At 38.4% G+C, this 265,648-nt stretch overlaps 3 protein-coding genes across 9 annotated transcripts; 1 reads left to right on the top strand and 2 right to left on the bottom strand.

Annotated features, from left to right (window-relative positions):
* The first annotated feature begins 45,822 nt into the window (after positions 1 to 45,822).
* On the top strand, positions 45,823 to 184,920 carry pspc1 (paraspeckle component 1). 5 transcript variants are annotated; one of them, XM_039743995.1, is made up of 10 exons: positions 45,961 to 46,332; positions 66,035 to 66,336; positions 73,793 to 73,888; positions 74,137 to 74,333; positions 96,438 to 96,522; positions 105,791 to 105,896; positions 136,409 to 136,466; positions 147,718 to 147,905; positions 181,133 to 181,205; positions 184,426 to 184,920. In XM_039743995.1, the coding sequence occupies exons 1-9, from the start codon at positions 45,961 to 45,963 to the stop codon at positions 181,202 to 181,204; spliced, it is 1,476 nt and encodes a 491-aa protein (XP_039599929.1). In that variant the 3' UTR covers position 181,205; positions 184,426 to 184,920. The 5 variants fall into 5 exon arrangements, with proteins under 5 accessions (XP_039599930.1, XP_039599931.1, XP_039599929.1 ...); XM_039743994.1 differs by having other exon boundaries at positions 184,421 to 184,920; XM_039743993.1 differs by lacking the exons at positions 181,133 to 181,205; positions 184,426 to 184,920 and adding an exon at positions 150,389 to 153,078.
* Positions 184,921 to 185,320: 400 nt separating this feature from the next.
* On the bottom strand, positions 185,321 to 239,347 carry mphosph8 (M-phase phosphoprotein 8). 3 transcript variants are annotated; one of them, XM_039743990.1, is made up of 15 exons: positions 239,161 to 239,347; positions 234,900 to 235,055; positions 233,034 to 234,188; positions 230,467 to 230,581; positions 224,072 to 224,311; positions 215,666 to 215,785; positions 211,402 to 211,490; positions 207,249 to 207,389; positions 201,809 to 201,895; positions 196,780 to 196,934; positions 195,379 to 195,533; positions 194,372 to 194,502; positions 191,807 to 191,845; positions 188,647 to 188,730; positions 185,321 to 186,029 (listed from the first exon to the last, which is right to left on the bottom strand). In XM_039743990.1, the coding sequence occupies exons 1-15, from the start codon at positions 239,302 to 239,304 to the stop codon at positions 185,988 to 185,990; spliced, it is 2,853 nt and encodes a 950-aa protein (XP_039599924.1). In that variant the 5' UTR covers positions 239,305 to 239,347; the 3' UTR covers positions 185,321 to 185,987. The 3 variants fall into 3 exon arrangements, with proteins under 3 accessions (XP_039599924.1, XP_039599925.1, XP_039599926.1); XM_039743991.1 differs by having other exon boundaries at positions 233,034 to 234,185; XM_039743992.1 differs by lacking the exon at positions 191,807 to 191,845 and having other exon boundaries at positions 239,161 to 239,346.
* Positions 239,348 to 244,686: 5,339 nt separating this feature from the next.
* On the bottom strand, positions 244,687 to 257,639 carry LOC120523045 (gap junction beta-2 protein-like). The gene is made up of 3 exons (XM_039743989.1): positions 257,406 to 257,639; positions 252,094 to 252,340; positions 244,687 to 245,782 (listed from the first exon to the last, which is right to left on the bottom strand). Exon 3 carries the CDS (start codon positions 245,765 to 245,767, stop codon positions 244,967 to 244,969), a length of 801 nt encoding a protein of 266 aa, XP_039599923.1. The 5' UTR covers positions 245,768 to 245,782; positions 252,094 to 252,340; positions 257,406 to 257,639; the 3' UTR covers positions 244,687 to 244,966.
* Positions 257,640 to 265,648: the final 8,009 nt, after the last annotated feature.

The following is a 265,648-nucleotide window of genomic DNA, read 5'->3' as shown; positions in this document are numbered from 1 at the left end:
ACTTTTACTTTAAAACTTTTGTAAGAACAATACTTGTCCTTTATTTCCAACCCCGGGTGTGGTTAAATCTCTCTTGCAGTAGTATAACGCTGCTCATGTTGTGAAGGGGGGGGGCGGCTGAACGCACCCTAAGGAGATGCCATCAGATCATCTGCTGTCTTTCTGCTGCTGCTGCTGGTGAGCTGCGTGTTCTTTTTGTTGCGCTGCACATCAATCATTCAAAAGCCTGTACAGCAGCTGTTCTTTTGCCACTTCGCCTCTCTGCCACTCGTGTTGTGAAAGGGGGATGCTGAATACACGCTAAGGAGAAGAGTTCGGATCATCTGCTGGCTTCCTGCTGCTGCTGGCAAGTTGTGTGTTCTGCTTGTCGCTTGTCATTGTTTTAAGAGCACATGTTGTCAATCTGCCAAAAGCATTCCAACAACTGCTTGGTTAGATGTCCATGAACTTGTTTTAAATGTGGTCTCACTGCCTCATCTCACATGATGTTAAGAAGTCTCTCGTGGGACGTCAAATTGTCTTCCGAGAAGATCACATCTCATCTCCCTAGTCTCCCTCCCAGGATTTTTTTTTTATAATAGAGAAATTAACTTCATTAATAAAGTGATATGTTATTCTGTCTCATCTGACAATTGCATGATACAAGAAATTTTTAAGAAATTAATGAACTAATAAATGAATCACTGCACACACATATATATCCTGAGAGATGTGTGTATTAATTAATTAAACTGAAATATATTTATCTACATATATTTAGCCTTATTTAAAGAACCTTGTTATTGCTGTACAACCAGGAGTATCCCTGCCATGGGCTTACCTGGCTTTATTTATTTATTTACTTACTTTTTTACTTTGATTTTGGTTTGAAATCTTTACAAGTTTCATTTGCACATATTACAATTGCTGAAAGAGAGTGCCTATTTATTAGATAATGTGGGAAACTATTCTGCCATATCTTTTAAAAATATCAATTCTAATATGGCTGATTTAAAGAATTTGTTGAGTACAATATGTTTTTAATGTATTATTATATCAAGATATTACCCTTTACTTTGTACAGAGTGGCTCTACTAAATCTCTTTAGCATCTTTCCAAGACAGTGCCTTCGAAAAGTATCATAAATGCATCTGAATACATTCTAGGGATCAAATGATTTACTGATTTAATTTGCTACGAACGATGCAAAGAATAGCCTGCAAGACATGAAATGATGATTGTTCAGCAACTTTGCAACTTGTAAGTAGATACCATTCCTGAATCTACTGGTGCAAGTGCCAATTGTTTTGTACAGTTTGCCAGAAGGGAGGAGTATGAAAAGTGACTGTGCATGATGGCAGAGATCTTGAATTGTATTTTGTAAGGCAGCAAGTGTTGAGGTCGCTGGAAAGGGGTGTGTGGCGGTCCCGATATCTATGCAAAAGGATGAAGATCCAAGTCTTTAGAGTCCTGGTGCTTCCTGTCTTGCTATATGGTTGCGAGTCATGAATGCTATCCAGTGACATGAGACAAAGACTAGACTTCTTCAGTACTGTGTCTCTCTGGAAATCCTTGGGTACTGCTGGTTTGACTTTGTGTCGAATGAGCGGTTGCTCAGGAGTCTCAAATGAGTCACATTACCTGCATTGTGAGGGAGCATCAGTTACAGCAGTATGGCCATGTGGCGCAATTCCCTGAGGATGATCCGGCTCACAAGATCCACATTGTTGAGGACCTGAGTGGCTGGACCAGGCCAAGGGGACGCCCACATAACACCTAGCTGCGGCAGATAGATAGTCATTTCCGGATGGTGGGACAGGACCGCGTGTCTGCCTGGGGTGAGCTGTACCAGTGCAGGCTCCCCAATCTGACTCATACTGTTTCAGGTTGCAATGCAGGAGGTTGCAGGAGGATAAACTTCAATGTGTATCTGTAGACGTTTGAGACAACAGATGGAAAAATGTGAGTTGTCCTCAGACTTCTGATTAGGTGGAGGTGCTGATAAGTCTTTTCGACAAGAGATGAAATGTGTGGTCACTCAAAGAAATGAAAAGCTGCTCACTCACTCAACAATATCCCCTGCAATATAGATGAGAATGTAGTTTGCCTTCTGCTTTTGGGCATCTATCATCACCTCCTTCGTTTTGCTGGAATTAAGGGTGAGATTGTTGTCTTGGCAATACTGAGTTGATTGTCCTCTTCTCTGTACGCTGTCTCATCATTTGCTGATAAATGGTGGAGTTGGAGTTGTGCTTGGTCACACAGTTAGAGGTAAAAACAGAGTACAATAGGAGGCTCAGAACATTACCCTGTGGTGTTTCCTTGGTTGATGGTTAGCATGGAGGATGTGATGCTACCAGTCCCAGACATGCTGAGGTCTGTTGGTTAGGAAGTCCAAAATCCAAATGCAGAGTGCAGTGCCACATTTTAAATTGAGCAGTTTAGTGGTCAGTCTTGCTTGTAGAACATGCTGAATTGTAAATCTTTAAAAACAGGATTCTTAATAACAGTTTTTATTATTCAGATGTGCAGGATTGTATGAAGGGATATGGCATCCTCTATGGAATGGTTGTGACAATTTGCAAACGTGATCATGACTATCTGGAATATTCTTTTTAATGTGTTCCAGCATCAGTTTCTCTCCAGTTAGCCCAACCTCTTCGTTTCTGGAGATGTGGCAGAAAAAAATTGAGTTTGATTAGAATATTTTTATGGCACCAGGAACCCCTAAGAAAGGACAATCAATTATTTTGACATTAACATTAAGACTCAGTTTTGGACTTGCCTCCTGTTTCTACTTATTGTTATTCTAAAACCTAAACATTATGCTGGTCGCATTAAGAAATAATTCTTCTAGACTCCTTCATGAGGTAAAAAACAGACTTTTTAAGTTATATTGACTAGTGTGAAATGCTGATCTTTGGAAGGGAGAACAATAAGCATATAGCACAGTGTAACTTATGTTTAAGTATAAGACATGGAAGCTGCATTCTTCTTTTCTCAAATCCTGCAAACTACATCACTGATAATAATTACTGATCACAATTATTGATCAAAAAAAGTTTGATGTGAAGCAGACAGGAATTTGTCTCTTTTGCTCTAGTTTAATTATTTTATTGCATTGTCCTAATTTCACTTGCACTTATAATTTATAACTTGCACTCAGCTAGATTTTTCAGAATAAATAACATTATCTACTTGTTTTATTAATTATGCCAATAAGTTAAAAGAATGAAGAAGATATAAATACTTGCAGTTAAATAGAAAAAACCCACAATAATTATTGGAAGAGACAGCTAGCATGAGGTGTTCTCTCTCTTTTTATCTGAGAATGCTTAAACCTTAAATTTATTGAATTAGCAAATAACATAGATTTATCTTTGACACTAGTTCATCACACATTTCCAGAACATCAAAAAGCTGCATTTTATATTTTAAAAGATAAACGGAAATTATGGTATTTCTTAGAAATAAGTTCTTTACTGCATTTGATTTATTAGAAATGACTACATTGATACTTACTTTTGGTTAATTGACATGGACTCCTCGAACTGCCACCTTATCGTGGTGGAGGGGTTTGCGTGTCCCAATGATCCTAGGAGCTCTGTTGTCCAGGGCTTTATGCCCCTGGTAGGGTCACCCAAGGCAAACTGGTCCTAGGTGAGGGATGAGACAAAGAGCGGTTCAATAGCCCTTCTATGACGAATAAAAAATTTGGACACCGTTTTTCTTCGCCCAGACGCGGGTCACCGGGGCCCATCTCTGGAGCTAGGCCTGGAGGTGGGGCTTGATGTGGCGCCTGGTGGCGAACCTGCACCCATGGGGCTCGGCCGGGCACAGCCCAAAGAGGCAACGTGGGTCCCCCTTCTCATGGGCTCACCACCTATGGCCAAGGAGGTCAGGTGCAGTGTGAATTGGGTGGTGGCCGAAGGCGGGGACCTTGGTGGTCCGATCCTTGGCTACAGAAGCTGGCTTTTGGGACATGGAATGTCACCTCTGTGTAGGGGAAGGAGCCTGCGCTAGTGTGTGAGGTCGAGAGGTTCCGGCTAGATATAGTCGGGCTCACCTCAATGCACAGCTTGGACTCTGGAACCAATCTCCTTGAGAGGGGCTGGACTCTCTGCCACTCTGGAGTTGCCACCGGTGAGAGGCGCCGAGCGGGTGTGGGCATACTTATTGCCCCCAACTTGGAGCCTGTACATTGGGGTTTACCCCGGTGGACGAGAGGATAGCCTCCCTCTGCCTTCGGGTGGGGGGACGGGTCCTGACTGTTGTTTGTGCATATGCACCGAACAGCAGTTTGGAGTACCCACCCTTTTTGGAATCGCTGGAGGGGGTGCTAGAGGACATACCTTCTGGGGACTCCCTCGTACTGTTGGGAGACTTCAATGCTCACGTGGGCAATGACAGTGAGACCTGGAAGGGCATGATTGGGAGGAATGGCCCCCCCGATCTGAACCTGAGCGGTGTTTTGTTATTGGACTTCTGTGCTCATCACGGATTGTCCATAACGAACACAATGTTCAAGCATAGGGGTGTTCATATGTGCACTTGGCACCAGGACAACCTAGACCTCAGTCCGATGATCGACTTTGTGGTCATCGAACTTGCGGCCACATGTCTTGGATGCTCATGTGAAGAGAGGGGCGGAGCTGTCAACTGATCACCACCTGGTGGTGAGTTGGCTTCGATGGTGGGAGAGGATGCCGGTTAGGCCTGGTAGGCCCAAACATGTTGTGAGGTTCTGCTGGGAATGTCTGGCAGAATCCCCTGTCAGGAGTAGCTTCAACTCCCACCTCTGGCAGAACTTCGACCACGTCCAGAGGGAGGTGGGGGGCATTGAGTCCGAATGGGCCATGTTCCGTGCCTCTATTGTTGAGGTGGCTGACCAGAGCTGTGGTCATAAGGTGGTCAGTGCCTGTCGTGGCAGCAGTCTCCGAACCCGTTGGTGGACACCAGCGGTGAGGGATGCCGTCAAGCTAAAGAAGGAGTCTTACCGGAGCCTTTTGTCCTGTGGGACTCTGGAGGCAGCTAATAGGTACCAACTAACATGCCTTCCAGACTGCAAGGTGGGCTCCCCCATCTCTGAGGCTGAGGTCACCGAGGTGGTTAAAAAACTCCTTGGTGGCAGGCCCCCAGGGGTGGATGAGATACGCCCGGAGTTCCTCAAGGCTCTGAATGTTGTAAGACTGTCTTGATTGACATGTCTCTGCAACATCGCATGGACATCGGGGACAGTGCCTCTGGATTGGCAGACCGGGGTGGTGGTCCCCCTCTTTAAAAAGGGGGACTGGAGGGTGTGTTCCAACTACAGAGGGATCACACTCCTCAGCCTCCCTGGAAAAGTCTATTCGGGGGTTCTGGAGAGGAGGGTCCGTCGGATAGTCCAACCTCGGATTCAGGAGGAACAGTGTGGTTTTCGTCCTGGTCGCAGAACAGTGGACCAGTTCTACACCTTTAACAGAATCCTGGAGGGTGCATGGGAGTTTGCCCAACCAGTCTATTTGTGTTTTGTGGACTTGGAAAAGGTGTTCGACCATGTCCTTTGGGGAATCCTGTGGGGGGTGCTCCGGAAGTATGGGGTACCGGACCCCCTGATAAGAGCTGTTCGGTCCCTGTACAACCGGTGTCAGAGCTTGGTCTGCATTGCCAGCAGTAAGTCGAGCCCATTTCCAGTGAGAGTTGGACTCCGCCAGGGCTGCCCTTTGTCACCGATTCTGTTCATAACTTTTATGGACAGAATTTCTAGGCGCAGCCAGGGTGTTGAGGGGGTCCGGTTTGGTGGACTCAGGCTTGGGTCACTGCTTTTTGCAGATGATGTTGTCCTGTTTGCTTCATCAGGCCGTGATCTTCAGCTCTCTCTGAATCGGTTCGCAGCTGAGTGTGAAGCGGCTAGGATGGGAATCAGCACCTCCAAATTCGAGACCATGGTCCCCAGCCGGAAAAGGATGGAATGCCCTCTCAGGGTTGGGGGAGAGATCCTGCCCCAAGTGGAGGAGTTCAAGTATCTCAGGGTCTTGTTCACGAGTTAGGGAAGAATGGAGCATGAGATCGACAGGCGGATTGGTGCAGCGTCCGCAGTGATGTGGGCTCTGCATCGGTCTGTCGGTGAAAAAGGAGCTGAGCCGTAAGGAAAAGCTCTCAATTTACCAGTCGATCTACGTTCCTACCCTCACCTATGGTCATGAGCTATGGGTAGTGACCGAAAGAACGAGATCGCGAGTACAAGCGGCTGAAATGAGTTTCCTCCGCAGAGTGTCTGGGCTTTCCCTTAAAGATAGGGTGAGAAGCTTGGTCATCCAGGTGGGGCTCAGAGTAGAGCCGCTGCTCCTCCGCAACGAGAGGAGTTAGATGAGGTGGCTCGGGCATCTGATCAGGATGCCTCCTGGACGCCTCCCTGGTGAGGTGTTCCGGGCACGTCCAACCGGGAGGAGGCCCCGGGGAAGACCCAGGACACACTGGAGGGACTATGTCCCGCGGCTGGCCTGGGAACACCTTGGGATTCTCCCGGAAGAGCTACAAGAAGTGGCCGGGGAGAGAGAAGTCTGGCCCTCTCTGCTCAAGCTGCTGCCCCCGTGACCCGACCTCGGATAAGCGGAAGAGGATGGATGGATGGACATGGACTGGGAAGGACTGGGAGAAACAGAAGTATGATCACAGAACTGCTATTCTTAAGTCTTTACACTGGAACCAACTACGTTTTAGGGCTAATTTAAAAATCTATCTTCGTACATGTAACTTTTTAAATAGCTTGGGCCCTAAACAAAACTTATTAGCACCTATATACTGAAGCATACATATAATCTCAACTTAAAATTCCAAGTGTAAATAAAACTACAACTGTATGTGAAGTCCTGAATGAACACTGCAGAGGCTGCTGGTGTTCCTATAGTTATTTAGAGCAATAAGGAATACCTGGAAAATGGAAAGTTCTACAGATGGGTAAGGCAGATTCATAGTCAAAAATATACACACCAAGATAGAGAGACAAAATAACCTCGAAAAACATACATCAAAATTAAAATGCTAAGCCAAAATTGAAGACAAAATAAACGATGCAATGCCCTGACAGTAGTTTGTGTTTCTTACTCCTTATTTTTTATAGAGGATCAAACAGTTAGTAACCAGAGCATGTGTGCCATCTCAGACTGATGCAGTAAGGTCACACAAGGTGTCTACACCTGACCGTGTAATTGCAATAAATGTCAACATATTGGCCATGGCCATCAAAACAGTCTATTAAAGGGCAATGCCTACAACAAATCAACTATTAAGGTTTGTCTAGTATATCCAACTGTATGCTCCCTAGTGATTGATTTTCCTAGGAAATACAGAGGACTGGTGTTTTTTTTCTCTCTTCTTGGTCATCAACATCACCCGACTATATTTTGTAATTTCTAAGTACTTCATATTGCTTATGGCATCTATTGAAATTACTTCTGATTTATTGGGTGTTTTAAGATATTTTGTGTGTTATTTATACACAAAATATGTTGTTAATATATATACTATTACTACAATGCAACTATGAATATGTGTAAGAACTCTGATCATAATGTAGGCAGTAGTGAAGATCAATCAATATTCAATATGTCTCTGTGTCTAAATATTCAATAAGCATCAAGCTTATACAAATAACCTGCTTAGGAAATAGTATTATTTAACAAACAATGCATGTCATGTCATTTTCCAACCTGCTTAATCGTGGTCTCGTGCTTATCCCAGCTAGCATAGGGCACAAAAGGCAGGAACAAACCCTGGACAGGGTGCCAGTCCATCTCAGGGTGAAAACACACAAGGGCCAATTTAGTTTCATCAGTTCACCTAACCTGCATGTCTTTGGACACTGGGAAGAAACCAAGGTACTCGGTGGAAACACCATCAGACGCGGGGAAAACATTCAAACTGTACACAGAGACAGCCTGTGATGTAAACGCTGGTCTCCTCACTGTGAGGCAGCCAGTGTGACACCTTCCCTCTCTAAATAATATATACTGTATTTTATTTCTACTTATTATTGCTAGTTATATTGGTGGCTTTTAATATTTATTATACATTGATCCTTTTTCGGATGAGGATGAGGATGAATGTATAATAAATATTAAAAGCTTTTTGTTTTCATTATTTTGCCATTCAAGCCTGTGAGGCAGTATTCAATGTACTTTTTCAGGAGAAAGACTCTGAAATTTGTTTGTTTCCAGAGATTTCTGACTAATTAAAGGGTGGAGGTGTGATGACACTCCTAATTAGAAACTAATTGTTTTATTGCACCTTTCCGCAGTGAATTTACCATCACTGGGTTGATTCATGTGTAAAGCTGACATTCAGTCCGAGCCACACTTGTACTCTGCAAAAAATTGAATTGAAATTCCAAAACTAGGTCCTTGGGGTTGTGAGACAGCAGTGGTAACCTCGGAATATAACCATGCTGCCCCTTAAGACAAATATCAGGTCTTTACTTCACCAGCTACAGGTTATTCTTCTCCAGGGCTCTTATCTACAACCACAACTGGTAGTAAAAAATTTGCAACATAGCCGCTGTCTTTTAAGAATGTTTATATAGACCAAAGAATTGTATTAAAATTATGTTAAAAAAGCTGTGCAGCATACAATGCAACTGCAAGGAAAGAAGCAGAATGGGGGTTTATCCAATGACAGAATGGAAAAAAATAGGCAAACACTACAGCTTATTTCACCATTCCTGGAAATCATTCACACAGCTACCAGCGCTATCAGGCACCATGTTAATTGATTGTCAAGATGCAGTGAGTGTGCAATACTTTGGAAATTTGAAACTGTACTGAAAAGTCATGAACGAGCCATACATTCTACCAGCCCTTACTATATCTGTCATGTTCTCTGACATCCTTGAGGTAACAAGATCTATCATCTGTAATCACTAATTCTGACATTTTCTCTGAGTAAAAATAGTGTAGCGTGCTGCTGCTGGCCTTAGTCAAAGAATACACCTATAATTCTGAGGTGATATTGAACTCCTGAAACAAGATCTCCATGTTCTGTACAAAGATGGTTCACCATCTTTGTTGTGAGGGACTTATTTATAAACAAAGGAAATTTCACAATCTGGTTATTGATGCTGCAAGTGGGATAACATGTTACTGAGTCTAGAGATGCAATTACTTTTTACATGGGCCACTGGATAGTGCTTCTTCTTCTTCTTCTTCTTCTTTTGGCTGCTCCCATTAGGGGTCGCCACAGCAGATCGCCTTTTTCCATATTTTCCTGTCCTCTGCATCTTGCTCTGTCACACCCACTATCTGCATGTCCTCTCTCATCAAATCCATAGACCTCCTCTTAGGCCTTCCTCTTTTACTCTTGCCTGGTAGCTCCATCCCTAGCATTCATCTCCCAATATACCCAGCATCTTTCCTCTTCACATGTTCAAACCAATGCAATCTTGCCTCTCAATCTTTGTCTCCAAACCATCCAACCTGAACTGGCTTTCTAATGTACTCATTTCTAATCCTATCCATCCTCGTCACACCCAATGCAAATCTTAACATCTTTAACACTGCCACCTCCAGATCTGCCTCCTGTCTTTTTGTCAATACCAAAGTCTAAAACCTATATAAACTGGTTTTCTCACTACTGTCTTATAGACCATCCTTTTCACTCTTGCTGGTACCCGTCTATCACAAATGACTCCTGACACTCTCCTCCACTTACTTCACCGTGCCTGCACTCTCTTCTTCACCTCTCTTCCACACTCCCACATACTCTGTACTGTTGATCCCAAGTAATATGAGGACAACAATACGGGTCAGTGGATAGTGCATACCTTCTTAAATAAATAAGAAAATTAATGTGTAATTTTTCAGTTAATGTTCCTTGTATCTAACATTTTTTTGTTTTTTCTTCTTGTTATTAATGAAATAATGATAACAATCACTATGAAAAATATGCAATAATATAATAAATTAACAGTGGATCAAAAGATCACATGATCAATGCTGCTTTGCAATCACACGGTTGAACGGTCTTCATAAGAGTGAAGTTGAGATATTATTCAAACCAACTAACAAGGAAACTTACTAAATAGTGAAATACATTTTATTCCTGATAAGGATAAAGATAAAGAACATAGATAGATAGATTATTGTTTTTTACAGAGAAATGTATATTGCAGCATCCTGAGGTGGGCCCCTCCTGTCTAGCAGAACTGTTAGTAATTTATTTGCAATTAGATCTTAGGGGCTGGCTGGCTAGTGGTGTCAGTGAAACTATTAGACCACATGCTGGTGACAAACAAACCAGCTCTCTAAATGTAATTTGTAATCACTTTTTTAATCACTTTATTAGAGCAGTTGTAAGTTTCAAAAATAAAATAATTTGTGGGAACGGAATGTGAGAGGTGTGGGTAGTAGTAGTACATAAATATATGTAAGATGTGGACCCACTTGCTTTTCCAAAACAACTTTGTGAAGGAAGATAATTAAAATTTAATGTAAGCTAGAAAGTAGAAACTATTCTGTGCTATAAAATGAAGCAATGTCAATTTGTAACAAATGAAAGTGACAGCACCGGCTGACAAGATACTACTACACAATCGACCTGTATTACACAAGTTCTGAGAAAATGGACATCATAAAGTGAGGTGTCAATGGTTCCAAGAAATTTTCCTTGTCGGTAGGCAATTGCATTGTCATGTATATTGCTTGTTTGTCTTTCCTTGGTAGTTGTAACCATTTCACTCACTGCACTGTCTGTATAACCTGTTTGTGACCGTTGCACCGATTCACCAGCATCAGCTTTGCTCAATTTTGACAAAGGTAGAAATCTTGGTAAGCTTAGTATTTTTCAATTCCTGTTGTAGGCGTGCCTTACGTTTAGCAGCACCAGGCTTATAATGTTTACTGGATCTGCTGCTACTGGCAGACATGGTGTCATTCGGCGAGAATAGAAAAAGTCTCAAATTGTTCAAGTATTCAGAGTTTTCCAACTAACAGGCGCCATAACTTAACAACAGAATTGCTATGATTTACCATTTACTAGTTTGAACTTCGAAAACTGTTGACATCAAATCAAAGTACAAAAGTAACAATTATTTACAGTAATAATGTATATTTACACTATTCATGTGAGGTCCTTCAAAACTTTCTTTGTTCATGTCTGCTATGGCACACGAAAGGTCTCCAAATTTGGGAATGTGCACTTCTCTGTAAGGTGGGCTAGGACGTGTTGTGCCTCCGATTAGGCTCCAAGCCTTTGAAATCCTTAAGTCTAAATTCATGTAAACCATAGGCCTGCTGAATACATAATATCATCATGGATTCTTGCCTGGTGATGATGCAAACATGTCACTGAAATTATGAATTATTAACACAATGAACAGTGCAAGTGATTTAAGTTATTCATTTTTTAAAATCTACAGTGCATCCGGAAAGTATTCACAGCGCATCACTTTTTCCACATTTTGTTATGTTACAGCCTTATTCCAAAATTGATTAAATTCATGTTTTTCCTCCAAATTCTACACACAACACCCCATAATGACAACGTCAAAAAAGTTTACTTGAGGTTTTTGCAAATTTATTAAAAATAAAAAAACTGAGAAATCACATGTACATAAGTATTCACAGCCTTTGCTCAATACTTTGTCGATGCACCTTTGGCAGCAATTACAGCCGTAAGTCTTTTTGAATATGATGCCACAAGCTTGGCACACCTATACAGTTTCGCCCATTCCTCTTTGCAGCACCTCTCAAGCTCCATCAGGTTGGATGGGAAGTGTCGGTGCACAGCCATTTTAAGATTTCTCCAGAGATGTTCAATCGGATTCAAGTCTGGGCTCGGGCTGAGCCACTCAAGGACATTCATAGAGTTGTCCTGAAGCAACTCCTTTGACATATTGGCTGTGTGCCGAGGGTCGTTGTCCTGCTGAAAGATGAACCATCGCCCCAGTCTGAGGTCAAGAGCGCTCTGGAGCAAGTTTTCACCCAGGATGTCTCTGTACATTGCTGCAGTCATCTTTCCCTTTATCCTGACTAGTCTCCCAGTTCCTGCCGCTGAAAAACATCCCCACAGCATGATGCTGCCACCACCATGCTTCACTGTAGGGATGGTATTGGCCTGGTGATGAGCGGTGCCTGGTTTCCTCCAAACGTGACGCCTGGCATTCACACCAAAGAGTTCAATCTTTGTCTCATCAGACCAGAGAATTTTGTTTCTCATGGTCTGAGAGTCCTTCAGGTGCCTTTTGGCAAACTCCAGGCGGGCTGCCATGTGCCTTTTACTAAGGAGTGGCTTCCGTCTGGCCACTCTACCATACAGGCTTGATTGGTGGATTGCTGCAGAGATGGTTGTCCTTCTGGAAGGTTCTCCTCTCTCCACAGAGGACCTCTGGAGCTCTGACAGAGTGACCATTGTGTTCTTGGTCACCTCCCTGACTAAGGCCCTTCTCCCCCGATCAATCAGTTTAGATGGCCGGCCAGCTCTAGGAATAGTCCTGGTGGTTTTGATCTTCTTCCACTTACGGATGATGGAGGCCACAATGCTCATTGGGACCTTCAAAGCAGCTGAAATTTTTCTGTAACCTTCCCCAGATTTGTGCCTTGAGACAATCCTGTCTCGGAGGTCTACAGACAATTCTTTTGACTTCATGCTTGGTTTGTGCTCTGACATGAACTGTCAGCTGTGGGACCTTCTATAGACAGGTGTGTGCCTTTCCTTTCATGTCCAATCAACTAAATTTACCACAGGTGGACTCCAATTAAGCTGCAGAAACATCTCAAGGATGATCAGGGGAAACAGGATGTACCTGAGCTCAGTTTTGAGCTTTATGGCAAAGGCTGTGAATACTTATGTATATATGTTCTCATTTTTTTTATTTTTAATAAATTTGCAAAAATCCCAAGTAAACTTTTTTCATGTTGTCATTATGGGGTGTGGTGTGTAGAATTCTGAAGAAAAAACTGAATTTAATCCATTTTGGAATAAGGCTGTAACATAACAAAATGTGGAAAAAATGATGCGCTCTGGATACTTTCCGGATGCACTGTATACAACCCCCAAGCTCATGGGCCCTTTTGCTTTGCACAATCTGCACAATCACATGCTCCAGCAGAACATTAGTCCAAAAATAGTAAAAAAAAAAAACACACAAAAGGCAAGTTATTACTCAAATGCGAATCCTGGAAGTATCTCAAAGTGTAATATAAATGACAGCATTACTCATAATAGTTTCTTATTTCTTCCATAATCCTATTTTCTGCCACTGAACCCCTTTTCTCCTGTAATGCTACTGACACATCTAATACTTTGAAGTGGCTTTCTATTCTTACTTAATTTCAGGCTTATAAACTAACAAAAATATAGTTTTATACAGAAAACAATGGGGTAAATGGTATAGCTAGGACGTGCTATCTGATTAAACTGGGAATTTTATTAATAATAATGCTGACATTAAATTAAGACATGTTTTTAGAACAAAGCCGTCTGAAATTAAGATTGCTTCCCTCCCTCTAGAAACTTTGACAACTCTGTAAATGTTTTCACAAAAAAATACCATTTTAGAATTAGTTCTCCTATAGTTAATGAAAAAGCATATGTGACAACAATTAAGAGTTGTCCAATAAATTTATCAGATTTTAAAGTGAAGTGCAGAAACGCCATCGTGCAGGCCTAGAGAACAAAAGCAGAAGATGGAGGTTTAATACTTAAACTCTGTGATCAAAAAACAACTGGAAAGCAAGAACTCATTAGGGGAGTAGGATGCTATTGTTTTAGAGATAATGACACTAATTATAGAGGAAGATTTGTGATGCATTGAAAAGAAAGATAATTCTTTATTAGATGGATTAAGGAGTCGGAACGAATCTGCAAATGTCAGATTAGACATAAACTTGGCCAAAGCGGAAGAGGCGGGTGGAAAGCGCTGATTGGTTAGGGGAGGGGCTTTATCTAGAAGAGGTCAATGAAAGAGCTTGCATAGATACCTGTAATAAGTTAAAATCCAACAAATGACAGTGTTTTCAGCGATGTTAGGAAAGAGCTCACGTCTGTACAGCGTTGGCACATCAACCGCTTACAAGGCAAGTTTCCTGCCACCAGGCTGTGCTAAAGCGTAACAACACCTTCCGTCATCGTCACACTGGAGGCAAGAATCTTAAGTTGTTAACGATCGTCTAACTAAAATCATAATGCAGCAACAAGGTAACGCTTAGAAGCGGCCCATTGCTCATCTTTACATAACAGACGAGTTTCTTGAAGAAAAACTATGTCTGCATTATGCCGCTTTAGAAGATCGGTGACACGCGACCTCTTCTATGGGGCAGTGCTCTAACATTCCTCGAGAAAATAATGAAATTAGCCACCATACAATTGAAAACAGAAAGCTACAGTAAAGAATAGAAAGTCGATTAGCAAAATTGTAAGAATGAAATAATGCAGAGCAGCGCAAAAACAGCAAAGCGGATTGTCAACCATCTTCGAATAAATAATTAATAAACGAAAGTTCCTTTCCCATGGTGGACCTAGAGATAGTGAGATAGCGAGACCCACATCATCGATCCCCCTGACAACAGTTAAAGAAAACGGCATAAGTACTAACCTGGTTACCTGTCATTTGGACAAATAGAGGCAGAGACCATAATTAATGATACATGCTTCTCTGACTCACCTGAGCCAGTAAGGAAACTTGAGTTTTCAGCAACACCGTAGACGCAGGAGCTCACAATGTGAAACTAAGTGCATGATTACCTGACTATGCTAAAATATTAAAGTCTGATATCTTAAAAGGTGTAAGCAAGAAACCTAAGCATTTCCAATTACTTTGCATCTTAACATAGTACTTGTTTTGCAGCAGTTCATGTTCGTGAATACATTGCTTTAAACAGTAAATATCCCAGTTCTCCAAATAAATTACATTTTGCAAAAAATATTAACCTACAGTTTCATTGAGACTGCATTTAAATATTTTGTGTATGAGCTTTCAAACTCTATTGCACCTTATTTGGAATCACTATTCTGTATAGTTAAGAGTTTTTATGTCTCTTTAAAAGCCACATTAAAAAGGACTGAAGACATTTTATTGTACTGCCTCCCGATGGTTTATTTCGCTATTATGTCCCACTGTAAAGTTGCCCACCAGGTTTACAAAAAGAAACTATTTTGGAACGTTTTGGAATACTTGGCATTGGACTCATGCCTCATGGGGAACCACCTACAAAATACAAGGAATGTTTTATGAATATGAACTTTACCGAATATAATTATTAAGCATTCTTTGTCCATGTTTTCTCTTACACAATAAAATGAAATGTCTAAATCTTTTGATTTGAAATACAACTTTTGGTCTTTGCAAAGCAGTCCAAAATAAATTGAAAATGTAGAGCTAGCAAAGAAATGCACCACAGACTTCACTTCAGCAGTTTAAAAGGAACACAAATTACCCCCACATGTTTTAACTTAGAAAATAAAAATTTGACTGGATAAAATTTATGAACAATTTTAAACAATATCTCTTTAACTTCTGCTGTGGGCTGGCGCCCTGCCCAGGGTTTGTTTCCTGCCTTGCACTCTGTGTTGGCTGGGATTGGCTCCAGCAGACCCCCAGTGACCCTGTAGTTAGGATATAGCGGGTTGGAAATTGGATGGATGGATGGATCTCTTTAACTTTATTTGTAATTGTCCGGCCTCATTTCAATTTGCAGTCGAAGCAGAATTACAGGGAAGGATGAAATGGGCTTTATAAATATTCATTATACTAGTATTTTTACATTTCATATACAGTACAGGTAAATTCCATTACAACGAATATCTTCACAACAAAATTTTCATTACAACGAAGTATTTTTATGGTCCCGACAGCTTCCCCATATGACACGAATCTATACAAATCTCGTTACTAAGAAGTACATTCAGCAGATACTTTCATTACAACGAAGTGCTCAAAAGACCTTGAAGTACCTGAATGAATCATCCACAGAGCAGTTAGTTCTGTTGCCGAAGCTTAGTTGTGCACAACAATCTCTAAACAGAAACACCGTAATTTCTTTCTTTCTTCGAACTTTCCTCGTACTGTTTTTTTTTTTTTTTGCCTTTTTTGATTCCTGCAGTTTTCAGTGATACCTTTTGCTTATTGCTCATTACATTTTAAAAACATCCATTGGAATTTAACTCATTGTCACCCTCCTATAGAAACGGCAGACCCAAAAAAACAATAACAGTTCATATTAGAAAAAAAAACTGTAATTTTTTGCAGCTGTCGATTGCGGCAAAAAGAAAAAAGACGTTGCCAGTGAATATGGAATTTCACCATTGACACTGTCAACTTTCTTGAAACACAGAGGAAAAAAACTAGAAAAACTCAGGTTGCAAACATATGTGAACTTTATTTGAAGACGTCGAAAAAGCAGTTTTTATGTGGTTCAGTGATGCTCATTCAAGAAACATTCTTATTAATGCGGCACTCATTCAAGAAAATGTGAGGTTTGTAAACTGTCTTGGAACTTACCCCAACTAGACAGCAAGCCGAACAGTGTCCCGAAATGCGATCTCCGCGTCTACAATGCAATAGCAGGCTCACAGATATGCTGCGTCTCTCTGCCAAAGTAAACAGAAAAGATCTTGATGGGTGATGCAAGGTTAGGAGCACATCGATTGTAAATGCAGATAACAGGATTACTTGATCATGGGCAGCACGGTGGTGCGGTGGGTTCGCTTCCCGGGTCCTCCGTGTGTGGAGTTTGCATGTTCTTCCCATGTCTGCGTGGGTTTCCTCCAGGTACTCTGGTTTCCTCCCAAAGTCCAAAGTCCTGCAGGTTAGGTGCATTGGCGGTTCTAAATTGTCCCTAGTGTGTGCTTGGTGTGTGGGTGTGTGTGTTTGTGTGCGCACCCTGTGGTGGGCTGGCGCCCAGTCCAGGGTTTGTTTCCTGCCTTGCACCAGCTCCAGCAGACCTTCGTGACCCTGTAGTTAGGATATAGTGGGTTGGATAATGGATGGATTGATGACCTGGCCACAACCCTGCTTGACTGCTGTGTCTGTGTAGAGCAGAATGGCAGATCACACTACAAGAAATAACTGTGCCGTTCCTGTTTCAAGCAGAACAAAGTTAGTTTTGCTAAAGTACTGAGATTAAGCCTCATGTTTTGGGGTGCAAGACTTATAGTGCTACCCAATCTTTTATGATTTGCTTCTGTGCTGCTTCACTGCAGTGCTGTGAGCCTCCTATTGCCCTGCCCCAGCAACGGACAAACAATCTATCAAAAAGACGCTGCAATCGCGTGTTAGGACTCACTTCAGCGTGTCATTCCCGTTGAGTGGGGGGTCTCAAAAAAATTCAGAAACCTCAATAATGAAATAATGATTCAGCTCCTGATTGATAACTGTGCTTCCTACAACATGCTTCCACATTTAGATAATGTTCACGATGAATTCCTCCCACCCAATTGCACAGCAGTGCTTCAGCCATTGGATTTGGGCATCATTCGGACCCTGAAAGTGTATTATGGCAAGGAAATGGTGAGAAAAGTTCTCATAGCTTGTAAGCAGGAGGAGATTAAAATTAATGCGAAAGAAGCTATTGAAAGAATTGCAAACGCCTGGATAAAAGTTAAAGAACGCACTAAAGTAACAAATACAGAATCTCATTACAACAAAATATTCGTTACAAAATATTTTTTAGGTTCCTGGGAGTTCATTGTAACGAAATTTTACCTGTAATTGATTTCCACACTGTTCAAAGCATTATTATTTATAGCAAAACAGAACCAGTCAGATAATGTACACCATACTATACCAGCTGCAGTGCTGGATGGTTAAAAAGCAGTGGGTTAGAGTCAGCAGCTGTACATTCAGAATCATCACAATCCAGTGCTGAACCATTTGTGCGGCCTCAGCCTCAGATCAAGTAACTAGTGTCTATAATTTTTGTAATCACTCGTAAGGGAGTCAGGAAAGCCCAATTTTTGCTATTATTGGAAATGCTATCACAGTGTTTTACTGTATTTGTCTTTTAGGAATGAAGGGCATTGTAGCACCATGAATCCAGATCTGAGATGGAGCATTTAAAGAAAGCACTTTGACTGTGAGTCCCCAGTGCTAAAGTCCATTGGCTTGGGTGAATGACTCCCATAACCCTTGGCTGAGGTGGCTGTATCATGTGGCAATATTTTGGTGGATGAACTTTGTGTTAACCTCACGGATGACAGTTTTGAAAGGAGAGCAGTTTAGCACACTGGGTCCAGATCTTAGAGGGATATACTACTCAGTTTGCCATGGACTGTCTGAGGATGGAGGAATACCTGGAGGAGCTGGCCATAAAAGCAGTTCATCAACCACATGTCCCACTGCTGAAATCCATTGGCAGGGGACATGGCTGTCAACATACCTCAGCTATAGACCCTGGCCTTGTGTGAGGTCACAGAGCAAGGAGGATAGTGTGGTGGACAGGTTGCAAATGTTGTAGTTGAGTTTCTGTATCTTTACAGAAGATAAGAATATCATCTATATAAACTAGTACATAATTTCATAATATGTCTCAAAAGAAGTCATTCACAAGTAACTGAAAGAAAGCCAGCATATATAAAAATCCAAAGGACATTACATTGTACACATAGAGCCTGTTATCAGTATTAAAAGCAGTTTTCCAATCATCTTCCTCTGTAATTCAAATCAAATTGTTTGTATTGTGCAGGTCTAATTTAGAGAACACCATTGGTTCCGTCACTTGATTCAGTAACGAAGAGATGAGTGATAGCAGATAAATATTCTTTACTCCAGTTTTGTTTTGTTTATTTCTCTGTAGTCAATGCGAAGACATAATCCTCCATCTTGTTTTCTCCACAAAGCAAAAACAGCACCTATAGGGCTACTTACTAGCTGACTTAATAAAACAGTTTTGCAAATTGTACTGTATAAAGTGCTCCAAGGCAGCATGCTTTGGGTTTGGGTAAGGCATAAATAATTTCTTTAGGGAATTAAGCATCTGGTAGAAGTTCTGTAGCACAGTCATACTTCTGCTGTGGTGGTAGTTCTAGAGATTTACTTTTACTAAAAACATCTTGAAAGTCAGTGTATTCTAGGGGTATGACTGACATGCTATTGCATGTTAAAACAAGAAACATCTACGCAATGTTTACTGTAAAAAGAGATTAATTGAACACTCTATTTTAATTTCTAATCAATAATTGTGTTTATGAAGCCACAGAAGACCAAAAATTATCTGGAGGGATGAGGATTGGATAATAAAGAAGGCAATTCATTCTTGATGTACGTAAATCTCTATTTGTACTGTAATAGTAGAAGTAATGTGTTCAAACAGCCCAGAACCTATTTGTTTCCCATCTACTGACAGTACTGTTATTTTAAATTTGAATGATCTTCTAGGCAAATGTTATGCTTTCACTAATGCAGAACTAATAAAATTATCTGCAACTCCTGAATCAATTATTGCAGACACTTCCTTGTCATTTACTAGTTTGGGAACTAATAGTAACATTTTACAATAGTAAGTTTTGACTACCAAGACCCATGCCACGAACTCGCATTTAGATTGAATTTTTAAGTTTCTAAATAGTTTTAGGGTGATTCAGCACAATATGCCCAGCATCTCCACAACAGAAATACAATTTTCACTTCTTCTCTGTTGTTTTTTTTTTAATAGTGAAATATTTTATTCCTTCCTTATGCTCTCTGAAAGAATTTAATTAACCCCCTATGAAGTTTTTTTGTTCATTGTCACATGTAACTCTTTAAGTGGTTTGAAGTCTTTAGCTAGAGATACAATAGCATCAAACACATTATCATAAAGGTCTGAAGCAAATTCAGCAATTTATTTATGTAGACTCAATACCTCTCCCTGCAACTTGTAAATGTCATGGTAAACATGTTTCATCTATGGGTCGTTCATATTTGAGAATCCAAGTTTATGTTCTGGTACTGTGAAGGTGACAGAGATTTTTTTTAAATAAAGGATGAGAAAAAGAGTTGTGAGCCAGAAAAATAAGCAAAAACTAGTAACTGGGAAGCCAAACAAACACTATTGTAACAACAAAGTCAAAAACCCAAAATCTTAGTCAAAAATAAACCTATCAGTAGTTCTTTACCAGGAGCACTAACTAGATAAACACGTGCTGTTCATTTGTTATTTTTCCACAAACTCAGATAGTAAACAGGTGTTTAGAAACACCTTTATATTTTGACCCCAGAAGTGAAACCCAAATGCTTTTAGGTCAGCTGCCTAGCAACACCATGACAGAACTAAACAAAACGGCAGCAAACCATACTTACAATATCATGTACAAGGCAGGAGCTTCACCTAAGAGGGATGTGCCAGTCCATCTAGCAGACACCTACACATGCACACTCATGATTACCAGGTCAGTTTACAGTGACCAATTAACCATGTATTTACAATTTTTTTTTTTTTCTGTCAGTCATTAACTATTACTTTTGAAAGACACAAAATAACATGACATTTGAAGCGAAAATAAATGATACAAAATATTAAACACTGTCCAACGGTTGCAACTGAATTTATTTTACATGTGTTAGTTACATTCCCATGAAGGCATCTATTAAAATAAACAAATGGTAAATATTGTCAGTGTTCAAATCACATCCAACACACAATAAATGTCTTTCCTTTCAACTGTAATTGCTTAACTTTATAAGCACAAGCTTTTTCTTATCTTTATCTTCAAGCCTTTTATGTAGCTGAATTCTTAACATTGGCAGAGACTCACACTATTTAAATCATATAGTTTAGACATAAATTAATATAGTAAAGAAATATAAATCTCAAAACCTCTAAAACATACAGTAAAAGAGTTCGGGTATCAGTAAAGTTGTAAAGAGTATACTCAAACATCTGTCTGGAGTACTTACTTCAGGCATCCTAGGACCATCTAAAAGAGAGGAATATCCCACCAGACTGGTATTTACATCAAGGCATTATCAGTAATTGCAAATAATATAATATTAATATATTATTTCTGATATCTCCTATAGGAGTTTGTGTCTCTGCTTGTCATTGCCATTGAACCTAAAGCCAACCAGAACATAAGAGACCTTCCTCTTTACATTAAGATGTGCACGTAAATGTAGACAAGGTATTCTAGAGGTTTATATACAGCAGCTGTAGTCATTTTAATCAAGTTCGTCAAATTGGAGGTGTCTGGGATGTGCTTTATTTGGAAATGGAGCATTCCAATCCATTGCACAGGGCTGCAGAGCACAATCAAATTACATTTTTCATTTGGGGGTGAATATAGGACTGTGAGGGAGGGAAAATGCAGTACATGGGGTAGGAATGAGGTTTTATATGAATAATTCTGGATTTATTTTATTTAATAATAAATAAAAAATACATAAACTAGATATGCTTTGATAACAGTATTTGAGAGGCAGGTCTTTTATGGTTGAGTGATGGTACCATCCCTGCAAATAACAATGCTCCTAGCTACAGTATTATGAGTACAGGGATTATAACTCAGTCATTTCTCGTGTTTAGGTGTACATCAACATTCTAGAGTGGGACTACTATCTGATCCAAGGCTGTCATGTTTCTGTGGGCCAGAGTGTGTCTGTCAATTTTGGATTCATTTTCAGCAGTCCAATAACTTCCTATTGATAATTTTATCCCAAATCCCTCTTTACACTGCTATGCATTCTCCTTTCAAACAAACCAGAAAAAAAATGTAATAGTCAGCATTGTTTGTTACTAGATGGACGTCAATGGGTAATTTTCATATCACACAACTGGTCAAGCCACTCCCTATTACGTTAAAGTGAAGATGGGTGGGTTACTTTCCCATGAGCCTCTGCAAATTTCTACAGACTTAAAATATGCTACTCATAAGGCCACTTAGCATTTCTGTAATGTTGGGAATGTATTATTTGTGAAATGGAGAACATGTTCAGTTAATTTATGTGTATTAGAAATCTGGATACTGTATGAACACAGTGTGAACAATGATTCAAGTGAACGTTAAGGACAACCATGTGGAAGACTTGACCTGGTTTTTGGCTTGGGAAAGATTACATACAAGTTGAGAAACACTGAAAGCACCAGGTCATTTCACTATGTTGTGATGAGAAGTGCACCCATCACACATTTCTGAGAACAAGAATGGGGTCACATATGTTTGGGAGAAGACTAAGACTTTAGTGAATTTGTGTGGGGTATGAATTTGAATTATGAAGTAGTTCTGTTAAATACACCTGAATCTCAGAAGATTTGTACTGTAGTTACTATTTAGTTTGGTAAAGTTTTACATTATAGAAGCTAGAAGAGCAGCAGTGAATCAAAATAAGATTAATGTCAGAAGAGACATTGAAAGATGGAAATTTGTGGCAGAAAAAGATAGGTCAAACAGTTTTATTTGAAAATGTGGGTTGAGCTAAATGTGCACCGCAAAGAAACAGATTAATATCCTTTGTAGAAGAAATAATCTGTAGACTAGAGCTAATAGCTTTGTAAAGATTTATGCTTTGCAATAAAATATAAAATAAATGCCATGTTTTTGATTATCTCATCTTACTGTATGTTTACTACATTTGTTATGAATGAGATTTTTCATGCATGTTAGTAAAGATGTCTAACGTGTAAAATAAGCAGAGGACACAAGCATAAAGTTTTGGGGATTTGTACCCCTTGTACTGCAACAAAAATGGGTCTTTCTTTGATATAAACAATCAAAATCATAAGACAAAGATGGCGGGTTTGGGAGGACAATATAACGGGATGGACCGGAAATCAGACGTGATGGCTGCTGGGAAGGCGTGATGGATTGTGGGAGGTTGACGTCATCTTTGGGGAACCAGAGGGAAGAAAGGAACCCGGAAGTGGAGACTGTCGCGTGCTCCGGGCTTTATGGCGACGTTGCTTCGTCTTTTCTATGGGAGAAAGGAGAGAGACGTTAGTACGCTGTCTTTATCCCCCAGCCGGGTTTATTGCAGTGCGCGTCGAGTCGTTCAGCTGTTCCCGATGCGCTCGTGCATGACATGACCCCCCTCAGCCCAGACCCATCGGGTTGGGCGACCGAACTGAGAGGTCGTGTACCCTGGAGAGAGCATCAGCATTGGCCTGCAGGCCACCTCGGCGATAAGTGACAGTGAACTTGTAGGGCTGCAGGTCCGAAAACCACCTCGTGACCCGGGGATTCGACTCCCGATGCAGCGCCATCCACTGCAGAGCGGCATGGTCCGTTATCAAGGTGAACTCCCGACCCAGGAGGTAATACCTCAGATATGTTACCGCCCACTTTATGGCCAAGGCTTCCCGCTCGACCGCTGCGTATCTGGTCTCCCGGTCCAGCAGTTCCCGACTCAGGTACATAACGGGGTGTTCGACACCTTCGATGCTTTGGCTCAACACGGCGCCAAGACCTGTGTCTGAAGCATCGGTCTGGAGGAGGAAAGGACAAGAAAAGTCAGGCGTCCTCAAAACAGGTGCCGAGCTAAGAGCCTTTTTCAAGTCACTGAATGCTAGTTCCGCATCATGATTCCACACCACTTGGAAAGGGGCACGCTTCTTTGTTAATTCTGTCAAGGGTGCTGCCCTCTCGGAAAAGCGAGGCACAAACTGACGATAATACCCAGCGAGTCCCAGGAAGGCTTGCACCTGTTTCTTGACCATCGGGCGGGGCCATTCTAAAATGGCTTTAACTTTATTACACTGGGGCTTCACGAGTCCTCCCCCCACCAGGTAGCCCAAGTACTTGGCCTCACTCAAACCAAAATAACACTTACAAGGGTTTATGCGAAGGCCGGCTTTCGCTAGTGTCAGGAGAACCGTATATACCTGTAATACATGTTCCTCCCAGGTGCCGGAAAAGATGACCACGTCATCCAGGTAGGCGGCACAATAGGACTGGTGGGGCCGTAGCACTCTGTCTACTAGACGTTGAAAGGTCGCCGGTGCCCGTGCAGCCCAAATGGGAGGACCTTGTATTGCCAGTGTCCACTAGGGGTCCTAAAGGCCGTCTTCTCTTTTGCGGATGCCGTTAAGGGAATTTGCCAGTACCCTTTTGTCATGTCCAGGGTAGTCAGATAACGGGCCGTCCCCAGCCTTTCAAAAAGTTCGTCTATCCGGGGCATGGGATAGGCATCAAACTTGGAGACCTGATTGAGACGTCTGAAGTCGCTACCGAATCTCCAGGAGCCGTCCGGCTTAGAAACGAGGACGATCGGGCTGGACCAGGGGCTATGGCTTTCCTCAATAATGTCCAAATCCAACATCCGTTGTACCTCTAGCTTCACCTCTGTGCGTTTCGCTTCCGGGAGGCGATAAGGTCTTTCCCTGACTACCACCCCCGGGTCCGTCACTATGTCGTGCTTAATTAGCGCAGTCCACCCTGGCGTCTCGCTGACCACTTCCGGGACCGACCGGATTGCTCCCAAAAGCTCCTGTCGTTGTTGGGGACTCAAATTGGGGCCGAGGTTAAGGTCATCTTTTTCCGAGAAAAGGGAGAGGGCCGCTCCTGGGAGTGGCGGTTCCTCCCTGTCCCTCCAGGGCTTCAGCAAGTTCACATGGTAAACCCTCTCGCTCGGATGATGATTCGGCTGGAGCACCAAATAGTCCACGAGCCCTTTCCTCTCTTTCACCTCGTACAGGCCTTGCCAATGCGCCAACAATTTGGAGTGGGAAGTGGGCACGAGCACCATTACACAGTCCCCCGGCTGGAATTCCTATAGGGACGTGTTCCTGTTATAGTTGCAGGCCTGCGCTGCTTGAGCCTTGGACATGTGTTCCTTTAGGATGGGTCTAATTTTTTCCAGCCTATCGCGTAACTGCGCGATATGTTCTAGAATACTAACGGAGGGAAGCGCCTCTCCTTCCTATCCCTCTTTTAATACTTTCAAAATACCTCGGGGTTGACGTCCACATAAAAGTTCAAAAGGGGAAAACCCGGTAGAAGCCTGAGGCACCTCCCAATACGCGAAAAGCACCAAGGGTAAAAGTTGGTCCCAGTCCCGACCGTCCGCACTGACTACCTTGCGGAGCATCTGTTTCAAGGTTTGATTGAAACGTTCCACCAACCCATCTGTCTGGGGGTGATATACAGACGTCTTGGGATGCTTAATATGGAGCAACTTGGCGACCTCCCTGAACGTATCCGAAGTAAAGGGGGTACCCTGATCCGTGAGGACTTCTTTGGGTATACCCACCCAGGCAAAGAGGGCTACTAGTTCCCGCGCGATGCTTTTCGAATTGGCAGCTCGCAAGGGAACTGCTTCCGGATATCGGGAGGCATAATTGACCCTAACTAAAATGTATTTATGGCCTCGTTTCAAAGGTTCCAGGGGTCCTACCAGATCGATCCCGATCCATTCAAATGGCACATCGATGAGGGGTATAGGGATGAGAGGGGCTCGGTCCCTTCTGGGAATCTGGCGCAGCTGGCAGACCGGGCAGGACTGACAGAAGCGCCTGACCTCCTCATTGATCCCAGGCCAATAAAACCGGAGTTTAATTCTTTCCACTGTTTTTTCGGCCCCAAGGTGGGCGCCTAGGACGTGGGTGTGTGCTAGTTCACACACTTGCTGCCGGTAGGTCCGTGGGACTAGCAACAACTTCCGTACCTCCCCTTCGTGTTCCGCCACCCGATACAACAATTCGTTATCTAGGACAAAGTGGGGTCCCGGTGGCGTGGAATCAGCTAATGGCATGTCGTTCGCGGATACGATTGCATTCCGGGCAAACTTAAGGGAATCATCGTTCCACTGTTCTCTCTTAAATGACGCGGGCGTGTATCGAAACTGATAGTCCACGCCGGCGAGGGGATCGGGAGCCACGTCCTCAGGTGTCAGAGTCTCCTCCTCTATTACAATTGGGGGGAGGTCCGCCTGCGAGGAGGTCTCCCCTGCGTCATCAATAGTCGCCGAAGTGCATGACGTGGGAGTAGCTGGGAGGTGACCCTGTCCCTCCATGATGAGACCCAACCTGGTTTCCGGAGTGGCGCTTGTCTCACCGCGTATGCTTTCTGACCAGTCGTGTCCTAATATAACCGGAAAGGGGGGATCGGGTAACACAACAAACATTCGTTTTGGTTCCCCTTTCCAGGTTATGCAACAGTATGCGGACCTATACGACTTGGTCCTCCCATGTATGCAGGTGACTTTTGTATTCGGAGCAGCCCACTGTCGTGGCAAGACATAACGACGAGCAACAAAGGTAATGTTACTCCCGGAATCAAATAATGCCACCACCGAGTGCTCATTAAGCAACACCACTCCCGTGTTTTTTACCACCAGGGGATTCGACAGTGGACAGTACCTCTCACCCGAATCCAGCTGCAGTCCATCGGCTCATGGTTCAGCGGGCAGAAGCTGACGATATGCCCCGGCTTACCGCACTTGAAACAGCGTGGCAAGGAGGGGGGTCGATCACGGGGTTTAGCCGGAGCCTCCAGACCGCGGCGGGTGGCCTCAGGAATGGCCACATGTCCCTGTCGAGCCTTGCGAGCTGACCTCTCCACCTCCCTGAGTTGGTTCACCGCCAGCTGTTGTTCGAGTACCTCCAAAAGGCCGTCCATGGTCTTGAAAGGATATCTCCAGACCTGCTGGGAGAGATACTCCGGCATTGCGTACAAGAATGCCTCACACACCACCAACTCCACCACTTGCCGAGCCTGGTTGACGTCTGACTGTAGCCAGCGCCCGATCTTACCTCAGAACTCAAAGGCCTGGGCCCTAGGGGGACCACTGGGGTCAAAACACCAATGCCGCCACTCCCTCGCCTGCTGGTCGGAGGTCACGCCGTAGCGTTTAAAGATCTCGGCCTTTAGGAGAGTGTACTGGGCGGCTTCCTTCTCAGGGAGGTCATGATAAGCCCGCTGCCCCGGGCCCTTTAGATACAGGGCCAATACAGCGGCCCACTCCGCACACGGCCACTGATTACGGGTGGCCGTCCGCTCAAATATGGCGAGGTACGACTCAATGTCGTCCGCCTCGGTTAGTGCCAAAATCGGAGGAGGTGGCGGCCGCGAGGACTCTGGCTTTACCAGTTCAGCTGCGGTCAGTCGTCTCTTGGCGTCTGCCAGCTCTGCCCTCATGGCAGCATGTTCTACCTTGAGCGCCTGTAGCTCCGTGGCCAGGGTATTCAGCACCGAGTTCAGATCCTGTCCTTCAGTCATTTTTCTTCAGACTTCGTATTCTGCCAGCTACGCCACTGTAAAATAAGCAGAGGACACAAGCATAAAGTTTTGGGGATTTGTACCCCTTGTACTGCAACAAAAATGGGTCTTTCTTTGATATAAACAATCAAAATCATAAGACAAAGATGGCGGGTTTGGGAGGACAATATAACGGGATGGACCGGAAATCAGACGTGATGGCTGCTGGGAAGGCGTGATGGATTGTGGAATGTTGACGTCATCTTTGGGGAACCAGAGGGAAGAAAGAACCCGGAAGTGGAGACTGTCGCGTGCTCCGGGCTTTATGGCGATGTCGCTTCGTCTTTTCTGTGGGAGAAAGGAGAGAGAGGTTAGTACGCTGTCTTTGTACCCCGGCCGTGTTTATTGCGGTGCGCGTCGAGTTGTTCAGCTGTTCCTGATGCGCTCGTGCGTGACACATGACAACCATTTTTGTTTATTTGTAATTCTATAGCTATTCATCCACCTTTATGGATTTGCTGATTTATTGCCACCTAGTCTTCATTAGAAACATCTCACGTGCCACATTTAATACGAAGGGTTAAGTGTTCATGTGGCGGTATAGTGGGTTTGCTTCCCGGGTCCTCCCTGCACGGAGTTTGCATGTTGTCCCTGTGCCTGCGTGGGTTTCCTCCGGGTGCTCCGGTTTCCTCCCACAGTCCAAAGACATGCAGGTTAGGTGCATTGGTGATTCTAAATTGTCCCTAGTGTATGGGTGTGTATGTGTGTGCACTGTAGTGGGCTGGCGCCCTGCCCAGGGTTTGTTTCCTGCATTGCACCCTGTGTTGGCTGGGATTGGCTCCAATAGACTTCCGTGACCCTGTAGTTAGGATATAGCGGGTTGGATAATGGATGGATAAGTGTTCATGATTTCTCCTTTATAAATGTGCATGATGGCACTGCTATAAAATTAGATGTTACAAATTCAGAGTGGGGTGATTGTGCCATGCAATTATCTTGTGTGCTGGACTGGTTCCAAATTGGGTTTGCCCCAATGCTTCATGAATAGTTTCTTGCTAGACCCAGCAGTGAAATGAAAAGGTGGATGAATGGATTGAAGAGAGCTGGGGCCTCACTGTGCCACAGTAGTTAGCAAGCACTGCGGTTTTCAAAGTTCCAGGGACCTGGTATTCACTGTTTGATTATAATAAGTGCAACCAGCATTGGCTTGAATCCTCTGTTGCTCAAATTAGCTAGAAATTCCCCATAATCTTAGCAAGAAACATGACTGATGTCTGCTACTTCCATCCATCCATCCATCCTCTTCCGCTTATCCGAGACTTCCCTCTCCCCGGCCACTTCTTGTAGCTCTTCCGGGAGAATCCCAAGGCGTTCCCAGGCCAGCCGCGAGACATAGTCCCTCCAGCGTGTCCTGGGTCTTCCCCGGGGCCTCCTCCTGGTTGGACGTGCCCGGAACACCTCACCAGGGAGGCGTCCAGGAGGCATCCTGATCAGATGCCCGAGCCACCCCATCTGATTCCTCTCGATGCGGAGGAGCAGCGGCTCTACTCTGAGCCCCTCCCGGATGACTGAGCTTCTCACCCTATCTTTAAGGGAAAGCCCAGACACCCTGCGGAGGAAACTCATTTCAGCCGCTTGTATTCGCGATCTCCTTCTTTCGGTCACTACCCATAGCTCATGACCATAGGTGAGGGTAGGAGCGTAGATCGACTGGTAAATTGAGAGCTTTGCCTTACGGCTCAGCTCCTTTTTCACCACGACAGACCGATGCAGAGCCCGCATCACTGCGGACACCGCACCGATCCGCCTGTCGATCTCACGCTCCATTCTTCCCTCACTCGTGAACAAGACCCTGAGATACTTGAACTCCTCCACTTGGGGCAGGATCTCTCCCCCAACCCTGAGAGGGCACTCCACCCTTTTCCGGCTGAGGACCATGCTCTCGGATTTGGAGGTGCTGATTCTCATCCCAGCCGCTTCACACTCAGCTGCGAACCGATCCAGAGAAAGCTGAAGATCACGGCCTGATGAAGCAAACAGGACAACATCATCTGCAAAAAGCAGTGACCCAATCCTGAGTCCACCAAAACTCTGTTACTTAAGTGTGCTTACTTAAGACGATTTGGGACTACATAAATGTAGCATATCATGTATATATGTTATGATACATTCCTTTCTTTATTTTACTTTGCTCTTTTCTTTGGTTGTTTCCTTATGTTGGCCATTCAGGGATTTTGGTTTCTAGGAAATTCAGTTCTACCCTTAATTTTCACTTTAGGTTTCATTTTGACAAAGTTATCATCCTTTAATATTTTAATATATTCTTTCACATTTTTTATTTTTATGCAATTAAATTTTGTGGTACTTTGTTTATGGGTTCCTGTCTGGTACAATTGGAAAGTGCAACACATAACAATCATTATGATGGTATAAAAGCTGGTATTGTGTCCTTCCACATTGTTGAAAATTGTGGATGCCAACTTTTACCATTGCAAGTCAGAGTACTTCTTTCTATTGCTTAGAGTAATGAATTTCAGGCAAATAATTGGTTAGTATTTTGGGTTTTGACCTTCAAATGCCCCTGTGCCACCACCACCCAATCAAAGCACTGTGATGTCCTACATTGATGGATTAAAGGCCAGAAGTCCACGACTATCATCATCAAGTTCTTCCATGAGAACCTTGAATATAATGATGACTGATTGAGGTCATTTATGTTAGGTAGAATGCTTGGAGGAGGCTGGGTGGTCTTGTGGCCTGGAACCCCTGCACATTTTATTTTTGTCTCCAGCCGTCTGGAGTTTTTTTTTTTTTCTGTCATCCCTGGCTATCGGACCTTACTTTTATTCTATGTTAATTAGTGTTACCTTACTTTTCTTATTTATTTTGTCTTTTTTCTCTTTCTACATCATGTAAAGCACTTTGAGCTTCATCATTTGTATGAAAATGTGCTTTATAAATGTTGTTGTTGTTGATTATATTTTATCTCCTTTTCCATGACAACATCTGCCTGCTTTCTCTTTATTTTGTCTTTGTGTCAGAACAATATATGAGTAATTCTGAATCTTGAGAACCAAAATAATGGGTTTCTTGTTTACTGAAAAACATACCAGTCACAGAGGTAAACTGCTGGGTAGATTGAGTAATGTCTGAATATCTCTTTTATGTCCCTACTTAATGTGTCCACACAGCATTATGCCTCATATTAAAACTTTTAATTTGCTTTAAAAATGGTAAAATTCATCAAGTATTACTGTGTTGAATCTATAATATGTACCACTGACAAATGCTGTTGATTAATGAAGTTTGACTTTCTTTTTATTAGGATTGTAAGAAATAAAAGATCGGACACAAAAAAGAACCATGAGATGGATTCAGGTGCAAAAGGGCAAGGCAGAAATGTAGTCAAAAAACAGGCAAGGGTAGCAAACCAGAAAATTAGACAAAATCAATTGACAATTCCAAAAAATGTTGCTAAACATTCCATTACTTGCTTGTTTTATTTGCCCCTAAATATAGTAGAAAATATTAATTGGTATTTTTTATATTTGTCTTGATCTTCTTACATCAAAACTAGAAAACTGTGAGCTGGCCACCTCTAACATGTAGGAAAAAAAGATCTTACATCATCACATAACAAAAGGCAACCATAGAAACAGTAAAGAAGATAATAGCCATGACCAATAATACAAAATGGGACTGCTTGAGAATAAAACATATACTCCAAAATGGCTTGATGGTCACATCACCATTACAGTGATAAAAATGATATGGGACCATACATATCAAATAGAAGGAGCATTCAAAAAGTTTCCACACTTTTTAACTCTATTTATTAAGAATTTCAAAAACAAATTACAAGCACTTTTCTACATGGTCACCTTCCTCTGAGATGCAATTTTCTCAGCGTTGTACCAACTTTTTAGTGCCCAATTACTACTTCACCGTTTTCAACAAAAATATAAAGTTGCAAAAACTTTTTGAACATCCCTCGTATATGTTGAAATCTGAGAAAAAAAATTCTGATATGATAAAAAGAGGGACTTTTGATGTGCTTGAATAGTGAGACAAAACTATTCTCTTCAATCAGTGATACACAAGCTGGCCAACCCAGGTTACAGTGGGTTTATTACACCATTCAACGCTGGTCTTGTTTGAAGTCAAAAAGGTGTCTTGATTGCCTAAACTAGTTATTCCTTTGGTGTGTATTGGACAGGTTGGAGTTGGAGTGTTATGGGGTTTGCATTCCACTACTTTGTGATGCTTCTAACTATTCCATTTCATTAACTATTCCATTTTTATTAAGAAGAGATCCAGGCAGGGCAATTCACATGTCTTTCTACTTTTTAACTAATCACTTGAAATGCTGAACTGGACCCATGTTTTGTATCAAGCCTGTAAGAGGTTAACCTCTCCCTTTCCTGCAGTCTCAAACCCTATTGAATTCTCAATTGCCCATCTCCATTCATTAAGTTAAATTGTTTGTGTTACCCTTACATTCAAGATATGTAGATCTTCCTAAAGCCAATCAGTATGTAAGATATGCATTCTAGTTACCCTGGGATGCATCCTCAGTGATGTTCCTGAGGTCATGGGGTGTTTTGGGTCTTTGAGCATCAGACACCCTCAAGCAGGTGACCCAGCCAGGGTTGAACGGGCCACCACCTGCGTCCCAGCAGCAACCACCCATGGGTCAGCCCTCTTAATCCAAAGGCACCTGGTGGCTTTCTCTGCGGCTTCACTCATGGATTTAATGGACCTCCTGTTTGCTTCTCCTGTTATGCCCAGTAACTGAGGACTTTGCACAGTGAATTAACCATAATCCTAACCCTAACCCTGCAAAACCTCTACAGCCAACCTCTATGGGCTCACCGAGTGTCTTACAGCCGCTTTCCTGGCACTTCTTCACCAGTTCCTGATGCTTTGCATGTTTTTTTCTAATTTGCCTTTAACATACACTCTTTCCAGGGCATAATAAGTTCCAGCATGATCAGGTGTTTTTTAACCTCAAAGGTGATCATCATGTGTGGCTGGAGTGATGTCATAACAATATGTTGCGGAAACTTCAGCTGTTTGTCCAGGTCAAAAAGCAGCTGCCAGCTGGGAGCCATAGAGCGAAGGCCCATTCTCATTTTTGGTTGTGGGCAGGGTTTCTCTCCAGCTTTCACAAAGGAGATCTTCTTTATGGCATGCTGGTACTTGCTAGAATGGATGGCAGTGGTTACACTCTCAGCAACCACCCTAAGCACCTGGTCATGGCATCAGCGGTAGTGGCCTTCACCAATGGTTTTTCGGCAGCTGCTGAGGAGGTGTTCTAAGGATCCTCTTCCACAGCACAGAGGACATGAACTAATTTCACTCTTGCCCTAGATGTGTAGGTTTACTGGGCTCAGTAGGGCATCGTGGACAGCTTGCACAAGGAACCAGACACGATGAAAGTCGCCACGCATGATATTAGCCCTGGTAATCCTGTGCTACAGTACACTGTCCTAACTCATCCATGCTGCCTTCTGCCTGAGCCCTACTATCCTGCTCACTCGCTCTTCCTCCACGCATGTTTGAACTTCTTCCTAAATAAGGTGGTGTCTCTCCTTGCCAATCTACAAATTTGGGAGGTATCCAATGCCTGCTCTGCCAGCTAATATGCTGCCTGGTAGTGCTTTTTGCCTTAGGTGTAATTCTGCCACCTTCACTGCTTTCTCTCACACTTTTCCTTCAACACTCAGCAGGGAGACTGACCGAAAATGACTGAGGTTCTAGGAATTTTCCTCTTTGGGGATCCACATGTATTCACCATTCAAATAACGCACAAATCTGAAAAGCAATTGGGTCGCTGTCCCAAATGGCTTACCCTTATTTGATATATCCTCTTTAATAAAACCCCTGTGTGCGTCCAGGTGTCCGTGTGTGTGTCTTCTGGTGAAGTGCGCATGCGCAGGCTGTGCCGTGTATCCCGTCGTGCCCCGCCCATGCGCACTGCACCGTGGACTCACACACACTGGAAGCTGGGCACACAGTGAATGGCCTAGCCGCTGCCGCACCTGATAAGTAAATAAAGCACACACACTGGAAGCTGGGCACACAGTGAATGGCCTTGCCACGGCTGCGCAAGATAAGAAATAAAGGACAACATTGCTGGGGAGAGTGCAGATTGGGTAGTCACGGCTGCGCACATAAAATCCGTTGCTGGGGAGACGCCACACATACAATAATCAGCTGCACACCAGCACAGATTAAAATATTTGCTGGGGAACTAAACAGTACTTGCTGGGGAGACGCCACGGGCACGATTATCAGCTGTAAGCCACACATTAAATTAGATGCTGGGGACACTCTGCTCACTGCCCAATGTTGTGACAGAAAAATAAAGTCATATTACGGACAACAAAGCCAGTATTACTGTCAGAGAAAATTACAGGCATTTTACAGAAATACAAACCAGTATTACTGCGAGAGAAAATTAAAGACACACAATACAGTGACGCATATTACAGCCACATACAAGCCAGTATTACTGTAAGAGAAAATATTATGGACGTATCTACTAACAACATGCCACCCAAAAAAAAGGACACTTCAAGTAGGACAAAAGACACAGACAATCAAATTCTATATAAGCAACATCTCCTGGAAGAACGGTCAGCTCAAGTAAACATCAACAAAAGAAAGGCTGAAAGACAAAGAAAAATATGAGCAAATAGATCGATTGAAGAAAAAGAAAATGACCATCAGAAAAATGCTAAAAGAGAAAGACTCAGAAGAGCAAACCTTAGAAATAGTTGGCATTTACTTGCCAGAACCAGCATTCAGTCACTGTCAGTTATATGTTGCATTATCAAGAGTTAGAAGTTTTCCAGATGTTGTTGTCAAGGTTGTAGATGGTCCTGGACAAGGCAAACTGTTGCCAAACTCAGACAGAATATTTACAAGAAATGTTGTCTATAATGAAATTTTATGGAAACATTTCATGAGGTAAAAAAATAGAAAATTTGTCCTAAATATCTTCTTCAGATATTGTGTCTTACAGATTGTTACAAAGTTTTACACTAAGACAATATTAATTATACTTACTGTATTGTCATATACGTTTCTATTTTATTTTTATTTTACTTTAGGCTTCTTGCAGAAACATTTTTGACAAAAAAAAGAAATTAAGACAAGAAACAGAATGAGGTCAAGGTCTCTTGCCATTTAATATAGACTGGTCCTACTAATGTTTATGCACTACTGTTCTAGCGCCCATTATTGTAACAGGCTTAATGTCTAGTGTATATATATATATATATATATATATATAATTCACTAAGCGCAAGCAAGACACTGAGGGCATGCAAGACAGTGAGCCCCACCCGCCAACTCTAAGACCATGGGATACGCTTGACAGAGCCCCGCCCGCCAACTCTAACCCTCCTACCGTGTCATGGGATACGCACAACAGAGCCACGCACGCCACATGTAACCGTCCTCCCAAGTCCAGTGTCACTCTCGAGGCACACAACAACTCACCAAACACAGCCTCAGTCGCTTTCGTCTGTGCAAAAGTCCACATGCACCTCTGAGCCACGTTGATTTTATACCGCACACAAGACAGAGAGCCACAATCGGCAACTCACAGAGCCCTGCCCACTAAGACCATGGGATACGCATGCATTTAGAGTATAAATGGATATAAATAATTGCATGTAAACGATTCGCCAAAATCTGTTGTATGTAAACGATACTGTTTAAAACGTTACTGTTTTTTCATCAGAAAACCCGGTTTCCACATCTACCTGTTTTAGTTTAAATGACACTTTTACCACTCGCAATACAGTGAATGCGACGTCTATCTATATATTTCTATGTTTTCCATAGCCTGCTACAGGAAGGTACTCTCTCAACCATTGGCATTGGTTTCACTCCTTGCTATTTTCGTTATAGTGCGACAGTGGTTTCCTAAGCCTTTGGTATACTAAATTCCTTTCTCACCATTTTCCGTTCCGTTCTGTACTAACCTCTACTCTCTCTTCTATTTCCTTTTCCGGTGTCCTTTTAGTGGTGGCGCATCTACTCAAAGCACCGCGATGTTCAAACATTAATGGATGGATTAAAAGCCAGAAGTCTGTTTGACCATCAACATCAAGTGACTCCGTGAGAACCCTAACTACAAAGAGGACTATTTAATTTATGTTAGGTAGAATGCCCAGAGGGGACTGGGCGGTCCCGTGGCCTAGAACCCCTGTAGATTTTTTTTTTTCTCCAGCCATCTGGAGTTTTTTTTTTTTTTTCTGTCCACCCTGGCCATCGGACCTTACTCCTTTTCTATGTTAACTAATGTTGTCTTATTTTAATTTTTTATTTTGTCTTTTATTTTTCTTTTCTTCATTATGTAAAACACTTTGAGCTACTTTTTGTATTAAAATATGCTATATAAATAAATGTTGTTTTTGTTCCTATTCTTACACCGCCGTAGCTAGTATATATAGAATATATACCTTATTGATGTATTGATGTTGCCCCTAATTGATCGGCCAATCCACGATTTTTCTAGCCTGAGTACCTGTTTATTTTAAACATCTTAGTAGTTCTGGCATCATATTATTTCAAATCATTTTTGTGTGTGTGCTTTTTAATTGTATTTTTATTTGTTACTTGCATTTCTTTCTCTTGCCTCAGACAAACATCATTACATTGTGTAGATCTTTGTTTCCACAAGCTTTTTCCTGTTGTTACATGAGATACTGCATTTGTTCCCAGAAATTAATGTCTGATGCCATGGTATTTAATCGAAAAGGGATGTTGTAATGTCCTTTTGTAAACTGTTTCAAACTTCTGCCACCCAACTAAGGAAGTCTTAACACAGCTTCAACAACAGGTGCATAAGTGCTTTTATAAACCTGACATGCGTGTGTGCATGGGAGACAGCTTAAGGGGTAGTAATTACATGCCAACCTGTTATATAACCCAGGAATTAGCCATTTCAGTTCTGTTTTGGACTTGCATCTGAAAAGATGTCTCTACAAATTGCTGCATGCTGCATTTTGTGTAGTCTTTCAAATTATACAGGGTCACCAAGGTTCTGCCTTTACTCTTTCACTTTGTTGCTTCTACTCTTTATAACCCCTTCCTCTAATTAATCAGTGGTTTCCGGATCTCAGTACATTGCTCCTCTTTGCCTAGACAAAAACATTATAAATGCATCAAGGAATCCTAAGCATCAGTTCACATGTGAAAAGTTCACTCAATCTAAACATGCAAATAGGCTTTATAGTACTCCATTATAAACTGTGTATAATGTGTGTTCACTTTTACTATCTCCGAGATCCTTGACCTCTTGGTGTGCCCAAACAACCCCCCCCCCACTCTGACTTTCTGGTTTATAATTCCCCTCTTACTTTCTATAATCCCATTTTATCTGAAAATCTTATTCTTCTTGACCTCTTCACCCTGTCATTGTCTTTTGTCATCATCTTGTGTTCATATACTTCTAAACTATTATTTGCTGTAAGTTGAAAGACTCCCCAAAGAAATCACCCTAAGGAACTGGCTGTCCTCATTCTATAATATACACAAAGACTTACCTGCATTACTTCTTAAGAATGTTTCCAGTGTGTCCTGTTACTACTCAGTCTGCACCCCACAAGATTTTCACTGCACACATGCTCCGTTTTTGATGTACAGTACATTGAATTTTGTAATGCTGCCTGAACTATATTTTTAAGACATCATATGATAGTTTATTTTAATTTGCAATTGTATTGACATTGACTTTGCCTTTACAAACAAAAACAAAAAAAGATATTGAGGTTTCAGTCTAGTTTAAGGGAGATGAAGCAATGTGTAAGGCGTGCATCTGGGAATTGTTTAATTAAATGTGTATTAGCTATTTTTTTAATTCCTTGAGATGCCTCTTGATCGAATAGCTCATAAAGAATTATATTTACAGACACAAAATGTCTTATCCTATATCAATATGCAATTAAATGAAAACAATGTAAGTGTCAATTGTTGTAAAATGTTTTCTCATGCATGGCAGACATCAGGTAGCACTTAAAAATGTCACAAATTTCTGCATAGAAATATTGTGCATCTGTGGTGTTGAGGACACAGATCAGGCAGCCAAAAGTTCAACTGATTTCAAGTCTGCTGCATCCATCCATTATCCAACCCGCTATATCCTAACTACAGGGTCACAGGGGTTCTGCTGGAGCCAATCCCAGCCAACACAGGGCGCAAGGCAGGAAACAAACCCCAGGTAAGGCGCCAGCCCACTGCAGGGCACACACACACACACTAGGGACAATTTAGAATCGCCAATGCACCTAACCTGCATGTCTTTGAACTGGGAGGAAACCAAAGCACCCGGAGGAAACCCACGCAGACACAGGGAGAACATGCAAACTAAACACAAGGAGGACCCAGGAAGTGAACCCGGGTCTCCTAACTGTGAGGCTGCAGCACTACCTACTGCGCCACCATGCTGCCCAGTCTGCTGCATGTTTTGTTAAATCTTTCATATCAAATGTTATGATAGCTGATGATTAATACATGTGTCCCTGGAGTTTATGAAATTTTATGTAATGTCTAATAATTTTGCATTTGTTTTGAATTACAAAAGATCATATATACTTTAACTTTCCTGATGGTACAAATATGATGAATGGGATCACGTGACATAAATTCAGGTCATAAAAACTAAAATTGAATTAAAAAATAAAAATATTTGTCAAAATATTAAAAATGCTTCAAAAACTCTCTTCAATCTCTTTTTAATGATAACATTGTACTCTGTCACAAAATAACAATGATTAATATGACATTTACGTTCAGAAGGTCTACAGCCAAAATCAGCCTGGCCCCAAACTTGAAGAGTAGGGTTCATGACCTGCACAGGCAAAAAGAAAGCCAGGACTGAAAAAAGGAGAAAGGAACTGTAAAACTCATGGCCAACAATAAAAAACTACATTTATTTTCTATGTTAAAAATTTACTACCAAATATTTTCAAAAGTAGGAATGAAACAAAGGAATCATTATGGTTATTCTTAATGGTTTTACCATAAAGCAAACAAAACCAAATTTGTTACTTAAAGCCAAACTGGAACATCCAAAAGCAGTGTTCATAACCATAAAGTCAAAAAGGTCTCACAATAATAGCAAAGTAAGGCTTTCATATGCTCATATAGGCCTGGGGCAGTCCCACAGCTGAATTGTCTGGGGGCCCCATCCCTTTAGGCTTAAAATTAAAAAAAAAACATAAACAAAACAAGGAACAGAACTGTGAAATACACAATTGTACAATAAGAATTAGCCATCATGCCATCTGAACTAGTGTGGTGCTGAGGTATCACCCGTTGCATGGCTGCACTCAGGTCTGAATTTGGATCCTGAGTTGGTTTGTCATGTGGTGGGTGCGGCAATGCACTGTATCAGTGTGTGCTCCTAAACTCATCCTCCTTACTAAGAAATAGAAATAGTATAATGCAAATAGAAAGGAAACAGAAGACATAATTTACAAAATAATATGTCATAAACAAAGAAGAAAATACATAAAAAGAATAGACACTTGAGTCAGGGATGAAATCCTGAATATTCCATGACGTTGTTCAAGTTTAGCCTTAAAAACTTAGTATCAACCCTTTGCTTTGTTTTCTGGTTTATAACAAATATTCTGGTCTACAATGCTCTCTAACTGCTAAGCAAACTCTGACTAGTGGTAGAGCAGAATGGTTTGGCCAGCTGAAGCACCACTGTTCATACTGGTATTACATGGGATTTAGTACTTATGAAGCTGGTACTGTTCACTGTAGTGTTAGTTCTTTTGATTAATTTGTCATATTAAGTGCAACTACTTCACATCTTCATCAAAGATTCAGTTATCACGTTTTTTCTTACATATTTTTGTAGCAGTAGTCATATTCAATGACAATGACAATACAATTCAATTACATGCTTTTAAACATTACTTTATAATATTATGTAGCCCAAAAGCTAGACAGGAAATGACGATTAATGTGATATAAAAATAGCATTCATTAATGTCCTATATGTTAATTGTAAATTGTGGAGGGTCTGTGACAAAGCTTAGGTCTAGAACTTTGCCAATAAATGAAAGTGTCAGAGAAATATTGAATCAATATAATGTGCAGATAATACAGAGTAAAGTTGATCTTGGTGTAATGTAAATAATATTTTTATAAAGTGATGCTTATATAATTCTCCTGTCCTTTCATTTATCTCTGGATAGGTGTCTTTTCTTTTTTTTTCACTTATGTGATTATACATACATGTACTGTAACTCACCTGGCGTTTGACTAACTTTAATTATCGATCTGTTTTGCTGTAAGGAGCAGCTATCGGATGAGTAAAAGAGGAAAATATACAAAATACACAACCTGAAGTAACCTTTCTAAAGGTAAATGTGAAACAGTAAACTAATCCATAATTGATGTTGTATAGAATGCTTCTGTGTTTCTGAAAATTTGCCAATGCTTTTCAGTGTAAGATTTTACAATTTCAAAACTTTGTACAAATCTTCCTGTAGAATAAGTGTGACAAATTTAAACAAAATCAGTCTGCTGGGAGCAGAGTTGTTTCATGTGGACAGACAAACAGCGGTGAATGCAATAGGTCAATTTCCCATTATATGTAAAAGCAGCTAAAAATCTTTTTGGTCTAAAGTGCTAACATTTAAACTATAACATCAGTTTCCCTTCCCTGATTCTCATTGTGTCACGCTCATAATCTGACTGAAGCAAAACTACATCTTTACAGAAAGCATTTTAAAATGGGTTTACAAAGAAAACACAATGTAAAATAGAGAGAGAGAGAAGTTAGGAGCACATACTGATACAGCGCATTGTCGCACCCACCACATGACAAACTTAGGATGCCAGATTAGGACCTGTGTGCAGCCATGCAACGGGTGACACCTCAGCACCACACTAGTTCAGATGGAGTGGAACCAGTATGAGGTTTTTTGTGGTGGCTGGAGTGCCTATTCTGCCACCAACCCCCAGGGTATTTCCCTGCAGGTTGGAGGGCCTACATGCAGGGCTAACGTAAAATATATATTCCTTTATTAATACTATTGATATTAGTATCAATATTAATTTATTGATACTAATATCCAGATATCACTTACATTATCTTAATGCATACATAAATATGCTTACCATAAATAATAACTTTAAACATCAATAATTTATGCTCAAAGAAGTTAAAGAATAGAAAGCTCATAGTGTAAGCTCTAAGCAAAATGAGCAACATTGCTTTGCTGTCACTACAATAATGAAAGCTATTCAGTATCACCCCAAAGCAAGCAACTTTACCAAATGAAATCTCTGACAAATATATATTTATGATCTTGTTATTTTATGTATTGTTGAATTTAGGAAACCAAATAGAAGAACACTGTATGTCAAATATTTTATAGAAAAGGAGACCATTAAAATTTTTACAAATACAAAGAGAGTATCCCCTCTGTGATATTCATTTGGACAATTCTTTATGTAAGAACATTTTTATTTTCTTCCAAGAATGCAGTTCTGCCTTATGTCCCCCAATCTCCTCAAGGAAGCCATTCACTATTTAAATGAAAGAATTATGTTAGATCAAATCTGTGGATGGCTTTGATAATATTAATGACCTGAATTTCAAAGTCCATGTAATCTCCTCTGTTCAATTCCCGTACTATGTCGAAGCAGTACATGCCCTTTAGTCCAGTGATGCACTTGGATTCTGCTATTTACACAGCTCCTAGAGATGCTATGCTTTTTATAGTGTGGTAACTAGAATTGCACAAAGTACTCAAAAAATTGTTTCGCTAGCTTGTTATAGAGTTTAAGAGCATAATTTCTGTGTTTTGTAGCTTTTACAAAAGAGTTGTTTTATTTACCGTTTTCTTTGTCAGCATATTCCCTAAAAGCTTAGAATGTATAACCACAAGGGGGCGCCATAGACACAGAAATACCCAACACAACTTCAAGTCCAAATAAAGAATTATTATTTGTCTAAATATATTCCTCATACAAGCACCAATAAAAATAAACCATTCACAATCCTCCTTCCTCCTCCAAAATAGTCTTGTCCACTACCTCCTGACTCTGACTCAATTAAAGTGAGGCAGCAGGCTTTCTTTTAAACTAGTGTGGTAGAAATCTTAATTAAAGAAACTTAACCTCAAACAGGACAAATCTGATGAGAACCTTTCAGTCAGTAATCAGGCAGTACAAAAGCTTGTCCATCAGTGTCATTTATTGCTCTTCAGCTAATGCTTGAACAGGGAGCATTCTTCTACAACATGATCAGAATGGTCAAAAAACAAAGAGTAGAAGTCACCTGAATTTATATACAGTGTCATTTAATGCATACATTTACTCTGGTTGGTTTGTTCATTTACATATTAGATAACTTATAAAATGCAAGTCTGGTTTTAATTATACTTATTCTTCTTATATCTTTAGGTTTAGCTATTATCCTTGAAATTTACGTGTATGTAACAACTGTGCAATCCTATTGAATACAGGATATCTGATCTCTTAGTCATCTTTAAGTATATTTTGTGTATTATGTTTTTGTCTGTGTTGTTCACTTGACCTTTATCTGGTTTCCTAATATGCCTGAACAAGTTTCTAACATTTATTAACCCTTTATGCTATTTCTTTAAGAAGAGTGCTTTGTTACCCTAAAATTATTCTCTCACACTACACAGTCTCCTGTCCAGGTCTTCCAGAGCATTTCCATGTCGTGTGGAAACCATGGCAGTCCTCTCCTCAGCAGTGCCCTCTGGTGGCTCTTAAAGACAGGGCTGCACTTTAAGACTCCAGCTCCTATGCCAGTCTGCAGGTGTTGATTGGGTTTAGTCATGAGAAACACCATCATCGGTCATGTGCGGGAGTAAACTGCTCCTGGTACCTGTTCACCCAGTCCATCAATTATGGCTTCCTAAATGAATCTTTCCTTTATTCCAGCCATATGTTACATTAACATTTACCCACAAATCCTTTGCTTCCAGTAGTTCATATTTTGACCATCTTGCATTTATAATATACCCATCTCATCAATGTACACAAAACAACTATTTACAAATGTGTATCCATTTTTAAAGACTGTCAAGGTTGTTCTGAATTATTTTGTTCAGTGGAGCATTTATGTATTCTGATTTTGTTGCTATTAAAATCAGAACAAGAAGAGGTTTTAGTGTAGATCTCTGAGGGCTGCAAATTATTACTGAACCAGACTTTCTGATTGAGTTTCATTCAGTTACTACAAAGGCTTTTAGCCTCAGGATTAATTTTATTGGTAAAGTGGTGTTAACAGTGTTACTTAGAAAGCATAAGTAAATTATCAACTGGTTGGTCTTTATTTTGAACATTGTACCATTCATACAATGCACCACGGTATAAAAGCATGAAGATGCTTTATAGCTAAACAAGGTTGTAATAGTTTTTAAGATATGTATGTTGATCAGCAAAGTAAAAGAAACATGTGATAAAAACACTAGATACAGTATATACCATTAGGAGCTTAAAATAACTACTGTATTTACCTGGCAAATTAAAATACAAAATAAGGCAAAAAATGAAACAGAGCTGCAACATAAACCTATAAAAATGAACACATGGCAAGTGCAATAAGTAGTAGAAATAGAAAAAATTATATATGTTGGGCAGAGCTTTGAAACTTACCAGTCCAAATTAGTCCAATGTATAATGTGATAGTTATAGTGCTACTCCAGTAAATTGGAGACTGTTGAAAATAGAAAAAAAGGGCGAAGGTTGGTGTTTGGTGTGGTGTAACTGAATGTTAGGACAAAGCCTTATTGTGTCATATGAATTGCTTTAGTCTAGAACTCCTCATTCCTGCTCAAAAATCAGATGGATTAGCTTTGCATGAACTTTCCTTAGTTTTAATAACTATTTTTGAGTATGGTTAACATTATTTTGCAGTACACCATACTGATGTAAGACTTATTTGTCATGGGTTCAGGGTCAGTAACAACGGGTTATCTGTTTTTGTCTATCTTGATGTGGATTGGAGTCACAGTTTCAAGCTTGCAGTCATTAAATACTACTCCTAATATGCCTACTAAAGATGTGTTCGTATCAACTCTTTCATATATTTCATCACTCTGCCTCATTTGTTTGAAAATCCATAAACAGATAAGTAAACTGTTTGAAACCACAATATTGTTTAATTCTTTTCCCACATTACTGGCCTTAATTTGCACCCATCCCTACTTTTTTGGAATGTGTTGCAGGCCTGAAATACAGGAATGGATGTATATTAACAAATGAAATTAAGTTGACCAGACAAAACATGAAATATCTTTAATTTCATAAAGTCTGCAATGAAATAAAAGTCTAAATTAATTTAAAAATTGTTTTTTTTATTTGCATTTTCCATTTCCATTTCAGGTGACTACCTGTTGAAGCTCATCGAGAGAATGCCAAGAGTGTGCAAAGCAGTAATCAGAGCAAAGGGTGGCTATTTTGAAGAAACTAGAATATAAAACATATTTTCAGTTATTTCACCTTTTTTTGTTAAGTACATAACTCCACATGTGTTCATTCATAGTTTTGATGCCTTCAGTGAGAATCTACCAATGTAAATGGTCATGAAAATAAAGAAAACACATTGAATGAGGAGGTGTGTCCAAACTTTTGGCCTGTACTGAATATAGTTTCATTCTCAGTTTACCTTGTGATATATTTTGACAGTTTAATTCATTGCCACATTATGCTGTGATTTAGCATGTGAACAGTTCTCTCAGGTTTGTTTCTGTACACTTCTGATTCAAAAACTGCTTTAGATATATAAATCTTCTGAATAAATAAATAAATAAGGTGCAACAAATGTTGATATTGTACTTAAAGTTCAGTTCAGTTTATTTTTGTATTGTGATCATATAAAGTTAAACAGTAAAACAAAAAAATAATGAAGACGTCAATTTTCTATTATGTCATCTAAGTGCATTGGTCAATGACAATATAAACCATCCCATAAAACAGCTTAAAATATTCTTCTCAAAGTTATTTTTATTGCTTTAAACGAATAAAACAAAATATGTAACATTAAACATTACAACAGTAAATGCACAAAGTGCATATGTTTAGCTTTTATATTGATTAATACTTACAACATAACTTTCATTTCCTTCTGTAGTAACCCAAAACCTATATTACAAGGGGCGATCAAATATAAACAGGAATTTATGAGCTACACTTTATTTGTTGAATACAATTAAACGACTTTTTCTATGTAGTCTCCGGCCACTGCAATACCCTTGTTCCAGTGTTCAGGAATCTTCTTAATCCCAGAAGAGTAGAAGTCTTTTGACTGCATGTTGACTCATTCTTGCACAGCATCAATAACCTCCTCATTCGACTTGAATTTCTTCCCTCCTAAAAATTCCTTAAGTGGACCAAAGAGTCCCTCTCTGAATGATTTGCACCAATCATACGCCCTAGCCACAGGTGGGCAAAGTCAGTCCTGGAGGGCCGCAGTGGCTGCAGGTTTTTGTTCCAACCCAGTTGCTTAATTAAAAACCAATCATTGTCAATTATTTAATTTCATGGCTTTCTAGTGCTTTAACTCTGCCATGTCAAGTCATTCTCATATCCTAGATTTTTTTTCCTTTCTAAGGATATCATCCAAATGATCTGAAGTCTAAAGCAGACATGTTTTTCTCAGTGCTTCACTTTTTTCTCTTCACTTTCCTTCCAAGTATTTAATTAAACCCAATAGTGCATGATAAATACACACAGATGTAAATGGAAACGAGCTAAATGGAGAAATGCTGGTTTCTTCTTCATTTGCACCTTATTGCTAATAAGGAGTAGTTAAAAACCAAGACTACAACTGTTTAAGACTAAAATAAGCAATAAGGGTTCAAAATCTTAACGAGTGAGACAACTAAAGTGAAGCAGAAGTGTTACTTGAGCAATAAGTGCTTCTGATTAAGCAATTAGGTTGGAACAAAAACCTGCAGCCACTGTGGCCCTCCAAGACTAAATCTGCCCACCTCTGATTGAGACTCAGACTCATCCTCAAACTGATTTCTGAGTCTCTAATAAATCTGAGATGTAATGACTTCTTCATTTGTCAAAAATGTAATAATAATTTGCTGCACACCACTAGTGTACTTTCTGCTCTGACGCGTTAATACAACTGACAGGAAAGGGAAAGGAGCAGTTAGCACTACTAACAATAAGTTCAAACATGCACTGGTTTGTCCAATGAGTCAGGTCTACCTTGCACTCTTTATAAGAACAGAAAGTGAAAATTCCGGTTTATAATTGAACACCCCTCATACAAGACAAAAGGCTTATTTTTAGAATCTAAAATTTACACCAAAATAAATTAAGATCAACATTTGTATTAAGATATTTTGCATAACTTAAAGTATTACATTGCATAACAGTTATATTTTTTAAATTAATACATTAAATCATGTATGCCTGTAAATTCAACGTTAAGTTTTAGTTATATTGGCAATAAAACTTTAATCAGCCAAATGTGCAGTATCATCTCGTTACCAATTGATTCGTTTACCAATGTTGAAAAAAAGGCCAAGGTTTAAGTTGGGTTAGTCTTGAGTTTCATGTATGAAACTTATTTTGGAATTACCACCGTAACACATTAATCGTGCAGAATTAGTGCCATGCAATTCCCTCATAAACCACTGTACTGTACCTGAAGACGCCATATATAAACGAAACAAGTCACATGACCTTAGACCGCGCTGCCTCGAAAGCACCACCAATATGCCATCGGAGGAGGGGCCTTCACGTCACACTTGCTGCAGTAAAGCGCTGTTTTGAGGTAGCCATCTTGAGAAGTGAGCAGAAGCTTTTACAAAATCCTTTCGTTGTGAAAGTTACGGGAATTCCTACCGTATCGCGTTTTCTTTATTTGTTCTTATAATGGCAAATCGAAATTTGAAGCAGGTTAAAATTCAAAATAATTCAGGCCCATCTAATATGAAAGGTTCAAAGCGTGAGTTCGAGACGTCCGAGCAAGCAAAGCTGCAGGATCAGGACCTGGCTCATCCAAACATGGAGGAAATAATGGCGACTGGCGGTGAAACCGGCGATAGGGAATGTATCGGTCTTACTTTGGATTTAAAAAATTTCAGGAAGCCCGGTGAGAAGACCTTTACTCAACGCTGTCGTTTGTTTGTGGGTAATTTGCCCACCGATATAACAGAAGACGATTTCAAGAAGCTGTTTGCCAAATACGGAGAAGCAAACGAGGTGTTTATCAACAGAGATCGTGGATTCGGCTTCATAAGACTGGTGAGCGCATTGCATCATGAATTATATACATTACATGTACTTCTTAGGCTGACAATTTTACTAAAGGCAACTCATGACATGTGAGGTACTATTGCTTACGTTTCTTCCACGACCCAGCAGGTGAAATGGCTTTCTAACGCAGTCTCAGTAGCCGAATTTGAACCCACAACCTCAGGGTTTGAAGGTCAAGTCGTAACTCCTACACCACACTTGTACTCATTAAAGAGCAGATACACTTTCCCTCCTTTCGTTATCAAAACCCAATTAGTTCCTGTCAGTTATAAAATGATGTTTATACAATGACCATAATTCTAATCTAATACTTATATCAGAGTAGTAGTTAACTAAAATACATATCGATAATCTACAGATTGCGGTCGAATTTTCATGTTTTTTTTTAAGGTTTTCTGTAATCGGTCATTTTCATATTTTTCCAGTGATTCATATTCTAGGTGAATATATTACTGTTTAGTTTTTCTTCAATATGAGTAGGCGTTTTATTTACTAAGAAATTGTGTTCTTATTTTATGATTTCCTCATATTTGTCTCCTACGTTAAATACCTTGCAATTTTTTAGCATTAGCTAATTAACATGTCTTTCATGGAATCGACATTTCTGATAATCAGATATTTTAAGACGCTCCATGTAACTATAATTGTATACAATGCTGGGTCGCCGGTAGCCAGTATCTGTGAGAGCATCTTTAATTAACTGCAGGAAAGCTGACTGTAGCCAGTTACCCAGTCGGTCACAATACTCTCTGGTGTATGGGTTCGCGTTTTTGGCTGACCATGGGAAAGACTATTATGTTTGCTTGGTGATTGTGTAATACTTTGTTAAGCCAGTCCAAATGTGTCTAACTCGGCCATAGCTAGAGGTATCTTGTTACAGTGCAGCCTCATGTTCAAATTTCAGTGTTTCAACTTTCTGGTATACGAAGGTATAGAGAGAGTGTTGGAATTCTCCAAAAATACACTTTCGAGATTTTGATGAATCTCGACGTTTTAAACCTCCCGGAGTCTAAAGTTTTGGAATTGTGTGTGTAAACACGATAACTTGAGTACGTTCAGTTAGGTTAACCACATTTTGCATACAGATATTTGGTACAAAACATGGATTTCTGTCAGCTTTACTAACCACTTTTGCCTTTTATTCATGCAGCTGCAGAGTCTGATTTATTCAACTTTAATGTTATAATAACTAGGGGGCTTCACCCCAAGCTCGATTCGCTCGCCAACCCTCCCTTGTTTGGTTTTCCTGATACACACTTTTAAGATTTTTTTCTTTCTTTGAATTGTTGCTATTACATTAGTTTCACTTTTTATTTCAGAACTTCTGTAAAAACAATATTTGGAATCTTTCACGTTCCAATATGCTGAATCTTTTAAATGAGGTCAGTGAGATGTGTTTAATGACTTTGTACCATAAATCAGGATAGGTTTCTCTGTTTGGAATTTCAGCACAGACAAAGCGATGTACATCATCAGGAGTTAATCATTTTTATTGCGAAGTAACCAATAAATGCATGTAAGCTAAACCCCATTTTTGAAATTCTCTGACTTAAACTTCAAAGCCTTACAATATTTGCATACGTCCGACATATCACCAGTGTCCATATATTCAATCTCTAGTCGCCTTTTTATTTCTCCAAGTAATAATTTCTCTTTGTGCTACTGCAATGTTTATTTTCTTTTTTTGACACACTTGTTTTTTTTTCTACTTTCATATTCTGTGTCTTGCTCTGCATGTGTTTCATGCCTACTTTTTTTTAGTTTTTTTGAATTCCAGTTTTCATTATCTCTAACCTGCTCTGCATGCATTTGGCCCCCTTGTTTTTTAACCTCTTTATGACGTTTTACTTTGTTTTTTACTCTCTTTTATTTCTGATCTCTCTTTGTCCTGCTTTTTTCAGTGACACCTGGTCCGTGGTGATTATTTTCCCTTTTTCGAGTAATTTTCGTTTGTTTGTGCTACTGTGATCTTTACTTTCTTTTTTTTATACTTTTTAATTTCCCTACTTTAATATTCTTTATCTTTCTCCATATGTGTATTGCAACAAATTTTTTTTTTTTGAGCCTTTCGAATTTCTCTGCGTTCATAATCTCTAACCTGCTCTGCATGTGTATAGTGCCAACGTTTGTGAACGTCTTTATGAAGTTCTACTTTGTCTTTTACTCTGTCTTTTAATTCAGAGCCTGATTGGATGTGCTTTGTTTCAATTCCACTTGTTACGGGCTGATAATTACTTTCCTCATTTTCTGAATTTGCACCTAGATTATTTTTTCTTTTTTGCTCTTTTTTTTTCTCTCCGATGCTTTTGAGTTTCTTTTTCTCCGTGCTGCTTTCTTCTTTGCTTGATGTTTCACTTATAACGTATTGTCCTTATACGCTTTATATGCGCTGAGACCCTGGATCCGTGTGTGCTCAAATCCTTCACACGACAGAATGTTTTGCTGCCCTTTGTCTTATTTGATATTAATTGTAAGTAGGGCGTGTCTTGCAAGAATCTGATGTTTGACGTCATCGCAAGATGGTCCTGGGTCAATCTTATGGCACAATGTCTCATGTTTAAGGTCCCCGCGAGACACTCCTTGGCCATTCTCTTTCTCCTTACAGGTCTTTTAAGCGTCTTCCGTGATGTTAACGTGAAGATCACGTCTTGACGCCCAAGTGTTTCTCTCCAGGATTTTTTTTTATAATTGAGAGATTATTCAATATATTTTTAATTTGATTTGTTGTAAATGGTACATTTAAAAAGTAGTTTACTTCTCAGATATCCATTCCCATATCTGAGTATACGAGAAAGTATAAAGTTTTTTTTTTTTTTTTTTGTTTTTTGTTAGTCAGGAGGGTTCAGATTCTCTCAGCCAAAATGGTTTTAGTCCAATACTGAGACATGTTATGTTAATAATGTCAAGCAATTATCATGTCTGGACACAAAGTTTAACTTTTACCTTGGCTGTAAAAAAAGTTTGGTGGTTTCTCACACTGTTTTGCCATTTTCATTCCCAGCGCTCATTAAAGTTTTCTTCCATCTTTATAAGGGGGAGGGGATTCATTGTTCATTACTGTACGCTACTTAGCAACAGTTAAAAAAAAAAAAAGTATTTCATACTGTTGTACTGCCACAGAGTGCCAACGTATTCTTTGCTTTTTTTGTCACTCTGTGGGTAGTTATCTATTCTTAAAAGAACTGTTTTCTGTTAATACACTAAATCCCCAGGCAGTTGCAACTTGTCAATACTGTTGCATAACCCTCCATTCAAAGTCACTCTCCCCAGCAAGCGCTTAGAACTACTTGAAATGGTGGGGTGATCTTTCCTTCTGTTGCAACCATGTGGCCAGTGACAGAGGTACATCAGTATGGTTTTTGAGCTTTTCACTGTCAGATGGCACAACAGAGTTGCTGAGTGCTGTGCTGGGATGTGATGCAACGGAGATGTTAAGTACAGCACTTGTGTGGTTCTCTGTCCATTATATGTGCCTCCACATTATTTCTTGGTTGTTTTCCTTCAAACTGATGCTGCAAATGGAGGTTCAGGTGCAAATCAGAGCATTGAGATTTCCCCCTTCTCAGCTGCTCTGTAAAACCCATACCATTTCACCAGTCCTTTGTCTGCATAGTTTTACCGCCAGCCCTACCTTACACTGCCACTCGCTCTGCCACATTCTTCCCCCAGAACCCTAAATGCAAAACTCCACTGGCAACTGTGTATCCAGGCTAGTGGAGCCACAGAGGTAGCAGTATTTCTTTTGCTGTCCTTCCTGTATTCATGCTTTAAATGAGAATAGAGTTCCTGGATGTCACCGTCTATACAAGGGGTCTCCGACCTAAGAGAGAGCTACTTTTACAAAATGAAAATGGTCGAGAGCTACTCATGTTTTCTAGCATTTATTCTCATAACTTATTTCAACCCAAACAAACTGAATAAGCTTGTTTTGGCTGAACATTTTCAAAATGTTGGTGTCCACAACTCACATTTTGCATTAAAACATCACAAAAATATTTAGTTCACCTGCAAGTGTATTTTGTATGTCTGTAAGCATTTTCTAGTGTATCTCACACTGTTGAATTAAAACATGAAAGCTGTAAAAACAAAACAATGCAATTACAAATACACATATATTACTTATTCATTTGTCATTTTGCTACATGGCACTGTTTCACTTCACAAGAGTATTCACATGTCCAGTTGCATGTGTGTTAGTCAAATGACTGGCACTGCATGGGGTCAACTCGGGTTCACTATTTTGGAGTCATTTAAATGTTTTTGTTCTGAACTTTGATTTCATGACATTCATGTCAGAAAAGGCAGACTCACAGAGGTATGTAGACCCTAACAAAGCAGACATTTTCAGAGCTGCTTGGTGAAGATCCTTGTAGTTATCTGGCTCTACTAAGCTCCAGGAATGCTGAGAATGCTTTTGAGACTTTAACTGCACAGTATTTTGAAGGTTTACTAATATAAATTACAGTGATACCTTGGTATACGCCCGCTTTGGAATAAGTCCAACTTGGTATACGTAAGTTTGGACATGAAAAAGTTTGCTTGGTATATGGCCTTTGTTTGGAATACGACTCGCGTGCTACCCTTGTTTACCTCTCTCGAGACAAAGCCACGACTGCCCATGAGCATCAGTACGGCAGTTGCTAGCACCCAGTGAACAACCCACATGCTACCTGTTGTATATGATTGTTCAATGATGCTTTTGTCCATTGCTTTATGTTCTAGTGTTGATTGCTATGGTCTGCGTCTTTTGAGATGTATGACTGTCGTAGGGAGGGGTGTGGTTTAGAAGGCACGCTGTATGGAGAGTTGGTTAAACATGGTTCAAAATAAACAGCATTCAAAACACTATTCTGAGTGTATGGCCACTTTAGTCTAGAGAACACTACACTACCCTTGTTTACCTCTCTCGAGACAAAGCCACAACTGCCCACGAGCGTCAGTACGGCAGTTGCTTGCATTCAGTGAACAACCTGCGCTATAACTCTCTGTGAATTTTCATATGATTTTGTGTTTTTTCGCGTAAATTTGAATTGATTGTTGAAAAGTATGAAGGTGGCTGGCATGTGTATCCAGGACATGGCTGCTGCATACCGTGTGCCGAGAATGACGGTATCTACGATTGTGAAAAACAAAGATGTTATTAAAAAGTAAAGTGAGTCTAATTTTCATTTATTTCATCTAATTGCTTTTGTATTTATGTATTTTAGTATTAAGCAGTGTTTAAATTATTTTATACAACCCCATCAATGTATAATATGGCAATAACAATAGGATTTTTTTCATGGGAACGGATTAATCATTTTCCCATTTATTTCTTATGGAAAAAAAGTTCATTTGGTATACGTCCTGTTTGGTATAAGTCAAAGGGTCTGGAACGGATTAAGAACGTATACCGAGGTACCATTGTATATAAAATCCAATGTCTCTCTGTCTGTGTGTCTGTCCACTTTTCACAAGAGAAATACTTAACGGATTTGGATTGGGTTTTTTCTATAATTCGGTTTGAACATTCTGGTTGATTTTGCGACTTCTCTCATTTCGCTATGTATCATAGTTCGCTTGCGGTACTGATTTATTTGCGTGAATCAGAGAAACACGCAGTGCTTGGTTCTCCTCACTCACTCGCCAGCTTTGGTGCGTGTTCCTTAACTCCACTTAGTTAGCGAACAAGAAAACAATTGAATTCAACTTTGATATTTAAAATAAAGTGTTACTTAGGTCTTGATGAGTTTGAGTCCGGATATTCTCTTAAATGTATGCCACATTTAAAGGATAGATTGCAATTCAGATTGTGGATCGTGATTTTGTGTTCAAAGGACCATGATATAATTTTTTTGAAAGAACGCTCACCCCTAATTTGACTTATCAAATTTTCAAATTTATTTAGGATCCATTAACCCTGTGGTGAGCTGCTTGGAAAGGGGTTGCAAGCCACTGGTAGCTCGCGAGTGACTTGGTGACCACTGGTCTATACTCTCCATTGACTCTTCGGAGTATACCAAGTCAAATACTGGGTTGAAATAGATGCCATTCTTTTCAAATGATACTTTATTTCAATTCCTTATTTTATTGTCATGTGTACAAGTACCATGTTCAATGAAATGCTTGCTTGCATGTGCCCCCACAAACAGTGAACATAGACCAAAAAAATTAATATAAATAAGTAAAAAATAAACCAGAGGCCTAAGAATAAGTAGAGACAGTGGCAGAAGTATATGTGCAGATAGCAGTGGAGGTGACACAAGATTACTGATTGTTCATGAGTCTGATTGCAGTTGGGTAGAAATGTCAGATGTCCACGTCCAGCTGCTGTTGCAGTATAGGGTTTTATATTAATCAAAGCAAAACATTGAAAACCTCAAGAATTAAGTTAGTTAACAATGCCTTTTTTATTTCATGTTACAAACACAAGTCACGTACAATAAATACAAGCCAGACAGTTTAATAGGCATTATGGAGGCAATCTTTAGATGAAGCAGTGAAATACAGTTGCAGCAGGATTATGTTTGGGGGAAAAAAACAAGCATTGCAGTACACTGTAAATCAAAAATCTCATTAAAAATGCCACCAAAGACTTGATATTGTACATTTGTAGTTTTTGAACAGCCCAAGGAACCCACGATGCAAACACTAAACTACAAGTAATTCAAATTTCTTGAACAAGTCAACTTAATGTGTTATAAAAAGTTGACAGCCCTTGCTGAAAGTATGTATTGGATTAGATAACCTTTATTAATCCCATGGGGAAATACAGATGCATACAGCAACAGAAACATAAAAAAAACATGGAACATATTCACAGGACAGATAATAAAGTCAATCAATTAATCACTTGATAAGTAGATAAGAATAAAGAATAATTGAATAAATTTATATTGTGCAGATATTTCAAAAAGGTACAGTAATCCCTCCTCGCATTCCAGAACCCCCCGGGAAAGGTGAAAATCTATGAAGTAAAAACTGTTTATATGGTTATTTTTATATATTTTAAGCCCTTATAAACTCTCCCACACTCTTATAAACATTTCCCACACAGTTATACAGCATAAACCCTTTGTATTTTCTTAGATATTAGGTAAGATTCATTGAAGTTATGTATGTAAACACACTGTTTATATACAGTAAAACCTAAATATTATTTTAAAGATATCGAGCATCTCCGATATCACATATGTTACAGCCCTTACGATAGACAGGCCACCAGCAATAAATACGTACAATGCAAGAAAAATTGTATACAGTAAATGTGTGTACAGTGACACTAAACGTATGTACATGTACTAGGTACTGTACGTAGAAAATTAATTATGGTTACTCACCAACAATGACAAGAAGACTTGTCCGATAACGATGAGTTTAGTTTTACTGCACAACAAAGGAGAGCATTACAGCTCTTCTAAAGGAGCCTCTTCAGGCGACTGTGTAGCACCGCCGTTGTTCTTCTTCTGGCAGCCTTCAATCCAAATCCCTAAAGTAGATTCCATCTGGAGTACTGCCTTATTACGTCCACTTAAAACTCGTTTTGCGCCCTGGTTAAAGGACACTGCGGCTGTAGATCTTATATTCTTTTCCTCCTTTTTAAATAAAAAGAATCGCGGACTCATTGATGCCGTAATGGCGTCTTACAGCGGTGTAGCTTTTCCCTTCCTTCAACATATCCAAAACTTTTACCTTTTCTGCAGTCATTAGCATCTTCTATTGGTGCTTGGGCACGGCCCCTGGAGCAGTAGCAGGAGCAGATCGTTTTGGGGCCATAATGAAGGGCTTGACTACACACAAAGATAAACACAAAAGAGCATAAAAGTTAACTCTTTACACAGCGAAACACGTTGATGCTGAATAAACGAGATGAGACTTCCTGGTTAACTCTGCGGAATCGAATTCGCCACTCCGTCGCTGAGCCAATCAGCATATGGGAATTTAACTGCGTGATCTGATTAGTTAGCTTCTCAGCCATCCACCAGTACCATCCCTTGTATAAAATCAACTGGGCAAACCAACTAAGGAAGAATGTACCAGAAGTAAAAAGACCCATTGTCTGCAGAAACCCGCGAAACAGCGAAAAATCTGCGTTTATATATTTAGATATGCTTGCATATAAAATCCGCGATAGAGTGAAGCTGCGAAAGTCGAAGTGCAATATAGCGAGGGATTACTGTATTTCAAAATAAACTTAACAGTTGCCCTGGGAAAAAGCATTGAATTGCCTGATAGCAGTGGGCAGAAAAGACCACCAGAGGCATTTCTTAGCACACCATGGTAGAATGAGCCTTTGACTAAAAGTGCTCTAAGAGAGCACCTCCTGCAGGGGATGGCGGGGATTTTTCATAATGGTATTTAATTTTGCATTCTTCCTCTTTTCTACAACAGATTCCATTGTGTTCAGTGTTCACCCAGTGATGGGGCATGCTTTCCTAATAGGTTAATTTGGGTGTTGTGCTGCTTTTGAGTGTAGGTTGTTTCTCTAGGAGACTGCAGTGTAGAACAACACCCTAACTACTATGGACTGATAGAACGTTTCCAGTTTGTTGTTTATTTTACACCCAGGTATTTGTAGCTGTACACCACTTACATGCTCTACCCCTGAATGGTGACAGGTCTTTGAGTCTCCTTGGTATTACTGAAGTCCACCACCAGCACCTTTGTCTTGCTGAAGTTGAGTTGCAAATTGTTGTCCTCACACCATGATATGAAGTCCTCCAAAACTTTCCTGTACTGAGACTTGTGTCTATTATTAATTCAGCCTATGATGAATGAATCATCTGAAAATCTCTGTAGATGGCGAGCATTGGTATTGCGCTGGAAGTTTGTTGTGTACAGGGTGAACAGGAAGGGAGATAGGACAGTTTGCTGAAGTGATCCACAATATTATACTGTTTCTGACACACTGTCCCACAACCTCACAAACTGCTGGTTTGTTGGTCAGGTAGTCCATGGTCCAGGAGATTGTAGGGGGCATCAAGATTCAAAGCCTTGATCTTTGCCCCCAGTTGATGTGGCAGAATGGAAATCTCGAACTTTATCCTGACTGTGGTGTGGGCTTTGTCCAGGTAGGATTAAGCTCTATGGAGCATGTAGCTGCGAGCATCCTCGACACCTATGTGTCTGATAGGCAAACTGCATAGAATCCAGATGTTCTGAAGCTAGGGATTGTAGCTGTATTAGGACCAGCCTTTCAAAGTTCTTCATTATGTATGAAGTAAGAGCAAATGGTCTGAAGTCCTTGGTATCACTGGAATATTCTTTATTTGGCACTGGGACCACATATGATGTTTTCCATAGCTAGGGAACCTTCTGCAAATTCAGGGAAAGAGAGAACCGGTGCTGAAGAATCAGCAGAGCTGACTGGCACATGCTTTCTGCACTCTGGGGCTGATTCCATCTGCCCTGAAGCAGTGTTTATGCAGAGTTTTCAAAAGCTCTCTCCTCACTTGATCAACAGAGACACAAATTCCTGGGGGTAGGGTGGTGCTGGAAACCTCAGGTGTGATGTCTTTGTAGGGAAGATAGTGTAGGGTGCAGATGGTAGTTGGGATTCCAGAACCACCTCCTCACAGAGGCTAGCCATATGTGGGGTGGGCTGAACTGACAAGAGTGAGTCAAACCTGTTGAAGAACTTGTTCAGTTCATTCATTAGCTCTGCTCTTGTTACCTTCCTCTCCATGTTCTCCTCTTCCTGCTTGTAGCCAGTGATAGTCTTCATCCTGCTCCACACTTCCTTCATGCTGTTTTGTTGTAACTTGTGCTAAGAACTAATTCAGTTTTTACTTTACCCTCATGAAGGATGCCTTCTTCATACTGAGTAGGGCTTTCAGTTCTTTTGTGATCAATGGCATATTGTATAGAAAGCGACACAATGTTTTTGTGGAGACTGTTATTCACACAAAACATGATGTAGTCTGTGTCACAGTGGCAGAGTCTGTCTCTGTTCTGGCTGAGTGACTCGCAAAGCATATCCTATTCATTGTTTTCAAAAGCACTCTTCAGAGCCTCTTCAATATCCATTGTCCATTTCTGCATGATCCTGGAGGTGGCTGGCAGCCTCTGGAGAGTGGGTTTATATGTAGGTATGAGCTGTACCAAATTATGGTTGAATTAGCCTAAAGGTGGCAAAGCAACAGAGTTGATTCCTCTTTAATATAAGTCTAGGGTTCTGTTTTCTCTTGTTGGACAGTCCACAAACTGGTAAAAATTTGTGAATGTGGAGGAAAATAAAACATGGTTGAAGTCCACAAAAATTGTGATAAAAACACTTGGATGGTCAACATTGAATTTACTCATTACATAATATACTGTGTTTGTTGTGGGATGGCACTTATTTTCATTGACAAAAACTGTAAGTCTACTTACTTTCCTCTTGCTGCTTTTACACCTGCTACTTTCCACCTGCACAATTTTAAATCCATCCAGTGCAACTGTGGAGCATGGAGTTTCAGCTGTAAGCCACGTCTCAGTGAAGCAGAAGAGACTGCTGGGTTTGTATTCCCTTTGGCGCCTACTCAACACTGAGAGGTCATTTATTTTATTCACCAGAGAACTTAGATTTCCTGTAATAATTGAAGGTAGATAAAGTCTGTACCTTCTCCTATTGAGAAGTCTTGCCCTACTCTCCCCCCACCCACCGTTCATGTTGAAGCTCTGCTGGCAGCCCGGCAATTAGCTCTAGTACACTGGGAGGGTGCAAGTCTAGCAATTGCTCTTGCATGTGAGTGCAAATCTTTCATCACTTTTTACAAATCATATTGTGACATTTCCTTTCTACCAAAATTCTAACCACATGTCCCAGTGGTGAAAAATAGAATTAGATTTCCAGTTTCCATTAATTCCCTTATGGCAGTTGCCGTAAGCACAGCTTACCCGTTCAGTATATTTTCTTCTTTAAGTCTTTCACATTCTGAATCTTTTTTCATCTCGTCTTCAATCTCTTGCAACTTCTTGTCGGTTTATTCTTATTCATATAGATCTGATTCTGTGGCGTTCAAACAAGGTGGTGTGATGGGAAAACATCACCAGATGTGACTGAAGCAGGTGGCTCATGTTTTCTTGGGATACGGGAGAACACAAGACGCCTATAAAGAAACAATGGAATTTTTAAATGTTTTACCATTTAAAGTCTTGTTGGAATATACTATCTTCTAACACTAAGGGAGGTGTCAAAATGTAATCCTAAGGTACCATTTGCCAAAAGTCCAATACACCAGAGTTTAGAGTAGCAAGAAAAGTCCTTGTGTTAACTACATTTACTTTCCCCTGACTAAAGCACAAAAGATATTTTGGTTTCTAAATCAAAGGATGAAGTACTTGTTGTGCCAAGATTTTGAATAAGGAGTACATCATAAAGTCATTCATAAGAATGATGTCCAATCATGAGACTACCAACAAACATAGTTGGCATAACCAACATGAACAATGGTCATGCAAACCTAGAACAAAATAGCAGTGTCAAAAGAAAAACCAAACAACAAGATAGTGCCATAGTGAAGTGACCATCATAACCTTAAAATATTTTAAGGAGTGCATTGGGGATGCCTGGTATACCTGAAGAAATACTTTCATATTATCATTTCAAGTGCGGTAGATAACACCAGGAAGCCGCCTTTGTTACTTGAAGCCAAACTGATGGCGCATAGGCATTCTGTGAATTTTAGACTCATTAGACTCGGCCAGCATTTCTCACAGTGCACATCCACAACCCTAGCTCTCCATACCGCTGACTCCAAACTGTTTACAATAACTTCTTCAGACTTTTGTCTCTTGTTACCAGTCAACACAACTAATTTTGGCAAGTGTTAAGAAGGCTCACTAATGCCTTAGTCAAACATTATTAAGCTTGGATTTCCCCATTTTCACTAATTTGAATGCACTGTGGAATTTATCCTTGTTGGAGACATTACGTATGGTAGCATCTCCGCTTAAAAGCATAAAATCATAGTTGGCAGAGATCATTAATAACACTAATCTACCTCGTGTTCAGGATATGTATAACATGCTCAGTATTATACTAAAGGCATCAGCTGTTTCATGCTTTCGTCTTTCGCACTCCTAGCTGTTGACAAATGGTATAGTATCTTGTTTTGTTACGGGAAAATGGTTCCAGGGATATGAACATAAGTAGGCAAAGAATCAGAGAGAAGAGGTCCAATACTTCTATTTTATTTACTTAATCAACTATAATAATCAAACACATATAATGCAGACATACAAAACAAAACAATACTTACAGACATACAAAAAGACATAGAGCCATCATCCCAGACCAGTAGACTGAGGGGGCCCGCTTGTCAGTCTTGTCAAAGGACCAACTCATTTTGCCTTTCATTTACCGGGCGGTGCGCGCTGTCCCCACGGTTGAGCCTCCAAAGAAACTGAGGGCGAACCTTCCCTTATATACTAATTGAGCGTCCTTGCCCAAAGCGGCTTACGTGTAAGCAGTGTATACAGAAGTGATTAGTTTCAGCACACACACCTTTCCACGGGACGCGGTGTTGTTTTGCACTTGGTCCTGATGATGACGACACCTGGTACCAGGAGGCACACAAAAATAAGAATTGCGTAGTGAAGCCCCTTGAAGTGAAAAACAAGTCAGCATGACCCTCTGGCCATATTCCCAGTACTTTTCCTTCTTGAAGCTGGTTTTTGCGCTGAGCGACCAACGCCCATCTGCTCTCTTGATCCCCCCCCTCTCTTTAGAAAAATCCTTCCATTACATTCGGCCCCTCGCTCAGCGCAAACCCAGCGCTCTTGCCCTTCTTGTTCTGATTGCAATTTTTCGTAAAGCACAAAATACATAACAGTTAAATATAGTCATTAAAGCAATAATAATAAAACAATTGTCCATAATAAATGCTTTTTCTTCGCTTGGAGAAATATTTTTCCAGTGAAATTACAATTTTTCTTCAACCCAGGTACTTTGCGCGTGAGGGTCACCTCCTGGGGAGCGGTTACTAGCACTTCACCCAAGGAGTTTCTTCTGATTTGGTATTTCATCATCCACATTGTCATTAAGAAAAGAATAAAATCTTTAACTGAAGGTGTCCATGGTTCAAGAAATTGGATGCACACCTGTTTGACAGCAATTCTAGCAATAACTAATTAGGAAACTAGTAATAAGCAACAACGTACTATTAAGAGAGTAATTTCTGCTTCACTAACATGAACCCCCATAATACCCAGGTTCAAATAAAGTTAATACTAATTAATATTATTGGTGATGATACAGATGGCATAAATATTTATCTTAAATAACTCAAAAGTTCTCAGTTTTAGGTTGCCACCGCTGTGCACAATGATAATCGGAGATAAAGTCCTTACACACCTCACCATGCTCACATCTTAATACACTCATTCATAAAATTGCCCAAATATACACCCAGCTGTGGTCTCAACCTTGAGCCACCTTTATCACATTAATTCAGCCATCTTGTGGACAGTAGGTGTCAATCCTCCCTTCGGAAGATGTCAGCACTACTTCCAAAATGCAAATCACTGGGTCATTTTTGAGGTCACATTTATTTCAATTTCAATTTCAAGGGTTGTACCCAAGCTTATTCATATCTTCAGAGATCTTCAAACTTCATTTGGGCTTTTTAATTCACGGACCTCACACTCTGTATGTATAGGACACTCCATCTCCTATGGGCCAAATTATTACTTCATTTCACTGATTTCCATAACATATACTCATCAAGCCATGATGTTAATCATTTGACCTGTATCACCATCAACATGCTAGCCTAAACTGTTTTATCCTCTTCTAAAAGCTATAGATGTCCTGACCTATAGTATGTGTCCCTTATCCCCAAAGTACTAGTCATGTGTGTCATCCCATATGCTTACTATTATTCTTTTCAATTAATTAAATGTACCTAAATGTAAAGTTCTACATTATTTGCTATAACACTACAATCAATAACCTAGAATATCTAAACTGGACTGACCCTGACTAGTAATAGTGCATTGTCCCTTCAATGACAATCACTTAACAATCTCTAATAGATCCCTTATGTTAGATTAGATTCAATTCTGATTAACTTTACAAATAACCAAATCATTGGTCCTTAAAGGTGACTTATTATCTCATACAAAATATCAGAAGGCATATCAAAACATTTATCTAAAAATACAAATTATATAGTATTCCCATTAATACAAACATTCATTAAATACATATTATTTGGGAATCCCTATATTCTGCTTTGTCTACAAATAATTAGCTTTCCCTTCTATATCTTTCACAGTTCAAATACTTTTAACCCAAAAGATGTTGCCATTTGTCAAACAAGTGGACAGTCAAAGCAGGCTCCATCAAGAACATTGAGCCCTGCAGAGTAAAAGTGTGACAGATTTTCTTCTCTAATAAGGACCAAAGCAGGTGTTGGGGTCCAACATCCCAAGCAAAAGGACCCAAGTAGGCAGATGTCATCTATGATTCGGAATCCACGATGATCTTTTGGGCTCAAACATCACCAGCATAGTTGAGCTCTTGGCAGCAGGTATCCATGATGTCTGGAACTGGAATCAAGTCGCGTTGTCCAGTAGTCAGCTGATCGATGGCCTGATTCATGACTTGATTCCCTCTTTGGTATGGCTGGGTTCTCCTTGGAGTCAGATAATTAGTTTATCTGCAGACCTTTATCACAGCCCAATCTCTGGTTCAACTTCAAATGCTGTCATCTACGATGCACTAGGAAAAAACAGCTTTCACCTGCAGACGTAAAGACTTAAAAGCGCTCATTTAAATAGTCAGCATATTAATTCTTCATTGGTAGCTACTTATGGATCCAAAAAACAATATGTCATAAGATGTCAGATCTGTTTCGTTGGGGGTACCCCTATTAAAAATATTGCTAGCAGTGAAACAAATGGTCAGTTCAATCCAGTCTGTGCTTGTCTGAGTCAATTTGTCTTTAAACAATCAGAGTAAAAATTTAGATTGATAAGCACAAAGTTCAAGTCCTCCTTTATAGCTGTTTCCAGTTTGGCTGCGTTGCAATTTCCACTCAATTAAAAAAACATGTCCCAAGTCATTATTAAAATAAAGTCAATCAATGTATTACAAAAGGAAAAGTACTCAATAATAAATCATTACAAAAATTGGTCCCAATAATATTGACATAATATTCAAATTATCTGCATTTGTTCCAAGATTTAAACTGGTTTCAAAATGTAAAATTTAAACAAAATTAAACATAACATATCAAGCAGAGTCAAGAAAGAAATCCACAATCTAGACAGGTAAATTCTCAATCTTTTCCTTGGTGACATTGAATAACAAAAAGGTTAGGCTCCACACTTCTTCCCCCATGTATCTAATCACAAACCATTGTTCAGTTATGCAAAGTCCTAAAACATTTTTCTTTTTACACAAGGTGTTCATTTTAAAGTTTCTATACATGTATAAAAGTGAGCCTTCCATTAGTTTTGTGTGATCCCAGTATTCCACTGTATTTCACACAAACATGTCAATATTACACACAAAGGAAATGAGGAAAGAAATCAATATATCAAAATGCCCTATAATGCAAAATGTGTCTTTATTTACTATAAAGCCCTCTAAGAAATTTGCACATTTCTACCCATATTTAGAATGAAGAACCCACTTGTTTATCAGGTAAACTAAGAAAATACTTCAAATCTACTTCAATTATATACACTGATTTTCTTTTCCCCATAACCTTCTGTCAAAGACAGTTGATCTTGCACATTCTTTCATTGTTATCTTCCAGATGTTTTATTACACGTTTTCAGAATGTTGACTCCAAAGAGCACAGTCTGTTTTTCTCTTAGTTAACCCTCCTTATTCCCTTTCTTTCACTTACAGTTTGGCATTGGCTGTTTTTATACTGCCACATGCCATTCTTCATACCATTGTCGCATTTGACCATCACCAAACAAATGCACACCATATTGTCACTTACACTTACCTTCATTACCACATACAAGTAACCCTCACATTATAGCAGCTTTCCTTGTGCTCTGCCTCTCAATATACAGTAAATTTTGTTTTCTAAGCAGCACTAATCAACATAGGCTTTGAAAGGAGTATTACCAATAACCTGCTTCATTTTGGTAAAAGAATGTCTCCTTCAATCGAAATTTACTCATTTTAATTAAAATCCTCCCTTTTATCAGAGTCTGGCCAGTACTCAAATAAAAGGGGTGCTCATATAATATGCTTAATCTGGAGACCTTTTTACACCACCTGTTCAAATCTTTTTTTTAATTTAGAATTAAGAGCTCTTTTAATCTCAACATTTACATTCACAATAATACCAATTATTTAATTCTTGCAAACAACACATATTTTTACACATTCTTTTAAGCACACTGAAACCTATTTAACATACACACACATAGGGATCCCTCTAATACACTATATAACATACACAAAATCACCCAAAACCATTGTTTTAACACATTCAACTTTACCTCAGTTTTGTTACTTATTATCACTTATTACTAAAAGTGATTGCATTCTTCATTTTATCAAATGTTACTCATACTCACATTTATTTTAACCCATATTTACTCAGAGCTCTGGACGTTTATATGCACACGGCAGCTTCAGCAAATCATAGTTGAACTACATTACCCAGAAGTCTCCATGTTTTTGCTTTCTTACTCCCAAACACACGCACGCACCCACAGAACAAATAACAGGCACGCTCACACATTTTTAGCACAAACATATTTACACACACACAAAGAACAATTAATGCTCAGGCATACACATAGTATACAGGCACACACATTGAATAAGTTCAGCACAGACATATTCATATACACAGACATTAGCGAGCGCCAGGTACCTTTGATGTTAAATACAGTGTACTTTTTCTTTTTCGAGCATTATATTCTTCTCAACGCTTGTTATTCTTTTTGGTGCTATCCTCCTACATTTTTCTGAAGGCTGCTTTACTTATCAGACTATAATATAAAACAGCCTCTCATGACGTTAACGGATGTTAACTCTAACACGATTCTACTCAGCTCGAAACGGCGCTGGTTTCTAGATCAAGGAGACTCCATTGGCGAAATGACTCGGCGACAACGAGGAATTGCTTCCGTGGCGATCCATTCCTGCGACAATTAGGGCAAATCCAACTATCAAGAAATCACGCGGTTCGATACTACAGCAAGACGGCACTCTCGTCAAAAAGACTAAACTGTCATTGAGAATATTAACTCAAAACAAACAACATGTAAGCTTCAACATAAATCACAAATAAACTCGAATCATGGCATAAGTGCTAACTACTGCGCCACCACACACTTTAACACTGAGCGATCGTTGCTTAATCTATATGGCATTCTCTTTATACATTGCTACGTATACTGCTAGCTGCTCGCAAATTTTTAGCCAGGTATTTATCTTGGCTATGCATAAGGCTGCCTTTTCCGTCATCCCCTCGGCCCGCTGTACCCGCGGCAATAATACAGCTACCTGGGATTCGCCATCGAGGCCCGCCCTAACGCACCCACCAAGTCCATTTGCATTTTCTTAAGCGCGGCTAGTACATTCACTGGTGTTGGTGGGCCTAAACTTTGCCAATATTGTGCTAATCCCCCCCCACGTCTCAATTCTCTAGCGCAGTCTTCCCATACCGTTTCCTCCCAGCCGGGAAGAGGTAAAGGAACCGTGCCAGGGTTTTTATCCTTTTCTTAGACATCTCTGATTTCCTTTTGCCTCACTCAATAGTTCAATATTTTACCAGATTCCCCAAAATCCTGCAAGTGACGCCAAAATGTTTTGTTACGGGAAAATGGTTCCAGGGATATGAACATAAGTAGGCAAAGAATCAGAGAGAAGAGGTCCAATACTTCTATTTTATTTACTTAATCAACTATAATAATCAAACACATATAATGCAGACATACAAAACAAAACAATACTTACAGTCCTACAAAAAGACATAGAGCCATCATCCCAGACCAGTAGACTGAGGGGGCCCGCTTGTCAGTCTTGTCAAAGGACCAACTCATTTTGCCTTTCATTTACCGGGCGGTGCGCTGTCCCCACGGTTGAGCCTCCAAAGAAACTGAGGGCGGAACCTTCCCTTATATACTAATTGAGCGTCCTTGCCCAAAGCGGCTTACGTGTAAGCAGTGTATACAGAAGTGATTAGTTTCAGCACACACACCTTTCCACGGACGCGGTGTTGTTTTGCACTTGGTCCTGATGATGACGACACCTGGTACCAGGAGGCACACAAAAATAAGAATTGCGTAGTGAAACCCCTTGAAGTGAAAAACAAGTCAGCATGACCCTCTGGCCATATTCCCAGTACTTTTCCTTCTTGAAGCTGGTTTTTGCGCTGAGCGACCAACGCCCATCTGCTCTCTTGATCCCCCCCCCTCTCTTTAGAAAAATCCTTCCATTACAGATCTTTAAAACTTGCACCATTATTTTCGGAGATTTCTGTCCTCATGGCAACTGGCAACTCGCATACAGTGTGCCTTTTGTTGATATTGCATTACTTTTACCATTCTAAGGACACCTGAATGAAAGTTATTATACCTTGAACACATGAGAGTAAACATGAACTTGAGGGTATATCTATCCATATCTTCTAGAAACAATTAAAATACATATTGTAACATTCTTGAGCTGCAAAAGTCTTTTAGGGTTATAAGGTTACTGTAGATGGAGACAGCCAATGATGTGTGGAGCACTGCCGGACCATGCCTGCACCTAGGAAATTCTGGGCCCCAGGCAGCTGACAGAGTTCGGGCCCCTTTCGTGTTTCAAATATGTGTGTATATTTTTAAAGGGCGGGCCCCTATAGCTCGGGCCACTGAGCTGTGGTTGAAGGTGTGGGCCTGGACGGATTTTTTTAAATGGCAATATGAATATGCTGTTTAACAACATTTCTGTAGTATTGGGATGCTGATCCACACTCATTTTTTTTTTTTGGCTTGTTGTTTTCATGTTTGAATTTGTGCCCTTTGGACTTCATTTTAAAATGCAATAACAGGTACTGTATTTTTAAAGATTAAAAAAAAATACTTTAGAAGGTAATTTATGATGGTGTATTAATGTAATTAAAGGGTAATCCATATAAGTGTATTTGGACCAATTAGTGGAAATTGCTGATGAATTTACAAATGTATGTATTTCTGGAGATTGAAATGCAAAAAGTTGTCTTTGCATAAAGACATGCCCAAACCATCTTTGTTTATTAGCACTGCAAAATTTTGTTTGTCTTGAATGCCAAGCAGCATCTTTAAAGGTTCTTGAACTAAATTAGTAATCATTTTCACTTGACATGATTGAACTTGCTAATTTTGGTAAAATCCCAGTAGGAAGTGTGTTCAGTTCTGAAGTGTTCACCATAGCAGTGTTGGTTATATTTGATATATTTCTACCCCTTGAGACTCGTACATTTTGATTAGGCCGGTTTGAAAAAGGGATGGGTGAACATATTTAAAATCATAATCTTCATTTTGAAATAATTATGTGAAAGAGCAACTAGTTTGCTATTTAATGTTTTCTATATCCCTTGTTGAAAGTGATACTTTTTTATTGTTACGTTGGGTATATATATTATTATAGTTTATTTATAATCTTGGTGTGACTTGGAGTTAAACTTACTGGATAAAGTAGATCATGCTTGCTATGCCTGTAGAATAACACATTTTTGAAAGTTAAGCTTAAAATATTAAGAAATTAATATTTTGTTTTAATCCACAGGAGACTAGGACATTAGCAGAAATTGCTAAAGCAGAACTGGATGGAACTATTCTGAAAAACAGGCCATTACGTATTCGTTTTGCTACTCATGGTTCTGCTCTGACTGTCAAAAATCTTTCACCAGTTGTTTCCAATGAGTTGCTTGAACAAGCATTTTCACAATTTGGTCCAGTTGAAAGAGCAATTGTAGTAGTTGATGACCGTGGTAGACCAACTGGTAAAGGCTTTGTAGAGTTTGCAGCAAAACCTGCAGCCAGAAAAGCAATGGATAGATGTACGGAAGGAGCCTTTCTTCTAACAACGTAAGTATAAAAAAGTATCCACGACAAAATACAAAATCACAATGTCAATTTGTGGAGTCTCATGTTCGGCATTATATTAGAATAATATTAAAATGCATTTGAATACATTAAGCCTTGCATAGCTTTTAGAATTTTGACTTAATTGACAAGTCAGATTTACACAAATTTCAAATGTTACATTGCTTTCATTTTCCAAGTCTTCCCTCCTTTTTTAGATGTGCCTCAAGTTTAAGTCTACCTGTTATAAATATAATGTACAGTAATCCATCCTCGATCGCGGGGGTTGCGTTCCAGAACCTCCCGCGATAGGTGAAAATCTGTGAAGTAGAAACCGTATGTTTGTATGGTTATTTTTATATATTTTAGGCCCTTTTAAACTCTCCCACACTGTTAACATTATAAGAGCCCTCTAGACATGAAATAACAAACTTTAGTCAAAAGTTTAAACTGTGCTCCATGACAAGACAGATATGACAGTTCTTTCTCACAATTGAAAGAATGCAAACATATCTTCCTCTTCAAAGAATGCGTGTCAGGAGCAGAGAATGTCAGAGAGAGAGAGCGAGAGAAAAGCAAACAATCAAAAAATCAATACGTGCTTTTAGGCTTTTAAGTATGCCGAAGCACCGCGATAAAGCGGCATTTTTTAGAGGAGCATCCGTATCCTCTAGGTAAACAGCCTCTGTGCAAACAGCCCCTCTGCTCACACCCCCTCCGTCAGGCAGAGAGAGTGAGAGAGACAGAGAAACGCAAACAATCAAGCACCGCACGGGAAGCATATCGTATATCATTGAGGAGTTTTAGTTAATACGTAATACATGCTGTGATTGGGTAGCTTCTACGCCATCTGCCAATAGCGTCCCTTGTATGAAATCAACTAGGCAAACAAACTGAGGAAGCATGTACCATAAATTAAAAGACCCATTGTCCGCAGAAATCCGCGAACCAGCAAATAATCCGTGATATATATTTAGATATGCTTACATTTAAAATCCGTGATGGAGTGAAGCCGCGAAAGTCGAAGCTCGATATAGCAAGGGATCACTGTATTCTTATTATTAAATAGAACTTGCCACTTTATGACTAATTTTAGAATTCCATTTACTGAGGTTTGAATAGTGCTGTATTAAATGTAATTAATCTAGCCTTCATTTTAACTCCCTCATTTAGATGTGCTACACTATAGTATCTGTTAATATTTATTGTCCGTTCTTACTGTATTTTTATTACTAGTCTGTGAAAAAACTTTAAGTATACTATGTAACAAAGTCCTGTCCTTCAGGTTTCAAGTCTCAAATTATTAGAATTGTATTCAAGCGAAGAAAGTCAAGTCACTTGTTTTATTCAAGCAAGTCAGGTCACGGATGAGAATACTTGAGTAAAAAAGTGCTTACGTTTTCAGCACTATTTGCAGTTAATCTAGTGATGTTAATATATGATATATACTAACATATGTGTAAAATAAGAAAAGACTTTCTAAGAGAAAACCATTTTTAATAAGAAGTAACATCGACTGGTATATATGTGTGTGTGTATGTATGTATGTATATATATATATATATATATATATTTTTTTTTAATAAATTGCATATGTAATATTTATTTTTCATGGTTTCCACATAAGTGCTGTGTGTCTAATACACATAATATTAAAAGTAAATATCCCCCAAATCTCTGGCAGATAGTACAGTTAAAGTTTTGCTTGTATGTCTTCCGCAGACTAGTGATAAAATTTACAATTTGTATCCATCAATCCATTTATTTTCCATACCCACTATATTCAAAGTAGGGTTGTGAGGAAGCTGGAGCCTTTCCTAGCAAGAGTTGGCCACAAGATAGGAATAATCCTTGGACAAGGGGCCAGTCCATGGCAGGGAATACACACAGACACATTTACACACACTCGCACTCCTATGATCGTCAGTCCACTTAACCTACATGTCTTTGGAATGTTAAAGGAAACTGGTTACACCTGGGAGAAACCCTTATGGACACTGGGAGAACATCCAAATCCCTGCCTCCTTGTTGCGAGGCAGCAGCACCATGGCTTTGCCACCTTCCTACCCACTTCAGTGTATAGTATCATAATCAACGCTCATTTTAAATTTAATTTCTTTCTTTTAGGGATGCTCGGATCAGGTTTTTTAAAGCTGATACCGATCACAGATTTTCATGTTACTTGATCGGACGATTCAATATCAATTCCTTTTTCTTTATCCCCTTAAAAAAACTTTTTACACCAAGCTTCTGAATAACCAGCTAAATAGAAGCCTTATGTTCTATATTAAAGTGTATTTTTACAATTAAACTATAGGCCTTCGGTGATAACTGTTCATTTTTCATCTAACAAAATCGGGTTCTGTGGACTTGTTGCTCAGTATCATCAAATAATAAAATAAATAAAATTTCCTTAAAATACATACATTAATAAAGATATACAAAACTATGAATCCATAATACATATGGCATACAAGAAAAATAAAATTATTTTCATAATTGCATGCTGTCATATATTTTCTGTAATGTTCCTATCTGAAACGAGGCTTAATGAAAAAAGTAGTTTTCACCATTTCTCCAACAACCAAAATATATTTATATTGCATAGTGCAGACCGTGCTCAGTTTGCCAGCTGGTGGGTGTGAGTGCATCTGCATGCACAGTGAGGCAAAGAATTTTGGACAATGACTTTGTGCCAAGTAGGGCAGCAAAAGAGCTATTTCTTTCCAAGTAAAACATCAAGGGCAGACTGAAATTCTGCAGGAAGTACAAGGACTGGAGAGCAGCGGACTGATGTAAAGGTATTTTTTTTTTTTATGAATCCTCCTTCCGTCTGTTTGGGACATCTGGAAAATCGATTGTCCTGAAAAAGATAAGGTGAACGCTGCTACAAGTCCTGTGTTGGGCCAACCGCGAAGCATCCCGAGGCAATCCATGTGTGGAGTTGCTTCTCATCCAAAGGAGTAGGCCCACTCACAATTCTGCCTAAGATCATTGCCATAAATAAAGAGTGGTATCAAAACATCCTCCAAGAACAACTTCTCCCATCAATCCAGACGCAATTTGGTGATGATTTGTGTATTTACCAGCATGGTGGAGCACCATGTCACAAGGCAAAAGTGATAATGAAGTGGCTCGGAGATCATAACTTTGAAAGTTTAGACCCATGGCCAGGAAGCTACGCAGATCTTAATCCCATTGAGAACCTGTGGTCAATTCCCAAAAAACAAGTGGGCAAGCAGAAACCCACAATTGCACTAACAAGGCAATAATGGATCAACATCAGTCAGGATTTGGCTCAGAAACTGATACCCAGCATGCCATTGATTTGCAGAAGTAAAGAGGAAGGTTCAACACTGTAAATATTAATTCTTTACATACATTTGATGTATTTGTAAATACATCAGTAAATGGATGAAGGCACTGCCAGTGTTCATTTCCACTTTGAACAAAGAGGAAGAGTCCGTTAGACTGTTCTGATTATCACAGATATTCAAGAAGTAGTTCGGCTGAACTAAAGATGTAAAACTTTCAGCATGTTGCGTCTCCATTCTTGAGAAAGGTCTATAAAAAAATGTAGATTTAAGGAAGCTGCATTACAAGCATGTGCTTTTTAGCATATATTGCTCATCAATAAAATTAACTGTTATGATCTGGCATGCTTCCATAGTTCTACTGTACTTAATCACAATTTGTAGCTGTGTAAACAGCTACTTGTTTCAGATCCATTTTGAATAAATTAACAGAAACATAACTTCTGAAGAATAGTTGCTGAGGGGCTGTCTTCTCTTACCCCAAGGTTGAATAATTTTTTAAAGCCACGGTTGCACACCGTTCTAATTGAAGCTTTGTGTTTTGATTAATAAAACACAGAGACTACTTTTACCTGATTTTACGTTTGATATCCTATTGTATATGGACATGTGTTAGCATAAACAGGTAATCTGTATCCGAGACCAAAGATTACAGGGCCTTTGTGCAGCTTACTGGACTGTGGATGAATTTCAAATGGCTGCATAAATGTTTGCATGAAATGGTTTAACAGTTTGCACAATGCACTTTTAAATACAAAAATATTTCCAATTTATGAATGAGTCTCTTCATTTTGGCACTTTTTTGTCTTTAAAGTAAAGTGTGACCTAGTTTCAACATTACTTTTGTTTCACTTTTTTTGGATCTAATGCAAACAGAAAATAAATATATTCACACTTTAAAAAAAAAAAAATGTGTATGTACATATATGTATATATATGTGTATATACATACACACACATATACTACAAATGTGTTTAAGATGTAATTATTCCTGTGATCTGAGTGCCTCTGATTCTCCAATGCAATAGTGCTTATGGTGAATGTGTGTGTGCTTGACTACAACGCTAATTTCCTGTTTCAACAGTTTGTAACTTGGAAAGCTCCATATCTTAAACAGTGATACAAAATGGAATGCAGTAATTGCCACTTCCCATGATTAGTATATCAAGGCAGTTACAATTATAATTATGATTAATATACAATTAATTGTGCAAATATTTTTGGCATAATTATATAATATTCTGAAATTCTGTAAAGTGCTGGGCAAGTGTGGCAACGGAAAATGGAATTCATTGTAAAGAATTTTGTTGTTCCTTAACATCATACTCATTGTGCATTTAAGTCAAAAATCATGCAGCATAAAATGAAAGTGTGTGACCCGACATTTGTGCGATAGACATATGCGCGCCAACAAAATCGCGAAAGTTTCATTAAATATGAATTACTAGTTTAAAGCATATATAATAATGTTTCTTTTAGAAGTCAATATTGTGAGACGCGGCATGCCATCAGCACGGCACGCAGATAGTCCTTAAGATCATGCCCTGCATATGTAGGAAGAATTGCAGCAAGGGCGTCCCACTCTCTTGGCCTCTCTTGCGATTTTGTCGTGGCAAATTTGTTGGTGTGCATTTGTCGAAAACCAGTTAGTGGGTTTGTCGGCGCTCGTTTGTCCGTCGCAGTTTGTTCGGGGCGCATATGTCTATCGCACTTTTGTCGGTGAACCTGAAAGTGTTCTTGCATAACATTTAAGTTACAATGTGCTATCATGTGATATATGCTCTTTCGTCTTAAGATGTGTTATCACAGGAAAATGTATGTGTAGTAGTAGGGGTCAAGTTTCTTTTCTGATAATCTGGCAATTGGTAATCACAGACAAATATTTTGCTAAGGTTTTGAACACTAATGCCTCTGGGGTTGCATGCAAATTTATAGGGAAATGAAAGAGAAATAAAGCATGCAAGGATTCAAATTTACAAATTCAGTCTCTTAAAGTGCACCCTCTCCTCTTTTTAAGCCACTGCCCACTAAAAGCTTTGTGATTGTCCTTGCAATATACCTAATGTAAAAAAAATAATAATAATAATTTTCCAGATACAGATTTTACTGCACTAACAAACACGATGGTTTTGCTGCGACACACACAATGTAGGTCTCTTTTGGTTATGTGCTACTTACCAACCAATCACTTTAATCCAAAATACAAAATATAAGGACATGCATTTATTTGTATTTGCATTAACATATAACAATACCAAATTTAATAAAATTTAATAGAAAAGAATTTGATAGTAAAGTCTGGATATAAACAGTTTAGAAAAGCTTACTGCAAATCAGAAATGTTGTTGTCCTGGGTGGCTATTGATTTAGCAATCGTTGTTAATTCGAAGGTTACTTTTTCTGTCCAAATCGGATGGTTTTTTGTTTCTTTGTATCACATATTGCTTCCTGTGTTGTCCTTCTGTTTTTTTTGCCTTGTCTAGGCCAAGAATATTTATGTTTAAAATGCCCATTGGGGTTTTGGGACATGTGATATTGGCCATCTTGTCCTGATGATGAATGACTCTGATCAAAGCATTTAATGTTTTAAGTACCTCCATACTCCCTCCTTTCTCAGGCTGAAAACTAATTCTGTAGTTGGTAGTCCTATAGTGTGCATTCCTTCCAAGGTTATTAATTAATTAAAACAGGTTCTGTGGCGTCTGTACTTTCCGTTCACAGGTCATGAATTATTTAAAAAATAAACCAACTGGAACAGAACCATACATTACTGGTACAATACACAAAGAATGTACAAGAAAGGATGGTTACAATGCCTGTAATTAAAGCCATGTAAATTCATTTAATCCTGATTCAATTGAAAATGTTAACTCTAACATCACTGAGTTTATGTTAAGAACCTAACCAACTACCGTAACATAACTGTCTCGGCCCTTCTAAAAGCAGAAAAATCTAACAGTTGCAAGCTGCAGAACAAGGCTGTGACATTAGCCATAACTTCAACAACCTTTTATAGCACTTGGGGAAATAGCACTTAAAATACATCAATTGCAGTATATGATAAAGTACCTATGATGGTCTTCTTTAAATAATTGCTTTTCATGACATGGTGGCAGAATGTTTTCTCACTTGAATTAACAGGTCACAGAGTTTAGAAAACGTATAGAGTGCATTGTGCTCACACCCGATGTGAGAAGTGGATTACTTGAAACAACATGGGAGAGTGGCACTGTGAAACAACATCAGTAGAGTTGGCATTTAACTGAGGAAATAGGCTGCTGGTTCTGCGGCTAAAGTGGTAGTTGGAGTAATGATACCTCAATCACAGTATATGGGGTCAGCTGTACAGCAAGTGTCCATGTCTTCCTGAAATGACTAAGTGTAAAGATTTTGTTATTCTGTCAGTGATTTTTGACCATTAGATCTTACAGATAAATCATTCCAGTTCTTAGTGTAGTCTGCAGTAAACTAAAAAATATTCAAAAATGATCATCCCTGGCACTGATCTCTCCATTGCTGTTGCTGTCCAAAATTCTGATTAGTCCCAATGTCTTATACAGGTATGCAGCACTTATAGCATATTCACAGATTATAAATTAAATGAATGCAGTTTGAAAAATAATTGTGGTGCTATAAAATTAGACTTTTTAAGTCATTTATCTTCAGCCCAAGTAAAGTCACAAGTCATTAATAAACAAGTCAGACTTTTTTTTTTTTTAAATATTGTGAAGCAAATCAGTAAGATTGTGACTTGAATTGACCACCAATGCTGTGTAAACATAGCAATAAATGTGCGTATAAACTATAACAGTGTGGCACAACAGTTACTGCTGCTGTGTTATGCATGTGGTTTCCTGAACCTAGTTACAACTTCACCTAATTGCTTTCTGTGTGTTATTTACACATTTTCCTTTTGTCTGTGTAAGTTTGTCTTTTGGAACTTAGTTTTCCCTAATCCCTAAAATATACAGGTTAGGCTAATTGGTGATTCAAAATTTCCTTTTAAGTGTATGAAAAGGCCCTATCGTTGCAACCCTTATTGGATTAAGCTGGATTGAAAATGTTATAAGTAATTTACTACTATATAATAAATATAAATGTACATTTACACAATATATTTAATTACATTTAATCTATGTTTTAGGTCTCCCCGTCCTGTAATTGTTGAGCCAATGGAACAGTTTGATGATGAAGATGGACTTCCAGAAAAACTGTTGCAGAAAACACCACAGTATCACAAGTAATGTTTTAGTTTGTCAGATTTTCTATCCTCTACTTGGTGGACAACCATTAAAATGTGAATGTGTTAGGAGCAGTTGCAACAGTGCAACAAGGATCTTAAAGCATAACATCATAAAAAATAACACCTTCATCTATATTGCATTTTTCATTTTTTCTTAAATTAGCCAAATGTATTATTCATGTTGATATCTGGTCATTTAACAGATAATCTTGGAATTGTGAAACTTATTTAAATTTAACTTTTAGGGAAAGAGAGCAGCCACCACGTTTTGCACAGCCAGGCACTTTTGAGTTTGAATATTCATCTCGCTGGAAAGCCCTTGATGACATGGAAAGGCAGCAACGAGATCAGGTAGACCGAAACATCAGAGAAGCAAAAGAGAAACTTGAAGCTGAAATGGAAGCTGCTCGCCATGAACATCAGCTAATGTTAATGAGACAAGGTAAAAGGCTTTTTTCATTACATTGTTGATGTTTCCTTTATTGATGTCTTCAGTTAGGCTTTCTCTTGTAATTTGCATACAGTTTTACTCAAATAGGTAGCATATAGTGCATATGTGATATTTGAAACAAAAAAAAAAATCTTAGTCCTTTAATATTAGGATCGATAACAGTTGCAGAAAATACTAATTAAATCTTGCCTTGTGATTACTTTCCAGCACTGTTATACAGTATGTAGTCTATAGCTGCTGTCCCATTGGTTCCTTCTTAACAAGTATAATTAATATTTCTTTGGGTGATATTCTTCAGAATGTTCTCTAGAACACCAACTAACAGCTCAGACTTAGTATAAACAAAATAGCTTTCACTCTAACAGGAATATTTTTTTGCATTTTGAGAAAGATGCAGAAATATAGCTTTGGGTTTACTATTTTCTGTTTCCGTTCTAAATAGTATTTAATGATCTGCCACGCCACCATGTTTTAGCTGGGAGTACTCCAAAGTTGTTGTTTAGTTTTTTAATTGGATGTTTTTAAAAGGTGAACAGTTGTATTGGATCGGAAAAGATAGAATGCATAGAATACATGCTTTTTTGTTTTTGCTCTTTTATTTTTTTTTACTTTTTTGCTTAATATTTGTTTTTATTTTCAATTTAGGTATTTGATTCACTTGAATATTTCATTATCGGTGCATAGTGCTCCTTTGTTTAGACTGTTTTCTATTTCTTTCATTCATCCATCTGTCCAATGTTTCCCCTGTTTACAGAGTTAGGTTGCAGGAAGCATTGCTGGCAGCATAGTGTACAAGGCATAATTAAACTATAATTTGGTTGCCAGTCAACCACAAAGTATGCTTTCTTACACAACCATATTTATTCATAATATGTCATCATCTTGGTTATGCTGGAGAAAAAACTTAGTACCCAGATATTAAGTGCAGACATGATGAGAAAATGCAGGTATCTCACAAACATTGCCAGGGTCGGCAGTTGGAGCATGTCTTTTAGTAAATATTACCTGACTAAAGCTGTTTAATGAAAGTTTTAGATTATTTTTAAATTAAACTGCAATCGGCATAGTTATCTAAAAATACAATTGACATTTGTTTTAATCTGCCTTTCACGGTTAACATCCATTTAAAATTTTTACAAGCATACAATCATCACCACATAATTTACAGCAGAACCTACCTGTACATTTTAAAATGGATATTAAAGTTACCAACAATAGTTAACTTTGGGATTTATACCTGAACTGGTTTTAACTCAGTAATCCTAAATTTTGCTTTCTGGGGTTTCCTGAATAATTCTTCCTTGTTTCCAGTTTCAGGCTAGAGGTGACCAGATCAATTCTATTTAAAATATGGTATTTCTTGTAATACTTTTATTGGTACACTAACAAAATGTTTGTCTTTTAAATTTCCTTAGAACACTTGAGTTTTCCCTTGAGTGAAAGGGAATAGTATGTGTATAATATTTCCTTGTTGCCAGCTGCAGGAAGTCTGATAAGCCCTAGATATATAAAGCATGCAAGTTGCAACCTTGTGCAAATTCAAGTACCTATCAGCTAGAGTGCTGTGAAATACTTGTTGATATTTTACATACTATAGAATTTGAACTTATTATACTTGTTTTGTCATGTATACTGTAATTTTAATAGTCTTATAAAATGAAATGCAGGTTGTAAAGAAGGTAGACACTAGGAAAAAAACTGCCTTGTGCCAGAATCATTGGGGGTTACTGCCTGGCCATAAAAGGAACCATTGCGGAGTGTAAAAGGGGGTGCACAGATTGGTAACTCTTACTTGCAATTGGGCAGTGCTTTGTCTCGTCTAAAATCCATTGACCTGAATGTATGACTTCCAAGGAGGCTCATTAAGGATCCAGGCTAGGATTGACGCATTGAGTTGAGGGAAATGAGTTGGTGAATGTTGCAGCTGACTCAGGTGAGCAGAACTGACATTGTGAATATGCCACCGTTTATGTGGCTGAGGATGTAGATCCTCTGTTTTGTAATGGCTGTGGAATAAATCGCTATTCCACCTTTAACCCACAATATCCCTGAAACAATACCCACCCCCCCAATCATTATGATGCACATCTTTATTCTTCCTGTGGTACATCTTCCTCTGAAAAATTAACACTAGAATCTCTGAAACCTACGAAAATATTTGTAATGCCAGGCCACCTTAAATTCCCTCCTACCTCCTCATCAGCATCTTTGTTTCGCAAGTGTGTCAGTCAGCACAAGCAACAAGTGGCGTGGTCACTCATCCCGCACTGACACAGCTGAAGTCAAGTCAGATGCAAAATTCTCAGGGCTGAAGTCACTTTTTCTGGGAGTGAGTTCTCTGGAATTTTATGGGCGAAGTAATATTTCGTTATTTGGAATACACACATTTCATGTGTGTTCTATGTCTACAGTGATCTTTGCAAGTGTAGGATGACAGGAAGTGCAAGGCAAGAAATGTTGAACACATAACTAAAAAAAAAACTTTTCATGTTGTAGTAATAATGACAAAATCCATCCATCCATCCATCCATTTTCTAACCCGCTGAAACCGAATACAGGGTCACGGGGGTCTGCTGGAGCCAAACCCAGCCAATACAGGGCACAAGGCAGGAACCAATCCTGGGCAGGGTGCCAACCCACCGCAGTAATAATGACAAAATGCTGACGTGAAATGTATATAATGTGTGAAGACTGAAGTCCAAATATCAAATAAACACTTTCACAAAAGGTATTTTAAAACAAGTGCTCTTTTGTTCAAGAACAAGCAAAATACCCACGCTTTGCAGCGGAGAAGTGGTGTGTTAAAGAAGTTATGAAAAAGAAAAGGAAACATTTTAAAAATAACGTAACATGATTGTCAGTGTAATTGTTTTGTGACTGTTATGAGTGTTGCTGTCATTAAGGAATTGATTATCATTATTTGTTCCAATCAGGTTCGTATTTGGAGGATGTGTTGTGTTCAAGTTACATTCCGTGTTTGTCTAGTCTATCCCTGACCATCTCATCTTCATTGTCAACCGTTGTAAGGATAACAGGTTTCATTCATCGAAGTGATCACTACCCAAATCGGTACCCGTGAATCTAAGATGTTCAACAGGCATACCTGGTATTAAGTTGTGGATTTGCCTGCGAATATTTAGCGGCAGCGTGTCTATGAACGTAAAAAAGTTTCTCTCACTTTTGCTGAGTTTGTGCCAAACACTATACTATCCCTGACCATCTCATCTTCGTTTGCATAAGCATAGTCCTTCACCAGCAATTTTAACTCCATTACAAAGTGATCAAAAGTCTCGTTTATACCCTGCGTCTTCTCATTAAACTTGTATCTCACGAATATCGTATTCTTCGTAGGCATGACAAATGCCAGCAGCAGCGTGTCTATGAACTTAATTTAAACTTAAGGTTTACACCGTGCTTTGTTTCCGCAGTAGCTGCATTTATGTAAATGTGCTTGTATGCGTCACTCACTTCATATTCTTTTGCTGCCTTTTCAATTATGTAATGTGTTTTTTGCTCACTGCTCTTTGGAGCTCTTGCTTGTTCTCTGCATACTGCGTTCACAATCCGTTCACGTGAGCCGCTCCGAGTACATGTATTGAAGGTTCTCAGCTGTGCTTGTGCTGTCTCGTGCGATCTTGCGATGTCCATGTCGTCCACGGCTTTATTTAATGTTAGCTAAGACCCGGCACTTAAAAGTTTCTCTCGCACTTTCGCTGAGTTTCTGCCAAACACTAGTCTATCCCTGACCATCTCATCTTCGTTTGCGTAATCACAGTCCTTCACCCGCGAAATTTTAGCATCAGCGTGTCTATTGGATTGCTGCTGACGGACGGCCTTATATGGGTGGGGGTGGGGGATGTTTTTAGGTGTAGCAGGCTGTGTTCTGCTAAACCACACATATGTAAAACTAAAGAAGGCTTTTAGCGCAATGTCGGGAAAATTTAAGGAGGTCAGGGACAACGGAAAAATCATAATCTTCAGGGATTCTAGTTTTACATAGTGTATGTGTTGTGATAATGTAGTTCTGGGTTCCCACAAGAACTTAAGGCAGTATTTTCTTTTGCTTTAACTGTATATTCAACGATGATTTTGCACTTTCTGTCTTGTATTTATATCATTAACTGCCTGATAAAATCTTTAAAGAGGAACAAAATAAGAAATTAAGATAAGAAGAATAAAAATAAAACTTTTATTCTGCAAGACTTTATTACCTCAAATAATCTGGATTTCTTTTTCATCACTGAGACCTGGATTTTAAATGGTGACTCTTCATGTTTTACTGATTTGGTTCCATTTTTAAACTCTCCACGGCCGACTCGTCATTTTGGGGGCATTGGCACTGTTTTTAAAAGTGTGTTCTTGTGTCAGAACCTTACAAAGGGTCCATTTAGCAGCTTTGAACTACAACTTTTCGAAGTGTGCAGCTCCACTTCTTTGTTGTTTGCTGTGGTTTATAGACTGCCTGTATTTAATGATTCCTTCATTTCTGAATTCTCTGATCTCCTGGCTGATATTACCCTCTCCCATGACAAAGTATTTATTGGACTCATTTGATTTTATCCAGCATATTAATACGCCAACTCACTGTCTCGGTCACACCCTTGATCTCTTACTTGTGATATTTCAGTTAATAATATTGATTTATGCGATGTTTCTTTTACTGATCACTTTTTTTATAATGATGGATATGAATATTACTGTTGATGTCCCGAGTAATAGCTGTCCCCCACACTGCTCGTGCTTTTAAAATTCTTCTATTATATCCGATTTTAAAACCATATTTTCTAGTCTTGATGTGCATGTCCAAAAAAAATGGTATTGATGATTCTGTCTTAAAATTGAATTCTTCTTGTAAAACAATTTTAGACTCAATTGCTTTGCCCAAGATACGCAGTAATAAGGGAAAACCTGCTCCCTGGCTAAATGAAACTATGCGATCGCTGCACCGCACCTGTTGAGCTGCTGATCGGCGTTGGAAAAAAGATGGACTGATTGTTTCTAAACAGATTTTTTAGGACTTCTCTATTCAACTTCCAGGCTGCAGTTAAGAAAACTAAACAAGATTTCTTTGCTGATTTAGTATCCTGTCATTCTAAGAATCCTAGGGTCTTATTTAATTCAATTAATGCGGCCATTCACCCTCATTCTGTGGTGGAATTAAATAGCACTGTTCATTCATGTCAGCAGTTTCTATCATTATTTGTCAGCAAAATTGATACTATCCGCTGTGACATTGTTCAAACTGGCTATGAACTTCCTTCTTTTAATCAGGGCATTTTCTTATAATTAGGGATGCACCGAAATTTCGGCCACCGAAAATTTTCGGCCGAAATAGCATTATCGGTTTCGGTCGAAACGTAAGAAAGCGCCGAAAATAAAAGCCGAAATTGTCGCCACGCCTCTCCCATCCTCCCGTCTCGTTCGCTGTCATTACGCATCAAACACGGAGTATGTCGGCGGTTTGGAAGCACTTCAAAGTTTCAGATGAGGACAGCAAAGTTGCAATATGCAACATTTGCTCTGCAAAAGTTTCAAGAGGGGGTTCAACAGCAAAGACATTTTCGACTACAGGTTTAATACACCACCTTAAGTCAAGACACGCAATTGAATTTGAGGAATACTGTCAAACAACGTTGGTTAAAACTAAGCCAACTAGCACATCAACACCCTCGGTTGCCACATTTTTCGAAAAAATTAAGAAATTTGCAAATGACAGTGCTAAAGCACGTGACATAACAGAGAAAGTAATGGAATTCATTGCTTTAGATGACGAGCCGTTTTCAGTCGTGGAGGACATCGGATTTCGTAGGCTAATACACCACATTGAGCCGGGTTACACTGCCAAGCAATGTATGACCGTGTTGCAAAACATGTTCATGAGCTCATGACCACAGATATCTCTGCTCTAAGTTTTACCACAGACATATGGAGCTCTGACGTTAGTCCAAATAGCATGCTCAGTTTGACAGCGCAGTGGATAAACGCGGAGTTTAAATTGCAAAACATTCTGCTTCATGCACAGGAGTTTGTCGGCTCACACACTGCAGCAGCAATATCCGATGCTTTGGCTAACATGTTTGAAACTTGGAACATAGACAAGTCTAAAGTGCATGTGATTGTGAGAGAATGCACGGAACATGATAAAGGCTATGGATGACAGTGGATTAAAGAGCATACCTTGCATGGCACACACGCTGCAGTTGGCTGTGAATGAGGGAGTGCTTAGTCAGCGGAGCATATCAAAAAATCACAGCAACTGGGAGAAAAATTGTGGGACATTTTAAGCATTCTCCGCTTGCTTATTCCAGACTACAAGATTTGCAAAAACAGTTTGGGATGCCAACAAAACGACTACAGCAAGATGTGGCCACTCGCTGGAACAGTACATACTATATGTTGCAAGGATTACTTGAACAGAAGCGGTTTTAGCTGCATACATGACAGATCACGCCCTGCCAGCAACTTTGAGTGCACATCAGTGGATGTTGGTGGAAAACATTGTCTCTCTTCTCGACCCGTTCGAACAGTTAACCAAGGAAATAAGCTCAGCTCAAGCGTCTGTTGCTGAAGTTATTCCACTGATCGCAGCACTGAAGCGCCTGCTTGGAAAAGAGGCGAAACAGATCATGGCGTAAAACAGCTAAAAAACTCTACTGGAGGCTGTTAACAAACGCTTCCAAGACATTGAGTCCAACCCTCTTTACGGCATTGCAACAATATTAGATCCACGCTTTAAAGACCATTACTATGACGATGAGAAAAGGCAGGATGTACGCGAAATGGTGCAAACAGAGCTTACGGCTCTTGAAACCTCTGGTGAAGCACAAGCCGCGACGGGGAGAACAGAGCAAACTGTGCCTGAGAAACGGTAACGTACAAGTGATGAGGCGCACATTCCTTCGCTTTCTGATATGTTTGACGAAATTTTACAGGAAAGTGTCCCAACCCACAGCGGTGTAAGAGCAAGCGCAGCCTCACAAGAAGTAGCAACCTATCTAGCTGAACTACCCATTGGCAGAAGTGACAATCCACTTGACTACTGGCGCGAACAAAGATCGCTTTCCTTTGCTTGCATGGACTGCGCAAGTACTTATCTGCCCCAAGCACCAGCACAGACAGTGAGAGATTATTCAGTGCAGCATCTCATGTTCTTGATGAGAACAGAAATCATCTCTCCAGCCAGAAAGCTGAACAACTTTTGTTCATAAAGAGAAATCTGCCACTTTTGCTAAAATAAAAGCAGCCTAATTTGATGTTGTTTACAGTTAAAGGTTTGATTTATTTATTCTGTTATTGCAATGTTGTTTTGCACAGTAATTTAAAATTGAAGTAAAACGTTTAATGCAGGTAATATTTTGCACAATTCAGAAGGCACTAAAAGCTAGCACAGACTGAGTGATTTTATTCAGTGCAGTATGTTCTTCATGAGAAGAGGAACTGTGTCTTCAGCCAGAAAACTGAAAAACTTTTGTTCATAAAGATAAACCTGCTTCTTTTGCTTAAATTAAAAGCAGACCAATTTAGTGTGTATAGTTATGATGTTTACAGTAAGAGGTTGGATTTATTTTTCTTCTGTTTGTGCACTGTTGTTTGGTACAGTAATTTAAAATTGAAGTAAAAAAGCAGTTAGCATTTTTTTTTGCACAATTTTGTTACAGAAAGAAATTTTATTTAGTTTTGTTATTGTTAAACAGCCTTATTACTGTTATTTATTATCAATAAAAGTTTGATTGCTTAATTAATTTGTAGTTTTTTTAATACAAACAAAAAGAAAATATTTTAAACATGTTTTTTAATGAAGCCATTTTCGGTTTCGGTATCGGTTTTCGGCCAAGTGCATCCAAAAATTTCGGTTTCGTTTTCGGCCCAGAATTTTCATTTCGGTGCATCACTACTTATAATCCTTTTATTCTGTCTCACTTTCACAGTTAAAAAGAACTATTGACACCCTTAACCCTTGAATTACCAGAGCCTACGAAAAAACTCGAGATCCGTCCCACCTTAAATTGCTTCTTAAATCCGTTCACACCTCTCCGCCAGCGTCTTTTGTCATCTAAATGTGCTGATAAAGACAAGCTTGCAAGCATACGGCTATTCCATCCCCCCACTGACTTAGAACGTACACGAACTTCTCCCAGCTCATGCCTTGATTGATTATCTGGGAGTGAAATGGAGTTTTAGAGTGGAAATAATAGATTATTTGCAACACACACATTTCATGTATGTTCCGTTTCTACAGTAATCTGTGTAAACTCATTGTTAAAACAATTTTTTTTTATATTTTAGTAATAAATGTTACAAAATTTAGGCATAAACATAAAATGTGTGAAGCCTGAATTTCAAACATCAAATAAACACTTTCACAAAAGGTTCAAGAATGATACAACAGCTTCCGTGACGTACTGTTAAGATTTGCTGACTCCGAATGCATTAGGCCTGCCGTGCCTCAGAGACCCGAGTTCGATTCCCCGCTGGGAAGAAAATGTTTTTTTTTTCTTTTCTTTTTAACCTTCGCCGCTCTGCCTGCCTGCCTGAACTCGCTGTCTGTCTATATAGTTATAACAGTAATTTTATTATTATATAGCAGCTTCCCTGTCTGCCTATCATATAGTGCCTTTCCTTCCTATTTATCTATATATCTATCCCCTTAGCTGTTTTTTTTTTATATATCTATTATACTGTGCCTATTTGGGGTGCCAAACAGGCAATTGCAATGATTTTCAGAATATATAAAGTCATTCCTGAATATATAAAGTCATTACCGAATATATAAAGTCAGCGTTGGAATATATAACCTCATTCCTGAATATATAAATTTAAAGTCAGATTATATTGATATAGATTGAAACAACTCAGGCACATTTTTAGTAAACTCAGTGAGTTCCTAATACAACATAATGAAATAAGTTAATAAAAACATCTTCAGAAAAATATTTTTAAAAAACCCACTGCTCAGTTAATTCATACAAAATGATATGTGCCCAGCATTTTGAACACTATATTTATTTATTCTTTTTGTATGGGCGCATTTTTGGGCGAACCTCACAAGCCGATCCACTCTTGAGTGGCTTCTGTCGGTTTACTTTTCACAAGTATGAGTGAAATGACAAGCACGGAAATTTTATATATTCGGGAATATTTTTATATACAGTAATCCCTCCTCGATCGCGGGTTATGCGTTCCAGACCCCCGCGATAGGTGAAAATCCGCGAAGTAGAAACCATATGTTTGTGTGGTTATTTTTATATATTTTAAGCCCTTATAAACTCTCCCACCCTGTTAACATTATTAGAGCCCTCTAGACATGAAATAACACCCTTTAGTCAAACGTTTAAACTGTGCTCCATGACAAGACAGAGATGACAGTTCTTTCTCACAATTAAAAGAAAGCAAACATATCTTATCTTCAAAGGAGCCCGTCATAAAGGAGCGTCAGGAGCAGAGAATGTCAGAGAGAGCGCAAAGAAAAGCAAACAATCAAAAATCAATACATGCTTTTAAGTATACAGAAGCACCGCGATAAAGCAGCATTTTGTAGAAGAGCGCCGGTGTCCTCTGTGCAAACAGCCCTCTGCTCACACCCCTCCGCCAGGCAGAGAGAGAGCGAGAAAGATAGAGAGAAGCAAACAAGCACAGCGCGGGAAGCATATCTTATAGCATTGAGGAGTTTTAGTTAATATGCAATACATGCTCTGATTGGGTAGCTTCTAAGCCATCCGCCAATAGCGTCCCTTGTATGAAATCAACTGGGCAATCAAACTGAGGAAGCATGTAACCTAAATTAAAAGACCCATTGTCCGCAGAAAGCGGCGAACCAGTGAAAAATCTGTGATATATGTTTAGATGTGCTTACATTTAAAATCCGCGATAGAGTGAAACCGCGAAAGTCAAAGCGCGATATAGCGAGGGATTACTGTATTCCAACGTTGACTTTTTATATTCAAAAATGAGCTTATATATTCCAACGCTGACTTTATATAATCAGGCTTTGACGTTCTATATAATCGGGAATGATTTTGTATGAAGAGACAGGCAAGCAGAGAAGTCACTAGATATATAAATAAACAGGGGAAGGCACATGTACTGAAAGAAAAAAAAGATCAATTGCTGCACTGAATACGGTCACGTGCTCTAACACCACAAACCCCCATCTGACTCTAAGTAACAGCGCAAGTACAGATGCAAACCAAGTGTAAGCGCTGTTACTTAGAGTCAGATGGCGGGGGGATACATGTGCATTGTGCAACAGGATCAATGGACATGTTGATCTTTTTTCTTTCAGTACTTGTGCCTTCCCTGTTTATTTATGTATCTAGTGACTTCTCTGCCTGTATATCTCTTTATTATGCAGTGCTCTGTCTGTGTGTTTTATGGATCTTAAAAATAACAGTTATAAGGACACCTGTTCATGTTAATTGCAGTTTCAATTGTTAAAAAATTTTAAAAGGAGCATCCCACATGAAAATATTATGATCGCATTAACTGACCGTGCATACCATTTTATAAATTTCATGTCCGTTTGAGGTTAAAAAGAAAAAAAAAAATAGAGCTTTTTCCCAACAGGGATTCGAACTCGGGTCTTTGAGGCACGGCAAGCCTACTGCCCTCAGAGTCACCAAATCTTACTGCTAAGCCACAGAAGCTGTTGTGTCGTTCTTGAATCCCCTTGTGAAAGTGTTTATTTGATGCTTAGACTTCATGCTTCACACATTCTCTAGTTTATGCCTACATTTTGTAACAATTATTACTAAACTATGAAAAAGTTTCTGTTTCAACAATATGTTTACACAGATTACTGTAGAAATGGAATACACATGAAATGCATGTGTTCCAAATAACAATCTGTTATTTACACTCTAAAACTCCACTTCACTCTCAGATAATCAATCAAGGCATGAGCTGGGAGAAGTTCGTGTACGTTCTAAGTCGGTGGGGGGATGGAATAGCCGGCTGCTTGCAGCTTGTCTTTATCAGCACATTTAGATGACAAAAGACGCTGGCAGAGAGGTGTGAACGGTTTTAAGGTGGGCCGGATCTACGAGTTTTTTCGTAGGCTCTGGTAATTCAAGTGTTAAACCAGCTCCTAGCCCCCTCGACAGAGTACCACCACGCCTCATAGTGGAAGCCTTTGATGTTTTGGGCCCATCTTTACTAGCCATTATCAATGATTCTATAAGTGCAGGGGTTGTTCCCTCATTTTTTTTTAAACATGTTGTGGTCCGTCCCTGTCTAAAAAAAGGCAGAATTAGATCCATACATATATACACACACATACATACATAATACATCCACATATATATATATATATATATATATATATATATATATATATATACACACACACACATTCATATCTACATATATACACATACATATATATATATATATAGAAACATATACTGTATACACACACACAGTGGAACCTCGGTTTGCGAGCATAATTCGTTCCGGAAATGTGCTCGCAATCCAAAGCATTCGTATATCAAAGTGAATTTCCCCATAAGAAATAATGGAAACTCAGATGATTCGTTCCACAACCCAAAACTATTCATATAAAAATGATTAATACAAACTATAAAGTAAAATACATAATACAAATTAACCTGCACTTTACCTTTAAAAAGAATCATGGCTGGGGTGAGTTTCTAAACTCATGTGGGATTCCACCCAACGGGACAACACGCGGAAGAGTGCCCCAAAGCAATCGCAGTCTCCCAGCGCTGTAGCAGTTCGCCATAAAAGCACATCCAAAAAGATCACAGACATGCTATAAGCGCCTGTCGTCAATGGGTCATACCAGGAACATTATAAAGATCCCGGTACAATAAATAATAGCGCTGTTGCTGTTTCAAGCTGAATAAAGCTGGTGTTAAATTACTGAGACTCAGCTTCGTGTTTTGGGAGCAAGATGGGGACTCGCACTTCACAGCGCACGCACACACAGTCACAATGCTGTAGTAAACAGATGTTGACTATATGAGTAAGGCACACAGACTCAGACGGAGAATAGTAGACGATTGCCAGAGAGAGAGAGAGAGATGGGCTGGGTGAGTGAGCGAGATGAGAGAGAGACGTGTTGGGAGAGAGAGAGAGAGAGAGAAGCGCTGGGTGAGCGAGCGAGATAAGGAGAGAGAGAGAAAGAGAAGAACCATCAGCTCAGTTGTGATCACATAACGCTCAACAAAGTGTATCCATACTACTCGTATTGCAAGACATCGCTCGTTTATCAAGTCAAAATTTATTAAAAATTTTTGCTCGTCTTGCAAAACACTCGTAAACCGAGGTTCCACTGTATATACACATTGTCACAAAATGAGACAAGACAGATAAAGGTTTGGGGCAGCCACCCATATAATTTGGTATCCTGGCTGCAAAAGTCGTTTTTTTAAAGCAACTAGCACTAAAGTGCATACAATGTAGTCCAAAGCCAGAAGGGAAAAGGGTAGGCTTTTAAAGAGGAAGACACCAAGTGAGGTCATAAGGATCGGGCACGTGTTCATTATTCATTGGATCAGGCCCGGATGTGACATCAGGGGGCCCGGAGCTGGTAAGGTCTGTTTCCATTGGTTCGGTCCCAGAAGTGATGTCAAGAGAGCCAGGTGGAGCCTCCCGGGTTTGGTCTACAGGGAAGTGAGAAAGAGAGTGCACTCTGCCACATCCCGGCATGCCTCAGAACTGCCTTCACTCGAGCCCTTTAGCTGCCCCCCATGCGCGCGTGCGTGACAAGGCCCCCCCTGCCCCTCAGCCCAGACCCGTCGGGTTGGGCGACCCTAACCGAGAGGTCGTGAACTCAAGAAAGAGCATCAGTGTTGGCATGGAGAGTACCCCGACGATGAACTAGCGAAAACTTGTATGGCTGCACGTCAAGAAACCACCGGGTGACCCGTGGATTCGACTCCTTGTGCAGGGCCATCCACTGTAGAGGTGCATGGTCCGTGACAAGCGTTAATTCCCGGGCCAACAGGTAATACCTCAGCTGAGTAATCACCCATTTAATCGCCAAAGCCCCCCCTTTCCACCGCTGCATACCTGGTCTCCCGGTCCAACAGTTTCCGGCTCAGGAACATGACGGAGTGTTCCACACCATCGACACTTTGGCTCAGCACGGTGCCCAGGCCTGTGTCCGAAGCGTCCGTCTGGAGGATGACAGGCAAAGAAAAGTTAGGTGCCATCAAAATAGGTGCGGACGTAAGGGCCTGCTTCAAGTCACCAAATGCAGTGCCTGTCTTTTCAGTCCATACCACGATGTTCAGGGCCCTCTTCTTTGTTAAATCAGTCAAGGGCGCCACTCTCTCTGAGAACCGGGGTACAAACCGGCGGTAGTACCCGGCTAACCCGAAAGGCTTGGACCTGCCGCTTGGTTCATGGACGGGCCATTTCAGAATGGCATCAATTTTGGAGCACTGTGGCCTTATGGTACCCCGGCCCACCAGGTAGCCTAAATATTTGGCCTCGCTTAATCCAAAGAAACACTTCTTGGGATTAATCCGGAGCCCAGCCTCACCAAGTGTCCGTAATACCGCTTGGACATGCTGTAGGTGTTCCCTCCATGTGCTGGAATAGATGACCACGTCATCCAGGTAGGCAGCACTGTATGAGTTATGAGGCTTTAGCATTTTGTCCACCAGACGCTGGAAGGTGACTGGAGCCCCGTGTAACCCAAATGGAAGGACACGATACTGCCAGTGTCCGCTAGGGGTACTAAACGGGTTTTTTTCCTTCGCGGAGTCCGTTAAAGGGAACCTGCCAGTACCCTTTTTCATGTCAAGTGTGGTCAGGTATTGAGCCTGTCCAAGCCTCTCGAGGAGGTCGCCCACGCGTGGCATTGGATAGGCATCAAATTGGAAGACTTGATTAAGCCGACGGAAGTCATTGCAGAACCTCCAACTCTTATCAGACTTACTGACGAGCACAATGGGGCTGGACCAGGGACTATAACTTTCCTCAATTACACCTAGTTCCAGCATGCGCTTGATCTCGAGCTCCACTTCAGCCTTTTTTGCTTCGGGAAGACGGTATGGGCGTTCTCGGACAACAACCCCGGGCTCTGTCACTCTGTCTGATGATGTGCTCAATCAGAGAGGTCCTTCCGGGGTGTTCACTGACTACCTCCCGAACGGTCCGAATAACTGTTTCCAGCTCCTGCCGTTGTCTGGGACTCAAGTCCGTGCCGAAGTTAAGGTCGTGTGTGTGAGCAAAGAGTGAGTGGGCTGGCCGGAGGAGGGATCGGGTCCCTGTCCTTCCATGGTTTCAGCAGGTTCACATGATAAACCCGCTCCTTTGGCCGACGCATTGGGTTGACTCACCAAATAGTCGACCAGTCCCTTCCTCTCCTTAACTTCAGAGGGGCCCTGCCAGTGGGCAAGCAACTTAGAGTGGGAGGTAGGCACTAGGACCATGACCCGATCTCCGGGCGGAACTCCCAAGAGACGTGCGCGGTTGTAGTACGGGCCTGTGCTGCTTGAGCCTCTTCCATGTGACTTTTAAGGACAGGCCGAATCTTTCCAAATCTATCGTAACTGCGCGTATATTCTAGTATATTTGTGGAGGAAGAGCCTCTTCTTCCCAGCCTTCTTTCAAAATATCTAATATGCCCCGAGGTTGTCGCCCATACAGTAGTTCAAAGGGGAGAACCCCATGGAGGCTTGTGGGACTTCCTGATAGGCAAAAAGGACGAGGGGAGGAGCTGATCCCAGTTCCTTCCATCCTCGCTGACCACCTTACGCAGCATTTGCTTGAGAGTTTGATTAAACCTCTCTACTAACCCGTCGGTTTGAGGATGATACACCGAGGTCTTTAAATGCTTTATTTTCAGTAATCTGGCAGTCTCCTTGAACGTCTCCGAGGTGAAGGGGGTCCCCTGGTCTGTCAAGACTTCTTTGGGGATCCCCACGCGCAAATACCCCTAGTAATTCCCGTGCGATGGCTTTAGAGGTAGCTGAGCGCAACGGAACAGCTTCGGGGTATCGTGTAGCATAATCCACGAGGACTAAAATGTACTTGTGTCCTCGGCTGAGGGCTCTAGGGGTCCCACCAGGTCGACCCCGATTCTGTGGAAAGGAACATCAATCAAGAGAATAGGAACGAGAGGAGCACGGTCCTTCCTAGGAATTTGTCGCAGTTGACACTCCGGGCAGGAAGCGCAAAAGTGACGAACCTCCTCGTTGATTCCCGGCCAGTAGAAACGGAGCTTGATCCGCTCCAGAGTTTTTTCGGTGCCCAGGTGGCCACCTAGGAGGTGGGCGTGTGCTAGCTTGCAGACCTGCCGCCGGAAGGTACGTGGAACTAGTAGCAGCCTCGTCTCCTGCCCGTCATGCATTGCTACACGGTAAAGGAGGTCATTATCTAACACAAAGTGGGGGCCCTGTGGCATCGACTGATCAGTGCGCTGGCCATCGACAAGGACCACTGCATTTTTTGCAAACTTCAGGGAGTCGTCGTTCCATTGCTCCCTTCTAAAAGAAGCCGGCGTACTTTTAAATTGAAATCGCAACACGGAGAGAGGGTCACACCAACCCCTCCTCCCCCTCCACCTGCATTCCTAGTTGTCTCGAAGTGGGTTGCGCGACACCGCGGACGCCGATACGAGCTCCGGGTTGTACAGGGAGGGGCTAGGTCTTGGGACGTACCCCGGCTGAGTTTGACAAAAGGACGGTTCTGCTCTCCCAGAGTGTGAGGCCGTCCTCTGTGTCTCCAGAAGCACTATTAGCCCTGACATGTTCGTAAACTGCTTGCCCCAGACCGGCTGGGTGAAGCCATGGGGAAGCGCTTTCAGGAGCAGATAGCAAGCTACCTGCTCTATTACCTGGTAGGGCTTGTTTTCTAACGGCCGTAGCCACTGCCATACCTTTGCCCATAAGGACCAGGCTTGTTTACTGGTCGGCCGCTCAGGGTCCAACCTCCATTTTTTTTATTACACTCGCCTGCCAGTCTGGGGCACCCCTAGGTGGTAAATGGGGCTTTGGTTTCACAGAGAGGCAGGCACTCTCCCCCAAGAGAGCATACTGAGTCCCTCTTGCCTCCCCCCTCCAGGGCAGCCCAACTCTGTGAGCCCCACCCGCACACTCCCTGGCCTCTCTAGGTGGCCTAGTTCTGCGTGCTGGGAGCGGAGCCCCCACCGGGTCTCGACGAACCACGGGGCACCCTCCCCCGCCTGCATACTCGGCCCCGGTACGCTCCCACCTGGGTATATTGCAGGTCCTGTCCCCTTCTCTTCTGGGACTTCTCCATCCTGCCGACTACGCCACTGTCACAAAACGAGACAAGACAGATAAAGGTTTGGTATATAATTTGGTATCCTGGCTGCAAAAGTAGTTTTTTTTTTTTTTAAAGCAACTAGCACTGAAGTGCATACAATGTAGTCCAAAACCAGACTGCGGGAGAAGGGAAAAGGGTAGGCTTTTAAAGGGGAAGACAGGAAGTGAGGTCATAAGGATTGGGCACGTGTTCATTATTCATTGGATCAGGCCCGGATGTGACATCAGGAGGGCCGGAGCTGGTAAGGTCTGTTTCCATTGGTTCGGTCCCAGAAGTGATGTCAAGAGAGCCAGGTGGAGCCTCCCGGGTTTGGTCTACAGGGAAGTGAGAAAGAGAGTTAGTGCACTCTGCCACATCCCGGCATGCCTCAGAACTGCCTTCACTCGAGCCCTTTAGCTGCCTCCCATGCGCGCGTGCGTGACAACATATACATATATAGTCTTTGGGGTGCGAGCAACTGTTGCTGGGGGTGCCAGAATCCATGAAGGAAGAAAAATAAAAACATTATTCAAAATCTTAATTTATTTATCCATTCCTAAATAATTAAATGGGCAGGCTATTTTGTATCAGTGCAATACGCTGTTTGTTAAAACGGATGACTCCCGCTCTTACGTGCAAGTCTGCCTGGATATTATGAGCTATCGTATCTGTTCAAGATATATTTAAATTTTAAATAGAAGGAATTTTTATTTAGTCGACAGAATATTATTCTGGAATAAATCAACTCAAACCTTAAATAACTTATAATATTTTGCTCTCCATAAAAATATATCCTGTCTAAATTATACAAGTTAGAAATAAAGTAAACGTTAAAAGAACAAACATTCAAATTTCTTTACTCTTATGTAATTTTATATAAAAAATAAACTTAAATTTTAAATATCCCAAAAGATTTTGCTCTCCTAAAAAATATATCCTGTCAAAATTATACAAATTCAGATATGAACATGGTGCATAACAAAACCTGGAAATATAAAGGCGACTCCTGTGTGCTGTTTTGTTAGTCTTCATGACTGAGAAGAGCTTCTCACACAGATATGTGGTACCAAACATGCACAAGGTTCGAGCTGCATGTAGACGGAGCTGAGCATTTTTGCGGGAATGGAGTGAATAAACTGTGCGGGCGTGCAGTATCGTACTTTGCCTTCAGTGTGCCATTACACTGCAGCTCAATCACCTCCATCTGAATCTGCACAGGTGCAGTTTCCACATCGACAGCAAATGGGTTGCGAAACAACTCAAAATTCTTTTTTTGTTCTTCAAAGCCACCAAAGCATCGTGCGATCTCAGTGCACAGTGCGCTCAGTTTATTAGCAAAGTGCGTATTTGGGAACACTGTAGTGCCGACTTGGTTCAACATTACTTGGCAACAGGGAAAGTGGGGCAAGTTGCACTGGTGCATTTGTGTCTCCCATAAAAGTAGCTTCACTTGAAATCACTTTGTGATTTTGCACGGTAAAACGTCTGCTGAAGTGTCAGATTCTTCTTTAACTCTTCTGCTTTCTGTATCTTGTGCATTGCATTCAGGTCTTTCAGGTTATATTGATGTTTTGTCTCATAGTGCCGTCTTAGATTACATTCTGTAATTACAGCCACATTAGCTCCACAAATGAGACACACGGGTTTACCGGCAATGTCAGCAAACATATACTCAGCCTCCCATCGGTTTTTAAAGGCTTTAAGCTCAGAATCACCTTTTCTCTTTGGCATCGTGTGGGCTAGCTTCTCAATAACATGCAGCATCATAAGCTAGACTTGATTAACGCGGTAAGTGTTCGGCAAGGCAGCTGAAGCGCTGCATTATGGGATCTGTAGTTTGTGTTACCAGCGCTTCATATCCCTGGGCCATTAATAACAATAATATATAAAATGATCTTGCAGGCCGGATATAATTACATGCCGGGCCGGATGTGGCCCGCGGGCCTTGAGTTTGACACATATGGACTAAATAGAACTTGAAAATATATATTTTTTCAAATGTGATTGCGCAATTCAGATCGAGTTGACGCGCACTACAGTACATCGAGCCCGCGTGCTATTGTGGTTTTGCCTGCGTGCCTCAATAAGTTACCCTCCCCTTGCTCTTACTTTTTTACCGTTCATCTAATGAATACACTGAGTATGGCTTTACCAAAACAATCATTGATCGCGAATAAAGTATCCATTATTCATAAAGCTTCAATTGGTGATCTGTCTTTCTGCGTTAACCGCATATTTTTTCATACGTCTCAAACCAAGGGGATGCGAGGCTAAAATGAATCGGAAGCGCGCGTACATACTCGGTGCATCCCTCTCGAATCGAACCTCGGACGTCAGCGCTAGAGGCGAAGCCTCTACTATTGCGCCACGGCGTGTGGTTTGTCTATTTGAGCGTAGCAGTGTGATTCGGTTTTTGTTCAGCGCTCTTTGGAACTGTTGCTTTTTGTCTGCGCACTGCGCTGAATATGGTTTTATATGTCACTCGCTCGCTTCTAATTGTTTTGCTGCCTTTTTAATTATATAATGTATGTTTTCTTCAGCGATTTTTTTTTTTTTTGGAGCTCTTCCTGGTTTTCTACGTACTGCGTGATTACGTGGGAGGCGTGATGATGTCACACAAAACTCCCCCAACCCCCTAGCTTTCGAGCTCAACTCCATTGCAGTATATGCAGAAAAATAACTTCCAGTTATGACCATTATGCGTAGAATTTCGAAATGAAACCTGCCCAACTTTTGTAAGGAAACTGTAAGGAATGAGCCTGCCAAATTTCAGCTTTCTATCTATACAGGAAGTTGGAGAATTAGTGATGAGTCAGTCAGTCAGTGAGGGCTTTGCCTTTTATTAGTATAGATAAATTGGTCGATCACCTTAACTCCAATAATTTATTTGAGATGTACCATTCTGGCTTTAGGTGTTTTCATGGTGTTGAAACAGCCCTCCAGAAAGTATACAATGACATCTCTATTATTACTGACAGGTGATGTGGCAGTCCTTCTCCTCCTTGAACCTGTCCGCTGCCTTTGACACTATTGACCATAAAATATTCTTGATGCAGCTTTAACATCTTGTTGGGCTTAAAGGGGCTGCTCTTAACTGGTTCAGGTCATATTTAACTGGTAGACACTTTTCAGTGACTTTAAATTCCTCCCTTTCGTCTACTGCTCCTCTTAAATATGGTGTTCCTCGGGGATCCATTTTGGGTCCTATTTTATTCTCTATATACCTTCATCCTATTGGAGCTGTTTCTAGAAATTTTTTCATTTCTTTTCAGTGCTCTGCGGATGATAGACAGGTTTATATTCCTGTCTGCAACTCTGCAATAAATCAGCTCCACAACTGTGTTTCTAAACTTAGAACCTGGGTGGCTAATAATTTTCTTGATCTGAATCAAAATAAAATGGAGGTGCTTATAGGTCTTGAACTGCTCGGCTCTTTCTCTGTCTTTTGCAAACCTGAAGTCTGCAATCTTGGTGTTATCCTTGACAGTAACCTCTTGTGACAGATAGGGGGCCCTATCGCTTCCTTGAACCCTTGTCCAAGACGCCAGACATCAGATAAAAGTCCAAAAGTAGACTTTATTTATACGACACAGTGCATAAAGCACCCTCTCCTCCACAATACTCATTAATTTAAACACAATAATCACTCCACTCCTTCACTCCCAAACGCGTTGCCACCCTTCCACCCAGCTCAGCTCGCCGTCTGGGAGCTCCCACAGTCCTTTTTTCTATTCCCTGACAGGAAGTGTTCCAATCCCCAGTCCATGTGACTCCTATCACTTCTGGGTCAGATTAAAAGTCATTTTCTTCACCCCGGAAACATGACATTCCCCTTGTTCATGTGACTCGGACGTACTTCCAGGGCATATGGCAAATAAACATCGTTCCTCCCTGTAGCGTCTCTTAGTGGCCCCAGTGGTATCCAGGTCTTCGGGCACCTCCATGCTGCAGGGAGGGCTCCCCCTGGCGGCTTGGGGGTATTGGCCGGGATGAACGGCCGACCATACGCCACACTCTCTTTTGAGAAGCAAGTAAATTCTGTAGTCAAGAGTTGCTTTTTCCAGCTTTGTCTATTAGGTAAGATCAAGCCTTTTTTATCTTCTAGGGATCTTGAGAAAGCTACTCATGCTTTTATTTTTTTCTCACCTTGATTACTGCAACTCGCTGTATTCTGGAATTAGCAAATCCCTGATACACAGGTTACAGTTGGTCCAGAATGCTGCCGCTCGCTTTCTGGTTGGGGCAAGAAAGTAGGACTCTGTTTCTCCTATTTTAGCTTCTTTACACTGGCTGCCTATCAGTTTTCAAATTGATTTTAAAATGTTGTTGCAAGTTTTTAAATCTTTACATGGACTTGCTCCTGCCTATTTATCTGAATTATGTGTTTTACACTAGCCATCCAGAGTGCTTAGATCTTCTGGTCAGTTGGTTCTTGTTGTCCCTTGTACCAAATGTAAAACCAAGGGGGACAGGGCTTTTGTAGCTGCTGCTCCTCGCCTGTGGATCTCTTTACCTCATCACATAAAGGAATTGCCTACAATTGAACTGTTCAAAACAAGATTAAAGACTCATTTCTATTCACTTGCATTCCGTGACCTTTAGTAATAAGATGGTTTCCTCATTGTGATTATATAACATTACTTCTGTTTATTATTCATTTTATTTATATTTATGTCATTTCTGTTATTTGTTTGTTTTCTTCTATTATTGTAAAGCACATTCCTATGTTGGTTTAAATGTGCTATATAAATAAATTGACATTGACAACACTAATGAGAATCAATTGAGCTGAGCAAGTAATCTGCTTAATAGTAGGTGAAAAAACCTCTAAGCAAAGAGCAGATTACTCTGTGCTAACAGAATATAGGTAGTGCATCCCTACAGATTTATCAGCTTGGTGACTAGTAAACACCTTTGTATAAAAATGTTTTTGACTTTTATCACTTTTTTTGTTAATGTAAAGTATCATACACTGTACATATTTTAATAATTTGATTTATTTTAATGAAAGCTTACCACAAAATAGAATTACAAAGTACTCTGTGTGTGTGTTTTTTTTTTTAAATTGTAAATAGTCTTGGCAAATAATGTGCAGTTATACGGAGTTTTAAACTTAATGCTATTGGGCCATTCCATTAAGATTTGCCAAATTTTAACAAAGTTGTGTCGTCAAGTGATAACATTTTTTTGTATGGTTAAGTGATAACTAAAAAAGAAAAAGTAAAAAAATTTCGCTTTCCACAAGCCCACTGTAAAAATTAAAAGAACACGATTGATTTCAGAATATATACTATGTGAAGAGAGTCCTCACTTGCTGGAAAAAAAAGTTATTTTTGGAATCATTCAAATGTCTTTACTGGTTAAGGAAATATTTGACATCTTGCAAAGGCTTCTAGATGCTAGACGGTGAGGCAGCCTCCATCTTTGATGTGGTCTAGTTAAAAGAATTCTCACTTTTCACTGAGACAAACCTTTTTTTAAAGTTACTAAAATATCCTAATGGATTCAGGATGTATTTGACTTCTTGCAAAGGCTTCTGAAAAGACACCATCCAGAGGGGACCAGGTGAGGGGAAATTTATTCTTTTTAAAATTGTTTTTGGCCAATGATCAACTCTAGAAATAAATGAGCAAAGTTTCAATTTTTTTTAAATCATTTAGCACACCTCCTGGGTGACCCACCTTGAAATGACTCTTGTATGTTTTGTTTCATTAAATCATTATATCCCTGTTCCTCAGGTCAATATACTGTATTTTCTTTTATATTAAGTATTTATAGTATACACTTAAGTGAATATTACTCATGAAATCTAATATTCCTGTAAAATGTTTTTCATGTGGAATTACTTTGGTCTTACAGATCTTATGAGGCGACAAGAAGAGCTGAGACGTTTGGAAGAGCTGAGAAATCAAGAACTTCAGAAGCGCAAGCAGATTGAAATGAGGTAAGGTGGTATATGTTTAGGTTTTGAAAAGGCCTGTTGGTAATGTTTTTTTTTTTTGTGCAGCATTGTGACATTTTCAGTCTGATTCAAGCCTACCACCAGTAAATTTCATAAAGACCATTCCTAATGGTTTCTCTCATTGTTTAAACTTAAAGACTTCTTATGAAGATGGGTATCACTGTGAGCTCTTGCATTCTTGATTTTGCTAATTTAACATTTTAAACAGAAAATAGTACATTTGTTGCTCTATTTAATGCCACATTCAGTGGTTGTCTTTATGGAGAGTTATAAAGGGTTATACATTTTCTCCATGTCTGTATGGGTTTTCGTCAAACATCTCCAAACCTCTATATGTTAAACTAATTGACAATTCTTAGTTGCCCTTATGTCATTGTGGGTGTCTGCAGTATTAGTCCCCGGTTAGTAATGAAACCCTCTCTGGGATTGTTTTGTGCCTTGTGCATAGTGTTGACAGGATAGTCTCTCTTCATTTGGATGTTTGAACACGTGATAACTAATGCATTTCCTTTATTTTAATTTTTGAAGTGGAAATTGTGTACATTAATTTGGTTTGGGAAATTAAAGTTTTTTGAATGCATTTTAAGAATTGCATTACCTATGTCTTCAATTTATTAAAGTGGAGCCAAAATGGCATGAGTCCAAACAAAGAACAAAAGCCTTACATCTTACCAAATACAGGCTGTACATTGGGGCAGTAAAGGTTCAGATTTCAGAGAGCAGGCCTTCCATAGTTTGTGGTATGTTTATAACACCAAAAGGGTATTGGAAATTTTATTATCACAGATTTTGGCACTGTTTTTCTTTGGGCAAGTATACACTCTGTTCATGGGTGGAGTTTGCATTTAAATAAGCAAGTAAAACAGAATGAAACCAGGCGTGTGTCAAGCTGCTCATTTCTGCCTTGGAAAACAAACAGAATTATTAAATCATCAGCCATTCTGCAGAATTTCTTTTCTCACTCCTCCTTTTTGACAAATGATATTGGTTACCAAGTAGTCAGTCTTAATAACACATGGTGTTTTTTGTATATTGTATGTAATTAAGTATAGTTATGTTGCATTCTATGAATGCTGTTTTTTGTGTGTGTCCTTTGTTGGTATTACATTAATGACACTCTGCTTAGGCGACCTTCAAATGTGAAATTAATTTTATTATACACATAATAAAGGAAGTTGAAGAAAAATTATAGCGTTAATATTGGGAACACTCGAAATAATAATTGAAGCACTGAGCAGTTATGGTCTATCACACCTGTGTGGTGGGAAATAGGCACTGAGATGAAGACCACTGCTGAATATTTTTTAAAATTGCAAAATCTAACAATTTTTTTCCCTCAAAAATAACATGAATATGCTGTTTTGTACAGTATTTATATGGATTAAAAAACATGTATTTGGTAACTTTGAAGGCTTTTTACGTGGGCCTTTTGGACCTCACTTTAAACTGCAATTGTGGGCATTGCCCGTTCTCTCTGCTAGGCTTTTGTGGCACACTAGTCATGTTAAGTAAGTACATTTAACATGGACCCAAGCATCCAGCAGTACTTTCCCCGCTTGCTTTCCAAAATAAGTGATGTAGTACAAGTTTAAAACTTATTAAAGAAAGAAACATCCCCCTATAAGGACAAATCAGTTATAAGGCAGGAGAAAAGCTGTTCATTGTATCTTTTTATTTACTCCTCAGCAAAATGCCTTAGAGGGAGCATTCTTTAAAAGCAGTCTGTTACAGAATGGTCAGAGAAAACAAAGAATAGAGGTTCTTTTTATAAACTACTGAATTTACATACAGTGTCAATCAGTGTATACATTTTACTCTGGTTGGTTCATTGGTTTAAATAAAGGTCTGTTATATTCTGGTGGTTCTTATACCTTTTGAGTTGTGCCACGATCCCCAAAATTTTTGTGCATATGACAATTGTCCACTGTCTTTGTTTCTTAGTCATCTTTCAGTACATTTTGTATATTACATCAACATTTCTTCTGGTACATTATTTACTTGACCATCTCTGTATTTTTCCTAAATCAATTCTTATTTTTCGGTGTACATTTTGTTGTTCACTAGACCTTTATCTGGTTTCCTGGTGTGCCTAAACAGGTTTCTGACATGTATTAAGCCTTTATGTTATTTCTTTAAAATGAATGCAATGTTACCCTAAAATTATTCTTCCACACTGAACTACCACTTGTACCAGGATCTGCCTGGACTTTATCTGATAACAAAGGTGTAAATCATCTCTTCAGAGGCCCCTTGACAGATGTATAGAGCCAGAAGGCATGAAATGGACTCAAGCTAGGACAAGACCTAAAATTCAAGGGATGACAACCAAGGTGAATAGAAGAACCCTCCATTAGAAGAAAGTGATTTTATAACTGGAAGTGACTTTAATCCAATCCAGCATAGGTTCAGCCTTCCTTTAAATCTCTCTGCACCATCTTGAAGATGAATTGAACTCTCTGTGGATTCTATCAGGTAGGGGGAACTCTTCGAAATGACTGAAAACTAAGCCCTTAAATCTGAACCTAACAGTTCCTCTCCATGACAAACTGAAAAGGTGAAACTCTCTCCTCTTTGTGAGCCTGAGAGCTGAAATCTTGTCTGCCTAGCTAAGCACTGAGTCCTGTCTACTTAAGAGCAACCATTACTAAAAGAAGGAAACTTGGGCCAGAATGAGTAATGACTTTTCCCTATGAAGTGGTAAAAGACAGCAGAAGGCAAGATGAAAAAACAGTAATACAGCACTAGCAAGGATCATGCAGCCAATAGAGAATGCTCTCCAAAGCATGAAGAATCTTCCACTTGAACCCGGAGCAACAACTCCATTCAAGACTTGGTACCATAAGCTATTTATTAGTGCCAAGATAAAATAGAGTTCTAAGTGCCAATAACCAGCCAGCCTGTATGTTACATGTTTGCCTGTCAAGCCTGCCAGTGTCCAGCCGTTTATATCAATATATGTATGCATTTATCATATTTTTATAAATCTTGTGTTTATCAATAAATTGTGTTATTCTGTTTCTTAAAACAAGTGTGCTTCAGTTACCTTGATATAAACGTAAAGGTTGGAGACCCACCTCCTACAACAGAGAAATGTAAGGTAAATAAAGTAGTAGTCTCACCGAATTACTGGATTAGTTACCGATTATTACCGATTATTAAGGCAATAATGATAATTAACCAAGTTATAAAATTCTTTATCAAATCCCACATTATTGTGGTGTTTTTCTGGGTAGCAGTCTTATTGAGTATTAATCATCAAAAATTCCTATAAAGCACAAGAACTGTGTTTAGAATCTTATGAAAAATGCTTCACTTTAGAAAGAATTTTCTGTAACAACTTAATGCACGGTTGTGAAAAAATAACACTTAAGAAATTTCAGACTTATCCTTCAATTGCTACTTGTTTGAATTAGAAATAAAGTCCATTGCTTAAGCTGAAATCCCCATTAGGAAAAGCAGTATGAGATACATACAGTGAATCACAGTGGTTTCTGTTTGGCTTTTTTACATAGATAAACAGAAAGACATTAGTCAAAGTGAAAACAAATCCCTGCAGAGTGATCTAAATTAATATTCAAAAGATAATTTCTCACATGCGTATTCACCCTCCAAGTCTTTATTTAGTAGATGCGCCTTTGGTAGCAATTCTAGCTGAGTCTGTTTGGACATTTGGACACAACTTCTTTTTTTTCTTAACTCTGTCGGGTAGAGTTATCATGAGTGAACAACCTTTTTCTAGTCTTGTCACAAATTATCAATTAGATTGATACCTAATTGTTTTTTTTTATGCCATTGCTGTGTAGATTTGGCTTTATGATTGGAATTGTTGTCTTTGAGGAATGCAAATCTTATCCCAAGACAGCAGGCTTTCCTTCAGGATTTCCCTGTATTTTGCTGCATTAATTTTGCCTCTACTGTCACTAGCCTTCAAGGGCCTGCAGCAGAGCAGCATCCCAGCAGTCTAATGTTGTAATTACAATGCTTCATTGTGGCAATGGTGTTTTTGATAATGTGTAGTGTTTATAGTCTGATTGCTGAAGAGTTCAGTTTTGGCCTCAGAAGACCACTGAACCTTTTTCCAGTTGACTTCCGAGTCTCCCTTGTGCCTTCTAGCAAACTTTTTTTTATATAAATAGTAGCTTTGTTTTTCCCACTGTTCCATAAAGCAGCAAGAGTTGTTATATGCACAATCTTTCCTGACACCTTAATTTAAAATTGAGAACAAAATACACTTAAATTAATATGCATTAATTAAAACTTAATAGAGTACATTGTAGATTCACACTATTTTGTATGATGTCTTGCATACTACAAAATCACAACAGTTAAGCTTGAACTAGTTTGTGCATTTACTGTAAACACCATTTCACACCTTTTGACTTCTGAGAGCCTGGATAACATTGGAATGAGCAAGGGATAAATACTTGGAAAGACTCGATTGGTAATCTCTTTTGCTAATACAAGCCCTTTAACAGTGTTTGCAGAAAGGAGCTGTAAACTGTTCAGTTTGATCTGTTTCATTTGTCTTAGCAACTGAAAAACAAAGTATTAAAAATGTCTCATTTTAACTGCTCTGTTTATGAATAAGTTGGCAGTGACTAGGGATGTCAGAGGAATTGATATTTCAGTACAATTGCTATACTAAAGTTAAGAAAACGTAACAGTACCATTTTTTTTTACAGTATCGTTAGTACTGCGAAAATCTATACTGCACTCATGCATGACTGCAAGTAGACAGATTACTACTGAAGGCACAATAATGCATGAGAAAAAGCTACATATAAAAATGGATCACAGTGTTGATTATACAGCACCGCATTAACACGTGTTGTAAAGAAAATCGGTAGAGGTCATATCTGGGAATGCTTTTGTGTTCGCACAATAAAATTTCAGCACATGAATTCAGGAATTGTACTTGTGATTAAAAAAAGAAAAAAATACAAAGCACACATTCAGGCATGTATTATTGTCACTTTATTCCATTATGAAATTCATTCAGAAACAGATTTATGTGTGCTTTGAGAGCAAAACAATTACCAGTCAAATGAGGTGTAATTGTTTAGATATTGTTACATATTTATAAGAGGAGAATGAAAGATAATGAGATTAATTGAATTTAATAGTGAGCACTTCTACAGATGTCCATTAGATCAATCATCTGTTCATTTTCTAAATAGTGTTCACTTTTCGTGCACCAACAGATACGCATATGGGACTGTGAGATGAAGGAAGACTGCCAGTACAAACAATTGTAGCAAGAAAACATCAGCACAAAATTTAAATGAAGTGAATTTTTGACTTGCCTACACTATCGATGACAAGAGTTGCTCCCTTAGTTAATTCTGTTGCTGCTGCTGCTTCTTCTTTCGGTTGCTCCCGTTAGGGTTCGCCACAGCAGATCATCTTGTTCCATATCTTCCTGTCCTCTACATCTTTCTCTGTCACTGTGACGATGTGGGTTCTGGCTCCACGCTCCCATGGCTGTTTGGGAACCCTTGAACCCAACACCGTCGATAATGAAACCGAGTGAGCTAGTCAATGGAGGCAAATAAATAATTGAGCAAGGGGTGGTGCAAAAAGTGCAATAGTGCTTTTATTTAAAATCCAACAAAACAGGTGTTCAAATAAATAGTGCAGTTCAAACGTTCTTCATTAAATAAATAATCCATTAAAGAACATGGAGGTAAAACCAATAAATAGAAAAAAACAATCCTTAAAAACCAGAGGTTAAAATCTTCTCATGGAAGCAGTCTTAAAAACAACAAACAAGCTCGGTGTTTCTTTTCTGTTAGCGTCTCACCTGCTTATCCCTTTTGGGCTTAGCAGCAGGCAAGACGCTCTCTGCAGCTGCCCTCCTCTACACACTCGAGACTGGAGACCTCCCGATCCCTGGCTCCGGTATGGCTCTCATCCCAGTCCCCGAGACTTGATTACCCCAATGGCCAGGACGCACACATTGGGGACTCCACCACCAAGTCTTCCGACTTCCGCTGCCTTTCCGCGGCCTTCTGCGGCTCATCGCTTTCACCAGGTCACTCCCGCTACATGGTCGCTCAGCGGAGCAACATCCACTCAAACACCCGGGTGACGGCCTTACACCCAGCTTCCTCACAGCTGCCCTCGCGCGCTCACCACACGCACGCACCGCCTGCTTCCTCGCACCCTGTAACCTCCGTCCTCTTTTCCTCTCTCTCTTTTCTCCTCTTTCCATTTTTTTTTTTGATCTCGATCTTTTTTTTTTTTTTTTCCCCCAATCTCGTTCTTTTTTCAATCTTTTTTCATCCCCCCAAAAACCGACTCGCGCTTCTTTTAAAATGACGAGGGCAGCTGCAGCATTAGCCATGGGACAATCACGAATGTGGGCAGTTCCTCACCAGTGCACTCAGTGAGAAACGCCCACACCCTACGGATCGTCCCACGGCTCGCTATGGCCCAACGTCCCCTCGCTAAGCCGCGAGCGCGGTAATCATTTATTTAAAATGAATGGCCTTTACTCAGTGAGCCGTGGACCCGCTATACCACAGTCACACCCATCACCTGCATGTCCTCCCTCACCACATCCATAAACTTTCCCTTAGGCCTTCCTATTTTCCTCTTGCCTGGCAGCTTTATCTTTAACATCATTTTCCCTATATACTCAGCATCTCTCCTCTGCACATATCCAAACCAACGCAATCTCGTCTCTCTGACTTTGTCTCCACACAATATCTGGAATTATCTTGTAATTCACTAATTCAACAGTACATCTGTAATAACATTTGAATCTTTATGTTTAGTAAGGGTTTTAATCTGTAGTTTTTGGTTGCTGGACAGATGTCGTCAGAATAAATTTAGAATTTGCACATACTAAGATAAATCAGGCGATTTTCTTTATAGACACTATGCTGAAGTGGTCCCAAGATTACCACACATTAAAATTGAAGCCTTTCATTGTATTTCGATATTTATGAATTCTAATATTATTTACTCAAATTATATTTGATTAACTGACTTCTTGATGAATATAACAGTATTTTATGGCTGTTGTTAATGTGAGTATTTATACAGTATGTCTTATATTGTATTAATAAAAAGCCATTGAGTGGGATTTCATTTTTTGTCATGGTATCAGAAGTGACTGTCGTAAAATTTCCACTGATTTTGTGACATCCCTATTGGTGACTAGCATTATCAACTGTTTCCATCTCTTTTTTTGTTATTAAGTGGATGACTTGTTGAATTAGCTTAGATTACTGTCAAAAGTCTTCGTACTAACAACATACACCCGTTGAAGAGATCAGCATTTCTATTTCATGCTCTATACAGAGCTTCCATTACAATAAAAAGGCAAAAGGAATGTCAGGCACGTTTTCATGTAGCAAGATTACTGGATTTTGTGCAATGCTGGTATAGTACCATTTTAAAAATTTGGTAGTTCAGCACTAATTTGATTTATGTTGTTTACATAAACACAGGACAATAAAATGTTTTTTTATAGTCTTTTGTGTTTCCAAAATGTAAAATTCTGTTTTGTAAATAAAAAGTGGGGAGAAAGTGTGGACTAAAGGTTTAATGTATTGAAAATATTACCAACACATTTTTTGATGAAATCTGTGAGACAAACATTCAGCCAATAGTTTTGAGAAGGCAACTTCTGGTGTTAAGTACAGTTGCAATTGCTTGAAAAATCAAAGTGTGAAGTCAGTCTTTCAGTTCATTCTTGGTAGTAATCTGTGTTTTTGTTTGGATATTTTGAATCTGTCCCAAATATTAAATACAACTTGAGTTATGGGAGTGTACTACGTAATGTTTAACACTAGAATTACTAGAGTCTACGAAAAAACTCGTAGATCCGTCCCACCTTAAATTACTTCTTAAAACCGTTCTCACCTCTCCGCCAGCCTCCTTTGTCCTGTAAATGTGCCGATGATAAAAACAAGCTGCAAGCAGCCGGCTATTCCATCCCGCCACCGACTTAGAACGTGCACGAACTTCTTTCAGCTCATGTCTCGATTATCTGGGAGTGAAGTGGAGTTTTAGAGTGGAAATAATAGATTGTTATTTGAAACACACGCATTTCATGTGTGTTCTGTTTCTACAGTAATCTGTGTAAACACATGTTAAAATAGAAACTTTTTCATATTTTTGTAATAAATATTACAAAATGTAGGCATAAACTATAAAATGTGTGAAGCCTGAAGGCCAAAGATCAAATAAACACTTTCATAAAAGGTTCAAGAGTATTACAGCAGCTTCCGTGGCGTACTGGTAAGATTTCGTCACTTAGAGCACAGCAAATTTGGTGTACCTCAAGAGATCCGAGTTCGATTCCCCACAGGGGAGAAAATGTATTTACTTATTTTTAACCTTCACCTTTCTGCCTGCCTGAACTCCCTGTCTATCTATATAGTAATAACAGTAATTTTATTATTATATAGGAGCTTCCCTGTCTGCCTATCGTATAGTGCTTTTCCTTCCTATCTATCTATATATCTATCCCCTTAGCTGTTTTTTATATATCTATTATACAGTGCCTTCCCTGTTTATTTATATACTAGCAAAATACCCGCGCTTCGCAGCGGAGAAGTAGTGTGCCAGGGCTACTGCCTGATGAAAGTACTTCCATGTCAGTCCCATATTTTGGGGAGCACAACTCCCTGTGGCACTTAGGAACCCCAGCAGGGCTGTGCTGCTGAACTAAAATTCCTGGTATTCCCTGCTGGTTCCTGAGTGGATGCTGATACGAAGATCTGCTGCCATCTAGCACATTGAGAGGACTTAACATCCCTGAGGGACACTTCACTGTCCTTTTCTTCTGTTGTGGTCGGGGAAGATATAAAGTCCATGTCCGGTCGCAGCTCCTGTCCATTTATTCGGGGCCTCCCAACTGGGCTGCTTGTCTGTCTTATGTGCCTCCTTCAAGGATTTCTATTAAATGTTATACTAAAGTATTGTCAAGTCAAACAGCGAGGAATACACACTTTACGTAATTTTGATTAATGTGTTACATATCCATTTCTTTTAAAGCGTATATAGCCATTTCTTTTAAAGATTATATCAAACTGCTTTAGATACATATGAGCAATGACTATATTTCTTATGTTACAAAAAGATAAAGTGTAAATTATGTGTAATTGTTGCTTACAGTTTACACATTTTATAAGTTATGTGTAAATACTGCTTAACTACCACAGTTTTATAGTTTAAAATTATATTGTTTCTTAATGAAGTTCAAAATACTTGAATGTTCCTTCTGATTAATATTTAACAGGCATGAAGAAGAGAGAAGACGAAGAGAGGAAGAAATGTTGCGTCAACGAGAACAAGAAGAAATGAGGAGACAGCAAGATGGGTTCAAACCAAATTTTATCGATAATGTGAGTACAGAAGTTTTTAATTCTGCAGTAGTAGTTTTTACTTAGCTCAACTTGTCTGTTTTGATGTTGATTGGGCTAATATGACCATGTCTGATTCCTTCAAGTTTTGACTAAACTAAGCAAAAAGTATATTTAATATAGTTGCAGGGCAGCAAACATGCTAATTTACATTATTATTTTAAAAACTTTTAACAATACAAATTATAATTCCATAAAAAGTTTCTATTTGTTAATCAAAATATTCCATCTAAAGTACTTTTTATTTTAATTGGCAGTGATAAGTTTATTTTTTGATGGGAACAGAATTTATTTTGTTAAAATTCTAGGAGACATTTTTGGTCACATTATTACTTATCCCTTTAAGGAAAAAATGTTTAAGTAGTAAAATTGATTTTTGAATTTCAATGTAAGTTCTGCATTTCGTACAGACATTTGTAAAAAATCATTTTTTAGACTGTTAGGGTTCATTTACCACCAAATTCCAGTTAATGCCCTGATTAATGGTTTATTAAGTCTGTGCTTTTTCGTTTTGCTTGAGATTTTTGAGTTCGAGTGTTTTGTTGTAATTATGGATGTTTCTACAGAAACAAGTACTGGGTAGCTCACAACTCGGCTAATATTCCGATAGATGAGCATAATGCCCAATTGTATAAGATATGATTCAGTGTTGAAAATTGCTCCTAACAGTGACATTCTTATTTAACATGTGGTATTGCTGGGCTAGGCGCTGCATCCATGTGTAGAATTAAGCTGGTTCGATCGTGGATAGATTTGCTTTGAACCAAGTCTAAATTTTTAAAATAAAGCTCTGTGTATGTCAGAAACACCATGACAGAATGCCAGAATTGTCATGGTTTTTGTGGGGGCTTTTAAAAATTACTGCTACTTTTGTAAATATCCCATTTTGAAATGTCATTTACTTAATTTAGTAATACTTTAAAAGGTAACTTGGAAGTAAATGGTTAGAAAATCGTCAAGAGGTTAATGCTCACTGTGAAGGTTCAAGCAAATATACTTAGCTGAGTGTAAACAAAAAAAAAATCGGATAAATCATGGTTATTAGTGACATTAAAATAATTTAAATATTTTATTTTATTGGTGTAAAATGCAATCATTTTTCTGTTTGTATGTTCTTTATCAGTTTTGCAAGTTTGTTTTCAATATAATTATTTGACACCTGATTGTCCCTCAGGTTTACTACCATTCTTTATAGTTAACATGTTAATTTGCAGAAAGTTTAAATTGGACTGAATTAACTAGTAATGATGCAAGTGCTAATAATCATGTGATTAAATTTTAATTAATAGTCCAAATTACATACAAACGTTCCTTAAAACTTTAAGTATCAATAGATTCAGATGTACTAGAAACATCTATCTAAAAATATTTACTCTTTACTCTATACTCCAAGTGTTGACCATGTTGTGCTAATGACATTTTCTAAACTTGTTCAGTTATACTACCCCAATTGCAATACAGGTTAAACAATTTAAATAATTGTGCAGTATTTCCATTAATGAAATAATTACAAATATTCAGCAAATACATATTGTTTATGAAAGGAGTTAATTTGCTTTGCTGTGCTTGCAGATAATTAGCCTTTCCTCCTATACCTTCTGTAACTCCATAGTTCAAATCATGGATTTTCCTGGAAAGGACAGTTAAAGTGGGCTTTGGGAAAGAACATAGACTTCACAGTAAAAGTGTGAATCCAGTACCCCAAAGCAAAGGATATCAATATCCTGGAACTCTTCGTCTAGTGAATGAGGCTCTGGTCTGGATGCCAAGCAGGGCTGCCATCTACAATTCTGGACCCATGATGATCATTCGGCATCAGTGGTCACCTGCACAGTTGAGTTGTTGGCAGCAGGAACCCGTGATCCATTGAACTTGAATTTTGAGTACGTTGTCCAGTAGTCAATTGGTTGATGGCCTGGTCCATGGCTTGATCCTCTCTTTGGTATGGCTTGCTTCTCCTTGGTGTTGAATGATTCGTTTGTCTGCAGACCTTTTACACAGCTCAGTCTGCAGGTTCAAATTCAAGTGCTGTCATAAAAAATGATAGATAGATAGGTACTTTATTAATCCCAAGGGGAAATTCACATAATCCAGCAGCAGTATACTGATACAAAGAAACAAAATTAAATTAAATAATAAAAATGAAAAGAATTAAAATAAAATTGTACTAGGAAAAATAGCTTTTACCTGCAGGTGTAAAGAAGTTTTGTTCCATATTATTCAGCATTGCAATACTTCATTTTTAAAATCACTTATGGATTCCAAAATGTCTCAAGGTGTTAGGCCTGTTTCGTTGCGGGGTACCCCTTATCAAAAAAAATGCTAGCGGTAAAAGAGATGGTCATTTTATCCAGTCTCTGTCTCTTAGGGAATTTGTTTTTTATGGTCAAAATCAATTCTGCAGCTGGTAAGCACCATGCAGAATTTCCACTCATTGTAGCCATTATGTTCAAAAAATAGATCCCTCAATAAAAATGTTTTTCTTTATAGTTGTATCTAGTTTCTGTTGTTGTGGACTCCACTCAATTAAAAGCATATTCATCCATCCATCATCCAACCCGCTACATCCTAACTACAGGGTCATGGGAGTCTGCTGGAGTCAATCCCAGCCAACACAGGGCACAAGGCAGGAAACAAAACCCGGGCAGGGTGCCAGCCCACTGCATGGCACACACATAAAACCCACACACCAAGCACACACTAGGGACAATTTAGGATTGCAAGTGCACCTAATCTGCATGACTTTGGACTGTGGGAGGAAACCGAAGCACCCGGAGGAAACCCACGCAAGCATGGGGAGAACATGCAAACTCAATGTAGGGGAGGACCTGGGAAGCGAGCCCAAGTCTCCTTACTGCGAGGCAGCAGTGCTACCACTGCGCGACCCCACAAGTAAATCATCACAATATAAAATAGTCAGTCTTAATATATATTATATACCAAAGGAAAAGCATTCAGTTGTCTCAAAATATTCATACTGGCACATAACCTTTGCTGTTATACAAATAACTTTGCAAACTAAATATCAACCTTTTTCCCCCTTAGAGGAAATGTGGACCAGGATGATATCGGGTCAGTAAGAACCCTGAAACCAATCCCATTAATATTACAGGTTCATTAGAGCCAAATGTCATAACTCTTCTACAGAGAAAACATATGTCTAGGAGTGCTAAACAAAACAAAATCAAAAGACAGAGAGGTTCCTGTAGGAAATTTTGAAGTATTTACTTTCCTTTCTTATTCCAGTCTTGATCTGGAGCCTGGACAGGCATTCTTGTTCCCCTTTTCATAATGAATGTATAATAATACCAGTGTCCTCCAGAGAACATCTCTCCGTCAGCATAGCAAGCAAAAGTCAAAGAAGAAATCCACAGTCTGGACTGGTAAATTCCTAATTATTTCTGGAAATAAGAGCAAAATAAACTAAAACAGTTAAGCTCCACACTCTCTTTACCCAGTTGCTCTAATTACAGAATATTTTTCAATTATGTGCAGTCTTGGGATTTCCATTATTTAATAAAGAAATTTGTATTTCACTTCATCAGAAGCTAACCGGTGATTTTCAAAAGTTGCAATTATCTTAAAATGCATCTATTATTACCTCTTAACTTTAAATCTTAAAGATAAACAGTTTCAATATTCATGTCCCAGCTATTTTTCTTTAAGCTAATATTTTACTAATTACGTATTATAGGAACTGGAAGTCAATGCTGGCGTTTATCTGCCGCTGCTTGCTGGTTCTCTGTGCTCTGTTTGTGTACTTTTTCTAGTTGTTTTTTTACTCGTTTTTGCCTTTTGCATCGGATCTTCCTTTGCATTGAATTAAAAACTGAAACACATTTGCGTCCCTTGCCTCCTTCGGCCTTAGCACAAGCCCTCGTAGAAATGTTCTTTGCTGGCTGTAACCTGTGTGGGTAAGTGGAAACTTTCTCACTGATTTTCTCTGCTCAAGTAACTAGCTTTGATGAATAGGTGGTTGAAATTGCTCCTGTCAATTATTTTAATTGGGCTGAGTAGGTACACAAGGGGTAAATTGCTTTGCTTCCAATCTGGAATTTGCATGGGTGATTTCCGGAAATCTACTATGATAAACCTCAATTGGTTGTCATGGATTATTATGTCTACTTTGCTATCTAATGCAGTCACATCTTCAAAACTAAAATATTCACCAGATGAATTGTGTTGACTTTGAACAAACTATGAATTGGATGCTGATCTCCTGCTGCACCGCGGGATTCTCCGACGACCAAAGTACATTCACTGGGGCTCTCATCGTCGTTTTTGCCTTAGCAGGATTAGCAGCGGGTCTATTCCTTCACTTTGGTCTAAAGGACACACTTGTCCACGTATTTTTGAGTGATGTGCTAATCATAATGTGCTGATTCCTTGTAAAATCACCAGAGTATACATCCATAGACGCTTTGAAGTTTGGATTATTTAATACTCACTCTATCTCTGACAAAGCTCTGCTGATTGTCCATCTTAGTGTCTATGATAAAATCACCAGTTTATGTCTTAACGGAGACTTGGCAGCAACCGGGTGATTATTTTCATCTAAATCAAGTGCTTCCTCCAGAGTTTGTCTGTATCTCCAAATCATGTTCTTCGGGGAGGGGAGGCGGTCTCGCAATAATACACCGTAAAGACTTAAAATCATCACTGATACCTCTTCCAGCTTATCCGTCCTTTGAACTGTTAGCTGTCAAACTCTGCAGACCTTCACCTATTATAATTGCTGTTTTATATAGACCTCCTAAACTATCAGGTGTTTTTAGTACAGAACCTTTTACTGTTTTAACAACTTTATGTACAATGTCTATTAATGTCATCCTCATGGGTGAGCTTACCATATGCTTTGACATGCCAGCTGATGCACTGACAAATTATTTTAATGAAATCCTTGACTGTTTTAATTTAATTCAATGTGTGAACTTTTTGACTCATAACAAGGGTCATATTTTAGACTTAGTTTGCTGCTCTGGTATCACACCTCACAATCTTTCCTACTGAATTACCTATCTCCGATCACAAAATGATCACATTTGATGCTAGCTTACCTCTCAGTAAATCAAAGGTTCAGCGTGTAATTTAATTTCGTAATGTCAAGCATGTAAATCCAGAGACCTGTATATATTTTTTGCAATCCCAGCCTGTTCCTCCTTCTGCTGCCACACCATCAGAATTAGTAGTCCATTAAAATGCTGCTCTATCTTCTGCCATTGATACACTGGCTCCCTTAAAAACATGGACTGTTTCATTTATTCGCACTGCTCCCTGGTTTACATCTGAACTCTGTCAGCTCAAAGCCACAGGCCGGCAGTTGGAGCGCCTAGCTAAAAAGATGGGTCTTGTTGTACACAAGGAAATGTACTCAAATCATATGTTAAAATATAAAAATGCTCTCTCTGCTACCAAAACTGTATATTATTTTAACATTATCAATACAGGAGGGGAAAATACTAGAGCTCTTTTTTCTGCAATGAAAAGGCTTAATACACTACCAGAAAATGCTGCTTACCATAACCTCTCTGTTAAATACTGCTGCAAATTTTTGGATTTCTTCAACTCAAAAATTGAAAAAATCTACCAGCAACTTTCTTCCTCTGTTCCTGCAGAAAATGTCATACTCTCCCCTATCACCCATATTCCCCTACCAACTGACCTATTTTCAGATATGTTTACCAGATGAAAATGATTTCTCGGAGCTGATAACAAAACCTAATTCTTCCACATGCCAATTAGATCCAATACCTACAAGCTTTAAGTCCTGTCTGTCACATATTTCACCCTATGATAACTGCTATAGTTAACTGTTCCCTTACTACAGGCACGGTCCCCCTCTCACTAAAAACACCCTCAATTACTCCAATTCTGAAAAAACCTGATTTTGACCCAAATATCCTTATGACTGATGTGACGTCACCTTCCCACTATCCTCTTACTGAAAAACATTTACAAGCTCATTTCTCACCAGAATTTCAATGCAACATTTGCTCCAAAGCCTTCACACTCCAGAAGTTTCTCAAAGCACATTTAAACACACACTCCACTGAACGAATGCTGCAATGTGAACATTGCCAGCAGTGCTTCAAAACAACTTGCGCTCTCAAGAAGCACTTACAAACTCATTCCACTCACACCTTCAGTTGCACAATTTGTAATGAGGACTTCACGGCTGAGATGGATCTCCTCAACTATGTGCAAATACCATTTAACACAAACATTTGACTGCAGCCACGCTGATGTGACGTCATCTTCCCATTATCCTCTAACTGACAAACATTTACAAACGCATTTCACACCGGAATTTCAATGCGACATTTGCTCAAAAACCTTTACGCTCCAGAAATATCTCAAAGCACATTTAAACACACACTCCACTGAACAAACGCATTCCACACAGGTCTTTCAATGCACTATTTGTTCGAAAACATTCCGACTGCAGAGATATCTCAACAAACATTTAAAATCACACTCCACTGAACAACTGTGTCTTTCAGGAAGTGTTCACACATCAATAAATAATTATGCGGCGTATGCTACGCCGCGGGTTGGCTAGTTATTATTATTACACTAGCAAAATACCCGCGCTTCGCATTTTTAAAAAAAAATTTTATTAGGGAAAATATACCAATAATTATTTGTTAAGGATCTCTTTGTATACCTTGTTGTCAGTTCGGCCCTCCGGTTGTAATCTGACCAAGCTGTGCGCTGAGCTTACTCTTAAGGATGCAACGTACAATTGGCCATGTGAACAGTAAGTAATCTTGTCTCAAATCTCACAGCTTGGATTGCTGCTGTCATAATCGGTTTGAGTTTCATGGTTTCAATTACGGCAGTATTTGCAGGATTTGTTGTGTTGAAATGACATTTGGCATCTGTCAAGCGTTGTAAGCACAAAACCGGTTTCATCGTTAAAATCACATCCAGCTTTTGAGAGTTTAAACATTCATAAACATCAAAGTGTCCACTACTGAAATCGTCACCTGTGAATCTAAGATGTTTAAGAGGCATTGGCGGTTGTCGAAAGGTGTAAAATATTTGGCTATTTCAGTACACTTGAAAGCAACAACCGAACAATTCAGTGGCAGCCATCAACTCACATGCAGAACCATAGGTGAAGGGCTTAAGCATTTCACTCTTATAGTGCTCCTGTGTAGTATAATTATCTCCTGTACTGTCATCAGTCCACACCTTGAACCTGTCCCAGTCATTCAATACATAAGACACAGTGTTCCTCCGGATATCAAGAGTGAGCCTGATATGGCCGTGCAATTTGATCATCTCGATAGACATGGTAATAGGGGTTGGAATGATAAAGGAAATGGGTACCTGAGCAATGTAAAGTAAGTGTAAAATACCTACACAATAACTATAATTGTAATAAACAAACAATAAAACAGCGGAGAAGCCGTGGATTACACAAAAAGGCTGTAGTTATCAGTAGGGAGACGTGAATCCCGTAGTGAAGCAAGGAAGGGAATGTAGAGACCGGAGCGACGGGCGGTCTTATATAGGCAGGCAGCCAACAACGTGGGAGGCGTTGGGATGGGGACTCAACGCCGCCTCACACGCGACCGTGCTGCAGGCTATGGACGTATATATGTACGTAAGTAGGATTCAGTTAGCGTTGGGAACCCGTGTACCAAATTTCTTGAAGATGGGCCCATAAGTAACAAAGACTATTGAAAAGTTCAATATGGCGGCCGACAGTGGCATCATACCACCGAAATAAGTACGTACATTGGTTTCGGTTAGCTCAGGTAAGCCGCCTACTGACTTTCGAGAAGATGGGGCCATAAATAAGAAAGTTCAACATGGCGTACGTTGTTGACCGTTATGACCATTACGCGTAGAATTTTGAAATGAACCTGCTAAACTTTTGTAAGTAAGCTGTAAGGAATGAGCCTGCCAAATTTCAACCTTCTACCTACACGGGAAGTTGGAGAATTAGTGATGTTGGAAAGTTCAATATGGCGGCTGACAGTGGCGTCATACCACCGAAATAAGTACGTACATTGGTTTTGGTTAGCTCAGGGAAGCCACCTACCAAATTTCGTGAAGATGGGACCGTAATTAAGAAAGTTCAACATGGCGGACGTTGTTGACCGTTATGACCGTTACATGTAGAATTTCGAAATGAAACCTGCTTAACTTTTGTAAGTAAGCTGTAAGGAATGGGCCTGCCAAATTTCAGCCTTCTACCTACACGGGAAGTTCGAGAATTAGTGACGTTTGGAAAATTCAATATGGCGGCCGACAGTGGCGTCATACCACCGAAGTAAGTACGTACATCGGTTTTATAGCGCAGGGAAGCCACCTACCAAATTTCATGTAGATGGGGTCAGCCTTCTACCTACACGGGAAGTTTGAAAATTGGTGACGTTGGAAAGTTTCGGTTAGCTCAGGTAAGCCGCCTACTGACTTTCGAGAAGATGGGGCCATAAATAAGAAAGTTCAACATGGCGGACGTTGTCGACCGTTATGACCGTTACGTAGAATTTCGAAATGAAACCTGCTTAACTTTTGTAAGTAAGCTGTAAGGAATAAGCCTGCCAAATTTCAGCTTTCTACCTACATGGGAAGTTGGAGAATTAGTGATGAGTGAGTCAGTCAGTCAGTCAGTGAGGGCTTTGCTTTTTATTATTATAGATTGACACATACATTTCTGCATATGGCTTCAGAATTTAACAAGTGTCCGGAATGTTTGTTTAAGAGCATCAAATTACAAACCGGATTCCAAAAATGTTGGGACACTATACAAATCGTGAATTAAAAACTGAATGCAATGATGTGGAGGTGCCAACTTCTAATATTTTATTCAGAATAGAACATAAATCACGGAACAAAAGTTTAAACTGAGAAAATGTATCATTTTAAGGGAAAAATATGTTGATTCAGAATTTCATGGTGTCAACAAATCCCAAAAAAGTTGGGACAAGGCCATTTTCACCACTGTGTGGCATCTCCCCTTCTTCTTACAACACTCAACAGACGTCTGGGGACCGAGGAGACCAGTTTCTCAAGTTTAAAAATAGGAATGCTCTCCCATTCTTGTCTAATACAGGCCTCTAACTGTTCAATCGTCTTGGGCCTTCTTTGTCGCACCTTCCTCTTTATGATGCCAAATGTTCTCTATAGGTGAAAGATCTGGACTGCAGACTGGCCATTTCAGTACCCAGATCCTTCTCGTACGCAGCCATGATGTTGTGATTGTTGCAGAATGTGGTCTGGCATTATCTTGTTGAAAAATGCAGGGTATTCCCTGAAAGAGATGACGTCTGGATGGGAGCATATGTTGTTCTAGAACCTGAATATATTATTCTGCAGTGATGTTGCCTTTCCAGACATGCAAGCTGCCCATGCCACACGCACTCATGCAACCCCATACCATCAGAGATGCAGGCTTCTGAACTGAGCGTTGATAACAACTTGGGTTGTCCTTGTCCTCTTTGGTCCGGATGACATGGCGTCCCAGATTTCCAAAAGAACTTTGAATCGTGACTCGTCTGACCACAGAACAGTCTTCCATTTTGCCACACTCCGTTTTAAATGATCCCTGGCCCTGTGACAACGCCTGAGCTTGTGGATCTTGCTTAGAAATGGCTTCTTCTTTGCACTGTAGAGTTTCAGCTGGCAACGCCGGATGGCACGGTGGATTGTGTTCACTGACAATGGTTTCTGGAAGTATTCCTGAGCCCATTCTGTGATTTCCTTTACAGCAGCATTCCTGTTTGTGGTGCAGTGTCGTTTAAGGGCCCGGAGATCACGGGCATCCAGTATGGTTTTACGGCCTTAACCCTTACGCACAGAGATTGTTCCAGATTCTCTGAATCTTCGGATGATGTTATGCACAGTTGATGATGATAGATGCAAAGTCTTTGCAATTTTTCGCTGGGTAACACCTTTCTAATATTGCTCCACTATCTTTCTGCGCAACATTGTGGGAATTGGTGATCCTCTACCCATATTGGCTTCTGAGAGACACTGCCACTCTGAGAAGCTCTTTTTATACTCAATCATGTTGCCAATTGACATAATTAGTGTTTATTGGTCTTCCAGCTCTTCGTTATGCTCAAATTTACTTTTTCCAGCCTCTTATTGCTACTTGTCCCAACTTTTTTGGGATTTGTTGACACCGTGAAATTTTGAATCAACATATTTTTCCTTTGAAATGATACATTTACTCGGATTAAACGTTTGATCTGTCATCTACGTTCTATTACAAATAAAATATTGACATTTGCCATCTCCACATCATTGCAATCAGTTTTTATTCACAATTTGTTTAGTGTCCCAACTTTTTTGGAATCCGGTTTGTATATAAAATAAACCTAAACCCTATTATCTATATAGTCATTCAAACATTAACATTCTACTTTCACATTTAAGATATTCAAATTATTTGTGAACAAGGAGTGATGGGAAAAGAAATCAACATCTCACACTGTATCAAATGTCTTATAATAAAATAATCTAGTATTTTATTTAAAAATGCCCTCATGGTACATCACACTATTGCATATAGTACTTATGCAATAAAAATTTAGCTAACTTTAATAATATTGATTTCTTTTACCCATAACCACTTTTTAAGGCTACTTGTTTATGCACACTTGTTCATTGCTATCATCCTTAAATACTTATTTCAGTTTCTCCAGTGTGTTGATCTATAGAAAAAGCATAGTCTACACTTTTTGTTAGTTAACCACCCCCCTTTTGTACAGCATAGCTTAGTATAGAACACTACCTAGACTGCAAGCCAGTGCTTGTCACCAGCTCTCTCCCTATCCTAGAGAAATGTCTCTCTCTTTTTTTTTTTATTTAAAATTACTAAAAGAACTTTCTTCCATTTGAGTATGGCCACTACTCAAAAGGAAAAAGGCATACACATTTATACTAAATCTGGAAAAATTTCATTGGACCTAATCATATTCATTTTTTAAGTTTAAATCCAAAACATTTATGTACACCTTTATCCATTGCCTCTTCATTTCAAATACCACCACATATTTTCACACGTCTTCAACTAAACATATTCCCAAATTCACTTAAATTTCTTCAAATATTCTTCACTAGATCTTTCACATTCCACAGCATACTCAAACTGACTTAAACTGTCTTTAACAGTTACTTAAGTTTTATTATTATTATTTAGCATCTACTATTTAAAGCATTTACACACACTTTTCCTGTCATTGCTTACATTTATTTTACTCCACTCTGAATATGAACGTTTGAACCTTCATTTACTGTTAGTGGGCACCAGTGCCAACCACTGTGCCACCGTATCACCCATACTTCAATCACCTAACAGCTCATGGAAAGCATTTTAAACAGTGTCCACATTTTTTAAGCAAAGTGGAGACGTTTTCATTCTATCAAATATTAAACATTTTCAGAGTTCTGGAACTGTATCAGATGTTTCTATATTTGTGTGCACAATATTCAGTTTAATACAAGTACATTTCAGACAAAGATGTCCCATTCACACATTTCCTAGACACAGGAAACAATTCTTTCAAGACATATTTCATACACAAATTTCTTTAAATTTGCTGTGCATCAAGATGTCTTATTTACTTACACATTCTGCCTGGCACAAAACAAAAATACATACTCATTTATTTTCACAGGACATGCAAACTCTACATAAACCTTCCATATTCCTTGTTCTTAAATATTTTCCGCATACTGCCTGGCGTAAATTGATTACTCTTCAATGTTATACAATTATATGATTATATCTTTAGCCCTATCTTCCTGTGGGATTCTCCCTCCCTCTGGTTGCCTCCTTATTACCTCAGGGAGGACTTTAACTTTTTTTTTTTCTTTTTTTTTTTACTGAGGCAGGGAACACTATCCTCCTTGCTACATGCCTGAGACTTGAACCCAGGACTTCTATGTGCCTGGGACTTAAACCTACAACTTCTCTATCCATTTAACAGCATTACTGTCTACTGAGACCTTTTGCCAAACCCAAAGAGAGATCTGGGCAACTCCCCCAAACAATAGTGGATCACATCTTCACTTCGCTAAAGTTTGCAAAACAATTACATTGACAGTAATGTTACGTTATTATTAAAATGTTTCCTTTTCTTTTTCATAACTTCTTTAACACAGTACTTCGCTGCGAAACGTGGGTATTTTGCTAGTATAAAATAAAAGTCTACTATATTCTGGTGGTTCTTCTACCTTTTCATTTGGGCTGTCACCCTTGAAATTTCTGTGCATATAACAATTGTCCGTTCTCATTGTTTATAGACAGCTGCTGATTTCTTGGTCATCGCTTAATCATCCTTAAGTGCATTTTGTATATTACATCAGCCTTTCTTCTGCTACGTTATTTACTTGACCATCTCAGTATTTTTCCTAAACTCTTATTTTTCAGTTCACATTTTGCGAGTTAAAAGGTTATAGACTGTTTATTACAGTACGGACAATCCAGCATTTGTGTGGATTTCCACATTCTCTTGCTACAGGCAGTTGTAAGCAATTGATGACGTGCAATAGGCTACATGCTTTCTAGACCAGCTGGTCTCTATTAAGAAAATGAAGAACAGTTTTGTCTTCTTAAAAGCTGAGGCCACTAGAGTCTGGCAGGAGACGAGGAATTTTCCTGTGCAATTACTAGAAGATGGCTTTTATCTGCTGATTTTAATCTCAAAGATGCAGCAACTTTAGAGGTCCCAGAAATGCTTTCAAGTTTCATGTTCTTGAAGCAGAATTGGCCACTGCTGACGCACAACTCCCTTCTGGAGTTAGTAGTCTAATATGTGTGTGTGAAAGAGCTCTAGTAGATAACAGACCCAGTGGAGAGTTTGTAAGTGAACAGGGAGTTTTACAGCTTGGTCATTGTTAGATAAGCAAAACTCCCCAAATGTCAAACTGTGAGGGAAAGTAGTATTTTCTGCTTTTAAGTAATGTATTAATGTATTTTTCTTGCAATATTCTGAATGATGGTTTAGTTAAGACATTTGTAGAAATTAGTTCATATGAACTATTCTAAAAAGAAAGCTGTTACTGCTGAAATGCAAATATATAAACAGATATTTGAGTCTCAGTCCAAATCTACAGCACTAATTATAGAAATCTTATCTAAATTTATATAATAATGAGCAGTTTATAGTTTCAGTTAAAAAACCTCTTGTACTTGAAAGTAGAGTTCAGCTCAAGCTTGCTTCAGATAACCATCTTAAATGATAAGCAAGTTTTGATAGTTATGATTTGTATATTTAAGAAGATAATCTTAATAGTTAAACTATTTGCTCAGTCTTTGTCTTTTATTAATTTCATCCAGCTCTTCTTTCAGCAGTTTTTTTTTTCTCAATGTTGTTTGAAGTTTACCAATAAGGCGTGTATAGGTAATTGGAATATAATATTTTGCTAAAATATTATGTGTTCAATTCTTCATTTTCCAACTTGTGCTTTTAAGTGTGTTTCATTGTTTGAACTGAATAAAAATTGGCCAACCCATCCCAACAATGTTATCTTGGACAACATACTACCATACAGGTATGGTGTGGCAGTGTTTGGACTGATTTCAACATCGTGCCTGTTATTCTGGTCATCAAAATATAATGGCAATTCAGTAGGTTTATTCAAGAATTATAACACTGTGGTATATGTACATAATAGTCTTTGAAGGTTTCAAAACATAACTTGTTTGTGTTACTTTTAAAATTATTTTTCATCCTGTGCTCAAATCTTTTGATTTTTGACCAAGTACTTAAACAGACTGTGGCATGGTCATGCATTTAGCTGCAGTAAAGTATAAGTACAAGTTCTTCTTTGGCACGTTGAGCGGTGCCGACTTGTTATGAGTGATTTTTAAATGAAAACACAATGTGCTGTTAGAATCGTATCAAAACTTTACACTAATGCTTTAAATCTATTGTTTAATTTACTGGCCTCTAAAAATTGCCTTGGGTAATGGAAAGTGTTCTGTAATTTGTCTAGTTCATTGCCAACATTTACCCATTGCAGCTGTGGTTGATAACATTTAAGTAGGGGAAATAAAGTAAAGGAGCACAGTTGGGAGCAGCATATTTATGCAGATCAACTTTATAATTCCTGGCTTTAAAAGAAACAATTACTTTCACAGCCAGGACAGAAAAAATACACAAATCACAACTGAAAACTGATACCCTCTCAACATTTTTTATTTTGATTGAAATAATGAAAGAAATATGTTTTAATACAGTACTTTGTTACTCTTTCTAGTTAAACATTTAACTCTTTCCTTCCTTGCAGGATTAATATGAAAAATTTGCTACACAGTATGTATTCACTGATTTTTGCATAGTCTTTTACCATCTTTCTGTAGACTAGACCCCAAAATACTCAGCCTTGATGAACCCCTGTAAGTAGAAGGCAGTCTGGCACTGCTAGAATGCCCAGCCTGAGATCAGAAAAGGAAGCTCTGTTCCTGTGCTTACCTAAAGCTATAGGGTCAAAATAAAATGGTGATCACATGTAAACTATAGCAAAACCTGATCATTTGCTTCACAATCCAAAGTAATGGTATCATTGTCATATGGCTTATTGCATCTTAAAAGCAAACTTGAAATTCTTTTAATGTTTCTGTAATTAAAAAAAAAGTTAAATGACTACTTGACATATGTTTGTATAATGAAGTGGTTATAAAATGTTTTGCGTAAGACTGTAAAAGTAAGTGTAGAGCTAATAAATTTAGTTTTTTTTCATGAAAAACATTTTTTAAATTTATTTCGAAATTGGTGATTTTTATTTTGATTTGATTTTAGAACTGTTTAGCAATTAAACCTGATTGTAATGTGAAAACGTTAGTATTGTGACATTTTTCGTGACCAGCATTAAACCATTTATATTTATTAAAATGAGCACATACAGAATTATTTACCTCATCATTACTATTGAGCAATCCTCTGTTTTTTATTAAATCTTGTAGCTCCCATAAATGAATCAAATTGTTCATAAAGATTTAATGATACTGAAGATTGAATATACAGTGTTGCATAATAGATTAGAATATGAGGAGAGTAAAATTAGTTTCTTCTAGAATTGTTGAATACATAGTTGTAGGGAATGAGAGGAATCCAGCAGTTACTAGGGATGTCTTTTGCATTCAATACATTACCAGTGAAATTTTACAATACTTAATACCTATTCGATACCATGAGAAAAATAGAAATCTGCCTTTTAAATAAAAGTATCTCAGTTATTCAAGTGGACAATATTGTGCTTTTTTTCAGTAATAGAATATAAAAATATATAAATATTGATAGTAACAACAATATTAAAATGGTGTTTTATTAATCAAGTAGTTGCCCAACTGTCATTTTTGTGAATTAGTATTGGAACCGATAAATATCAAATTACAGTGCAAGACTTGAATTTATTTTGTGATAGACATAGGGATTCCTCTAGTCCACAGTTTCTTAAATGGGTTACAGTCCAAAATGGGTTGTATTTAATGGAAATGGGTTGTGTTTCATTTGTGTGGTGTCTCGTGATGGGTTGCTATGATGTGTTTAAGCAATCAACATTGCTCTGTCATGACTTTGGTAGTGGTTCTTCAAGGTGAACCACCTCCCCAAACTTCATTCTGTTTCTGTCAGCAGCGACAAAATCAACATGCTGGTCTCGAAGACACTAAAGAAGGATTAGATTAGGCTGCTCAAATGTAAAAGTAAATATAAGGGATTTCCAAATGGGGTGGACTACCTTATTTCTTAACCATGTGCACATTCTAAACTTACTCTCTGACATTTTGTAAAATATACTGCATAAAATAAATGTAAATAAATTAAAATAAAATTTTGAGCATTATTATGTCTGTACTTTGAACTCTTAAATAATTATGGATATTTTCATTTAAACAAACTTTCTGAAGATGTTTTGGTTACACCACATTTTTAAAATCTTTTGCGAATCCCTCTGTTGGGTTTGTATCATTTTCTACTGTAAGATGTATATTTGCATATTTTTTTTTTTTTTTTAAAAGCTTGCTACAGAATGACATTTAAGAGATTCCCGTTTTAAATGTCACAAACTCTCAGGGCTGTAATTTTCCTCATTTAACCCCCTTTTTTTCTTTTGGTTTAAAATTGTCTCAAATTTAAGGCTTCCTTTGTGAAATACGACTTTTTAGTTTTATATTGGCCCATTATTCAAGAACTCTTGTTAAAACAGGTTTTCTAATGCTATTTTGAGTGAAATGGCTTTGTCTAGCATGTGTACAGATCCAGAATTTGAAAATGAATATACTAAGGTTATTTGTAGTCATTTAATTGAAACTGAGAGACTGTATTATATTGGCAGTGTGCTAATCAAACATATGATTTACTGTATATGTTCCTAACTACATTCAGCACGTTGGGGGTTTTACTCATTAGCATTAGTTGCCTTCAAAAAACAAAAGGTGGAAACAAATTAAACGGTTTTAAGTTTGTATTCAGTATTCTGTTTTCCTGTATTGGTGTAACTGCATTCCTCGGTGGTACGTTTATTAACGCAGTACTTGCTGTTTTATGAAGTTATTTTTTCTGCAAGTTCAACTTTTTTGTATGCAATTTTATTTTCTCCAAATAAAATTAAAAAGTACGTGCCATATTACTAGAGAGAAATTCTTCATCCTTTTAAGCTTTGAAACCTAACATTTTATTGTGTTACCAAAAAATGGAGCAGCTCTATTGTTTGAAACCTGCTTTGATATTTACAACTGTTTGTACATTGCTAATATTGCTGTTGGCACAGTTTCCACTCACATTCCAGTCTTTTATTTATATACTGTATGTGTGTGTGTGTTTGTGTGAGGTTTTCCTCTCAAGCCTAAAGTGGATGGATATTTGAACATATACTTGTAGGTATCCAGTCAGAAAATGAATGCAGCGGATGTTCTTTATCAGAACTGCTTAGGACATGGTATTAAAAAGTGATTAATTGTACAATCTGCAAGTAAATAATTATAACTAGCATCTCTAAGCTGGGATTAAATTGTAATAACAAAGCCTATATCAAAACTGCTTAGGAATGGTATTAAAAAGTGATTAATCCCACAATCTACAAGTAATTAATTACAACTTGCGCCTCCATGATGGGCTATAATTATAATAACAAAGCCTTTGTGTATTCATTTGTTTTTTTTTTTTTAATTTATTTTTAATGACCACCATGATTCAGACATCTGCTGTGTTTCTTTGAAATGTTATGCTGTAGCTCTGTGAAGCATTTTCACATGTAGTTTTTATTCACACTTTTATTATGCATTATTGTCCTTATGAAGTAGCACGTCCACTTGTTGCTCGTCAGTGCAGTACTGATCATGTAAAAAGATAGTATCGTAACACACTGCATTTTGGTATTGACTTGGTATTGAAGTATCTGTTCTTGTGACATCTCAAGCAGCTATTGCTATTATATTTGGCAAGCATGCTTTTATCCATTACAACTAAAGTCTGAATTAGTCATGTTCTGAAAGGTTATGGTAGACGAATACTTCTAAAATAGTTCATATTTGGAAAATTTGAACACATTGTTTAAGCTTGTGGTCCATTTATTACTATTAATGTTTAAATTTCGAACTTCAGTATTAGCCACCTTAACTCCAAGTTGCACATTTCTGTTTTAAACCACCCACATACAATGGCTAATCAAGCTTAGAGTGACTTACTAAAAGTGAAAATATGTATTTGCAAAGTTTATATGTTAAATATTTACATGTCCGAAATCTAAAATTTTGAGAGAACCTTAATTGCAATAACATGTGGAGTTTAAAGAAATGTTGTTTGTTATTGTTAAACCATGTAAATGAAGTTTATGAAGTCATTATTAAATATTATTTACTTTTCATATTAATATTTAGGTACACAGCCATGGTGTACACCTGTTTATAAATGCCTTTTGTGTTCTGTAGTAAGTAAAATGATTTTTTCTTAAACTATTTGTTTTCCTGTTTACTTTCTAAAGTGATGTATCACAGAAGTACTTTGGAAATTGTTTTCTTTGTTACATTGGCCATAAGCAATATGCGCTCCTTTGGTACTGACATACCTAAACAATGTGTAATAGCATCTTTTTATAAAATTTTGCTTAGATTTGATGTATTTACTGTTTATTTTTAACAACTTAATACATGTGAGAAATTGTTTTAATATATTTACTTTAAGAATAGTTTCTGCTTTGCTGTCAATTTATACAAGATTGGTAAGTATGTTGCAGTGTATGAGGAAGATATTTTACTTGCATTGTTTAATTTGGCAGTGTAAACTTTTGTTGTGTAATAATTAATAATCATATCATGAAACCGTACATTCTGTATTTTTCTCATCCAGGCTTGGTGAAGGTATGTAATTTTGTTTAGTTTGTTTATTTTAGCCCCTTCTACTAAGAGAGAAGAAGGGGGGAAAAAACATTAAATTCCCTTTATATAAATGCATAAAACCTTAAAAATGTGTCCTTTAATGTTAGATATTTAGGAGATTTGTATTGTATAGTTTAGATAGATAGATAAATAGATAGTTTAAACATAAGATTTAACTTGACACGTTACCAGAATATAAAATTTTACATTTTTACCATCAGCATGAAAATGTCATTTCTATACATTCGATCAATGGAAAATATTTCTTACTGAGTTAATTTTGGTATGGTACCGTATAGTTTGATATATGATTTTGGCCTAGTTGCTTTTAAAATACTTGTCAACTTTTATACAGTAGAAAAAAAAAATGCTAGGTTAATAGTACAGGTTTCCCTGTATGCTACAATAGTTTAATACTTAGTGGTGATTTTAGGTAAAAATCTTTGAATATTTGATAAACTAATGTGCTGTATAATTATTCTAGTCTTAGCAACTGTGATGTTCATCTTATCCTGTAAATGTGGATAAAAATTATGCATACTAAGTTGCAATAGTCCTACCCAAATATGAACCTTATAAAATTGCATGTTTGTCAATATATAATTTGCTATTTGTGTTAAAACTATGGGATGCAATGTATTTTGGTTGAGGTACAGTTGAAAATCAAATACTCGTGACCCGAGTATTTAAATAAACCACATTCTGATTTTTTTCTGTTCATTTTATGTACTACTTCATAAATTATGGTCATGAACTTGTTTACATTTGCTAATGTTAAATTCAAAGGCAGTTTGTGGGTTTTACATATACCAGTTTTTAGAGTTTGAATGGCAGCGTTATATATTTTTTTCTCTTCTTTCTTCAGAAGGAAGTTAGATGCTTCACCATAGGTTGTATCAGCTTAACAGTGTCACTTGCTGGTGCAAAAAGTCACAAAATTGTTTATTTTAATGTAGAAAAATTAATGAATAACATTAATGTTTAGCAGTATAAACATTTGCTCTAGAAAATCTGGCCAAGGCCTAATCTTGTGGCATGTCTTGAAAGAAGCAGCATGGTCTGTATTTTCTACAAACAAAAGTGGTCTTGACTTTTGCTTCTTTTGTTCTACCAGGATGGGTCTGCAGTAGTCAAAATTTGCACAAACCTGTAATTAAACTGACATGCAGTTTGCACTATGGGTCTTTTTTTCCTGTCATTTGGAGAACACTTGAGAGAGTTGTGTGCAACACATCCTGACTGAAATTTCTTGTCACATTTGCCTTCGGTGTTCACACATGTCTTGATTGCCTTGAAGTGCAACAGGAAAGGAAAAAGAAAATAGGCTAAACTCTTTCGAAGAAGGTGAAAAGAGTGGGTGGGACGGGGGTTAATTAATTTGTAATATTTTATCATTGTTTTGAAAGTGAATAACATTCAACATGTTCTGTTTTTGTTGTCATTTGTTTTTTTAATTTGTAATTGAATTATTGTGTAAACAGCATGTCAATGGTCAAGTAACAAAATATCATATATGGTAGTGTCAGTGTATGTATTCCCATTCAAAACAATACCTACTTTATAGATATGAAACATTACAAAATCCATTACTTGTTGACAATCCTGTTACAAATGTAAGGGCTTTTCTAAAAAGTAATCACCTGGGGCCTCATGTATAAACGGTGCATACACACAAAAATGTTGCGTACGCCCATTTCCTCACACAATTTTTAATGTATAAAAACTAAACTTGTCGTAAAGCCACGCACATCTTCACAGTAGCCCCCTTCTTTGCAAGTTCTGTTCACTCTTGTTTTTAACCTCAAGAGGTTTTCAGCGTGAACTTGCTGACAAATCGGTTATTTCACAAACATCGCAGAGTTGCACCATGCCAGCTGTATAGGATTGTATTATCAGCTTGTCATCCAGATGTATAACATTTCCTTACTCAGTGTTTGAATTGTGAAACATCAAAGTGCAATTCGCTGTAACTTTCGGTTTTCCAAATGTAATCGGAGTGGTCAGCTGCATACACATTCCCATTGCAATGGTGCCAGACAAGTTACATCAGCCAGGTATTAATCCCCAAAAGAATGAGCTGGCATTGCATCATCTATAGTAAGAGTGCCTGTGAAAATGGCAGCTCTGTACAGTAGCAGGTGCTATTTCCAACTAGTGCGGCAAAAGGCAAGCAGTTCTTTTAAAAATAGCTAGTCACCTTAAATAGCCATGTAAAGAGAAGAGAATTATTGTGGTATTCAGTGCCATCTCTACATTATAAAGGTGCCTTCCAAGAATGAATTTGCTTATGTAAATGGAATGCATTTCCACTCTGTTAATGTGCTGCTCTATAGTCCACAAAGTGTGTTGCATTGTGCAGACATGTACCTGAACAGATGCGCTAGGGCTGTGCGATATGACCAAAATCTTATATCCCGATATTTCATTTCATATCCCGATATCACGATATAGTACATTTTCTTTGTATTCAGTGAATAGTTTATATAATCACCACTCCTTTTTTTTTTTCATTTAAATTAAAAAAATCAAAAATGAGAAGTACTCAACTTGTAATTATTTCTGTTCTTTTATTTAGAACATTTGAGCAAATGTTTGACTTAGAATGTAAACATAAAATGTTAATGTATCAAATATAAAAGACTTTTCAAAAACAAATTACTAAAGGCCCAATATAAAATACTGCTATATAAAATGCCTGACATAAACAAAATGTGAACTGTAGCAGCAATAACTCTCACAACATATATTAAATATAAAAGGATCAAAGCACTAACAACTAAACTATATAAGGCCAATAAACCCTTTAAACAAAATAAATACAAGTCTAACATTAACTGTCAAAACCAAATGTAAACATTGTACTTCAAACTGTAGCAGCAATAAGGCTTACGACAAAAATATATTAAATATATAATATTAAATATAATATTTTTTAGGCTACATTCTAGTAAAATGTTAATTTGCACATCGTAGTGTGGCAAATCTCCATTAATGAGTTACAGCTGATCGCCCCGTGCGTGGGACTGGACGGCGCTAACGTGTTGATGCCGTCCAGCCCCAAGCACGGGCAATCCGCGTAACTCGTTAACGGAGATTTGCCGTGTTAATGCAGTTGTGGTGTAAACGTAATTTTAACAAGATTAACGCTGACCGCAAACGCTGCAGGGAAAATTGTGCCTTAAGCAAATTGTTTTGGTAGCAATTAATCTTCCAAGCTTTTAACATGCTCGTTTAAATAGTACCTTTACAACTGTAATATCCTACGTGGCCTGCCTCTCAGTTGTAAACTCTCTGCATGCTCGCTCACGTGCTTTTTGCTGAGGTGGCATAAGAGGTTTGTCGTGTTGGAGTCTGTGGTAGCGATCGGTTTGCAGCATAATTTGCACAGCACCTTTTTCTGGTCCGTGTCAGACTCTTCAAATCCAAACCATATCCATACTACAGAGGTAGCCCCTCGTTTAGGAACAAGGTCCTTTTGTGTGGAGCTACCTGGTGTTGCCTCGTCTTCATCAGCCATGCTAGTGTGTCTGCATCCACGTGGTGGCCATCAAAACAAACTGTTTACGGCAATATTTTTTTCATTATTTTGCGACACCACGAAACAAACGATAGCGTAATGTGCAGCGATAGACGTTTTCATATTGTCATCCGATATATATCATTATATCGAACAGCCCTAAGATGCGCTATGATGAACCTGACCCTGACCTACCAAATGATTTGCCAAATAGAACAGCATTACAACTTGGTTTCAATGTAATTAGCAGAATGTATTTTTTAACCAGTTCATTTAAATTGTGGTCAAGATCACATAGTACAGCACTTCTATTCCTTAGTTCATTGGCCACATCTTTTACAGCATCCACTGTTGCATTTTGTGACAACAGGACAGTCTGTCAGCACCTAGCCAGATGGCTTCCCGGCAGTTTCGAAGGTAGAAGTGTGTGTGTGTGCAGCCAGTGTCTGAAGACGTACTTGGCACAGCAGCACCATCATGTCATTGGGCCGGGTGTCAGATTTTGTAATATTGTCTGGAACAGAATATCTGACGAGTTCTTTTTTAGCACTTTGCTGCTTTCTGAACTTGAACTTTCGCGTGTCTCCACAATGCTTTTGTTGCTTATACCCACTATGTAAGCCAACAAATAGTATGTTTTCCCTTCCTTCCACTTTGCATTCACTGAAATTCTTTTTTTCACATGCTTTTGCAGTTGTCTTTTAACTGAACACCAAACAGAAGGGGCTATTTATATTAATTTGCATATAAAAAAGTGCAAAATTCTTGGAGGATTCGGGGTTGAGCTGCAGATGCGTGCACATGCATTACTTTACACGCTGACTGGGATTTATGGAGCTGAAGTGCATGGAAGTTGGCTTACGCACGGTTTTGTGTATCTGGATTTTTTTGTGCATACGCACATTTCTGCTTTTGTCCGTACGCCATGTTTTAGTGTGAATTCTACTCACGGTGTTATACATGAGGCCACTGGAGTTAAAGATGATTTATTGATAAACACAAGTAAATATTTACAGCTTAACCTTGGAAACTTCTTTGATACTTAAATCATTTTGACTGTGAAAAATATAAAAGTGGGTCCCAATGAGAATAGTGTTTATCTTGTTATATTTAGAAGTTTTTCTCATTTTTACCTATGATTCCAATTATAGCTTCAAGTAAAAAAAGGGACAATATTGACTGAATTGTAGTACTTCATATATTGCAAACATTACAGTGAAGGCAGAAATTTCCATTGATTAAAAAAAAATCACAAGAAAATTATACATATGCAGTGGTCATTCTAACATGTTTTTGCCTAAATCTATTTTCTTGTCATACTTTTCCTTTTTACTGCTGCATTTGATTGTTAGTTATTAGCATCTGTCTGCAGTGATGTTATTATACAGTAGTTGTTTTGCAAAGATTGTAAATGAAAATGTTTTTCCCTTTTTTTAGTTAGCTGTTGAGTGCAGTCCATTTTCATGTTTTGAAATGTTTTAACTTGTTTACAGCACTCAAGATAATTTGTATGTATTCTTCAATAATCTGTTGATTCTTTTTACCCTTTTATGCAGTGTTTAATTATTAATTTTCATTGCATGCTAATGGAAAGATTAGCTTCTTGGGCAAAGTATGTGAAATTCTTTGTGTGCAATTATGGTATTTTTAGATAAGAAATCTTGAATGGAAATGATAACTTCCTCAGTAATACATTGAATGGTATGCCACAATTTTGAGAATTATTTGTTTAATTGGTTTTGCTTGTCTTTTCGTCCAGTTTGTGTGTATTTATTTGAGTGTGTGCATGTGTGTATATATTTCTTGTCAGCTTGGACTAAACCTCTCCCCGGCTGCACTTGAGGCCTGTGGCATTTGAAAGGAAAAGTGGAACAAGGGCACATTTTCTTGTACCTTTCGTTTATGAAATGGTTCAAAGTCATCCAGTAATTTGTTCTCTGTGTCTGGGCCACCCTAACCTCTCACAAGCTAAAAAAAGTTTTCCCAATCCTTTACTGCACTTCTCTGCCACATAATGAACCCCATGCTAATTTCAAAAAGATCGACTTCCTTAATCACTTCAAAGCAATAGGTGCAACCATTTTGTTAAAGTGGTTCCCCGCAGTCTGTGCAAATTGCTTTGAGCAGGGTATAAAACTGCTATATAAATATATTGTTGTTATTATTATCAGTATTGTTATCAGTATTATTATTAGCAGTATTATTATTTTACTTGAAACTAGTCGAATATGCACCATCAGTATCTGATTATCAAATCTGCATATGGATTTCTTAGACCTTAAAAATTTACATCCTAGTAACTGGCATATACAGCATAGCTTTGTGTCCTGCTTTCCTTGCAATTCATGGAGGCATTCCTTAGCTCATCCAGCTCTAAGATGATTTTCTGCCTTAAGCAATGAAAGAACAGAGAAACTTTTGTAACATGGGGCCAGTCCACATATCTAAAATCAGGTGTATTTCTACATAACTGAATCCAAGCTGGAGGAAACTTGTTTGTGTGTTACCCATTTCTGTTGTAGTGTTCCTTACATTTAAGTTAATATGACAAGATTTAATGAATTACTGTGTTGTCTGTCTGCAATGCAATTATTATTTAATGGATCACTTCCAAAAAATTGCATATTAGATAAAATATTTATTAGCTTTTATACTTTCCTGAAGAGTAATGTACTCTTACAGTATGAGAAATGGTGCATGTTGAAAAATTGGACTAACCTATCATGTGGATGGATGATATTGTTAGTATAATAATCTGCCATTAATGTCTGATAAATACTTCGTTTGTTCCCGAAAGCAAATATGAAGTGTGTGCGTGTGTATATACACACACACACACACTCTGAGCATATTATTATTAACATTATACTAATACCTTTTTGGACTTCCTTTTGCTCACAGAACAGCCTCACTGTTTGATTGCATTTATTTCCCCAATCCCTTTGTGGTTCTGGTCCATGTTGACATAAATGCATCAAGTAATTTTTGTAGATTTGTCAGCTCCACATTCATGCTGTGAATCTTCTTTTGAATTCAGGTCCGGTGACTGGGAAGGCCACTGACCAATACAGAGTTCCTTGTCACATTCATGAAACCAGTTTGAGACAACATTCGTTTTGTGGTGTGGTTATTGTGCATTATCATGCTCTAAGTATCCATTAGAAAATGGGTAAATTGTGCCCATGAAGAGATGCACACAATCAGGAACAAATACTCAAATAGATTGTGGCATTCAAGCAATAATTAAATGGCATTAACTGGGCCAAAGTGTGTTTTTAAAAAAAAAACATTTGGCACACCATTCCACCACCAGCCTGGACTGTTGACACAAGGCAGGGTGGGTGCATGGACTTATGCTGTTGATAGAAGATTCTGTCCCTACAAGAAATCAAGATTCATCATACCATGCTCTGTTTTTGGTGTGGCAGTGTTTGTTTCAGCCTCAGCTTTCTCCTTTTTCTGAAGGAGCAGAATCCAATGTGGCCTTCTGATGTTGTAGCCCATCTACCTCAAGTTCTGCTCACCACAGTTCTTCAGAGTAGTTCTGTAAGTTACCATAGTCTTTCTGTCCGCTCAGACCACTCTGCCCATTCAATTCTTTCTTCACTCATAAACAGAGAATTTCCATCTGTAGAACTGCCACTCAGAGATGTTTTATGTTTGTCATACAATTCTGAGTAAACTCTACAGACACTTTTGTTTGAAAATCTTAGGAGATCAGTAGTTACTGAAATACTCAAACCAGCCCGTCCGTCACCAACAATAAAGCAACAGGTAAAATCACTGAGATCACATTTTTTCCTCATTATGGAACTCCTGACCTGTATATGCATGATTTTATGTATTGTGCTTCTGCCATATAGTTGACTAAATAGATAATTGTGTTAATAAGCAGGTGTTCTAATAATTTGCCCAGTGAATGAGAGTTTATGTATATAATCCATATATACAGATCCATATATACCAGTTAGCCTAAACATTAAAACCATGTGCCTAATAATGTATAGGTCCTCTTCGTGCCTCCAGAACTGCTCTGACCCATCGAGGAATAGATTCCACAAAACCTCTGAAGGTGTCCAGTGAAATCTGGAACCAAGATGTTAGTAGTAGATCCTTTTAAGTCGTCCTGTAAGTTGCATGGTGGGGCCTTAATGGATCAGACTTGTTTCTCTAGCACATTCCACAGATGCTTGATTGAATTGTGATTTGGACATTTTGGAGGCCAAGTCAATATTCCTCTAATCTATTCTGAACAATTTTGACAAGATCGTAGGCTCATTATCCGACTGGAAGATGCCAGTGCCATAAGGGAATACAGTTGCCATGAAGGAGTTTACATGATCTGAAGCACTCTTTGGGTAGGTGATATGTGTCATAATAATATCCACATCAATACGAGGACCCAAGGCTTCCCAGCAGAACGTTGACCCGATCACCACACTGCCAGTGCTAGCTTGCTTTCTTCCAATAGGGCATCTTGCTGGTATGCCTTCCTTAGGTAAATCCACATATTCTTAAAGAGTTCATCATAAGCAATCTGACCACTCTATGGCTACACAGCTCCTTATGCAGCAAGCTGTGTACACTGTATTTTCTGAGTCCTTCCTCTCTTGTTCAGCATTACATTTTTCAGCAATTTGTGCTACAGTAGCTCTTCCATGGGATCAGACCAGGTGGACTGTCCTTCACTTCTCACATGCATTAATAAGCATTGGGTGCCCATGTTCCTGTTACCGTTTCAGTGATTGTCCTTCCTTGGGCTATTTTTGGTAGGTACTAGCCACTGCATATCAGTATCTTCCCACAAAACCGGCTATTTTGGAGATTCTCTGACCCAGTCATCTAGCCGTCACAATTTGGCCCTCGTAAAACTAGCTCAAATTCTCACGCTTGCCCAGTTTTAAAAATTGACTACTTACTGCCTAATACATCCTAGCCCTTGACGGGTGCTATTTTAACAAGGTAATAAACATTATTCAGTTCACCTCTTAATTATTTTAATGTTGTGGCTGATTGGTATATACTTTTGTGTGTGTATGTATATACGTGTATGTGTGTATACACACACACACACACACACACACACACACAGCAGACTGCTAAAGTATTCTAATCCCTTCAGTTTTCTTTCCACATTTTGTTACATTGTAGCCTTATGCTAAAATCATTTAGAATAATTTTTTCCCCGCATTAAGCTACACTCAATACCCCAGAACAACAAACCAAAAATGGTATTTTAGAAATTTTTGCAAATGTGTCAATGAGATATTTAATTTTATTTTTAATACAAATATTTAGACCCTATGCTGTGACACTAAAAATTTGGCCCTGGTACCTCCCATTCTGTTCATCATCATTCGAATGATTCAGCACCTTAATTGGAGTCCACCTGTAGTCAAGTCAGTTGTTTGAACATGATTAGGAAAGACACACCCATTTATAGAGGGTCTCGCAGTTGACAATATGTGTCAAGGGTACAAGTTTGAAGAAATTTCCTGTAGAGCTCAGAGAGAAGATTGTGTTGAGGCACAAATCTAAGGAAGGCTACAAATAAAAAAAAATCCTCCAGCAATGAAGTTTCGTAATCCATAAATAGAGGAAATTTGGATCAAACATGACTATTTTAGAGCTGGCCAGATTGAGCAGTTGTGGAAGAAAGGCAATGGTAAGAAAGGTAACCAAGACCCAGATGGTCTCTCTGACCATGAGTTCCGCAGAAACTTTGTGGAGAAGCAAGATTCCTCTAGAAGGACAACCATCGTTGCAACACTTCTCTAATCTGGACTTTACAACTGAGTACATTTAAGGGCACATGAAAACCCACTTGGAGCTTGCAAGAAGACATCTTAAAGTTGCCCAGACTGTAAGAAACTAGATTCTCTGCTCTGATTATACCAATATTGGCATTGTGTTTGTGAAAGCTGGCACCATTTGTCATCTGTGCAATATCATTCCAGCAGTGAAGCATGATGGTGGCAGCATCATGCTCTGAAAATGATTTTCAGCAGCAGGGACTGGAAGACTGGATCATGTTGAGGGAAAGCTGAATGGAATAAGTACAGAGATATCCTTAATGATAACCTGCTCCAAAATGCTCGGAACCTAAGACTGGGCCAAAGGTTTATCTGCTAAACAGGACAAAGATCCTCCGCCCAATGCGTAGTCAATACAAGAGTGGCTAAGGGTGGCCCAGCCAGAGCCCGGATTTGAACCCAATCAAATATACCTGAAGAGACATGAAAATAGTTGCATTAGCCATCTCCAACCAGCTTGACAGCGAACTTGAGTGGACTTCTAAAAGATAGTTGTGTTATATCATACTCAAGAAGACTCCAGAATGTAACTGCTTCAAAAGGTGCTTCGACGACTACTGAGTAAATGTAATATTTCAGTTTATTTTTTGTCATTTTGGTTTTTTGAGTATTGCTTAATGTAGAATTTTAAATAAAGGTTGCAACATATAAAAATGTGAAAAAGTGGAGGGATCTGAATACAGTTGTGTGCTGATTTATTGCCAACCAAGTTTAGACCATTCGCGATTATGGCTGAGACTAGGAAATCAATAGGGGGATAATGTTCCAGAAATTCCTAAAATCAGTGATTGGCTATGGTATGCAGCCTTTTTTTTTTTTTTTTTTTTTTTAAAAGTCACACTTCAGGCAACTGGCACCTCTTTATGTCTCCAATATGTGCAGATGGTTTGCGCGGTCATCATCCATGAAGAAGATAAACACCTTATTAATAGTAAGAAATGTTTTGCTATGAGAATGTGTGAAATAACAATAATATGTTTTGACCCTTTGGAGGGTCCTTTAATTTTCATCACTGCTCCTCCATGTGGCTAATTCTTACACATTCCGCCTGCACTGCCTTCCTTTAACTGACTCCGCATTCTGCCATGGAGACTTGAAACTTGGTTTGTTATACTCCATACTGACATTTAAATGACCTGTACACTTTATGACCAATGTATGGTCAATTTGACATTCGGCCAAATGGCCAGTACCAAATGGAGCCGTAAGCTGGTGCCTGACTATGCTTTCTGAATTCACTATGTGTGTGTATATAATAAATATATAAATTCATTTTATAAGATTAAAACAATTTTGGTAACAGGCCATTAAGCCCAAGTGTGATAATCCTATTCATCTAGATTTTTCCAAAACCGTACAAACATATGTTTAAGTTAAATTCACTGTGGTCTTTCTGTACATTGTAACACTGCTGCTCCTGGAAACAACAAGCAAGACCAATTCTGCAACTGATCAGTCTTTTTTGAATATTTAACACCCTCCAAGAATGGCATATATTTTTATTTTGCTTTTTGTTGCTCCAATAATTGTTCTTTTATTAATATGCTTAGCTTTGTGAGGTTTGGTTCAAATTCAATTCATTTTCAATGAGCTTGCTTAAGCTTTTCTTTGGGTTATTTGGTTATCTTACATGATCCGAAAAAAATACATCTTAGGTTGATTGGCAAATAAAAATTGGCTCAGTATGATCAAATTTAGATATATGAATATGGGAGCTATGCAGTCTCCCTGGTCATTCAACCTTTTATTACTGTCTTGGGTCTGAAAGTGCTAAAGTAAACCGTGGCTCTCTGTGGACCATGAATTGTGGGATAAAGATATTAATTTAATGGAATGATGGATTTGAATGATTACTGAATACATGCAAGACGAATATCTTTGTTCCAGTTATTTAATCAGTTGTTCAAGAAATACCAGTGATCACCTTTTAGTATGACCTTTCTAATGAAAATATGTCCTGCTCCTATTAAATTCTGGATAGGTGGCTTAATGTGGCTGTAGAAGATAAAGCTCCTGAAATGCATTTCTTTGTTTCCAAAATAATTTTATATGTTAATAGCACAAAAGTTACACTTGGAAGGTGGGAGGAAGAAAAGGTGGGAGAGAGTGTGTGTGTGTGTGTATGTGTGTTTTCAATTAGCTGTGAATTGTTGCCTGTGGCTTTCTTTTTAAAGAATAATCCTATTGATTATTTTCTCATTTTTTTTACATTTTTGCCTAGTTATAATAATATTGCTTCTATTCTTTAAGTTGAATGTATGTGTTTTATTTATAGAAAGAGAGAGAGATCGGTTTTTCAGGAGCGGTTACTCCTTGTTCATGCATTATTTTTCTTTAATTTATTGGATTAGTTGCATTGAAGACTACTTAAACTGTTATTTCCTTGTATCCATTTTGATTTTTAAAGGAGTCTTTCAAAATGCATTATTAAGATTATGAAAACTGTCCTAGAGTTGTATAATTTGGAGTGCCTTGCCATGTTGAATTATATGGCAAATTTGCATAACTAGGCTAATAAAATATGAAGAATGTCATACTTTAATTATAGCTAAAATGATGAATGAATGTCCTACATGGTTTAAGTAGATTTTTTTTCCTATACTGAAAATCTTAAGTTTAAGGTTTCTTTTTTTTTTGTCCTTTTTCTATAAAGGGGTCATTTGTTATAGTAGTTTAATTGGGGAGGGGAAGCTTTTCAGTGGAGTATTTGAATATCTGCTTAGAAATTTGAAAATATGATATCCTTCACATTGTTTATTTTTTTTCCCCTCACAGTTTTGGTAATGGTTAGGTTGACCATACAAACTGTTTTTACTTTCAGAGAGAACAGGAAATGAGAATGAGTGATATGGGTGCACGTGGAGCCATTAATGTGGGAGGTAGGGTCATGAAGCCATCAATCAAATGGCGTTGTGGAGCTTATGTTTTCTTAAGTTTCGGGACTGTACATAAATTTCTTGTGTGTTTTTGTTAATATTTTGAATTGTTTCATATTTAACTTTTTAAAGATTAAATATTTACTTAATGTTTTACACTGTATATAGTCCAAAAGCAGTTAGCTGAAAATTGCATTGATTTAAATTTTTTATTGTATACATTTAACTAAATGAATTATAGTTTTCAGTGTTAGAAGTATGTTTTATATTCTTTGAAGTAAACTGAGCATTCTTTTTTCTTTATTTTTGTTTGTGTAGTTCACAGTATGAACAGTATTAATGCTCTGCAAATCTGAAAATGAAAGTGTAACAAGAAATTAACTTTTTTTTGGTATTAGCAGTATAGTCCATCATTCAATAACATTTTTCTATTGCAGTTTATATGGTTTTATAGAAAATACAGTTTACTATTGATTTTTGTACATAATACCTAATGTATGCAAATCTAATTTGGTATTAATGTGACTTACTGTACACAAGTTAATACTTTTAATCATGTGTATGTGTAGTCAGGATATTTTAAGGGATTTCTGTAGTATTTTTTGCAGTTTTGTTTTCTCATAATCACAAAATATTTAACAGTGATTTGTTTCTATCTCATAATAGATGAAACTTATATTTTCATCATTTCCAGTTAGGGTAATTTGGACAGCTGTGTAGATATAATTGCCAATGCAAGAAATACTATGTTTTACTTTTATGCTGTCTTGTTCTGAGAAGTTTATTTTCAGTTAGAAATGTGTTGTAATTATTTGCCCTGCAAGTATTTAGTGACATTGACAGCACCTGTGATTGCGGGATGATTTTACAGATTGTATATTGCAGTTATCATACCCTGTGCATAAACAGAGGGCTTGGTATAACCACGATTAAAATTTGAATGTGGCAGTTTAAATTTTAAATGTCTTGACCAAGTTCAAAGCTGTAATTCTAAAAAAAAGTGTTTTTATCTTATAAAGTTATAGGAAGACATCTGTTTGCTTTCATTACTGTGAATTGCTAACATATATACATAGGCAGCACAGTACTACTCTGGGCCGGTTCTAGACGGGCATATTTAAGGGGACAGACAGAAATGTGAAGGGGCACATGGTGGCGATGGAGGTGGGAAAAGGGTGGGGTGGTGGTGCTCTGGATAACTGCCTTTGTCATGTAATTGGATTGCACTTTGTCAGGCCTCTACCCTAAGACTTGTCTAACTTAGGTGTCCCATCTGAAGGCTAAGCTTCTGCTGGTGTAGCTCTTAGGGTCACTAAGGCACGCAAACCCCCTGACCACGATAAGGTGGCAATCCCTCAGGAGGAAAACTGAAAAATAAAACAACAAAAAATAAAATAAAATATTCCTCATCAGATTATAACAACTAAAAACATGACATTTACCTTAATTGGATGGCCTATATCAAATATATTCAAACCCTACAATAACACTTCTCACTGTTGCCAATATTAACAAAACTAAAAAGGGTAGGCCAAGTTATAAAAAAAAAAAATCAATTCACCAAGTCTTGAAAAATAAAACTGAAAAATAGAATAAAAAAAAATAAAATTATGAATAAAATTATCCATCCAGATCTGTACAACCAGCAACATAAAATTTATCTTAATTGGATGGCCTAATTCTCAAATAAATTTGCAAAATAAGAATAAAATAAGACATCTCAATATAGCCAATATTTAACTGTTAAGGGTTGGCATAGTAATTTAAAAAAACAAACAAACAAAAAAAAAAACCAATTCACCATGTCTTTTCCTACAATTCTCAAACTAATTTGTAGAACACAACAGATTTAGAACAGAACATTTTAACTTTTTTCTTCATTTTTTGTCATTTTGTCTTGTTTTAAGCTTGTTTGTTTTGAAAGCAACTGAACAGCTCCTTTCTCCTCAATCCTCTCTACAATACCTGTAACAGTCTCCCGTTTCCCTTTGCAAAAACTCTTGCAAATTCATCCATATCCAAGTTATTTGTTATGGACTTCTCATGGGCCAAGATCACCAAATTCCTCTTTCTTTTATGTAACATGGTGCGACAATAGGGGGTTAGGACCCATGACAAAGTGGAGAAGGAACTCTCACACGATGCTGAAGACACACCAATTACCAGGGCTGTTACATACAATTTATGTAACTCAGGAAATGCTTCCTTGTACTCCTGCAGGAGTTTACACACAGTGGACGGGTCTGTTTCCTTTGAACATTTTTTGAGCAGTTTTGCCACAAGAACTTCGCTTTTCAGACTTACAACATCTGCTACAGTGCCAGCCATCACAGCTAGAGGGTGCAACAGGGTGGGATCTACAAATGCGCTAGATTTGGGTGCAAGACTAGATATGGCTCTCATCAGGTCAATATTGTTATGTGAAAATCTAGTTTCCATTTCTGAATTGGCCCTGTCAAGGATATTAAGCAGGGATCTTTTCAGAGACTGATGGGGGGAAATGGTTGGGTTACCAGAGTCTGTATGGCCCAAAGTTGAAAGCACAACACTTTTACCCAGGTGTTTGCTCATTGTTCTCCTTCTCTTTGTTGGATGTGACTCATCCTCAGCAGAAGATGACACTCCCCAACAGTGATCCTCACGGATGTTTTTTAAGGAGTCCAGTGCTGCACTAACAACTTCAGAAGCACTGCACAGATCAACTGACTCGAGACTGTAGAATAGCATTTGCTGGTTTCAAGACACCAAGCACCCGCACTAGGAACTTTCCAATCTCAAAGAAGTGATGCCTCTTAATTTGGCATAGCAGGCCCGATGCCTCGGTACACAGGTTAACTGCAGCATCATCGTCCTCTGTCATCTCAGATAGGATACTAAGGATTAGTTCTTGATTGTCCACAGTGCACCTTGTCACCTCATAGAGCACATAGTGGTTGTGCATGCCATGCAGAGTGAGCCGTGTGCAAAAAGATTTTTTTAGCCTATTTAGTTCACTCTACAACTTTTTTCACCACCACTAAGTGCAGTTGGTGGTTGTAGCAGTGGATATATGGGACATATCTGTCAAGCCTCTTTTGTAGCAGAGCTTGTACACCACCTCTAACCCCACTCATCACAGAAGCCCCATCATAACACTGGCTCAGTATACTGTCAGCACTGTAGCAGGCATCAGAAAGGTGTAGCAGTATCTCACAGGTGATGTACTCTGCATCAAGCTGTTGCAAGTCAAGCAACCCAATAAGATGCTCCTCTGGCATGGAATTTCTGACAAACCATATTATCACATACAAATTTTCCACATTGCACCTATCCCTGGTCCCATCACTTTTGAGGCAAAACCCTGCAGAATCAGCACTTTCATATTTTTTCCTGACCTCTCCAAGCACCATGTCAGCCAGTGTTTGGATAATTTCATTTTGGATATCCTTAGATGTGTATTTTGCATTTTTGGGATACCCTTAGCAATGCTTGCTAGCTTCTCATCCTTCTCTAAGGTATATTCCATCAGTTTTAGAAAAATACCTGAAGCAATGTCATCATCATTACCCGCTGCAACATGTCTCTAGGTTTCTGTAGTCCCACGGAGCCCCAACTCATTTACACAGAGAAACCTTATAGCACTACCAATACTCTTGACATAGTAATGTTATCTTTCAAGTTGTGTTTTACCAACCAACATTGAATCCACAGTCCCCCCTGTGGCCTCTCTGCTTTTATGCTCAGTCCAGATACATGAAGCATGCACATGGTTGTGGCTGGACACATGCCTCTGTAGCCCCTTGTCTCGATAAAGTGCTGCTTTCCAGTTGTTAAAACCAGTTAAGGTAAAACTACATCCCTCTCATTAACAGTGCTGCCATATTTCCAACAGGGGAAACAGAAGCGTGCGTCCCGCACAACAGAGTTACTCCAGCCATGGTCGTGTGCGGTACCAGGCAGGATTGAATGATCTTAATGTTGTACCACCAAATGCACGTTTCGGGTAACTACCCAGTATTGACTGGGATGGTGTATTGCCATTTAAGTCACTGGGTAGCTGAGTGGGTTGTTTTGGGCAGCAATTGTTGTCAGAGGTACAGGAGAAGCAGTGCCTGTTGATGCCACAGGAGTAGACATGCTAGCTGCTGTCTCTGATGTACCAGCAGCAGCATCATTGCTACTGCTATTGGTACAGGCAGGGGCAGCGCCACACTTTTTAAAAGCTTGGAAAAAAGGATGCATCTCACAGCATTAACTTTCACTTTGTGAGCTGCTGGAAGCTGGGTGGAAAGTGAATAAGCTTTACTAAAATCGCTGGGATTACATCAGTATATGAAACAAGAAAACTGTTGAAAGCTGAGGCGGGGCTTTGTGTTGGGTCTGACAGACACAGGTCCTCCAGTCGGCTCTATGCAGCAGACAGGCTCACAGTGGTGCTTGTGCGAGAAAGAAACACTTCTCTACCAGACTGAAACTGTGAGAAGAACAATGGACTAGTCCCCCATTGACTGTACAAATATAGATGTATTTTTTAGTTGTTGTTAATTATCTCACGAGTCGCTGTGATTTTCTCAACAGAGATTTGCTGCTTCCTCAAAGCCTCCCGCTGTTGCGCAGCTCATTTTGTTCTGCCCAGCCTTTTGAGAAACCTGACACCGGGTCCTTTGCATACTAACAGTGATTGGATGTTTAGTTGGGGGAGGGGTGAGTGGGGGATCTCTGCCGAGTGCTGTGAGAGCTGCGCACAAACAAAGCAGGGAGGGAAAAAGCGAACAAGAGGTGAAACCTATCATGTCATTTGTGCCTTTTTCAGTCGATTTTTCAGCCACTGTAGTAAATCTTGTCCATATTCAGTTTGTGGGCAATCTTATTATTTTCTTTCTCAACTTCTAAAATTTTGAATTAAGGGGGCAGGACGTTTGTTTAAGGGGGCATTGCCCCAAATTTATATACACTGTAATGGGATTGGTTTCTTCTTTTGATTTTTCTGTAGTTTAAACCACATTCTATTTTTCTGGGTTTCTGCCACTGAGTATTTTTGAAATTATAATTGTGTAAAGCCGGTTAGATATTACTTTTTATTACACAATTATATTCAACTTGCCCTCTTTGTTTGTCTGGGTCAAATTTTGCGATCAATTTTTTTTACTTACTTTTACCAAACCACTTTCCTTCCAACCTTTGGATGAATGCTCATCTCCGGTGATAATGCAGTATTTTATCAGGTTTGGCCTGGGATCTGTATGTTAATTGCGTCAAATTTAAATTTCTCATTGCCTTATGTTATGCTTTTAGCCAACACACATATATTTGAAAAATTAGCAGTGTTGGTCAAGTTGTTATGTTACAGTTTCGATCAAACGGTCAAAGGTTCAAGACCAATATGGGCAAATTCATTTAAAAAAAAAAAAATAATTTTTGATTAATTGATGTTGAAACTTTGTCAATTTTTTTCAATATAACAGTTAAGCCTCATTGGCCAGATGGTTAGCTTGTTGGATGTTCAATCAGCTAGTCAAAGGTTCGAGACCAGTGTACAGAAACTCATTTTTAAATTTTACCAAGTTTTCATCATTTACATACAGATTTGCCGAAATACTCTTTTGTGTTTTGACCATACTGGCACAGCGGATATTGTGTTGGGCTTTTCCAAGAGAGACTGAAGGTTCAATTCTCCAATAGACAAATGCACATTTCCAGTATTTTACACTTGTAAGATTTCACCGTGGTTAGGATTTTGTGAAATGTAAAATGAACATGAATGAATGTTACATTTTACTTTTAGATTGTAGTTTCAATTCCACTATTGTCACTAATGTCATTCTTGTCCTCCCACCCCCAAGTCAAGATTTTTATAATTTACCAAGGACTGTGTGGCATTAGGATAGTTAAAAAAAAGATTTTTAAGTAAAACCATTTTATTAACAAATGAACTGAAAAGTAAAAAGTATTTTTTATTCTTGTACTGAGATTTTGTTGGTTTTATGCGACCAAAAGTACAATTGTGGGACACCCATAAAATAATTAATTTAATTTAATTAAAATGCATAGATTCCTTAAATGATTCACAAAATGTAACTCTTACAATTTGAAAAATTCTGCAGTTATAACCATTATCCTACATACTTTTAGTCAACTTTTATATGTGTCATTTGTTTTAATTATTTTATGCTCACAACATGTTTTATTTCTATTCATTGTATTACATGTTACATTCTTTAGTAAAAATGTATTCTAGCAAGTAATAGCAAGTTTCCATATGTAGCTCAACCTCCAAAATGTATATTTACTTATGTATTCTGTTTAGTGTACTACCTATGTCTTTGGAGGAGAAAACATTTAAAACTGTTCAAACGTGCAATGTTATTTTTTTAGTATGTTTCATTCAGATATTTCAGAAATTGAATCTTAAGTATTTTTCAGGCTCGTATGGATTAGTTTGACACAGATATAGGAAAAAATAGAATGCATATTCTGTGTAAAGTGGTATTACTAATTCTTTCCCTTAGCAAAGTACAAGTATATATACATAATACGAAGAGAATACTATGTTAATGGACCAGTAACAGCAGACATGTTTGCATGGATCAGAGTAACTAGAACTAGCATGAAATATATCTCTGTACATAATTCTCAATAAAATAAAGAAACTTTTGGTTTTTTAGAAAAGGTCTTTAGAAAATTTTTGTTTTGAAGTTAGTTTTGGGTGGCACAATGGTCATGTGAGGATATTGAGATGAGATCTTACCTTGTCTCTTTGTGAAGATTACGTATTGCCAGTGTGTTCTGGTGCACATTCTCCTATACATGCTTGTCATGTTTTTTGGTATCTGAATGTGGGAGTATGGAAATGTATTCTGTAATTTATTAGGTTTCTTGTCCTGGATTGTTTTCTGCCTGATGCTAGAAGGCCAGGTTTGGTTCTTACTAACCTTGAAACTAAATAAGTAGATTTGTAATATTGGTTGAGGTACCAAATTTACTAGTGCCCTCACAAAAATAAATACATTTTATTTATTTTTCAATTTATTTTTACATTGCAGTTCTTTCATTTAGAAACTGCTAGTACATCCTGTCTGGTTGACCTGAACTGAATTATTTTTTGGGCTATACTAACTTAACTGCTGTGTGCACACAGCCCACCTTGAAAAGCAGTTACTTCACCCATTGAACAGCATGCATCACATCCAAACTCTGCTTTACTTGGTCAGTAGAAAAAAAATGACTTGTAGATGTAAACACTTTTTTGATATGTTATTTAAACTTTCAGCACAGTCACAAATAAGCCTTCACTTTTAGCCACCAAAAATAAAAAAGCATAAGCCTAACTATTTAAATTACAAATTTTTAGTGTTCATCTTAACTGATACTTCATTATCAAAATCAGAGTGTTTAGTGTGAAATTTCACATCATTAATCCTATGAGGCCCAAAATGCCAGATATAGTTAATTTCTTATTATCTTAAATTTTTTCCTTTTGCTTGATTATTGAACAGTAAATATAGTCTTTTTTTATTTTATGCACATGATGCTTTTCATTGCAGCTAACCTGCTTTGTTAAACCTGTTTAAGAAATCAAAGCAAGTAATACATATAAGGAGTGAGTACATTCCTGTTTTCTAAAGTCATTGTTACATTTATTCAGAGTTCTATTTTCAGTATTCCAATGTTATAATGTAGAGCCAAGGAAACAAAAAGCCAAAGGAAAATGTTTATATAGAGCATGTAAATTTTAGTGACTTGATACTTGTTCTACCATTGATTTTTTTTATTTTATTTAAATTTTTAAACTTGTGTTAGCTGCAGGTCATTTTAAAATGAAGCAATGATTACTTCTCCTTTCCCAATTTAAAATGTTTTATTACTTATCAAGGGAAAACTGGTTCTCCTCAGTTTCATCATTGTAGTACCTTTGCTCCATTTTCCCCATGTCTACCCACATTGTACTCTGACATACATTTTTCTGTTGTAGTTGTTGCATCCAGGAAGTAATTATGAACAAAATGCTATTGAAATTTGTACACTACATTCTAAAATGTACCTGACAAAGAAAACCTTTCATCCTAGTGGGTAAATCATTCTGGTTTTGTTGTCCCTTATTTACAACAACTCAGGAGTGCTAAGAGTCACAATACACCATCTTTAATGAAGTATAAGTGAATGTATATTTATACCTTGAAAGGCTCACTAAGTAATGTTGTTATGGGTACTGGCTTCAGACCTCCTTTTTCCATAGAAATTCCTTTTTTATTTAATGTTGTATAATTAAAGTACTAGTTTCAACTTGCAATGGGGTAAAATTAGAAGCACATGTCTTTGTACACATTCTTCATTGAACTATATATATATATTATTTTGTAAGAGGAAAGAGTCTCCGGTAAGCCTACATGTTGCTGTTTTATCAAAAGCAAAAACTTATTTATATGTAAAGGTGTCCTGGTTTTATTTTTTTAAATTTTTTTTTTTTGTAGAAATTCTTTGTGAATTCCTAATCTTGATGATTTTAAAACATTTACACTACCTTTGTTGTAAATAGTTCTGCATTAATTTGGATGCTTCAAGCAGCTAAAGTATGTAATTTCTTTCCCACAATTATCAATCATTTATTCTGAACAGCATTGTGTTTACATCTCATTAACAGAATAAATTTAAATTTAAAGTTTGTCACCTTTTTTGATCAAGAAAGTTCTGTTCATGCAATTTACCTGGAGAGGAGAGAGTTTTTTTTACATAATGAGTGGTAAAGGTCAGATTTAAAACAATATTATCTTTTTACCCCATGTTATGATTAAACATAAATTTCTAATTTATGACTTGAGTTTTTGTAGCCCTTCTTTCGCCCTTCTATAATCTTATATAATATGCTACTGTGGCTGTCCATTTGTCTGTCTAGGATTTTAAATCACCTGTAGCTCGCAAACCGTTTAACCTATTGACTTGAAGTTTGGTACACATATACTACATGACCTCTATTCTTTGCTTTCGGGGTGATGATTGACCTCCAAGGTTATTCCTCTTTTTATTTTTTATTTTATTGTACAATGAACTCTCGGCAGCTCCAGCGAGGGGAGCTGTGCGGCACCTGCATATGGGCGCCTACCACCTTCGACATCACGTCCTCTACCGCTTCATATCTCAAATCATTCTTAAGTGTTCAATCTGCCTCATGTGCCAGAAAAATGACTAAGTAATTGCAACACAAACACTGACTTAATCAGTTTTAACGTGAAAAGATGCAGATGAAAGAAGAGAAGAAGCGGGCCACTAGGGTGGAGAAAAGAAGAGCTGCTCAGGAAGCAGCAAGCGCATCAGCCTCTGAGCAAACAAATGCTAAACATACAAACTACGAATGCTCAAGTCAAGTTTATTCACTGCACGCTATCGTGTAGTGTGCCGTTACTGGTGGTCTTATAGTTATCTGCTCTTCTTGCCATGCTTGTAGCTTCAATAGCAATTCTGTTTAATAAGCATGAACAATGGTAACTTTTCTTAATACTGACTAAATGCTATATTAAAATTTAAGAGCAGTTTTCTTCCATGTTTTTGGCTGCTTAGTATAAGTAGAGCTACAAATGGCTGAGCCCCTTCAAGACGCCTCTTTGAATTATATTTGTATCGAGTTATACAACAGTAGTAGTACACATGTAAATGAAAAAATTCAAAGCTACTTTTGCAACCATTTTATATTATTCAGTGTGAAATAATTAATCTATGACAAGCACTTTTCAGTCTTTTATGTTGAACATGTTTCCTAATGCAACAAATATAGCAATGTTGCAGCTAATATATGGACTAGAATATAATGTTCAAGTATCATTCAGCGTTCAAAACAATTAGAAAACGTATGGTGTCAGTGTACAGCAAACCCCTTATTATGTATATAGTGTGTAAAGGCTGTAGAAAAATATTTCTATAAAAAATCATTTCTGTTATAATTAATATACATCACTGTGTTTGTTTTCAATTTACAGCAGTCCCACTTGTGTGGTTACAGTATATTTAAAAGAGAAAAGAATTTGGCACTCTTTGAATGTTTGTTTTGGATGGCCAGGCTATTCTTTGCTCCTCTTGATATAGGTTGTGTATCAAGTTTTCCTTGGAGATCCAGGTACATTGTTTTCTTTAGGAACTTACTGTCAAAGATATTTAATACAGCTTATTTGGCAACAACTGCTTAAAATTAAATTTGTAAATACGGATAACAAATGACTCCATATCATCAGGCCTTTGTTTGTAGTCCTCTCTGTGGCCTAACTCTGTCTCATTTCTAATGTAATTTATAATTTTACAATGGTGTAGTATAACGTTATGTCATAGTAACAAAAAAGTATTTCAGTATTGAACACCTGTAGTAGCAGTAGGTCTGTCTGGTCAGGCTGTTTTGGGAAGAAAACATTATAAGCTTACAACACAGAGGTTTGTTTTCATCGTGTATTGGCCTCTGAATTGTAAAGCAATGAGCAGTATCTGCCTTATGGTCCTTTTATTTTTAATATTTAGTAAATATGTGTGAATGTTGAAAAATTATGTTATAGTTCACCTTTGTTTCTTGAAGTGATGTATTTTAGATACAGTAGATCATTTTATTAGAGAGATCTATGTAAAATTTTCTTTGTTTTTAATCATGTATAAACATGCAACAAACTTGTGCACTTTTTTTGGTTTGTCCCATTTACTGTGCATTTTGATGTTGCATATTCGAGGGCTTTAATCAATATTTTGACATGCACTTTACTTTGTTGATATGTTTCCTTTTGTGAAAGTTTACGTTTGTGAAGAATTTTTAATAATGGTTATTGTTATATGCAGTCCTATTTGATTTATTAAACCGAATACTACTATCAGGCTTCAACTATCTTGATTCTTTAAAATGTGAAAAGCACTGTATCAGTAGGTTTCTTTAATGGAAGCATAAAGCTGTAGTATTGAATGTTTCATTTCTAATACTTTTTAACACTAATTGTTCATACGTGTATAAGTACGGTTTATTTGAAATGTTTCTTAAATAATTCATTTTTAAAATTCATTCGGGGTGCTAGTATGTTGCCTCATATTAAAGAGAATCTTTCATTCTGGGATTGTTGGCCCAGTTATTTTTTGCGTTGTTTAACAAGGAAATTTATGTATGGTCCCAAAGTAAAAATGGCTTAGTATTTGATAAGGAAACACAAGCTTCACTCGTCCTGTCACAAAATATTTAAGACTTTTGAACAGTTATAAATTGTTGTGGCTAATGCCGGTACTTTTTGAGTAAAAGAAAAATTGTTTTACGTAGATACATATAGCCCAGCGGCTGCTAGTAACCAAGGCCCTGCGCAAATGATGAATATGAATATGAACAACAGAGCAGCAATGCCTGGCACTACTACTACTACTCCTACTACTATGGGACCTGGTCCTGCCATGGGGCCAGAGGGAACGGCAAACTTGGGATCGCAGATGATGCCAGATAATGGAACAATGGTAATGTATTGATAGCTTTTTCTATTTATAAGTCTCTATTTAGATATTCCTCATTAAATATTATTATAATCTTGGTCATAAATGCATGCGTGTAAGTAAGCTATTGGAATTCCTGCTGCTTTGGAACATATTTAAGACATTTAATTTGCATTTACTGCTTGCTTGCAACTGTGTGATGGTCTCCTTTTTAGTGGTCTTTTACAGTTTAATTTAAGAAATCTATTTTTCATATCAGGTCAGAATTAAAGAACATTAGTCACTGAAAATGGCAGTTTTAGCTGTATGTTGTGAATTATGTTCCCTTGATTAAAATTGGCATTGTAATTTAATTTGATTTCTTTAAATGGGGATGGCCAATTTGTAATATTGCCTGCCAATTTTTAGTTTTAAAGCTATGGACCTATTCATTTGATTGAGGTTTATTAGTAGTATATTTCAGTTTAATGGTTCCTATATCTTTTTTAGAATCATTTTTATTAAGCATTAGTTCCACATAGGGCATTTTTAGATCATAGTTAATTTCCGAAGTGCTGTGGACTTCTGATTATTTAAATTACCTGAGATGTAAGGAACGACCGTGGTCTACAAAATTTCTTTTTTCCTGCTCCCTGTAAAATTTTTAGTTGTTCTTTATAGATTTGAAGATGCTGAATCCAAATCTGGCTACATAACTGCTTAATGATGTCCAGTTCCTGCGAGCTAATAGTTTAAAATGAAAAAAACACTTTTTATAGAAAAAGTGTAACATTTTTAAAATTAGGTATTTAAACTTGAAAAAATTATAAATTATAAGTAATTGTTTAATAACATTGATTACAAGAAGTAGTCCCTTTCTAGTTTTATTCTCCTCTTATAATCCACTGAAGATGTTTCATGCTGAAGTGGCCAACGGATGACTTCTAACATACAGACAGTTCACTTTTCACTATAGCATCTTTTTATGACATTTATTTATGTGATGTCCCAGAATAACCTCTCCCCATGTTCATTATCGACTGCTTCCATGTTTGGTGACGGGGGATGCAAATAAGAATGCAGTGAGTTTTTTTAAAGACATGTTGCAGCCAAGTGCTTGGAAGGAAGAGAGAAGCTCATCAATTTGTTCCTTGTGGATTTCCACCTTGGTATTCCTAAGAAAATTGTGGCACACGTGCATCCTCCAGCCCACAACCCCCAATAAATGAAGGTTTTTGTTTTTAACATGTTATCTGGTCAAGACAATGGATGGATCAACCTGACTTTGCATATTTGTGTTCACGCCATTTAAACAACACCTTTCTCTCTTTTGGACAATAAAATGGCTTATTTCTAAATTCGAAATTGGCTATTTTGAAGGAATAAGAAGAGAACAAAAAAATACAGATTGAAGGCAAAAAATGTTTAGCAAATACTCAGTTAAGGCATAAATAATCCTAGATCAACATTAAGATCAAGGAAGACTGACAGATTTCAGCTCAAAGTATACTTCTGAACATGAAAAATACTTATGCCGTAAAACAAATGTAACTTATTTATTGATGGTTTGTAATAGGTTGAGATCATGCAATGATAACAGCATATTGCTACACCCACCACACAATGAACCACCTCAGGATCCCAAATTAGGATCCTCAGCACCACACAAGTTTGATTGGATGAAGAAATTCTTTTAGAAATGGATTCAGCACACCTAAATCTATAAAGTGTTTTTTTTTCCTCACACAAGAGGATTTTGGTGCAGACCAGCCCACTGTAATTAATATCCAGTACTGTATAATTTGAAATGAATCCTCTATGTGTAGCTTTCCTTGCAGTGATTTATAACAATCAATGTTAATTGTATTTTTATTTGGGGCTTTTTTTTGGAAAATGGTACTCCATTTTCATGTAACATATTTTACATATTAGTATAACCTTATGGTACCTAAGAAGTAAAAATGTAATGTGATTAGATTGTATGGCCACTAAAGTATATTAGTTGTTAACTTATTATTAGTTTACATCATTAAATTACTGTAAAGCATTTCACTAGCAGTCCTTTTCAGAAGTCCCTTACATATACTAAGTTTGTTTTTTCTTTCCTTATAAAGAAGTATAGTTGCAAAGGACAATGTTATTATTAGTTTTTTATTTATTTAAGTATAGTTTACCTATTAACTCATTATTTACTGAGTGAATATGTTACTGTTAGTACATTCACTCTCTGTTTGATTGTACTTGGAATCTCTTAGTTTATCAGACAGGCAATACTAAAGCATTTCTTGTAACATATCTCAACGTAATGTTGGTATAGCATGAATTAGTTTTCAGAATAAAGTATTCCTTCATTCACTCCGTTTTTAGAAATAACTAATAAAATCACTCCTTTCTTCCTCCTCTATGGTTGTTCCTGGTACTCCTGGACTGTCTCCTGATCTTCATGACCCTGCTGGATGTATTCAATGTAATAATTTCAAATTTGGCAAACGCAATGAATGGACTTCATTTCAATAAATATTCTGTAGCGCAATGACCGATTCCAGCCTCCTGCCCCACCACAAATGGGCTCCCCATTGGTTGGCAGGTCTGGAGCTGAAGCTCCACAGGCAGCTATGGTGGCTGCTGGGTCTGTGGGAGGTGGATCCACTGGCTTTGGTAGAGGAAGCCAAGGAGGAAACTTTGATGGACCCAACAAACGGCGTAGATATTAGATCTTGATCTGTCTTTTGACCATTCCTTTTTAGATTAATGTAGACATAATCCAAAATATGTATGAAGTTTTTACTTATTGTTATAGTCATGTTTTTGTTTTTTTTTTGTTTGTTTTTTTTTTGTAACCTTGTGAAAGTATATGAGGCTTTGAGTAGGAGGGATTTTTTTTTTTTTTTTATAAGTCGTCACTACTCAAAGTATGAATATGCTATAATCTGAAGTCTTTTATTAAGTAAAATTAAAGATTAGAAATTGCCTCTACAGTCATTTCTTAATTTACAAAAAACTTGTAGCATTTCCTGTTACATGTTCCTGAACCAAGATAAAACATCTTAGGAAAATTAGTGTTGACAATTAAGTTCTTTTATTTAACATACCATTCTGTTGTCTAATATGAAAGTATAATTCACTGTACATTCATTTTTCAGTTTCTCTTTAAGTCAAGTATTAAATGTATTTACTATACCCAGTAGTTGGTAGAATTAAATTAGAAAAGTTCATTATCTTTATAAGGGGATTGATGAAGTATATTTTTTGTCATTTATTTAGATAAAGTATTTAAAATAGTATTTTGTGATTGCAGAGATTAACCTTAAACAAATGCATGTTTCTGTAAGTTAGTAGTTGTTTCTCCATTATTGTACTGCTTTGAAGGTGGGTTTAATTCTGCTAATTTCTTGGGCTGTGCATGTGCAAACACGTATCATAACATGCGTCTCTAATGCACGTGCCCGCCCCCTACCTCTCTAACACTGTGTGAAATTTATCTACTGTGAAACTTACTTTGCAGATTATCTAAAAAATATTAAAAGTGGGATATTTTTTCTTTTAACTTGATTATACTCCTTTTATTGGCATTTTTCAATTTCACAGTGTTAAACAAGCTTCATTTCACCACTTTTGGCTAATTCATTAATACTTCAGATGCACAATATAAAATCACTGAAGGGTATTAAGTGCCAGTTCATTAAAGGTAATGTTCATTACATATACACATGTTATCTATGAATCAATTTATTGGAGTTAATTATGCAAGATAAATTAGCAGTACTAACGTGTTTCCAAATTATTTTTTACCTGCAATACTCCACTTTACATACAAAAATAACCTTTTGCCATTTTCAAACCTCCCACATAGTGTGCTATTTTTTCATGAGGCTAATGCTAAATGAGAAGTAGCGCAGTAGAAATAGTTTCAACAACTTATGATGTATTGTCTTTTTTTGTAATCAAACATTCCCTCATATAGCATTGCATACTTTTCAGTTCTTGAGAGAATTGATAACTTTGTGCTCACAACCCTGCATGTAAAAGAGCTGGGTTAGTTTGAATGCACAATTTAAACCTCTTTATTTTGAAACTAGTTATTTTTACATAAATGAGTATTATGTTGCTCTTGCTACTCAAGGTTCAATGTTGCCTTTGTACTCTGTTGCTACTCTAGACACATCTATTATTTCAGATCAGGGCTGATGGGTTAAACATGTCTTTAGGCATCTATAGCCAGAACTTTAAATCCACAATTAAGTTATTACTTAATGTTCTGTTTGCTTTTTTTCTGACTTCTTTCTCCTTAGTATGATAACAATTCTCATTTGTCTTTATTCATTGGCAAAAATTGTAAAAATAAATAAATAGATAAATAAATAAAAATGTGTACTTTCACATGCTGATATAAATTTGCAGCTTTTTTAACTGTGGTAGAATTTTGTGTGCATATTACTGTGAAATGCCCATGTTGAAAATTGTTCTACCAAGCCACCATGGTACAGTTTGCACTGCTGTCAATATTTAGTCATTTCCAGCTTCTAAGACATCACATACTACTCTCACTATTCTGTTTCTCACGGCACTTAATTTTTATTTTAACTCTGCTTGGCAATAAAGCGTAATTTTGTGACAAGCTGAAATCTTGCCTTTAAGCACCATATTTCAGTTTCCATAGAAGCGTAGACTAACCTCTTTATCAGAATCTGAAAAATTGGTTAAAATCCAAAGTTGGCTAGTTTTGCACCTCAAAAGTTCAACATTCTGTGTTTTAAATGGTTTTGGAAGATCTTATGATCTTACCGCCGAAAAACTTTTCAGTGTTTTTGATGGTGTGCCAAGAATTACATATATTTAAAAATGTTAATTGCTAATATCTGAAAATAGGAATAACATTATGTACTTTAAACCCACAATTTTTTATTCCTATGACTTTTACTAAGAGTTCCGTATTTTGAGTATTTTCATTTTATTGTGAAGTTCTCTAATTTTAATAGCATTTTTCAGTTTTTTTTTTTTTTTTACCATGTTCAATTTGTGTGTATATATGTTGACTGTGTATAAATTTTTCATCCTAAATTTACATGACATACTCTGAATAAATGGACCCTTTTTGTTTTACCCTAATGACTGTAATCGTAATATATTTTAATGATAGAAATGTATGCATGCTGTAATTGGCGGAACTGAGTTGATATTCTTATATAATGAATAAAATTTATCATTGCATCATTAATGGTGTGTAGTTCCTGACTTTGAAGGGCAAATAATATTTTGGTATAATTTTCCAAGGTATTAATGTAGTGCTTATTTTTTTTTAAAATCTCCTACACTGTTTCCATTGATATTGATAAAATTGTAATTGTTGTGCTTTTAACTAGAACCGCCATAGCCAGTCAGTGACTATTGTATGTTAAACATTATATCATTAATTAAAGGTTAAAACAAAACAGAAATTTTGTGTCTACAAAGTACTGGCACATATTCAAATTTTGGTAACTGTATGTAATCCACATATATATTTTTTTTTTATTAGAATCTTTCCAGAGCAGCAATAAACTATTAAAATAGGTTTTTTTCAAATAAAAAGAATTTACAAATTCCCAAATTAAAAAAAATATATATACTGTATTGCACCACTCAATGATAGTATTTGGTTGAGAAAACATTACTTAGAATTGCAATGCAATCTTATTCAAATTGCTTTAACTTCCTCACTTAATGATAACTGTTTGTGAATTGTAAGTTTCGACTTCATATAGTGTACTAGTCCAGAATACTGGGCTTTATATTTTTAAGCCACTTTATTGTGGGTTTGCGTTAGTGTTGTGCCAGCAGAGTTGCTTCATATTTTCCTACAGTATTGTACCTCTTTCTTGTTGCATTAAATTTGCTTTCTGTCATCATATTTATTGAAGACCCAGACCCAAGTATTTGGTAGCCTGATGCGCCCAACTTCTTGATATTTAAAGAAAGGAAAGATGAGAAGCTTTTGCAAAATATTTTACTTAGTCCAGTATGTCAGTCTTGTACTATTCAACCTATTGACTTTTTTTATCTTTTAGATTTTACTTTCCTATATGCCTTCTGGTAAGCTGTTGCTCAGATGCAATTAGCATTTTCTTGTCTCTTTCTATTCAGAAAATACGTTTATTTTTGCATTGTCGAAGGTGCCGTTTACTTTTGTACTCATCAGTTTATTATCTTGGCACTTTGAAGACTATTCCCATTAGGATTGGTGGTGTTTTCTCACTCTTGTGCTTCTTAACTGAATTATTTTGAGTTTTCCTTGTTCCACACAGACTCACTTGTGGTGTTTCGTTATCCTTAATCCTTGTCCAACTTTTAGTAGATTGCTAACCTCTTAAAGGAAAGGGAAAGGAAGTGGATAAGTGTTTTAATTGTAACAGTATGAGTTGTTGAACTGGCTAAGTTGTAACATCTGAGTTAAAACACAGAGTTAAGCATAAGTTAAAAAGAGGGTAACAATATTTGTGTCATTCATTGTTTTAACTCTAAAAGCATTCTGTAGGAATGCTACCAAATGCATGTGGAATGGCTTGGATATACCAGTTTAGGTTAATGGTCTTTGTTACAAAATGTGATCAAAACCAATTGCACTTACTAAAGGGGGTTGATATTTACTTAATTAGAAATTAAAATAAGAGGTTTTGAAAGGATAAGAATAAGTAGTGATTGCAAAATTCAGCAAATTTAGTAAAAGAAGATTAACCATAGGAATGTAGCAATGTGGAACTAGAGAGGGTAGAGGTGCAGTAGTTAGGGCTTTTAGTCTGAGCAATAAGGGAAATTGGTTTTGATAGCATTCATACTTTTAATCTAGGTTCCATAATCCAAAGATTTAGATGCTTTTCAAGGTGACTCTCAACTGGCACTTGATGAAAGACTGTGAATGTACTCTGATGAACTAGAGTGTCATACATCGTTAATTCCTGGTTTATATCATTCCATCTATTTCGAAACCTAGTTAATCCAGTTCAGGATCACTTGGGGCCAGAAAGGGATTTTGTGCAATGCAGAAATCAAGTGTGAACAATGCATCACTGAGCTGTATACATGTATTTTTAAAGTGGGGAAAGGGATTAGGTATCAAATTACAATACTCTAAAAAGTGTCATGCAAAAGCACGTATAGATACCACCAATCTTTCTAGGAGTAGGTTTACTTATCCCATTCTGCTATTTATAGAGTAAAAGATTTTGCATTTGAAAGTATTATTTTTATACAGATATAGTACAATTGCCTCTAACAGAAATGTACACTCCTTGTTTGGCTGATGAACATAGGGTTATGGTGAAAGAATCATTGCTGCAGTGTTTACATGAAAATTGAAAATCTTTGTAATCACACTTTTTTGTTAAATCAGAGTACTTTTAGTTTTAGAGTTTTTTTTATGTCTGTCCAAGTGATATTTTTCCCTATTTTTTTCTGTATCAATTTAAAATCTGAGCCATTTTAAATGTATTAGAAATGCCTTTTGTAGTGATGTATTTAACCAAGAGTAATTGCTTTTTTAATCACATCTGATGAGAATTTCACATACATGTGTGTTCTTATGTGAATTTCTGAAGTTTTTATTGTTAATGTATAACTTTTTTCTTTAATGTGGTCAACTAATTTTTAAATTGGTTTCACTTAGCATACAGTCTGAGAGGCAAGATTGGACTGATTTGCCTCGAAAGCTTGCATATTGTAATCTTTCTAGTTGGCCAATAAAAGGTGTAATTTTGCTTAACTTCTCACTACAAGAAGTAATCATTAATAAATATGAATTAATAGTTTAGATAAATATGTACTGCATTGGTGATGGAGTAAGGATTACAGTAGGCAAAATGAGTCAGTTATGTTACAGTTATAGCCAATTAAAATAGAAATATAAAGATGTGAAGATTTTATATTTTTGGTTTAGGAAAATATTTGTCTAAAGTTAACTCGTATGTATATTTTAATTGCTCCAGCATCAGTACTTGAAAATGCACTCTTGGAAATGCAAGTGTTGCACTGGTTTTAGTCAAAAGGCTTGTGTGAATAAAGCTAAGAAAAAAATGGAGCATGTATTTTAATATTTTTAATAAATTTGTATTTTGCATGGGGACACTGTGTCCAGTGCAGTTGGTTCACTGCCCTGAGAACCTGGATTTGAATATTGTCACTATTTTAATTGCACTATTTTAATTACATTCTCCCCATGAATGCATGTAATTTCCAAGGATAATATGAATTCTTTTCATATCTCAAATATGCCCTTGTACTGGTTTGAGACAAAATTAGCCAGCAATAACCATTAATCTGATAATGATTGGGTTGGCATCCTGTTTTTGTTTGCTTCCTGCCTTATGTTATAGATGTAGGCAATGATAACTCTAATAAAATATGTAAATTCAGAAAATGCTTGTCTAGGGCTGGGCATGACTCTGTGTGGCAAACTGAACATAAATTTTTTCGTGACCGTTTACAATTAATTTTGGTCCATGATTAGTCAGCAGTCTGTCACAGTTCTTCAAATAATTTTTCAGCTGTACAGTTATGGTATGAACCTCTCTTTCCAGTTCATCCCAAAGCTGATCTACTGGATTGAGATCTGGAAACTGTGCAGAACATTAGACATAACTGACTCTGCTGTCAATTACGTAAAACAAGTCTGAGGTGATTGCTTAGTGATTTGGACCATTACCTTTTTTGAATTATCCATTTGAAAAAGGGTAGGCTTCCAGGAATGTATATGGACAGCAGCAGTACTTATTGTGTATGTAAATTAATATGAATGGGCATGTTGGCCACTCTTCAGTAAAAAACTCATACAAATGCTGTGTCTCATTTGTAACAAGTTACATTTTCAAACTGAAACTGGTCATCTTGCTTTCTTTGGCGGTTCTGGTTAAAGCATAGTCAATTTGAATAGATGTATAAAAGTAAGTCCATGTTCAAGTATTACTGCACTTAAAATATGATTTCATACATAATACAGCCTGTATGTATATCTCCTATCCTTCAACAGTGAAGCAAATTTTTGTATTTCACAATTTTTGATTTTCTCAAACTTGAATCTTGTGTTTGTTAGTGGGGCACATAGAGAATAGCAGGAATCATATTAGAATAGTCTGTCTCCTTGTTATTCTCAAGTTGCACTGAAATGCTTTAATTTTGTAAACAGAAAAACAATTTTATGAGAGCAGTTTAATTGTTCTACATTTGTTGCTCGTTTTTACATAAAAAATTTAAATCTTGCAGAAATATACCTGTATACTCTTGGCTTCTTTGTCAGAGTTCTTGAAACTATTATTACACGGAAAAAAAGACATTTGGTCATTTTCAGTTCCACTTCCACACAAGTTACACATTCATTCGTATGTGGTATAGCTCACCTTTTTATTTTTCTAATTTTAACATACAGTTCAGATTTTTTATTCATTAAAGAGCTAGAGATGGTAGTATTTCTTCATATGGAATGTATGCATGAAATCTGGAAAAAAAAAGCTAATTATTTTGTTATTTTGGTGCTTCTTAATTCCTAGTGAAGTGCAAAAATAACCAATTTTCTTAAATAAATTGATTCAGATGGTGGTTTGGTTTGGTGACGACTATAAGGATTATTTTATATTAATACTTTAGCCTTTAACCATTTGTATCTCTAGGAAATATTGTGTAAAATTATTTATCTTTATATTTGAATGCAAGTTTATTAATTTGGTTAGAGTCCAAAATGAAGGATGAGGGTGCTTTATCACATATTGTAAATAAAAAACATAAGCATTTTTTATTTTCATTTTTCACATTCTAATGCAATTGACTTGAAATATATTCTGATGTTCATCACGGAGGAAGTCAGCTGTTAAACAGGTATTGGAAATTGTGTCTGAACTGAAAAGGTAAGAATGGAGACATTATCCAAGTAGAAACATTAAAGGAATGGTAAACCTAAAATTCCACTGTTTCATATTTTTATTCTTTTACTTTTGAGTCATTTACCTTTTTTTAATATTTATTAAGTTTACAGTTTATGCATTCAATCTGGTGTGACTGAGTGGTTAGAAAATTACTGCCTCAAGTTTTAAGTTTTCTTTGGAAACAACATTTATGCTTGTAGGGGGGCACAACTGAGTATTTGCTGCAGTTGATTTTTTGTTGATTGCTGTATGCCATCTGCAGTTTTATCAGCATAAATAGGTTGTCTCAGATTTGTTTACTTACTCAGTTGTACAAGCACATGATTAAGAAATAAATTGCTTTCATCAAAAACATGCAAGATGTAAAATTGCTTCACTGTATTTTAGTTGGCTTGCTATACCATCATTTATTAAAACTTTTTGTTATTTAACTAGTTGAATGTGTTGAAACGGACATAGTTCCTTACATTTGGTTGGAATTAAATGGACCCATACTTATTTAAATTAATTCCAAATATTCTTTTTTATTTTCCTATTTCTAATAACCCTTTTTACATTAAGTGAAATGCAGACATAATAGCCAAGCAAGAGTTATGTAAATAAAGTGACAGAATATTAAATTTGGCTTATACACTTCCTGGTTTGATAAGGTGTCAGATGCATGCCAGGTTGCTGCTGTATGATCACTTACTGTAACTGGCAGTGTGTAACGGATTTGTTCTAATGTCAATGTACATTTGAAATAAATAATTTTGCTTACTGCAGAAGTTGTTTTTCCACTGCATTTTTTCACATATCTGCCTATTCTGTAACAAGTTTTCTGACATTGAGTTGACTGTAGTAATGTAAGGAATTATTAACTGTTACAGGTTAAAAAGAAAAATGTATAAACAAATAGGAAAATTAAAGAAGGGTAAAACACTCTTTTTCTCCAGTTCGTAATTACTACAGAAGTACTTTTATTTTAAAAATGACTATTGACCAATGACTAATTGCACCATATTTTCTACATACTTTTATGTTGGTAAGGCCCCATAACTGTTGTTTATTTCAGTGCCTTAGAAGTTTAAATACTTGAAAAATATACCACATAATGTCTAGCCCAGTTAAGATCTATCATTGTTGACATGGTATTCAAATGACTACATATTTGGGCTGGGAATAGTACTATTTCAGTATTTTACAGAAGAAGCTGCTCTGTTACTGAATATTCTTGCTTTAGGTGTGACAATGCGATGGGCAGCTTTTATTTTTGCTTCCATTTTCTTATAAAGTGTTTGTTGCCCAAGTTTTTAATTGGCACTGAATGTCTACAAAATAATTTAATACTTTTGGCCAGCGTGTCTTGGCTTAATGCCATTACAGAAATGTTTTTTTTTATTATTTAACATAATGCTTAATAGATGGATGGATCTTGATCATTTCTTGCAGGTAAGTGGCTTTCTGTATACTGTCTCACAGTTTAAGTTTGACTGTTATCTATTGGTGTGAACAAACTTTATTTGAATCAAATATCCAGTACGAAAACAACCAAACAAAAAAATAAATCTAGATTGAAAGATGCACTGCAACATTTTTTTTATGTTATATTTCTGTCAGAAATACATTTGGTTTTTATAAAAAATATTAATGTATTGCATACTAAATTTTAGCTATTAGTGCTCACCCTGCAGTTTCCAATCAGTTTGTCAAATAAGGTTATACAGTTCATTTACTCAAGATATTGTTTGTATTTCATTTGCATAGTAAGTCATATTTAGTAATTGAGGTAGAATATTATAGTAAATACAGTAATTGCTTTTTAATTTCAACGGTGTGTGTTACCATGTACATGTTAGAAACAAATTAATCTCCCTGCAATAAAATATAATCTTATTCTAATCAAGTTTATGACTGTACGTTGAATATTTTGGACATGCAGTTGTGTACAGTTTTAATTTCACTGTTACTGTTATTTGCTAACTAAACAATCATAAATAAATTGTAGGTGTACTTTTTATATTTTTGTTGGGATTGTTGTGAATCACTGTCAACATTAAAGTCAGTAATGGGGTAATTTGATATAGATCTAATAATCAACGACATGACAGCTGAGTTTGAAAGAACCTTCTCTCTTGGTAGTAGTGCTTAGTATTCATGGCACATTTTGGTTGAATTAAATGATTGGTTGTAGAAAAGTGATGGCTTATGCTTTGAAAGCCAGGAAAATTTGCAAAGCCTTTTATGAAGATTTTGGTCTTGTATCTTTCTGTTGTTGGGCATAAATGCTAAGTTGGTAAAAAAAATAACAAAATGATTACTATTCCTAATGATTTTCCAACAAAACTCATTTATAAGCCAAGAGTCCATATGCAGTTATATGTTCAAAAGCAAAAAAAAAATCACTTATTCAAAAACAAGCATACCTGTTTATTTCTTGTTGTTTTAAAAAAAATGCAGTGCTGATAAGTGTAATATGAATAAGTTCAAGCAGCAGTATGTGTTGTAGAATAAATCCCGTTACAGAGAATGCTGAAGTACCAAAATTTTCAGAATAATGATTACTTTTTGTGGGCTTGAACAAACATTCATACAACATCATGTTAAATGAAGCTAATTTTAACAAAATGTTAACTTCAGTGTAATGAACGTTTTTTTGACCAGAAATGGCCATCAAAGATAATAATGCAATGCAAAAATAATTAATGCCGCACCTACACTTTCCATGCCAAGTCTCTGGGCCCTGAAACAGGCTCAAAGAAAGAGTTTTTGCAAAATTTCCAGTCTTGGGCAGTCTCAGTGAGGCTTGGCAAGAATACATGCACGCCATCGTACACATAGCCAGTCAGTACTCCAGTTAGTGTCTGTGTGGTTAATTGTGTTGTGTGCAGATACTGTACTGTTTGAGATGAACAAAAAAGTGAGGCAAGAACTCTGTTTACTATGAAAGACAAATTAACAATCCTAGAAAAAGTTGATTCCTTAATGAAAAAAAATGACGGAGCAAATGGAATTGAATCTTCATCTTTGTTTTTCATTCTGTATTTTCATACCTGTATTTCTATTTTTTAAAAAAAGGTTACATTTTTATTCTATGTTCATACCTGTATTTCTATTAAAAAAAAGTTATATAATGCCTTTTTTCATACCTATATTTCTAGATAAACAATTTACATAACATTTCATTTTTATTTTATGTTTGTACTTGTATTTCTCGAAAAAAGTTACATCTACCATCTCATTTTCAAATATACTTTTTGCAGTTTAAGAAGTGCTATTTTTTTTTTTTTGTCAAGCTTGGGTCACAGACTTGCACAGGAGACAGGAAGGCGAGTCCAGGTTTTTAAGGAAAATTCAGGTACTTTATTACTGTGTAGAGAAGGAAGGTACATTCTAAACAAGAGCTGTTACATCTTTACTCACACATATGAGATAGCAGCGACAACACGGGCAATCGTGCTCTTTTAGCTCCCATCTTCAAATTAGAAGAACACCAGTGACTCAGAATCACTGCTGTGGCAGACTAGAATAGTGCAAGGAAGAGCTGATCAAAGCCCATTGTTAAATTTTCTAAACATTGTGCCACAAACATGTTACACAATAGTCTTTATCCTGCAGAAGACAAACTATTACTTTGCCCTAGGTTTACTGTTTACCAGACGCAGCAGAGAAAGTACAGAGTTGTTGAATTGCTGGCGACCCCGGGCACAATAGTGCATGTATTTTCCCCATATTCATTAAAATGAAATATTTTTATGGTCCCATGAGTTTCGTTATACAGTAAAAGGATTCCACCTGTGTGTTCAATTTAAACAGATTATTTTCATGGGAATTGTTACATAGGCATAATAGAACTAACTTTTACATTATAGCGAGTAATTAACCCACTCATTTTCCAACCCGCTATATCCTAACACAGGGTCATGGGGGTCTACTGGAGCCAATCCCAGCCAGCACAAGGCAGGAACAAACCCCGGGCAGGGCACTGGGGCACACACACTGAGCACACACTAGGAACAATTTAGGATCACCAATGCAAACTCCACGCAGGAGGACCCGAGAAGCGAACCCAGGTCTCCTTACTGCAAGGCAGCAGCACCTACATTACCACCGTGCTGCTCTGTAAAAATTAATAAAACATAATAAATTGAGAGAAAATTGTTTCATGTTGTGTTAGAGGTATTCATTGCTTTATACGTTTTTGTTTTGTTTGGCTTTCAAATTAACGCACAAACACTTTTTAAACTTGCACTTTTGCTGTAAAACTTGAGTAAAAACAATTTTTTGAATTAGGTTTTCGTCAATATCACACTGAATTTTGTTTCTGTGTTTGGACAATGACAATGCAACGTATAAATAATCAGACTTTTTCGAATGTTTGTCCCTGTGATTTGTTAATTGTCATAGCAAAAGCTATTCTAAAAGGAAACATGTAAACGTTTTAATATGAATGGTATATCAAGATCTCCTTTGGTATCTAATATTATCCGCGGAAGATGTACTACATTACCTTTCTTGTCGCCAGTTAAAATTTAACATGTCCGAATTGTTCGACAGCATAATCTATTGATACACATTTAACCAATTTGCTGTGTAACCAATCCACAATTTTTGCATTAATTTGTTTGACTTCGTTTCTTGCTGCTAGGATTGCCTGTGTACTCATTTCTTCATATATATTCTTATATATGTATATTCTTCATATATGTTGATAACCCATCAGGATGAAATTCAATAAGATTTGGACATAATAAGTCTGATTTCATTGGGAACTTAAACTTAGGAAAACGTAAAAATTTGTAAAAGCTGAGAGCTCATGAACTGTGTCTTACAAAAGCATTTACAAAAATGAGAGATGAGAGGCCCATGGGCGTGGTTGAAAACGGTTGAGAGGGCAGGATTTGAAAAATATCTCTTGGCAATAGTCTTGTGTCAAGATTTTCTTTTATAATAGACTAGGGGGCTTCACTCGCCAAACCACTGACTCCAAATACCCCAGCCCTGCCTCCTGCAACCACCACCTTCGCTTCGCGGCAGCAAATTCGCGTCTCTGTCACTCGCGTTTGTGAATTTCACTTTCACCAAACAACAAAACTTTTAATTCTCGCGGATAGGCCTCTTTATTGGGAAGAAACATTACTTTTCCCTGATGGCAACACAAATTTGATGATCTACAAGTCTCCGACTTAAAGTTTAAATCCAAACAATATATTCAGTCTCTTTTTGCTGTTCTGTTATTTCACCAAGTAATAATTTCCATTTGCCTTGTGCTAATGCGATCTTTACTATCCATTTTTGAGACATTTGAATTCTTAATCAGTCCTGCACATCAGGTTAGAGTTATTTTAGCCTATTTTAGCCTATTTCTCCATACAGAATTGCCTCAACTCAGGGATGTTGCTGGGTCTTCTCAAATGAACTGCATGCCTCAGGTCTTTCCATAACATTTCTATTGGGTTAAAGTCAGTACTTTTGACTTGGAGATCCTAAAACCTTTATTCTTTTTCAACCACTCTTTGGTATAACAACTTGTGTTTGGGGTTGTTGTCTTGCTACGTGACCCAATTTCTCTTGAGATGTACAGTAGTCCACGGACAGATCTCCTGACATTTTTTGTTAGAAATTTGCTGGTAAAATGCAGAATTCATTTTTCCTGTCCACAGTGGCAAGCTGTCCTGGCCCAGACGCATGATAGGCCCAAAGCATGATCCTACCGCCACTGTGTTTCACAGATGGGGTGAGGTTTTTATGCTGGATTGCAGTGTTTTTGTTCCTCCAAACATAACGCTTTTCATTTGAACTAAAAATTTCTATTTTGGTCTCTTCTGTCCATAAAACATTACATCAGTAGGCTTGTCCACATGCTCTTTAGCAAACTGTAGACGGGAAGCAATATTTTATTTGTAGAAACAGTGTGCAGTGGCTTTCTCCTTGCAATCCTGCCATGTACACCACTGTTGTTCAGTGTTCTGCTGATGGCAGACTCATGGACATTAAGCAGTGTAAGAAAGGCCTTTTAGTTGCTTAGAAGTTACCCTTGTTTCTTTTGTGACCTCACAGACAATCGCAATCGCATGCCATTCCCTAGAAGTGATCTTTGTTGGCTAACTATTCCTGAGGAGAGTACCATTAGTCTTAAGTTTCCATTTGTACAAAATCTATCTGACTGTATTTTGGTGCAGTTAAAAATCTTTAGAGATGGTTTTGTAGCTTTTCATAGCACAACGAGCATCAACAGTTCTTTTTCTGAGGTCCTCTGAAATGTCCTTTGGCCATGGCATGATACATTGATACTGCATGCACGTGTTTAAAGTTGAAGCCTTTGATAGAACCCTCTTCTTTTAATATAAACAGAGTGCCCATTCACACCTGATTGATTGCCATCACATTGAGTCTAATTTCACCTTCAAATTACCTTCTGGGTTCACATACTTTTGCCACTCAGATATGCAACATTGAGTGACTTCCCTCAATAAATAAATGACCAAGTACAATATATTTGTCTGGTGTGCTTAGCTGGGTATTCCATACAGTATCTATTTTTAGAAAATTTGAAGATGTTTTAAGTCATATTTATGCAGAGAGAGAGGGAGCAGTTGGGAGCATATGAAAAATTCTGAAGGGTTCACTAACTGTTAAACAGCACTGTGTGTGTATATACAGTGCATTCGGAACGTATTCACAGCGCATCACTTTTTCCACATTTTGTTATGTTACAGCCTTATTCCAAAATGGATTAAATTCATCTTTTTCCTCAGAATTCTACACACATCACTGCATAATGACAACGTGAAAAAAAGTTTACTTGAGTTTTTTGCTAATTTATTAAAAATAAAAAAACTGAGAAATCACATGTACATAAGTATTCACAGCCTTTGCTCAATACTTTGTCGATGCACCTTTGGCAGCAATTACAGCCTCAAGTCTTTTTGAATATGATGCCACAAGCTTGGCACACCTACCCTTGGCCAGTTTCGCCCATTCCTCTTTGCAGCACCTCTCAAGCCCCATCAGGTTGGATGGGAAGCGTCGGTGCACAGCCATTTTAAGATCTCTCCAGAGATGTTCAATCGGATTCAAGTCTGGGCTCTGGCTGGGCCACTCAAGGACATTCACAGAGTTGTCCTGAAGCCACTACTTTGATATCGTGGCTGTATGCGTAGGGTCGTTGTCCTGCTGAAAGATGAACCGTCGCCGCAGTCTGAGATAAAGAGTTCTCTGGAGCAGGTTTTCATCCAGGATGTCTCTGTACATTGCTGCAGTCATCTTTCCCTTTATCCTGACTAGTCTCCCAGTTCCTGCCGCTGAATAACATCCCCACAGCATGATGCTACCACCACCATGCTTCACTGTAGGGATGGTATTGGCCTTGTGATGAGCGGTGCCTGGTTTCCTCCAAACGTGACGCTAGCCATTCACACCAAAGAGTTCAATCTTTGTCTCATCAGACCAGAGAATTTTGTTTCTCATGATCTAAGAGTCCTTCAGGTGCCTTTTGGCAAACTCCAGGCGGGCTGCCATGTGCCTTTTACTAAGGAGTGGCTTCCGTCTGGCCACTCTACCATACAAGCCTAATTGATGGATTGCTGCAGAGATGGTTGTCCTTCTGGAAGGTTCTCCTCTCTCCACAGAGGACCTCTGGAGCTCTGACAGAGTGACCATCTTGGTCACCTCCCTGACTAAGGCCCTTCTCCCTTGATTGCTCAGTTTTGATGGCCGGCCAGCTCTAGGAAGAGTCCTGGTGGTTTTGAACTTCTTCCATTTACAGATGATGGAGGCCACTGTGCTCATCGGGACCTTCAAAGCAGCAGAAATTTTTCTGTAACCTTCCCCAGATTTGTGCCTCGAGACAATCCTGTCTCGGAGGGCTACGGACAATTCCTTTGACTTCATGCTTGGTTTGTGCTCTCCCATGAACTGTCAACTGTGGGACCTTATATAGACAGGTGTGTGCCTTTCCAAATTATGTCCAATCAACTGAATTTACCACAGGTTGACTCCAATTAAACATCTCAAGGATGATCAGGGGAAACAGGATGCACCTGAGCTCACTTTTGAGCTTCATGGCAAAGGCTGTGAATACTTATGTACATGTGATTTCTCAGTTTTTTTATTTTTAATAAAGTTGCAAAAATCTCAAGTAAACTTTTTTCATGTCATTATGGGTTGTTGTGTGTAGAATTCTGAGGAAAAAATGAATTTAATCCATTTTAGAATAAGGCTGTAACATAACAAAATGTGGAAAAAGTGATGAGCTGTGAATACTTTCCGGATGCACTGTATATTGACACTTTGGCTATGTCGCTGCAAATATAAATTGCAAAGAAATGGTTCAGCATATTCTGAAATACTCAGAGCAGCCCATGTGGCACCAACAGCCATGCCATATTCAAAGTCACTTAAATCACCTTTCTTTCCCATTCTGTTGCTCGGTTTGAACTTCACCAGGTCATCTTGACAATGTCTACATGCCTAAATGAATTGATTTGCCGCAATGTGATTGGTTGATTAGATATTCGCATTAACAAGCAGTTGAACAGTTGTAGCTAATAAAGTTGCCACATATAGATTTTTTAAGTGGTATTCAAAAATTACATGCTACAAAGAAAATAAATTCAACATAAAATAAGGAAAATCAAAGATTACAATGAACACATGAAGTTTTGAAATTCAAAACAACATAAACATGGTCAAAACTATATATAAACTTATCCTGAATATAATAAATCTTAAAATGAAAGTTAAATGATAAATTATGATAAAAGAGAAGAAATGTAGCTAATAAGGAAAACTTAACTACAAAGAAAAGCACAAATATAAATAAACACTGAATGAATAAGATGATAAAGTGCATAACCAGTAAGCATGTTACCAAAATGAAAGAACATACAATGTCAACTTACAGTACAATATTCATTAATAGTACGGTAAACAATGGGTCAACCTACAAAATAGAAAGGCAACATAAAAGTTTAGAAAAAGTATTAAACAATTGACATGATTTTTTTCTGCTTTTCTGAATTTTTCTTTTGACAAATTCGCTTTTATTTCATAATCATTTCCAGCCATGATACTACATTCAGTTTTAATCATTTGTATTCCTGTTCTTGTTTTTTGTGATACTTCTGGGTATACACTTCTATAAACACATTTTTAAACCTTTGCTGTTGATTTTTGTTTATCATACTATTATCAGGGTCCTTCTTGAACAGGGTAGGCGATGTACCTGAGCTGTTATTTTGAATTCATTAAGTCATTGGGACACACCTTTTGAGAATTAATTTACCTGACTTTGATGACCTCATACTAAGTGATGTTCCTTGTGTTGTCATTTTATGAAAAAGTCATTTGAATTCATTTTTTTTGGATTAATCCACATGACAACATATCTCTTGTGCGTTTAGAATTCTCTACCCTGTTTGAATTAATTTTATGGTTTTTAGACCATCTGACCTTGTTTTTATTTAATTTCAGTTGTTATTTACTGTTTTTGTTTTTCTTATTTATTTATTTTTTTTACTTTTCTACTATTAAAGTTGGTCCATTTATATACCGTTTTATTCCATAAATTGACTCATTTATATTTGTCATGTTTGTTGATTACATTTTCTTGTGCTAATTATTTTTATTATTGTTTTAAAAATATTTTGGTTGAGTGTTTCTTAGATTTTTGTAATTCCTTGTAACTTGTGTATTTTTGTCTGTTTACTTGGTTTTAGATTACATTCATACATCTTCCTTGTAATCTCTCTTTGTTGCCTTATTTTTTTTTTTTTTAACTTAATATTGTGGATCCATATGGTTTCTAATCATTCTTATTACAGTTGTCTACATTATATTTCTTAGGTTACATCTTTCTTATTCTTTGTGTTCTGTTAAAGTTCAGGATAAACAATCTGCAAAATTATAAAATATTTTAACTTTTTTTATTAAAGTATACTCAAAAACAAATAAAACATCAATGTCTTTCAGTTTTTGAAGGTACGTTTCTGTATGCATATATTGTGTTAAATGAAGAGAAATAGTTTGAACAATTCTGTTGCAGGCTCTTAAACTGGGATATCAGACCATTGTAGTGTGGGAGCTGATTATACTATTTCATTTGCAGCTTGTTAATAGAGGTGGGTTTTAGCCTTAACAAAATGCTTCATTCAAAATTAAATTCTTGCTGACAATCAAACTGAGCCTATTAGCAATAACTGTAATTACTTGTGCAATTAGAGCCTCCAATCGCCCAAACTCCTTATCCAGTCAACATAGTGGGAAATATTATTTCAATGCCATTTGCCTTAGAAATGTATTAAATTGTGCATGTTTGTAGAATATGCAATGCTTTAAGATACCAGCATCCTCACAGATTGCTACCAGAGTATACTGTGTTACAGCCTAATATTACAGCAAATTTAGTTTTGTTTTTCATGCTTAGTGAAACATTGACTTGTATTATACAGTGGTGTGAAAAACTATTTGCCCCCTTCCTAATTTCTTATTCTTTTGCATGTTTGTCACACAAAATGTTTCTGATCATCAAACACATTTAACCATTAGTCAAATATAACACAAGTAAACACAAAATGCAGTTTTTAAATGATGGTTTTTATTATTTAGGGAGAAAAAAATCCAAACCTACATGGCCCTGTGTGAAAAAGTAATTGCCCCCTGAATCTAATAACTGGTTGGGCCACCCTTAGCAGCAATAACTGCAATCAAGCCTTTGAGTCTTTTAAAGCGCTCTGGAGGAATTTTGGCCCACTCATCTTTGCAGAATTGTTGTAATTCAGCTTTATTTAAGGGTTTTCTAGCATGAACCGCCTTTTTAAGGTCATGCCATAGCATCTCAATTGGATTCAGGTCAGGACTTTGACTAGGCCACTCCAAAGTCTTCATTTTGTTTTTCTTCAGCCATTCAGAGGTGGATTTGCTGGTGTGTTTTGGGTCATTGTCCTGTTGCAGCACCCAAGATCGCTTCAGCTTGAGTTGACGAACAGATGGCGGACATTCTCCTTCAGGATTTTTGGTAGACAGTAGAATTCATGGTTCCATCTATCACAGCAAGCCTTCCAGGTCCTGAAGCAGCAAAACAACCCCAGACCATCACACTACCACCACCATATTTTACTGTTGGTATGATGTTCTTTTTCTGAAATGCTGTGTTCCTTTTACACCAGATGTAACGGACATTTGCCTTCCAAAAGTTCAACTTTTGTCTCATCAGTCCACAAGGTATTTTCCCAAAAGTCTTGGCAATCATTGAGATGTTTCTTAGCAAAATTGAGACGAGCCCTAATGTTCTTTTTGCTTAACAGTGATTTGCGTCTTGGAAATCTGCCATGCAGGCCGTTTTTGCCCAGTCTCTTTCTTATGGTGGAGTCGTGAACACTGACCTTAATTGAGGCAAGTGAGGCCTGCAGTTCTTTAGACGTTGTCCTGGGGTCTTTGTGACCTCTCGGATGACTCGTCCCTGCGCTCTTGGGGTAATTTTGGTCGGCCGGCCACTCCTGGGAAGGTTCACCACTGTTCCATGTTTTTGCCATTTGTGGATAATGGTTCTCACTGTGGTTCGCTGGAGTCCCAAAGCTTTAGAAATGGCTTTATAACCTTTACCAGACTGATAGATCTCAATTACTTCTGTTCTCATTTGTTCCTGAATTTCTTTGGATCTTGGCATGATGTCTAGCTTTTGAGGTGCTTTTGGTCTACTTCTCTGTGTCAGGCAGCTCCTATTTAAGTGATTTCTTGATTGAAACAGGTGTGGCAGTAATCAGGCCTGGGGGTGGCTACGGAAATTGAACTCAGGTGTGATACACCACAGTTAGGTTATTGTTTAACAAGGGGGCAATTACTTTTTCACACAGGGCGATGTAGGTTTGGATTTTTTTTCTCCCTAAATAATAAAAACCATCATTTAAAAACTGCATTTTGTGTTTACTTGTGTTATATTTGACTAATGGTTAAATGTGTTTGATGATCAGAAACATTTTGTGTGACAAACATGCAAAAGAATAAGAAATCAGGAAGGGGGCAAACACTACTGTAAATAACATAGAAAATAAGAAAAAGTATACTGTATATATCCTTTTCTGTGTTTTACATTTAATAATTGCCTAGGTGTTCTTGCAGAACTAGTTCAGCTATTGCAAGTTATTTGGGGAAATGATGTATACCGCAATTTTACCACCCTTGTGCAGAATTTCTGTACATTTTGAATGCTATTTAGCTGTTGGTTTGGGCTTGGGATTATTTGTTACAGTTTGAGTTGATGTACTAAATTGAGATTTTCAGATTAAATTTACCCTCTATTTCGGCAGCTGACAGGGCCTTTCAGTGAAAAGCAAATTCACAGCATACTGCTACAAATACAATATTTCATGGCACAGTTCTTACCATGAAGGTTTGATATATCCCCTTTTTTGTCTCATTAAACCTGATGGTTCTTTTTCCATCTTTTTTCACACATTTTCCTTGGGGTTGTATTTTGGGTTTTTTTTTTTTTTAATGGCACCATATTTGCCAATACCATACAACCAAATTTTTATTCTAAGTGCACTGCATACTAAAGAGATGAATGCATCTCAAAGTTGGATTTTAGTTTACTGTTAAAAGTGACTGTGGCCTGAATGTTAAGTATAATTTGTTAACCATAATAAATCAAGTTTAAATGTGAATTCTTCCAACAGACACTTTACTGTTTCTGGAGTTTAATAGTTATGATAACAAGTAAAATATCATTAGTGCATCTTATTTTTAGTTTTAAAAGAAAATGATGGTAGTTGGAAATCTGAAATTTAAGTTGCCCATGTTGTACAGAAGTCCAAAATATGCCTAAAAGATGTTGAAATTTTATGGCACTGTTTTTGGTGACTGAAGAAATTTGTAACAACAAACAAAACTTATTATTAAATAGACATGAGGATTTCTAAGGGAAGATATTAGATTGGTATAGCAAAGTAACCTTAGATTTTAGAAACCTTCAATATCAGTAGGATTAGAAAATGGTTTAGTTATTAATGGACTGGCTAACTAGGAATTGGAACTTTGTTGAATTGAATATGGTAAAATAGGGTTTCACAGATGACTGCATGGTTATTTGGTTAAACATGATGAGAATTTAAAAAGCTGAAGGCCACTGACATTATGTATTGTGTAAGCTAAAGAAAAAAATGATCAATTAATTGAATGAGAAAAGTGTTTACTGATATTAGCAGAAGATATCTGATGGTGAGAGTTGCGATAAAATAGGCCTCAGCCTTTGATGGCATAAACCATGCTTTTCATTACCAAGAATAGAAAAATTTGGAGGTAAATTTTATATGTGGATGTTAAACTTTGTGTAAAAGTATAAGAAGTAAATTAAATTTCAGTTTGAATCTTACACTGTATACTGTGTATATACTGTATTATTTATACACACACACACATATATACATACATACATACATACATATACAGTGCATCCGGAAAGTTTTCACAGTGCATCACTTTTTCCACATTTTATGTTACAGCCTTATTCCAAAATGGATTAAATTCATTTTTTTCCTCAGAATTCTACACAACACCCCATAATGACAACGTTAAAAAAAGTTTACTTGAGATTTTTGCAAATGTATTAAAAATAAAAAAACTGAGAAAGCACATGTACATGAGTATTCACAGCCTTTGCCATGAAGCTCAATATTGAGCTCTGGTGCATCCTGTTTCCCCTGATCATCCTTGAGATGTTTCTGCAGCATAACTGGAGTCCACCTGTGGTACATTCAGTTGATTGGACACGCTTTGGAAAGGCACACACCTGTCTATATAAGGTCCCACAGTTGACAGTTGATGTGAGAGCACAAACCAAGCATGAAGTCAAAGAAATTGTCTGTAGACCACCGGGATAGGATTGTCTCGAGGCACTAATCTGGGGTAGGTTGAAACTGCACATGTGTGAAAATGTGCAAATCCTTAGCTGATCTAGCAGTGGTTATTATGCAAATTAAGCACTTAAAACAGTTTAAAACTTAAAATCCCTGATCAGTGTAACATTGTCTCACCAACAGCAGTTTTAAAATCGTGGTGTATCCATGAAGTAGTGTTAGAGACATAATTTCAGTAAACTTGTTTTGACATTCATTAATATCAAAATACAATGCATGGTTTCAGTTTAACTTGTGATAGACATGCAGACTTTATAATCTTGGGGGAAACTTCAGTATACTGTAAGGCTTATATGGAATGCCATTGTCATGGACTACCTGATTTATTCTTATCATGTGCTGCTGATGTCTAATTTATTTTCTGACATTTTCTGTCCAGTAACTGAAAAATACTGCTTATAATCAATACTGATGCAAAAAAGTAAACCTGTCAGTACTGTTGAAATGATAATTTCCTAAATTTCTATGGAATTTATTATGTTAACAAACCCTTCATAGCTGTTTTTATAACAAAATTTCATTGTAATGTTTGTAGCATTTGTTTTTGTTTTTGCATCATTAGCTGGATAAAATACTTAAGAGTAATATATAACACATAAGTCATTTATTTAAAGGTCTAAACTCCGGCTGCTTTATTTTCCAAATCTCTCCATCCATTTTTACATTTATTCCAATGTTTAAGGCTTCCTGTGAGAAATCAAACTAATCATTTTTACATAATCCACTGTTTCAGAACTGTTAAACAGCCTTTGCTGTGTTGGTTTTAAGGTGCAATACTTGGGTGATCAGACATTTTTGCTTATGCAGGTTAAATTACCTTTAAACTGAAAGACTGCATTACATTCACCACTGTACCATTCACATATCGGACATGTTGTTTTCACTACCTTTGTCACATTTTGTAGGTTTTACTCATTGATGTTAATTTGCTTTCAAATACCAAACAAATGATAGTGTTTCCACTTTAGTATTCAGTCAGAAGCAGTCCTGGCTCGTGTCTATTAATGCTGTATGTATCATAGTAAACGGAGATTTGTCTGAATTATTGAGACACTAAATAAATTTTATTTTGACATTAACAAATGGAGCTGCCAATTTAATCACCAGTGTAAATGTAACAGATGACCATCTTCATTTGAAACTTCCTCAGTTATTTGTTAACACTGCCAGTATACACTTTCCTCACCCGTTGCACAAATGCATAGTGCACAACATTGTATCGCTGAGCTGTCACACACCAAGTTTAGTTTGTGCTTTTTGTGTGCAATTGAGAAATGTAGCATGAATTACCAGTCATAGATGAAAATATGCCACTGGTCTTAACCTCAGCTATCCTTTTCTTTCACTGTTGTTTGGCTTGACATAGATGGGAGCAGATTAATTTAGCTGTGACATCCTGCTCACTTTGGCATATACTGTATATGTGCAGATCACATATTTTATTACTGACAGAACCAACAACATGGAAATTTGTATTTTATTTGAAGGAAGACAACCTTGGTAAATGCCGTTATTGCTTTTGATTGACTTGTAGGATTTTTGCAATGTACACATACACACTTGAAATATGCCCTTTGCCAGTGGGTCAATGAAAGTTTCAGAGGTTTAAGAAATTGTTTAAGGCAGTAGTGCTGAGGAGGCTACACAGGTACAGGTCAAATGAAATACTGACTCCTTTCACCTGAAGTGTATCCATGCTTTCTGGCCAGTTTCAAATTAAACTCTTAACCATTAAGTTTGTAAATTACAAAACAAAAGTGAAAACTGTAACACAACATAAATTTAGATTTTTTTGTCTGAAAGCTTTCATCTTAACGTTAGTTTAAATGAAAAAGGCTTTTTTTAATCCATTAAAAAGTGTATTTTATTTACTTGAAGTTAGTGGAAATTTGTTTCTTTTGGGTGGAGCTTTTTAAAATCTGAAGTAATTTGGCAATCTCATTGATCAAAATGGAATTGTTTTGTCCCAAGGAGGAAGAACTGCCTTTTGGACATGTTGGGCATTTTTAAAAATTCAGAAACTCCTCTTTTTTTGTCAAAATGTTTTCAGTAAATGATTTGTATGCTATCTTGCCATGTAGCTTCAGATTATGTTCAGGAATTCACATTTAAGTGTTGATCAAATGTGTTTCAGGATATTGAAGAAATGTATTGTAAATAAAAAGTACAACAGTTGGCTGTATGGCTGTTTGTAATAAAGCATATAAAAATGAAATGCGGGCATATTCGTGGTATGCAGGTGTCACATTGCCTGACAGGCAATATTTCTTTTATATCCCTGATAACTAGAGTTTGGCTGTCAGGAAAATTTAAGGGGCAACATCAGTAAAATGGTACAAATGCAAATAGGGGGAATGCAGCTATTGTTTTTTCTTTTCCTGTTCTTGAGTAATGTTAAAAAGCATTGATCCAAATAATAATAAGAAAGGATGGGATATAAAGCAGTTTATGGAACATTTTAAGTGTATTTACAGTACATGTGCTGCATTCTTGTCTCCTTAACCTGGAGAGGGTCAGGTGCCATCATGTTGGTCGATCCAGGCCACTGTCTTCCTAACAGTCACCAGGTTCTTCACAGAAGATTTCCAGCTGAGAGAGAGAGAAACTCGCATACTGCCATTTTATTTTGGGAATATGTAGTATCTGCATATTCTGGATTTACAAACTGGACGCGTACCCTCCCTATTAATATATCAGTGGAGTAATATCCACTGTATGTATTTATTTTCACACTGAAAGCGTTACGGTATATGATTTTATGTGGGAATTGCTTTTCCTTACATCCTTGTGTTGTCTAGGTGATTTTTCAACAAATATTGAATTCTTGTTTCTGTATCCTAGTAAGGAGAACCTATAAAAACATTTAGTTAAATGGTTAATATAGGTTATCATTCATGGCAGCCATTTCTGAGATACCTTAACATTGTGTTTGATTTCATTGTAAATTTAACTTGAATTCTTCTTTTCCTATATCAGGAAACACGTGTTGTTTTGTAATTGTATCATGCATACTAAGTGTTTTATCTGTTAATGGTTTATAACATTTATAATACGTGGTCTGTTGTCCAGGTTCTCATTCTGATGCTTCTAATGTGTGTCTCTACTAATTATTTTGTTCCATTAAATTGTTCTTATACTATAGTTAAAGCAGTTGCTGCTCTATCTAGTTTCCTAAAAATGAGTTTTGAAATCTGCACTAGTGCTATCAGTACATGTCAGTTTTTTTTTTTTTTATCAGTACAAAGATATTTGTTGTTCATGCAGTACATTTTGTTTATAATTATTTGCAAATAAGTGAATACAATAAGATGATCATCACATTAAAAAACTGTTGACAAGTTTTGGGTCATTCATCACAAAACTGCTTTTATATATTCATACTAGTGGATACCTAGAAGACAAACTTTTGATTTTTATTAGTTGTGAGCACTGTTTAATGATTTTAAATTAAAAAAAAAAATTGTAACTGTAATGATGGGGGGAAAGGACCATTCTTCCATGGTGACAGTTAATTTAAATGTGTTTTGTTGGAACATGTTAGGTGATTCATATTGTATAACAAAAACAACATATTGCTAGTTCCAAGGCCAAAATCAATTAATATGTTACAATTTGACAGTCTTTTTTAATAATGTATTTTGTGTATACACTCCCAGCAGTTGTACATTTCGAGTTTGAACTGGCAGTTTCTATGTCCCTGCAGAAGTATTGTAGCAGGCTGAGGCTATCTGCCAGAATGAAATATAAATGAATCACAGTAACATGCATCGATCCGGGCCTGGACACCCAGGTTATCCGTCTCTTTCATTGTCTAAAGGGTGAGAGATTTGCCGGCAGTCATTATTTTAGGACACTTTTGGTTTTCCCTGCAGTTCCACATATCTGGTCCCAGCACCTGATATTAGAACTTTTAACAGAGTTGGTTACCTGTTGCAGGCCGTCAATGATATATTTAAATCCTGCTTTGCCCTTCAATTAAATCCCAAAGTTGTGCCAACTGAACTTCTCACACCAGAGTAAGTCCCTATACCAAGTTGATATGAAAAGAACTTAAAATATTTGAGTTACAAAAAAAGATTAAATGCAAAATATATGTAACAATAAAAATGTTTATTCATTCTACAGTCTGGCAATAAAGATACAGATTCAGACCTTCCTCCATCTTCAAAATAATCTGTCACTCTTTCATTTTCGTTCTGCTTATATAAGAAAACTTTTGTTTCACATTGTTCAGATCCTCCTGCTTCCTAAATCCTGACCCTCACTGGGTAGTTCTCCTTTTAAAATAATCAGTTTCTTCTTATGTCTAATAACCCCAAACATAATTAAAATAGAAATTACACAAGTAGTAATTGCCTATTTCAACATTCATATATTGTGAGCTTGTTAATATTTTCTGAAAAGCATGATCTGCTTTAAAGAATCCTATCCATTTAAAGCATAATACTTGAATAATAAAATACAAAATATTTGAGCAAATTTTAACAGAAGGTTCATATCTTTTGGGGGGGATCTTGACACAAAAAGCGCCTTAGTTCAAAAGTTGGTTTAGCTCAGAGCTTGATAAGGAGAATGGGTTTAAACTGATTTTATCCTAGTTCCCTTATTGCATAATTTTCAGCTGCATTTTCACAAGCTGATCTGAATATGTTTTTGCCCAAGTCCTCCCATTCCAATTTAGTGCTGATTTGGTTTTTATGCTGCATTTTCACTAGTGAGCCAGGGTGGTCTGTCTCAGCAGTGCCTGAAAGCAGTATATTTCTGCATTAAAATCAAATGTGTATCTTGCACATAACAAGGATTTGTCAGAAAATTACAAAGTAAATCCAAAAGTAATATCTTCAAATTAAGAAAATGTTTCTATCCATCTGTCTTCTAAACCTGCTTTATCCTATGTTTGTATCTACTTTTTCCTCAGGTAGATGATTTTATTTTTCGTCTTTTTAAGGTGCATTAGTTGCTTGTTAAGCTTACTTTAAGAATAAAGTGAGAAGGATGCCTTTTTTTGTCTGGGGTCTGTGAATTTTGCTTGGCCCTTGAGTGATCTGAGCACCTGCTGTATGACAGTATAGCATTTGAAAGTTCTTATAAATTGTTATTGATCATAGCCTTGGTCACAGAGGGAAGTACATTTTACATTAAATGTGTACATTAGATTCCGTTTACATTAAATCCATTTTACATTTAAATTTGCATTACATTTTACATTAAATTTGTATTTGTTTTCTTTGTATACTGCTTGGCCCTTTGTAACTGGGTAAGCCAAGAAAGCTGCACATTGTCAGTATGCATACTTCTCAGTACATACGAATCACGAGCTGGAGAATCGGGCCATGAAAATGTTAAGTGTTCAATAAAAGACAGACAGATACGTGTCCAGGAATGCTGGAGGTGATGAGAGCCAAGTTTTACTCCAGTATTTAACCATTTTAATAGGTATTAGTGTAGTAACTGACACCAAAAACATTCAACGTACTAGTTTGGGAAGTAACGTGCAAGACAAATAAAAGAACGTTTACATTGACGAGCATCGTTTACGTTTTTCAGTGGCCGGTACATTTTCGTTTTAAGGAAAGATGCTGTCATTTCGTCCACGTCTCTGGGCGGTTTTAATCAAATGTATTGGAAACTTAATCCGGCTGCGTCTTCCAGTGCCCAGGTGCTTTCTCTGGGAAGATTGCTGCTGTTTTAGTTGATGTCGCAGACAATCAAATCTCGTCATCGACAGTGCTACGTAGTGAGGCGAATGGATAACAGAATCTGTGAAGTCTGACTGGTGGACCGCTGCAGTCTGGTGGCAGTCAGCTGGCAGTCCGCGTGTGCGCGTTCATGCGAAAGGAGTGCATTAGCGACGCAACAGGTGCACGTGACTCACCACTGTGTGGGCGCTTGTTTAGCTAGAAGTCGGCTGAAGCGGAAAACTAACAGGCATGCGCAGAAAGTCCGAATCTGCGGGACACGCGACTGCGTAGTACGAAGACCCAGTGTAGCTAAGAAATTGACACCAATCTACTTCTAGAAACGCCATTCTTACGCTCTGCTCACACCATCCATTTATATGATGCCGACTTTCACCGGACGTCGGAGGGGCGGCTTGGGACACTGTGCTGAGAAGTACGAGCCTGGTGAAAAGAAAGCAACGAGCTTGTGTGCAGCCTGTCCCCCATTGTCCGGCACCCCTGCGGCTCTCTGGGTGAACAGTGGTCGACGACTTGAGCATCTTGCCGCCTTTTCTAACCGGTGAAGCGTGGCGGGAGGTCACCAACACGCACTTCTCCGCTCAGAAGCAGTTTTAAAGTGTGTGTTGGTTTTTTGGTGTCGTCTTCCCTCGCCAGACGTGAAGTTTTACTCGTTACGGGTTGACTTGGCCGGCTCCACCTTTCTTGACCTTCTTTCTTACCAACTGCATCGCCATCCACTCCACCCGGCATGACAGCTTTATCCATTACGCCGCCGAGTTAGGTGCATTAAAACGGGCCTTCCGTTTATTTTGCCCTTTCTCTTTTAACGGATTACAGAGCAGACGAGCGGCACCGGGATGCTGTTGGACGAGCTTGACGGGCGCGTACAGCCTGCAAGAAAACGATGGCGACCTGGCGGGCCAAGAGCAGCAGTCGTGGCGTGTGTTCAGTAATGCCACCATGGTGTGCATGCATGGGTGGACGAATGAGTAATAAATAGTATGCGGGAACCTTAACGGTTGTGCAGTGATGAGTGCAGACGACATGGCAAGTTAGGGGTTGAAAATATGGGAATAGGAAATCAAAAATGAATTTCAAGCAGTAATACCACTAGCAACACTTGTAGTGTCTTGTGTGTGTGTCTTTAAGTACAGTTAATGGTATTGTGATGAAAGAAGGGCATCAGTGTCTTTAAGAAAACCTGAAAATGCCTGGGTGTGTCCAGAAGACGTTTGACTGCTTTGTGTATTTATAATTTATTTATAAAATATATGTGCTAATTTTTCCAGACGAGTGTTTAGCGCCCAGTATGGGTTTTTCTCTTGCATCTCAAAAGGTTGGTGTTCGTGTGTTATAACCCCCGCCATTCAGGCCATATAACACTTCTTCATTCACTCGTGATCCTTTCAATGTTGTACTTAACGACAGTTAGAAACTTTGCGACAAAAGTAATTACCAGTCTGCTTTTACATATTCTTGTTTTTGTTTTGTAAATAAACAAATGGAAAAAACTAACATTTTCTCTTGCCAGCTGGCGGGGTTATAACACACGAGTACCAGATGTTTGTGGGCCTTCTGACTAACTGGCACCTCACTCCTGCCTGCTTCCTTCAGCCCATGTAGGCTGTGCCATTGTGGCAGGACAGGTCGGGGAGCAGGCACTGATACAGCACTGTTGCCACACCCACCACACAATAATAAAAATTGGGATCCTGGTTGGCAACCCCCCTCAGGCACATATGCAGTCCAGTCCCACCCATCTAAGATGCACTTGGATGTGGAACTAAAGTTAAATATCTAGAGAAGAGCAAATGAGATCCTGTGCCCTGATGTTCATCAGTGTGCATGTTCTGTGTTGCCAAGGTAAAGGGCCTTGAAGGATACGCTGACATGTGTGTTTCTTATTGTGGCCAGTGAGGAGCCCATTGCCGATTCTTCAGTCTGTATTATGGTACTTATTAGACTCAAAAATTGGACTTTTCTTTGGGGTTCACTGGTCATTATGCACCCTTTCCTTTCACCCTCACCCTAGTTGTCATATTTTAATTTTGTTGATCAGTATGTATTGTTTCAGCTTGCTCACCTCAACTCCCTAAGGGGGATGGGTCAGATTTGAGTGGAAATGGCCCCCCTTTCTCATCCTGATGAGCTTATACATAGACTGTCGGGATTTGGTATGATTGGAGGACTTGCTTGAAGGTCGTTTTCTGCGGTAGGACTGGGATTACAAGCAAAAGGCACATCCCAGTCCACTGGAGTCTGTTCTGTCTGTTGAGCAGGCTTGGTTACACCAATGTCGCATATCTGACTTCAAGTCGTAGGGTATGTCAGACTTGCTGACTGTAGTTGCTGATCTTCTTGCAGGCCTCCACAATTCACATGACGACTGAACAGCATTCTGTGCTGATTGTCCCGCACTGTTGAGCTCGCCACTGATGTGCCCCCTGATGAAGCTGCTGTAGCATTAAGTGTTAACCGCTTAGGCAATTCAGCCACAATTTTGCCCACCCCAAATTTTCCCATTTTATTGTTGTACGTGAAGGATGAGACGACAGACAGATGAGATTCACTTCTTTTTACTTGACCCAAAACACTCATTTTTTTGTGCTTTGTTGCTACATTCTCTGCATTGTCCTTCCTGAGGAGTACATATGTTAGACTGTCACCGGGTATAGAACATCACATAAAGAGCCCCACAGAAGCCTGCCACTGACTTGCTAAGATTATGTGAATGAAGATTAGGACAGGCAGGTTCTTCCAGTATTTCATTCATTTGTCTCGCCTTCAACTTTGCTGGCCTGTTCCAGGTTTCAGCCCTTTCTGTGCTGGTGTTTCCTGGCTTATTGGATGTCACTTTCCTGTATTTTCCTGTGGTGGTCACAACATTTATTATTCATTGTTTAAGTGAAGGGAGCCTGAAGGCAGCCACTGAATTGCCAAGTGTATATTGTAAAGTCACAACCCATGCTCTGTTTAAAAAGCAGCAGAGTTGCCTTCCAAGTGTGAACTGTGACTCTCCTTCATCTGGCCTTGTGCTTCTCACACCACAAAGCTGTGTGTTTTTAAGTCCTGGCCCACTCACTGGATGGCATATTTGCATGTTCTCCTGTCATCTTCCAGCATTTTCTTTGGGTGACCTAATTTCCTCTCCATCCTATCCCCAAGACCCACCTGGGGGTGTACTGTGAAGTAACTGCCCAGTGTCTGTGTTTACCATCTGTGTGCAAATGGACTTGAAGTCACAATTTGTCTTTTTATTTTATTAAAAAAAAAAAACTACTGGTGGTACACAAAGGAATGCAAGCGGGCGATGCTCATGCTAATCTGCACGTTTCAGGAGTCACCCATCATAAACAGGAACGCTCAAGTCATGTGCTGGCTTGACTGACTCCGCTGATGTAGAAAAAGGAGCCTCTGCAAATGAACAGGTGGTCCTGCATTTCTGAGGTTCAGTGGTTTTGGCTGTGGATAAATAGGGGTTTTCTTTTTTACATTTTCTTTATTTCCTTAAAATTCCTTAAATCTGCTTAGATGGCAAAGGTTCCCAATAAAAGCTGACAATGAGAGGATGTGCTGGTCTTGACGTTACATGACTTTTGTCCAGACAAACATTTTTATAAAGCTGAGTTCCCACTCCCAGGAGTTATACCTTGGGGTCTGAGAATGACCTTCAGTATCCCAGTGAGTAGCTTGGTCATTTTATTTTCATGCTGCTTTTATTATTGATGGTGTTTAACTGACCATTACCTGCACACAACAAAGATGTTTATTCAGGTTATCACAATGCAGTTCTGTTCTCATTTCAGCCATTCAGACACTGCAAGAAAATGCTAAATGAAGATGAAGCCTTCCCCAGCGTGAACTCCTTACAAATGTGATGTAAGCTAGTCAAATTTAAAATGACAATTTTAATTTTTGGGGCCAACAATGCTGACACCTTTGCATTTCTTTCCTCAAATAACTTGCCTACTGTAAAATGTCTGAAGCTGGCCTAACCAGATTTCCACAGGTCCTATTAATATTACAGATCACAAAAAAAAAAAAAATAACAGACCCAGATATATTTGGTACACATGTTCTGGAAAGACCTACACTCGTGTGCTTCCTATAGCCATCTGTGTCTCTTCTGCTGGCCCACAACTCTCCCAGATCTGCCTTCTCTACCAGTGTTCAACCTCATCTCAGTGCTTGGCCAGTCTTAATAATACATTTTATTTATATAGCGCCTTTCCCACGCTCAAGGCACTTACAGAATATTGTACAAACCAAATAAATAAATAGAGTAAGACAGTAAATTCAGAGAAAGCCTAACAGACATCATAATTGATGGTCTCGCACACACACACACAGGTTACATGAGCATCTTGACAGAGAAGTAAACAGAGAGAAGGGTAATAAAGTCAGGTAGAGCTAAAAGCCTTCCTGAACAGATGAGTTTTGAGTTGATTTTTAAAAGAATTCATGGAGTCAGCTGATCTGATTAATTTTGGTAGGTCATTCCAGAGTCTGGGCGCTATACAGCTGAAGGCCCTGTCACCCATGGAGTGTAGATTAGTGTGGGGCACAACAAGATTGCCAGAATCAGAGGACCTTAGTGGGCAGGCAGGCACATAGTGATGGAGAAGGTCACTGATGTAGTTTGGCACAATGTCGTTTAAGGCTTTGTAGGTTATTAGTAGAATTTTATATTCAATCCTGTAGGATACAGGGAGCCAGTGAAGACGGAGCAGGATGGGTGTGATGTGCTCGCTGCTGCTGGTTCAAGTAAGGACTCTTGCAGCCGAGTTTTGAATAAGCTGGAGCTGTGATATAAGATTAGAAGGGGCACCTGCCAGCAGCGAGTTACAATAATCAATGCGGGTGTGATAAAAGCATGGACAAGTTTCTCAGTGTTAGAAAAGGAGAGGAAGGAGTGAACACGGGATATGTTACGGAGGTTTCTTAAGAAGTTTCTTTAATGTGATTTATGTGGGTGGAATAAGAAACGGAGGAATCAAAAATGACACCAAGATTCTTTGCAGTAGAGGCAGGTCTGATGAGATCACCTCCAAGATAGACTGGGAAGGAGCTCATTTTATTAAGTTGCACTTTAGTCCCAATTTGCAGGAGTTCAGTTTTTTGCAATTTAATTTTAAAGAGTTCTGCTCCATCCAGGTTTTAATTTCACTGAGGCAGGTTGTGAGCTGAGAAAGCTCTGATGAAGTTCCACTTTTAACATTTAAGTAGAGTTGAGTATCATCTGCATAAAAATGATAACCCAGTCCAAAGCTACGAATAATATGGCCAAGGGAAGCATATAAATACAGAAAAGCAGAGGACAAAGGAGAGAGCCCTGAGGAACTCCTTGTATGGCTGTTCTGGACCTGGTGTTGCCAAGACTAACAAACTCTTGCCTATCAGTCAGATAGGACTTGAACCACTGGAGGGCAGTGCCAGAGATACCCAGCATGTTCTCCATTCTAGACAGTAGAATGTCATGTCTGACCTGAGTGTCAAATGCTGCACTGAGGTCTAATAGAATTAATATGCTGGTTTGTCCAGAGTCTGCTGCCATAAGCAAATCATTGGTTACCCGTAGCAGAGCAGTTTCACAGCTGTGCTGCGCCATGAAACCAGACTGAAAGGGTTCCATCAAGTTATTAGAAGTTAAGTAGTTGGTGAGTTGGGAAGCTACAACACACTGAAGAACTTTTGACAGAAAAGGTAAGTGGGAAATAGGCTGAAATTGTTAAGATTGTCAGCATCAAGACCAGACTTTTTAACATTGGGGTTACAGAAGCGATTTTAAAAGTGAGCGGCACAGAGCCAGTATTAAGGGATGAGTTTATTATTGTTGTAACAGTCGAGATTATGGCATGAAGGCAGGATTTAAGTAGTGTGGTGGGGATGGGGTCCAGTACACAAGTAGTCGGTCTCATCCTACAAAGCAGGTCATTAACAAAAGCAGATGTGACTGGTGAGAACTTAGAGAAGGAGCTGGATGGAGTGGGAAAACAGGGAGAGATATAAACAGATGATGTATTTATGTTAGTTGAATTATTTAGATCTTTAATTTTGTTACGGAAAAAGTGAAGGAATTCCTCACAGACTTCAGTAGAAGAGGTAGTTGGGCCAGATGCGGGTTCGAGTAGTTTATTAACTACAGGAAGCAGTTAGTGCTTCTCTGTAAGCTCTTTGGTGGTCAGAGAAAGCCTGGATGTCCACGGTGAGGCCAGTCTTGCGTGACATTCTCTCAAGGCGTCGGCCAGCTGCTTTCATAGATCGCAGCTCTGAATTATACCAAGGAGCTGAACGTTTAAAGGAAATCTCCTTATGTTTTAAAGGAGCTGTTTTATCTAATGCTGAATAAAGGGCCGAGTTATAGTGATCAACAAGACTATCTAGTGTTGATGGAATAGGTGAAGACAATAAAAGATCAGAAAGGATAGAGGGACAGATATTTTTAAGGTTTCTGCAAGAACTTTGTTGTTTACAGGTAAGAGGATGGAGAGATAATAAGACAGTGAAAAAAGTCTGAGAGTCCCAAATCAGTGCTGTAAATGTTGGCAACTGATAGTCTAGAAGTGCAGATCAGATCCAGTATATGACCACCAAAGTGGGTGAGAAAATCAACATGTTGTGTCAAGTGAAAACAGTCCAGTAAGGATAGGAATTCATTTCTCAGTTTAGATGTAATGTCAATATGGATGTTGAAATCACCAAGAAGGATAATTTTCTGAGAATAAGAGCTTTTTGTGACTTTAGGTCATCGTCCTGCTCCAGAATGACACCACATGCTGACACAAGGCACTCAGGATTAGGGAGTGAAGTTAACATGAAGTGTACCTCCTCAGTGTTTCATTGTAGGCATGAAGAGAAAGGGAACCATTAGGTTTTAGTGCCCCTCACTGGCAGCAGCACTGTCCTACTATCGAGTTTTCATTGAGTTGGTGACAGATGGTGGGAGTTGTATCTGAAAGCACAGTGCACCGCCTACATGATTATGGACCGCAAAAAGTGCAAAGGTGTCAATATTTCTGGCCACAACTGTTCATATTCAGGTGTAGGATGGAGCCGACTTGATGGTGTACTGATCTCTCCATTGTGTTTCACAGCTCAGAATTCTCTTTATTGAGCCAAAACTGGAATTGCGAAGATGGATTCTGCTGTTGACAATGAAGACTGAGCTCATGAGGGTAAAAGGTGTCTTACGGTAACAAGAGAATTCTTAATGGTTTGTGTTTTTACTTCATTTTAGTAAAGTGGCATGGACTTTTTTTTTTTTCGTATGACACCTCCGCTTCAGGTGAGTCATGAAGTGCAGCCTTCATTCAACAAAGTTCATAATTCTCTCACTAGTTAATTTAGTACTGTGACATTTTTAATATCGTCAATAAAGCATTCTGCATGACAGCACATACAACAGGTGCCCACCATAGGTTAATGCCACACTTGAGTGCTGATGTGGCATGCTCATACCAGTCCAGCCTCTCGTGCCACTGTGACCCTGTCTGGAGGATTTCTGCACTTAAGGTAAGCAGACATAATCTGTGGCCACTGTTGCCCTTCAGTGATTACTGTATATACTCGATGCTGAATAAAATTCACAAAAAAAGCTGTGCCTCTTTATTCTTTTCTTTTAAAACCCAATTTTTTTCCTTTACCCAGAAATTGATCTTTGCCTTTTCCTCCTTCAGACTTTCATTATTGAAGTGGGAATTAAAAGGCTTCTGCTTGCACTCCATAAAGCACATCGGTGCAAATGGACCACTTTAGACACAAGTTCTGTTCTCAAAATCTCTACCTGCAGTAGTGCTGTTAAAAAAGAACCATTCAAATAAATGAATAAATCCCCCCAGTGCATCAGAATCATTCTGTCTCTCTCTCACACACACACACACACGTCAGAACTGATTGTCTCGGCAGTGGGTTTCCAATTGTAAACATTTTTTGGCAGCCCCCATTACTTAGGTCACCTTGCTGCCCCCTCATTCTCCCCAAGATAGACAACAGCAGACTGTTAAATTAGTTTCTGTATTCAGGTAAACATTAGGTACATTGTAGAAATTCATGTTAGATTTTGACAAGGGGATGCCCAAACTGTAGGGCACCTCACTGAAAAGATTGCAAACTGTTGGAACTCCTCAAGGGCCAAGGTGAAGTGGCAGCAGCACCACCACCCTGCAGGTCACTCATTCTGTACATTTTTACAAACACCAGCGGGGCCCCCCATCCAAAATTGCTAAAAGGGATTGCAACCTTTACACTGTACAACATTTTTTCTATATGAAATGCATAAAGAAATCCATGTTCAATCTCTGACATCTAACGGCAGCCAGTCTAAAACATTACATTTGATCTCTTTAAACACAAAGAAACGAACATGTCACATAGCAGCTTGTGTACAGGAAACAAAACAAAAGACCATCGCTTAAATAGATTACCTCTTATAGTTACACATATGTACACAAACCTACTGTGCCCAGCCCATCAGGGGTAGCGTTCCTTGGGCGCCAGTCAGTGTACTGGCATCTTTAAAACGTTTCGATTCACACACGCAGTCTTGCCACGGCTCCAGTGACAAATGCAAGAGCTGCAAGGCAAAAAAAGTCCGACTAAACGGGGGAAAACTCCACTTGCCGAGGCTGACGGATGAGGGCCTTGCTGAATTCCACGTGTTGGTCACTGCAGCTGAACTCTGTACGCCGTTATAATTAACTTCACCTAGAAGGAGATTAAAGAGACGATCAAACGTCAGAGCTTGAGAAGGACATATGCAGACAAATGGCAGCCAACACTGCAAGTGTGCCACAGCCACGGGCACGGATTACAACTTGATACCAGTACTAACAAGGTGACTTTACAAGCAGAGAAAAGACTGAACTTGACATGGAGACATTACTGAAATCAAGCCAGTATGCAATGGACATGTTTAAAAAACAAAATGAGAGAGATGGTTTTTAATTAAATAAAAAAAAGTCTCCAATTATTGTGTGTGTAGGAGGGAATTCAGAATGAAAGGTTTCTATTCCAGATGTACACGTTCAGAGCTACTGAATCAGGTTAAACATTCTGAATGCTACGAGCACATCTGTACCGCGTGTGGCGTTTTATGGTTTTTATTAATAGTTTTGCTTTGTTGTCCTGCAGTGTTATCTGTAAAGCACGAAAACGACTTTTCCAGGGTCCCTCGTGAGACCGTGTGAAAACCAAAGCTTTCAGTCAAATGTGACACAGGAAAACCCCCAAAAAATGGACAAAGTGATGTATTAATTAAAGAGATTGAAATAAAAAAATAAAAATAAAAAAAAGTCTTGCCCACGTTTTACCGGTGATTCATATGACAGACGTGCACAAAGTCGCTTTGGACACACGTGTTTATTTTCCTGTTGCAATGAGGCCACAAGCCATCACTCGCTCCTTACCCATCTCTCTCTTCTGCAGCCTGAGGCGAACAAGCTGAACATTGTACTGAAACGATCGTCAAGTGTCCTCTCTTTACTTGAGGCCACGTCACGTTACAATGACAACTTCTCAAAAACTATTTTCAGTTACAGCCATCATTTACATAACCTTTCCAGTCGTGTAGTGTGACACACACACACACAAGCAGGTTTACTTGGGTCTGTCGTCATAGGGTGGGCTTGATAGACACACACACACACACACGAGTCGATGGCCAATGAATGCTCATCTCCAAGTCCAATTCCTACAATGCAGCAACACACAGTAAGGTCTGTCGGTGTTTTGATGCTGAACTCGGTAGCCATTACCCTCTAAGCACACTGCTGGCTCGGTTTGTGCTGGTGGGTCTGCCCACAGTTGCTAAATCTGACTTGTCCAGTGACAAGATTGGCAACTGCACTCGGCGAGTCCGACATACCCAATGACTGGAAGTCATACAATGTGAGATCTTGACACTTTTTAAAAATAAAGAAAGAAACCTGAAATAAGTTTGAGTGTCTATCTGGAAGCTAATAAATAGTTAATACAGCATTGGCTACTGTTACTACCTGAGGGGCACCAAACTGATTCTCCACCCCACCCAAAGCATTGTTTCAGAAGTGACCACAAATTTTTGTATTATTTTTAATCACTTTACGCCAACTGGGCTGGCAGGAAAGGCGCTTTAAGACAAGTCAGGCTGTTACAGTAACAAACGAGAAACTCTTCACTGTGTCACTTCTGTTCCTTTTTCATCAATAAGGGAACAGCAATCTTGGCTTGAACAGCCATGATATTGTAGAAGGCTGAAAAAGGTGGGCGGTTTGGGGGGTCTTTGTGGGTTTGGATAATCTGTCCAAAACAACACAGTGAAGGGCTGCCAGTGTTTAAGATGGCAGTTGTCTGTGTCACCACACATGCCGACTATTCAGAAATTCCAACTGGATGATCCTGACAGGGATGGATAAGAGCAAATGTATACAATCCCACAATACAGCAGATGTTTAGATAAGTGCAATGGAAAAGCAGCAGCTGTTCATATTCAAGTGTCAGTTTTTGTTTTTGGTGACACCTTCAACTTCTAATCGAGTAGCGAGTGTCACGTGTAACTAGAAGTCACCCAGAAACCTTAAACGAGTGCCGAGGGTCACCCTTACACTTTCTAGCTGCCAACTTGTCTTCTCTGCAGCCACCAGCCTCGGTAATTCATGACTGATGGCTACCAAAATCACAGCCGTGCTCAAATGTGGAGTAGTGTCTACGCTTTCTCTTTTTTCTTGAACTAGAATGTGGAGGACTTCAGACGCGTGAGCTGCCCAATGTTTTCCCTCTCTTCACCTGCTATGCCTTCCCACTTTGCTGTGTCCATGGGATATTCTGGTCGTTTTTCTGCAAGGTCACTCACTACTGATTGGTTACTTGGTACAACTCAGAAAATTTGGGCAGCAGTCTTCTTCAAATCGTCCCACTCAGATTTGCCCCTTCAAGAGGTGGTGTCCCCGTGGAATTTCCCTGACTTGGAAACTCCTGTTTCTCGTGTGTCCAGCAGCATGTGAACGCGGCCGCACTGCCAGCATGAGAGCTCTTCAGTGTAACACACAACACGCTGGCCTAAAAGTGGTCTTTCCAAATATGTACGTGTTTGAGCTCAGCAAGAAGCGAGTTGCTGTAAAACACAGTGGGAATGAGACTGGGATGGACGTGCAAGGTAAGAGGCCATCAACTTCAGCTTCTGGATTTGGTTTACCATTAGGAAAAAAAAAAAACAAAATCAAGAAATGCACAGATGAGGACCACCAAGAGTTCATTCAGTTATGTTCTTTATCTATGTGGTGGGCCTCAATCCACTAAACAAGCTGCAGAATACAGTAAATCACACAAGACTGCAGATACATACCTTTGCCGTCGGGGCTTCTGCAAATCTGATATACAACTTATTAAGACCCTGTACAGGACTGAACGAATAAATGAAATGGCTATCCTGAAAAACAACGTAAAACATCATTAGCTTCAGGTCACTTTGAACACAGCAGATTAGCACATGCAAGGCAGCATTTCAGTGCCGTCTGTACACAACACCACCAGCGGTAGAACATCAAGAGGCTCAGCTCCTTTGCAGGTTTGCTTTTCGAGTTGTATTTAGTGTTCGAATGAGGCTACACGTCTACTGTTGATACGCACACACTGTCTGTCCATTCGCTCGCTCGCTCCCTCCCTCCGTCTCGCTGCCTGTCTTTGTGCATTCTGGGATTGCGGAGTGAATTCACCGGTTCATACTGCAGCGATTAGCTAATGTTTGAATTTTTTTTAGCATTGGTTTTAACTCTTCAGTTAATACATTGAAACGATTTATTTTACCCACGTGAATGTACTAAAGAGGGCAGTAGTCCGTGATAACCGCACCACTCTTTAGAAGTCGTCCGCTAGAATCCCTCCTTCTGACACAAAGGCGCAGCTTATCTCGAGCATGTGCAGCGGCGCGGGGGGCAGCTTTGGTGTAAAGCACTGGGGTCAGACTGAGATGTGCCACGCGGGGAGCGACAGCATGCCTCGGTCACCTCACTAAAGGGGCCCACTGTGGAGGATACTGTGCGTACTTCACAAGATGATTTCTTTTCAGCGTACAGTGCTTAAAACATGGAGATCATTCCATGGCACAAGTGAATGTGCATTAGGGCTGAGTGATGTCCAACGGTTCATTTCAAACAGCGACAGCGTTTGATGCCATCACACGGGGTGCCTTGTGGTTGGAGATCAGCTGCTCCAACTAGCTGTGTACGGCACTGGGTGGCGCAGGAATTGTGTGCGGCGTCTTAGCTCAGGACACGGGAGTTAGTCGCGTCGTCTCACAGACTGCTGAACCTCGGCACATGTAGCGGCATACGGCCACGTTATCAGCAGGACTCAAAGGTGATGGAACCAGCTATAAAATCACACCACCATATTGGCAAAGAACTCCAAAATGAGATCTGCCTCATCACATGGATTTGAAGGCATTTCGAATCAACAGGAAGCTGGAACGGAGATACTTCTGGCTAACAGCGGCTAATTACTTTTACTCACTCAGACATGGTGTCCTCAGTTCTCCTTCTACTATCTTCTGAACACGTTATAGAAAAGAAAAGAGCCAACTTTGTTGTTTTGTTGTGGCTTGGCTAGACCGCATATTTAGCCTTCCTTTTCTTATAAGGGGCACAAACGATGCGCCACACAAAGCGCATAAAGTCGTCAGCGGACTGGTACTGTTAATTTGCAAAATGCGACGTGCATGCCGGTGGACAAAGGTACTGCTTCAGTAAATAGCGTAATCAGTTTATTTCAGATTTATTATCTTGAGTGCACTCAGCACAATTATACTTCTACTTGCCTGTAAGCAGTGGTTGAAGTGGGGCCTCCCAGTCATCATTAGTTTCACACAGTGGGCCCCATTGAGGTCACTCTGCACGTATATATCTATATCTATATCTATAAGAGCGGGTCCAGTAGAAGCATCGTACGGCTCACATGATCAAAGAGGTGCCACCATGCCAGCACCAGAATCTCTCTGCTTAGGTTATGTAAATCGTAACACCACGGGGACAGGCGGACCAGCCCAGAATAAGCAGGATAGGAAAACAATTTGGCGAGTGAAGAATGAAGAATATTGAAACATCACTAACTGGAGATGAGGTCACCCACAGTATGACCTGAGAGTCAGTCAAGCAAATGAGCAGCTCAAGAATCCTCTTTAAAATGGCAAACCAGGCCAAGTCTGAAAAGGACACAGCGAGCGAGCGATTACTTCAAGGACAGTAAGCTACCTCAAAGAGTGCTGTAAAGACAAAGACACCATGAGCACTCCCAGCAGCACACACCCGGGCTCTTCCCATTCCAACATGGCGAGGGACACACTGATCAGAGAGGCTTGTAGTTTGGAGTGAAAAAACAAAATGTATCGACATCAACGACGTGCCCAACTGCAGCATGGACAGCATCATCGACCATCTGCTCAGCTCTAATGTGCATCCTGCAAACTTCAATGCTGTATGGAATACGTTTAAGAAATCCATAGTTCAGTGTACACTGCTTTTGATTTAAACGCTCCATAAGATTACAGATCAAAATATTATGTTCAAATCTGACTGAAGCCTCCACTTTGACAGATTCTGTTGCATGGTGAAATTATATACACACACGGGTCAAATCGTGTTAGAATGAACTCGGTTTTAACTAAACTCTCGTGTTAATGATTTTTTTTCTGGCCAATTTCATATACAGCGAATTAAAAAAGCAGTGGCATTTATGTAACTCGAGAGACAATCGTTTTGGAAAGTCTGCGTGACGTACATGAGGGCCATGAGCTCTCGATACCGAGGAGAACTCCTGACTTGCGGACCCCAACTCTCCACTTCTAATAATACGGACCACTGTGCACTACGGACATTAAAGGGAACAAAGCCTAAACGGCAGCAATTTACTTTACAGAAGAAATTGGAACTTCTTGCTGCTATTGATGCTGGCAAAAATTAAAAAATAAATAAAAAATAAAAGATGTCGCTATCGAGTTTCACATTCCAGTCAGCTTTGTCAACTGACACATACGTATAACAAAATCGCCAAAATAACAGTTTATTTAATCCTGACCACTTTGTTCTAACAGAATTTGACCTGAATCACCATTATTCCTACAAACTGCCTGTTTGAATTTAACACAATAGCGTTTCCCCTAAAATGGAGCTGTGCAAGGACCCTCAATAAAGGAAAAGTCAGGCATTAGAAAAGCTGGAATTGATCTCAGATACAAACTGCATGTAGCATGTCGAGTATAGACATATAAAAAGTAAACAGACATAAAGTATTAGAAATATCCTAACCAGGCAATTGTCCCCTGGTGCTGCTGTTTATAGGCCAAAACACTTGAAACTGACCTTGATAACGAGCTCTGCGCTATAATGGCTTCCTTGTCAGCATGACACTCTGTATACTCCGTGTGGACAATACAAATACTCCTAGTCATAACACAGTGACAGTACTGTAGGGCACCATGAAATCCAGTGACGACTATCAAATGACCTTACCTTCAAAAAGAGGATATTCTTGTACTTGCCCACCTGTCCCTGGTAAAATAATATTAAAGTATATTACTTGAATAGCACTTTATCAATTTTAGAGCATATCCTATACGATGTTGCTTCCCATAAAATATACTATCAGCATTTTTCCATATTAGTATTGAGAATGGGCACTTGAAACAGTTTAGTATTCGGTTACCCATAAGTACCCTTAATTCAGGCTGGTTTCAACAATTACATAGCAGTGGGAGGCTTGTGCGTTTGCAGGTAAAATTACAGTCAGGTCCTTGGTTTTTATTGAAACATGGACCAAAATGCCAGTGACTGTGGATCTACAGGAAAGACTCCTGCAGCAATTAGGAATCATAGCTTTGGAGAGTCAAATACTATTTATGTAACTTAAGGACGGGTAATCGAAGGCTTATCTGGGTACATGTGCCCATCCCTAGTCAAGAGTTTGATGCACAGTGCTTAAGATTGCTCAATCCTAAAAGGAACGTTTAATGCAATGAAGATGAACTCAATGCATCTGATGTAACAACTGGGGCAAAATCCAACTTTTTAATGGATTCAATAAAAGCCCACAACACATCACAGGTCGATATCATATATCACGATAAATGATTTAGATACCTTGGGAAAATGGTCAGCTGTCCAGTGAAGCATCAGTTAACACTGAGATCTTCTAGAGCTTTTGGAATTCAAGGACTAGTTTAATGAACTGTAAGTCTTGATTCAAACAAGAATTACATTTGGGTGTTTTTTGTCCACCAAAACTACATACCGTTACAGTGGAGGAAATAATTATTTGACCCCTCACTGATTTTGTAAGTTTGTCCAATGACAAAGAAATGAAAAGTCTCAGAACAGTATCATTTCAATGGTAGGTTTATTTCAACAGTGGCAGATTGCACATCAAAAGGAAAATCGAAAAAATAACTTTAAATAAAAGATAGAAATTGATTTGCATTTCATTGAGGGAAATAAGTTTTTGAACCCTCTAACAAAAAAAGACTTGATACTTAGTGGAAAAACCCTTGTTTGCAAGCACAGAGGTCAAACGTTTCTTGTAATTGATGACCAAGTTTGCGCACATTTTAGGAGGAATGTTGGTCCACTCCTCTTTGCAGATCATCTCTAAATCCCTAAGGTTTCGAGGCTGTCTCTGTGCTACTCTGAGCTTGAGCTCCCTCCATAGGTTTTCTATTGGATTAAGGTCCGGAGACTGACTAGGCCACTCCATGACCTTAATGTGCTTCTTCTTGAGCCACTCCTTTGTTGCCTTTGCTGTATGTTTTGGGTCATTGTCGTGCTGGAACACCCATCCACGACCCATTTTCAGTTTCCTGGCAGAGGGAAGGAGATTGTCGCTCAGGATTTCACGATACATGGCTCCGTCCATTTTCCGTTAATGCGATTAAGTTGTCCTGTGCCCTTAGCAGAAAAACACCCCAAAGCAAAATGTTTCCACCCTCATGCTTGACGGTGGGGACGGTGTTTTGGGGGTCATAGGCAGCATTTTTCTTCCTCCAAACACAGCGAGTTGAGTTAATGCCAAAGAGCTCTATTTTGGTCTCATCAGACCACAGCACCTTCTCCCAGTTACTCTCTGAATCATTCAGGTGTTCATTGGCAAACTTCAGACGGGCCTGCACATGTGCCTTCTTGAGCAGGGGGACCTTGTGAGCCCTGCAGGATTTTAATCCATTGCGGTGTAATGTCTTTCCAATGGTTTTCTTGGTGACTGTGGTCCCTGCTAATTTGAGGTCATTAACTAACTCCTCCCGTGTAGTTCTAGGATTCTTTTTCACCTTTCTCAGAACCATTGACACCCCACGAGGTGAGATCTTGCGTGGAGCCCCAGAGCGAGGTCGATTGATGGTCATTTTGTGCTCCTTCCATTTTCGAACAATCGCACCAACAGTTGTCACCTTCTCTCCCAGCTTCTTGCTAATGGTTTTGTAGCCCATTCCAGCCTTGTGCAGGTCTACAATTTTGTCTCTGACATCCTTGGACAGCTCTTTGGTCTTTCCCATGTTGTAGAGTGTGGAGTCTGCTTGATTGATTGATTCTGTGGACAGGTGTCTTTTATACAGGTGACTAGTTAAGACAGGTGTCCTTAATGAGGGTGACTAATTGAGTAGAAGTGTCTAACCACTCTGTGGGAGCCAGAACTCTTAATGGTTGGTAGGGGTTCAAAAACTTATTTCCCTCAATGAAATGCAAATCAATTTCTATCTTTTATTTAAAGTTATTTTTTCGATTTTCCTTTTGATGTGCAATCTGCCACTGTTGAAATAAACCTACCATTGAAATGATACTGTTCTGAGACTTTTCATTTCTTTGTCATTGGACAAACTTACAAAATCAGTGAGGGGTCAAATAATTATTTCCTCCACTGTATATATTAGAGTGTTAGATGATTTCTCTCACAGAAACCATTATATTGCAGCAGTGACATTTACATTATGCCTGTAAAAGAATGTTTCAGGTATAAACAGCAGCAGAATGATTTTAAAATAGCCAAGAAGAATACTGAGAAGTTATATTTCTGAAGAGAAATGAACTTACCAAAAAGACCGGGAGTTGGAATTTGTCATTAAGAATCACAGCCTGCACACTGCAGGGTCCACAAAGCCGAGCTGCTATTTCAGTGCCATTGAAAAAATTGGCATGTAGAATGAAGAGAAGAGTCCCGGAACCTGTAATTGGGAATGAAATGAACAAAGAAAACGAAAAAAAAAGTCATTTCAGTCCTGAATGAAGGGAATACTGGAAAGAAAAGGAGCCCGGACTTCAGAGAGCGTCGGTTTTTATGAGCACGCTTCTCTTAACTTCACCCATTTGTTGTCTGGTACAAATCTTGTACTCGATATTTAACCCACTTCCTGTTGTCCAAATGACTTGAAATTTTGCACACTTACTCCCTTCTGATGGCATTACATGAATCAATAATCACTTTCACTAATCGATCAATTAATCCATGTTAATTTCATTTCTAATTTTTCTTATGAAGAATAGTTCAAGATTTCACCAATAGATGGCGCTAGTAACGGATAGAAATATTAAAGGAAGTGTTAAAATATTGATTACAAAATTAAACTAAAACAAGACAAAACTGTTGAAAATTATATATAATATTTAAAAAGATCACTTAAGTTAAAAAGTGTACTAAAAAGTAAAAAAAGTACATAACAATAAATTTTATTTATAAGACAATTTACATTAACAGTAAATCTCAAAGTGCTACATAAAAAGTTTAAACAAAGGCAAAGCAAGATAAAAACAGATAAAACAACAATTATAGCATTTTTGTTAATATACTTTCCTTTTCTAGAACATCTTTTGCTATAAATTTGTCAATTAGGTAGGAATTCAATGTCAAATGATAAAAAACTCTAATGTCTCCCACAAGTTACTGATCCCACAGACACTTGCTTTGTTTTTTTATACTCTACTGATCCCGAATTATCTGATAAAGGAAAACAAAATCATCATTTGCAGAAATTTACATGCGTCTAATAAAACTGCGGCTCAAAATGGAGACTGATTATTTCAATTCAATATTTCGTCAATACCTTCTGTTACTGAGTGTGCTGGTTTGTGGTTGAATTCTAATGAAAAGTCTTGTCCTTCACAAAGTCTGTGACAGGCTACTGGGAAACAAGGCTCAATGATAGTCAATCGGGACTCAAAATAGTCTCTAAATGCTTCTTCTGCAACACTGACTAGCCTAGAACAAAGAAATACAAGTTAAAAAAACAGAACAGAACAAAATGGACAGACATGGTATGTTAACCAAGCACTGACAGTAAAGATTTTTATTTATATTTAAGTGCTACTGCTCCTCTTTAAACCCTGGTAGGTTCAACATCTATGAAGACCAAGCTGGGCTTCATATACACTCTATGGTCACTTTATATGGTAACAACAAACAGCCAATCGTGTGGCTACCACTAAATATTCGTAGTGTGCAGATATGCAAAGTTTTGAACACCAAACCTAAACAGAAGACTGGGAAAACATTGCCTGCTCTGACAAACCTAGATTTTTTTCTCTCAAACAAATAACAGTGTCAGAACTTGATATAAAAAACATGAATACTATGATCTTGTAATAGCAGCGTGTGATCTTTTGGAGACTGCTTTCGTAACCTACTTTAAGCCTCCAAATACTAACAGAGCACCATTCGAATGTCACAGTCTAAGGAACACTGTTGGCAACCATGTGCACCCCATCATATTCACGGTGGACCCTTTTACAAATGGATACTTCCTTGAGGATAAAGTACCAATGTTACAAAACATGCAACATCTCAGACTGGCTGCAGGAACATCACAGCAACTTCAATCTAATCCAGTGCTCTGTAGCAGTGCATTCTGGGTAAGACAAAGATTTACTCTCTCAACATATGGTCAATGATATATAGGAACTACGTGATGCTGTTGAGGGAGCACAGGTAAATCCCTATGGAGGGCTTCCTTAATGTTCCTGAATTCAAATCTCCCTGAATTCAGGCGGTTTTGAAGGTAAAAACGAGTCCTACCTGGCAGTAAACCAGAGTGTCGAATAATGTGGCCATCAACAGTGCATCCTTATTTAAACAAGACATGCCCTACTGGAATTAGACCTGAGCTTTTGGAATTAAACACACAATTCTATTGTTGCGTTTTTCTGAACATACGTCTGCAGTCATTCTTTACAACATTCGTGGAAAGGTCAGTTCCTCAAAGCTGCCACAAAGTAACTTTGAATATTATTAAAGTAAGATGATAAAACATTCATGCATGCCTACAAGGTCTACAGACATCTTATTTCACTAATACTGTGGTTGTTTCTCAAGTAACAAGCATACATTTTTGTTCTTTTGTTAATTTCAAAGATAAGAAATTAATAAATTTTAAACATTTCTTTACAGAGACCTTTGATGAAACAGTAATTTCGGTAATTTTGGTTTGTAAAATATTTGAAACACTTACGCATCCATATGAGATTTGACCAAGTCATATACTAGGACATTATTGCTAAGTTTTGCAAAATGCAGTGCATTGTTCTGATGTTTAGACAGCATATTACTGTCAGCTCCATACTCCAGCAGAAGCTTCACTATGTCTATATTTCCTCTTTTACAGGCCTGCAGGAAAAGGTACAAATGATGGAAAGAAAAAAAAAATGAATAACTATAGTACAGTACATTCTTGTTCTCAATGTTTTATAAGGGTTTGTGGGATCAGTTCACAGATCCAGTCAGAAAATCATTTAGAACCACCTAGAAAACCAGCAAACATTAACTGATAAAAATGCAGTCAACATTAAGCTGAAAACAAATAAAAATATCAGCTGGATTCAAGCAAATGTGTTAAATTGTGAAAAAGAAATTACATTTATATTTAACTTTAAATTCCAACAGATCACAAAGTTTATGTTAACAATCTGGTAATAAACTGGATTTAGTAATAATTCACAAGAAACAAAGCCATGCAAATAAAGAGACATCTGTAATCCATTAACTGTTAAATTCTTTGCGCATTTGTTAAAATATAATTTTTTTTATTAATGTTGTGCAGTTTTGTTATGAATTACCTATCATTTTTATTACTTCCTATTAATTGTTATTTTAGAGAAAAGTGATTATTTCACATTGTAAATTTATTTATAGTCTGTGTAATTCGGGTTGGAAAGTGGGCTTGAAATTGCATGCCTGGAGGCTGCCCATGTGGAGAATAGGCTCTGGCTCTCCACAACCATATATTACATTAAGCAAGTCTGACAGATACGAAACTATCCTACTGTCTAGCATTTTTTAATTTTTGCTGCGCGACTGTTCACAAGAATTATTTAACTGTGATCTATACTAATAAAAGGCAAAGCCCTCACTGACTCACTCACTGACTGACTCACTGACTCATCAGTAATTCTCCGAGTTCCCGTGTGGGTAGAAGGCTGAAATTTGGCAGGCTCATTCCTTACAGCTTACTTACAAAAATTGGGCAGGTTTCATTTAAAAATTCTACGCGTAAGGGTCATAACTGGAAGCTATTTTTCTCCATTTACTGTAATGGAGTTAAGCTCGAAAGCCGTGGGGGCAGAGTTTCGTGTGACATCATCACGCCTCCCACGTAATCACGCAGTACGTAGAAAACCAGGAAGAGCTCCAAAAACCGCTGAAGAAAACATACATTATATAATTAGGAAGGCAGCGAAACAATGAGAAGCAAGCGAGTGACATATACAGTACAACCATATTCATGAGTGCTGCTACTTCGGAAACAAAGCAAGGTGTAAACCTAAAGTTTAATTAAGCTCATAGACAGGCTACCGCTGGCGTTTGTCATGCCCACGGGTAATGCGGGATACAAGTTTAATGAGAGGACGCAGGATATAAACGAGAGTTTTGATCACTTTGTAACTAAGTTAAAATTGAAGGTAAAGGGCTGTGCTTATGCAAATTCCGAGAGACTGTGTTTGTGGGGATTGACAGTTAAGGCAGGTGGGGAGTCACGTCATCATCTCCTCTCCCATTCACCTCATTTCGCTCTGAGCTGAGCTCCGCAGCTAACGTACGCAGTGTTACAGAAGCGCCTTTGTGACGCTGCCACCAAATACTCACAGAAAAATCCACAAGTTAATACACACGCTGTCTCTACAGTTTCTCCACACTGAATCCTCCAGGCACTACTTACAAAAGGTTACATTGACAATCGTGTTACGTTATTTTTAAAATGTTTCCTTTTCTTAGCACAAGCACAGCCTAGAAGCTTCAATGCATGTGCTCCATAACACGTTAAAAAAATCATGTATTTAATCACACTTTGCATTCCAAGCAAAGGGGAACTTCTCTCAATGCATGATTTCCTGGTACACCGATTACATTGATCAGCGCTTCCCGATTCATTTTAACCTCGCACCCCCTTGGTTTGAGAAGAAGTATGAAAAAATATGAGGTTAACACAGAAAAACAGATCACCAATTGAAGCTTTATGAATAATCGATTCGCCATCAATAATTGTTTTGGTAAAGCCATACTCAGTGTAATCCTCCTTCCATTTTATAATTTTTCCGCCACTAGCCATGATTAAATGAACGGTAAAAAGTAAGAGCGAAGCGAGGGGGACTTATTCAGGCAGGCAGGCGACAGCTCAATAGCTCGAATTTGGATACAAGTAGGTTCTATTTAGTCACCAGAAATATCTTTGGTAGGAATGGAAGTTGAATTTAGTCTTTAAATTTCTATGGTGAAGAAAAATGTATGCAATGATGACTACATTTAACTATAGAAAGTCAAAACTTGATTATATAAAGTCACTGTCGGATTAAATAAAGTCAAAACTTGAATATATAAAGTCAGTGTCGGTATATATAAAGTCAATACTTGTTTCTGAATATATAAAGTCAAAACCTGAGTATATAAAGACGGCGTTGGAATATTTCGGAATATATAAAGTAAGCGCTGGAATATATAAAGTCAAAACTTAAATATATAAAGTCAGCGTCAGAATATATAAAGTTCAGCGCTGGAATCTATAAAGTCAAATCTTGAATATATAAAGTCAGCGTTGGAATACAGGCTATAAAGTAAGCGCTACAATATATAAAGTCAAAATTTCAATATATAAAGTCAGCGTCGGAATATATAAAGTCAGCTCTGGAATATCCATCCATTTCCCAACACGTTGAATCCGACCACAGGGTCACGGGGGTCTGCTGGAACCAATCCCAGCCAACACTGGGCGCAAAGCAGGAACCAATCCTGGGCAGGGCACATGCATCATTTTCAAAACATTAACCGAACAGCGTTTTTTAATTTATTTTTCTGAATACGTTTTTGTTCACTTAGTTCAGTTCAGAGTCGTTTCAATCAATATATTTTGACTTTATATATTCAGGAATGAGTTTATATACTTCGATTTTGACTTTATATATTCCAGCGCTGACTTTATATATTCAAGTTTTGACTTTATATATATTCCGACCGTGACTTTATATATTCAAGTTTTGACTTTATATATTCGGGAATGACTTTATATATTCTGACGCCAACTTATATATATACATATATATATAACACTCATATCAAAGACAAAACAATTATATTACGTTATTATTAAAATTTTTCCTTTTCTTTTTCATAACTTCTTTAACACACTACTTCTCCGTTGCGAAGCGCGGGTATTCTGCTAATCTATACTAATAAAAGGCAAAGCCCTCACTGACTGACTGACTGACTGACTCACCACTAATTCTCCAACTTCCCGTGTAGGTAGAAGGCTGAAATTTGGCAGGCTCATTCCTTACAGCTTACTTAAAAAAGTTAGGCAGGTTTCATTTCGAAATTCTACACGCAACGGTCATAACTGGAACCTACTTATGTACACATACTGTATATGGCCTTAGCCTGCAGCTCAGTCGCCATGTGAGGCAGAATTGCGTCCACCTTACCAACGACTCCCACGTAATTGAGTTCCTGCCCATATAAGTCTGTCCATCAGCGGCAATCCAGTAGAAACACTCTGCCGCTAAATATTCGCGGGTGAAGGACTGTGCTTATACAAACGAAGATGAGATGGTCAGGGTAGTGTTTGGCACAAACTCAGCGAAAGTGTGAGAGAAACTTAAGTGCCGGGTCTTAGCTAACATAAAATAAAGCCGTGGACATCGCACAAGATAGCACAAGCACAGCTCAGAAACCTTCTATGCATGTACTCTGAGTAGCTCACGTGAACTGACTATGAACGCAGTACGCAGAGAACAAGGAAGAGCTCTGAACAAAAAACGCATTACACAATTGAGAAGGCAGCAAAAGAATATGAAGCGAGTGACGCATACAAGCATATTCATAAGTGCAGCTACTGCAGAAACAAAGCACGGTGTAAACCGTAAGTTTATAGACACACTGCCGATGGCGTTTGTCATGCCTAAGACGAATGCGATATTTGCGAGATACAAGTTTACTGAGAGGACGCAGGATATAAACAACACTTTTGATCACTTTGTAACCGAGTTAAAATTGCTGGTGAAGGACTGTGCTTATGCAAACGAAGATGAAATGGTCAGAGATAGAATAGTGTTTGGCGCAAACTCAGCAAAAGTGCAACAGAAACTTTTAAGTGCCGGGTCTGAGCTAACGTTAAATAATTGCTGGTGAAGGACTGTGTTTATGCAAACAAATAGAAAGCAAATGTTACATTATTTTTAAAATGTTTCCTTTTCTTTTTCATAACTTCTTTAACACACTTCTTCTCCGCTGCAAAGCGCGGGTATTTTGCTAGTTCATAAAATTACACTAGCAGCAATTTAGGCAATGTCCATGGAGCATAACCCCTTATATTAAAATAATAGTAACTGGGAGAAAGAAAGAAAAAAAAAAAAAAAAACATCCATAAAGGGTAAAACATTAGAGAAAGTTCTTTAATTTTAAAAACAAAAACAAAAAAAAAAACTGCAGGTAGTATGTAAAGTACTAGAAACTTTCAGACCTACAGTCCTTGAAGAACTACCTCTCACCAAACACAGCACCCATGGTGACTGCTTCATTGTTGTTCAGTAGTAGCAGATGTTGCTACAACTTTTTCTGACTTGCACCCACAATGCTTGTGTTGTGTCGTTGACATCTTGCTTGACATGTGCACTTTTTTTTTTGCAGTTGGAGTGTACAACTTTCAGTTATCAGTCCGCCTGTGCTTGACTGCGAGCGCCACATGCACATGCAGCAGCTTTTGTGGTGCAAGCGATCATTTGGTCTCTGCAATTTACTTTACTAATGCTTGCCATTTCTGTGCCCATGCAGCCTCTGGCTGTCTGTGAGCTACAGCGTACCACCACACCTCTACTTGCTGTGAGAAGAACCCAAAGCTGAACTTTGTTGCCAAGCATGACCAATTCATGGGTTATATTTTGAATGTCATAGCAAAAGCTCTTGGGTGAGAGTAAGATTAAGCTGCAAAGTTTTTGAGCGACAGACAGACATCAATATATTGGAAGAGATACATATTACTCTTAACTCCTTACCTTCATTAAAGCTGTTTCACCATTAAGCTGTTGTAGGTTGACATGAGCTCCAGCTTCCAGAAGAATTGCAACAGTAGTCAAAAAATTCTAAAACAATAACACAAATGAAATTTTATGTGCAGAGACCAAAATTTTAAGAGTAATTATTTAACACACACTACTGGTAAAGCTGACAAAAAAAAAAGTGATCAGCTAGTTGCGTGAATCCTGTTAACCTCCATTACACCGTCAGCCAAACTATTAGTCTTTTGGTGCCACTAATTGAACACAATGTTCTTAGTATAGCATGAGAAAAAAATGCACTTTTACAAATTCTTATTAGTTTAAACTCTGACTGCTGGGCACTAATTTATCTGAAAAAAACAAGGAATGCAAAAATGTTTTAGTTATGTGAACAAGAAGCAGCCCCTGTTACCTATAATTACTCAAATCTATAATTAGCCATCCAACACTGCTTTTGCCTGAATGAAAATACAAAACTGACAGACTATTGTAAATCACTAACTTACAGTATATTTGTTTATTAACAGAGGTGGCTGGCGACAGCTGTGACTGACACAATAAATACTGGTGGCATTCATCGACTTATGACCATGTCCAGTTCCGATATATGTATTCAATTAGTCCCTTAAGTCATATTGTTTTATATCCTTTTTTTATCATCATTCCTAGCACATTGTGTAGATTTTCTATTATTCTAGATTTTTTTTTTTGTATTTTGTTGCACACATGGGTTTCTTTTTGTTATGTTATGTCATCATTGTGAGTCTCTCCCAATGTTCATTGTGCTCACTCTGAAATGAGGAATTGTACTGGCAGAGTTTGAGCACTCATGTGCTTTCTGCTTAAACATTTCAGCCTGTTAATAATAAACTGACAGATAAAGGAGTTCAGTGTGGTTTCATTACCCTTTCGTGGCAGTTTGCATGAAGCAGCACAATGTGAGTCACAACATGGAAGCGTCAGAGTTTAACTGGATTCAAAGCCAGAGTGCAGCAGAACAGTGTGTGGGGTGAACACTGGTTACAATGGGATAACTTAAAAATCAAATACAATCACATTCAGTTTCTTTCCTCCCTCATACTGCTTGATCACCTTCATTTTTGTGTTGAGACCAATTGCCTTTTTTCCTGTAACTGTAAGACAAATGTAACTGAACGTAGTAGAAACCGCTGCTGGTAATAAACCGAGATCGAGACGAATGAGTCATAGCATACAGAGCTGGCGAGGTGTAAACTGTTTGCCTGTGAGACGTGGTAGCAGTCATAAACTCGAATGGTCGTAAGACGCATAGGTCTAAGTCGACGACTACCTGTAATTAAAATATCCATTAGATCAAAGCACTGAACAATTCAAGTGTATCACTATCTCCAAAATAACTAGAAACTTGCAAAAATTTTCATCACCGTGCACTTTTGAAGTGGTCTGATGAGCCAAACACTAGTGTGGTGTTAAACGAGTATTTGACCCCATCCTGATATTCTCTATTTTTGTATATTTGCTACAAAGAATGGCTTCAGGCCAGTAGAAAAATATAATAAATTTAGTTAGGGACCCAGAGTATGTATAAATTGATAGATAACTTTATTAGATATGAAATATGTTAAGTAACACCTGTTTTGGCCTATAGAGAAGATAACTGCACCCTTAGTAACTACCTCAAGCAGCAGGTCTGACCACAGCCAATCCAACTGAATTTAAACCTCACTATATATTGATGCTTACCATGATAATGAAGTAGTCACCACACAGTTCCTAGAAGGACACTCAACCAAAGTAATCTCCAGAAAAGATGAGGAAAAAGAGTTGTTCAAACTTACAAACAGCTTTGTAACCCTTTCCCAATTTTGAAAGATGCTTAGATTATACTAAACCACAGTGATATCCATTATCACAGTGGAGATTCTTTGCAGAAAGGGGACAGCCAGCTAAAATTACCCCAAGGGCACAGCAACAGCTCATAAAGTCAGAGGATGCCAGAACAACATTCAAAGAACTTCACACCTCTTTAAGCTGCAGCAAAGGTCAGGGTTTAGGACATTTTTAATAACAATTAAAAGTAAAAATGGGATCTGTGCTCATCTTGCATTTGTGAAGAAACAGCTGGGTAATCGCCAATAATTTTCCAAGGATATACAAGTCAAAAGTTAAGAGGCATCTGTTTCATCCACAGATTACCAAGTCTAGCATAAAGGAAATACAGTGTTCAACAATAAGAACCTCACACCTACATTAAAACAGGGGTTGGGTAGTGTGATGGTGTGGAGATTCTTTTCTGCCTCGGGACCTAAAAGACTTACCATTATTGAAAGAACCATGAGTTTGCCACTTTACCAGAACATTCATAAGGAGAATGTTAGGTTTCAGCTTCAGGTACTGCACAAATAACCAAACTGGCTATGAAGCAGGACAATAACCAAAAACACAAAAGCAGGTCTACAACTGAATAGCTCAGAAGAATCAAAATTACAGTTCTGAAATAACCAAGTCAAAGTTCAGACTTGAGCCCAATAGAAATGCTGTGGCAGGAACTGAAATTAGCAGTTCACACTCACAAACTTACCCATGTGTCTGCATTAATGCAGTTCTGCAAACAGTAGGTTAACATTCCTCAACAGAAATGTGAAATAATTATATCAAATTATACAAAATGTTTACTTGTGATTGCTGCTGCTAGAGCCAAGTATTATAACAATGGGGAAATGTACTTTTTACCATACAGGTGATAGGATAACTGTTACTTGAAAAAGGAAGTCATTACTTAAAAACTGCTGCTCATCCAGGTCCATTTTCTGTAATACAGTAAACCCCCACGAAGACACGGTTCAGGGTTCACGGACTTAGTCGTTTGCAAATTTTTCCTTAGAACCGAACTATTAATTGTTAGCAGAAACAGCAAGTATCTTTCACAATTTTTTATGATTTTTTTTTCTATGGCAATACTGTGCTGTAGAGAGAACAGGAAGCAACCGCTGAGGGAAACGCGGTTTGGCATGGTGAAAGTAGCCAATCCGACAGCGTTATTCATTTCTCCTTGCTGCTGATTGACTGCTGCCCTGTGATGCGTCTTCGACCGCGGCCTCGTGTTTTCCATTTTTTTATTTTTAAAATGCACAAGATGTCACTGAAACGCCCTGCACCTTCTAAGGCTTCTGGCACTGAGCCTAAGCACCAGAAGAAGTTTAAAACACTCCAGGAGAAGGCTGAACTACTGGATTTGCTCCGGGAACTAAAAAGTTATGCTGCAGTAGCGCGCCACTATGGCATTAATGAAAGCATCGTACGCTACATAAAGATGAACAAGGCAGCGATCCGGAGTACTGTAAGTTTCTGTGATAGTGCCAAAAAGGTAACGACCGTAAGGAATAAAAATATCGTCAGAATGGAATCTGCCTTGGCTTTGTGGATCACCGACTGCAGGAAGAACATCCCCTTGGACGGTAACATCAACCGTGAGAAAGCACGAAAACTGTACCAGAAGTTCACTACAGTAGACAATGTAGAAGGTACCAAAGAACCACAACCAGGTTCATCAACAGCACCGGAGCCTGAACATTTTCAAGCCAGTAAGGGATGGTTTGATCGTTTTCAGAAACGATTTAATATTAAAAGCTTCTCTCTACATGGACAGGCAGCATCTGCTGACAAAGCAGCTGCAGAGAAGTACTCCGAGACATTTACGCACATCATAGAGGAGAAGGGATACAAGCCTCAACAAGTTTTTAAAATGGATGAGACCGACTTGTTCTGGAAGAAGATGCCGTCCAGAACTTGCATTATGAAGGACGAAGTCAAAGCTCCAGGGTTTAAGGTACAGAAGGACAGAGTGACATTTATTATGTGTGGCAATGCTGCTGGTTACAGGATGAAACCTGGCCTCATCTACAAATCCGCAAACCCTAGGGCCCTTAAAAACAAAAATAAAAACCTGCTGCTTGTCTTCTGGATGCACAACCCTAAAGTCTGGATTACCAAAATCCTTGCTTCAAACTGGTTTCACCAGTGCTTCATCTGTCAAGCCAAGGAATACCTCCACGACTTAGGCATGGACTTCAAGGTGTTGCTTATTATGGATAATGCTGGCAGCCACTCTTTGGATTTGTATTACGAGGGAGTTCAGACCGAGTTCCTCCCTGCCAACACCACCTCCCTCATCCAACCTATGGATCAAGGCATAATCTGTGCCTTCAAGGCTCTTTATACCCGGATTTCTCCCCAATACCTTGTGGATGCAATGGACACGGACGAGAATTTTACATTGAAGGGTTACTGGCATAACTTTACAATCACTACGTGCCTGTCAGTCATCCAAGCTGCTCTTAAGGAGATGAAAAAGGAAACCCTCAATGCCTACTGGATGAAGCTGTGGCCAGAGTGTGTCCATGACAACAAGAGCTTATCACCCTAAAAAATTCAGCACGACGTGGTCGACAAGGTCGTGGAACTGGCAAAGGTTTTGACGACATCACTCAAGATGAGCTGAACAACCATATTGATGCCCACTCTGAACCCCTGACGGACAAGAATTTGTTGGAGTGAAAGTCTGCCAGCGAAGAGGAGGAGTAAGAGACAGATCCAGTGCAGGAGGAGGAGGAGGAGGAGCAGGGCCTGACACTGGAATGTCTGTCCCAGATTATTCGAACATCGAAGGAGTTACAAGGGATGATTGAAGCATGGGATCCCTATATGGTTCGGGCTCTCAAAGTTAATAATGGCATCGATGCTGCCATTTTGACATATAAAAAGCTCCTCGCCACCATGAAGAAACAACGACAGCAACTTCCCATCACAATGTTCCTGAAGCCTATAAAGAAACGCCAGCATGAAATCCCACCAGAACAAGACCTGTCTAAAGATACAACAACTCCAGAAGTGCCTGAAGAAGAGGTGCCACCCAAGGAGTTTTAAATCCTCTGCATTGTAATGCACAGCTACTTCATCATCATTCATCGTTGGAGAGTACCCAAACATCAGCATTTTACATTCTAGCACCCCGGGAGACATAGCAGTACAGTACAGTATACAGGTTTACCTTTACATTCTGTTTTTAGGTAATGTAAAAGCTGCTTTGGGGGCATACTGTATTTAGGGTATAAAAATAGGCATTTAAAAGACATTTTTTAACCACATCCAAAAGTTGCAGTTTTTCACAATTCACGGGTGCTCCAGGAACGTAACCCCCGTGAATTGGTGTATTGTGCTTCATTTTGTCTAAAGCTCTGTGGTCATTCATTATGTAAAATATGTAAAAAATAGGATATTAGGAAGTGGTAAATATTTTTCACAGCAATTTACTTTAATACAATCTGTTTAGTATTGAAACATGAATAAAATGCAACTTTCCAATCACAATAAAATGTATCAAAAGTATTTCATTACCAGCAAAACCCATTACAAAAATAAACATTACTAAACATATTGAAATAAACGAAATATGCACCTTTTCTGCTGCATGCATAAGAGCAGTTGTGCCAGCTTTTTGTGTGGCATTGATCTTCACACCTCTCTTAAGCAAAAGTCGGATTATGTCATCTTGCCCTCCTGCAGCTGCCAGCATTAACAATGTCATTCCACTTGAATCCTGTAAGGAAAGATGAGGTTTGAACCAATTTCTTTTCTTTTTTTTTTAATCATTGCCCTTAAAATTAAATATAGAATACGTTATAGTGATGCTTGAATGAGAGAAAAGCTGTCATTTCACTCCCTAGCTCAACTCAGACATTAAAGGAAGTCAAAACATTTAAAATTACTAAATATATGCTAAATGCACCCTATGCACATAAAAGTGAAATCTTTTTACACAAGTAGTTCAGAAGCTGTGAAGAAAATACACTCAAACTTACACTCGCCGGCCATTTTATTAGGTACACCTGTTTAACTGCTTGTTAACTCAAATATCTATTCAGCCAATCACATGGCAAAAACTCAGTGTATTTAGGCGTTTAGACATTGCCAAGATGACCTGCTGAAGTTAAGAATGGGAAAAAGGTAATTTAAGTGACTTTGAAGGTGGCATGGTTGTTGGTGCCAGATGGGCTGCAGTATTTCAGAAACGGCTGATCTACTAAGATTTTCACATATAACCATCTTTAGGGTTTACAGACAATGGTCCAAAAACGGAAAAATATACAGTGAGTGGCAATGCTCTGGGTAAAAATGTCTTGTTGATGCCAGAGGTAAGGGGAGAACAACCAGACTGGTTCAAGTTGATAGAAAGACAACTGTAAGTCAAATAACCACTCATTACAACTGAGGTATGCAGAAGAGCATCTCTGAACGTGCAACACTTCAAACCTTCAAGCAGAAGGGCTACAGCAGCAGAAGACCATAACAGATGACACTCTTGTCAGCTAAGAGCAGGCAACTGAGGCTACAATTTCCACAGGCTCTCCAAAACTGGACAATAGAAGATTGGAAAAACAATGCCTGGTCTAGCGAGTCTCAATTTCTGCTACAACATTCAGATGGTAGGGTCAGAATTTGGCGTCCACAACTTGAAACCATGGTTTCATCTGCTTTGTGTCAATAGTTCAGGCTGGTGGTGGTGGGGGTATAATGGTGTGGGGTATATTTTATTGGCACACTTTGGGCCCCTTAGTATCAATTAAGCATCATTTAAATGCCACAGCCTACACAAGTATTGGTGCTGACCATCCCCTTACGACTGCCATGTACCCATCTACCATGATGGCAGTTTTGAAGCCGAAAGGGGGTCCAACTCGGTACTAGCAAGGTGCACCTAATAAAGTAGCCAGTGAGAACACTTTTAACAGACTTTACCCATTCTTAAAAATAAAAATGCTCTAGATGCTTCCTATTTGATGAAAGTCTTATATAAACAGCCTGTTTTTTTCCATATTTTCAATTGGCTTAATTTCTGGACAATGATTTAACTGTCTAGAATTTTTCTCAACTTGAAAACAGCACTTAAACATGATTTATGATAAAGTCCATCCATTCATCCATCCTCTTCTGCTTATCTGAGATCGTGTCGTGGGGCAGCAGCTTGAGCAGAGAGGCCCAGACTTCCCTCTCCCCGGCCAGTTCTTCCAGGGGAATCCTGAGGCGTTCCCAGGCCAGCCGAGAGACATAGTCGCTCCAGTGTGTCCTGGGTCTTCCCTGGGGCCTCCTCCCAGTTGGACGTGCCCAGAACACCTCACCAGGGAGGCGTCCAGGAGGCATCCTGATCAGATGCCCGAGCCACCTCATCTGACTCCTCTCAATGCGGAGGAGCAGCGGCTCTACTCTGAGCCCCTCCCAGATGACTGAGCTTCTCACCCTGTCTTTAAGGGAAAGCCCAGACACCCTGCAGAGGAAACTCATTTCAGCCGCTTGTATTCGCGATCTCATTCTTTCGGTCACTACCCATAGCTCATGACCATAGGCGAGGGTAGGAGCGTAGATCGACTGGTAAATTGAGAGCTTTGCCTTACGGCTCAGCTCCTTTTACACCACGACAGACCGATGCAGAGCCCACATCACTGCGGATGCCGCACCGATCCACTTGTCGATCTCATGCTCCATTATTCCCTCACTCGTGAACAAGTGGTACCATGTAAAGTGATCTTATCAGTTCTTATCACTTATCAGTTCTCAATTTTTTGTTCATGAAAGTTTATTTTAAAAGTGACACATTGATGTTCCTTAATTATTTAATGACAATGTGTATTTAAGTGGTTTGAAAAATTTCAAGCATGTGTTTGTATATCTATATTTATAATTCACTAAGGCAAGACACCCATGGAAAGCACGCCGGAAGGGGCGTGGATTCACTAAGCCGCCAACAAGTAAGACACCTATGACGCACGCAGGGAGGAGCCACGCCCACCAACTCCAAGACCATTGGATACGACGACAACTCAGAGCCACTCCCACCAACTCGGGCGCGTCGACACAGAAAGAACGGCGTCATTTATATTCGTCTGTCGTAGAGGCCTCATGTATCTCCGAGCCACCTTGACTGTTCATAGAGGCATGTTTCTCGCGGAGGTGAGTCGCCATATGCAGGGCGTAAAACAGTTTGCGAGGGGTATCCTATGGGATCCTTAAAACACAATGAAGTAAGCAGTCTTTAAAAACCGAGTTTTCGGTTACGACGCACGACCGCGTGCACCATAGCAAACTGTTTTACACGCTACATACAGCAATTCGCATCCACAGCAAACATGCGTCTTCTTCACTCACGGACAATTATATGTTGCTCTCTCCAGAGTTCCATCTTTTCATTCACTTTCTGTTGTATCCTCAAACCCTCCCTTTTTAGACAACTGTGTCTTTCCAGAAGTGTTCAACCATCAATAAATAATTATGCGGCATTTGTTATGCCGCAGGTTCACTATTGTGTTGTATTTTGCTCTCTCCAGAGTTCCATCTTTTCATTCACTTACTGTTGTATCCTCAAACCCTCCCTTTTTAGACAACCGTGTCTTTCCAGAAGTGTTTAGCATTCAATAAATAATTATGCACGAGACTGATTGATTGAGTGTGTGTCTACCCGGCACAGAGAGGCGTGGGTAAGCCGTTGAACCCCATTGGGGCTGCAAACTGTGGAATTCCCACTAAGTGCGACTCATACGCTCCGACTGGTTGCGTCCCTACCTTTTGTGCACACCCCCCCCTGTGGTCGGGTGTCTTGGTGGATTATATATAGAAAAGCAGCCAACGACTCAAGTGATGAGTTGGAGGTGGGCACATGAGCGGGCAGTACATACTGAATGAGAATTCAGCAGACTAGCATGACGGAGGGAGCTGAATGGACGTCCTTCTCCTCTCCTCCCGTTCCACACTCCGCACCGTGCACCCCCATCCCTCCGTCTGGCAAGAGAAGGCACGATTGCAGTCCGCCAGTTTTCAGTCACGGATGTTTGTGTGTTGGTTCGTTCCGTGCATTGTTACAATGTTGTTTTTCTTGCTGATATATTACATTACCGATTTTTCAAATGTTAATTTTCTCCCTGTGCTTAAAAATCATTTAAAAACCGACCTGATTATGCGGCGTATGGTACGCCGCGGGTTGGCTAGTATTCAAATAATATTTTAAATATGACATATTCTAACTTCAGTTACTGGTTGACAATCCTTTTTCAGAAAGGCTAGTCACATAAGGCTGTGTCAAGAGCTTAATTTAAACAATGTACATGTGTGTATGGTTTTTGCAGTAACTGAGTATTCCTTGTTGTCATAGAAAGACACTAGAATTCGTCTTCCACAGTTGTTTTACTGAGCTAAATTCAGCAAAACTTTAATCTGATTAGGTGTAATAGATTTCAACTTTAACTTTAGTCAAATAGAAAAGGAATAGTAAACTACAACAGATCACATAAATGAATTGCAATACTAGTTATACAGTAGTTACCTCAGTTATTTAACCTTACTGTTTACTTCTCCACATGAGCGAATTATTTGCCCATTTGTTTGTTTCTAGTAGACTGTATGCATCAACTACAGCAAATTACTGTTAAAATGTGTGCACATGAACCCCTCTTTAAAACAGAATTAGTTTTAATTTAAGAATGAATTAACTAAAAAAGTCTAATATTTAAATAATTATTAAAGAACAATGAAACATTAGTAACAAAAAATGGACCCGTTACCTCTTGATCTAAATTATATTCCTCTTTTGAATTCAGTGCCAGTTTTACAGTCAAGTAATCCCCATTTTTTACTGCATCACGTAGAACACCTAGAGAGTAAGGAAAATAACCTTATCAATGGCACACAACTTATTTTTAAAATAAAACAGATGTATAAGCAAATTTATCTAAACAGGAAAAAAAGGAATTAAAAGGAAATCAAGTCTGTAGTTAGTAGTGTAGTGTCCAAGGCAGCAAGTCATTCTGCTGGTATAATAAATTCAGCAGGAGGCTATTAAAAGTGTTTGCAGGAGAATAACAATTACGTAAAATTAGTGAAAACCAAAACTACTAATACAGACCCAATGTACTCCTGAGAATCGAGAACACTATTTTAACATCTTGGCTGATGCAGCCAGCATCTCTTCTTACTGTGTCTGCATGTTCACTTTGGAGGACTCACATTTGGACCAGGCGTTCATGCAGCTATGACTGCCATGACAGCAATTGTGTAATATAGTTTTAAGCTTTTGAAAAATTTTTTGATCTTCCAATCATAGCATGACAAAGAAGTTACAGATAATTAAGCAACATAGCTTAACATGGCTGAATAATTCTTAAATGTACTGTTTGATTAATTTGTCTTAGGTCTGCCATGGCACAACTTTATAACTGTAATTTGTTTCATCCATTGAATTGAATTGCATCAGCTTTCACTTCTAGTGCTTACTGTAGCAGACTCACTTGTAGCCTGTGACCCCAAACAGTTTGCTCTCCTATGGATGCTTGTGCTTTTAAACGATTTCGGACGTCACCTTGATCACATGGACATACTTCTGTGGCAAGACATTTTAACATTTAATGTATAGTGTACTCTGAAAAGTCCAGAAATTAAAAAAAATTGAAACTTAAATTTTAGCTAGGAAGAATACAAATTTACTATATCCACAATTACATACTACCTAGCAAAAATGCAAAAGAGAGATATCAATCTATAATTGTACTAACAGATAAAATAAGTATGTAATTATTTATAGATGACGGAATGTTGCCTTGATTTCTAGAGCTTTCAGTTTGAGATGCCTGGGTAGTGTGACATTAGGTAAACAGTTTTAATAATTAGTATCTTGTCCTAATTACCATTCTCAACATTTATGTTCATTTGTCAAAATTCTACCTAGAAATATTTAAAATTATACTTTGGCAGGTGAAACAGACGTTTGCTAATGACTTCCTTGGGACTTTAATAAGGGAAAACTGTAAAAGAATTTTGACTGGTCAAAATATAAATTCTAGATATTAAAAATGGGAACTGGCATGAATAAAATTCAAGAATAAGACCTAAAAATAACTTGCCATATCTGTGTGTGCAGTTTTAACTATAACTATGTTACAAATGGATGACATATCTGCAATCTTATTGTTAGTCGTCTGATGTTCATTAAAAATTATGACGCTGGCATCTATCCAATATGTACATTTTGACTACTACTACTGAATGATAAACCAGCCTTGCCAAGCTTACTACTTCACCAAATAATTTGAGGCAGCGATTATTGTAAACAACCATGTTTAAGTATGTAAGCCACAGCAGAAAAACACACAGGCAACACACATGGCCACGCAACAAACACACACACAAAATGTATGGCGGTCTGTGGATATCAGGCCAGGTATAAAACTTAGTGCCCCCAATATGTACAGAGACAAAAACGGCCATGTAAAAGGCATCGCCTCTTCTTTTTCATCAAGTATTTACAATTCACATCTACCACAATGCCTGCAAAAGTGTCACTGCAGCAGCGTAGCTTGTGTGTTTTTTCATTTTGGATAGTCAAGTCGCTGTTTTAAGGGGGGCGAAGTGTAGGAATTTATCTTATTGGGAACTTAATAAAAAGAACAGGTTCATCTGCATGTTAAAATTCAGTTAGCTTTAAGTTTTGTTTTTGTGAAAGATGTGTTCCCTGCATCTAAACTGTAAAAGATTTTCAAACAAGACTAGTTTTAATGTAATTGTAAACCTAATACAAAAACATCCAGCAATATCGCCATCACTCCGCTACCAGTGCATTCTTTTAATATCCAAAGGCACACTCACGGTACATAGTGTTAAAGTGTAGGACACTTTGTGCAAGAGTGGTTAAAAGCACATCACTTTATACGGAATACCCATCATACAGTGTTTAGGAACATTACTTTTAAAAGTAACTTAGTTACATTACTGGTTTCTCACAAAAAAATAACTACATAAGTTATATAATTACTTATAAAATGTAAAACATTTACGGTGTGTTATTTTTTTCTTCTTTTGTATGACGAACTGTACATTTCCCTGTCCCACATTTCTTATTAAATTGGATTTTCTGGCACAAATAGGCGGTCAGCTTACTTCATATTATTACAGTGAAAGCCAGCTGTAGCCACTGGATGATTTAGACCACCCTTCAGTATTAGAAAAGCACAAGGCAGCCCACAAGTTATTATCAGCATCTTGTACTGGTGTACACAGTGAACACATTTTTTTTTAGTTGTGTCAAATATAATGACCTGAAAATAAAAACTGAGTTGCTGCTGAGAGAAGCATTTCTGTCTTTTTATTAAGAAAAGCATAACATTAGTATCTTTAAAGAAGCCCAGAGTAACTGGCCTCATTTATACCTTGTCATTTCTATTTTATTTAAAGCAGTATATGTCTCATTAAGTCATAAAGAATATGATATTTTTTTTTTTTTTTTTTTAAATATATCCAATGCCATATTACTAAATGACTTGCCCTGGTGTACTCAAGATACCCAAAATGTGTATGTTAAGCAGGTTTCTGTACGTGATCTGGAGTGTACATTTTGTTAGAGAGATAGACTAGATCTTGCTTTATTCCCCAGAAAGTACTGCCTGCTTAGATCCACTTAAAAAGTTAGTAATAAACATATTCATTCTGGTTTCACATGCTCATGTTGTTCCTTTGCTAATGCATACATTTTCAACATAATAAAACCATTCAAAAATACTTTTTTTTTTTTTTTTTTTATTTACTTTGTGTGTGCGCATATTGGTGTTAGTTGAAGTGGACAAAAACATTAGTTTTCGTAATTGACCGAAATGTTTACTTTGGGCCAACACTAAAAGTTGTCTAGAATTAAAAACATTCCTTTCATTAAATCTGAGCTATGCAGTAGCTACACACAAAAAATCATTTTCTCATTTTGATGTTTGAGTGCTACATTTTAATGAAACAGCTAGAACATATTTCCTAAGAACAGGATGTTTCATCTTATCAGGGAGTCGAAAATAGTGTACCAAATTATATCGGTGAATAAACGAATTGTTCATTTATGTAGTAGTGCAACATGACATTTTATTAGGTCAAGAGAAAACAAAAAAAAAATTATTATTATTAGAAAAATCAATGATCAATTATACCAGTGTGTGCTCAAATGAAGGAACTGACACTGGATACCTGCAGCATAAAAGATGAATATTCCACGTTAGTTGGGTGTCACAAGACCAGTCCCACCTGCTCTGAGAATCTACAGTGCATAAGGTGAAGATCCTACCAAACAAAGAAGCTAACACAATTTAGGCTGTCAAGTTCACCAATGGAACTCATATCACACAACATATAGCTTAAAACTACAGGATAGTGGACTAAAGGTTTGGGCAAATTTAACTAGGAACAACAATGCAAACAACCAGCCAAGGCAACGAGGCACATGTTAATCCTACTGTAAATCAATCAGCAATAAACTTTACAGAATACAGTTTCCCAATTTTAAGAACTTGCTGAATTCAAATTGCATAAAACAAAAAAGACCAAAAGGTTCTTTGTACATAGTAAAACACTTAGTCAAGCCTTACTAAAAAGTCAGCATTGAAACTAGACAGGGACTACAACTGCCGTCTCTCTTTAATGTCAAACAAAATGATTCATACCTTGAACAATTTCTATCTGGGCCGCAAGGAAAAAATAAAGTCTTCAAGAAAGTACATTTCTTTATTTTACACTTAATGCCAGATATGTGTGCTTAGGTGGAAATACATGTCCTATATCTATGATTGTTTTGTGTTCATTAATAACCTGAACTAATGTTCTTAAGCCAAATGTGGTCAAGCTTTCTTGACTTTGGTTAAATAGTCATAACTAATATAAAAATGCACTTGATCTTTAGCAATTAATATTGGGTCTGTCCAACACACAATGTTAACTTAAAAAACAATTTCTTTCAAAATTCATTCAGTTTCATTTCTTCTCTTTTTTTTTTAAGCGTAAGCTAAGATCATTTCTTACTTGTAGACACTGTTGTGGTGATATGATTTTGATCTTTTCCGTGGAGGTGTTTCTGGAAATCTTCTACAGTCATCCAGTCAAGCTGTAGATCCACTCCAAGGTTCAGAACTGGTCGTGAATCTAAAAGACAAATACAGTTTTACCATGGAGGCTAGGCCAGGTCTGAAAACACAGTATCCTGTGCTGTTATTTTAAGCTGCCTTTGTAAATAAGAGTGGATATACTTTTGGAATTTTTCAAGTCGCTTATTTCTTCACGTTTGGAATTTTACAAGTCGCTTATTTTTTCATAATTTTAGTATAGTTTGTCATTTGAAATTGTGCTCTAAAGAGGAGCATTTCATCTCTCTATGATATCTATATAGATACATCTATTCATATCTATCCATATCTCCTGTGATAATGAAATTAAACTAGAAACAATTATTTTATTACAGATTCTTAGTCCTAATTTCTCAAGGTAAGATACATTTCTTTCTCGTTTGTCTGCTTGCACCGGTCACTGTGGGTGATGTTAGGAAAACACAATGGCAAAATCACCCCTAAGACACCAGCCCTTTACATTCAAGCCTTTGGAGCCAAATGGAGGCAGCACAGAAGCGTAGTGAAAAGTGCACATGTGGGTTTCATTGTTCTTTGTTATTCATAGTAAGTCTGAAATGAAGTGAAGTGATTACACTGCATTGAATTTTAAAAAATTTTTTTGAAAGAACCAAGCCACTCTTTTCCATGACATGCCTTGCACAAACACCGTTTACAAAAAAAACAGAGTCAAAGTGTGTGATAGAGCAGATTGAAGCACCACAAACCAATCATTAATTTTTTTTTTTTTAATGTATGATGAGTTATTCTTGGTAAGGACAATGCTTTTAAATGAGTAAATCTACTTACACTGGTGCCAATCTACCTGTAAATAGAAAGGAAGAACTTGCAGACTCCATGTAGAACCTGATACTACGAGATAGGAACAACAGCTCTGTGCTACAAAAACATTAGTACTGAAATTACTACACTTGCACCAGATTAAAACGTAGACTAATTGGCATTGCTAAATTGGCACATTTGCATGTCTGCCCTGCAAAATACTGGTGCAAAATCTGGTTGTTGTTCCTGCCTTGTGTTCAATTTTACAAACTCAATATTCTCTCTTACTGAAACACACACATGCATTATTAATCCAGCGCAGTTAGCATTGTCATTGACAAAGAAAACTGCTTCTGTATACTGAAAGAACACAAGCAATCATGCAACCTTTTTCAGTTACTGTTATCTACAGAATTAAGACCATAATTCACATTTGGGTATCAACATTCAAAAGATACCAGTAAGGCCTCTTAGAAAAGACTTTATGGGGCTTTGTACCTCCTCCCTGTTCTGCAGGCTGCAGTGAGGACAGTTGTCATGGGGTTGAAACAGTACTGCGGAGGAAGACGAACTTCACAAAGTGAGCTGCACAGCTGGTCTCCTCTTAAAATGGCCGACTCTCGCATAAATAGTTTGCTTTCTTCCTTCTCAAAATGACATGGATATGCCATTTTGAATGTGTGTGTGTAATCTCATGATGGAAATCAATACTCTAAAATTTTGCCTTGAAAAATTGACATGCTTGGTAAGTTTTATGGCTTTTCAATATGCAAGGATCTTGGACCATTCACCTCAATTATTAAACACAAGAGCGGACTAGTTACTTTTGCAAAATTTATAAAATATGCTTCAATTCTGAACACAATTCTATATGGCAATCCAATATATGCCACATTCTGAAACAATAACAGACTTAAAAAATATAGAACATATTCTTTAATATATTTAAGAATTATTTTAATAACTGAAAAGAGGGTGACTAACACATGTGTTAGGGATGATGGTATAAAACAAAGTTTTTAAAACCCCATTAAAGAGAAAGGGTTTCTGCAGGCTTTGATCCAGCTAATTTCTTAATTGGTAGTCAATTCTTTAAATTACTGAATAATATTATTTAAGTTAAACATATTTGAACATTGTGGATTTTCCTTTTCTGAGAACATCATGAAAATGTTATCAAATAAAGCAGAATGGTAAGAACTTCACTCTGTCACTATTGTTTTATGTTAAATTTTGCTGAACCTACATACTTCAAGATGAGCACACTTGCTGTTTGAATCTTATTGATAAAAATAATCAAAGAATGTAATTGCAACAGTTTTAACAGTAAAACAATGAAGGTTTCCAAATCTTGAATTTTTTTACTGTTATTATTTGTAAGTCAGTGTAGTTATCTTCTTGTTCCCAGAGTAGATCATATACAGTGACCACCACTATTATTGGCACCCCTTGTAAAAATTAGTAAGAAGGGTTAGAAAAAAGAAAAACTGCTGAAGAACCATCAATTTTGCACTGAAAAAAAATGAGAAACATCTGAATTAACTGAAACAAGTTCATTCAAAGTCATTGATTTCAGCTGGAAAGTTCCTATACACTAGTGCTGAGCGGTAAGACCAAAATTCTAGATCACAGTATTTTTCTAATTATACTGGTTTCACAGTATTCGACAGTACTGTATTTCTTTACCCATGCATGAGTGGATGTTAACCACATTTTCCACTGCAATTACTGCAGAAGACTGGCTAAGAATAACCTATTCCACTGTCATGAGAATTTTACATTGTACAAAAAACATTTTTAATGTGCACACAAGTATTAATACAGGTTTGCATGGCCCCATAAAGTGATAGCTTTCAAGGGGGTGGCACTAATGAAGAGAATCGCATTGCATAATTTTGAAAAAAACTTAAGCTATAATTTTGACAACATATTTTCAACCATCCAAAGAGGCATTTAGACTTAGTAAGATATTCAGAGTTGCTTGTCAAAAGTTGTGTTGCACTGAACATGCCTTAGAAAAGGAATAGTGAATATTTTTTGTAAACCAACTACACTTTCTATTAATGTTAACAATCTCCGTCCACTGACACACTAACTTTTTAAACAACTTTACCATCATTAAACTGCATAATATTTAAACTATTAAATAATAATAAAATAATCATGCAACTTCCAGTAATATTATTACAGTATTCACCAAATAAAAATAAAATAAAACAAGTGCAAGTGCAGATGCCATCTTTATTAACTGAACCATCATTAAGACAAATTGCATTAATATGGATCTTGCTTCAAGCTAATATATAAACTGCTCAAAAAAATTATAGGAACACTTTGAAAACACATCAGATCTCAATGGGAAAAAGAAATCCTCCTGGATATGTATACTGACATAGACTGGGTAATGTGTTAGGAACGAAAGGATGCCACATCGTTTGATGGAAATGAAAATGATCAACCTACAGAGCCCTGAATTCAAAGACGCCCAAAAATCAGAGTGAAAAATTATGTGGCAGGCTAGTCCATTTTGCCAAAATTTAATTGCAGCAACTCAAAATTGTACGCAGCACTTTATATGGCCCCTGTGTTTTTGTATACATGCCTGACAACATCGGTGCATGCTTCTAATGAGATGACAGATGGTGTTGTGGGGGATCTCCTCCCAGATCTGGACCAGGGCATCACTGAGCTCCTGGACAGTCTGAGGTGCAACCTGGTGGCATTGGATGGACCAAAACATAATGTCCCAGAGGTGTTCTATTGGATTATGTCAGGAAAGTGTGGTGGCCAGTCAATGGTATCAATTCCTTCATCCTCCAGGAACTGCCTGCATACTCTCACCACATGAGGCCAGGAATTGTCGTGCACCAGGAGCCACTGTACCAGCATAGGGTCTGACAATGGGTCCAAGGATTTCATCCTGATACCTAATGGCAGCCAAGGTGCCTTTGTCAAGCCTGTTAGCGGTCTGTGTGACCCTCCATGGATGTGCCTCCCCAGACAATCATTAACCCACCACCAAACTGCTCATGATGTTACAGGCAGCATAATGTTCTCCATGTCTTCTCCAGACCCTTTCACTTCTGTCACGTGCTCAGGGTGAACCTGCTCTCATCTGTAAAAAGCACAGGGCACCAGTGGTGCATCTGTCAATTCTGGTATTCTATGGCGAATGCCAATCGAGCTGCATGCTGCTGGGCAGTGAGCTCAGGGCCCATTAGAGGACATGGGGCCCTTGGGTCACCCTCATGAACTCTTTCTGGTTGTTTGGTCAGAGACATTCACACCAGTGGCCTGCTGGAGGTCATTTTGTAGGGCTCTGGAAGTGCTCATCCTGTTCCTCCTTGCCCAAAGGAGCAGATACTGGTCCTGCTGATGGGTTATGGACCTTCTATGGCCCTCTCCAGCTCTCCTAGAGTAACTGCTTGTCTCCTAGAATCTCCTCCATGCCCTTGAGACTGTGCAGGGAGACACAGCAAACCTTCTGGCAATGACACGTATTGATGTGCCATCCTGGAGAAGTTGGACTACCTGTGCAACCTCCTAAGGGTCCAGGTATCGCCTCATGCTACCAGTAGTGACACTGACTGTAGCCAAATGCAAAACTAGTGAAGAAACAGTCAGAAAAGATGAGGAGGCAGTGGCCTCCACCTGTTAAACCATTCCTGTTTTGGGGGTCATCTCATTGTTGCCCCTCTAGTGCATCTGTTGTTAATTTCATTAACACCACAGCAGCTGAAACTGATTAACAACCCCCTCTGCTACTTAACTGACCAGATTAATATCCCATAAGTTTCATTGACTTTATGCTATTCTCTCATTAAAAAGTGTTCCTTTAATTCTTATTTTATATTATATATATATATATATAATAATATATATATTATATAGCACTAAGAAAGCATATTAGGACCACAGTGAAGACGAAAAAAAAAAAAACTATGTCGAGGTTAAAAATCGACATTTCCACTTTATTCTCATAGTTTATTTTTTCATTAAAGCAGAATGTTGTAAACTAAACTTCATCCTAAAATGAATATTTAATTTACTAGATTTTCTTAAACCCCGTCATAAGTTATGTAGCACATTAAATGCTTTGTGTTAAGTTTCCCTGACACAGTTGTTAATCGCTAAGTGCTTTTTAAAATAACTTCCTCCACACTAAGAGAAAGCACAGGCAGCGATCGCCGCAAAGAATACATTTATTTCAATATATTCCTGCTCTCTGAAAATTTAGAATGCCAAGATAAATACTTGATATCATTTTCATGAAATGCTTTAAAGCATGTATTAAACATGCACGGCAGTGAGACGGTAGTGCTGCTCCCTCGCAGTAAGGGGTTCCTATGTGTACATTCAGTATAGGGAACTTTATGGCAGGTGTGACTAGGCTTCAAAAAACTGGATGTATGAATGTGTATCGCACAGGTTTAACTTAAATATTGTGTAAATTTTGGGTTTGTGATCTGGTGGTTGGAGACACGAACACCTTTCTTTATTGCATGCATGCTGTCTCTATCTGATGTACCAAACAGTTCCTATCCTTCCTTTTTCTTTCTCCACATAACCAATCACCACACAATAAACGTCTTTGTGAAATTAAAACTAGTTATTAACTTAGATTATGGTGTGCTCGGAACTTTACAAAAAATCTTCGTTATACATGTTTAATTATGCCATCCATTCAGGATTGTGCCCATCCCAGCAAGCACGGTGTGCGAGGTGGGAGCAAATCCTGAACAAGGCGGCAGCACATCGCAGGAATTTCATGACATTAATGTATTCTGTGTGGTGATTGCTGCCTGCACCTCCTCTTAGTGCAAGAGAAAGTCAGTTTAAGAGGCACGTAGTGATTAACAGGGCTCGGGGAACACTTAACACAAAGCATTTAAATGTGCTACATAACTTATGACGGGGTTTGAGAAAATCTAGTAAATTAAATATTCATTTTAAGATGAAGTTTAGCTTACGATATTCTACTTTAATGACAAATTACAAGAATAAAGTTGACATGACGACTTTATTCTCATCGTAAGCGTCGAGATTAAAGTGGAAATATCGAGAATAAAGTCAACATGTCATCATACTATTACACAGTATCCAGGTACATTTACACAGTATTGAAAAAAAATAAAACAAGCACAATTTGGCTGCAGTATTATCCAGTAGTATAGAAACAGTATGCACACATTTGAACATAATGGTCCACATCCTTTAAAATCCAAAGTATCTCCAGACAACAGACGTGACTCCTTTTTCCAGCAAACATTCTTCTATGTCATCATGTTCAACTTTATCGTCCGCTACACCTTCAGTTTCGGAATTTTCTCAGTCCATTTTCACAGCACAATACCGCCACTACTGCATGTACTCTGTTGCATGCCTGTTTAGCGGTGTAGCAGTGAAAACACACACACACACACACACACACACACACACACACACACACAACACCTCCACTAACGCATGTACTCTGTTGTATGCGTTTAGCGGTGTAGCAGTGAAAAAGGTACCCCTTAAACAGTTTCCCGCTGCGCCATGTTCCGAACGTTGTTTAGGCAATTTAAACCGGTGTTCACTCTGTCGCGGATTTTAAATGTAAGCATATCTAAATATATATCACGGATTTTTCGCTGGTTCGCGGATTTCTGCGGACAATGGGTCTTTTAATTTATGGTACATGCTTCCCCAGTTGGTTTGCCCAGTTGATTTCATACAGGGGACGCTATTGGCGGATGGCTGAGAAGCTACCCAAATCAGAGCACGTATTATGCATTAAAAAAAACTTCTCAATGATATACGATATGCTTCCTGCCCGGTGCTTCTCATACTTGAAAGCCCGAACAGCACGTATTGATTTTTGATTGTTTGCTTTTCTCTGTCTCTCTCACTCTCTCGGACATTCTCTGCTCCTGACAGAGAGGATGTGAGCAGAGGGGCTGTTTGCACAGTGGGCTAGAGGATACGGACACTCCTCTAAAAAAAAAATGCTGAAAGACTACCTTCACGTTGCTCGCTTCCTTGCAGCTGCTTTGTCCGGCGGTGCTTCGCATACTTAAAAGCCCAAACAGCCCTATTGATTTTCGCGCAACCCCCGCGATCGAGGAGGGATTACTGTACTTTCTTTTAATAGTCCTTGTTAAAAGTAACTAGTGTCCATCTAGCATAGCATACCTAATTTGGCATCCAAACAATGACTTGTTACAGACAGACTAGAAGAAGAATGGTTTATGTAGTCTTGAGGAAGAGCATAAGAACTGAAGCTACTTCAGTAAGCAGTTATCAAAACGTGCATATTGGCTCTGACGTAAGGAGGTTTCCTCTTAAATGGTAACCACCATGTTGAAAGACAACTGCATTTGTATTATTAAGTTAACTTATAAAGTAAAAATATGCTGGAAACAGAATTCTTGTAACAGCCACACTCCATGGCTGTGAAGATTAAAATATGCTCATAACTCAAATCTAAAACAAAGCCAGCACAAGGGCAAATTCAGAAGGTCACACAAGTTTTTCACAAAAGGCCCAATGTACGCTAACAATGTAAAAATTATTTTCGATTCACAACAAACTTCACTGAGACTGTATAATTAACAGATCACAGCAAACAGAACCTGCCTCAGGGTCACACAGCAACAAACTAAACAATGGTTGTATCAACCAAACACATGTAAAAGGTGGCACCAGTAGCTTTTCCTTTTAAAAATGTATTTTCTCTATTGAATTAGTTCCCAGCTGACACAACCACTAACATATCTCTTTCATGTGTTGCATTTCAAGTTGCTTTCACTGGCTTTTTTTTTTTAAATTGTTTGTCAAAACTCAACTGCAGGTATTAAGGATTTGCTTTGATCTTTGCTGTAGTTAATAAAGGGAAAAGCAACCAAGAAAGCTGAACTATCTTCCTCTTACTTCATGTCAGTGCTTACACTGCAAATTGCAAAGGAGGCCGTCAGGAGCTACATATTCACCAGACCTTGGTTCCATGTAATTACCATATCTTCTCCAGTCTGAGCAATGAAAAGAGATAATAAAGAGATCATTGTAATGAGCAGCTCTGCCAGGTTCAAACTAGTATGTACTACCATGATAATTACGTTTTCCATTTCACAGGGATAAGCCAGCTGGATTGCATAATGTAAGCCTTAATTCTAACAGTACTATCCATCCATCCATTATCCAACCCGCTATATCCTAACTACAGGGTCACGGGGGTTTGCTGGAGACAATCCCAGCCAACACAGGGCTCAAGGCAAGAAACAAACCCCGGGCAGGGCACCAGCCCACCACAGTTCTAGCAGTACTATGTAAACAAATACATTATTTCCAGAGTTCTTGAATTTTGGGATTCTTTACACCGGAAAGGAAACCAATACTGTACATAAAAAAGCATTCCAATACTAACAAAAACTGTGTACTAAATTCAACAAGTTTAAGGGTTATAATGTTTTCTATAAATTAGATGACTCAGCTAATAATCGTATACATTTTCAAAAAGTTTAACTGGCAGTTGCCATCCCCCCAAAAAGATGCTATAGCATACCAGTAGGTTTTTCTGCTTTCATACTTGTATCCTGTACATCATAGGTGTCATCACAGGCAATATAAAGACGAGGTTCACTGTCCTCTCTCTTTCGTTGCCTTTCCAGTGGACTACTTTCAGTCCATTTTGATACAGCCTCTTCTATATGGTCAGACCTTGGAGAGTCTCTTTTATCTTTGGATTCTTCATTTTCTTGAGACGGGCTCCTTTCAATGTCAAAAGCACTCTTTAATACTTTACCTGTATAAAACCAAACAGTTTTTCAGTCAGAAAGGAGAAAACTACTTGTGATCATTATTATAGTATATACAGACACACACACACACTACTTGGCATGTCTATATTAATCTCTCTCCATTGCACAATGCACATATATCATATACATACACACATTATATAAAAGACTAGCAAAATACCCACGCTTCGCAGCAGAGAAGTAGTGTGTTAAAGAAGTTATGAAAAAGAAAAGGAAACATTTTAAAAATAACGTAACATGATTGTTAATGTAATTGTTTTGTCACTTATGAGTGTTGCTGTCATCAAGGATTTGATTATCATTTCTTTCAATCAGGTTCGTATTTGGAGGACATGTTGTGTTCAAGTTGCATTCTGTGTTTGTCAACCGTTGTAAAGATAACAGGTTTCATTCATCGAAGTGTTCACTACCCAAATCGCTACTCGTGAATCTAAGATGTTTAACAGGCATTCCCAGTATTAACTTGTGAACTTGCCTGCAGATATTTAGCAGCTGCGTGTCTAGGAACTTGTGGATCTGCCTGCAAGTATTTAGCGACAGCGTCTCTATGAACTTGTGGATATGCCTGCAAGTATTTAGCGACAGCGTGTCTATTAACTTGGATTGTTCTGCGAGTATTTGGAGGCAGCGTCACGAAGTTGTTTCCGTCTAGTTGCATCAGAAAATGTACCACGACGTCTGACACGCCTCCTTTTTACTGTTTTCTCACAGCTTGGATTGCTGCTGTCATAATTGGTTTGAGTTTCAGTAAGTGACAGTTCTTTGATCGATGGTGATCACCTCGATAGACATGTTAATGGGGGTACGGTTGGAACGGTAAAGGAAATGGGTATCTGAACAGTAAACTAAGTCTAAAATACCTACACAATAACTATAATTGTAATAAACAAACAATAAAACAGCGGAGAAGCCGTGGATTAAATAAAAAGGCTGCAGTTATCAGCAGGGAGACATGAATACCATGGCGAAGCAAGGATGGGAATGAAGAGACCGGAGCGACGGACAGTCTTATATGGGCAGGCAGCCAATTACATGGGAGGCGTGGGGATGGGGGACGCAATATAGGCAGGCAGCCAACTACGTGGGAGGCGTGGGGATGGGGGACATAACGTCGCCTCACACCGCAACCGAGCTGCAGGCTATGGATGTATACATGTACGCAAGTAGTATTCAGTTATGACCGTTACGCGTAGAATTTCGAAATGAAACCTGCTTAACTTTTGTAAGTAACCTGTAAGGAATGAGCCTGACAAATTTCAGCCTTCTACCTACATGGGAAGTTGGAGAATTAGTGATGAATGAGTTAGTGAGGGCTTTGCCTTTTATTAGTATAGACAAGTAAATAGGTTAATTTATTTATTATTTTTTTTTTACTATTTTTGATTTCTAGTATGTACTTCTGTTTCTGAACCAAGTCAACACGGAGCTAAAAATTCACAAAATCTGCTAAATATTGTGCCGAGTTGCTTGGTCTAATGGTAGTTAATAAAGGGAAAAGCAGCCAAGAAATCTATGACTCATCTTCTACCTACCTCATGTCAATGCTTACAGTGCACAGGTTGCAAAGGGTGCCATGAGGTGCTAAATATGCCTTACCCATCCTATTCACCAGACCTTTGCTCAGTGTAAATACCATATTTTCTCTAGTCTGAGCAGCTACCTCACACAGCACACCATACAAACAATGGAAAAAGTCAGTCAGTTACAGAAGATAAAAAAAACAAAGATTTTTCTATGTTTCTCATAATACATCAGGCTCAAAATGTGTTGATCACTCAGTATATATCCACATTTATATATACACTAGCAAAATACCCGCGCTTCGCAACAGCGAAGTACTGCATTAAAATTTTTATTAAGAAGAAAATTAAACCTTTTAAAACTAAGGGAAAATATGCCAATAATTATTTGTTAAGGATCTCTTTGTATACCATGTTGTCAGTTCGGCCCTCCAGTTGTAACATGACCAAGCTTTGCGCTGAGCTTACTCTTGAGCATGCAACTTACAGTTGGCCATGTGAACAGTAATCTTGTCTCAAATCTCACAGCTTGGAGGCAGCTCGAGTTTCATGGTTTGTTTCAATTATGACAGTATTTGCAGGATTTGTTGTGTTGAAGTGACATTTGGCATCTGTCAAGCATTGTAAGCACACAACCGGTTTCATCGATAAAATCACATCCAGCTTTTGAAGAGTTTAAACATTCATAAACATCAAAAAGTGTCCACTTCTGAAATCGTCACCTGTGAATCTAAGATGTTTAAGAGGCATTGGCGGTTGTCGAAAGGTGTAAAATATTTGGCCATTTTGGTACACTTGAAAGCAACAACCGAACAATTCAGTGGCAGCCATCAACTCACATGCAGAACCATAGGTGAAGGGCTTAAGCATTTCACTCTTATAGTGCTCCTGTGTAGTATAATTATCTCCTGTACTGTCATCAGTCCACACCTTGAACCTGTCCCAGTCATTCAATACATAAGACACAATGTTCCTCCGGATATCAAGCGCGAGCCTGATATGGCCGTGCAATATGATCATCTCGATAGACATGGTAATGGGGGTTGGAATGATAAAGGAGATGGGTACCTGAGCAATGTAAAGTAAGTGTAAAATATCTACACAATAACTATAATTGTAATAAACAAACAATAAAACAGCAGAGAAGCCGTGGATTAAACAAAAAGGCTGTAGTTATCAGTAGGGAGACATGAATCCCATGGCGAAGCAAGGAAGGGAATGTAGAGACCGGAGCGACGAACGGTCTTATATAGGCAGGCAGCCAACAACATGGGAGGCGTTGGGTTGGGGGACCCAATGCCGCCTCACGGTGACCGAGCTGCAGGCTATGGACGTATATATGTACGCAAGTAGGATTCAGTTAGCGTTGGGAACCCGTGTACCAAATTTCTTGAAGATGGGCCCATAAGTAACAAAGACTATTGAAAAGTTCAATATGGCGGCCGACAGTGGCATCATACCACCGAAACAAGTACGTCATTAGTTTCGGTTAGCTCAGGGAAGCCGCCTACCAAATTTCGAGAAGATGGGGCCATAAATAAGAAAGTTCAACATGGTGTACGTTGTTGACCGTTATGACCATTACACGTAGAATTTCGAAATGAAACCTGCTTAACTGTCATAAGTAAGCTGTAAGGAATGAGCCTGCCAAATTTCAGCCTTCTACATCCACAAGAAGTTGGAGAATTAGTGACGTTGGAAAGTTCAATATGGCAGCCGACAGTGGTGTCATACCAACGAAATAAGTACGGGCATCGGTTTCCGTTAAAAGTTCAATGTGGCGGCCGACAGTGGCATCATACCACTGAAATAAGTACCAAATTTCAGCCTTTTACCTACACGGGAAGTAGGAGAATTAGTGACGTTGGAAAGTTCAATATGGCGGCTGACAGTGGCGCCATACCACCAAATAAGTATGTACATTGGTTTCGTTAGCGCAGGGAAGCCACGTACCAAATTTCGTGAAGATGGGGCCATGAATAAGAAAGTTCAATATGGCGGACGTTGTTGACCGTTACGCGTAGTATTTCAAAATGAAACCTGCTTAATTTTTGTAAGTAAGCTGTAAGGAATGGACCTTACAGTGAAAAAGAGTGAAAAATTGAAGGGGGTCTGAATACTTTCCGTACCCACTGTACATACTTGATGATGCAAGATGGTGTTTAGTATACATAGCAACAATGATATTACTGCTAAGAAATCATATTGTCCATGACCAGAAAATTTCTGGTGCGAACAATTTGTAGCAGAGTAAGACGTTGTATGGATGCCAACTAGTACCTCCAAATCTGAGGTCATGGTCTTCTCCAAAAAAAGGTAGTGGCTTGGTCTCTTTAAGAAAAGGGCAAGTAGAGGCAATCAAGAAAGTCGAGAGGTCTTCTTCATGAGTTATTGTACAGCTGATAAGATTGGACAATGAATCCGAGTAGCAGCAGAAATTGTACAGACTTTGAATAGCATTAATAATAAAACATTTAACAGGTACCTTTAACACTCAAGGTCACCTTACAATGAAATTAAATAACATTAGTAAAATATAAAAACAAAGAGGACAATAAAATCAAATAGTAATAAGGTATAGAGGTAGTAGCAAACATACAAAGATAACAGGCAGTAACAATGTTAAATTAATAATTGGTATGCCAGTTTGAAAAGATACGTTTTGAAGGCAGTTTAAAAATGTGTTATTGAGTCCAGTTGACGGATATGAGAGGGAAGAGAATTCCAGAGTTGAGGAGCGGAGCACTACGAGAGGACGCTCAAGCTCACATACAACTGAGTTTGATGCGTGGTACAGAAAGTAATGCTGCAAATGTGAATTTGTGAATTTCCCCTTGAGATTAATAAAGTATCTATCTAAATGTGGTACTGAGTGAGCGAGCGGGAGTGCAAGTCTGTAGGAGATCAGTAAGGTAGGCAGGAGAGAGGTTGTGGAGAGCTTTAAATGTTAAGACCAGTATTTTGTATTGTATTTGGTAGTAAATAGGGAGCCAGTAAAGTTGAGTTATAATATGTTCAGTGGATTTAGAACAGGTTATTATCCTAGCAGCAGAATTTTGAAGAAGCTGTAAGTGATGGATACGTTTTTGTGGGATGCCAGATAGAATAGCATTACAGTAATCTTCACATGAAGTGACTAGGGCATTAGCCAATACTTCAGGACTGTATTGTGCAAGAACAGAACGAAGACTAGAAATGTTTCAGAGATAGAAGAAGGCAGTCCAAGAAACACTACTTATATGGGAAGAAAAAGAGAGGGTACTGTCTAGAATGATACCCAGGCTCTTAACCTGGGAAGAGACCTTTGTGTTAATGTTGTTAATTAAAAAAAGAATAATGGTTAACCTTAGCGAGTGTAGATTTACAACCAATGAGGAGCACCTCAGTTTTATTGGTATTTAATTGAAGAAAATTGTGAGTTATTGTGGCGGTGGAGATAAAGCTCTCAGGCAAAATTGATTTTTTGGTCAGTCTACATACCCACTCATACCTATGAAAAATAGAATTAGGTAATAACCCAAGATCCTAAGTGCAAGCAGCCAGAGATATGATTTTTGTGCTGGCTCCCTTTTGATGACAGGGCAAGAAACACACAAGTACAGAGAAACCTCTAAGTAGAAGTGTTGCTTATTCAAATTGACACTAGCCAGGTGATGTGGTTGAAAATGTACTTAAAGCCAACGTCAGATTACATAACTTTTTATCGTGGGGTATGTCGGATCTACCGACTGCAGTTGCTGATCTTGCCACGGAACCAATGTCAAATTACACGACTGAAAAACGCAGCCAATGTCACATTTACTGACTGTGCATTAATATTCCAGCACAGTTATGCATAACTCTTTTCTTGACAGCCAAAAGCGTGTGACCTGAAGAAGCATGTGCTGTTTGAAAAGTTAACAGCAGTGGAAAGTTAACAATCTCGGCCCTTTATTTTTTTTGTTCCCTTCTGTTATAGTATGTAAAATATGAAAAATCAGACAGAAGAGCTTCTCTTCTGTTTGTGAGATCAACAGCCCCTGGGTTGCCTGATGCTGTACAAAGGGTTAACAGCTGCAGTAAGTTCAGCTGCAATCTTGGCCCTTTTCTTTTTTACCATTTTGAAACAGACAGGCTTCTCTTCTATTGGTGAGGTTCAAAATAAAAGTTTCTTATTCCTTGTCACTACATACTATTCATTGTAATTCCAAGATTAGCATTCATTGGTTTTCAGCTCTCCTTCACAGACAGCTTGCTTTTCTGACCAAAGACAAAATTTGATTTTATTGTTGCAAGTCAAAGACCAGTTGGCCTCAGTGTCTGGCTATGTCACATTTAGCATTCGGTTTCACAGAAGTGTGTCACCAACTGCCTCTGAAACTTAAAGATTATGTGAATGTAGGCTACAATTGAAAATCGCTGGAAAAGTCACAAAGTGATATAAACTTGTCTGGAAGCTCATGGGAAATAGAAGCTAGAAGAAGCTATTGTGGATAGGCTGGTCTGGTCTGTCCTGCTCAACCACAAATCTCACCAGAACAAGCAGACTGAAAGAAAAGTGAATTGCATTCTAGACACAAAATAAATTACAGACAATTCACACATATTCAAAAAAGGAAAAACTAATAACACATGCTTACTTTCAGGCTGTCTTATTTCCAGACATTTTGACTCTGCGATGCTTTTATCAATCTTTTCTGGTGGTGCTTTAGAAACAGATGTATCTTTTGCTGGTTTAGACTTCTCAGCCTTGCTCTAAGAGGGGAAAAAATGCATATTAATTGTAAGAAAAAAGCCACAAGTAACAATATTTACCAAACAATGAAAAGTATTAAATAATTTTTAAATATCTCTGGGTGGAAAGGTGAACAGATCATTAGGAATCATTAGGAATGTTAAGGATTAAATGATGTTTTATGAACTTCCATTAAGAGCTTAAGCATAACAATGTATGGTTTGAGAATGTGTTAAAGAAACACTCCACTGAAATACCAAATTTCTTTCAAAGTCAGACATTCCAAATAACCTACCATTTACTATCAAGCAGAAACTGTAAAAACTGGTAATCAGATCTCTTCTCATTTGTGACATTTCTTATGTTCAAAGATAGTGAAATGATACAAAGATGTTGTTGATCACCGCAGCTGAAGGAAAGGGTTTCGTTTGCTAATCAATTATCTTGAATCAGGATACAGCCTTCTATCTAAAAGCACTTTCACCACCTTTAGAGAAAACATTTTACTGAGAAGATACAAGAGTGGAAAGCTATGCTGTCAACAGCTAATGAGATCACACTCGGGACAACAAATGAATTTTATATAAAAATAATATCCCACGACATAGATGAAGTCAATGGTATTAGGCACAAAATTTTCATAGAAGGAGACTGTAACCAAAATAAAAAAAAAAAAAAAACTATGAATTTTCAAAGTTTTAAGTTCAGTCAGCATTAGTGACTGAAACACATTTTAATTTTTTGAGTTGATGTGTGATCAAATTTTTATCTGCCATTATTTAATGATATCTCTAACACCTTTTACTCCAGATACTCGATCGGTGATCGGCAGATCACAAAAAGCAATCTTTTGAGACCCTGCTTTCCTAAGCTTTACAGTAATTAGGTTGCAGTGCTCCTTTATGTGAAGTATTAGGGTAGGTGAGTCAGTACAGTCTTCTTTTGTTAAAGCAAACATCTGTAGTGTAAACAAAGAGAAGCAAGTCAAGTCATACTTTATCAGAGAGAAAGCGCAAGCAAGAGAAGATGGTTATATCAGCCTTTATGTTAAAGAAAAGGGAATTGGTGAAGTCACCCTGTGCAACAGAGTTTGGACAGCAAGCTTGTGTTAAATATAGAACCTTACATTTTCAATTAGAAAAAGATAAAGAAGAATTTTAAATTGCTGCTTAATCAACTGTGTGAGGATATACATACATTTGTTTTGTTAGAGAAATGGTGAAAACTTTTTTTTTTTTTTTAATTAAGCTGTGTTTCAGACAGGTATATTACAGAAAAAATTAAACAGAATAGCATTTTCTTTTATGGCATATGCATTATGGATAAATATTTCTGTACATATTTAAAGGAAATTTTATTTGTTATAGTATTTTATGGTCACTGAGCAATGAGCCTGCAGAATTTAATTTTTCTAATAATAAAATCTACAGTTAAAATAATAATAGTTTAAATTATAACACCACTGAAGTTAACACTTTAATATAGAAGATAAGGATTCTATGAGCCTGGATATGCAGAAGCTTAGTGCAGAAAGTGTTTTATAGGGTTTGTGACAACAACAAAAAAAAAAAAAACTGTCAGAATTAGCCAATTCAGTAACATGAAATTGGCACTGGCCTAAAAAAAAAAAAAAAACCTGACCAGATCATCCCTAATGAAAACCTTTAACATGCTAGATGATGATCTAATAATAGTGAAGTATAAAATTAGGCTTCGATACTTCGTCTGATGGCTCTTTGTCTACTGTAATTGATCCTCAGATTTAACATGGCAAGCTTAATGCAATTATTGACAACATGGAATCTGAATACGCATCTAATTTGAGCAATTCATTGTTCAACAGGCCTGAACAGCACTTTAGAAGTAAATAGCATCAGGAATTTACTTAGCTTAGGAATGATAAAGTTACACATGTGATGTATTGCAACTTTAGTTGTATACCCAATCAGGAAGATGCAAGTACAAAGACCCTTTGAATAGGATTAATCATTTCAAAAAAGGTAAAACCAGAGACTGCCAAAAGTATAAAAGTGCTTGTGATTGTGTAATTGCAAAGTGTTCCCCTAAAGAGAAATTTAAAGATCTGTAAACAAAATTTAAATAAGATTGTATGCAAGGAACGACTGTCCACAAAATACATTCCACAAATCTTGCTACTTAAAATGAACAGAATTTATAATAATGACATTGCAAGTATTACGTTTACTGGAGGTATTTCACTTAAAGTGCAAACATTCTGTTAACATGAATTACATTTTTTTGTATACTTTGATGACTAAAAAAAAAGTAATTACTGCTGAATGCTCCCAAGTAATCTTTTTATTAGTCTGGAGCCCTGTATAGCCATACATACAGCTGAAAGACTTGCCAAGAAGTTCACTGCTGTTGCAGAGACACTGGGACTCGAAGACAGATACACACAGATATACACAGAGAGAGAGAGAGAATAATTAATTAAAATAGTATGCACACCTTTCCAGTTGTTTTGTTCTCAGTTTTGTCTTCCACATTCGTTGTTGCAGTGCCCAAACTTTGCTTTTTAGGAATTCGGTCTTTTGCTTCACAGTTCAGCAAAAATTTCTCAAACAGACTTGGAGATTGGAACTGTTCCTTTTCACTTTCCTCTTGGGAAGATGGTGCAGAAATGCTTTTGCTTTTTGAAGGTGTACCTGAACTAGAACCGATTTTATCAGCATGTTCTTCCTCTTTACTCTTTCCCCTAGATTCCAGTTCTGGTGATGAATCCAAAACTCTGCTTTTTGCTTTTCTTTTGACACCACCAAGTCCTTCACTTGAATCTGAAGACTGTTCAGACTCCTCAGCTCCTGTTTTTGATGATTTTTGAGTTTTCTCACTTGACTCAGTAGACCTACTTGCTGCTAGTATATTTCGTAGTTTTAAATGGGTCGACTCCCTTTTACTCATACTGCTCTCTGAACGTACTCCTTTTTTTTCAAGAATAAGTTCTTTTATATCCTGTAGCTTTACCCTCTGTTCAGAAGCATGCTTTTTCGTTTTCTTTTGCCTTGCATTCTGATCCACAGGACTTTGCTCTAGACAGACAGCAGCATCAGCTTTCATAGTTGAATCAAAAGACGAGGTCGGTTCTTGAGCTTGTTCATCTACAGAGATGTCAGTAGCTTCTGTGCTTACTATGCTCTGCTCATCATGCGAGAGTTCATCTGCAGAACCCTCATCCTTATCTGATGTCTCTTGCTGTGGTTGTGCGGTATCATTAATTTTACTTTCTCTAGATATCTTTTGTTTTTTCTTTGCATCAGTCAATTCTTTTCTAGATTTTCCATTTTCTTTTGCATCATGTTTTTTTTGTTTTTTCGTCCCTTTATGCTCAGTGTCCGCTTCAATAGTTCTTTTCTTTGTTTTTGAAGTCTTCTCATTGACAGGAGAGACTGAAGGGGACTTATCTTGTTGCTCACTTTTAGATTTCTCTGGCTCACATATTTTGTCAACTTTTGATTTCTTATCTTTCTTTGGACTACCTGGAGTAGTATCCAGCTCTTTGAGCTTGTTTTTCTTCTTCTTTATTCGGGGAGATGTGTCTCTGCTATCACAAGGGCCATCACTGTCCGATTCTGCATCAAAAATATCATTCTTTGTTGGCAGCTTCTAATTAAAAAGAAGTAAGAGACACACATTATACCTGTACAGTCAAGCTAGGACAGACAGACAATGATCAACTGATACTAAAGCTTTCCTGATTAACACATTATCAGGTTGCGACATAAAAGTAAGAATCATTTATACCATGGCTATAATTTTCAAGCATCTATACAAGGAAAAGAATTGCTTTTAATTAAAAGTAGCACTGAAGTAATATTCTCATATTTTAGATGGCTTTGCAAAACTGTACTAACCTCTTTTAAAGAAATTCTATCTCACACCTAATTAAATAATTTTTTCCTGGCCTCTTGCCACTGTCTAACTTTCTTTCAATAGTTTACTGGTCAATGATCCATTATGTACCAATGACTACTTTAAAACAGATATACACACTGAAGCTCTGAATATCAGTTGGCTTATCAAAGGAGTTTTAGAACTCACAGAAACTGATTCTGAAATAAAGTTTGCCAACCTAAATCTCTCAGTGTATAATCAGATACATTAAAGACATTACATAATTTAAAATGTCTCTCTTCTTTTTCATCCACTTTTGCTTAGTGAAGTTTATGAAGTCAACATACAGTTATCCAGGATTGACCATTCCTCTCCTGGTAAAAGTGTACAGCGTATGCTGACATTCTAAGATAGCCAAGAAAAGTAACCACAACGTGAAGAATGCAATATAAAAAATAAATCAACAATTTGTTAGAAGCCTACCACACTTTCTTTCTTTGCAGTTCTGGTTTTGGTTTCTGTCATCTTTCGCTGAAATGCATGTAGTACTTCTTTACAGTCCTCCAAATGCTCTTCTGGCTCCCAAGTGTCATCATCCGAAGCATAGCCTTTCCACCTGACTCTGTACGTAATCATACCCTGAAACATAAATAAGCAGGTACCAAACAGAAAATTAGCTGTAACTGCTAGGCTTGATCAAGTATATCATCCCTATACTAGGAATAAATATCACACCAATATACTAACCCAAGTAAAAAATTGATTATTAATCTAACTAAAGGTTCAGTGTTGTAAGGAGTAAAAGATGAAAATTATTTTTTCTTCTGAGCTCACACCCTCCCAAATAAGTAATAATCACTTTGAAATGAGCAAATACACAACATGCTGTGTTGCAGTTACCACTCACCAGCAAACATATCTTCTCAGTAGACTCTTTCCCGTTAATATTTTTCAAAAAGGCATAGTTTTCACTGAAATACAGTCTTTTATAGTGGCACTTGAAAGTTGCCTTGCATAAAACTGTTATGAGAATTAAAAAAAAAATTGTATATTTTCATATTAATTATGAATATTACAATGTTAGGATATATGTGTAACAAAATTTCATACAGAAAATATGCCATCAAAAAAACAAAAACACTATTGTATGATGTTGTGGTTCATTTTTTGCAGAAAATTTGGAGCTATGCTTATATGTCAGAAAAAAATGTACTAAATTGATGACATTTTATTAAGGAATGCATTTTTTTGTTTCTGGCATGAGAACTAAGTGTAAAGAATTCTTTGTGTATTTTCTTTAAAGCTTCTTATCTAAAGTGGCACATGACTCAAATGTAATTTGTTGGAATTTTTTGATTTTAGGAAAAGTTTATTCGACCATTGAACGATATTTTACATAGGCTGATAAATAAGAAAATCATTTAGCTTTTCTATTTTCTCTGAACAAATGGTACAAAATCACTTCTGCTTCTTCATATTGTAAGGTTTCTGAACTCTTTTGGGATCCCACCCAACGGGGCGACATGCGTAAGTGCGTCCTGAAGCATGATTGCCGCGTCTGTGGAAGATTGTTTGTCCGTTGCCAGAACAGGACAACAGCAGGCTTACAGCGCTGCAGAAGCAAATCTTAAAAGGTCGTGGTCGCGCTAGAAGTCCCTGTCTTACATCCCAAAACATGACGCAGAGTCTCAGTACTTTAGGAAAACCAGCGTTATTCAGCTTGAACCAGGAAGAGCACAGTTATTTATTGTAGCAGGATCTGCCACTCTGCTATACACAGACAGCAGTCAGGCAGGGTTGTGGCTAGGTTGGTGGCCAAGTAACCCTGTTCCCTGCATTTACAATGTTCCTTGCATATCCTCATCGAGATTTTTTCTGTTTGATTCACCGGCGAGCCGCAGCACATCTTTGAGCCTGTTGTTGCCCCGGCAACAGATAAACAGTCGGGATGCTCTTCAGTGTGTTGTCCCGTTGACGGAGGTACCAAGAAAGTTTACAAACCTCACATTTTCTAGAATGAATGCCGCATTAATAGGAACGTTTCTTGAAAGAGCATCACTGAACCACATAAAGACGGCTCGTTCGACATCTTCAAATGCATCAGTTTACATACGGTTGCAACCCGAGATTTTTCTTCTTTTTTTGTTCTGTCTTTCAAGAAAGTTGACAGTGTCGATGGTGAAATTCTGAATTCACTGGCAACGTCTTTTTTCTTTTTGCTGGAATTGAGAACCGCAAAATTTGAAGTTTTTTTTTTTCCTAATATGAACTGTTGTCATTTTTTCGTGTCTGCCGTTTCCATAAGAGGGTGACAATGTGTTAAATTCCAATAGATGTTTTTAAAATGTGGAAAAGCAATAAGCAAAAGGTATCACTGAAAACAAGCGAAAACAAAAACAGCAAGCTGTACAAGTAAAGTTCAAAGAAAGAAAAAAAAAAAAAGACAGTGTTTCTGTTTGGGGATCGTTGTGCAACTGAGCTGTGACCACAGGAAAAAACTGCACTGTGGATGATTCATTCAGGCATTTCAAGGTCACTTCGTTGTAATGAAAGTATATGCGGAATGTACTTCGTAGTAACGAGATTTCTATAGACTCATGTCATAAGGGGAAACTGTCGGGACCAATGTACTTCATTGTAATGAAAATTTCGTTGTAAAGATATTTGTTGTAATGGAATTTTACCTGCATGTGTGTGCATGTGTATTTATATTTTTATACTTTTTTAGCAAGCTGGACCTCACCAATATTTCATGTCAAGATCAGGTATGCAGAGAGGGGCAAAACTGGTGAACATGAGCGGAGGACTGGAATTAATTGTGGCAGGAACTAGATGGGTGCAAGGTGGGGAGGAAAAAAAAAAAAAATTTGCACATGCCAGCACCTACCTATTACCGTACTACTACTACTACTACTAATGCTAATGCTGCCGCTGTGCAGTATGCTGTGAGTTTTGCACATTGGAACACTTTTCCTTTGTGCAAGCACGCAGTGTTCTTCTCCAGCACCACAGTGTTGGTTACGTACCTTCAATTTTAATAACATTTCATAAATTTTCTCTTTTGTTATAATGAATCTACTATAACATTGTTATGGCCAATAAACATGTGTGTGGTGCTGGAATTGTCACAAAAATTGAAATTATTAAACAGTTACAAAATGGTCTTTCAAGTATTGCTTCGATTCGTATCTGTAAACTGATTTGCAATTTTCTTTTAAAATTCGGCTATATTTTGTTAATATATTGTGACGTTCGGGCAGCTTGTGATGCGCTGTACAGGAGCAGAAAGGGTGGAATGAAGGCTGTTAATGGGGAGACTGGGTGAAGGGCTTCTGTGGGATTCAGGAGACAATAAGCAGGAGTGTTTGTGATATAAAGAAAAAATAATGCAAGTGGCAAGAAATAAACTGATTAGTAGGGAAAGCTTTCTTTTACTGTTTAGGACGTGTGCTCTGTAACTCAGATAACGGTGTACAAGACATGCACCGTTTGTTAAGGAACGAAGGCTTCAAGTAAAACAGAAAACTCCAGTACCGCCGAGTTGCAGTTGCTTATTACACTAGTCGTTACAGTATTATATGTATTAATTTTAAAATAGTTTTGTTTTGTAAATAAATATGATTATTCGCAAAACTCATCTACTGTACACCATTTTTAAAGTAGCTGTTCTGTTATCCGTCTTTTTACTTATCCGTCACAGCCTTGGTCCTGACCCCTGACGGATAATGGAGGTTTTATTGTAAATGAATAGTCAAAACTAACCAGAGAACTATACAAATTATGGGATGTTTAGTTTGTTTTTTTTTAGATATAAACTTTGCTTTAATTTGAGGAAATGTCACAAGGTTTTACCCTGAATATATTCAATTTGGGATGCTTTTACTGATTTCAATACACAAACACGAGTCATATCTGACCCAAAGGTGTTGTGAGGGTTAAAAAGCAAACGCTACTGTATGGTCAGATAGCCAGGAAGAAAAACAAAAGCTCCATTTGATTGGATGTTGGGAAAATAAATCCACATAAGCTCCATGAGTTAAAGACCACCTTCAAATGTACCAAATGGTTGGAGAATCTAAACTTGTGAAGTTTTGAGAGTGGCAATATCAGTCAATTGCCCTACTCGCTGGCTCAGTTTTAACAGGCTTTTTCCAAAACAGATCACACTTAATATTAGACCTTTGGCTGCCAGTTTAGATTTGCACATCAACCTACCTGCATGTGTTCTGATAGCGAAATTAAAACAGCGAATGTAACATATTACTACAGCATTTACAGGTATCAAGTAACACATCAGGAATGCCATTCACTTTAATGCAATTAAATCTGGAACTGAATAATTTAGACTTTAAGAAAGTCCAGGAAGTATTTAACTCGTAAATGTTTTTTTTCCATGGGGAGCATATGCACAATGCGCCAGACTTCTTTTAACATAAAAAAATGAAAGACACGTGAACCGGGTAGGGGGAGTTCGTTTTATGTAAATGTATACGAGCTGCGCTGTAGTATTTGTAAATTACTAATTCTTCCATTCTCTTCAAAAAGTCCAGCAGACAGTATTAAAATGACACAGTGTACATATCGTTCAATCAAATGCAGCACTCGGCGATTTATTCCCGCCACGGCCGCAATCACCGAAAGGAACTTTTAAACAAACGTTCAGATATACACAATTCACACAGCCCATCTGGGCCTGTAAAACAGAACGCGTTAAAATACCATTGAGTTCTTAACACTCCCGTACCTTTTCCACTTTCATGTCGATGATTCGCTCCACTTCAAAAACATCATCTTCTTCATCCTGTTCACTGTCTCCTAAATCCGAACGTTCAGCTCCTGCTGCAGTCTCCATCTCTGCTTCACTCCGTTGCTCTGCCTGCGTCGCCATGTCACTTCGCTTTTCGCAGTTTTGTACGCAAGGGCCGGACACTGTGTGCGTAGGGGAGGAGCCTATTTTCTCTTATCCAATCAATACTTAGGAAAGTTACGTTACACCAATCAATTTAAGAGGTATGTCAATGGGCGGGTACCTTAAAAAACATAAACTTAGCCAATTGAATTGTGTTTCGGAGCCGAAAAAAATGGGAGGTTACAAGTTTGTGAAAGAAAGTCCAATAAGAGAAGGGATATTTGACTTCATTGATGTTCAATCGTTTTTAAATAAATTAAATGAACTTTTACATGTCAAGGAGAGTTGGGACGAGTTCAGGTACTGTGGTATTTGGTTATTGTGGAGAACTAGCTTAAACTTCTTTTTCAGACGCTATTTCAACGCTGGAAGTGTTTTTCACCTCGTGCGGCATGACGGAGTTGAAAAGGTAGAAATTAGCAGTGGTGAAGAAGTAAGCACATCACATTTAAAACAAAAATGTGTTATTCATATATTGGATACATGTGGATTTCCCCTTGGGGTTAATAAATATCTATCTATCTATATATCTATCTATCTGTCTATTATGAACTTTTCCATGTTCCTGCCGTAACAAGATCAGTTACGTCATCCTTTAGTGATGTTTATTAACGTGGGAACAGAACTGAGTTACAGTACAAATATTCTAATGAATGAATCATGCAGACCCTAGAATGCTGATGACTTAACCGAACATCACAAGAAACAAACTTAAGCTAGCACGTTAGATTTGTGAACACAACAAGCTGGACATGCTCTGTAATGTCATACCTTTAAAAGTAAACCTTTAGTACAGCTGAGCCAATTTGACCACCTCACTGCCACCTACAAGCCTGTGATTGACCGCAGCAGCTCTCTGATTCAATCCAGAAGTTCTTATGTGTGTTTGGGGGGTTGTTTTTAACAATATTTATTGTAGCAGACAACCAGGGACCTTGCCCCACCGGGACGCCTCGAGAAGGGAAGGACCGGGAGAGGAGCCATATCTTCCCTGACGTGCAAAAGGGCAGCACCCCTGGATGGCATCCGGGCCAGCTCAACCCTGAGGGTTCCGTGCCCACCGCCAGGGGGTGCCTGGATGGTTCCCTGGTTGCTGCCAGAACAGGAACCAGACACACTCGGAGTGCTTTCGGGTGCAAGGGCAGACCTATGAATATATACATGCTTCTATACAGTAAGCATTTCACTACAAATTGTACTATATGTGTAATTTATATGTGACAAATAAAATTTGATTAAATTTTTGGGTTGTCTTGAGACCTCAGCTTCACAACACAAGCCGTTAAGGACTTAATAACCGTTGCTTGAAATACATTTTGAAGATTTTAAGAAGCAGACAATCAAGAGGTTCACAGGTTTGCCCATAGGGGGACTGAGTCTAGTCCTCCGCTTGCTGTCAAATCCCAGTTCTCTTGGACCCTGCACATCTTCAAACCACACAATTATGAATTACAGTGTAACTTACATACTAGCTTAGCAGTTGACTTTGATATATCTCAAATATACGTTTTATTAGTCAAAATACGACTATACATGAAAAGTAAAATTGCACTTATGTGTAAATCCACTTTTTTCTAGTGAAAACCTAAAGAGTTTTCATTCATTTCTGTGGTGCTTTTAGTGAGTGATACCTGTGATTGTATTTTGATTAGCTGATATTTGACGTGCAGGTATTTTTAATTAAATATGACTTAATTAAATAGCCCTTGTTTTCTTTTTACTGTTGCCGATGACACAGGTATTTGGCATTTATTTAAGGAAGCTGCCAACTGAGGAACTGAAAGATCTTTGTTTCACAAACTAAGTACTCTGGTGTCGTCCACCTCGTATGCAGATGTGTATCTGGGCCTTCCCTTTATTTTTCCATTCTGGTTAAGTCCAGTTTGCTCTCTTCTCTCAAGACAGTAACAGACACCTTTGTATTCATTTTTTTTTTTTTGCCAAACTGTCATATGTAATAGCATTCATTCTGCATAAAAACAATATACTGGCATGTTTATTGGGAAAGCTGTTTCATTTTGGACATTTCTGGATCCAGAAGTGAACTTTAGAAATGCCAGAACCCTGCAATCTAACTGAACAAGTAACAGGTTTCAGCGGTGCTAATGCAATTACAAAGGTTTCTCTGATAACCAATTTGCATTTAAAAGGACTAATTTAAGGATAAGCTAAAAGAGAACCATTAGAACACCGGGATTTGTTTCCTGCTTTGCGCCCTGTGTTGGCTGGGATTGGCTCCAGCAGACCCCCATGACCCTGTAGTTTGGATATAGCGGGTTGGATAATGGATGGATAGAACACTGAATGATTATTAACAGTATTATCAAAGGTATTTAATGTATTCAACAACAACAATTAAGGGGAAATATAACTTATAAGACCGTGTTTTGAAGAGGAAAATGAAAAACAGTCACTCAAGTTTTTTTGTCTCTTTTAATTTCATTGTCTTTTGTGTACTTATATATTCATCATCTATAATTTTTGAGTTATTCATACAGTACATTGTATTATTTTGCTTTTTAAAATAAGCGTGTTTGAGTTGCTCTTAGAGTTTTGATATTTGCAGTTCATACTGACAGAGAAAGTGGTGTTATGTGGAGACTTTGCCCAAACAACCAAATTAAAAAAATAAATAACTAAATAAACAAAAAGCACATAATTCTTAGCTGCTGCTGTCATAGAAAAGCATTAAAAAAATTCTCTGAACCTTTTCCACTCCTGTCATATCTTCTTTATAATTTGGCAAGCCTCCCAAGTTTATTACATATCTTAAATGTATATCTTTGTTCTTTACTTTTTGTGTGTTTCTGATTTTTTATGTGAGTATTTAAAATCAACAGCCTGAACTTTGATATCTCCATGTAAACTCTTACTTTAGGTGTGTTTCCCTAAAATCTAATGTCACTGTCACATCTCTTTCTTTGTCCATATGAAAATGCTCAGCTCCCAGTAAACTGATTTTGTCGAAATTTTGTACACGTATCCCTTAAGGACATTTTTCAGGAAAATCCAGTTTTCCATAAAACATCTCCCGTTTATAAATAATTGGTGAGTTTTTGAAATTATCTATTTTAAAATGGAAAAACATTCTGTGAAACCTAAATTACGGATTAATTTACTATTTCACATTTACCTTGAGAGTGTTTTTTTCAACTTATATATTTTGTGTACAATGTTTTCCTCCATTCCACACCATGCCATTCACTGCCAACAGCACAACAGATCTCCAATGCAAGTTATTGAAATGCCCGCAATGTTGGCAGCCATGTAGGTAGGAGCCCTCCCTCATATCACCCTATTAGTGTGAACATTTGCAACACCAACTTACAACTACTGCTGCTTGAAGATGTAACAGGTAAGTTTAAGTGATCTTTGTAACTTTAAGATAAATAATGCAGGCAAGGAAAACAAAAATTCACTTAACATTTGTCGAAATACATGAGAAAGGAAAGGGGCTCCATAAGCATGGCTCTGTAAAGTACAGTATTATGCATTCAGTATACTGAATAAACATGTACTTATTTGTTATGTTACACTGAAAACAAGCCTGTGGCTGCATATTTCACAGACACTATAATCTACTCGCAAAGTGCCACAATGATCATCTGCCATGGTCAACACAGCTAAAAAATGGATCTTGAAACTTCAAAATTAAATTTTAACTCTCCATCAGGTACTTCTTTCAAAAATGTAAAGTTTAAAAAATATGAACTACAATTAGTCATTGACTCTCCACAGCCAACAAACATCACTTGATACAATTTTTACATAACTTGAGTTGGAGTCTGCTGCCTGTGAAAGGTACAGCATGTTATCCAACTCAAGCCTTTTTGACTATTCACCTATTTCAACTATATGATACTGTAAAATGCAATTACTTTAAGTACTCTATAAATACATGTAATTAAATTCTATTTTTATTATTACTTTTCAAATGTTTCATTGTTATTTTGAAAATATTTACAAAACAAAAACTAATTTTTTTTTGTCTTGAATTAAATGAAATGTAGTTAATTTATGTACAATTTTTAACTGAAGGTAAGTTACATTTAAGTTATTGTATTATGTGTAAGCAGTGATATGTTGAACCAGGAACTCTCAAAATGAATTATTATGTTAAAGTTTTGCATTGCTTCATAATTTGCAGCAGTAGTAATAACATTCAGCAGCACTCAACAAAATGGTTAATGTTTATGATTTATATTTAACAAGACCCATGTTTATAATGTTTTATAATATAGTGGGATGAATAAGTAAAATATATTAAGATGACAACCTAACACAAGTCACTTAAGTGTTACAGATACAAGTACTGTAAGTGTAGTGCATAGCTAGTTTAAATACCGCATCACCCTGAGATTGAAGGAAAAAGATCAGAGTTGCAGTTGTTGATATTCTAAAGTTGTTGTCCTTTCTTTCTCGTTATAATCATCCACTGTTTTTACAACTTATCTATACAACCTATATGTCTACATAAATCTTCAATATCCCCTTTTAAAGCAAATAATCTTTCCAGTTTGTTCTTGCTTCACGTGTTCTAGCAGACACACCATCACCATCATAGCCTTGATTTAGGGTATTCCCAAATCATAAACCTAGAAGTGAAGTACAACCTATTAGTATCTGCTCTTCCAAACAGCTACATTTGTGACTGCATCATAATATACAGTATGTTTATATGATCCTGCTGTTTATTTGGTGCTGTACTAACCAATAAAACAGACAATACGTAAGATCTAAGTGACTTTGACCATCACGTAATTGTAGGTGCCAGACATGGTGTTTCTAATATCTCAGAGACAACTGGCCATGCTGTAAAGTCTGTAGAGTTCCCAGAGGTCAGTGCAATAAGCCAAAAATGTTTAGTGAGATGTAGTTCTGTGGGTGAAGGTGAGCTGAGAATGGCCAGACTCATTTGAATGCCACAGCCTACCTGAGTGTTATTGCTGGCTTTTAGCATCACTTTATGTTCATAGTCAAGCCTTTTTCAAATACCTACTTTTAGCAAGATAATGTTCCATATTACAAAGCAGGCATCATCACACTTAGTTTCCATGATTATAACAGTGACTTCAGTTTACTGCAAGGGTCTTCAAAGGCCGCAGATCTCAATGCAACTGAGCTTATTTGGGCTAAGGTGGAATACAAGGTTTGCAAAATGAAGGTCTAGCTGAAAAATCTACAGGGACTGTGTGATGTCACATAGTCAGTCTGGACCGCGTTGATGTCAGGTTGTTCTAAAGGAAAAGTGGTCTTGCCCAGCAACACACAGTTGTACTGTAAATGATAAAGCAGTAACTATGTGTATTTGTTTCCCCATGCATAGCAAGACAAGAAAAATTATCTTCCACATCATTGCAATTTATTGTGTTTTCAGGTTTTTATTTCTAAACACTTTCATAAATATTACTGTCTGGTACATAATTTAAACTGTCCCTTTGTCCTCCTAAATTAAACCATCTTAAATTACACTTTGGTTCATGTACATGGAAACTATTCTTAATTCAAAATTTTGATGAATGTCAGTTTTTCATTTAGCTGTCCATTTGTAAGCATGGAGAAAGAAAAGTCGTTAAATTCTGTTTTTATGTGATAACACATCAGAAAAATGGTGAATCCAACTTTTTGTGTTATAGCAGTGCTATGCAAACTTGTCCATGGAGCTGTCTTTGCTAGAAGAGGCCTCAGAAAGCAGCTGCCCCTTCTCCTTGTTCTGCTGGTACTCCATACCATTGGGCAGCTGGTGAGCACTGACCCCCTGCTGGGAGCACTTGCAACAGCGTACTAGGGCTTTAACCACCAAATAGCACATTTCTGCCACATTGAGGACCATGCAGAGTGCAGCGGCACTAATCATGAAAATGGTAAACACGGTTTTCTCTGTGGGTCGTGAAATGAAGCAATCCACCACATTAGGACATGGCCATGCATCACACTTTACCAGGCGGGGCATCTGGAATCCACTGTACAACAAGTAAAAAACATAGATGAAAGCCCCTTCAAATGCCAGCCTGAAAAAGAGGCTTACAGTGTAAGTCCACCATAATGAGCCTGTAATTGGAAGCCTTTTTTTCTTGAGCATCTCTAGGTCCTCATCAGCCTTATCTCCCATAGTCTTAATGATGTCCTTCTTCTGTTCCTTCTTGCTGTGGGCCGCATGCATAGCTACTAGGAGAGCCGGAGTAGACACAAAGATGAGCTGAAGGCACCACAGACGAATATGAGAGATGGGAAAGTAATGATCATAGCAGACATTCTTGCACCCTGGTTGTAAAGTGTTGCATGTGAAGTCCGACTGCTCATCCCCCCAGACGCTTTCAACTGCTACCACCAGGATCATAATGCGAAAAATAAAGAGGACTGAGAGCCATATCTTCCCCAAGCTGGTTGAGTGTTTGTTTACACCCCCAAGCAAAGAGTACAGCTGATCCCAACTCATCATCTCTGATTAGCAGCTCTTGTAGGACAAAAAGAGATAAGCAATTAGGGATCGTGAATGCACACAATATTAAAAACACAAACCACTCATACTATTCAGATTTTATCAGTGGCCCCATCTTATTGTCTTCTACAATTCAAAATTTTTAAATCATGTTGCATTTTTTTCATCATTCAGTTGAGATACACATCTCTGTACTTACTCATTTTATGCAGAATCTAAATGACATATGACACTTAAGGAGGGAAGCTATACTAATCCTGAAATTAACCAAGGAAAACCACACTCCTGAAGTGGACACAAGTTGTCTTAATATCTATCACGGTTACCATATACGTTGCCTTATTGCTTTATGATTTTTATAAGATACATTATATTCAATCCCCTTTCTCAACTTTACCTAATTTGTGGTAACATAAAGTGTTGGAACATCAAAAAATAATTTATATATAATCAAAGCCAGTCAATCCATTAGCTGACATAGGTGTCCGCAAAAAGCACTGTAATATGAGGAGCGGCATTAATGAAAGTTAAGGGGTGCATGTTCCAGTGTGGAAGAAAAATTAGACTTGAGGCTCACATAGTCATTTAGGATAGTGTTTTACCATCTTAGAAGTATAAAAGGGTTTATACACGTCGGAAACCTGGAAACCTTTGCTGAAAAAAACAGACAAGGGTCAAGTGAACAATAAAGACAAGAATGTACCAAGAGCCATCGACCAATTGACTACTGGACAACATACTCCAGTTCCAGTCCAAGGGATCACGGGTTCCTGCTGCTAACAACTCAACTGTGCTGGTGACCACTGATGCCAAAAGATCATTGTGGATCTAGAATCATAAAGGGCAGCCTGCAATAGCATCCAGACCAGAGCCTCATTTATTAAATCAAGAGTCCCAGAAATTGATATAATTTACTTTGGGGTTTTGGTCCCCAAGACCTGATTCACACTTTTACTGTTCAGAGTTCTATGTTCTTTACCAGAGCCCACTTTAACTGTCCTTGATTTGCCTTACAATATGCCCATGTGTTTGCCATTTTATGACAGTTGTTGACCAAGTATTTGAATTCTGCTTGCCCTAGGAATCGGACCCACACCTTAATCTTGATTTTTCTGCAGAAATATCTTTCAACAAATATTTGAACCATGGAGTTATGGATGGATAGGAGGAAAAGCTAATTATCCACAAGCACAGCAAGGCAAATTAGCTTTTTCTTAAGCAGCATGTATTTATTGAATATTTGTTACTATTGCTTTATTAATGGAAATACTGCACAATTACTATGAATTTGAATTGTTTTGGGTTTAACCTGCATGACAATTGGGATAATATAATTGAACAAGTTTAGAAAATGTGATTAGCATAATGTGATCAGCACTTAGAGTAAAGGCAATGTGTTAAGAGTAAATTTTTTGGATAGATGTTTTTAATAAGTTTATTGATAGTTGATGGAAAAATACTTTTCAAAGATTAATGTTTGCATGTAATTTGGACAGAATCAAAATTTAACACATGGATCCTAGCACTTATTACATTAGTAATTCTAATATTAGCACTTGTAGCATTAAAAGTTAAAAGTCAGCCCAATTTAAGGTTTCTTGGCTACTGATTTTAATAGTGACATTGAGATTTGTTAACTTTGAAGAATAGTAGTAAACCTAAAGGACAGCAAATAGCAAATATTTTGGGAATAGAAACAATCAGGACAACATGTTTGAATCCATTGATATATATAACAGTAATTGATACAGAAGGATGGAGCAAATGTTAATATTAATATATTAGGAATTTTGCACCAGGAGTAGATAGAACATTAGAACACAAATTCTCACACCCTATGATATTGGGTGTGAGAATTAAAACATGCTAAATTAGATATAGGGTATAGGACAAACCTTTTAAACTTTGTAGAACAAAGTGTAAGGGAAATTAAGTTTGTGGGATAGTGTTAACAGTGAAACAGGATACTTAGGGCCATCAAGACAGAAATAATTGGTGGCAATACAAGACAAATAATTAATGCAATGGCTTCTTGGGCCTACGTGATATACAAGATAGCAAAACAAATTAATAATTCAGCACAGCAGAGATGAAATGTCTTACGCATGGAGTGGTGAGTGTGCAGTTTGTGAAATTGGAAAGCCCGGATACAGACCAAGAATTTCAGCTCGTGGCAGAAGAATTTAACATTAATAAGAAGCTTGGGTACGACCATTGAAATTTAAATACATAATCCAATAACTTGTATTCATGAGAGTAGTGCTGCCATCTTCTGAAGGGAGGATTGACCCCTGCTTTCAGTAAGATATATGCAACAGAGGTGATAGCATAATTTAACACCATAGCTGGATGTAAATTGGAGCAATGTTGTGGATGAAAGCATGAGGATGCAAGCGTGGTTGTGTGTATGAGGACTCTCTCTCTGGCTATTGTTGTATACAGTACATCATTGGCAACATAAACTAGAGACATTTTGAAGTTTTCAGGTAAATACTTGTGCTGTCTGTGTCACCACCAACGATAATATTAAATGATCTGACCATAGATGAAAGATGTAGAACTAGGTACATTTCTGAGAACTAACATAGCTAATGTTTGTTGGACAAGAAGGAAACTAAATAGCTGTTCATTAGACGTTATGAGGTTATGGGACACACATTTATACAGGACATGTTATTGTTTGACTTGATTTACGTGATATTGTAAGTATTACTGTTTTCCCAAATTTTGGCTGGCCAGAGATCTTTCCCTTATTTCTCGTCTCTAGAGGGAGACATATTTGGTTTTTTGATACACATGTGATTTATACAAATTAGAAATAAAGAAAGTTACAGTAGAAAATTAGTCCTTATAGTTTTAGTGGAACTTCAATAAGTCCCAAAGGGGTTAATGTGGAAGAAAAAGTAGACTTAGGGCTCAGAGAGTCATTTAGGATGGTGTTTTGCCGCATTAGAAGTATAAAAGGGTTAGTACATGTTGGAAACTTGTTCAGGTATATCAAGAAACCAGTCAAAGGTCAAGTGAACAGCAATGAGAAGAAAGTACCAGGAGCAGGTTGATGTAACACATCAATAGTATGATTAAGAGATCAGCAGATGTCCTGTAAACAATAAAACTAGACAGTTGTCATATACACTGAGATAATGTATAAAAGGGTAATCTAAGAGATATTGAAGAAAAAGGATATCATGGAGAAAGACATTTACTTAGGCTGGTCGTGCTCTATGCTAAACACCTCATGTATATTAATCAACCAGAGAATGATATGTAAGCATTAATTAGCACTGTTATGTAAATTCAGTGATCAATAAGTATGAGCTTTTGCTTTCATTGTGTGATCATTTTGACCATCCTGTAACAGACTGTTTTTAAAGAATTCTCCCACTAAAGGCCAAGGATTGATTAATTAAAAGATTTTCTCCTGCCTGATTACTTAGTTGTACTGATGGAGGATAAGTTGCTTTCTTTAATTAAGGTGTTGATTTCTACCACACTGGACACTGGGGGGGGCTGTCTATGGGTGGTAGGAGAATGACAATAATGTCTGTGGTATAGACAGGTGCTGGTCATAAAATTAGAATATCATGACAAAGTTGATTTATTTCAGTAATTCCATTCAAAAAGTGAAACTTGTATATTAGATTCATTCATTACACACAGACTGAAGTATTTCAAATGTTTATTTCTTTTAATTTTGATGATTATAACTGACAACTAATGAAAGTCCCAAATTCAGTATCTCAGAAAATTAGAGTATCAATTAAGACCAATGCAAAAATAGGATTTTTAGAAATGTTGGCCAACTGAAAGGTATGAACATGAATAGTATGAGCTTGTAGAGCACTCAATATTTAGTTGGGTCTCCTTTGGCCTGGATTACTGCAGCAATGCGGCGTGGCATGGAGTCGATCAGTCTGTGGCACTGCTCAGGTGTTATGAGAGCCCATGTTGCTCTGATAGTGGCCTTCAGCTCTTCTGAATTGTTGGGTCTGGCGTATTGCACATCTTCCTCTTCACAATACCCCATAGATTTTCTATGGGGTTAAGATCAGGCGAGTTTGCTGGCCAATCAAGAACAGGGATACCATGGTCCTTAAACCAGGTACTGGTAGCTTTGGCACTGTGTGCAGTGCCAGGTCCTGTTGGAAAATGAAATCTGCATCTCCATAAAGTTTGTCAGCAGCAGGAAGCATGAAGTGCTCTAAAACTTCCTGGTAGATGGCTGCGTTGACCTTGGACCTCAGAAAACACAATGGACCAACACCAGCAGATGACATGGCACCCCAAACCATCACTGACTGTGGAAACTTTACACTGGACCTCAAGCAACATGGATTCTGTGCCTCTCCTCTCTTCCTCCAGACTCTGGGACTTTGATTTCCAAAGGAAATGCAAAATTTACTTTCATCAGAGAACATATCTTTGGACCACTCAGAAGCAGTCCAGTCCTTGTTGTCTTTAGACGCTTCTGACGCTGTCTCTTGTTCAAGAGTGGCTTGACACAAGAAATGCAACAGCTGAAACCCATGTCTTGCATACGTCTGTGCGTGGTGGTTCTTGAAGCACTGACTCCAGCTGCAGTCCACTCTTTGTGAATCTCCCCCACAGTTTTGAATGGGTTTTGTTTCACAATCCTCTCCAGGGTGCGGTTATCCCTATTGCTTGTACACTTTTTTCTATGACATCTTGTCCATCCCTTCATCTCTCTATTAATGTGCTTGGACACAGAGCTCTGTGAACAGCCAGCCTCTTTAGCAATGACCTTTTGTGTCTTGCCCTCCTTGTGCAAGGTGTCAATGGTCGTCTTTTGGACAACTGTCAAGTCAGCAGTCTTCCCCATGATTGTGTAGCCTACAGAACTAGACTTAGAGACCATTTAAAGGCTTTTGCAGGTGTTTTGAGTTAATTAGCTGATTAGAGTGTGGCACCAGGTGTCTTCAATATTGAACCTTTTCACAATATTCTAATTTTCTGAGATACTGAATTTGGGACTTTCATTTGTTGTCAGTGATAATCATCAAAATTAAAAGAAATAAACATTTGAAATACATCAGTCTGTGTGTAATGAATGAATCTAATATACAAGTTTCACTTTTTGAATGGAATTACTGAATTAAATCAACGTTTTCATGATATTCTAATTTTATGACCAGCACCTGTACACAAATGGGTGCCATTTGTGTTTCAAAGGGTGCATGAACTACTGACACAAAGGGAGACTCCACCCCAAGTTGCTACTCACTGGGAGACGATTATGAAGTCCTTAAAGTCCACAGCATATGCACAAAGGTGCACCATTTGACTATTGAAGGGGAGCTCACTCTGCACACCAAAGTCATCAAAGCCTAATTAAACCGAGTAATACGTCCATCAACCCTGCCTAGGGCTCCAAATAAGCTTCGACCGGCAATACCTATAATAATACTTAATATGAGGGTATTTCAAAAAATAAACAAGTCTTCTTACTTTAAGCACAGGGTTTGTGTCTATCTGAGAAACTACACGTGTATTCTCTATGATGAACTGCAGTCCTGTCTTTGGTTGTTTACTGCCTAAACCCAAAAGTCCAGCACTATGTGACAATGAATTTAATTAGTATATTACAAGTTTAGGGTAGTTAAGTGTTGCTGCTTCATTGATTCTGCATCCTGGGTTTGAATCCCATGCCTGGCTGTTACCTGTGTGGAGTCTGCATGTTCGTCCTGTGTTTTTCTCCAGGTACTCTGGTTTTCCTCTGGCCTGTCCAATGGTGTGTAGGTCAGGTTAACTGATGGTTCCAAATAGGCCTGAATATGGGAGGGCACGTGTGTGGGTGGCTGTGCAAATGTAGAGACAAGCTGCATTGACTCTTTCACTGATTTTGTTTAATGGATTTGGATCATCTTCAGTAGCTGAGCTTTAGGGCTTCTTTTTTTAAACTATTTAATCCATCCATTGACAAATCCTCTTAAACTTTGGGATGCAGGGACTGGAGTCACTTCTTGCAGTATTTGTTTCTTTGGACTGTAATTTTCCAGAAGGAAATTTCTTTGCAGCACAAATGTGTAAACAAAAATACTGTTCCGCTAATACAAGAAAAGTTGTGATTTTTTTTTTTTAAATCAGTTAACTCCGATAATAGCTTTGAATTGACACATTTTTTTAAAAAAGTACAAAACACAGAGGGAGACATTCTTTGGTGCTATACATGGCCAGCACCCATGAGGTAGGAACAGGGTCAGACTGGAATTAATTTTCAGGTCGGGAGTCACTCTCACCCAAGCCACACCATAGATGTCCAAATATAAAAAAAGCCACATTACATAAATAAACGGCTTTACCCTCACCTAGTGAATCAGCAGGTGGTGTAAGCGTTTGTTGCTTTCTTCAGCCTTGTCAGTTCTGCTGTCAGTGTCAAGTCCAACAAGAATCTTCCTCTCTCTCAAGATGCTCATGCGTAACAGAGGTCCTCTGTCTGTTCTTCACAAGCTTCAGTGTGGAGGAGGTTCCTTCACTGGACTTTGGTGCCATGGACATGGTCAGCAGGGTCTTGTAGCCACAGCCAATGACATGATAGGCATCAGTCAACAGGTTCTATTGAGACAGGAGGACATGGCAGTATATGGCACTGTTTTTTTTGCAAGCTGAACGATTTATGGTCATCAACTCAAGGGTCTCATCAGAATCCTGAAGATTACCAATTTGGGATATATAATTAAATAAATAACTGCTGCATTAGTTAGCCCTCTTATTATTTTAAACTTTATCAACATGTTTAGCTGACTAACAGACCCTTAAATACCTCAAAATCATAGCAGTGTGTGTAGATTTTTCAATACAGCAAATTCACAAAGGTTTCATGTGCAAGACGTCTGAATTTTGCTTTTGTCTGAAAGGGCAGGCTGGGCTCTACAATAGGATATGTAAACTGCAACTCTGCTCTGTTCACTTTTTCTTTCTAACTTTCCTGATGCTGTGTTGTCAAGAAACATGTCCTTACAGCCCTCCCTACGCCTTGCTTCCCTGCATGAGGTGCTCCCTAAAGAAACACAAAGCAATCATGCATTTCTCAAAATTGTAAAGCGGTGTTATTCATAATACAGTGATGGATTAAACCGATAAAGAAGTATATCGCAATTATTTTTTTCCCATCTGAGAAATTCATTTGTACTTTGCCTATTTAAACACATTTATTTTCAATAACTATTTCATACATTTTATATAGTTTTAACGACCTAAAAGCTAATTGTAACTCAAATATCTACCACCTCACTCACCTCAACTTGTCTTCTGCGATCGCTGAAACCACCGCAGGTGTTCTGGAACAACTCGACCTATCGAAATGTGCGCCAAAGCTGCTTTGCGCACGCGCACTATACATTTATTCTAAAACAGCAGTTACTTAAATAAATACGTTGGATTAATTAAAACAGACCCTACGAATATTATTATTTGCTGTTTAAGGCATTTACAGGAAACGTATCCAATGCCTTTCCCATTTTAAACTCAGTTTTTTTGTCCAGCTTTGTTGTAATTGTAAGCCGAACTAGATTGGTTTGTGCAACTTAAAAAAAAAAGTTGGCTGGTGGTGAGAAATACCATGAAAATCGTATGTTCGACGTTTTGACTTTTAGACGTGTAAAAATTTCCATGAATAGCAGACTTTGACTAGGCTGCACAAATCGATAAAACATCAGCTATGGCAAGGATCGCTCTTACAAACAGGGCGACGTGCTAATGTAACGTCATTTTTAACAGAATTACGGTCAATGTAAGCCTTTGCGTATTCTGACGAAAATGAGATTTATATTTTTGTTTTCTTTGGTGCTCCTCAATTTCGTCGTGACATGAACAAACACTGAAAAAGATTTTGCTACATTTTGCAGCATCGACATGCAGGACTTTTTCCTTTTTCTCTCCGTCGCCTGTTTCGATTCATTAGCCAACTGTGTATTCGGCATGTTCTGTGGTGTGTTAAAAAAAAAAACTAATAATACGAGTGATAGCCACGCATACACAGGGAGAATATAAATCTCTACACGGACGGACTGTGTCGGGATAAGATCCCCAGACTTGGATGTTGTTAGCCATGATTGGTGTCAGTCAGGCCTGTTTTGGATGCCAGTTGAGATGGTTAGGACGATTTCCATCCATCCATCCATTATCCAACCCGCTATATAATAAATGCAGGGTCACGGGGGTCTGCTGGAGCCAATCGCAGGCAACACAGGGCGCAAGGCAGGAAACAAATCCTGGGAAGGGCGCCAGCCCACCGCAGGGTTGGGACGATTTTACAGTGTAAAACATTTAAATAGCGAAGGTGAACTGTAAAATGTAAAACGGTAAAGCACTGTTTCAGTTAACACTGAAGCACTTAAGTGAAACGTAGACCAATATAATATTTTACATTGTTAACCCGAAAAAGGTCTTATACTGTACCTTCCTTTTTATTGCATCGAGCTGTTTAAAGAAAAGTTGCTGTTTGCTGACAGTGTCCGATTTGTCACATGATTCCCATTTTTTTAACTCTAAACAGCTGCCTTACATTTCTTTATCTCAAAATGATCACGTGTTTGCTTTATGTAGCTGTTTCTTCAATATTACTTTTAAATAACGTGCACACGAGGTGAATACGTTTGCGTGGTTGCCCTTTTGAGTATGATGCACTTTTTCAGAACTAAACTTTTTTTTTTTCTTGGCACTGATTTCTAAATTTACACAATTTACGATATTTGCATAAAGGAAACGCCCCCTTGAACCATATTGTGCCTGGCGACCCGCAGACCTTATCACACTTGGACAGAGTTAGCAAATGTCATTTTCCCCGAGTGTTGAAGATATTTTTGACGTTATGGAAGCTGATTCATGGTGGGTTATTTTCAATAAACTGACAAACCTGTAAGACACCATACACCACAAAAGCAAACTTTTCTTCTCCACCAGACATATTAAACATTAAATTATTTTTAATCTACAAAACATGTTTGCTATTGATTGTTACTTTAAAAGGGCAAAATATTCTGGTCTGTGCTTCCAAAACCGTTTTTGGACCGTTTCATGATTGGTATATTTATTATAATACATGCATTTCAGCTTGCGGTTAAACGTTCTGGTTTTTATAGTGATGTGTATTAAAAATCAGTATTTTTAAATTGTAATTAATCTTTTGGATTATCAGAAATGTCTTTTTCAAACATTTTCAGTGGCCCATTTTTGCTGATAAGTTGGCCCGATTTAAGCCCCTTAGCTGCTATCAAAATAATTTGTCTAGTTCACATAAAATTGAAACTAAATTATGAATTAATATACACCCTATTGTGGGAATATATCAGACTGCATATAGTTGTTTTGTTTGTATTCAAAGAAATTTACCACACTGTGACCCAATTATGTTTTTAGTCGTTTTTAGGTATACATATTTACCTTAAGTAAAATAGGATATTTAGGCATAGGACTGGTTGTCTGGGAATAAAGCAGCCAATGATCAATTAACATTTTGTCTGTTGACCTTGTAATTAATAAATGCCGCTAGCTACAATATTGCTCGGGTAGCCACCAGTGGACCAAGGCTAACCTGCTGGATGGTTACCACTAGCTTTCCAGCAGCTGCGAGCGGCCCACAGTCAACAGTGGGCCAGCGGCTGAAACCTCTGTCGGCCTTCTGCTGTCCCCCCGCTGACGATCTGCTGACAGGAGGCGTGCGGCCCTGAAATGGACAGCGGAGCGACAGATGCTTGCTTACTGGGCTTCTATTGTAATGCGTTGTAAAGAAAAAATAATAATACTTACTGTATAATATACCGCTTCAAAGAGTTATACCGTAGATCTAAAAAGACTGACAACTTATTTTTTACGGTAGTTTTAGCAATCACAACTGCCAGTTTGTTTTTTTTTACTGAAAATGTAACATTTTTTTAAAGCGTGGAGAAATCCCGTTCCGAAACATTAAGACTACCACTTTGCTGTCTCCTAAAAATAGCTTGGCCCCGCAACAGCATTGGGAGGTCGTACTGTCCGACGCTATGGCGCAAAACGCGTGCGTGGAGTTAAGAAGTAACATCATTGAACCTGTTGGGTCCGGGTCAGTTCCGCAAGATGGCATCAGAAATGAGACGTAGACAGGGCCATTTGTGCGGAGATCTACTGTTAGTTCAAGCGTACACCCATAACTGCATACCACGGTGCCAGTTTTTGTGCACCGCACGTCTTTGAGCCTTTGGGCAAACGGACAACGAGGGCATTCGTGGAGCAGAGACACAAGACATAAGCTAAGAGTGCTACAAACATCTCTCTCTCTCTCTCTCTCTCTCTCTCTCTCTCTCTCTCTCTCTCTCTATATATATATATATATATATATATATATATATATATATATATATATATATATATATATATATATGTACTATTTCTGATCCTTCTAGCACCCGAGAAGTGAACCATCGATTTTTCTGTCTTTAAGACTACACTCACAAACGCAGTTTGGCAATTTGGATGCTATCCCCTTAAGTCAGATTCTGCATGGATTGTGTATTGCAGTTTGCCATTATCGCTAAACCCCGCCACCGATTGCTTTATAGGCAGGAACCTTAGAAATGCATCTGAATACTGAATTCGGCACGTAATGTAAAATGTGATCTTTATCGCAGCACACTGCAGGTGCCCCGTCCTGGTCAGTCGATGCTGTTGTGATAAACGTCAGCTCGGCGGCGACCGTGTTGTGAATAAGGTGAAGTCCAAGGAACAAACGCGCCAAATCACACGACTACAAAGCGACTCCATGCACGATCTGTCAGACGGTTGGGTGATGTATAATAACTGCACGTTCCTACGGGTGTACCTTAAAAACAGCCACGAGTGTTAACGTAAAGAGGGCATCTAGTTATGAAACTGAGTAAAATATCTAAATACCTCAGCATTGGGAATCTATTGCCAAAAGATCCTATATCTCATCAAATTAAATGATGTGTGGAGATTATATAATTTATATGACAATGTACAGCCAGGTCCATGGACTGTGACGCAATTTTCATAATTTTGGCTCCTCATATTTCTCATATTGAGAGTTCACAGTGACAGCTTACAAATGAAAATTCCAGAACAATCCCAGACCTCTTACCGGCTTGTTAGTTAATATGAAATAATGAGGGAACTGCTCCCACCTGCCTACGGAGCAGCCTGTCAGGCAAATGTCCAAACTGAGTCCCTCAATATGGCGGGGCATTTATACAAATGTGACTTTTCTAAACAGTTCATAGAATATTTTTCATAAAACCCTTGAATTAAAGCTGAAAGGCTACACCTCAGTCTCATAATGATTGCTTTGTTTCAGATCCATTGTGGTGGCGTAAAGAGCCACAATTATGACAAGTGTGTCGCTGTCCAACTACTTACGGGTCTGCCTGTACAGTAAAGTAAATGAAGTAAGATCTGGCCTTTATTTGATAGTCTTAAAAATACAAAATTTGGCACATCGCGTAGCGCGGAAAAAGTGACTTTAGTTTGATAGTTTAGAAATTAAAAAATAACCAAAAAACTGAAACTGCTGTTATTACGTTTCCTAAGCGGCGCTGTAACATATGGTAAAGCATTTTGTGCATCTTGGAGTTGAGCCTTTTGAAATGTCAGCCCGCCTGCAAACACTCCCCCCAGTACCACTCACCTTCACTTTCACCTGTGCAGCCATTTGGGGGGGTCTTCATTAAAGCGGCCTCTCGCTCACACGCGGGTTCCACTGGGTGGGTTTATAGTTGACGAGGTAATCGGATCAGAAAACGTTTCCAAAGTGAGGATGTCTGATTGCATTTTCGAACTGCGTGTATATTTTAGTCACGTTACCGACTGACACCTGCATATCCGCGCGCCTCCTCTGTAACACCTCTGTTACGTAATATGCTAATGAGTATTCCAAAGAATAGTCTTTATCCATCCATCCATTTCCTAACCCGCTGAATCCGAATACAGGGTCACGGGGGTCTGCTGGAGCCAATCCTGGGCAGGGTGCCAACCCACCGCAGGACACACACAAACACACCCAGGCCAATTTAGAATTTGGATTGTGGGAGGAAACCGGAGCGCCCGGAGAAAACCCACGCAGACACGGGGAGAACATGCAAACTCCACGCAGGGAGGACCCGGGAAGCGAACCCGGGTCTCCTAACTGCGAGGCAGCTGCGCTACCCACTGCGCCACCGTGCCGCCCAGAATAGTCTTTATGCTTAAGTTATATAACGAAGATAAATACCATACCTAAGGAATTAAAAGAAAAAAATCATTTGCGGGAATGCAGTTTAATAAAAATCATAAATATAATAAAGCACTTTATACTGTAACGTCCGATCATAATTTAATAATAGAGGAACCTCAAACTTATTCAGAAATGTGGTAAAGCATTTCGAATATTTAAAGAGGAGGTCTAGCTCTCCACGATTAATGGTGGTGCCCCCTACATTAAACTTTTTAATTTTATGCTTTCGTCATATTAAGTATAACCCAGCCTGAATTTCAGAGACAAGTCCGAATACATGGGCAGGAATGGCATCATGCTGTAAAACATCAATCCCGACATAGAAGTGGGAAAGATGAAGAGGTAGACGTGTTAAATATATGTTGCTTAATGTACTGCTGTGATATGCAGAACAGTAAATACCGTAGTAATATTATTTATTATCACTAAATAGAAGGCAATACTAAATTTCAGTTTTGTAAAATAAATGGTGTGTCTTAGTCCGTCCATTTTCAAACCCGCTGTTCCTTAGCAGCATCAGGCGCAATGCAGGACCAGTCCTCAGACAGACCACCACAGGGTTAACACACACGTTATGGCCAATTTCACATGAGCAGCTCTCCTAACCTGCATGTCTTTGGACTGTGGGAGGAAACACACGCAGAGTCCATGCAGGGAGCACCCGCTTTGAAAAGGCTTATTGCCTATGATTTGATACAATTGAGGGTCAAAGTACTGTATAATCCGTTCAATGTGACATTCATTAAAAAAGCACAGTAATTATATTATGAATTATGTTATGTTATGGTTTTCAATCATTTTATTGTCATTTTGAGCTCTGTTTTGGATTTTAAATTCATTTGGATTTTGTAATTGTTTTTTGTCATTGTATTTGTTCTATATCAGTGACACCGCTACTTTAGAAAAGAGTCCATTGATGTCTTGTCTTCTTGACGCCATTTAACACAGCATCATGTTATCCGTGGCTCCCAAGTTATTGAATTACATTTCTATGTTAGCTAGAAAAAGATTTTCTTTTGACTAAGACTTTTAGGTTGTGCTTTGGGTTTTGGAAATCGGTTTCTTTTTGACTTTCAAGCTCTGATCGCTCTTCTCCTGATCCTGCACCATAAGCATACCTTTTTCACAGCCATTTTCACTCAAAGCAGAACAGAATTGTCGAATATTCTACCATAGCTTGTTTAATTGTCAGACAGAGTAATTCTATTTTGTCATAAAGGAAGTTCCTGTCTCTCACTCTCTATCATTTCCTGAACCCTGGTCTAAATTGGACATAAACATGTGTAATATTTATTGAATATTCTAAAACTCATTTGATTGTTTTCTTTTTGTGGTGAACTGCTGGTGATAATTTTTGATGTAAGGAGGGCAGGCACTGCTTGGCTGAGAGGGGAGCCAGTGTTTGCAAGAAGACCCTTTGCAAGTCTGCAGTCTTGCTGGTGTCCGGCTAAATGGAGTTTCTCCTTTTGTTCACCTTACTGTAATTCCAGCATCACCCGAGTCCCTTGGATGGTAACAGCTGTGAGTGACAGTGACACCCTGAACAAATTCCTTCGCAGAGACATTCGAATGATTGTTAAGTGTCAGCTGGGTGGATGCCTCTTGTTGGATTCCTGTGTCAAAAACTCTATTAACTCTTTCAGTTCAGCCTGTTGCAGTTGATTTTTGTTGTACTCTTTTGGAAAGCAATACTGTTTAATACTTTTATGCACCCCTCTGCTTTTTTGTCATGACACAGACACCGAGCAGACATATGCGGCAGGCTTAGTCTGTTAGCAGAGAGTTAATGAGATTAGGAGGCCCTGACTTCCAGGGTGTGTGGGCAGGGTGACCAGAGGAAGCACAGAGGCACATGCACAGGTGCGTATGTCAGGTCAAGTTGGGGAGCATGCACTGGTACAGCTTATTGGTACACCCACAACACAAATATAACAACTCGGGGTCCCGGTTTGTAACCCCCCAATCCCACCCTCCGGAAATGACCCTCTATCTGCCTCAGCCAGGTGTTACATGGGCATCCCCTTGGCCTGGTTTAGTCACTCAGGTCCTCAACAATGAGGATCTTACAAGCCGGATCACCCTCAGGGAATCGCGCCACATGGCGGTAGTGCTGTAACTGATGCTCCCTCACAATGCAGGTAATGTGCCTCAATTGGGACTCCATGAGCAACCGCTCATTCGACACAAAGTCCAACCAGTAGTACCTAAGGATTCTCCAAAGAGACACAGCACCAAAGGAGTCCAGTCTTCATCTAAGGTAACTGCATATCACCCATGTCTAGCAAACATATAACAAGACAAGAAGCACCAGGACTCTAAAGACTTGGACCTTCATCCTTTTGCATAGATATCGGGAGCACCAAACACCCCTTTCCAGCGACCTTATGACCCCCCATGCTCTTCCAATCCATCTACTGACTTCACAGGAAGAGTCACCAGAGACATGAATGTCACTGCCAAGGTAAGTAAACCTCTCAACAAGGTTAACACTTTCTCCGCAAACAGACACACTGCTGATGGCTGTACCCAAGAGGTCATTAAAGGCCTGGATCTTGGTTTTTACTCAGTACACTCGCAAGCCCAGACACTCAGACTCCTCGCTCAGGCTCTCAAGAGCACCGATCAGAGCCACCATTGACACCGCGAAGATCACAGCATCGTCAGCAAAGTCAAGATCCGTGAACCTTTCTTCACCAACAGATGCCCCACAGCCACTGGACCCCATGACCTTGCCCAACACCCATTCCATACAAATATTGAACAAAGTAGGAGCAAGAACACACCCCTGACAAACCCCAGAATCAGCTGGGAAAAACGCAGAGGTCCTGCCTCCATTCTGCACAGCACTCACAGTACCAGTGTACAGGCCGGCCATGATATCCAGCAACCTCGAGGGGATCCCGCGAAGTCTCAGGATGTCCCACAGGGCAGCTCGGTCAACTGAGTCAAACGCTTTGCAAAAATCGACAAAGGCTGCAAAGAAATTCTGATGATATCCGCGTTTGCACTCCATGAGAACCCTCATGGGCAGGATGCGGTCAATGGTAGATTTCTTATGCGTAAAATCAGACTGTTCCAGTCACTGGTAGGTGAGCAAGTGATCACGGATCCTACTGATGATGATCCTAGCAAGGATCTTACCCAGCACTGAGAGCAGTTTTATCCCCCTGTAGTTGCTGCAATTCATGCAATCACCCGTCCCTTTCCAGATAGGGATGATAAGTTGGGATGATGCCAGTCACCCAGTTGGAAGCAAATATTGCTTACATGGCCAGGAGGACAGCCTTACCGCCAGCCTGGAGAAGTTCACCTCGGCTACCACAGATCCCTTCAGCTGTCCCTGCCCTCAGCTGGTTCACCACCTGTGCAATCTCAGTGAGATTGGGTAGTTCACAGCTAGTTGGAGTCCTGGTATGACATTAAACTGCATCTGGCCCTGCAAGTAGTCCTCCAACTTACAGAGAAATTAATGGGGTTGGTGGCAGGATTGGCACCCTAGTCACCATAAAAAAAACTTCATGCAGATTTGAGACTAAAGAGGGGACTCCTTTCTACTCTCCATGGGAGTAGCTCTGCTGCAGCTGACCATAGGAAGGCTGTCTGCATTATGAAGAGGATGGGGGAAAGCCCTCGGGAGCCCCATCACCAGAGGAGTCAAAACCGTCCGAGAGCCAGTGGGGTCAGGCCCGTCGGGGATCAGAACTGGTGTGGTGCTGAGGCGTTGCCCGCTGCATGGCAGCACTCAGGTCCCAATTAGAGGCGGCCCATCCAGGTAGGCACGTGGAATGTCTTGTCTCGTCCTTATGTTGCACTTGATATATGCAGGTCAAGGATTTACTGTCCTCTGTGCAGGAGAAGTCAGAATTTCCTTTTAGGCTGAATGTCTGCAAGTGGAATCTGTGCTGCACCCATAACTCTAGGAGTCGCACGTAGTCAAAAGCTAAGCATACAGCATCATTTATTTGGACCCTTGGATAGCCGGTGACAGAGTTCTGCACCAGAGGTTAATTCTGAAACTGGAAGCCATTGGTGTCAGAGAAACTGGATTTCAAATTGGTTACTTGGCAGGCGATGGCAAAATGCCTCTCAGCTGTGTCCATGGACCTTTATTTATTCTAATATACATTTATGAATTTCATTCTGGCATAATTTTTAAACTTGTTAAATTTGCAGAGGACGCTAAAATACTAAGGAGGTAGGAAAAATGATTCAAAAAGACCTGGACAGTGGACGAAGGCTGAGACAGACCCGTCAGAGGATAAGGCAAAGTCAAAACCAGAAATCAGTCCTATCTTTCATCAAAAACCAAAAAAAACATAAAATTAAATTAGAAACACAGTCACTACGTGGTTTTCCATAAAATCTAAACTAAAAACACACAAGAGTTTTTAGAAAATCTATCCACATGTGGTCAACCTAGAGGTGCCCAAAACAAAAATGGTGTTGCAGTAATTTCAACATGGAACAGAAATAATTTCTATAATTTTTAAGCCAGAATTAGAAATAACAATAAGCACATATATGCAATCCTTATGAGAGGCTAATAAAATTATCCAGAAGTTATAACAGAAAAAAATATAACCCTGGAAAATTTCATTGTTACAGCATTCTCATCGTCCAAGTAATTTGCAGAAGCAATTAAAAAAGCAAATACATTTTTATGTTATATTGTAAAAACTGTTCAATGTAAACCAAGGGATTGTATACTTAAACTGTATAATATGCCATTGAGACAGCAGCAGGAGTGTTGTATGCAGTTCTGGTGACCACTTTACAAAAAAGAGAAAGCAGCGGCTGAAAAAGACCCAATGCATCCCAAGACTTATTCTAATTCAATTTACACTTCTTAAAGGGATACTCTACCCAGAAATTATACATACAGTATATATATTTTTTTATAATTTAATCACCACACGTACAGTAGTTTGTATTTCTGGCTGACAAAAACTTTTTAATTTCAAGCTTTTGTGAAGAATGGACATATATGACTGAACATCAACACTGAAAAATGCTCGAGTGCCAACCCGTTTGTCCCTGTCAATGAAAATAAGGGTCATTATGTGTGCCAGTACTTTTGAAAATTTATTGAACAAAGTTGTCATCAGGCTGTGAAGGGTTGCTACCGCTAGGAAGAACCTCTGTCCTATGGTAAGTTTGGTGGAGGATTTATTGGGAAGGGTCCGGATGGGAGAGAGTCATTTGTCATTCACTTTGTGTCTTCTCTGTGCTCTGGAGGGAACAAGACAGGAGAATGTTAGTGTCAGCGTCCCCTCTCGACCCGAGGTGGTAGTACATATCTCAGATGAGCCCAGAGAGTGGTACACATACATGCATGCGTGACAATATATATATATATATATTATATATTGTGGCATCCAGCCGGGGCTGTAGCCCGGCGGGGCGCAGGGAGGACGGAGGAGGGCTTGTGCCTCCTCCAGACCGCGAAGTGGCGTCCGCCCTGGTTATGTTGGGGGCCTCAGGTAAAGGGCTTGGAAGCCCAGCCCTGCAGGGACCCGTGGCCACCGCCAGGTGGCGCCCTGGCGCCTAGATATCCCCGGAGCCCAGCACTTCCGCCACACCAAGAAGTGCTGGGGGGAAGATGACAGGGGACACCCGGATGGCTTCCGGGTGTGCAGCCGGCACTTCTGCCACACTGGGGCGTGTCTGCGGAGGAATGCCGGGAAGCAGCTGGAGCCCATCCGGGTTCCTATTTAAGGGGCCGCCTCCCTTCAGTCGATAGCGGAAGTCGGGTGGAAGTGGACAGAGCTGAGAGAGGACTAGAGGCGGCCAAGAGAGAGAGGCACGAAGGACTGTGTGGCCTGGACTTTGGGGGATCGGTGCAAGTGGCACTGGGGTTTGTGTGCACTAATTTGTAGATATAACTGTAAATAAACGTGTGTTGGGTGAACTTACGATGTCCGCCTGTGTCCGGGTTCAAGTCCACAATATATATAGACCTAGTTCTTTGGAATCGTAAGATTTAAATTTTCAGAATTCTGAAGTATGACATAGACAGATTGAACCCAGGAAGTGCTTCTTTACACAAACAGTTTGAAATAAACTTCCAAAACATGCAGATGGCAAGGGAAGAATCTTTAAAAAAGCAGTTAAATGAGATATTAAGATAAGTTCTTTCCCTGTTAGATAACTAAACAAGCTTGATGGACTGAGTGAGCTCCTCTTGTTAGCCAAACCTGTTCATCACCACAAGGGACTGCCCTCAAAGACTGAGGAAAACCCACAGTCCCTTGCGGTTCATTAAATGCACTGGTCTTGAGAATTTCTTATGATTTTTTTCCCCAAGTATTTGCTGGATTTTTTGACCTTTGTTTTATTTTTGATTTTGTATTCTGGATTTATGTTTTGGGACATTGTTACTATGACATTACCTATTTTAGGCAACTCCTTATTTGTATTTTGTGCTCTTCAATGCATCCTTGTGCCGCAGAGCACTTTTTCTGAAAATAAATCTTTTTATTGATAAAGATTCAACATTCACCCTTTTTTCGACTAGCCAGAGTTTGACGGTTTTCCTCTCTGTTGTAGGCATTTTTAGTATTTTATAGGATTTTGTGCTTAGGAACTCTCTAGTTCATAACACACAGATGTTAGGTTAATTGGTGGTTTCAGATTGGCCCAGAGTGGGTGTGTGTGTGTGTTAGTGGACCCTGTGATGGACTGGCACACTGTCCAGGGCTGGTTCCAATGCTACCAGGATAGACAAAGGAATTTGAGAGTGTTGTGTTCTATTTAACTTTTTGTGAACACTTTGGCAACAGTGGGATAGAATTGTCCCATTAAATAAAACTTATTTGATTGGCTGCTACCAAAGAATCAAAGGTCATGACAACAACATTTACTTGTATAGCACGTTTTCATACAAATGCTGTAGCTCAAAGTGCTTTACAAGATGAAGAAAGAAACATATAAAAATAAGATTAGGCAAGGGGGCTGGAGAAAAAAAAAAAAACAACAAAATCTGCAGGGGTTCCGAGGCCACGAGACCACCCAGCCCCCACTGGGCCCACTGCCTACAATGAACTGTAAATCTCTCAGATCATCCTTCATCCGTCATCAAGAGAAGAGGCTTACAGTAAGAGACATACAGTATGTCACGTATGCTTTCACAGTGCAGGAATTTGTTTCAGGAACCTGGGAATTTTTAGAAACGTGGGAACTTATGCAGCATTCCCACTTTTTTGTGTTTAGCTCACACTCCAGGGTGTGTACTTTTTGTTCGGCCTGGAACTCTTATGGATGGGGTTTGGGTAATAAATTGTGCTGATTGGTTTACCACAAGCACTGGTGCCATTTTACAACTTTGGTAGTAGTAAGGATTTTGGAGATTATACTGTACTGGTGAAAATGGAGTGCTGCACTTCTCATCACACTCTTCACAGCTGCATACATATTGTGGTGCATCAAAGCAATGACCTCCCCTGTGAAGTCGCATTACTGCAAAGCAATAAGGTGGGGTTGGTCCCCTGTGAAAGAACTCCCTGATCATGCTGCACTTCACATCGTATCACAGCACATCACATATTTCGCCTGAAGGTTACAGTTCCTGTTGTGCAGTGCGAATGCAACACACAAAAGTGGCCCACGGCTGGCATTGTACAGGAGCTCATTGGATCCCGAAAGCACAGCTCCTGTGGTGG

Source organism: Polypterus senegalus, chromosome 2 (genome assembly GCF_016835505.1).
Source record: "Polypterus senegalus isolate Bchr_013 chromosome 2, ASM1683550v1, whole genome shotgun sequence".
NCBI lineage: Eukaryota > Metazoa > Chordata > Cladistia > Polypteriformes > Polypteridae > Polypterus > Polypterus senegalus.
This window is presented reverse-complemented; position numbering and strand designations above follow the sequence as displayed.

Excerpts from the sequence above, each read along its gene's own strand:
- pspc1 (XM_039743993.1), top strand. The coding sequence starts at position 45,961 with ATGGCAAATCGAAATTTGAAGCAGGTTAAAATTCAAAATAATTCAGGC. Across the intron at positions 46,333-66,034 it reads GATTCGGCTTCATAAGACTG|GAGACTAGGACATTAGCAGA; the intron begins GTGAGCGCATTG and ends TTTAATCCACAG. Across the intron at positions 136,467-147,717 it reads TGGAGCCATTAATGTGGGAG|ATACATATAGCCCAGCGGCT; the intron begins GTAGGGTCATGA and ends TGTTTTACGTAG.
- mphosph8 (XM_039743990.1), bottom strand. The coding sequence starts at position 239,304 with ATGGCGACGCAGGCAGAGCAACGGAGTGAAGCAGAGATGGAGACTGCA. Across the intron at positions 211,491-215,665 it reads CACCACAACAGTGTCTACAA|GTGTTCTACGTGATGCAGTA; the intron begins GTAAGAAATGAT and ends CTTACTCTCTAG. Across the intron at positions 207,390-211,401 it reads AATATAATTTAGATCAAGAG|GATTCAAGTGGAATGACATT; the intron begins GTAACGGGTCCA and ends CTTTCCTTACAG.
- LOC120523045 (XM_039743989.1), bottom strand. The coding sequence starts at position 245,767 with ATGATGAGTTGGGATCAGCTGTACTCTTTGCTTGGGGGTGTAAACAAA.